General features: G+C 41.1%; 2 protein-coding genes and 1 long non-coding RNA gene across 6 annotated transcripts; 2 read left to right on the forward strand and 1 right to left on the reverse strand.

Annotated features, from left to right (window-relative positions):
• Positions 1 to 35,931: 35,931 nt before the first annotated feature.
• On the reverse strand, positions 35,932 to 214,335 carry MTA3 (metastasis associated 1 family member 3). 2 transcript variants are annotated; one of them, XM_034764471.1, is made up of 17 exons: positions 214,041 to 214,334; positions 210,101 to 210,168; positions 207,789 to 207,882; positions 176,828 to 176,954; positions 158,215 to 158,278; positions 157,101 to 157,218; positions 134,822 to 134,924; positions 109,009 to 109,108; positions 101,909 to 102,097; positions 92,250 to 92,324; positions 83,417 to 83,475; positions 78,922 to 79,046; positions 77,654 to 77,805; positions 76,560 to 76,782; positions 58,612 to 58,698; positions 51,598 to 51,744; positions 35,932 to 37,059 (listed from the first exon to the last, which is right to left on the reverse strand). In XM_034764471.1, the coding sequence occupies exons 1-17, from the start codon at positions 214,066 to 214,068 to the stop codon at positions 37,043 to 37,045; spliced, it is 1,776 nt and encodes a 591-aa protein (XP_034620362.1). In that variant the 5' UTR covers positions 214,069 to 214,334; the 3' UTR covers positions 35,932 to 37,042. The 2 variants fall into 2 exon arrangements, with proteins under 2 accessions (XP_034620362.1, XP_034620361.1); XM_034764470.1 differs by having other exon boundaries at positions 35,934 to 36,844; positions 214,041 to 214,335.
• Positions 214,336 to 222,828: 8,493 nt separating this feature from the next.
• On the forward strand, positions 222,829 to 243,836 carry LOC117874398. Of its 2 annotated transcripts, none has more exons than XR_004644966.1 (4): positions 222,829 to 222,986; positions 224,519 to 224,829; positions 243,255 to 243,280; positions 243,396 to 243,836. It is a non-coding gene; the product is annotated as an uncharacterized LOC117874398 (long non-coding RNA). The 2 variants fall into 2 exon arrangements; XR_004644967.1 differs by having other exon boundaries at positions 224,757 to 224,829.
• An 827-nt stretch (positions 243,837 to 244,663) lies between these two features.
• On the forward strand, positions 244,664 to 269,305 carry KCNG3 (potassium voltage-gated channel modifier subfamily G member 3). Of its 2 annotated transcripts, none has more exons than XM_034764472.1 (2): positions 244,664 to 245,972; positions 263,460 to 269,305. In XM_034764472.1, the coding sequence occupies exons 1-2, from the start codon at positions 245,314 to 245,316 to the stop codon at positions 264,103 to 264,105; spliced, it is 1,305 nt and encodes a 434-aa protein (XP_034620363.1). In that variant the 5' UTR covers positions 244,664 to 245,313; the 3' UTR covers positions 264,106 to 269,305. The 2 variants fall into 2 exon arrangements, with proteins under 2 accessions (XP_034620363.1, XP_034620364.1); XM_034764473.1 differs by having other exon boundaries at positions 244,665 to 245,939.
• Positions 269,306 to 288,358: the final 19,053 nt, after the last annotated feature.

Consider the following 288,358-nt stretch of genomic DNA (forward strand, 5'->3'; position numbering starts at 1 on the left):
AGAACTCTTCAACTACTGGCTGAGCAAGTGCAGAATGGTGGTGGAGTGTGCTTTTGGATGTCTGAAGGGGAGATGGAGAAGCTTACTGACTTGCTCTGATCTCAACGAAACCAATATCCCCATTGTTATTGCAGCTTGCTGTGTGCTCCACAATCTCTGTGAGAGCAAGGGGGAGACGTTTATGGCGGGATGGGAGGTTGAGGCAAATCGCCTGGCTGCTGATTACGCCCAGCCAGACAGCCAGGCGATTAGAAGCCCAGCGGGACGCGCTGTGCATCCGGGAAGCTTTGAAAGCTAGGTTCCAGAGTGAGCAGGGTAACCTGTGACTATTAAGTTTGTTTAAACAGAAGCTGAACCTGCACCCATTTCTTTACCCAGTTAATGTTGACTATCCTCTCCAGTTACCAACCCCCTTCCCCTCCCTTCCAACACACCTTTAAAAATAAAATAAATGAAACTTTGTTCATTAACACCGTTTTCTTGATTAAGGATTTCATGGTAAAGTATTGAAACTGGGACGCAGACTGTGGTGGGGAGCGGGTGTAGTGATGGAAAGGACGCTTCTAAACTCGAGGAATGAGAGGCTCCTGCTCCTAGAGCGGTCCGCAGTGGTGGACTGGTTGTTTCAACAGAGCCTGCCATCCCTCCTTTTCGGGACTCTGTGTGTGGGGGCTATGTGACTTTGTGGCGGGGGAGGGCGGTTACAGATCCCCTGCTGCGTGGCTCTGTCATCCAGGCTAAGGACCGCTGCATAAGATCTGTAGCCGCCCTCCCCCCGTCACAAACTCACATGAAAACCACCTCCCAGACTGACCAGGGTGCCTAGTGACTGCAATGTGTGTGTGACCTTCTGCTGAACCTGCCCCCGCCCTCGTGTCTGTACGCTGGTAAAGGTGACTGTCCTCTCCAATTACCAACCCTCTTCCCCCCCTTCAAACACACTCTCCTATAAAAGAACATAAGGGAAACAGTAATTAACAGAAACGTATTTTTTATTAACAACTACACAGTTAGGGGATGAAATTTGGACGGGGGCTACGGTGAGGTGCTTTTGGAGTGAAGGAAAGGACTTATCAAATCTTTGGGAATGAGAGCCTTCTGCTACTTGAGCAGTCTGCAGGGGTGGAGTGACAGTTTTCACGGCCTCTGCCGCCCCTCCTTCTTGGGACTTTGGGTGAGGGGGGGATGAGACTTTGTGGCGGGGGAGGGCGGTTAGAGATAGAATGCAGTGGGGCTCTGTCCTCCTGCCTCCGGTCCTGCAGAACATCTACAAGGCGCTGGAGCATGTCCGTTTGCTCCCTCATTAGTCCAAGCAGCGTTTGAGTCGCCTGCTGGTCTTCCTGCCGCCACCTGTCCTCCCGTTCGCTGTGTGATCGCTGGTATTGCGACATGTTCTCCCTCCACTGGGTCTGCTGTGCCACCTCGGCTCGGGAGCAGCCCATAAGTTCTGAGAACATCTCGTCCCATATCCTTCTCTTTCATCGCCTGATCTGCGCCAGCCTCTGGGAGGGAGATGCAGGGGTAGCTCGGGAGACACTCGCAGCTGTGGGATGGGAAAAAGGGAGTGAATTCCTCACAAAGATACAGTTTTGCAAACAATGAATATAGTCTGTCTCTGTGAACAAGACCATGCACAGTACCTATCACATGCGCACTCAGTACAAGGTCAAATTTTTGGCCTTCCCATTGAGTGCCTGGAGTTTTGCTGTACAGATCACACAAGCAGGGCCGGACAACGGAATTCGGCTAGCAGGCAGACATGGTAAGCCGTAGACTTTTGGCTGCTTAAAGCTTAATTTATAGCAGTGCCCTCCTTTCACGTTCCAAGCAATGCTCCTAGCGTTGGTCAGATCCTGCTGCTGGCAATCCGGCCAGCATGAACTCTGCCCCTGTCCCACCCCCCTCGCGGCTGTCCCCGGGAAAGATCCCTGCATGCTGCCCCAGTCCCACCTCCACTGCGTGGCTGTAAACCACCGGTTACAGTTATGTAAAGGAACCGGCAATAAGTCCCAATACTAACATTCCCCTAATTCAAAGCAGGTCACCATGAGTGATATCACTCTGATGAGGATTTCAGAGACAGAGAAAGACTGCATGCTGCGTGAATGCCAGCAAGCACCAGGGCCGTATGCCACCATGCTTTGCGAGGCAATGATCCCGGAGTACTTGCTGCTAGCCTGGCGCGGAAAAGTTTCCTACCATGGAGGACGCAATAAGGCCGCTCTCCCCAGGAACCTGATGCAAAGGCTTTCACAATACCTCCAGGAGAGCTTCGTGGAGATGTCCCAGGAGGATTTCTGCTCTATCCCCGGACATATTGACAGAATTTTCCAGTAGTTGCACTGGCAAGGACTAAAAATTAAAGCTCCTAGGGCAAACTAATCATGAAAAACCCATTGTTAAGATACCATTCCTATTCTATTCAAAATAAATGTTAAAACACTTACCTACTGATCTTTCCCCTGATTCACGGTCCGGGTTACCGCCTTGAGAGGATTGGTAGGGGATCTCTGTGATGGTGATGAAGAGATCCTGGCTGTCGGGGAAACCAGCATTGAAAGCGCTGTTGACTGCCTCGTCCTCCTCATCTCCTTTCTCATCTTCCCCGTCCACGAACATCTCCGAGGAAGCGACTGTTGACAATACCCCATCGTCAGAGTCCACGGACGGTGGTGGGGTAGTGGTGGTGGCCGCACCTAGAATGGAATGTAGTGCCTCATAGAAACAGCATGTCTGGGGCTGGGATCCGGAGCATCCATTTGATTCTTTGGTCTTCTGGTACCCTTGTCTCAGCTCTTTGATTTTCACGCGGCACTGTGTTGCATCCCGGCTGTATCCTCTCTCCATCATGGCTTTTGAGATCTTCTCGTAGATCTTTGCATTCCGTTTTTTCGATCGCAGCTCCGAAAGCACAGACTCATCACCCCACACAGCGATCAGATCCAAGACTTCCCGATCAGTCCATGCTGGGGCCCTCTTTCTATTCTGTGATTGCATGGTCACCTCTGCTGGAGAGCTCTGCATCGTTGCCAGTGCTGCTGAGCTCGCCACGATGTCCAAACAGGAAATGAGATTCAAACTGCCCAGACAGGAAAAGGAATTCAAATTTTCCCGGGGCTTTTCCTGTGTGGCTGGTCAAAGCATCCAAGCTCGGACTGCTGTCCAGAGCATCAACAGAGTGGTGCACTGTGGGATAGCTCCCGGAGCTATTAGCGTCGAATTCCATCCACGCCTACCCTAATTCGACATGGCCATGTCGAATTTAGCGCTACTCCCCTCGTCGGGGAGGAGTACAGAAATCAATTTAAAGAGACCTCTATGTCAAAATAAATAGCTTTGTTGTGTGAACGGGTGCAGGATTAATTCGAGTTAACGCTGCTAAATTCGACATAACCTCCTAGTGTAGACCAGGCCAAAGTGTCCCGGTGCACAAGCTGCTTACCCTGATGGGCCAGGACAGCAACTGGTGGGGAAATTTTGGGGGGGGGAGAAGCTGGGGGTCAGGGGAGTAACTCCTGTCACCACCCCCCCACATGACCCCACCCCTAGCCCGGGACCCCCACACTCTCCCCATCCCATCCCTTCCCATCTTATGTGGGGAGGATGTCTCTGGCCTGGCTGGAGCTGCTCCGGCACCTGGCAGCACAGCCACATTCTGCTCTGGGGAGCGGGGCCGAGCGGCACATGGCCAGAAGCGGAAAGACTCTGGCCCCGCCTCTTCCCTTCTGGTTCTGCTGGTTGTGCTGCCTCTCCTTGCTCCCTCTGTTGGGGGGAGGGGCTGTGTCCCACCTCTCCCTCTCTATACCCGTTCATAAGCCAACCCCCTTCTCTGGTGCTTCCCTTTTTTACTAAAAAAATTCGGCTTATGAACGAGTATATACGGCACTTTTCTTCAAGATTCATAATATTGTTACACAGATAACATCAAATATGATTGTAGCAGGATATTCTCTAGCTAAAGGTCAGGCAACATTTACATTCCAAACTCCCTACTTTATATTTTATGGGAAAATAAACTCAGACTTAAACAGTTGAAAATAGGCAAATAAAATTTATTTTAAAGTTACAGCAGAATGACAGCAATTTTGCAGTTCTGTGATTCAAACTTTTTTTGAAAATTCAACTTTGCAAACTGGTAGCCAATATCACCAGCATATCTCCCTTGCTGTGTTTTGCAGGAAAGAAACACATAATAAAATAACCAATGCCCCGATTCAGCAAAGTGCTTAACCCATGTGTCTAACTTCAACATGAGTCATTCCACTGACTTCAATGAGATGATCCAGGGAATGAAAGTTTGGCAGGTGCTTAAGTACCTTGGTGAACTGGGGACTCACTCTCTAATGTTTGAAGGAAACATGTTTTTTTCATGACATGGCAGGATTGGATTTATCCCTACATGACCTAAACTGCCACATATCCCCCTTCTTCGTGTTCCTCCCCATGCTCACATTAAAGGAGCTTGCAAGCGCAATATCTGCCATACACCCAAGGGTAGGTCTACAATGCAAAAAAAGGAGTGTTCTTAACTCGCTAATCTAGCTAACTCACGTTAATATATCAGCAAAGATGCTGCAACTCATCTTTTAACTCAGATTAGCAGCTTGCGTTCAAGCCTATAGGGCAGCCTGCAGTTGAACGCAAGCTGCTAACCTGAGTTAAAATCAGAGTTACCATGTCTTCACTGCTATTTTAACCCAAGTTAACTCATGTGGGTTAGCTAACCAGAGTTAAGAACGCACGCTTTTTTGCAGTGTAGACATACCTCCATGGCTGTTGATGACTACTTGAGCTTTTATCACTAGAAGCTTCTGTATCAGGCTGGTCGCTGCTCCACCCTCTCCCTGCTTCCCTAGGTGCTGGGGAGGCCAGGAAAGTTCAGCGTGTTTCCTCTGCCCCGAGGGCCGGCTCCGCAGCTCCCATTGGCTGGGAACCACGACCAGTCCCCCATTTCATTTTTGTTAATTAATTTCAATGTATTAATTGATTTTCTGAAATATCGGTTAAATTGTATTGTAAAAGTGGTTCTACCAGATAGAAAATAGCAACTACAAACTGGACTATCTCAGCACATCCATGGAATGTCATCTGCACACACAAAGTGGGTGAGGTGATATCTTTTACTGAATAAATTATTACCTCACCCACCTGTTTTTTCTCATATCCTGGACCAACATTGCTACAACAAAATTGAAAACAATACACACACATATATATAAATAAACATATAAAATTAACCTGCATTGATTTACAACTTGAAAATTTTGTCTACCCATAGAACTTTCCAGTGTTGAGAAAAAGTCGAGGAATTGCATGGCACTCAGTGCACTGATGGAATTTGCTATAATACAGTGGTTCTCAAACTTTTGTATTGGTGACCCCTTTCACACAGCAAGCCTTTGAGTGCGACCCCCCTAATAAATTAAAAATATCTCCATTATAAATATTTAACACCATTATAAATGCTGGAGGCAAAGCAGGGTTTGGGGTAGAGGCTGACAGCTCGCGACCCCCCCACATAATAACCTTGCGACCTCCTGAGGGGTCCCGACCCCCGTTTGAGAAACCCTGCTATAATAAATCCTACTGCTTTAAATAAGGGTGAGATCGGAAAGACTTCAATAACAATCTGAGCAAGGGCAGCTTGCAGACCAGACTGTGATCCCTTGCCTTAATACAAAGTTAAATCAAACAATAACCAGAGTTGAATTAGCCTCAGAAAGCTAGAGGCTCGTCTATGATAGAAGAGCTCCCTTTCAGTACAAGCAAAAACCCATCAATGTTGCCCATTAATCACAAAATGAAAGAATGAAAAAGACAGCTGTCTTACCAATTGCTTTCTGATGGCAAACGACTCAATTTCTGTGTTAAGAAAAAGGTGGTCAGCTATATTTTTCCCTTCAGTTTCTGGGACGTGTTGCAAAATATATGCAGTATGAATATGTTCAGTATCTTTTCTAATATAAACACACAAAAATGTATTGAACAATTCAGAATGGATTCCATGTTGTTTTATGTTTCTTTAAATATCATCGTGTGATCCACTGATGGTTACAATTAACTGGACCTCAATCTTGCAACAAATAAGTTGTCCCACTGTATTCAATGGGACAACTCATGTGCATACGAGATGTAGGATCGGGTGCCTGGTTTTGATGTGGCGCTGTTCTCCTCTGTAATGCTAAATCTAGAGTAATGGTTATGAAAACTGTTTATTCAAGCACTGGATTTTCATGGACTAGTAACATGAACGCATTGAAACTCTTTCTCCTACTTTTATTTCCCTCATCTTACCTGGTCTCTTGTGTAGCTATAAAGTAATCATCACTGGGCGCATCAAGCCAGTTTTGCCTCTGTCTCTTGATCACTGGAATGGTGCTTGGCTGAATGGCACTCATGCCAACTTGCAAGGCCTTACCATTGGTAGTCATATGTGAATGGGGAGTAGTATGCTGAAATGATAATGAAAAAGGAAAAATATTTTCTACAGAATTGCTGTGTCAGTGCAGTACTGCTGTTTCTGTAAAAGACAATGCACAGTCATCCTCAAATATAAGTAGTTTTCCTCTACAGGTACAGAAAGCAGCCCACACTTACCAGAACAGTGAAGTTTAAAAAGAAAGCCCTTTAAATAGTAAAATAATTATACTAATAAAAATCATATTTTGCTTTTATAGAGAGTCTTTCACTTGTAGAGCTGAAAGCATTCTGCAACGTGTTATGTGCAATTTACATTTGGTAAACCGAGGCACAGGGAGGTGACGAATTGTCTGAGGTTACACAACAGATCAGTCTTGGAGCTGGAAATAGAACTGAGCCCCGACCCAGTGTCCTAGCCACCAGACCACACTACCTATTTTTAGGCTCAAACTCCAGTTATTGCTTCTAAATTTAAATAAACACACTACCCAATTGTAGGGTCCTCATTTTAACTCTCTCTTTAAATAAATCCCCAAGACCCTGCATTTACTGTATCGGGGGGGGGGGGGGGGGGGAATACCCAAAAAGCCAATGGACCCAATCCTGTCCTTCACCAACCACCAACCTGGGAGCAGGAACAGGTTCAATGCTGCTATTACTTTAGTGGGTCAATTATTTTGAGTTCATTCAGTATTCATTACCTACTAGAACTGACTGCAATCCTTTTGCCTACAATTTAATATATATTGTCTTGTTCATAATACACTACATTGACTTGAGCTGAAGATTTTAGTGAAAAATCAATGTCTGATAGGATGAAAAAATAATAAGTACTGGGACAGAATGCCTGAAGCTGCGAACTGTGGGTCTCAAGCCTTTAGACAACTGTGATGGTAGAGGGGGAAAATATTTTTTTCTCTGAGCATAACTTATAAACCACATTGTGAAAGACTGTCAATAGAGGAGGAACCTGTAAACGGTGAAAACTGGATTGCTGTTTACTAGATAGTCAAGTACAGAGAGGAAGGAGGAATAATGCTATATCTAAAATTCAGTAATGTCCTTATTTGATTACTTATGTTTTTAAATCTTGGATATTTAATTTATCTATTTTATGCCCAGCACCATGGTATCTAACGGCCAAATTTTTAGAAGTGCTCAGTACCCACAATCAAATCATGAAGCCACTAAGTGACACTCACTGCAAGAGATGCATTGACAGCATAAGGCCAGTGAGGTACCAAGTGACTGAGGTTTATGACACTCTGATGGAACTGGTGCAGTTCAGTAAAGCCGAGGTTGGAATCTGACACAAGGTGCAAAGTCTGGCAAAGCAGATCACTGATTTCAAATTTCTGGTCTCAATTGTGGTTTGGCACGAGATCCTATTACAAGTAAACATTGTAAGCAAGGCATAACAAACTCAGTCGATGGACATCACGACCACTCTACTTTGATGAGAAGCTGCCTTGATTTCATTGTGGCCTAGAGACATCAGATTTGAAGATGCCATCACTGCTGCCAAAGAAATGGCAGAAAACTTAGGAGTTGAGCCTGTCTTCAAGGAAACTTGTATTCATTGGAAGAAGAGACAGTTTGGTTACGAGGGCAGAGATGAGGTGATGGGAAGCTCAGAAGAAAAATTCAAGTTCTTTTTTGCTCGTTTACTGACACTGCTCGAGTGTCCCTTGAAGAAAGGTTCGGACAAATGAAGCACCACGAAAAGACCTGGGTTTTTTTGTATGACCTTAGTAAGCAGCCAGTGGAAAGGAAAACACTCTTAACAATTGTATGGACCTTCACCAGATGCTGACACACGTGGAACATTTGGATGTCAATGATAAAGATCTCTATGTCGAATTGGACAACATCTGTCACAGTTTGCAACATGGGAAGCATTTTCCACTCCCAGTTCTCCAATTCATTCCTGATACAGAGCTAAAGGACTCTTTTCCTAATGTGTGGATAGCTTTGAGGATTCTGCTTCACTACCGGTCACAGTCGTGAGTGGTGAGCTCAGCTTTTTGAAGCTCAGGCTCATTAAAACATGTCTTTGATCAACAATGGCCGAGGAGAGACTAACATCACTTGCTATTTTATTACTTGAAAATGCCAGTGGCCATTTTTTGGATTTCTCTGGCACTCTGCTTCACGAGGGCAAAGGTGACAAAAGTGATGTTTTGAACTAAAGGACTAGGATTAACATTCTAAGGCTGTTGCCTACTATAACACTATTTAACACTGGTCCACCCAATGCTGGTGCACAGTTCAATTTCTTGATGTTAGTACATTTCAGTTATTCTATAAGCTTAGAGGAAATGAAATTTTTTATTTGCTTATATATGGCATGAATAAATACAGATTTACAGGTCCTGGCATGCAAATGTATTGTTTTATATGACAGGGATAAATAATGCATGTAAATGGTGCATAAAAGATGTGAAATGGGCAACAAATGCAATAAACAATAAGGTATTCAAAGTTTAACAAACGGAGGAACTGAAGATGTTCCTCACATGGGGTGTCATTTGGTCTAGGGCTGGACCTGACCTGAAGCATAAGGGCTTGAAACCCTTCGAAGTTTGATTTTTTTTTAAATCCTTATTAATGTAACTCTGGATGTACTCTTTAGCCATATAAATAGTCAAACCTTTCTTGAAACCATCTTGGCCCCAGTTATATCATGTGACAATGAGTTTCACAGACTAATTGTGATTTGTGGAAAAAAGTATTTGCTTTTTCATATGTGAGTCTTTCCATGTCTCTGATAAATTTCATTACCTGTTTCAGAACCCCCTGTTATTTCTGCTATATAATTTTTGATCAGGACTAAATGCATTATTCCAGGTGAGAGTATAAGACTGTCACATGATATTTGCAGTGTTATTTTTTTCCATCCCATTCCTGATGCATAGTAATGTTGACAGTTTTCTCCCCTTTATTTTCACTACTACTTTCATAACCTCAAAAACGTAAACTACAATGTGCTTAAGGAGAGATTATCATTCCTAATCATGCATGCTGTAAATACCATAATATTTTGAATTTCTAATTAACCAGAATTGTAATCCTTTCAGTGACCAGAATAATTCAGTTCTTCCGATAAAAGATATTTGCCCTTAGATATAAAAACAATATTTAATACCATTTCACAGCATATTACTATCAATCCACAGAACAAACAGCCCTTTTCATGCAAAGCTGTTATGTTAAATGCTACAAATATCTTTTTATTCACTGCAGTACACAATTGCAACAAACAGGATTATAAATCTTGATGAGTATTTTAAAACCCAGGTAAAAAAGACCATAATGATACCCTGATGACATTAACATGAGCAGAACCCCTGTTCAGTCAGGAAACATGCATAGAGAAAGTTATGTTAATTTAATCACAACACTGTAGTGTGCAACTAGCAGCTGGCATTTTGATTTTGAGTGTTTACATCACTAAGCTACACTGGCACTAAAATTCCAGATACTGAGGGCAAATTACAGATCAGTGTCTCAGCAAGAGGTTTATTTAGAGCTTGCTGCCCATGAGTCATCAAACAAATCTCTGTTTTATAGTTCCCTTCTCACTAGATATCTCAGAGTGCACTAAGATCTTCTGTATTTCTAGGCCATCTTTTGGCCTACGCTGACAAGATGCTATGGAAAAATTCCTCTTTGGGGGATTTTAGAATGATAATGGAATGCGTGTGAGGAACTAAATCCTGAAGTCCTACCTCAGGTAAAACCTAATAAGGGCTGAATAAAAAATTCAGAGTTGGCCTGTGCACTGCAACTGACCTGTCTTCTTTCGATTACCTACCTTGAACTCGGTCAGTATATATTGGCAAGAGAAATGCTGCCCTCCCACCAAAACTTAGAATTGGGGCCCAGTTTTAGACTCTGAAGATTGGTCCAATAAAAGATATTACCTCACCCACCTTGTCTCTCTAATAATTATTCTGTTGTTTTTAATATGTTGATTATGAATCCACCTGTCTTGAAGGGTTGAAATGAAAATGAAACTGTCATCAACATTACAGCTATGGAGGTGGCAGGGAATGGAAAATCCTTCCACAGGGCCCCTTATTTGATGTGTGATGTTAAATATAGAATGTTCATAGTTAAGAGCTGACAAAGAACCTATCAGACCCTCCACCCCTCACTACAGAGGTGGAAAGATAGCATTTTGCTGAAGAAGTTATTCACCTTGTGCAGTAACAATGGTTCTTCCAGATGTGTGTCCATATGTGTGCTCCACTCTAGATGTATCTGTGCCCCTGTGCTGCTGATTGGAGAATTTTGATAGCAGCGTCCATTCAGCCTGCGCATGCACTGCCCCCTCCCCTCAGTTCCTTCTCTATCGTAGAGTGTATGATGAGAACTCCAAAGTAGAGGGAAGGAGGGTGGGTTGTGGAGCACCCATACGGACACACATCTCAAAGAACCATCATTACTGCACAAGGTGAGTAACTTCTTCTTCTTCTTCTTCTTCGAATAGTGTCTCTATGGGTCCTCCACTGTAGGTGACTCCCGAGCACCATCCCACACTGGAGGCTGGAGCTTCAGAGTAAAGTCTGTGATGGATGATAGTACTGTGGTGCCGAATCTGGCACCCTACAGCAGTCCCCCAGGATGGCATAGTGTCCTGCAAATGTATGTGCAGGTGCCCAGGTAGCTGCTCTGCAGATTTCTGATATAGGGATACCCTTGGAGAAAATGAGAGACAAGGAAACTGATCTCATAGAATGTGTGCAGATTGTAGATGGGGTGCTAAATTGCGAATCTGATAACAGAGTTTTATACAGTTTGAGACCCATTTAGAAAGTCTTTGAGCTGAAATCACTGTGCCTCTAGACCTGTCCTGGAGAGGAAGAGTCTTGGAGATTTTCTAAAAACTCTTGACCTGTCCAAATAAAAGGCCAAGGCTCTCCTTATATTGAGTGTATGGAGGATGGCTTCCCTATTATCTTGGTGAGGGTTGGGACAAAAGTTTGGAAGATGAATGAGTTGGTTCACATGAAATGCAGAAGTCACTTTGGGGGTAAACTTCGGATGTGGTCTGCAGATGACTTTGTCAGGGAAGAACACTGTGAAGGGGTGATGTGCCATCAGGGTTGCTATCTCCCCTATCCTTCTTGCCGAGGTAATGACAATCAGGAACACTGTCTTCATGGTAAGGTGAGTTAAAAAACAAGTAGCCATGGATTCAAAGTATGGTCTACTCAGTCTTTTTAATACTAGATTGAGATGTCCTTATGGGGTAGGAAGTCTGGGTTGGGGAAAGAGGTTTGCTATGCCTTTGAGAAACCTCTTCGTAGTCAGGTGGGAAAAAATTGAGTACCCCTCTACTTGCTGATGGAAGGTCACTATTGCTGCTAAGTGTACTTTTAGTGAGCTAATAGACAGTCCTGATTTCTTGAGATTCAGCAAATAGTCTAGGACTACAGATAGAGTGGCCAGATAAGGGGTGACTCTTTTGTACTGGCACAGACCCAAAATCTAGTCCACTTCTATAGTTAAGTACGATGTGTAGCCACTTTCCTGTTGTGTAATAACACTTCCTGTAAGTCCTTCAGAGCATGATGTTTCTATGTGCTGGAACCATGAAGGAACCAGGCTTTGAGCCCTAGTATCCATAGGTTGGGATGGAGAGTTCTGCGAGAGGAGGTAAGGAGTGGTTGGAAGAGTCATTGGTGGCACAGTGCCAGTTGTGACAAGTAAGGGTACCATGTCTGTCTGGGTCAGGTTTAAGCGTCAGTATAATGTTTGCTGTCTACTGTTGTGTTGAGTACTCGTGGTAGGTAAGCCGCTGATCTTGTAACACTGTGAAGTCTGGCATGAACTATCACCGATATGCCCATGGCCACCTGCCCCAGAAGCTGAAGGCAGTGTCTGGCTGATATTTGAGGGCTGGATCATACTGTCTCTATAAGCATGGACTCCTGGAGAGACTGAGGAATCCGTGTTGTGGGAGGACTGCTCTCACTCGGATGGAGTCAAGATCGGCTCCTGTGTACCGGTATTAATGTCAATTTTTGTGCATTGATTTGTAGGCTCAGATTCTTGAATAGATCCGAGTAACTCTCTTGGCTTCAACGAAGAAACGCGCCCCGAGGAGACAATTGTCGAGGTAAGGTTAGATCATAATGCCCTTGGAGCATAGGCAGGCTGCCACCACAGAGAGGACCTGGGAGAAAACTCTGGGGGACGATGAGAGGCCAAAAGGGCGTACTCTGTACTGGTAGTGTTCCTGGCCTAGTGAGAATCTGAGGTATCTTCTGTGACATGGTATGATTGAAATGTGGAAATAAGCATCCTGGAGGTTGAGGGCTGTGAACCAGTCTCCTTTTCCTAACACTGCAATAATCATCAGCAAAGTGACCCTCTTGAACTTCTGAGCCTTGACAAATTTGTTGAGTGCTCTGGGGTCCAGTGTGGGTCTCCAACCTCCCTTTTTCTGGGGTATCAGGAAGTAGTGAATGTAAAAGCCTTTGCCGCTTATATGCATTACAACTACCATTACAAGAGTGACCGAGTCATACCACAAACTATTGGACATTCTACACACCTCTGCATTGTCCAGAGTAGCCCTCCCTATTAACAAGGCCCTCTTGGACCCTGCCAAATTCATATGGCAGATCCCGGTGTCAGTCCCGCCAATATGCAAGAGGGCGATAAAAAATATTACATGCCTGCGAAAGACATGGAATTTCTCTTCTCCCATCCAGGCCCCGGTACCAAGTAGAAGTGAGTCCGGTGTGTCAGACACCAAAAGGTCTGTCACATACCAGAAGTCCAGAGGTGCCGCAGTCGTCAGTACTGGTAGCAGTTGGCAGTGCTGAGACGTTTGCACCGAAGGACTTGGTGATGCCATCCTGATTGGTTGTGGTTTTCTCCCAGGCAGCGGATGCACTGAGATTGTTCGTCAGTCACTGGGGTAGATTCTTTGCAACTGAGACACTTCTCGAAGCCCAGTGAACTGAGCATATCCTGTCCAGGGGGGATTCTCAGATGCAGGGGGGTGAGGGAGGGTCAAAGACAAATGAAGTTTAAAGTAAAGGGTTATTTTTTTAGCTAAATAAATAAATGAAACATAAAGGAGTGAAAAAGGAAAGGGAACGCTAAAAGATTACGGGAATAATTATAGTCTATAGAAGGTAACGATCCACTAAGGGACAGCTAAAGCACCATCTCTAACCAGGGGTGGTTGAGAAGGAACTGAGGAGGGTTCACTGTGCAATGCTGGTTAGCCTCTTTTTAATATATGGAGATATACCTATCTCCTAGAACTGGAAAGGACCCTGAAAGGTCATGGAGTCCAGCCCCCTGCCTTCACTAGCAGGGCCAAGTACTGATTTTGCCCCAGATCCCTAAATGGCCCCCTCAAGGACTGAACTCACAACCCTGGGTTTAGCAGGCCAATGCTCAAACCACTGAGCTATCCCTAACCACTAACCACAAGGAGGGGACAGCGCACACATGAGCCAAATAGACACTGCTACCAAAATTCTCCAATCAGCAGCACAGGGATGCAGCTACATCTACAGTGAAGCCCCTATAGGGACACTACTCAAAGAAGAATTAATGCATTTGGGTCTGATCCAAAACCCATTGAAATCAATGGCAATCTTTCTAGTGTCTTCAATAGGCTTTTGATCAGGCACTTGGTGTTGTGGAGAGAGGTCATGTGGCCACATCTTTCCCACAGTGCAAATCCTCTGCAAATAATCATAGATTGGTGTAGGCACCAGTCTGCTTGAGTTCCACTCAAAGGCAAAGGTGCATGGCTAGAATTTCACAGCACTATGCAATGGTTGCCACACAAAACTTATCAGGTAGGTGCATGATTTCCCCATTTCTACAGGAAAATGCTCACAGGCTCATTGAGTACAATGTCACCTTTCAGAAAGGAGTGAAGTGGCAATGTGTTTCTGTCTGGTAAGACTCCTCCTTCCTGCAGCAGTAGCCCCAGTCTAAAATTACTTGCAAAGTCATCAGCCCAAATGCAAGTTTTTTTTAATATACAAGCTCTGCTAGATAAAAAACCAGTGAGCACTGCTCACCTTCTCTAAAGTAACAATTTAAAGGTTTCTATATGGCCGGGAAAGCATGGGAATTCTATTATTACTATTTGTTCTGTGGTGGCACATATGGGCCTCAATTGAGATCAAAGCTCTATTATGCAAACGTAGTAAGATATAGTCCCTACTCCAACAGATTACATCTAAGACCCCAAATTCAGGAAAGCACATATGTATGTGGTTAACTTTAAGCACTTGCTTAAGTCCCATTGGAGTCATTCTGGGATAAAGCTCATGTCTCCTGGAATCTAATGGGGCCTGGAGGAATTAACAAGAGAGGTATTTTAGGGGAGGAGTCACCTGGGAACCTGTTCAGGCCAACCAGCCACCTCCTTGCACACTAGTATGGGCATCTCCTTCATTGCCATTTGAGTGCTACTGAGACAGAGAGAAGTGAATTCAGAGGTCTGGCTTTTCAGACAGTTTTATACAAATGAATTTTATTGTGCATTTATCACTTTTTAATTTCTTGGGCCACGTGTAAGAGGAATGAAAGTTTTGGATTTTATGCCACTGACAGACCTTAGTTTGGGTTTATTTATTTATGTGAGCTTTATTTATTTATTTATGGTTTTTCTATGATGCTCCTCAGCATAACCATCTGATTACCAACCAGTCATGAATTTATCTGCACACTCAAAGTACCCGTGTGAGGCAGGGAAGTATTATTGTCCCCGTTTTATTGACGGAGAATTTGAGTGACAGAGAGATTAAAGAACTGTAGGCCACACAGGAAGCCTGTGTAGAAGTTTGGAAAAGAACCCACAGCTCTTGATTTACAGTCCAGTCCCTGCCCTACAAGAGCAGGGGTAGGCAACATACGGCACGCGAGCTGATTTTCACACTGCCCGGGTCCTGGCCACCGGTCCGGAGGGCTCTGCATTTTAATTTAATTTTAAATGAAGCTTCTTAAACATTTTTAAAACCGTATTTACTTTACATACAACAATAGTTTAGTTATATATTATAGACTTAGAGAAAGAGACCTTTTAAAAATGTTAAAATGTATTACTGGCACGAGAAACCTTAAATTAGAGTGAATAAATGACGACTCGGCACACCGCTTCTGAAAGGTTGCTAATCCCTGTACAAGAGCATCATCCTCAGTTCAAATCAAGGCTAGATGTATATCTAAGAGATATGCTATAGCTCAAAAAGACTGATGTAGAAATTCATAGGTGAGTTTCTCTGATTTGTGATATTCAGGTGGTCAGATTAGATGATCATAAGGGTCTCTCTTTCTGGTCTTACAGTCTATGACTCTATGAAATCCTGTAATCCTTTCTCACTCCTTGGCAAAAAAAGACCTATGTTAGCAGCCTCTTATCCCAATACAAAAGCATTTACAGCAGATCTTGAAAAGAAATCATAGTGCAAAGAAGCTTTTTTAATGCAGAAAGAAAAATAAGCAGAAAAGAGCAGGCGTGCTCAGATGTGTGAGAGCAACCCATGTTAATTGGTTTAATTCAACAATGACCTAATTATATTGAAGACAAAAGAAAGCACAACAGCAATCCTGTCAAGTTTAGAATCAGAGATTGGTTTTGCTTTGAAACAGCTGGGCTACTCACATCTGTCACAACACCATTTTCAACTCTTAGAATTTTTGATATACAGTCAGTGTCAGTGCACAGCATATAAGGCAAATGTTTAAAGAGGGCACAGTGTGGCCCCTTATGTTGTAGGCACAAATGATAGGTAGTTAAAAAACGTAATGCTATTATTTGTGCCTGCAATTTATTGACTGCTGTTGAACATCCATGAATTATATGACTAAAATAGGTCTGTTTTAATGCTAAATGTACATGCTAACATCCCACTGAATGACAGAGATCCAATAATGAAACGGTTGTTGACTTTCTGAACAACCAGTGCTATTTCTATGCTCAAACACTGCATACTACATAGCTGCTTCGTAGGAATTATACAAAAGCCTTAAGTTCTCTGGATAAACTGAGCTTTTAAAGCACTGTTTTAAAATGGAGCTCTCTTTGTCAATATCTCTTACACCAGTAGTTTAGCTACTGAAAGAGAATGACCCAGATGATTGTCCTTAGGACAATAAGGAAAGCTGTTGTTTATACCGGATATGGTTTAGAAAACATTAATATAAACAAATTCCTCTATATCATTAAATCACTCCTAGATCCTGACTGTACGAACAATGATTTGAAACAAAGAACAAATACGAGGACACTGTAATCTTTAAGCACAAATGAATTTTTTTTGCAGGGGGGGAGGGGGAGTGTTCAACATTATTAAGGCTCCATGGGAATGTTTTTTAAGAGAAAAAAGGAAAAGCCCATTCTATTCCTCATTGGCTTTGACTTAAACATAAATTTGCTGTCCTCAGATAAATGAGGTCAGATTTAATGCCTTTACTTATGGCATTTCACTGACTACAAATGCAATTTAAAAACAGATAGAATTATTTTGACTTGGCAAGAGAAAAGCCTCCTCAAATCAAAGCAAGTTAGGCATTATTCAGACTTGTTTGCCATTGTATTTCTGCCATTCGGTTGACTAACGACCACACACCAACTTTATATTGCATTATGCTTATAACGATCATAATCATTCAAAAGAGCTGGAATTTAGTACAGAGTAGTAATTCAGTGCAGTAGCTGTTTAAATATAGCTCACGATGGTATGTGATTTACTGTATATGCATATACTGTATTATACTGAATGAAGACTCTCAGATTTTCATATAGTTTCCTAATGTACAGAATGATAAATTCTCTGTCTTTGGTGCTGTATTCTCTCTACTCATTGCAGGCTGAGAGGTTTTCCTTTTCCCATTCATTTATGTTTTTAATTACAAAAATGAGAAGACTTATTGCTGGATCATTTTCACATTCTTTTAATAGCATATCAGTTGTTTTTATTTATTTAAAGACTGCTAGAATGGACAGCTACTGCATATTGCTTTGAATGGGGCCCATTAATCTGGATGTTGTAATCTGTACAATGATTTGTAAACAGTCAAAAATTGCTGTGTATTTCTGATTCTCAGCAGATATGCATGAGACAGTAATGTTAGGTACAGTAAAATATTCTTACATGAATTTAAATAGGCTTCTTTACTCCAAACTGTGGCCAAAATTAATAGGTTAAAGAGGACACTGACATGTTATGGAAACACAGCATTTCTGTAACTGTAACAATTAGAGACTAAGAAAATAAGGTATTTGATTTTTCTCCAGCCTCATTCCCAATATGGAGATATCCTGAAATCATATGCAAGGCCTGGACCCATATCAAGTAACAGTTAGTAAGAAAAGGACTAAGGTGAGATGTTCAAATACACTGAGCATTGGCCTCGCTTTGCTCCTGACTTCAGTGCAAGCAGAGTTGGTCCAATGCTGAGGAATTCTGAACATCCCTCCCTAATTTTATGGGAGAGATATCTCTAGTTGACTTAATCCTAGAGTCACGTTTTAAAGGCGTACTTCTCAAATCATTTATGTTTAAAACTCTTCTCTCTGCATAGACACGCACACAATTACAAGAGTGATAGACTTTTTAAATTCTTTATAAACAAGGAGTACAGCATATCCTGTATGGCGAGGCAGTAGCACTTTCTTTAAGCACCTATGGGTTGCTAAATGAATCGGAGATTTGTGTCTCTCTGCAATCAGTTATCCAGTTGAATTGGAGTTTTAGTGATTATGTTGATTGCAAATGTACTGAAGTGACATTAATGCTAAGTTAACCAGGTAGGTTCTTCATGTAGCAATTTACATGTCCCTTATATATGAGATAAGTGATATATTGGAAAGGAGTATGATGAATTGCACAGCCACATGATTAACAAATGTAACCCGTGGCCACATTATTTGCCCATTAATCCATCCCCTGGGGACTTATTCTATCATTCCACACTTTGAGCTGCTTCAAGCAGCCACTTCCTCCTGCCAAAAATGGCATTTCTCCAGCCTGAGGCCCAGGAGGGGCATAAATCATTCCCGGTTGAGAGTAAGGTTTGCTTTAAAACCCCCAATTAAATGTTTCCCTCTCACAATCCCATAATGGAAGTTTCATGCATTTGGGAAGAGAATATCCCTAGCTCCCCAGTGGGATCCACTACAATAGAGCTAAAAATATGAGCTTATGAGAAAAGAGAAAAACTATTTTAGGTCATTGCATTTATTGGTTGTAATATTTCTCTCCCTCTGAGTCCTGAACAGTTGAACTCATGGTAAAACTCAGGCAGCTGGCTTCACAGGCGGAGGGATACAAGAAATAGTTCAAATATATTTTTGAACCCCATAAAGTTTTCTTAACTAGTTGTTCTGTGACATACATGACTCATGTAAGATGCACGTAGGGGGAGATAGTCTGATTGTGTTATGTTGATGATTCCAAACTATCTCCACTCATGACTAATGGGACCATTCCAAACGAGGAGTGATAGAACCTTCACTGTACATCATTGTGTATTCCCTATATTTATACATGCACAACTATTCAGTCAGTATCTTTCTTTTTTTTTTCTAGGTTGCCAGTGGATAGTGGTACCACAAAGTCAAATCTTTTTCTACAACACCATAATATTATATTAACAGAGATACCATGTACTAGCAGCCTCCAACACTGTAGTACTCAGTTCACCTTTCCAAACTTAAAAGGAAAAAAAAATAGATCTCCTAGAGACTTACCATTATTGTTCTTGTTGTATGACTGGAGGGTTCTGAAAAACAACACAATACATTAGTACATTGTCTCTACATGTTTACAAAAACCCACAAGTTATTTGTATAACTCTAAGATTCCTGAAAGGTCTCTCTGCTATTGGGGCCCAATTGCCATGGTGCTGGGCACATTAGAACTGCACAGACTGGAAGAGTTCTCAGGAACGGGGCATGAATATTACCATTAACAATATAAGGCAGATGTGCAGTATATTCCCATTTTTTTTCTCTTTCATCAACGCTCTATGTGAAAAATAAAGCAATTGTTCATCACTGAAAAGTATTCATCCTCCATCTTGCAAAAGTTGGGAATTTTACTTTCTTTTTTCAGTTCAATTTTGTTGATCATGCTATGTGACATCATAACGACAAAACATGCTCCATAAATATACAACAATATGTAACACAATTCTATTGTTCCTGTGATTAAAAAAACACAAACAAAAACAATTAAGAAACAAGACGATCCTTTTCCTGTATGTTTTGAAATGGATTCCGACTTTTCATTTTACCAAGTAGACTGAGAAACATAATCACTATATTTCAAGGGCTGAATGCTAATCTCATTTATGCTGGTATAAAGCGGGAATCACTGCATTGAAATCAATGGATTTACACTGGTGTAAAATTGGATCAGAATCAGGCCCAGTGTCATTTTGGGCCCTATCCTGCTATTAGAGTTAATGGGAGCTGGCCCATCCTACTTTGTTTTAAATTAGCATAATCTCCAAATTACAGTTGTGCTGTATTATGCCACAATGCAGTTTGCAATTGAACACTTTCATACAATTTAGAACTTGGGAAGAATAGATCATTAGGGGTCTCTAAAATGAATACCACCACCACTATCTAGTTCATGGACCTCTCTGAGTGAAAACTTTGGCTGCAGGCAGAGCAACATCAACAAATATCTGGAGCCTGTACAATTCTCAACTGAGTGACATCTCACAACGGCAGACCCATAATCCCACAAGAAAAGAAAAATAAATCTTGTCAATCTGGATCAGACAGGTTCTTTATTAGATTTGTGAGACAGCTGATGGTGATTTAACATGGGCATAATGATTATCCTTGTGCCAGTCCAAACAATAATTATTACTGGGGCCTCGCCTCTGCTGACATTACTCTGACTGAGGAGTAGTCGCACTCTTTTCAATAGGACTACATGATGCGAGTGAGGAGGTGGTCACCATCCCGGCATGACGACTATTAAGATTAAGGTTTGTGTACATTTTTTTTCATCCTGGAGATAGTTTTCAGGAATTAGCCTTCTAACAAAACATTGCTAGGGAATGCTGGTTTTTAAAATCATATTCTTTAGGGTTCTGTTAAGAATTCGTGTCAAATGGACTACATTGGACCCATCAGAAATGGCCTGAAATAAGGGGAAATGCAGAAGAAATGCTGCCCCCTTTGGATTGCACTGGAGACGTTCCTGGATATGCCAGTGGGAGGGTGTGGGAAGACAGGAATTAATTTGGGACACCAATTTTCAGAGTCCAACATACTCCCAGCTCTGCTCGCTGGCATGTACAGAAGGTGGAACCATGACATTACCTTCTCCCTTCCCTGGCCAGCTTCTTCCAGGGGAAGTATCTCACGTGCATCCCTGATACTCCCTTAACAGTGACTGTGAGTGTAGGGAGCTCTTATGTGGTCTGAGTCAGCAGGGTGGGGGCAGACCTTACTCCTTATTACTGCTCTGCACAGCTGCATAAAGTGGGAAATGATCAATAAAATGGGGGGACAGGAAAGCCCATCCCTAAATATGAGGTGATTTAAACTTTTGTTCTTGCTGTAAAGAAAGACAACTACTTACAGATCCTAGTACAGAACAAAGGTTGCTTTAAGCCACATGTTTCATACAGCAGGAAGCACAGTGGTAATAGAGCTCTAAACATTAAGAAGTCTGTAGATAGGACTTTTCATAAGTTCAACAGAATAATGAGCTGACACTTCACTTTCATATTTGCTTTGAAATGTAGAAACGACAGTACACTTTGACAGCTGCCTTTTATGCGAGGCCTAGGAGACCAGGCTCTATATGCTGTAGTAGGGTAAAAAAAATCCAGGCTGGCTAGCATTTTCAGAGGAGTCGAAGGATAATAGCTGCCTAAATTCCATTGAATTTCAGTGGGATTTGGTTATCCAGTTCCCTTCAGCCCCTTTGAGAAGCTCAGCTTCAATAAATAAAAAGTTGTTTCTGCCATGCATGAGGTCTTGACTTAACATGGCACCTTTCGGCACTGCACTAGTAGTTTGTCAGTTGTTATGCTTTCTATCAGGCCAATTGGTTCTTTTAAAACTGTCATTATGAACTAACTAAAATGCCAAATGTGCTGAGAAAGTACAATAATAATGGAACGTACTGTACAAAAAGGTACTGTTGACCTGAATTTGATGGGTTGGTTTTTATGGCTCGCCACTGATCGCATCCGACCAGAAGATTTATAGGTTCTTATCCAATTCAGACTACAGAGTTCAAGAACTCAGAGAGTTCTATATCGGGAGAGGATTCTCGGGGTGCTTGGCAAGAACGCATACACGGAGGACAATACCAAATTGCTAAAATCTTTATTGCCATTAACATAAAAATGAAGAATGCAATGAAACTTGTAGCTGCAAAACAGTAAAAGAATTCCAAAACTCCTGGTGGTAACATTTCTATTATAAGTATGGGCCAAGGGACATACTGGCCACCACTTCCAGCAGCTGCCATTGGCCTGGAGCAGCGAACTGCGGCCACTGGGAGCCGCAATCGTCCGAACCTGCGGACACAGCAGGTAAACAAACCGGCCCAGCCCGCCAGAGGCTTTCCCTGCACAAGTGGTGGAACAAGTTTGGGAACCACTGCTATAGAGTATAGAACATAGCAGACTCTAACAGCTAAAAAAGCCTTCCCTAGTACTCTCTTACAAGTATTTTATAGGATCCTGACCTATGGAAATCAGGCCCATCCTACTATACCCAAATCTTGTTTCCGGACCCTAAGAAATATATGGGTACCCTTCTCCTATAGGCTAAAGAATTATGACACTTACTTTCTAAATATATTAATGAGAATTATCTCATTCCAAAACTGCCAATCTAGGCTCTCTTGATGACCTTGAGTTGTGGTGTACTCTGCGGTTTCCAACTGGTTATAGAAACCAGATAAATCTGTGATGTGATGTGGATAGTTCCTCCCTTTGGTTCGCCAAAATTTCAGGGACCATTCTTATCTGTAACAAAGGTTGCCAACTTTTATGCTGACAAATTTATAACTAATTCTACTTTTTGCTATATAGCCAATCTCACTGGATCTTACAGGCCAGTAGGCTTCTTGCATTTCAGCAAAACTTATTATTAGGAAACACATGCCTCAACACATCCTAAATTCCATATAAAATATAAAATAAAATATAAGAATAAAATGGATTAATTTCAGAAGAAGAAACATATTCATTAATACTGCTGGCTGGATAAGTAGGATATAATAGCTAGCAAAATAATCCTATGGGGTACAGTACCAATCACGTTCTAGGATTGCTAACTCCAAACATTAAAAAACTCACAAGTCAGGCTCCAAAGATCATGTGATTGGCTTAAAATCATGAGATTTAAAAACAAACGTTTGGATTTCTTTCTATTTACCCTCTGATTTTTGCACCTACAGGGTGCACTCAGTTCACATTTTCAAGATTTTCTCCACAATCCTGAGGGCTAGAAACTCACTTTAAAAAGCTGAGATTGCCTTGCAATCAGTGTACTGCATTAGCAGGGACTTTAAGAAAGACACTAAATAGCAGGAGATGCACAATAAAACCATGACTGAATTGGCAATACTGACAAATCCAGGATGGCATTTTTACTTTTGCTTTTTTACTGCTGCTTCAACCTTTGTCCTTTCTGATGGTAGTTTTCTTTTTGAATCCCAAGGCTGGAAATGACTGGAGAGAGCTTACGTGGATGGTCCGTTTTATGGATGGGGTCTTTAAGGCTTGTCAAGGGATACCTAGAACAAGGTAAGTGCTCATTTGTCAAGGATGTGAGTGTAAGTCTAAATAAAATAAAACAAACAAACAAATAAATAAAGTAACTAAATGTAACAATGTTCGCAAGAACAACGAGGAGTCCTTGTAGCACCTTAGAGACTAACAAATTTATTTGGGCTGTTAGTCTCTAAGGGTCCACAAGGACTCCTCATTGTTTTAGCTGATACAGACTAACATGGCTACCCCTCTGAAATGTTCACAAGGATTTGGCACAAAAATAAAGGGTCTGCTCCCCTTCCCATAAAGGCCTTGGGGACTAAGTTGTGACTTTGCCACAAGCCCTGAATATTTTATGGGGCAGTATTCGATTGCCTAGCCTAAGGAGCAGCCTTTCTAATGGATTGTAACTGTTCCCACTTGGTCTGGGGGAGATGTACCACGAGTCAGCTCTTCACCTGGTATAGCATACATCCCCCAGTGCAGCTGTGATGGCCAGGTGGCACCAAGGTTCCACACATGCCCCTCCCCCAGCCTGCTCACTCTCTACCTATCTGTGCAGGAGTGGGAGCAGTGGCTCTGCAGTGCCTCCTCCTCTCCTCCGAATTGTTATCCATGACATGGGGAGCCAGTGCAGGGGAGTAAGGAAGTCACGATCTGGCCCATGATAATAAGATACAGTTTGGAAAGCCTAATAAGATGGCCTAGTTGTAAGTCAAGTTTTACTATTATTGACTTTAATAAAGGCCAATGTAATGGGATGCATGGACCCATTCCTGGACTGGCAGGGAAAGGATTGTGACCAGTAGGACATACATGATGGCAGCCCAGAAGCAGCACCTTCTACAAAAGAGGCTGCTTGCACACAGTGGCAGAGGTGCAAGGAGTAGTGGGAGGCGGGACCTGCAGAAGAATTCAGAGAAAAGCAAAACTGCTGTAGCAGGAACCCCAAAACGGAGTAGACCAATCATGAAGGGCTAGAAGGATGGTTTACATACTCAGACCTGCTGAGCAGGAATGGAACATTTTATGTTGTAATAACCCTGGCCCCAAGGGGATGAATGTTATTTGAAACAGGGGAGTGGAAGGTGTTCCTTGGAGAAGCAGAGGGCAAGCTGAGGGCTGTACACGCAGGCACCACAATGTGGTAGACTGACTCTCCCACAGACAGCTTCAGAATTGTACAGAAGTTTGTGATGTTCTGATTAAAATGGAATGGAACGCCCCAAAAAAAATCCAAAGAAAAAAAGTTGGTTAGTTTCACACAGAAACTGAATGGAAAGAGAGGTGAGTGGATAATCAACTCAGCAAAACTGTTAGTTCATATTCAGTATTGTAGCCATGTCGGTCTCAGAATATTAGAGGGACAAGGTGGCTGAGGTAATATCTTGAAAAGGTACTTGAGGAAGAGCTCTGTGTAGCTCAAAAGCTTGTGTCTCTCACCAACAAAGCTTGGTCCAATAAAAGCTATTACCTCACTTCATAGACCCATAGACTTTAAGGTCAGAAGGGACCATTATGACCATTTAGTCCGACCTCCTGCACAACACAGGCCACAGAACCTCACCAACTCACTCCCGTAACAAACCCCTAACCTATATCTGAGCCATTGAAGTCCTCAAATCATGGTTTAAAGACTTCAAGGTGCAGAGAATCCTCCAGCAAGTGACCCGTGCCCCACGGTACAGAGGAAGGCAAAAAAAACCCAGGGCCTCTGCCAATCTGCCCTGGGGGGAAATTCCTTCCCGACCTCAAACATGGCAATCAGCTAAACCCTGAGCATGTGGGCAAGATTCACCAGCCAGCCAGACACCCAGGAAAGAATTCTCTGTAGTAACTCAGATCCCACTTCCTTGTCTTTCTGTTAGTTCATACAGTTAACAGTTAAAGACGTATTATACTGCATTTTATTAAATAACACTGGCTTCACTCAGATATTATAGTGACAGGAATGTCACTGCCTTTTATTTAGACATGTGCAGTTGTCTGTAGGGTTTTACATGCATAACTGGGGATTTCAATAGTCTTCTAACTACTGCCTGAGATAAATCAGATCCATCCATTCACTCTGACAAACAACTGAGTGTCTGAGAGGAGGGATGTTTAAATTAGGAAGGACTGATTTCTGTAGTATGTAGAATACACATGAACTCAGCCAGCATGTCTCTCCAGCCCAGAGAAGAATCAGTGCCATACTGAGGCAGCCCATTCATCCAGTTTTAAACCAGGCAGTCCTCTTTTTGGGTGGTTTGTCCCCGTCCAGTATTCAGACAAAACAAGACATGGTTTTGTCCGGTATTGGACTGGAAATGCCTTTTTGAAGAGCATGCCGCTCTGCCCCCTGCCAGGATGACCTCACACAGATGGTACGTGTGAGGTCATGCCAGTGGAGGGGAAGTGACACACTCTTCAAACTGACATCCTGCATATGGCATGACTTCCTATGCATCGTGCATGCGAAGACAGGCTGGCAGAGGCAAGGGCTCACCAATGGGGGTGGGCCCATGCCATTCTCGGAAGTACCAGAATGTCTGATATTCCGGGAATGTGTGAGTGGCCACCCTAGCTGTGCCCGGAATCTGGTTCAGGCTCTTTTTCTCAGGTCATCAGCTTTATTTCTTCCAAATAACTCAAATTCAGCATATGGACTGTCCTTCCCCGCAACCCAGAGTTCCTCACAGGTTTCCACTCTACCAGCCACTTGCCTGAGAGTCACCTGCTCCAGGCCCTGCCACAGGAGCCCCTACTTCCTATAGCTCTCCCTACTTGACCCAGGGACTTCCTGCCAGAGCCTCTCTGCTTCTGGCAGCTCTCCATGCCAAGTGAGCTGCCTTCAGCCTTCATAGAAATCAGATGCTCATCAGGTAATCACATGACCCTTTGCAAACTACCAGGCCCCAACCTCTATTAACATGACTCCCACTCAGAACAGGGCTGGCTGCCCCGGGCTTGCTGACCCTTAAAGGGGCAGATCAGCCTGTTAAAATGTTTTTATTCTGCTAGATATTATATATTATCACGTATAGACTTTAAAAATACCCATAATGCAATGGCAGTATTGCCAACTCACATGATTTTATCATGACTAGCGAGTTTGGGTGTTTCTTTAACTGTCTCATGAAAATATGATGAAAGGCTGACAACCAATACATTTTCCCTTAGTCATAATGGTCACCATTTCCTTTTTACTGCCAATAGGGCGGAAGCCAGCAAGATGGCCTTCAGGAGGCAGAGAGCAAGAGGGAGGCTGAGGGGGGTGCAGAACATAGTGACGGAGATGGGAGATGGAGGGACTGGATGGCAGCTCCCCCAGTCTGGTGGTGATGGTGGTAGGTAAGGGAAATCCCCTCTGAGCAGCCAGGAAAGGCAGTGTTGCCAGCTCTTGCAAACTAATCACACATCATGGGATTCTGCTGCCTGCAAGGGGAGCTCTCAGAATGACATGAAAAGCTCTTCTGATCCCACAATTTACAGGCCTAAGGACACAGATCTAACCTGCCTTCATGTATAGGCGTAAAGCAGAGACAGGGTCATGGGGCAGCTTGAGACAGGGGATGGGTGTGCCAGGAAAGTGGTGCTGCCGGGAAGCAGGCAGAGAAGCCCCAGGGCCGTATGAAGTAAGAGACAGGAGTGTGGGGAGTTGGTGGTGCTGGGTTCTAGATAGAGAAGTCCCATGTGTTGCTGCTGGGTCAAGACAGTAGATTGCAGTTCCTTTATCTTAGTGGTCAGGAGAGGGTAAGTGAAATCTCCAGCCAAGCAGCCACGGAGTGATGTGCATTAAAGGTTAACTATCAACCTGAAATTATCACATACTCTTTGGCAGAGGAATAAAGGGGAGTTGAAGGATGACTAACAACAATTTTAGTTACAAGCTGGGGACGCATCGGTTAGAAGTAACGGAGGAGGAGAAAGACCTCGGGGTCCTTGTAGACCACAGGATGACTATGAGTCGACAATGTGACGTGGCGGTGAAAAAAGCCAATGCGGTCTTGGGATGCATTAGGCGAGGTATATCTAGTAGGGATAAGGAGGTGGTGCTTCTTTTGTACAAGGCACTGGTGAGACCTCATTTGGAGTACGGTGTGCAGTTCTGGTCTCCCATGTTTAAAAAAGATGAACTCAAACTGGAACGGGTACAGAGAAGGGCCACTAGGATGATCAGAGGAATGGAAAACCTGTCGTATGAAAGGAGACTAGAGGAGTTCGGGTTGTTTAGCCTGACCAAACGAAGGCTGAGGGGAGATATGATTGCTCTCTTTAAATATATCAGAGGATAAATACCAGAGAGGGAGAGGAATTATTCCAGCTCAGTACTAATGTGGACACGAGAACGAATGGATATAAACTGGCCGTGGGGAAGTTTAGGCTTGAAATTAGACGAAGGTTTCTGACCGTCAGGGGGGTGAAATATTGGAACAGCCTTCCGAGGGAAACGGTGGGGGAGAAGGACCTGTCTGGCTTTAAGATTAAGCTAGATAAGTTTATGGAGGGAATGGTTTAATGGGATAACATGATTTTAGTCAAAGGAACAGCGTGCCATGGCAGGTAAATAGTATAATGGCTAATGAGGGTCAGGCTGGAGAATCTTGCCTACGTGCTCGGGGTTTTACTGATCGCCATATTTGGGGTCGGGAAGGAATTTTCCTCCAGGGTAGATTGGCAGAGGCCCTGGAGGTTTTTCGCCTTCCTCTGCAGCATGGGGCAGGGATCGATGGCAGGAGGATTCTCTGCTTATTGAAGTCTCTAAGCCACAGGATTTGGGGACTTCAACAGCAGAGTCAAGGGAAAGGGTAGGGACGGCTTTGTGGCCTGCATCATGCGGGAGGTCAGACCAGATGATCATAATGGTCCCTTCTGACCTTAAAGTCTATGAGTCTATGAGAAGTTAAACAGATTAAAAAACATTATTTGATTTTTTAAATTAATTATTGGCCAATCTCATTTTTGATCTTTTGAGGTTGACAACATTGCAGTGGTCAATTGCTGTTCAACACAGGAAGTTAATATATAATAACTCATTAATAAAATTGACTGAAAGTGAAAGAAGATCTATATAGTTATGTTTGTACAGACACTAGAAATTCCTAGTAACATTTCCCATGTTTTGTACCATGTACTATGTGCCTGTTTTTTTCTGTCTCAGCTTATTTCTCATATGTTCTCCACTTGTTTGTTTCCTTGTGTTTTGATTGCTAAAGATACTGAAACATAACCAGAGTTAAAGTATATAGATCAAATAAAAAGCAAAGGACGGAACTATTCAACAAATAGGGGTGGTGTAGAAGTATCTAACAGATTCTGGGATACAGCAAAAGCTGTTTATTAAGAAAAAATATTGCAAAACAGAAATGAGATTTTAGAACAAGGGGAGATGTAGATGTTCCCCCACACAAGGCGCAGGGCGGCCAGACCCGGAGGCAAAGCCAAAAACAAAAAAACAAAAATAACCCCAAAAAAACCCCTGGGCGTAGGGCGGTTGGACCCGGAGGCAAAGCCAAAAACAAAAAAACAAAAAAAAAACCAAAAAAACCCTGGGCGCAGGGCGGCCGGACCCAAAGACAAAGCAAAAAAAAAAAAAAAAACCAACAACCACCACCACCCCAGGGCGCAGGGCAGTCGGACCTGGAGGCAAAGCAAAAAAATCCCCAAAACCCTGGGTGCAGGGTGGCTGGACCCAGAGGCAAAGCAAAAATAAAGGGCAGCTGCACCGCCCTAAGATTGGATGGAATGCTGCCCCATAGAATCTGCCGCCCCAAGCACGAGCTTGCTTGGCTGGTGCATGGAGCCGGCCCTGTCCCCACATCCTCTTTGGCAGGACTTTAAGTGAGTTCATGCATTAACTTCAATCTCTCATCAGTTTAGCTAAAAGCAAGATTTTCACTAGAGGAAATAAGGCTGGCAATTAAGCTAGACAATTAAGACAAAGAGCCCTCTCTTAAACGGCAGCATTCAAAAAGGCCAACATCTTACATGTGATCCATACAAATCTTTAACCGCCAAACCAGGGGAACTTGAGAAGAACAGAGTTTATTTGAAAGCTATAAATCTTACCAAATCTTTGGAGGTTAATAAAATAGGTTAGAACTTGTAGTTTCATTAACAGAAGTTTGGGAGTTTTTGAGAATTTAAATGGCAAGGCCTTAATGCTGTACTGATAACTTCATCAGTGATCCTCTTAGCCTATGCAGAGCCCTTTAACGGCAACTGAGCTTTGCACAGGTGCAGTTCTTCACCCATGTAGTTCTCAATGTAGGGCAAGAGCCTAATACAGTTCCCAGGTCTGACGACTTCTCTACTAATGTTTATAACATGCTAGTGAAATATGTAACTTCACTTTTAACCAAAATGCTTAGATAAACCCACAAGCAAGGGGTTTTACCAAATTTTATGTAAAGAGCAACTATGGTCTCAATTCACAACGAGAGCAAACTTGAAAATGATTGTCAAGTATCAGGGGGTAGCCGTGTTAGTCTGTATCCACAAAAACAACAAGGAGCCCGGTAAGAAGAAGTGGGGTTTTTACCCACAAAAGCTTATGCCCAAATAAATTTGTTAAGTCTTTAAGATGCCACCAGACTCCTTGCTGAAAATGAATGTGCCTCTTTTCATGTGTTTTCTTTTTTAAAAATAAAAGTAAAAAATGCTGTCAAGGATTCTTACCACCAGGCTGGATAAACTGCTAATAAAAATCATGCATGGAGATTGGATGGGTTCATCTGTGATCCTTATTTCTGCAGATAAGAACCCTTTTAATGTGCATTTATTACAGCTTAGCCTAGTCTTAAAACCAAGTGTTTTAAGTTTATTTTCTGATTCTGAAAGAACATTTGACTGTGTTGAGTAGGCTTGAAACTCTGGAAATGCTGGGATTTGGAGAAATTTTAAAATAATCTCAACCTTACCTGAAATCTAACTTCAGCAGACTTCCAGAATGGGCATTGAAAGAATGGCAGCAACTGACATTAAAAAGCCCCAATCTTTTAAAGCACAAAAAGAAACCGGGAGATGACTCTCTGTCCCCATGTGGTCTGTGATTTACAACTAGCCGTGCATGCACATAAACTGATCCCCTGGTACCAGAACTGCACACTTCATTCCCAGCAGACAAGCAAAATAACTTGCTGCAGATGTGACTTCAGTACTGCCAACAATTTATAAATAAAATTGTTTTATTATCTTGGAATACTTGAGGCATAAATGGGAGCTGCCCAGTTTCCTGATGTATTCTAATTCTTCTTAGAGATGCATAGCTTTGACCCCATAGAGCTGACAAAGAAGCTGTACACTGAATTCCTGCTCCTTTAGAATAATCTGGTTTTGAAACTAGAGTGATAAATCAAATATCTGACCCTATGTACATACAAAACAAGGGCTACATAATCATTGATGTAAAACCATCCAGTGCTAAATGGGGAAAATACTTCTGGGGTTAGCTAAAGAATAATTTCAAATCTTACATAATTTCCAGAAATTTATTGCCTCCAAGCAAATTATCCACATTTTCTTCACAATTCTCAAAACAGCTGGGGCAAAATGTGCATCTCCTTAGTAATTTGCTGGGTCTTTCCTAAATTAATGTCATTCTGATCACTGGAACATGGACACAAGAAAAAAAAAACCCGTGTACATATAATTTTCTTCAAAAACATTTACCTGGGAGATTATTTAGAAAACGATACTTTAAACCCACCACAAAAACTGGTGATCTTATTAACATCTACATAAACTCTGAGAGAACCAAATGCTCCATTAATATCAGAATGCAAAAACCAAGTCTGGCATTTCCTGGAGCAGAGATATTCAATCTTAGTAATTATCCACGTAGCACAGCCCCAGAGTGTGTTCTAGATAGGACCTTGCCACTAATTATATAAAAGAATTCCTAAGAAATGAAGCCAAAGAGAAAGTAAAACCATTTCATTTACTGTTTCTTTCTTAGGCTTGATCTACATTAGGAATTTATATTGATATTAATATGGCCATCAGGGATGTAGATTTTCCACACCCCTGGGCGGCATAGTTATACAGACCTAAACCCCAGTGTAGACAGCACTAAGTCAATGTTAGGGCTTCTCCCATCAACATCGCTCTCGCCTCTCGGGTAGGTGGAGTACCTTTGCCAATGGGAGAAGCTCTTCTGTAGGTCTGAGTAGCATCTTCACTAAGTGCTACAGCGCATAGCTGCACCAGTGCAACTGCAGCACTGCAAGTGTAGACAAGCCCATACTCTCTCACAATGGGAGCTGTATGAATATTTCAATCCCTGGAAAAGTCAATACACCTTAGGAGTCTGTAGAGCAGAACAGCGAGTGCTCTTCAGTGTTACTTTTAAAGTATTACACCAATCTGATCACCATATTAACAGGAATAAATTTCACTTTGTAAGGGGCACAATCTAAATCCCATAAATATTATGACAACGGTAACAAACTGGACTGGCAAAAATCCAAAATGCATAAGCACATACACAAACAAAATGTGATCTCACAGCATTTCCCATGGAATATTTGATTCCATTAATTCAACATCAGACTAGACTAGGTACTCCCCAGTTACACAGCCTGATTTTGTTTTTGAAGGTAGTGTTACTTTTAGCAAGTAATGAAATAGTTAAGAGATAATTAACAGGTAATGTGGTTTAGAAGAAATAATCCAGCTCAGTTGACAACCTAATCACCCAAGCAACTACTGCAAGCAGGAACTCCAGAACTGGAATCCAGAAAACATAACCCAGGAGTACTATGCTACTGAGGCTACTGTCTAACAACTGAGGTTACATGTCCTGGAACTTTATTTCCTGAAAGTAATACCAATTGAAAGCAGCTATTCCAGGAATGAGGCTCTGGTTATCAGCAATTTGTTATGGAAAATAAATTGGTTGTAGTGTTTATTACTGTATATTGGATTGAGAAATGATTTATTTCACCAGTTATAAAGCAGAGCATTGTAGCACAATATTTATTTGTATTAAGATTCATTTTCTCAGTAGTAGAAGCAATAATAATATTAAAGTTTAAACCACATTTTTGCTGTAACATGTCATCACCACGTTACATCTAGAAACCCCATCATCCACCCATGGCTCTCTGTCTTTCGACCTCTGGTGATCAATCTGCAAGAGTCACATTTGCAGCATAAAATAATATTTACACTTCACATATTTGCATTTCATGTCACAGACGTGCATTACAAAAATAAAATGTTCAAGTTTCTATTTGAGAATGAGACCTGCCAATCTGCCAATTTCTTAACTCTGTCCTGTAGTATTTTTGCCTGTAAATGGACGGCATGATGGCTCAACAAACCACAGCACTATTCTCTAGTGCACCATACCACACGCAGTATTGCAATTCAAGTCCTGTATATGCTGGTATTTAATTCAGAAAGCAGGGAATATCTCAGACGTCCAAAGACATAGTTTTCTAATGAAAGCCACAGGAAAGCACATAGTTAAGCATCTTTCTCACTTGGCAGATGTATTAACATTATTAATAGAGAATGTCAGAATGCATGGGAATAGCTCCCATTCCAGAAGATAAAATAAATATCTGAAAAACAGATTGGCTAAAACGAAAAGAGATAGCAACCACCATTATACTCTAAAATTAAAGTAATATGCTAGAACAATGCTAGGGAATGATTCTTATTTACTTAAGGGCAACTCACATGGCTAAGGGCTTGCAAGATCTAACCGCTTGTCCTCATGCTTCTAATGTCTAGTCATCCCTGGAAACAAATGTACTGCTTAATTGAATCTCTTGAGAATACACTCTGTATTGGGAGCATTCTTTACATAAAAAAGTCAGAGAAGACAAGATTTTCCTGGTAATCAAAATACCCCTATAAAGTCTGTGAGTACGTAAATAACTGATAGTTATCAATGATTAGACTCAGGGAAAAGCAGGCTGCACATTTTAATGCAGACAACCTACATCCTTACATCAACTAGTCTGAATTTATGAACATTACAAGTGCCTACAAAAATCCTTGTTATCAGCTAAAATTAATTTTTCAACTCTAAAATTCTATAAGTAAGAGAAGCTAATGCCTAATGGGGAAATTAGGAAAAGCATTTTACCTTCATATCTTTTTGGTTCTTTTTGTCTTTATTACAAGGGATGAAATATGAAAACAGGATCTTGGTTCTTGCTGATTATTTTCCACCTGAAGTAGTAATGCTACTCCTAACATCAGGGTTGGAGCAATGGAGGTGGTGAGTGGGAATAAGCAAACAGAGTAAATTAACTCTGTGGGGAAAAGATCATGTTTTCATGCAACCCTGATGTAGTGAGAAAAATGTCTCAAGACAAATATAGAAAAATATGAGATAAAATAGAACAACTATAGAATGCTGCCAAGATTTTCCACAAGGCAGCGTGGGTTTAGAAAAGATGTCAGAGATGATACACTGGGGTGACTCAAGGTTGCATAGTTGAACTTTGTCTCTTAAGTAGATAATTTGGGCACTGAACTGTGATATCAGGGGTCCTCCCTTATGGCAATGAAAATGAGAGAGTATAGGCTAAATGTTGTACTCAAAGCTTCAGGATATTTTCCTTTTCTCTACTAATATTTAAGCTATCCCTTTCAAATTGGGACACTGGAAAGGTATTAAAATATACTGTTACTATGCCAAGTTCCACCTCATATAGCAGCAAATGTTAAAACTTTTTAGACTATAAGATCTCAGTTGTTTGTGTTTACATAGAGCCTACCATAATGTGAAGTAGTCTGGGAAGTCCACCTCTTCAACAACTTTAACTCAGATATTTGATTGGAAAAGTATTGGAAGTTTTACACCCACTCTTGATATGCTCAACAGTTTTTCCAGAATGTGCTGACCAAAATGTGAAAGCAACTTCTTTGTCAGCTGCTAGAACCTGAGGCAAAGTGGATAGGGAAGATAATGTCCTTAGCACACTGGGAGGTAGAGACTGGACTGATTTTGTTGAACTTGATCACCAGGGGCAACTATTAGAGAGGGAACTGCTTGTAAATCAAGATGTTGCAGATGCAGACCTGGAGCAACCTATGGCATTTGTCCCGCACTGAAGCAATAGGAAGAGTAAAAAACTGTATGGAAAACTTAGAACAGCATAATTTAAGGCAGTGGCTCTCGACCTTTCCAGACTACTGTACCCCTTTCAGGAGTCTGATTTGTCTTGCATTCCTTCAAGTTACACCTTACTTAAAAACTACTTGTTTACAAAATCCGACATGAAAATATAAAAGTGCTGACTTTCTCATTTTTACCATTTCCCATTTTTACCAACTATAAAATAAATCAACTGGAATATAAATATTGTACTTACATTTCAGCGTATAGAGCAGTATAAAGAAGTCATTGTCTGTATGAAATTTTAGTTTGTACTGACTTTGATAGGGCTTTTTATGTAACCTGTTGTAAAACCAGGCAAATATCTAGATGAGTTCATGTACCCCCTGGAAGACCTCTGCGTACTCCCAGGAATACAAGTACCCCTGGTTGCAAACCATTGATTTAAGGGGATCATTTTCTCTAGACCGGGGCGGGCAAACTTTTTGGACTGAGGGCCACATCGGGTTTCTGAAATTGTATGGAGGGCCGGTTAGGGGAGGCTGTGCCTCCCCAAACAGCCAGACGTGGCCTAGCCACCGCCCCCTATCCGACCCCCTTGCTTCTCGCCCCCTGACGGCCCCCCCCGGGACTCCTGCCCCATCCACCCCACCCTGCTCCATGTACCCTGACCGCCTCCGGATCCTCCACCCCTGACTGCCCCCCGCTGCCTCATCCAACCCCTCCTCTCATTCCTGACTGCCCCCCCGGGACCTCTGCCCCATCCAAACACCTCTTCTCCCTGACTGCCCCCGAAACTCCTGCTCCTGACTCCCCCCCGCCGCCCCTTCCAATCCCCCCTCTCCTTCCTGACTGCCCCCTGGGATCCCTGCCCCCATTCAACCCCCCTATTCCCCGCCTTCTGAGCACCCCGACCCCTATCCACACCCCTGCCCCCTGAACTCCCCTGCCCTCTATCCAACCCCCCCGCTCCCTGTCCCCTTACCGCGCTGCCTGGAGCACCGGTGGCTGGCAGCACTACAGCCGTGCCTCCCAGAGCACCAGGACAGGAAGCTGCGCCGCCCGGCTGGAGCCAGCCAAGCCACCGCACAGCACAGAGCACTGGGTCAGGCCGCGGCTCTGAAGCTGCCCGGCAGGAGCTCGCAGCCGCGCCGCCCAGAGCATTGCCGCCCAGAGGGGGGACAGCAGGGGAGGGGCCGGAGGCTAGCCTTCCAGGCCAGGAGCTCAGGGGCCGGGCAGGAGGGTCCCACGGGCTGGATGTGGCCCGTGGGCCATAGTTTGCCCACCTCTGGCCTAGACCAAGGGCATATATAGCTCCAAATGTTGTGTAATTTGTTTTTTTTTAAACAGTGAAGCAGTTGCATTACTTAAGTTACACAATGATATCCTCACTCCAAGAGATCTGTTTTCTGCTCTCCATGAACACACATCTCTATTCACATCAATGGGAGATGTGCACATATAACGAATAGAAATATATCCCCAAACATTTTGGCGCTTAGCTAGGCACGCCGCAGAAGTGAGGAAGATGGAATGAGCGTGTCCAAAAACAAGTTTTAAGGGGGAGAAACTAGCCAAAGAGCACGCGACATACAAGTTCTGTTTCACACTTTTGAGGAAGATTGGTGCAGAAGTTAAAGTTGATCACAGGCAGGTTTACAGTCTGGTTCTACTGTGAAATTGATGACAAAAATGGTATTGTGGGGTTCCTTGTTTATTGAGTCTTAATCATTTACATATCAAATGTGCCCAGTTGACAGGTAAAAAAAAATGATGTTTGTAATAACTAAAGTAGAACAATACTAAGTTATGTACAAAACCAATAAAATACTCATATCAACAACAATATACACACACTAGCAAATTAAGCTTCAAATTAATAATAATTTTACACGGTTGCTCCTGATATACATTCTACATGAGATAATGCCATCTCAGGAGAATGTCTGAAATCCCTATTGAGAAACAAAACTGAGAGTCTGATATCTCCAAACAAAAAAGACAGAGAGATTGCACCACAAGATAGAATACACGAGTACATTTCTAAACAAGAAATTCAATCAGACTGTGAAAAAACCTTTCCTGTATACATATTTTCACATATGATTACATATCCGATGAGTCAGGATGAAGCAGATACATGCAACTTTTACTGTTTCTCCATGAAGCAAGAAAGACTCGAACAAGAAAGTGTCCAGTCTCTCAATACTTCGCCAATGAGAGATACTATTTACATTTTCCTGTGCTTGGCATACAGAGTTGCAAGCTTCCAACAGAAAAAGTGGGAGCAATGAAAGGACTGTTTCTTCCCCACTCATACCCCATCTGAGTCTTACTCCTGAATAGGCAATGATATGGAGGGAGAGAGAGAGAGAGAGAGATTAGACTGTCATCAAAAACTGGAGATAGATTGTTTGGAGGTTTGTCCTTTTCTTGCTTTGTCAACTGCTCATGTCACCTCCCCACCTGGCTGTACTTGGGGTCCTAGTCAAATGCAGCAGGAAACAGCTTAGTATAGTCCTTATTCTCAGCTGTACTCCTCAATATTTGTTCCTCCAGGAGCTGAGGCAACTCTTGATTGGGAGGAAGGAAAGAGGACATCTCAGTCTGAAATACAGCATGAACGTTCTGGAAAAGGGAGAGAGAATTAGGGTCAGGATTGGTGGTTAAATTCTGGTGTGGTTTGGAAAATTGGCATTGCTACTTTCTCTCTCTACCCATAAGCCAAGATAAATGATGCAAAGTCCATCAGGTACAGAGTGATTTTCTTGGTTTGTTGTCATTAACATCCCAGATGTCCCAGGGACACTCTGGCTCTGTTCCATGTCAAAGTGGAGAAGTTCCTGCCAGTAGATGGGGAAAAATGCAAAAGATCTTAGTTAAAAAAAAATCATACACATAATTAGCAGTAATCACTAAACCCCCACTACCAGGGGGGGGGGGGGGGGGGGGGGGTTCACAGCCTACAGTGAACTTGAACTACTGTTGTTGCTCAGAGTTAAGAAGCTGGTGGGTGAAGGGATTGCTAAAAATGATTTGGAATCCTGTAGCACGAAAAGAAATATTGTTAGATTCAAAATATGTAGTGAGTCTTTTTTATAGTAACCACAGGAGAGAACAGTCGCCAGAGTCTTGTTACACACCTGAATCTTCTTGGCATCATCCTCATTTCATTGATCAGGATTGACAAAGCATATTGCAGGACTTATGACCTTCTGCAGAGAGAATTCTACTTTTTGGGTGGGACTGCTCTTCTGAGCTACCAAGGAATGTTTTAATTAATCTAAGTTGTTTGGGCTTTTGCAGCAGTAGCAACCGAAGGAAAGCGATTGCATCTCCCAGAGTAGATAGAAGCAGCAGCATGTGTCTGGAGGAAGACTCCAAAAGGTCTGTAATCTTTCTGGAAAATATTATGACAGGGGTTTTTTGAAATCCAATGAGTATGTACAGAATGAAGAATTGGGGTGAATGAAGATTATGTACATGAAGTTGAGTGTTTTCTCTAAGAAGGTGAAAAGTTTAAATTTCCCTGTAATTATATACAGTGAAGTTTGCAATAAAAGTAATCCTGCAGAATGCATTACATAAATCAGAAACATTTTTGGCCAGGATACAGGAAGTCAATGCCCTCCTCCAGAAGAATTAAAAGACTTTCCACAAAGAAATGATAAGTGCATGCAATTATATAAAGCCAGCTTAAAGCTTTAAGTGTTTCATATCAAATGTGTACAGTGTTATTTCACGTAAATTTAAGACACATGGACTCCTTTGAAATCACTATGGTATTATTGTTTACAAGTCTGAGAATTGGCTTTAGAAACACAGAAATCTATGGAAGAATATAGTTCTGTCTTTGGAACATTCTTTTTCGAAGTTCCAAGTTCTCAACCTAAAATTTGGATTCCTGCTCATTGTGTTTTCTTGCAGTTCTTCCAAGCCACTGGCTCCCAGCCTTTTCCAATTGAAAGTACCGACCGTAGTTGGGGACCTGAAATTGGAACAGTTGCCTTCAGGAGGTTAGTCTCCCAGGGGAAAACAGTGCATCTGTCATAATATCCAATCTTCTGAATTCCCCCGTTCCATTGGTCATTTCTACAAGGCCACAGCTGGGCTTGACTGCTCTGTCTTGCCTGTTTCTTAGATAATCTGCTGGTTCCTGTACGAGAGAGGAGCTGCCAGATTATTAGGGCAGCTGAGAAGACATGAAAAACTTTAGGAGAACTGTGCCCACACCAACTCAATTACTACTTCTCTGGTTTGTGGAAAGAGCCACTATCATGCATGAAAATGATAAAAATGAAAGAAAAAATACACATCAAAACAAAACCTTTTAAAGTCTATTCAGAAAGCCATAGAAGTAATATTTTGTACAGAAAAGAAACATACATTCTTTATCTAGCTACAATATCCTTCACTTGCAAGGAGACAGTGTGGCATTACGCCCCATATTCTCCATAGTAATATTATGATGATATGATTATGGCATAGCTATGATGAATTCTACACAAATTAGGTCATGTAAGATGTCATTGAAAAGGGTATGATTCACTGAATATGATTATCCTATTTCTATGCATGTATCATTTTGGTACCTGAAGTTAGGAATATTGTCTCTGCATCTATTACAAATGTGTTTACCCCTGGGGAACGCCCACTAGACAGAATGCAACCAATCTAGATGGCTGGCTGGGACGGGCCTTTTGGGAGAACAATAGGTCTTAGTAGATGCTAATCTCCCACTGGGGAGCCTTCCTGAGGATGCTACAAACAGCCTCTGAGTCATGGCTGCTGTGTCCCTACAGGGGCAGGTGACCAAGTCACCTGGTACTGGACTCCATCTTCGAATACCAGGTTTTTTCCACTGACAGGGTGTGGGAACCAAGAGGGGAGACAAAGGGTTCCCACCATATGCAAAAACTGTTTAAGGCAGGAGAGTGACATCATCGTGGTTCTTCACTGACTCCCCGCCCAAAGGAGACACTTGGAAACACCTGAGGAACAAGGACTGGACTGGGGGAGAAGGGCTGAACCCAGGCTAGAGAGATTTCTAGCCTGTGTAAGGAATACCTGGAGTTTTCAGCTGCAAGCAAGTGCAGCTTGCTCTCAAGAATCTCTTTCTGCAAACTTGCTAAATCAACAATTAAGATGAGAATTTGCTACTCATATCCAATCTCTTTAGTATATTAAGCTTAGATCACGTTTTTGTTTATTTGCTAGGTAATCTGCTTTGATCTGTTTGCTATCCCTTATAATTACTTAAAATTAGGGCTGGCAAGTGATTAAAAAAATTAATCGCGATTAATCACACTGTTAAAAATAATAGAATACCATTTATTTAAATATTTTTGGATGTTTTCTACATTTTCAAATATACTGATTTCAATTACAAACACAGAATACAAACTGTACAGTGCTCACTTTATATTTATTTTTGATTACAAGTATTTGCATTGTAAAAAACCAAAAGAAATAGTAGTTTTCAGTTCACCTAATACAAGCACTATAGTGCAATCTCTTTGTCATGAAAGTTGAACTTACAAAAGTAGAATTATGTACAAAAAAACTGCATTAAAAAATGAAACAATGTAAAATTTTAGAGCCTGCAAGTCCACTCAGTCCTACTTCTTGTTCAGCGAATTGCTCAGACAAACAAGTTTGTTCACATTTACAGGAGATAATGCTGCCCACTTCTTGTTTACAATGTCACCTGAAAGTGAGAACAGGCATTCTCATGGCACTGTTGTAGCCAGCATTGGAAGATATACACATGCCAGATGCGCTAAAGATTCATATGTCCCTTCATGCTTCAACCACCATTCCAGGGGACATGCATCCATGCTGATGACGGGTTCTGCTTGATAACAATCCAAAGCAGTGCAAAGCCGGAATGCTGCTGCCGAAGCAAAAAAACAAAAACAAAAGAACAACAAAAACCGGAGTGCTCCCCTTGAAAAGAGCCGCCCCCAAAGGGCCGGAATGCCGCCCCTTCAGAAGTGCCGCCGCCCCAAGCACAGGCTTGGAACGCTGGTGCCTAGAGCCGGCCCTGTCTGAGCCAGATGCCACCAGCAGAAGGTGGATTTTCTTTTTTGGTGATTTGGGTTCTGTAGTTTCTGCATCGGAGTATTGCTCTTTTAAGACTTCTGAAAGCATGCTCCACACCTCATCCCTCTCAGATTTTGGAAGGCGCTTCAGATTCTTAAACCTTGGGTTGAGTGCTGTAGCTATCTTTAGAAATCTCACATTGGTACCTTCTTGTGTTTTGTCAAATCTGCAGTGAAAGTGTTTTTTAAATGAATAACACATACTGAGTCATCATCCGAGACTGCTATAACATGAAATATATGGCAGAATGTGAGTAAAACAGAGCAGGGGACATACAATTCTCCCCCAAGGAGTTCAGTCACAAATTTAATTAATGCATTATTTTTTTTAACGACCATCATCCTCTGGAATGGTGGCCGAAGCATGAAGGGGCATACGAATGTTTAGCATATCTGGCACGTAAATACCTTGCAGTGCCAACTACAAAAGTGCCATGCGAACGCCTGTTCTCACTTTCTGGTGACACTGTAAATAAGAAGAGGGCAGCATTATCTCCTGTAAATGTAAACAAACTTGTTTGTCTTAGCAACTGGCTGAACAAGAAGTAGGACTGAGTGGACTTGTAGGCTCTGAAGTTTTACATTGTTTTGTTTTTAAGTGCAGTTATGTAACAAAAACAAAGCTACATTTGTAAGTTGCACTTTCACGACAAAGAGATTGCACTATAGTACTTGTATGAGGTGAACTGAAAAATACTATTTCTTTTATCATTTTTATAGTGCAAATATTTATAATAAAAATAATATACACTTTGATTTCAATTACAACACAGAATACAATATATATGAAAATGTAGAAAAACATCCAAAATATTTAATAAATTTCAATTGGTATTCTATCATTTAACAGTGCGATTAAAACTGCGATGAATTTTTTTGAGTTAATTGTTTGAGTTAACTGTGATTAATTGACAGCCCTACTTAAAATCTATCTTTTGTAGTTAATAAACTTGTTTTGTCTAAAACCAGTGTGTGGAAATCATAACTTGGGGTAGAAAGCTGTGTATATTCCTCTCCATACTGAGGGAGGGGGCAAATTTCATGAGCTTAGACTGTACAGTCTGCAGTGCAAGACGGTATAATTTTGGGTTTATCCTCCACACTTGAGTAACTGAGCAGTTCCTTAGCTGAGCCTTCCCATGCAGAGCTGATCTCAGCATCTGTGTGAGCTGCAGCTGGGTGTGTTCCCACCTATATGTGTGCTGGAGGGGGCTTGAGGGCCTGTCACAGCAGTACAGTGTGAAGGGAGCCCAGGCTGGTGAGTCAGGCGGGCTCAGTGGTACCCCAGTTCCAGGTGGCATCCTGGGGAAAACCCGTCACAGATGGATTCAATGATCGAACAGGTATTTTTCTTTTTTAATTACTATCATCCTAGCGCAGTACTTAAAGTAACTGTTTTCGTCCTGACTTTTTTAACATTACAATGCTGCTGTTTCTGCCAATCTAGTTACATTTTATACAGGATACGGAGCCTAGGTTAATGGCTCAAATCTGGATCAGATACATGACAAATATAACATAGCTCAGCTGTTAGTGGCCCACACACAATGGGTTTGATGGCCTCAGTCCAGTTCCTACTGAGCAAGTGTCCTCATCACAAACACCGCCACCTCAAATGACACTAACTGCTCCCCTTCTTAGCAGTCTCAGCAGAGAGACCAAAAATTGCCCAAGGATTGAACTACATTTCCACCTCTACAGAGAACCGCTCTAGAAAGGGTTAATGCCTTATGCCAGGGCTGTGTAGAGAAGCTTTTATGCTATCTGCCAGTATTACAGACTCAACTGAATAAAGGGTCTCAGTCTTGAGGAATGTCAGGCCAGCAACTTTTATAAGCAATACATTTAAAAAAAAAAATTAAGTACCAACAATTTCCCCCTCACTATCCTTCCCTCACTCCCAAGCCAAAAGAAGTAAAGGCTCTAGATGTTAAGTGGTGGGAGGGGTGTAGGTCCTAGAACTCCAAAATAGCTTTTTAAAAATGAGCCTAATTTCATATTTGCACCATACATCCATTATTAGCTAAATAATAAGAACTCCCCAAAAACAGCTTGCGGGCTTACCCATGTGAAAAGCAATGCCTTAAAACATGTCAGACCTAAATATGTATTTACATAAGCCTAAGTGGTGTTTACTTCAGAGCCGTAAATTGCTCTATATCTTGAGTAAACGTGTTTTTCTGGCTTCCTTTAAACATTTTTTCTAATAGTAATGACAAAAGCACACCTGGAAATTCAGACATTTCCCTTTATTCAGTAATGTTAAGGATATGAAAATGGCAAATGGCAGGATATTAAAAGATAAGACTTCAGTGTATGCACCTATGCCCATTTTTGTTTGCTAGTTTCACTAAAGTGTAAGTTAAAAAACAGAATATATCAACCTCTCAGCTGTATATTTCCTGGCTGTTGTTAGTGGGTGCCACACAATAACACTAACAAAACTAAATAGTCTTTTGTAATCAAAGATATTGTATAGTATATTACCTACTGTATTAAAACTAATATTTTATTAAAATAGCATAATATGGTAGCGGCAACTACACAAAAATCAGACACACTTCCCAAGCTTCTCTAATTTTGCACCTTGTTACTGATCTGTATTTGAAAAGAAGCAGGATGGTGTACTCATATCTTACAGTGACTACGAAATATTTTCTATTCCATCAGTAACCAGGGAGAATGTTAAAGACCAACTTCTACCTGCACACAAGAATGACAGAATCATAGAATATCAGGGTTGGAAGGGACCTCAGGAGGTCATCTAGTCCAACCCCCTGTTCAAAGCAGGACCAATCCCCAACTAAATCATCCCAGTCAGGGCTTTGTCAAGCCTGATCTTAAAAACCTCTAAGGAAGGAGATTCCACCACCTCCCTAGGTAACCCATTCCAGTGCTTCACCACCCTCCTAGTGAACAATTTTTTTTCTAATATCCAACTTAAACCTCCCCCACTGCAACTTGAGACCATTACTCCTTGTTCTGTCATCTGCTACCACTGAGAACAGTCTAGATCAATCCTCTTTGGAACCCCCTTTCAGGTAGTTGAAAGCAGCTATCAAATCCCTCCTCATTCTTCTCTTCTGCAGACTAAATAATCCCAGTTCCCTCAGCCTCTCCTCATAAGTCATGTGCTCCAGACCCCTAATCATTTTTGTTGCCCTCCGCTGGACTCGTTCCAATTTTTCCAACATCCTTCTTGTTGTGCGGGACCCAAAACTGGACACAGTACTCCAGATGAGGCCTCACCAATGCCAAATAGAGGGGAATGATCACGTCCCTCGATCTGCTGGCAATGCTCCTACTTATACAGCCCAAAATGCCATTAGCCTTCTTGGCAACAAGGGCACACTGTCGACTCCTATCCAGCGTCTCGTCCACTGTAACCCTTAGGTCCTTTTCTGCAGAACTGCTACCTAGCCACTCGGTCCCTAGTCTGTAGCAGTGCCTGGGATTCTTCCATCCTAAGTGCAGGACTCTGCACTTGTCCTTGTTGAACCTCATCAGATTTCTTTTGGCCCAATCCTCTAATCTGTTGAGGTCCCTCTGTATCCTATCCCTACCCTCCAGAGTATCTACCACTCCTCCCAGTTTAGTATCATCTGCAAACTTGCTGAGGGTGCAATCCACACCATCCTCCAGATCATTAATGAAGATATTGAACAAAACCGGCCCCAGGACCAACCCTGGGGCACTCCACTTGATACCAGCTGCCCACTAGACATGGAGCCATTGATCACTACCCGTTGAGCCTGATGATCTATCCTGCTTTCTATCCACCTTATAGTCCATTCATCCAGCCCATACTTCTTTAACTTGCTGGCAAGAATACTGTGGGAGACCGTATCAAAAGCTTTGCTAAAGTCAAGGAATAACATGTCCACTGCTTTCCCCTCATCCACAGAGCCAGCTATCTCAACATAGAAGGCAATTAGGTTAGCATGACTTGCCCTTGGTGAATCCATGCTGACTGTTCCTGATCACTTTCCTCTCCTCTAAGTGCTTCAAAATTGACTCCTTGAGGACCTGCTACATGATTTTTCCAGGGACTGAGGTGAGGCTGACTGGCCTATCGTTTCCCGGACCCTCCTTTTTCCCTTTTTTAAAGATGGGCACTACATTAGCCTTTTTCCAGTCATGTGGGACCTCCCCCAATCACCATAAAATTTCAAAGATATTGGCCAATGGCTCTGCAATCACACCCGCCAACTCCTTTAGCGCCCTCGGATGCAACACATCCGACCCATTGGACTTGTGCTCGCCCAGCTTTTCTAAATAGTCCTGAACCACTTCTTTCTCCACAGAGAGCTGGTCACCTCCTCCCCATACTGTGCTGCCCAATGCAGCAGTCTGGGAGCTTATCTTATTCGTGAAGACAGAGTCAAAAAAAGCATTGAGTACATTAGCTTTTTCCTCATCCTCTGTCACTAGTTCCTCTTCCCTTCTGTCTCTGCTGCCTCTGTTGGGAGGAGGGGCTGGGTCCTACCTCTCTCTCTTTATACCCGTTCATAAGCAGACCCGCTTCTCGTGCTTCCCTTTTTTACTAAAAAAATTCAGCTTTTGAACGAATATATATGGTAATTGCAAATGAGGAATAGTCATCCAAGGAGGATGTTTCTAATAGGGTCCCACAGGGGTCTGTTCTTGGCTCAATATTTTTCAATGTCTTTATCAATGATCTGGAAGAAAATGTAAAACTATTGCTGATAAAATTTGCAGATGGTGCAAAAATTGGTGGAGCGGAAAATAATAATGTTACTAGCTAACTAAGTAATAACGAGAGGCCAGTTATACAGACAGACCCAGATCACTTGTTAAAGTGGGCTTGTTTGAACAACATGCATTTTGTCATAGCCAAATGCAAGTCACATTTCTAGGAACAAACATAAGGTCTCACTTACAAGATGAGGGGTCGTATCCCGGAATGCAATGACATTGAAAAGGATTTAGGGGTAATGATAAATCACTAGCTGAACACAAGTTCCCAATGTGATGCCATTGCTAAGATGCCATTGCTAAGTCCTTGGATGTATCCCAGGGAAATATCAAGCAGCAGTAGGGAGGTGGCTCTGACAGTATTAGTGAGACCATTACTGGATACTGTGTTCAGTTCTGGAGTCCACACTTTAATAAGAATCTTGAAAAATTGGAAAGGGTTCAGAAAAGAGCTACTACAATGATTTGAGGTCTGGAAAATATAGACGCATAGAATCGTAGGGCTGGAAGGGACCTCGAGAGGTCTTCTAGTCCAGTTGCCTGCACTCATGCAGGACTAAGTATTATCTAGACCATCCATGACAGGTATTTGTCTAACCTGCTCTTAAAAATCTCCAGTGATGGAGATTCCATAATCTCCCCGGGCAATTTATTCCAGTGCTTAACCACCCTGACAGTTAGGAATGTTCAATGTTCAATCTAAACCACCCCATGACTCCCTGACACCCCCGTCCTATAATTAGGATACATTTTGCACAAAGTATGCCTTGCGAGGAATCAGTCTAAAAGTCTTGATCTGCTAGACATTAATAACTTGTTGGTTTGTATGTGCAATCACCGTATGTGAAGGTATGAAGTTTGGCTATGTACGCGTTACTGAAACATGTTGTGAGGTTGAAAACACCCACAAGCAGCCTTTCAGGTACAACAGTAAAAAGGCCAAACAATGTTCATGGCTTACTGAGAAAATGCACATAAGCACAAGGATTACCCCAGGAACTGTATACAATAGAAACCTCTCCAAGATAGCACTACACAATGGGAACGGTTTGACCCAGGTCACAGCAAAAGAGCTTTCCAGCAAGTAGGAAGAAGACATAAAAGGGGGAAAGGACATCATGATGGTACCTCACTCTCCCTACAACACCACACCTGGAAACACCCGAGGAACAAAGACTGACCTGGGGAAAGTGATGGTCCCAGGCTAAAGGGATTTCCAGCCTGTATATGAAAACCTGGAAAACTCAACCTGCAAAGCAAAGGCAGCTAGTGCCTCAAGAATCTGCCAGCCTGTTTATCACTTAGGGTGAGAATTCGCTAATTCATATCCTACCTATCTAGTATATTTAGCTTGTGATACACTTTGACCCCCAGATCCCTTTCTGCAGTACTCTTTCCTAGGCAGTCATTTCCTATTTTCTATGTGTGCACCTGACTGTTCCTTCCTAAGTGGAGTACTTCGCATTTGCCCTTATTGAATTTTATCCTACTTACTTCAGATCATTTCTCCCATTTGTCCAGATCATTTTGAATTTTAATCCTATCCTTATAGCTCAGTGGTTTGAGCATTGGCCTGCTAAACCCAGGGTTGTGAGTTCAATCCTTGAGGGAGCCATTTAGGGATCTGGGGCAAAAATCTGTCTGGGGATTGGTCCTGCTCTGAGCAAGGGGTTGGACTAGATGACCTCCTGAGGTCCCTGCCAACCCTGATATTCTATGATTCTATGAAAGCACTTGTAAGCCTTCCCAGCGTGGTATCATCTGCAAACTTTAGAAGTTTACTATCTATGCCATTATCTAAATCATCAATGAAGATATTGAAAAGAGCTGGACCCAGAAATGATCCCTTTAGGACCCCACTCGATATGCCCTTCCAGCTTGACTGTGAACCACTGATTACTACTCTCTGGGAATGGTTTTCCAACCAGTTATGCATCAACCTTATAGTAACTCCATCTAGGTTGCATTTCCATAGTTTGTTTATGAGAAGGTCATGTGAGACAGTATCCCTTACTAAAATGAAGATATACCACATCTACCGCTTCCCCCATTCATAAGGCTTATTATCCTGGATCCAAGAAATGTGCCTTATATATGAGAGACTTAAGAAGCTCAATGTATTTAATTTATCCAAGAGAAGGTTAAGAGGCGACTTGATCACAGAATACCAGTACCTAGAGGGGAAGAGACTTCTGATAGTAGAGGGCTCTTTAATCTAGCAGAAGAATGCATAATGAGATTCAATGGTTGGAAGCTAGACAAATTCAGACCAGAAATAAATAGCAAATTTATTTCTATCATGGTGAGAGTAATTAACAATTGGAATAACTTACTTAGGGATGTGATTGATTCTAAATCACATGAAGTCTTAAATGAAGACTGGATGATCTCTTTCTGAAAGTTATGCTATAGTTCTAACAGAAGTTATGAGCTTGATGCAGTAATTCCTGGGTAAAATTCAATGGCCTGTGTTATGCAAGAAGTCAGACTAAATTATAATAATGGTCCCTTCTGTCATTAAAACCTACCAGTCAGGAACCAGTGAAAGACACCGGAATGGAAAATATGTCAAATGCAAGATCTGTGAAATACCTGGAACACTGCAAGAAGGCTATCTATAGATTTTAGATTGTAAACCTTCCTTGCCAGGGTTCTATCTCAGTCTCTGTAAGGCACTAGCACATCTCTAGGTTGCATAGTAATAATGATAATATGGTAGAAAAATCCAACCCAAAGTAGCCATGGTATGACACCGTGACTCTCCAAAACAAACAGCAATACTCTTGATTCAGGTCTATATATCTTGTCCCTTCTAGTGTGCCAGTAACATGTTATGTATGCCAGAATCTGTCCAGTTGCCTAACTTGGTGCAATTCAATTAATCTGATTAATCTATAATAAACTATATAATCAAGGAACCTTTTTATTGAAAACAATTTGTCTGATACAATCCACTTGAGGAAATCAGGTTTCTTCACACCACTGCTTCCTCCCCTAAGTAAATGAGTATTATTTAAGCAAACCTGCTGCAAACTGTTAGAAGAGCTAGAACAGTTTGGAGTGTTATAAAGAAGGTAAAAAGGAAGGTTATCCTGGGTACTGAGTTTGTGAAGTTTTACATCCTGTTACTTAGAAAATGCCTTTTAGGCTGTCCATCAAAAGAAAAAAAAATGGATTCTGTGTACACTAATCCCTTGTGGAAATTGGTTTTCTGTCACTACATTTGGGGCTTTTGTATATCATCAGATGCCCCAGTAGCTATTCCACAGACTTCATGGACAGTGGCATGCAGAGATCTAATTAAAGAGTATGTCAGAACAGGCATTAAGATAGTTATCTTAACAGAACTCTACAGAGTACAGATGGTCACTGTAACCTAGAAATATCTGTTCTCCTTGAAATGATCTACTCCCCATCAAAAAATAATTCAAGGAAATGACAATTTAAAATTTGAGAGTTGTTTTAAAATGTAGAATAAATCTTTCCACTAAAGTCCTGATTACCAATTAAGTATAGTCCCACGAAGGACACGCTAGCACAATTAGCCATGTTGGCACTTTGTCAATCAAACAAGCTCATCAGAATGGATGGTGCTCTCTTGTAGTTATTTTTCTGAGGAAGTTTACTTTGAAGAGAATATTGAGACTGTTTTAGTAAAAGAAACAAAACATATTTTGAAATGGTCTTGCTATTTATGTAGGTCCTTCTATGGACACCATCACTGTAATAGCCGAGTCCCCCACAAACATTAATGAATTTACTGCACAGCATTCCTGTGCTTTAGGGAAGTAACATTATTCTCATTTTACAGATGGGGAACTGAGGCAAGCATGATAAATTCTTGCTCACAGTCCAACAGGGAATATATGACTGACTCAGGAATATAATCCAGGTCTCCTGAGACAATCAGGTGCCTTACAACAAGACCATCATTTCCTACCTCAGATTGCATTTGGCCTGTGCAGTGCACTTCACTTTAATGCATAATGCTCTTTATACTAATAAGATTCACACAGTAGTGGCCCTGCCCCTTTGGATGGCACGTTTTAGCAGTTAGGTTATCTGCTTACTGTGTAGTGGTGTAATTTGACTCTTTGCACACTGAATTAAGGTCCAAATACTTCTCGTTTATGTATAATTGCTGCAGATAAATTAATAACCAGAATATTTTATCCATCATCCATTTTTTTAAGACAGTGCTTTGTAAGTGCGGATAAAAAATAGGATGAAATTTTCACTAGAACATAGATAAAATGTTGTGACTTAGCAAATGTCACTGTAATAAGAAAAACTCATGATGTTCATTACGCCAGCCCATATTTCCAGAGCAGCCTCCCTGCTAATTTATGCCAAACTCCCAAATAAAATCTAAGGAAACATCTATACTATGAAACAATCAAACTCTAATGGCCACATCCATCTCTGTGTAAATTCTATCTGTTTTGGACTGTAGAATTTTTGAGACAGGGACCGTTTTGGTACCATCAAACTGCTATGCAACACCATATTCACTTAGAGTGCAAATATTATAATGTACATAATTAATGTTTAGCAAAGAGAGGCTTTGGTAAATATTGTAATCCTCTTTAGTGCATATTCAGGAGGAAATCCTATGTTTACGCATATGAACAGAGTGTACCAGCCTTCTAACAACATCTATTTCTTAAGGGCTTTTAAATGATTAACACACAGGAAGACAAAATAAGTACATAGCTCCCTCTAGAACTTGTTTTCAGGATGTTACTGGCTATCAAGTGGTGTGGATCAAACAATATATGTAGTCAAAGATGGGGGAACAGGATTGGCCCAGATTAATAGGAGTTGGAATGGCTCTCCAGGTTAGAATACAAACTGTCAAATAGACCATAAAATACTTCTTCAATTACTTCTATGATGGCGGGGGGGGGGGGGGGGGGACTTAATGGTCTAACATCTCTTTCCAGGTCTAATATCTACACTCTCTATGAAGAGACGATTCCCTCACCTCTAAAGTGCCACTTTAGAGGCAAAAAAAAAAAAAAAAAAAAAAAAAATCACAAAGTGTTTTCATATTTTTTTCCATTTGTGATTCCATAAATCCAGTTCCATATTACCTCCTCACTGCCTTGCTCAGAGAAACCAAAATGAGGATTCATAATATCGGAGAGGGCAGAATTTAAGCTTCCCAGTTTCATTGCAGAATGAACTTTAATATCAACTAGCCAGTAATCTGTGTATGTTAGTTCAAAAGTATACGGTGGAATTCTACACTGAAAGAGGACTAAAGAGGAATTTTTTTATTCCACTGATCTGTTCTCCATTTCTATTCAGTCAGATCTGCTTATTTTACTGAATATAATGTGCTCTCTCACTTTTCAGTCCTGTTAGCTAAACAGAGCCAACCCAACTAAAGAAGAATGAGCTGGATTCTATTCTGACTTGCACATCAGATAAAATGGTTCATTAAGTTTCAATTGCAGAATCTTTATGTTTATGATGGTGATGCAAACACCAGAAAGATACCATAGCAGAGTCACTTTTCAGAGTACAAGAATCCTTTAAAATAGTTTTGAGTCACCTTCATAATTACTCACAAACCTTTTCAATATGTTTGTCCAATTTTCATGTCCACTCTGACTGCTTTGCACTACACCATGAAGCAAAGCAGCTGGAAACTGGGCTCAAAGGCCCACAAGGCATAAACTGTTTTAATTTACAGAAGGAAGGAACTGGACTGGTCCTAAGCCCCAGAATCATGGGTCACAGGATGGCTAGAAGTTATCTTTCCCTCTTCCCTACCAAATGCAACTCTGAGAATTTCAGCCAAATATTTCAACCAGGTTATATACACTGTATGCATACAATAATTACAAAAGTGTTTGTAAACCAGCAGGAAGAGTAATCAACTCTTCTAGCCGTACATAAATAAATACAATGTGGCAAAATTCAATCAAGGACATCACTGAAAAATATTTTTTCAACAACAGTGCAAAGAGTCTCCATTGCTACACTTGTTCCTCTTATTTTTATTCTTTTCCTGATCTCTTACGCAAACAGGGCAGATTACTAGGAAACAATGCAGAAAATAATATCAGTTTGAGGACTGCAAAACCAAAGTAATCTGTTGAGATAGAGCTTAAAATCTACAGCCAGTTCCAATGCATTACGCACCACAGTCATGACATTTAAAACTGACAACACAAATATGCTAAATATATCTAGCACAAATTTTGGTACGAATGTACAACTCTGATCTATCTTCAAAGCGGAGCAGTGAACGAACAGATTCTATTCTTCCCAGTGAGTTTTAAAAACTATTACTATCGAAAATGTGCTAATTACACGTGCAGGAACATTCATAAAGTTGCATCCTTAGGAAAATTATTATGCTTGTAGTCTGTTGCTTTATTTAGAAATTTGTGATCCATTCCTTAATGTACTGTAATATACTACTAGTGTATCTTATACTTAACTGACTATCCAACATTTCAGTTTTCTCAGTTCACAGAAGCAATACTTGTTAGTTCACATAAAAAGATTCATATAATTTTTTTAAAAATCCCTCATACAAAATCCTTTACGTACCCTCAAGTCCATTGTGATGGCTGTAGTTTCTTTTCCCCAAAATACTTCGGGATGAATGATTAGGGGTTGCGAGCATTCGTTTCGCAGCTGGGGTTTGAAGGCTTGGCATTGACCTGACTACATTAGGTTTCATTGCAGGATGAATCTCTGTTGGAGTTGAGGGGGGAGGAGATTGTAAATATTTAATTTTAAAATATTTTATCTACTCATTTTATCTATTAAAAGTACATTTAATTTTCCAATGAACTCAAAGTCAATTTTCCAGGCCTAGGATGTTTCCAGGCCTAGCGTGTTTCCAAACTTTTACATAATGACTCAATCTCAAGTCTTTGTTATCATGGCTCTCCCTAAGGTGAAACACATCTGGTTCATTCACTGCCTGAGGTAACTACCTTGATTGCTTAACTGTGTGTGTTCAGTAGGTAGGGAAAAAGACACCTTAGCAAATTCCTTTGAAGTTTTGTGCTGGACAAAAATCACATTTGACCCTCACATTAGGGCAAACGAGCTTATAACATTTACTCAGGTAAAACCCTTATAGTATGTTTGGGTGTGTATATTATATTACAGTTGGGTCTAGTAACAGTGCATATTATTAAAGTTGCCCAACACCTCCCATTATAAGACCCTGCTTTTAGTTGCTTATAACTTTGCCAAACTTTAGTCATTTGGACTGAAATTTTCCATGCTGAGTGTCTGCCTCAGGCGGATCTATTTTTGGGGATGATGGGTGAGGGGTAATTTCAGCCAAAACGGTTCAGCTCTTTCTGAGAGAGAAGCGAAAGGAAATTACATTGTCTTCCCCACGTTAAAATTTGGATGAACTTTTCTTGAAAAAGCTCAATTGCCCCCATGCTTTGCAGCAGAGTCTTAAAATGTGTCAGCATGGGGGAGGGGCATGCTATGTGTCAGGAATATGCCTTTTGTTTCCCCATGAAAATCTGCACACATTTGCCAAGTTATAAGCCTTTGAAAAACTGCAGTTGATACATGTTCAGCAGAGACTTGTCAAAATTTGACACATTTTTTGAAGTGTCTGTCCACACTGAGCATGCTCCAACTGGGGCACAGCTGCACTTTCCCTGCAATTACAGCTGCGGGCCAAGGCAGGGTACCTGAACTTAGAGCAGGCAGACGCTCTCTCTCCTGTGCTCGTAATGACGCCTCCTGCTGCACCCAGACAGAATGGAGGGGAAGCTTCCTGATTGGAATGACAAAAGCCAGACTGACGGAGTCAGTGACGGGAGACAAGCTGAAGGGGATAAGGAGCCTGGAGAGGGAGGACTAGAGGCTGGCAGGGTGGAGAAATGGAAATTGGGACTAAGAGTTGGGATAGGGGAAGCCTGGGACTGGCTGGGCAAGGAGACTGGGATGAGGAGGAAAGACATAGATTGAATGAGGAGTGTGGAAAAGGAAAACCTGAGCTGGAGGGCAGGGCATGACTTGAGCCTGAGAAGAGGGAGAGAGAGATTGGATGAAGAGCTGGAGGTGGGGCAGAGACTGGTTGGAAATAGAGATGGGGACGTGGGAAGAGCTGGGATGTGGGAATGGCTCAAGAAGAAGATTGGGACAGGGATTGGGCGGGGACTGAGACAGGAACTACAGGAGGACGAGGCCAGGATTTGCTGGGAAAGGAGACTGGGACTGGGAAGAGAAGCCTGAGGAGGACTGGAGACTGGGACTAGCTGGATGAGGAGCCAGGGTGGGCTAGAGACAGGAGCAGGACAAGGGCAGTTTGGAGGGAATGGTGCAGAAAGAGTCATGCTTACGGGGAACAGGCGGCAGAATCTCCCCACTAGAGATACACTCCCAGAGGCAAATTAAGGCTTCTTGGGTCTTGGGCCAGAAGAACTGGGGTGGGGCCAGAAATGAGGGGTTCAGGGTGCGGGAGGGGGCTCTGAGATGGGGCAGGGGGCTGGAGTGCGGGGGGTGGGTGAGGGCTCCAGCTGGGGGTGCAGGCTCTGGGGTGGAGCTGGGGATGAGAAGTTTGGAAAGCAGGAGGCGGCTCTGGGCTGGGGCCGAGGGGTTGGGGTGTGGGGTACGGGCTCCAGGAGTGAGTTTGTGTGCAGGAGTGGATTCCAAGCTGGGCCAAGGGGTTGGGGCATGGGAGGGGTTTCAGGATGCGGGCTCCAGGCGGCGTTGACCTCAGGTGGCTCCCGGGAAGCAGCCAGCATGTCTTTCTGGCTCCTAGGTGGAGGGGCTGCCACGGGGCTCTGTGTGCTGCCCCCACCCACAGGTGCTGCCCGCAGTTCCCAGCCACTGGGAGCTGTGGAGCCGGCGCTCGGTGTGGGGCCTGTGGGTGGGGGGCAGCATATGAAGCCAGAACTCCCCTGGCCGCCCCTCCACTTAAAAGCCAGAGGGGCATGCTGGCTGCTTCCTGGGAGATGCGTAGAGCCAGACACGGAGCCTGCCTGCCAAACTGGTGCTGCTGCCAACCAGACTTTTAGTGGCCTGGTCAGCTGTCTTGTCAGGAACTGCCAGGGTTCCTTTTCGACCCAGGGTTCTGGTCGAAAACCAGACGCCTTGCAATCCTACCCCTGCTCCACCCAGGATCCCCTCCATTCTGCCGCACTGCGGCCCCCAACCCGTTTTCTCCTTTCTGCCCCTCCCCACTGTGCCCCCACGATGGGAGAAGCTCTGTCCCTGCGCCATGCCAGGGCAGCAGTGGGGACTGAGAGCTCCTCTAGTCCCAGGGCCCCAGCGGGGGTCCGGGTGTTGGAGCTTCCCCCACCACTCCCTGCACTTCTGCGGGGGACCAGGGTCAGGGCACTGGGGCTTCTCCTGCCTCGTGCTTCTGCCAGAGAGCGGGGTTGGGTGTGGGGGCTTCCCCTGCCGTCCCCGGCCTTCTGCTGGGGATGGGGTTCGGGGGAGGCGGGCATTGGGTCTTCCCCCATCCCGCAGCTTTTGCTGGGGACGGTGTCGGGGGGCTGCTGGGGCTTCCCCTGTCTGGCAGCTTCTGACGGGGACAGGGTTGTGGTGGGGGCCATGGGGGCTTCTCCCATCCTGCGGCTTCTGCTGGGGACGGGGGCTTCCCCCGCCTGCCCAGCAGCTGGGACTCCGGGCTTCTGCCACCTGGCAGCAGATTTTTGCCGGGGCCACTGGCACGGGCCCTATTGGCCCAGTAGCTAATCCACCACTGTACATTCCTCTCCAGAGCCTGAAATGGAAACCAAGATTCCTGAGTCTCAGCGTTCTTCTGCTGTCAGCAAATATCTGTGAAACCTTCTGGCAAAGTGTCCCATGCTCCTCTAGTGCTGGTCCATAGAGGATAGCAACCCATTATTACTATCAGTTAATCCATTAGCTCAAGTGGCAGAGGCCTGCGTGATGGATCTAAAGGTTCTAACCCTGCTGACGACCCACGTGGGTGACAATATTATACCATATGATAGAATTTCTGTTTTTTTCCAGTTTCCTTTTTAAAAAACTAGGAAATTACACACAACAAAAACTATGTGAAAAGAACATTACTCAGGTTATAAAGTCAACCAAGCAAAAGTTAGGAAATGCCCGAATTAAGATTGCCTGGAAAATCAATCTTGGGTCACATCCTAGGGATCTCATTTAGGTCACTTGCATAGCAGTACAACACATAACCACTAAGCATGACTCATTTTATATTTCCATTTCAGAGATCAAAAGTAAGGCAAATTAATACTTCAAGCACTTATTATTAACATTTATACTGTGCTAATGCCTTGAAGCCAGCCAGGTTGGATATTGTGCTAGACACTGTATAAACATATAGGTTCAGATCCTCAAAAGTATTTAGGGTGCCTAATTGCCATTGACTTCAGTGACAGTTAAGTGCCTAATAACTTTGAGGATCCGGGCTATAGTAAATTACAATCCTTACCCTCAAAGGGGTTATCTATCTCAGGTAACACTACTAAGGCAATCAAAATACCAAAAATGAAAATAAATTAGGGACAATTTTTTTTTAAGTTGACTCAAGTTAGGAACCTAAATAAGTGACCTAATTTTCAGAGGTACCGAGCACCTGTCACTCCAACTCATTGCTTCTCAACTACCACAGGTGCAAATGTTGACTTAGGTCTGCCAAGTGGAAAAGCAGCTATGCACTAACGGGCAATATAAGACACTCAAGTAAGCAAGATTCACTTCAGGGATTTTTGTTCACTACACACAGTGAAAGCTAAATTGATTGCACAGGAAGGAATCCCAATCTCTCCAAGGAGGGGCCAATCTTTAATGCTTAGTCCTGCTGTGCAATGCGCTCCTCAAGAAGCAGAAAAGGGATAATGGAAAGCCATGATTCAGAATGAGTGGGTAGGTGGAAGCTCTTTTGACATAATTTCACGGAATGAAGAGAAAAAATGATCTCCTATGAGGCATAACTAAATGTGTTCTAACAAATATTTGATGGAACGGTATGGAAAAATGAAAAGCAGACCTCAGATATGGCATGGGATGAATTTTAGAAGCAAAATAATATCCTACAGATTGTATAAGGTCAGACTTTATTTTATTCAAATACGCACACTAAGCAACACTAAAAGCCACCTACTAGCCACCTTCTGTGGAGCTCTCTCATCTGTTGTACTGTTCAGATTAGTAATCGAAACAAACAAATTGGCAAAAGTGAAACAGAGCAAATATTGTCATCATTTATCTTTTCATAATAAATTTCATCATTTTCACTCTGCAGGCCCACTTTCAGGGAGATAATACTTCATGGGAATATGTTGTTCTCTGTTTTCCCAAATTGGCCCAGGTAATTCAACTCAGCATAAGAAACTAGATTGCTTAAGGTTGAATTTGCAGCTATTTAGGGAACAAGCAGCTGTGTTTTTCCCTTGATAAGCATAAGGCCACTACTGAGGGGCAAGAATATATGTTTTTGGACTTCTGAGGCCAAAAGATGTCCAGATTAATAAATAACATCTGCCCAGGACTCTTTCTAAAAGTTCCTATTTGTCAGTTTTAGACTTCAGTTTATTAATACTGGGAAAAATCCTGAGACTTTTATTATTTATTCTGTGTGGATAGATAGATAGATAGATAGATTTCAATGGGAATTTCAGTGAATACTGTGGGTTGATTTCCACTGTCAGTTACATCTGTGTAAATCGATTGTAACACCATTGGCTTCATAGCATTACTTCAGATAGCATTACATGGGGGTAATATTTGGCTCACTTTTTGTTGCTCTGCTTATTCTTAATGCTTATCTCTACTTCCTTGTGCCTCTAAGAATTAGATTGACATCTTTATATGGAATAGTATAGCTTAAAGCGCTTTCCCTATCTCTGTAGTGAATGCATAAATATTTAATTGCCATCAGTGGCCCCTTTTGAAGATGGCAGTTTTTGATTTATTAATATTGAGCTAAAAATACTGGAATCTCCTTTATCCCCTTCTCTCCAGTACCCCCTTCTTCCACTTTTTCTTCCTAGGAGCTGTGATCCAAATATGTCATAACATGCTGATATAGTCTCTTTCCTGGTTTTGCACCAGATAACATCACATCTTTCTAAGCAGGTTTGTAGATTAGAAAAAATTGGTAACATCTTAGAATGGAATTCTGAAAAGTGCTCAGCATTGATCTAACTCTGCTCCCTTTTGAAGACCACCATCGAGTGCTTTTGAAAATGTCACCATTGATATCAGAGTGGCAGCCGTGTTAGTCTGTATCCCCAAAAACAACGAGGAGTCTGGTTGCACCTTAAAGACCAACAGATTTATTTGGACATAAGCTTTCGTGGGTAAAAACCCACTTCTTCAGATGCATGGAGTGAAAATTACAGATAAAAGCGTAAATATATTGGCACATGAAGAGAAGGGAGTTACCTTACAAGTGGAGAACCAGTGATGACAAGGCCAATTCAGTCAGGGTGGATGTGGTCCACTCACAATAATTGATGAGAAGGTGTCAATACCAAGAGAGGGAAAATTGCTTTTGTAAGTGAGCCAGCCACTCCCAGTCCCTAGTCAAACCCAAATTAATGGTTTTAAGTTTGCAAATGAATTGTAGCTCAGCAGTTTCTCTTTGAACTCTGCCCCCCTCCCCAAACCTGAAGCCCCCAACCTGAAGCAAATACTGACCATCAACTACACACCACACCACCCCAGGAACCAATCTCTGTAACAAACCCTACTCTACTCTGTCCCCATATCTACTCTAGCGACACCATCATAGGACCCAACCACATCACCATCAGGGGCTCATTCGCCTGCGCATCTACTCATGTGATATATACCATCATATGCCAGCAATGCCCCTCTGCCATGTACATTGGCCAAACCGGACAGTCTCTATGTAAAAGAATAAATGGACACAAATCAGACATCAGGAATGATAACATACAAAAGCCAGTAGGAGAACACTTCAATCTCCCTGGACATTCAATAACAGATTTAGAAGTAGCCATTCTTCAACAACAAAAACTTCAAAAACTGAGCTATAATTCATATGCAAATTTAACACCATTAATTTGGGCTTGAATAGGGACTGGGAGTGGCTGGCTCACTACAAAAGCAATTTTCCCTCTCTTGTTATTGACACCTCTTCATCAGTTATTGGGAATGGACCACATCCACCCTGACTGATCTGGCCTTGTCATCACTGGTTCTCCACTTGTAAGGAACTCCCTTCTCTTCATGTGCCAATATATTTATGCCTGTATCTGTAATTTTCACTCCATGCATCTGAAGTGGTTTTACCTATGAAAGCATATGCCCAAATAAATCTATTAGTTTTTAAGGTGCCACCGGACAACTCATTACCATTGAGGTAAAAATTATTTAAAAAAAAAATCAGATTGCCAGATTATTTTTCACATGCTAAATATGCCATTTTACACCGATGACTAAAGGCATTCTAACTAAATAGTGCAACCTCAAACAATTAGAATAGCACATCTGAGGTTTTAATAATGTATTTTCTTATTCATACTGTTGCCATGTTGTTATGAATCCCCTTATTGGTGAGTACGATTTTTAAATACTGTTAAAGTATTGACATCTCACTTTCCTCAAAGGGAAAATACTCACCTAAATACCCGATGATACAAGACAGCGGTTTTCTAGTGCTTTTGATCTTCAGAGGACTTCCAACTATTTCACAATGTCGGTCTGCATCTGAGGATAAAAAAATTTAGAGAGTTTAAAATAAAATAATTTAATTTTAACAGGCTAGTTCACAAATTACAAAAATAATTATGGTACATCTGTACATTTTCTCTATATATTCTTAGTATGACATATTACTGACTAAAAGAAAAATAATTTATTTTTATCTTGTATTCCTCTGATGCACACATACTAAAGACTAGGATGCAAAATCAGGACATATGCTCATGTATGTAAACATGAAAAGATAATATTTGTGAGAACCTATTTTTAGTACACAGGGTGGCTACAAAACCTTTTGGAAAATGACCAACTCGGTGCAAAAGAAAACATCATGAAGATGAAAAAGTGATTTTTAAAAAAATGAATAAAAACAACAACAAAAACAGTCTTGGGCATTAACAGACACCGCTAATAGTCTAATTAAACAGAAAGCCTCATTGCATTAGTTTTTAACAGGCTTGTCTGGCTCTGAAATTGTGAATTAACTTCACTGTGAGAAACTATTATTATTTAAGATTTGGAACTTGCTAAATACTCCGCCTATGCTACCCTGGTAATGTGGTGTTATATATCGTTCTTAGTAAGTAAAATGTAACACTGTAGGTGATTATTACAAGGATAAGCTTAAAAGAAATCTGCTATAACAAGTTACCAGTAATGATATTTATCAACAGAAAAATGTATCTTTCATAAATAGAAACTATGGGTTAAATCCTGGCCCCAAAGAAGTCAATGGGAATTTTGCCATTGACTTCAATCAGGCCAGGATTTCATCATTATTATATTACATATTTTTACCTCAGTTTGCACTTTTGAGAAGGTCCTTCAGCTTTATTCATTATATTCTGCATTTTTGTGTACCCTATATCAAAGTCATTAGATGGGATGTTTGAATTTACCTCGTTCCAGACAGAGGACTTCATCCATCAGTCAGAACAGAATCATGCAGGAGGTTTATTAGCTCATAAAAGTACTCATCAGACTGCTCATAACCTACTGTAAGAAGTTTCAGGCAGAGAAAAAAATAAAGTACTCAGCACAAATATCCCAAGTGTTGCATAATTAGCTGTCACAGGATGAGGAATGGGATTCAAAACTCATCAGCTTTTCAACAAAAGAATCAGTTATGGGGCCAATAGTATATCGGAGATTCTTTTTTATCTTTGTTAACTTTCTCGAGTCTTGTTGTCATTTAAATTTGACAAGAATACAGATGAACAGTTTTACCATTGACTTGAATGAATGGAAGCCAAATACATCGTTTTTTAAAAATAGTTGGAAAGACTGATTGGTCTCTTTTCCAGTAGCACTAGGAATAATCATATGGTGCTTTCAGAGTGCCCCACATAAAGGTATATCATATAATGCAAAAGTAGGCTCATTTCTGCATACTTTGCACATCCCAAACTCCCACTGCTTCTTACACAAACACATATTATATGCAGGTCCATACACCAACATGTGTGTGATCCAATCTGCTAAAAATAAGGATTCGAGCATCTGACTCCAAAACTCAACCATTTATCCAGTCTCTACTTTGCCTCTGCCTTGTGTCTAGTTTTTAAATAAAGAATTCCTTCCTATTCATTTTATCCCAGCACAAAACGATCAACACACAGAAACACCCTTGTGGCCAGGAGTACCATATGGGTCAATTTATATTTGAGAAAAATAAAGATGAAATTGCACCTTCCAGAAATTTGTAATTTCATATGCAAATTCCATGCAATCCTACGAAAAATTCGCATGGTGCTTTGCCAGGAGATCAATAACAGCTGAAGCATTTATTTTCAAACTTGGATTTTTCATAAAGGTAAGTTCACAACCATTTTTAAACAAATAGGCTATCAAATCTTCATAATGGTTAAAATATATTAAGCAGCATACATGGAGAAATGAAATGATTATATGCTCTGTGCTCCTACTGCAAGTTTCATTAGACAGCTGATATCTGGGAAGCTCAAAGGCTCAAGATCTCAAATACTCTAAAAGCCAAGTACATAGAGTACTTTATATTAAACTACAAATGCTCTTCTCAATGAAAAAATGCATTAGGACTAACTCAGCCAACATTATTAAGTAACTTAAAACTGTTACACTTCAGATATTTTAAATGAGAGAAGAGAAAGAGGTTTCTCCATTAACTCCCTTAGTAGGATAAACACAGTAGATATTTTTACAGCTACTTTGGGGAGGGGAAGCAGCCACTGTGAAGTAATCTGTGAGATAAACTTCGCATTGTCTGTAAAATGTCATCGAATCCGGGTAAGGAAGTCATGTGCCAGATAGTGGACGCGGGTCTGAAACACACCCCAACTATAGTACTGCTGTCATACTGCTTGACCACCACAGAGAGGCAGTGGGTGCAGCAGAACAGCCTTTTCCTAAAACAGTCAAAATCGTTTTTAGAACAGTATTCTATAGTTACCTCTCACAGTATAGGCATATGCTGCTGATTGCCTGCTGCTCTTCCTGAACCATGGATTTCTGTGTAAAAGCTGTGTAAAATACTAAACTCAAAAGCCAACAGTTTATAAGAGGCATTTATTGCTGACATGTTTAACGCTCATCTTTAAAAAATGCCTACCTGTTCCTTGTCAAGAAGTTGGGCAGGATCCAGGAAGGGGGCTCCTGGGGTTGTCAGAGAAATCAGTCGATCTTTTAATGGTACATTTGGCCTTTTGAAGTTTACAAGGGAGGTTGATCCTGTAACATGCGCTTAACTTTACCAACGGGGGGACTGATCCTGTTCCCATTGTAGTTAATTGCAGAACTCCCATTTGACGTCACTGGTGCATGATCAAGCCTTAGTAGTGGTCTCAGAGAAGTAACTGGGATTATTACTACTGTGAAATCCTGGCCCCAATGAAGCCAATGGGAATCTCACACTGGGGCCAGAATTTCACCCCTACCCTGTTAAGCATGTGCATAAGTCTTTGCTGGATTGGGGTCTAGGTTTGTAGGAGTTTGTATCGCTATTTATGGTAATAGTCCTGTCTTTCCTACTGGAAGACAGACAGATTGATGTTTCAATAGGATTAACATTAAAGTCCCCCTAGAGCCAGGTGTTCTTTTAAGGTTTGGTGAAAACCTATTAAAATACATTCGTTGAATTAGAATATTAAAATTAAAACTAAACCACAAATCCTGGTAACAAATATTTCATGATAACTGTTATGTAAGGCTCTGTCAAATTAAGAATAAAACCCCCTCATTACTAGCTACAGAATCTCATATCTACACCACCTTTGCGGTTACAAGTCTAACCTCACTCTGCACAAGGAAAGTTGTTAGAGTAATGCAAAAGGTTCTCATTTGTGTCTCATTCAGATTCAGCCTTCTCATGCTAACAACAGCCTTCAGAAAATCTTTTTAAACTAACCCACTCATCTGTAAGGTAGTCTACAAGAAAAATGTTTGTGATTCAATGGAATCCACTTTCCAGGGCAAATGCTGCAGCTACCACATCTTCTAAATGAATACAGTCGTATTATCCAGGAAATAGGCTTCTCAATATGCAACGACAATGTTTGCTTCGATTCTTATGTTAAATTTCCTCAAAACACACTTTTCAATCCATTCCATTCACTGTTACAAAAAATCCTTTGAAAATTTTCAGCTGAAACCTGTTATTTTTACATCTTCTCATACCTTTATCTTATGCAAACACTGGCTGCTGAGCTGGAGCTGGTGCCATTGTGAGGTGTTCATTCTTTAAGGAAAAAGATCGTTTAGGGTTTATGGACTTTTTGGAGACTCAAAGAAATACACGGACTTCACAAAGAAATGTAAAAAAAAAATAAGGTAGGTCAAATTGTTGACCAAACTGATCTGCTCATTTAAACGGAGTTGGAAAATACTGTGTTTGATCCACCTCCTTACTGCCATTTCAAAGAATGAAATATTCAAGAAGTGGTCATGTTAAGCAAGGAGATTTCTTCTTTCATCCAAAAGCACTTAAAAAGCAGTGGCCTTTAACTTCCATGTAAAAGAAGTATAACTTATTATTGTGTTTATAAACTATCAGCTTTTATAAAAAAATAAAATAAAATAGTAGAGTACTGCAAAATAAGAGATGTACAGAAAACTAAAAAAAGTAGGGGGATGCTTCTCATTTACATTAAATCCTCTTTTGTACTGCAGAACACTACAAAGAGGCAATCGTGTAAATGAGAATAGGGCCCTCTGTCTTTAAAATAAATAAAAATCAAATTTTTCAAAAATGTCTAAAGTTAGGCACCTGAATTTCCCCCAGTGAAACATCAGGGCACTTTTATTCAGGTGGCTCGTTATGGATTTAGAATACCAGGATTTGAACATTTTGGCCATAATATTAAGTTTAATCCTTGCACTGGTCAGACACCCATAACATTTGAACACCAGTGATTCCAGTGGGCACCAGTGACAAAGTCGACAGTGGTGATAAAGCCTTAAATAGATAGAATGCAATTGTTATTCACATTGGAAATTGGCCAGGTACCAGAGCAGCCACCCCTACTCTTGTGAAAAGTGTCACAGGATGTTTCACAGTAAGAAATGGTCAAGATTTTGGTTTTATATGTCATCTGAAAAACAGCATCTCCAGCAGCAGTCTGCTCCCAATCCTGCTGACATGAATCATGCTGGGCCGCAGGTTCAACTCAGATTCAAAGAAGAGTGCCATCAACTTGAATTACCAACCTACTTCTTCGGTTTTCCGAGAGGCCTCCCATTCAAGCACTGACCAAGGTCAATCTGCTAATTTACGAGACCTGACAAGCTCACAAATTGAGAAGCATAGCTATTGCCTGTATGTTAAGATTATATTATGACTGACCTCGTCTATTGTCAGAAACACCTATTCTTGTGAATCTCCAGAGCATCAACATAAACAGTCTTTTTCCTTAAAGAATGAACACCTCACAATGGCACCAGCTCTAGCTCAGCAGACAGTGTTTGCATAAGATAAAGGTATGAAAAGATGTAAAGATAACAGGTTTCAGCTGAAAATTTTCAAAGGGCATCAACATCTAAGTTCTAGTTCCAACTAAGATGATATACAGTGCATGATTTTTATTTCCAGCCAGAGTAAGAACAGATTTACTCTTGTGATTTTCTTCTATTCTGATTAGTGACATTGAATCTTTGCCCACCAGAAGGCTGGGATCTGACACGTTTTCTGTGAAGTAAGGTTTCTTTTAATCCTCCGTCCTTCCTTTATGCTCTTCGCTTAGCACTGTTCTCCACTCTCTTGAGCTTTCTATACAGGAAATGTGGTTTCCTACCCAAACACTAGCTAGCTCTCCTAATCTCAGTTCTTAGCACTGCATGTTGTCTGGTTGAGTGGTTTCCGACCATCTTTTGACTGAACTTTCAGTATTAGATCTATGAGGAAAGGCATCAATCTAAACCTCTAGTCTTCTCTCAGTTATTTTATTATTAATTATTTGTATTACAGTAGCATCTAGATATCCTGCGATCAGGGTCTCACTGTGCTACTTAATGTTTAATACCATCTTCAGAAAGGCATCTGCTGATGTAAGGGGTGAAGTCCTGACCCCACTGAGGATAACAGCAAAACTCCCATAGTACATAACAAATAGAGCACGTCAGGAATTCTCCAACGAAACATTTCTGTCATTAGAAAATGCCTATGCTTTGAAACCAAAACGATCTGTGGGAGAGAGTCGGTTTTGGCAAAACTCACAATTCAAAAACATTTGAAAAAATAGTTTCTGGGAATGGCTGAGCCATTACACACATTAAATCTATTTTCCCATGATAAGTATCCTCACACCTTCTTGTCAAAGTGTCTGAAATGGGCCATCTTGATTATCACTTCAAAAGTTTTTTTTCTCCTGCTGATTATAGCTCATCTTAATTAATTAGCCTCTTAGAGTGCGTAGGACAACCCCCACCTTTTCATGTTCTCTGTGTGTATATATATCTCCTTGCTATATGTTCCATTCTATGCATCCGAAGAAGTGGGCTGTAGCCCACGAAAACTTATGCTCAAATAAATTTGTTAGTCTCTAGGATGCCACAAGTACTCCTGTTCTTTCTGCGGATACAGACTAACACGGCTGCTACTCTGTAAATTGTTGAAATATCCTCTTTAGAAAACATCCAAACAAAACATTCTGGTTTTTCATTTTAAATAACTTTGCGCTCAAAATGTCAGTTTATTTATACTTTTTTAAAAGGTTAAAAACAATAAAAGGTTGAAAACTGCAACAAAACTTTTTGATTGACCAGATTCACACAATTTTTTGGATTATCAGTTTGTGAAATTTTTCAAGATTTCAACTCTTCCTCCCAATCTGGGACAGAAAAAATGTTCAAAATCTGGAAAATTCTTGTGGGTCAGGAAAACCAATCATCTCTAGTAACAGACTCCTCCACACATTATAAAATTCAAGGAAAACCAACATGCCAATGAAGGTTACCAAAATCACCTGAAACAAGAAGAGGATTCCAAAATTCACAAATTTAAAGTAATACACAAACTACACTTCACCCACCACTGACATGCAACCACCTTTGGGTTGGAACCCAGCAGCTATTTTACAGAGCTTAGTAACAACACACAACAGTTGAGGCAGGAATTAAAAAAAAGACTATCCTGAGTTGAAATTTATATTAAAAAATGGAGACTGGCGTTCTCAGGTCAAGTGAATCCAGATGTAGAACATATCTTTTTGAGTGTGCCCCTCTTCTTGCCCCAAAACACAAACTCAGAGAGCTGCCTAATCAGTGTCCAGTTGAATTCCCTTGAATTTTCACCCAATACCAAGAAAACAATGAAAATGGCAATAACAGTCACTCTAACCATCACACATAGTGGCCTTGACTCCTAAGCCTTCTGATCAGATGAAAAAAGCCTCCTGACCATGTAGTGACGGGTCACAGAGCTGCAAGTAAATGGTTCAGACTCTTACAGATCAAATCCTGCCCTTTCCAATTCATTTAAACTTTTGCTCTAAAACAAGCAAAGTAATTTTGTCCACATCCCTTCCCTTTTGTGATCATTATTTTGCCTCCATACTCTGACTTCTCCTGAACATACTTTGGAACCCAGTTATTAGTTGACCACTAAAGGTTTTTGACACTGCATATTATATACCAAAGACTTACCACCCTCTGGATTCCTTTTATGCTTTGTCTCTTCCAATCATCCACATGCTAATGACAGTCCACCACTACAACTGTTCAGATTCTTAAGCCAGCTGCTCATCCCTATTCCTGTCTGGAGAGAGTGACGGATGAGTAGTTCTTAAATCCCATGTAGACATGCTTCTCTTCTTGCAAGCTGCTCTTTGCTTTTTCTCCTCAGTTGCAAATTTGCTGCTTCTTCCGTCCTTTCGGTACCCTCAATCCTACATTCACAATACTCTTTACCTTAAATGCTTATGTACAACATCTAGCTATGGTTTTCTTAAGGGGTTATGACTCCTTTTATGGCTCATGACTCCTTTTATGGCTCACAAGTTACTCCAGGACTTAAGGGGAAAAAATCAAAACTACACCCAACTGGGCTGCAACCTATCTTGGCTGGCAGGATAACACTGTTGCTTATGACAAGGAGAAGTAGAGGAGGCTGGCTTGCTTGGAAATGCAGCACTCAAGAATGGTAGTAGCCTTTGACTCTGAAAGGAACAAGCCTTCCTCAGGGAAAGCTATGCCTGCGTATAAACTACTGATTCTGCCTCTTGACTGAACAGTTGGAGTTTGCCCAGAACAGTGATCTCTAACCTCCATGTTCAGGGTCCCAACAAAACACCTGATGCTGGTAAATGAAGCATGGATCAGGGGGTATGAAATCTACGTCCAGTGACAAAGGCCAAATGTGAATGCTTGGAGGCCATCAATCATAGGGGGGAACAAGAGGAGAAATGCATTATTCCATCTGATTTATCATATACGAAAGAGACGAAGAAGAGCAAATCCTCAAGATGGATTTGGTTCTTCGTGTCCTTGCTTCATAGCTTTAACTAAAGCCAGGGCCTGATGTAATCACAATGGAAAGGCCCTGTAACTGATAATGCAGGTTATGGTGGCTCGAAAGGCAAACAGGAAAATGTGGTAGCCTCTCTGATGAAACTGCTCTGCATATTACTGGTTTCTTCCTAGATGTCATGTCAACCAATATCACTCCTTACTGGTCTTGTAAGGAGTCTGGAGATGGACATACACACACTTTTGGAACTGTGCAATCTTGAGTGTTTGTCTTCGGAGCTGATCTCCTGCAAGGCTTTTGCTGTCAGCTCCTCCTGGGGTTGAAAATCTCCGGGCCCAGACACAGGGCTGTCTCATTTGGGATTAAATCCTCTTGATCCCTAGTAAGACTCTGGGTGTGATATCAGATATACTTATTTGCCTTTTTTAAAAACAGTTTTATGGAATTTTAATATTCTTTAACTGTAAGTGCCTGGCCACTATGGCAAAAATGTGTTCTATACATAAAAAAAAAAAATCATTTTCTGGCTTTGATATGTCATACTTTAAGGCAGCATAAAAATGTAATACATTAAAAAAAACTACTGGTAAAAAATATTTTCAGACTAGATTTAGCCAGTAAGGTCATTGGTAGAAAATCTAAATTCTTGATACAAGCACCTCATGTGAATTAATAAGCAATAGTTTGGTAAATGTACAGTATATGCTTTATCCACTCAGAAAGGTAGGCAAATCAATATTAGGACTTGATCTATAGAAATAAAAATGAAGCAGAATGTACATCTTTTTGTTATTGAAGCAGTCCACAACATGAAGTACCAGGTTCAGATCTTTTGTTATTTAAAGCTGTATATCTGGCAATTAAATGTTGATAACATTTAGAGACAACTATCCAGATTTATTGCCAAATTGCATAAATTCTGCTCTCAGTTGTGTAAATCCAGCATAACTACATTGTCCTCTGGTGAGTTATTCCCAATTTACATTGCTATAAATGTGAGCAGAATAGGAAAAATCTCTTTTCTCCCAGTAATAAGATCCACAGATCCATTACAATGGGTACTTTGGCATGCTTGTGGCAAAACCAGACTTGTCAGTCACTGGTAGCAGGGGAATGCTGCACCCCTTAAATTTCTTCCAGTCAAGACAATTCAGTTCTACTTTCCTAAGCCACAGATAGTGTTAAATATGCATTGAGGAAAAAGCTCAGCAATTTCTCATACTACAGAGCTTGAGAAATTAATGAAACCAACCCAGATCCTGGGATGTGAGTTTCTGTCTCTATTCTGGATGATATTTGTCAGGGCAGGTCCGAGAACCTTATTGCTCAAAAGAAAGACATTTTTCAGGTAAGCACAAATAAGTGTTCCTTTCTTCATCATGCTAAGGTCTACAGATCTACTACAATGGGATTTTCACAGCAGTGGGCTTTCAGGGTGGGAAGTAGGAACATCCTTTAAATATGGATATCCCCAAAAAATCAGTTATTAACGTTTCGTAACTGTTATTCTTTGAGATGTGTTGCTCATGTCCATTCCATGCTAGGTGTGTGCACGCCGCATGTCCTGTTGCTGCAGATTTTTCCCTCTGTGGTATCCATTGGGCTGGCTCTACTGCCTTCTGGAGTTGCATGTTTATGTGCCAGTTTAGGTGGCGCCACCTGCCACACATCCTCTCAGTTCTTTCTTGCTGGTAACTCAGACAGAGATAGGAGGGTGGGTCACAGAATAGACACGAGCAACACATCTCACAGAACAAGAGTTATGAAACTGCAGGGTATAACTGGCTGTCACTGTGTTCAGGACCCAAAGGTCCGATGATATGAATGATCATGCCAGCAACAAATGGTCCAAAAAAGGGGAGGTCCTGGATGGACTGTTAGACCTCGTGAGGAAGGCTGGAGGACAGGAGCCAGGAACAGCACCTCGTGGTGATCGCAGAGGCCACTGTCCAGGCCACCGAGTTGGCAGCGGCCAGAGCCGCCTGGAGAGAGGTCCTGGCCACATTCTTACCCTCTTCCAAGAGGGCCGCGAACTCCTATCTTGACTCTTGGGACAGTGAGTCTTTGAAATTATTCAGGGAGTCCCACCGATTAAAATCGTATCTCCCCAGCAAAGCTTGCTGGTTGGAGATGCATAGTTGGAGGATAGTCATGGAATAAACCTTTCTTCCAAAAAGGTCTAGTCTCTTTGTGTTTCAGGTAGCACTTGACTGGCCCTTTCTTTCACTGCAGACACCACCAGGGACAGAGAGAGAGAGAGTGTGTGTGTGTGTAAATATTCGAACCCACTATTTCTACTCTGCCCTCTTTGAAGTGAGGGCCAGAAAAGGAGTTTGCCACAGGGCCTTGATTGGTCCCAACACCATCTCATTCATGGGCAAGGCCACCTTGGATGGCACTGCAGCAACCAGGATATCAATAAGGCTGTGAGATGTCTCTTTGAGCTCCTCAGTTTCCAGGTCAGTAGTGACTTGCTTCTGAAGGTCCTGATGGGCCCTGAAATCATCATATGGAAGCAGGCTGCTGGGACCTGCAACAGCCTTGTCTGGGGAGGACGAGGAGGAGCTCCTTCCTCTTCCTCGACTATGTCCACTGGAGGCATTTCCTGGATGTTGGTACTGGAGTTCGGGTCAGTGCTGAGTGGAAAGGAGCTGTTGCCTGTCTTTTGGAGACCACCAAGTAGGAGTGATGGGAGGACAGATCAGGTACTGAGGGAAACCTCCAGGGGTTTCAGAAGGGCCACATAGGACAGGTGCCCACCGTAGAACCATCGCTGAAGCTTGGTGGCACGTAGGCTGGGTACTGATGGTGGGCTTTTGGCGGTACATAAGGTTCACCTTCAGACTCTGAGGAGGATTCTTCTCTTGGCAACCACCATGGAGCGGTACCCACTTCTGCTGCCATATGGTGCCAGGGTTCCAGGGACTGGCGATGTGCTGGAGATCAGGACACTGGGATGAGGTGGTGCTTGCTGGGGGACCTGGTGCCGGGAAAGCGCCTGATGCACCCTGTTCCCTCCTGCTTCTGGACGCTGGAGCTGGTGGATGCCCCAATGGAATTGGCAGGACTGGAAGAAAGAGAAAGTCCCTAGATGCCTGAAAAGCCTCCAGGGTTGATGGTACTGTCAGTCCCCTCGCACTGCGTTAACTTCCTAGTGTCGGCGGAGGGTCCTACACTGGAATCAAGGCCCTTCGCAGAGTCGACAGTGCTTACATGGGTCCGGGGGAAGAAAAGTGGCCTAGCATGGGTGTCACTAAATTGCCTTCTCCCTGCTTGTTTCTCTCTTCTGCACCAGTGAGCACCCTCTCTTGATACGCTGCTTCTTGTGCTTCTTCCTCGGCACCGGAGATGGAGAACAGTGCCTGGAAGAGCTCGGTGCCGGGGGAGCGCTTCACACTGACGGTTAAGTACTCGGCACCAAATCAGAGTGGCTCGGCTCTGAGACAGGTCTGAGGGCGGCTTCCATGAGGATAGCCTTCAGTCTGATGTCTCTGTCCTTTTTAGCATGGAGTCTGAAGTCTGGACAGATCAGACACTTGTCCTTCACGTGAGTTTCACCCAGGCGCTTTAAGCAGCTGGAGTGCAGGTCACTCATGGGCATAGGCATGCCACAGGAAGCATAAGACTTGAAGCCCGGGGACCAGGGCAAAGAAGTCCCTCTATGACAGGAACTAACTAACTATATACACTACATAGGATAACTATGAATGTAGAAAAAGTCCGAAGACCACTGGGAAGAAGCCTTGCTGAAGCAAGAAGGATCGTTTCAGCAACCATCATGGGCGGTAAGAAGGAACTGAGACAGTGTGTGGCCCGTGGGCTCCAGAGGGCACTAGAGTCGGCCCAATGGATACAATGAAGGGAAAAATCTGCAGCAACGGTGCATGCGGCACGTGCACACACCTCGCATGGAATAGACATAAGCAAGCACTCGAAGAAGAATGAGGTATATTATATATCCTCCATCTTACACTGGGGTGGAACTGATTGTGTTCTCCCTAGTTTATTTATGAAAATCTCACCAGACAAGTTGATTGTCATGACCAGCACTATTCTATTATCCCTGGCAGGAACAATGCTCCAAGACTTCAGTGAATCATTATGTTCTACCTGATGGATGCTGCACTCTTTCTGGTACCCATTTCCTGAGTTGAATTGGGACCTGAATGAACCCATTCTTTTATTCCCAGTTGGCATTTGACATAAGGATTGCTCTGCCTCGTTCATTAATGCAATCATTAATCCAGTAAGACCTGAATTTTTGTTTCTGTGACACCACTTATTTTCCTTTATGGGGGTCTTCATCTTTATGTTAACATTCTTCTGAGATGGAGAACTTGTAACTGACAACATTCAGCCCCAGCCCAGGTCTATATCTGACTTCCCTGGAACCAATGTCTATATGCATGATGAATCCAAGATAGTACAGAAACCATACAACTCTGTATGTTTTTTGAAGCTTTCTCTCTGTCCACATCACTGATCAGAAAAATTGCCTGGCAAGAAATAAAAGTGAATTTCCTTCTTTTATAAAGCCAATATTAATATTGCCATGACCCTGGAGGAGATCCAGGGGGCATTTTCAGATCAAATGATCTGAAACAGTAATGATTGATGTTGGGGTGGGAAGAAGCTTCTATTTATATGTAAAACTTAGATGTCCATGAGATGGTAACATGGAAATGTGCAGATAAGCCTCCTTTAGGAACTTATTCAGATGTTTCAGACACAGCCCTGCTTTGTTTGTTCCTGATACTCTGAGGCTAGAAACAAGATGGGAAACAGGTTGCATTGCTTTGTTCTGAAGTAGGTTATGGATGATTTCATTCATACCCTGGCATTTCCATGGGTTGCTTGAAATTGGGAATGAGCCAAAGCTGTTCCTGTGATTCATTCACAGCTACATAGGGTACCCCCTCTGGACAATGTCCAGTGACCTCATTTTGATCAAAGTTATAGATCGCCATTTGCTCCCAAATGGAAAGAGCCTGGCACCAACCAGGGGTCTAACTCCAGATAAAGCTGGTTGGGAGTTATGCAGATAGCTCTGAGGAAAATAAGGGCAGATGAGACCTCACCTCGTCTACATACCTCGCCACATGTTCTAGCTACCACTTGCAAAGAGGTGTTTTCTCCTGTTGTATTGCTTCAACTGGCCATATCTAATGGTCCCATCTGTCATCAAAATCTATGTCACATGACCTATATTCCTTTCTATAGCATCTGGCAGGAGCCAGGATTGTAAATCAACTTTTCCAATGCCTTTGAATAGCTTCAACTTTCCATAAAATTTCCCAGGTAGCACTAAGAGAACTCATTTGCTTGAGCATCTGATCTCAAGGCCCAAAGCCCCACATATTTGCACGAAACAGATTTGTATTTCACTGGCTTTTTCAGGGAGATGACCTTACATGAAGGGATTTTTAAACTGAAAGGGGCTATACTTGCAATAGTGTCTACCCACATTAGCACTGCTTGTGGAAGCATGCAGAAGCACTTTGGGCGTCAGTTTGACACTTATTAATTTATTTTTTCTTGTTGGCCTGATGCCACCTGAGAGCTCTGACATCAAAAGGAGGGACTGAGGGGATGCCTGCCTGGTTGTGACTGTCTGTGAAGGGCCTGGATAGCAAGGAGGCCATTCTTTGAAGTAAAAGTCTCTCCCAGGTAGTAATATTGAGTTCTTACCCACAAATAGCTACATTTACCTATGGCAGTGACTCCAGGATGAATTTGGATTGATGCTTACTGAGACACCTTCTGGCTTCATAAAATCGAAGCCTGGAGGGATAGAAAGAATAAAATGGTGAGTCACGAGGCCTTTTACTGCCTGTTTGTTCTTCCAAATCTGAACTGCTGTCCCAGCTCTTGGGTACAGGAGGTGGAGGTCGGGGGGAGAGCATGGCAACCTGTAGTGGAAGCTGGGAACAAGATCCTGGACACCAGGGTACGATGACCTGTTGTAGCACCTGGTGGTGATAGCCTACTGGAGCCAATCTTTACAATCCTGCTTGGTTTCTTTCCTACCCAGGAGAAGGGAAGGAGGCGACAAGTTCACTCTTGGCTGTGAGGGTGAAGTGCCCTCTGCTCACAGAGCTGGCCAAGATCCTCAATGAGAAGCTCGATGGTAGGGGGGGCAGGAGATAAAGGCCTCTGGCTTCTCTTGGCCTACCTCAGTCCCTGAAGCCTGCAGGGGCATGAGCTGCTGAAATGCCTCAGAGAGAAAGCAGAGTTGAGGGGACAATCGCTCCAAAAGACAAATGCAGCCCTGGGACAGAATATTAATATTTAAAGTTGTTGATTTAGAAACTGATCCTGAAAGGTGCTGGTCAACCTCCCCACTTCATAGGTAGAAGCCTTTAAGGATCACCCTTGTGCAATGCATACGTTTCTCTAGTTTAATTTCTCACAGGAACGCATATCTAAATTCTATGGATATTCCAAACAATTCCAAAGACAAAACTCAACAAAAAAATTAAAAATACATTCACTACACTTCACACACTAACACACAAAACCTTCTTGATCACCAGAAGGGAAGAGTTTGAATTGTGAACCTGACAACTATTTCTGCCTTTAGGGGCAAAAAAAAAATCCTCACTAGAGACCGAGGAGTTCTGCCTATCCTGTGCCAATAAACCAAGACTTAGGAGTGAAGATCCTACACAGATGCTATCCTTAAGAAAATATGGCTTCTTTTACAGCTCTCAGCAAAAACTCACCTCACCATTCACACACAGCCTACTCCCACCCTGCCTGAAAAGAAACCCTGAGAGAACAGTACAGTTAAGTGGACAGTTCACGGAACTGGGAGTCAGGCAATCTACCTTTGTACCTGGCTTGCTGTATGACCCTGGGCAAATCATTTCACGTTTGTTTGCCCTCCACCCTTGTCTGTTTAGACTGTAAGCTTTTTAATGTGTGTCTGTACAGTGCCTAGCAAGTGTGTCCTCGTTGCAATTTCTAGACTACAATACACTACTACAATACAAATGAAAATAAAATCACATGAACAGGTGAGTCTTGCAGAGCGTCAGAAGGGTCATTACATCCAAGCTTTGGCAAACCAAGATGAAAAGGCAAATTCCAGAGCCAGGACCCCTCAGCTGTTTCATGTCTTTCCACCAGCAACCTGACACTTTGGCCAGTAGGCTATTAGCTTGAGTGCTTCAGAAGATCACAACAGCTGCAGTACCGCTCAAGGGTGTTATTCAATATTATAGCTGGTGACTCATTTGTGATCAGCATAGACATTAACTGTTGTTAATCAATGTATCTATGCTCCCACATAAAAGTGAATGACATTATGGTTTCTTTCAAAAAGGATGAAACAAAGGCTCAGGAACAGAGGGCGTTAAATTGTAAAATAAGAATCAAGTAAGTGCACTATAACAGAGAAACACATATAAGTCACTGGAAAGAGGAACAAACAACTGCAAGAAACTCAGATTTTACAGCAACTTAAAATTATGCGGCCTATTTGTTATTAGATAAGATTTAATGATGTGCAAGACAGTTCCATGGACAAACAATCCAGGGATGAGGAGTACTATGCTCTTTTATGCACAGAAGATATTGCTGGAGAAATACAATATAAAAACAATATTACACACACACTCTGAGTCCCACTATATCAAATTATTTGATGGTTTTTTTAATCTTTTTTCAAAAACAATCAGTTACTGTGGAGATTTTTAATCTGTTTCAGGGCCAATCGGGGTGGCAGAATACAACGGACAGAATGTAGATGCAATTTTTCCTTCAGGTAAAAACAAAAACTAAATGTCAGTGTTGACAAAAAAGATTATTCAAGTCATGATTTTAATTTGTAATGACACTTTTTCAGTCAAAAGAACAAAGAGAAAGCACTCAAGGCACTGTTAGTCTGATGGAAGAATGACTATTTCCTTTTCAAAAGTTCTGCTTTTCATTTCCTTTGTTTTAAAAATTTGAATTGTGTATAAAGTAACGTCCCTTCTAGGATGATGAATTAACAGTCAGATGAACCATTTTGTTTTGTTTCTTCAAACAAGAAGAAATGTTTTCACACCTCAGCTCACAGAGAACCGAGAAGCTCCTCTTAAATCCACAAACTAGGGGATAAAATCAGAACAAGGAGGGATAAAGGTTCAAGATTCTCTATCAAAAGTGAATCCAATTCTACAGCTAATTCCCCCCCCCCAGGCTTTCTTTAGAAATTGGTGCCACTTTACACCAATTTTAAGAAAGACATATTTTCCTCTCATCAATGAGTTGTTATTCTACTGGTCTTGAATCTTTCAAGTGATTTGCTGTAATCTGTATTAAGGATAAATAACTAAACAAATTTCAGCCTTCATTTGGCTCTCCTACCAAAATTGAAGCACAGAGCTAAATCACTCTTGCTTTACTTACACAATGGATGCATGCTTCTCCTCTTACAATGTTTTTAACTCCATTGACTTTAGTGGAGTGGCTCCTTATTTACGCCAGTTTAAGGAAAAGGAGAATCAGGCCCATGAGACTTGCATGAGTAAAGCAAACAGAATTTGTTGCTTAGGCTCAATCATGCAAACACTTATCCAGGTGAGTAACTTTACTCCCATGAGCAGAGTCTTATCAAGTTTTGGATGTTTGCACGGTTGGCTCCTGTTGGAGTGTGGGCAACAGAGAGGAAGTGAAAATAATCCAAGAATTGATTTAAACCCATGATTTCTTTATCATGAAGAGTAATACATTAACATCCCTATGTAAAACCCTAGGTGAAAATTATTGCTTACTTTTGCCTTAAACCAGTAACTATACTTATAAAATCAGTTCTAATTCTCAAAAATTTTATCTTCAATAATAACATAAGTAACAATGTCCCAGCATGGCTGACCTAATCTTGTTAACTCTTTCTCTGCTAGATCTGATGTTATGTGAGATGATGTGGTAATGCATTCCATACTGGTGCACGGAATGCAAGCGTTGAAGATACTGTCCCATGGAAGTTGAGAAAGTTAGCCATGTGGTATCTGCATTAAATTATACATTTAGGACATGATCAAAAGCCCAGTGAAGTATCCAATAACTTCAGTGGATGTTGGATTGGGCTCTAAACACACAGGAGCATACAAAAGCCATTAATTTACTACCTTTTCATTTGTAACATTTCTCAGCCATTTCTCACATCTTCACCTCCAAAAAGCTATTTAAGTTCACTCTGGCTAAAAAGGCTTTCATTAAGTTACTAATGCAGAAGGTTCTTTATGTTTTTGTTTTACAAGAACACAGCAAAAGCACAAAAACAGAATGGAAATGTGTAAAACTAAAATTTAAGAATGGATGAAAGAAGTAAAACTTTAGTGAAACAGTAAGTGTGGCCATCATGATCTTTAGAGTTTAAAAATATGAAGTGGACATAAAAGGCACAGATTCTGCCATCCTTATTTATACGATGAGCAGAACCTTACTCCTTTAATAGTCCTATTGAAATCAAATTGTGTAAGAGTAGCAGAATCTAGCTCTGTATCTTTAGTTGTGAAAAACAAAAAATAAATGCTTTAAAAACAAATTCATATTTCACTGTACCTTGTAGGAAATATGGCTTGTGTGTTACAGAACATGAACACCAGTTTCCCATAAGATTTGCTGATACTAGCAAAAACGTTTATGATAGTATGTGATATAGGTGGATGAGAAGATGATGCTCTTTCTTAATCCATTTGCCATACCCCCTCTTCAATTCCCATTTCATTCATAAAACTGGCTTGAAATCTTTCCTCAACAGATAGCCTTTGTCTAAATTTGTTGGTGATACACTGGACAAATGTAAACTTAGATCTTGGGGGGAAAAAATAAAACAAAAGAGTTGTAGACAAGAAATGTTTATTGAAAAATAAAATAAAATGAAAGACAGAAAATGGTTGGAAGCACAGCACATTAAGCTAGGAATTTAAAAACATCTTACATTCTGCCCTAATGGCAGCACAGTTAATAGGGACAAAGGGACGTCTTGCTGCCTGCCGCAACCGGAGGGTATTTTTGCAGACCTGACGGGCAAGTTTTGTCAAACACGTCGTGTGAAGGAAGAAAGCTTGGCGCGTTTTCACCGCAGACTTTGGACTACCAGTGTTACGGACTGGAGTACCCTGCGTAGCCTGGCGTGACATATGAGTTCTAATACGGGGATCCTGTAAAAAATCATAAAATACATACAACTAAAATGCAACAAAAACAACCACAACAGTCTCAAACAGCTACCAAAAATCCCATTACCAATGGTGAACTATAACAAAAGACATCTAAAATTCTTTAGTAAAATGACCGAAATTGAAAGAGAAATGAAGAAATTAGCATATTTTCCTATAAAATTGAAGAAGAAACATTGTAGGTCATTTCCCTTAAATTTACGCATCAGAAATAACCACGCAGAATTCACCCAAAGTTTGGAGAAGTCCAGAGGACTAACCATAGGAATATATAATGCCATATAAAAAGATCTGAGTTTTGGCATTTTATAGATACCAACACCATTTGATTGATGAGGTGATACTGGTCACCCACCAGAAATGCATGAAGGACATTTTTTTATTTAGGACCCCTGTCACGAGGAAAGTTGAAGGGTGAAATTCACCTCTGCAGAAAGACAGCTCAGGGCCTATGCACCACTCATTAAAGACTTCAAAATTAGACTTCAGTAATGCATAAATCTTGTGCTGGATCTCTGCTGAGATGTGACTTTCACTCAGGTTCCACTGAGTACAGTGGGATGGATTTTGCAAGGGAGTAACTTTATACAAAGGAGTAAATGTTTGCTGCCCTGGTCCTTTAGACTGTAAAACATATGGGCCAGTAAAACACTATATCTCACTCTATGCTTTATAAAGCACTGAGCACAGTCAAACCTGAAATAAATATTAATAACTCAATACCACAAAAAGTATAAAATGTTCAGTTTCTCAGCAGAGGCTCAAGAAACATTACATGCCACATTTTAAATCACAGTAACTACTGAGAAATATGTCACACTTATATCAGAAACATTTGCCTACATAATCCTACCTCTGTGGTCTGACAGGGAGATAGTTTCTCTTCTTCTGTCTGAGTTGGCATTTTCAGGCCACCATATTTCTTCCAATAAATCCAGCAAGATGCACACAATCTACACTGCATATTAGGGGGACCCCAAGAATACCACTGATGAGACTGGGTGGCTAAGGATGAGAAAAAAAAATACAGCTGAATTGATGTATGTTGCATTACATATAATAAATTCAAAAAACACTATATGCTATTACTATTCCTCAAAAGCATTATTAAAAGAAGTACTACAAATTTATCAGAGTGAAAAACAGAACTTATTTTAAGGTGATTTAGAGGTCGTATAAAACAATTTTAAATTTTTTTTATGGAAAAATAAATACATTTCCCTATCAGTTTTGAACTTGGGATCCCTAAACGTTAGGAAAAGACTAATTTATTTCTTATATTTTCAATGAAGTAATAGAAAACAATGCCCCTGAACCCAGAAGAGGTCAAAACTTTTGGGTTTTTTATGTATCATACAAAACTACTGTTTATGGACCTGATCCCAGCCCCCATTAAGTCTACTTTTGAGTAGACCTAAAACTGGCCTAAACAAAGAGCTTTGCACAGAGGAATCTCCCAACTGGAAGACAGTCAACCATATATTTAATTTTGCTTTCTGTATGAAATATTGTTAAAATTGCATTTGGTGTTCGTGATAGAGAGGTGAACAGCGAGGGCACTTTTTATATAAGCTTAGTCACAACTCTAAAGATATATCTCATCTCTTTTTAAGTCCTCAACCTCTTTTGAGCTGAGACCACCATCTGTGCCAAATTTGGTCATATTCTCTCTCATTTGTGCCAAGTCCTGTGGTGAGGTTTGTATGTAGAAAAGTCCTCTAGGGACCTTCCTAAACTCAGAAAATGCATTCGCACTTGTGACCAAAGTCAGGATTTGAATACAGAGCTCCAAAGATAAAAGATCACTGTATGAACTCCAGCACATTACCTTGATTCCAGCTCCCCATCCATCCAACTATTACAGTTTTTAAATAGGTCATAAACTTGGCCTAAAATATTGAAGTTAATCTATTACAGTGGTGTGGTTCTGATTTAAGAGTTAAATATGCAGCATTTCTCAATTCTATCAAAAAGAAATCAACCGACACTTTGCTTGGAATGTGGTAACAGATTCAACAAATACATCTGTTTTATCAGAGGGTGCACTGGCAAAAAACTGCCCCACAAATGTTCAAATGACATCTGCACTCTTAACATTCACACAAAAAAAATCTTACTTACCATAGCAACTTTCACAAGCCCGGCCTATTAATGAGGTCTGTGTCTGATAAGATGCTCCCATAGCTCCATTCACTGCACCTGGTTTCCCGTTGTTGCTGGATAGTTGATTGGGATTTGGTTTGTTGCTTTAAATAAAATAAAAAATAATCTCTCAGAAAATATTTTAATAACCAGTTAATTAACATGAGCAAGATTTCATTCTGTGTTTCTGTTTCATAAACTGCACCATCTGTAACAAATTCTTCTGAGTAACAAAATTTATTTCTATGTTTCTCGAATAAATTGTTTAGCTTACAGACAAAAACAAGTTTATATAAACAGCTGATGAAAGGCTTTGCAAGACTAAAGTCTAAATGTAAAATGCTGGAACACAGGTCATCACTGAGTTTTACACAGTACATTCAGCTTCCCCCCATCACATGATGCTTTGGAGATATCCCACTGCACAGAAAACAAAGATGTTTTTCTAGAAAACCAAAATCAATCTTCACACATCAAGACAAGGCTGTGCTGAAAAAAATGGTGAATTCTCTACTGGGATAAATGTGTGAAGATTTATAACCTGTAACAGTGATACATTTCACATGACTGCATTCCTGAATTATCAGCAAAAATCTGTTTTTGCTAGCAATGAAAGAGACATAGATCATCAAAGATATTGAGAGCCAAACTTGCTCTCCCAACTGGCTGTAGGAGCCAAAGGAGCAGGGGATGGTAGAGATGGACCTTTTCTTTCTTCCAGTAGCAGAAGGTTCTTTGCTGAGTACCTTTGCTCTTTTCTTTAAACCTTGTGCTGCTTGGGGACTTCCCAATAACTGTAATCTCGAGTGCACAGTGGACCTCTAAAGCACCAGAAAGCACAACATTTGAATATACAGAGGAAACCCTAAAGCAGTACCAAGTTTAAAAAGTGGATTCTAATAGACAGGGTCCAAAAATGACTGGTCTGTGTAAAATAATTTTGGGATGTGGAGTGGGGAGGGAAGTAAACATGGGCTTGTTTGGAGAAGACCAATTTACCACACTAATTTACATAAGAGCAGATGGGGATCTGTTATTATTTTGTTGATGAAAAGGTAGTACATAAGAACTAGGTTGCATTATTATTATCGAACCAGTCTGCCCAGCTTTCATTTTTACATGAGAAAATTTGCATGTAAATGGATAGCCTGGCACAGACCTACGGTTGCCAAAGCAGAAATAAAATTCTCTCTCTTATTCAACGTATTATTGTACTAAGAAAAGGTACAAAACATTCACACAGAAAAAAATATTAATGCATACTCCAAATGCTAAACTCAAAATAAGGAAAATTTAAAAATAAAATTGAAAGCTATTGTTTGTAGGGTATAGCTCTGCTAGTTCCAAGTTATGAGAGAGATAAGATGGGTGAGGTAATACCTTTTATTAAACCAACTTCTGTTCATAAAGAGAGACAAGTTTCCGAGCTACACAGAGCTCTTCTTCAGGTCTGGGAAAGATACTCCCAGTGTCACAGTTGAACACCAGATGGAAAGAATCGCAAAACTCCATATCTGACCTCTCAGCCCTCATTCTCAAAGGAAACCTGCACAGCACTTTCAAAAGACAACCCTAGGAGCTTAAATTCATTACTTTGCTAAACTCTTAAAATCATGGACTCAACAGAGACACTGGTTTTATGTCTCAAAACAACAATCTGTAACTCACTAACCCTCCTTTGTCCTATGACGGCAAAAGGGGGGACTCATGGGTAGGGCACAAAGGGTCAAGTGCCCCTCCAGCAGCCAGACCAGGTGGGGAGAGGAAGGAGCGGGGCCAGAGCCGGAAGGGAAGAGGTGGGGCCAGAGCCTCTTCCAGTCACGCTACCTGGGACGATGCCCAGTGCAGCGCAGTGGCTGACTGGGAGAGTGCCTGGCTGCAGCAGCAGCAGGGTGCCCTCTGCCCAGGCTCAGCTTCTGGGGACAGGAGCCAACTCTGAGCATGCCAGGGAGGGCAGGGAGGTCTCCGGCTTGCTCGGCCGGTGTCCCCAGAAGCTGAGCCTGGGCGGGCCGCAACCAGGCGCTCTCCCAGGCAGTTGCACCGGGCAGCATTCAGGAGAGGCTCCGGGGCCGCAGCCAAACACACCGGGAGAGCCAGCCCAGCGGGAGGAGAGAGTGCCTCCCTCTCTCCCCCCGCCCCCCCAGGGTAACGTGGAATGGGGAGGGGACAGGGAGATTGCAGAGGGCCCGGGCTGGGAGTGGGGTGGGGAGGAGTCATGTGTGGGGGTCATGTGGGGAGGTCACGTGCCCCCCCTTTAACTGGTACCCCCTTTGTGTATCTTCCAAGAGTCGCCGATTCCACCTTGTATTTAGTTATGACATTCTGATTACTTTCCCCGGACCTGGAGAAGAGCTCTGTGTAGCTCAAAAGCTTGTCTCTTTCAGCAACAGAAGTTGGTCCAATAAAAAATATTACCTCCCCACCTTGTCTGAAATAAAAAGGATAGTATTCTAATCAGGAAGTACATTTCTTATGGAGTGAAAGTGTCATTACATGAGCTTATACCAATTAAGTCAAAGGGAAGATTCTACCCTTAACTACATTTGTTGGGAGGAGCAAAAAAATCCAACCTTTTATTAGTTTAAAGTAAATTCGCTGAGATTAAGGGAATTATGCAACGAAATTTAGGGCCTGGTTTAGTAGTTCTTAGTTCAAGCAATATTCCCATTGATTTCAACACATGCTTTTCCTGAGTAAAGACTGAAGGATTAGGCCATAAACCAGCATTAGTGTGTTGGATCTCTCACACCCTCTCAGCACCAAACTACTACTGAAGTCACTGTAAAGAGCTTAGAGTGGTGGGATCTGGCAACAACCTCCCATGTACTAGGAGAGCTATACGGGACCAGCATATCCCACAAACCAGGCAACAGTACTACAGCTATCTCATATTTATCCACTTTGGTGTTCCTCTAGCTTCCTCTGATGCACTGGTTACTGGCCACTGTCAGAAATGGGATACTGGACTAAACCAATCCTATGTCTGATCCAGTATGACAGTTCCCATGTGGGAACACTGCCTACTTTCCCTTAGGGTCAATACTCACCTGCAGTGCAAAAGGGCTCAAAGCCACACATCCAAGGTGTAACCTACACCTCTCTGTATTGACTTCAGTAAACATGCTGCAAGGATGTTGAATGTGAAAGCATTATGTAAGTGCTAATTATTATTTTTATTATTTATCTGCCACAATCACCACATAGGTAAAATAATTGCGCTAAGAATACTAACTGTTGATGATTGCACACTCGTATGATTATTCCCAGAATACTGTTCTGACTTTAGGATGTCACAAATTATCCATCATCCAAAATTATTAACATCATTTTTAAAAATTTTTATTTTATTAGTACTGGTTTGGGCTTTAAATAACACTCACTGAGACATTTTCAAAAGGTTGGATTCATTAAAAGCTAAAATCTATTGTAGTCTATCCACTGCCTTCTACTATTAAATCTGTCTGGGAAGAGAGTTTGCATGAAAGACACTATATAAAATGAAATTGTACTGTATGTAGTTTACACAGGACTCTACATAGGTCACACTTTTTTCTGGTATTCTGTTCTCTGCACATGTGCAGAATTACCATTTATGTCAATAGGAAATCCATACACATATGGAAAGTAGAACATAGTGGTGCAGAGCTTAAAGGAGAATTTTGCCCCTAATCCTTGCTAGTCCCATAACCCTGAGGAAATCATTAATGTGAAAGACATGGATTATTGCTCATTCCCATAAACCACATGTTTACAAAATAAGATCTTTAGCATTACATTTATCCCCAAAGCTAAATAACTAAAAACATTATGAGGACAAACCACAAAAATAAACCATAGCCTTATCATTTAAGGTCATAATGTGTTTCTTCTCATATCACTTAATTGGTTTAAGAATATACTGTAAACTATAATTGTAAGGTAAAAGTATCTGGTTTAACAAACAATTGCTTAGACTTGGAAATGTTGCATTTATTCATATATATAACTGCAATCCAGAGAGATTCTAAAGAGATTACTTGGCAAAATCTGCTTTATAAATGGCAACAAGGGCACATTATGTATATTACCCATCCACACTGCATTTTAACCAGCCTAGTTCTCTTTGGTTTTACTTCTAGTTATCTTATTCAAGGAAAATGGTGGACAAGAACAAAGGGATGAATTAAATACAAGGGCCTCACAAAGAGAGCATCATCATCAGTCCTTGCCTTAATCATGCTGGGTGTGTTACAGGGATCCACAATCAAAATCATGTTAATAATAAGCCACAGGAGGATCAAAATCTTAGTATCTATCAAGTTACTGTAATATATTTGTTTTATCTAGCACATCTTACATATATACAGAGCATTATCAAGTCAGGTCCATTGTCGTTCATTTTTACTGGTGTTCTGACAATGGGATGTGCATTTTTTATCTATACATTATGTCTCTTCAATCAAAGTGACAAAGTATAAACATTTGCTATACTTACTAGGTTGGGATGTACACTTGTTTCAATTTACTTTCTGCTTCAGCTGCCTTCAGACGTTTCTAATTGAAAAGACAATGCATTTTTAATACACTATTAATTTTTGATCACTGCAAACAAAATATTTAAAGACAACTTCCACTTAGCTTTTGTGAGATCACAAAGGCCTTGAAATTAATTGTAGACCCTAATAACTCAAAACAAACATCACTGCAATTCTTTACTAGTTTTAATGCATAGTATAGTCCACTCAATAAAAAATTCACAAACACCAACAAAAGTATTACAGCACATCTAATTTTACAATACTGAAAAGAGAGCGAGAGAGTGCGTGCACGCACGCAACAGCCAGGAGTTAGCATTCACTTTATAAAATACATCATTCTAGCTCACCTTAGTAGGAGAATATGGGTATGACTACACTACAGAGACAATATCAGCATAGCTACATCACCATAGCTATGCTGGCATAACCCTATATAGCATAGATGCAGCCTACACTGACAGAAGGGGCTTTTCCATTGGTGCAGGAAGACCTCTTCCCCGAACAATGGTACCTACGTCAACGGAAGCATTTTTTTGTCGACAAAGCTGTGTCTATGCTGGGGGTTAGATCAGCATAGATATGTTGGTCTGGAGTGTGTGTTTTTCATGCCCTGGCTGACGTAGTAATTCGACCTAACTTTTAAAGTACACACCAAGCCTAAGAGAAGTACAGAAGAGTACAGGAAATGGAAAATAATGATGAGTGCATGATGAAACTACACATCTACAGTATTTTTGATTGAGCATGTGTTTGTTCAATCAAGGCCAAGGCTACGATTTTCAATTAAGCCTGTGGGAGTTAAGCACCTAACTTCTTTAGACTCTTTTGAATACTCCAGCCCAAGAACATAACAGCAGCATGGCAACTTTGTTACTGCTAAAATATTCTGTTGAATTTACTTGGTTATGATTTTGTTTATATTTGCTACCAACATAACTCTCTTAAACTTAGGAATGTGTTGTATACTCAAACTAGCAGTCATCATTTTTTTAGGACTATTTTGCTTATCTTCATAGACATACAGCCAAGACAAAAGCTGTTCATGGGGCATGTTGGAAAATAAATAATCTCTGATGCTATGAGATTTATATTGTAAAAGAAACCCCAGAAAATAATATGATTTATTACTGAAAATTCCACAATATTGTGATACAAGACAGCACAACTAAGGCATGGAATCTTGGAAGTTAACAAAAAATACTTTGTTTTTCCACTCTGCTAAAAGAGCATATTTTGGAAATCACCAATTAAATTACACTACATATTGGGTGAAATTCTGGCTTCACAGCAATGAGAGTTTTGACATTGACTTCAATGAGGGATTTCATTTGCCTTGTTTTTACTGTGTGATATCACCATATATGGAGAGGTTTAAGACTTTGGCTTTGTTCCTCATAATACATGCAAACAAACATTGCACATGACATCATAATGCAATACCTGATATAAAATTGTGAATGTGACAAGTACTAAACCCTTTGGTACCATAATAGTCTCTATTTTTTGATCAATCAAGATATAAATGCACATGCATACAACTGCAAAAAAACACACAGGACACCAATCACAATAGCAGCCAACTGGTGTTTTTAGAGTAAATAAAGTTCACAAGGGAAACATCCCAGGTAGTGTGAGAAATAGCAGTTTTCGAAATGGTAGGATGAAAGAGTAATTATTGCAGTACCCTAGCCTGCAGTTGAAGTATCCAGTGACTTGCACTATGTCAATGAAAGGATTCAATGAAATCCTTTGTCTACATATATTACACGTATACATTTAATATCAGAGATTCAAACATATAAAAAGTACTTAGCTCGGGGGTGGGCAAACTTTTTTCCCCGAGGGCCACATCTGGGTATGGAAATTGTATGGTGGGCCATGAATGCTCACGAAATTGGGAGTTGGGGTGCGGGAGCAGCTGAGGGCTCTGGCTGGGTGTGCGGGCTCTGGGGTTGGGCTGGGGATGAGGGGTTGGAGTGCAGGAGAGTGCTCCAGGCTGGGACGAGGGGTTTGGAGGGCGAGAGGGGGAATCAGGGATGGAGCAGGGGGTTGGGACACAGGAGAGGGTCAGGAGTGCAGGCTCGGGGCGGCGCTTACCTCAAGCAGCTCCCAGAAGCAGTGGCATGGCCCCCCTCCAGTTCCTAAATGTCTGGAGGGCCGGATGTGACCCTCGAGCTATAGTTTGCCCACCCCTGACCTAGTTGCTCCTACAACATCTATAAAAAACAAGTTTATAAAAGAAGAGAGTCTGTTTCTTTTTAAAACTGCCAATTAAATTTCTACAGGAGATGGCAAAAAAATGACAACATTTGCAAAAGCTCTTTATAAGGAGCCAAAAAAGTGGTCATTAAAGAAGCAGTGTGTCTACTTGAGCTTTGCAAAAATCATGCCAGCCGAGCAAATCCGTTCTGTAATTTGAACAAAGGACCATGATTCCAATTTTCTATAAAGGGCTCCTTGAGGAGACTGCCCCTCCCATCCGAAAAGTTGATCTTCTTGACTTCCTAGATTACTAAGTGCAGGAGGGATCTCTGTCATAACGGCATTTGAAAACCCAGTACAAAACAGGGCACTGCTGACAGGGCCGGCCCTAGACCAAATGTCACTCCAGGCATCTTTGGCCCCTCCCCTCCACTTGTTAAGCTTTTGAATATCTTATTTTTTATTGCATTTGTAGCCCATTTCATGACTTTGATGCACAATTTACCTCGGTCATATAAGATGATAAATTTGCACACCAAGATCTACATGAAAAAAAAAAAAAAAAAATTCCTCTAAGTTTATAGAAACTTTTTAATTTTAAGAATAACTGAAATGTACGGATATCAAGAAATTGAACTGTGCACCAACACTGGGTGGACCAATATTAAATAGCGTTACAGTAGGTGACGGACTTAGAACCTTAACCTTAGTTCTTTAGTTCAAAAGGTCGCTTTTCTCGCCTTTGCCTTCACAAACTGAACAGAAGCTTGGCGCCCTCCACTCCAGGTGGTTGCTTGAGTTGCCCGCTCCTAAATCCGGCCCTGACTGCTGATACCAGGTGTGCCCTGTGGCTCACTTCCACACTACTTCTGCAAGGTCCTTATGGAGTGGGAAACAAACTTTGGAGGAGGGGTTCTATGGAGACTGAAACAGCCTCTTCCTCAGGTCTTTCTGCTTATGGGTGACAGTCTTAGACACATCCAGGACTTCAGATATTGCTGCTCCATGGGAGCCAGAGATCTCATTTGCAAACACACTGACTTGCTCTTGCAATTGGGGAGGGCCTTCCCCCCTCAAGGAAGCACTCCTCCTACTCCTAGCTCTCCCGGACTGTGGAGGGCACTGAGACACCCAAGGCAGTGCCCTGGGATATCCTTCCAGGAGGAAGACCTCGCTGTGCCCAGGGAAGGGGGGTAGCAGGAATTGGGCCCCATCTACCTGAAAGATCTCTTGTGGTGAAAGGACGTACAAGCTCTGTTGCTCAACCATGAAACCCTGTGGCTTCTGGGGGAGAGAAAAAGTACTCTCCCCATACCAGGTAAGGGGTTAGGAAAGAGCAGGGTGAAGCTGGCCTGGGGGTGGGGACTCCCTCCTCCCTCATACCTTATTGTGTTCTTCTACAGATCTCTGCCTTGGCCCTGACACCCATATTAGACTGGCCAATGTCTTCCTAGATAAGTTTGGGGGAAAGGAGGGTCTTCTTTTGGAGTCACTTCTCAGGAGGAAGGTTTCAAGAGGCAGGCTGTACACAAAGGCCCTGACACCATTGGCACCAGCTTATTTTATAGATGCGGCAGTGTTTGGTATGATTCTGAAGGAACTGCCTCAATCACTAAGGTACTGCACTTCAGCCAGGACCCTACTAAGTACTGTAACACAGATGTAGCTTGCAGAAAGCGTGTAGGCTGCAGAGAAGAAGGGATGTACTAGGAGCAAAGTGCTTAGCAAAAGCTAGACCAGAGCCGAGGAGCAGCAGCCCAGTTTCATACTTGGGGTGCACCTTGCAAAAATGGATCCTTACCCAACAATACTTATAGTCTAACTTTCCAGCTGATGTGGCAGTAAGTTAATGTGCTGTGATGAAATGGGGACCCAACATATGGGAACCATGGAAAAGGCCTCCAGCAGTGACAATCAGGTAAATGAGTGGCCTTGAGCGGTAACTGGGAAAATCTTTCAATAAACAAAGTATCTTCACTGTCACTGCAAACTACTGTTCAGAGGGAGCATATAAACAGGGCTCATGTATTCCACAATTTTGCAGCATTCAGCCCTTGCTGCAGAATTACACTCCTAAAATCATGTCTTTCATTAAATAAATGCTCATTCCTTATGGTGCCTGAAATAATCTGCATAATGTAAGCACAGTATAACTGCCTAGGTTGGCACAGCCTGGAAAAATAGCTCTGAAGGTGTGAACTGCCCCATTCATCTTAGTCAGGGCCATCTGGATTCCACAACTGTGGTATTTGGCATTTTTCTAAGATACCAGATAATCCAGCATTTTTGCCGTTTTCCTGCAGTCAAACATACAACATTTTGTTTCATATCTCGCAGTCCAACCGTTTCCACCCATCAGCTGCCTCTTGCTTTCCAGCTTTCCCTACAAAACCAAGTTAATTGGATTGCGATGTCTATTCCCTGCACTGGTCTACGGAGACAGGCAGCAGGAGTTTGGTGAAGCATGGCTGAAGTCCACCTTGCAGCCACAGGGCAGTGGGAGCCAAAACGTTGGGTAGGCTGGAGAACAGGCTGAGGCTCAAAGAGCCATGGACATGAGTTTCTGATGCCTGCTACAAGTTCCCCCCATCCCTTGCAAAAAAGCTAGAGCCGCCCCTGCTGAGAACAGACTTTAATGGGGTAAAGATTTCACCCACAATCTTTTACTCTTGATAAATAAATGTCATCCCTTCCCAGAAGCATATGCTCTGAACATCACTTCTCTAAGGAATGTGCTGTCCCACAATTTAAGTAAATGTGTAGCAATACCCAGTTTTTAACAAAACAAGAAATAAAACAACAGATTATATGCCTGTCTCATTTAACATAATAAATTAGCAATTCCTGTAGGTCAAACATTCTCTACAGTAAATAAAATGTTTAGTTTTGCAGAAAGAACAATATAGGCCTAAGGGCATGTCTACACTGCTATGAAGTTTGGACTACAGGGGGTGTGAATAGCAGTGCACAATGAAGTGCTGCTCTGTAACTCTCCCATGTGGATGCTGTGGCTGTGAACTAAAGAGGTTCCTAGTGCGCCGTAATGCAGTCCTCTTCAAATAGGACATTCATGCGAAGTAGGAACCTTTAGGTTCGCATACACAACATTCACCCAGAGGAGTTACAGCGCAGCACTTCGGTGCGCACTACTATTCACACCCCAGTAATCTGAACTCAGGGCGGCAGAAACATGCCCTTAGTTCATTTGTGAAGCATCTTTTCTGCTTAAGGCTTAGTCATGATGCCTCCTTACACATGAACCAGAAATTTAAGAGAAAAAACAAATGGGAAAAATCAGAGAATGGACCTACAGTGACTGAGTCCCTTGGCCTCATTCAGTTTCAAAACTGCTCTATCAGGTAGTATTCATGAAAAATACCAGACTGACAGCAACAGTAATTGAAGTGCTAGATTTATCTACTTAACAGGTTCAGTACAGGCAGCAAAGCTTGCCTTACCTATTTCCCTTCACCTTGACTTGGCAGGACCACCTTCTGGAGATGAGGTGGCAGAAGAGTCTCCATGCACATCAAATCATTGCCTTTAGCTGCCAAGCAAGATTATCAATCACAGTAGAACCTTCGAGTTACAAACACCAGAGTTACAAACTGACCAGTCGACCACATACCTAATTTGGAACTAGAACTATGCAATCAGGTAGCAGCAGAGACCAAAAAAAACCCCAAATACAGTACTGTGTTAAGTATAAACGACTAAAACAATCAAGGGAAAGCAGCATTTTGCTTTTTCATAGTAAAGTTTCAAAGCTGTATTAAGTCAATGTTCAGTTGTAAACTTTTGAAAGAACAACCATAACATTTTGTTTAGTGTTACGAACATTTCAGAGTTACGAACAACCTCCATTCCAGAGGTGTGCGTAACTCTGAGGTTCTACTGTAGTGGAACTGTCATGTGGAGACCTCCCCTCTGGACTGAGATGACCTAGCCAATTCACACAGGTGAATAAACAGTCATTGAATAGTAAAGTTTTCAGATGAGAACCAGCCTTCTAAAGCTGAAAGGATCCATATATCTCAACCTGACCCATTCCAAGTCCCCTGGGCTTTCCTCCCCCGCTGAAAAGAATGTTTTGAAGTATGGCTCTTCTCTGAAAATGACTATGCAAAAATAGCATTTTCTTGCTGAACAAATTTTCTCCAGGTGCATATTCAGTTCCTGCTGTTTACTCTGGTGATTCAAAAAATATGTTTTTACTAAATTTTATTCCTTTAAGCACTGCAAAGCCAACTCAATGGCAGGACCAAGTTCTGAACTCACTCACATCTCTCTCATCTTATGGCCTCCATTGGGGTTGCAGAGACTTAAAGGAGGATAGAAATGAGATACAGTGCAGTCACAGATGTAACAGAGAAGCATTTGGCATATAGCATTTCTATTATTGATGATGATGCACGACCCTGAAAGAAGACATCTTGACTATCAGATTCCAGGATGAGAGTGCAGGATTGGGAGTTAGAAGACATATCTTTTGATTAGTTAATTTAACAAATTGGTTCTGGGTGTCATCAAGGGACCATAAAACTAGAACCCTATAATGCCATTTTTATACAATCACTTTTCAGAGTTAGAGCTGCACTTTTGAAACAGTGAATTGTGTAGAAGCACACACACTCAATAAATGGCACACTCTAATTGATATTTGTGGGCAGGCAGGATCTGTTAACCTAATCCCAGTGAACTTCAGGAAAATTCTGCAACATAGCATCTTTCTCAAACACCGTAGAACAAATATTTCCATCCAAGTTTTCTAGCAATGGTAATCAATCACCTGACCAACCTAATAATGTTGATGTGGATTCAATTTTCATTGTGATTCATCCTTACTTTAAAATATTTACTTTTAAGTAACTGTTTTCAATAGAAATAAATCCTCTGATGCACTCATTTTAGCTCCCAAACGTCTTATCGGTACCTGATTCCAGCAAAGCATCAAGTTTTATTTATACTTTCACCTTTCTGATCATTCCAGATCCATCAATGCCCAGCTGAGGACGAAGAAATTTGAAATTCTACACATCTGGCTTGCACATTTAATGACGAATGGCTGGGGTGACTTTTAGTTTGAGGCATATTTACAGCCTCAACTTCCCAACTGGCAAAACCTTTCCACGATAAAAACTTATGGGGCAAAGAAACAGATGAAAGGATGATAAATCTCAAACAATCCGAACATACATGCTGTAGTAGCACAGCAAATGATGATACACCTCCCTCCTCTAACTGCCATATTCTAACAACTGGAAGATGCAGCCATACCATCAACAAACTAGAATTTAGGCTAGAGCAACAGTCTCTCTAATACTCTGCAATGGATTTTGGTAACGCTGCACAGACCTATCTAATAACAACAACAGTTTTATTTTCAGCATCTGTATGCAATATCATTACTAATGTTAAGGGATTAAATTATGGATTTAAATAATTGAATTGTAAAATCACAAATCAAAAGAGAATATTTTATAATATTTTGGAGCAGACAAACCAAAGAATACAGTATGTAAATACACAATGAGGCGAATCCTGCAGTAACCCTATATCCAACATCCCAATGCAGGTACACAAGGTAGGATAAAAAAAAGCAGCATTAATATACTTCTGCTGCATAGTCAGCAAAGAATTCAGGCAGGAGGTCACCACATCCATTGTATGCCACTGAGCTCTTCATGGAATGTGAAGGACCAGGGGGGCTTGGAGGGGGTGGCCAGTTCATCTGGTAAACAACACAGGACCACTGGGACAAAAACACAGAACCAAAGAAAGCCCCATGCTCCGGAGCAGAAGCCACAGCTCAGTAATGCAGAAAACTAAACATATTGAAGATTCCATCCTTCGGACCTGCAACCTGTCTAAGCAGTACAAAAGCTCTTTAATGAAAGCTCTGACTCGCTCAGAATTTGGCCTCATGTATATTCTTTGCTGTTATTTCTGTGCTGTAAAGACAAACCATGACTGAAAGACGTGGCTTCAGTTTTGATACCAGAACTTACGTCCTTTCTCATCAACATATAAAAATCAAAACTACAAAACAACACCCATAACAACTGCTATGGAAGGCGAAATAATTGCACTTCATGAGACTTGTCAGATGAACTAAAGCAGAGTACTGTAGATAGCCTTCTCCCTCCTCTTCAGTGTTGCCTTACATGACTTCACTCTGTAAAATGGCTCATTCAGCCATTTAAAATAAAAGTCTCAAAGGATAATGCATATTATCAAAAATTCAATCAGTTTAGAATTTTCTCTTTTTTAAAAAATGTACAATCTCTCTACTCTGGGCACAAAGCACTTTATTTTAAACATGCAACTGTTTAACCCTGTTAAACACCTTTTAGACTGATAACTAAATCTGGGGAAATGAAACTGCAGCAAAACCAGATCAAACCAACTTAGGTATTTTAAAACCCCCAATCTCAGAAATAGTTTTAGAACAGGTCTTTTTAAAAAGGTAAAGGAATATGCAAGTGTCTAGAAAATACTATTTGTAAATAATTTTTGTACAAGTCCATTGTTTTAAGAGGATTACAGAATATTACAGGTCCATTCAGACTGAAATAGCCATACAATTACCTGTTGTACGTATCTGTCAGTAGTTTTCCACATGTAATAATATTCAACTATGCTAGTCAGCGACTTCCAAGGAAGCTGAAAAACATTTGGCATGAATTAAATAAAATCAAAGTGTGTCAGGAAATTTAAATATCCACATCTTATTTAGAAAAGGATGAAGCAAATGTTCTTTGTATGTTATAAAGATTTGGAATTAATGGAAACAAAAATGTTAAACAAAGTAAAACATATATGGGGATGACTATTTTTAAACTACATGCCTAAACCATTGGTTCTATACGGGCAATGCAGAATCCAGTGTAATACCACAGAGGCAGTACATTTCTCTCACTTTTTTATCCGACAGGTAGAGAATAACATAACAATTAGAACAAATCACCTTCACAGGACTGACTGAGAGTCTCACAGGAACTTCACATGTGAAAAATATACCAGCCAGAATATTAGCTCAATGACAATATCACAGAGGTTGCCTGCCCCACTATTGGTAGTAATGCCAGTGCTAATGATAGGGGTGGGCTGTCATGCCATGACCTTCCCCAATTTCTGCCTGAAACCAGGGCTGTGAAAAATGCATCACGGACCATGAAATCTGGTCTCCCCTATGAAATCTGTTCTTTTGTGTACTTTTACCCTACACCCTACAGTATACAGATTTCAAGGGGGAGACTAATGTTTCTCAAACTGCGGGTCCCAACCCAAAAGCAGATTGTGGGGGGTCGTAAGACTATTGGGGGGGGGGGTTGCAGTATTGCCACCTTTACTTCTGCGCTGCCTTCAGAGCTGGACAGCTGGAGAGGGGTGGATGCTGGTTGGCCACCCAGCACTGAAGACAGCGCCGCAGCCAGCAGCAGCACAGAAGTAAAGGTGGCAATACCATACCAGCAGCCACAGAAAGTCCTGCAGCCAGGAGAGATTCCTGGAAGTGGGTCTGAGCTGGCCCTGGGAGTGGCCCCTGCAGGGGAAGAAGTCCAGTCCCTCACCAGCTTGGCCAGGACCAGCAGCTGGAGCCCGGCGTATGCTAGGATCCCTCAGCCAGGGTGCCCAAAGTCCTGCCCCTCCATGGCTCCAGGCCCAAAACTCCAGTGCTCGGGGGTTAAAGAGGCCTTGGGCTGGCTGTGGGTGGGTGGGAGGTGGAGGATGTCCCAGCAATGCAAGGTTTATTTTCTTAAGTGCCCTTTGCCATTTTACAATGTTGGCATAAAGATTAAATCTCCCTTTAAAAACTGACTTGTGTATAAGAGGTTAAGTAAGAGGTTATAATACATAATGAAATCTTAGTACTGTTTCAATTCAACAGTAAGCATCAGATGGTAAAATTTTCATCTCCTACCTCTCCTAATTCCACTGCCCATTTTGACCAACAGTCTTCCAATGTTGGCCATATTTTTATACATATCAGATAATGAAACAAAGCATACATTATTTTGCAATTAATATTTTGTGTGTATGTATAAATACACGTTTCCCTTTTCAACATTCTTCCAGCTTCTCTAGTAAATAAAAAAATAAAAGAAAATAAATTAAAAAAATGCTGTTTTGAGAGAACTCCAAGCAATCCAGGAAGGTGTACAGATTGACCTTATTGGACCAGCTCTGCTGAGCCACCATCCAGTACTTGGGTCCATACCTTCTTGAGACATTACTGACAGAATTTACACATATTACATGATGCAGCCATCAGGCGATGGATTCTCAGAGGGGTTCTACACCACAGTAGTCCCAAAGGGAGAGGGGAGATGCACTCACTCCAGTAAATGTTGATCAGCCCTATCTTCCTATTACTTTAGTGTAGCCAATCCTCGCTTCTCACTGTTATTCGTTCCCTGAGTATGGTCTCTGCTAGTTGCACCCATTTGTTGATACTGGTGGCATCCACATCAACAAAAAGTACATTTCCATAAACCTTACTAATAGTTTTCCATGATGTTGCAACACCAGTATGGACAGCCATTCAGAGCACCCCAGTGGGCAACTGGGTTCACAGGATAACATAGGAAGCCATACCTTTTTTACAGCTCTTATTCTCAACTGAGGAAGCCTGCCTGGCATGCTGAGTGTGAAAACCCTGTATTCCAATTGGCTACCCACATGCCCAACTGACAGGTGACGAGGACTCACTGTTTGTCCAGAAGAGTGTAACCACTTATGGAAAACAATTAGGGAGGCAAGATAAATGTATTTTTCAGTGGCTGCGTCTGCCACAGAAGTTGTAAACAGCTACAGAACTGTATATTTTCATTACCAAATTTTATTATGCATTGATCTCAGGAAAGAAAAATTACCATCTGCAAACAGATGTGTGATGTTTATGTAAGAGGTAGATTGGCAGTGAGGCAGCAATGACACAAGGACATGTAGAGTTGATCTGCGATTTCACCAGCTGCCACAGGGTAAAGATAGAACCCTTGTTAAGCTTGAAAACGCTAAATTTGATTTTTAAATATTTATCTTGGAAATGTACATGCATTTTTAAACCTCAAGTCACAGGTCCATACTGTTAATGATTTAGAACCTTTACATTCTTTTTTAAACCGCTTTTACTTTCACCCAACAAGACATTTGAGAAGCAAGAGTTATAAATCTCTGGGAAAAAAATAGGGTTTACAGTGAAAATGACAACAGACCCTTAAATTATAACAGCACTAGGGAAATCACCACAACGAGTGTCTTAACTCTCGGACCAGGGAAATAGTCATCTTTTGGGGAACACAAGGCTCTGTTCTCTTTCCATTGTACTATCTTGAGGTGTGAAGAAATTCAAATGTACATTCAATCCAGTACAGTTATGTTCATTATAAGTTAAAGGTTCTCAGGAAAACTGGAGAACATCAAGAAATGAGGTCTTGATGAGAAATTGATGAGAAAATAGCAGCCTGACAAATTACTATTCAAAGCCTATATTGGAATGCTATAAAAGTATCAGGAAAAGAAAAATTAAATAGTATACAATTGAGATTTCATGGTCTGTTAAAAAGGTAAGGCAAATTCCTTTACTCTAATTAATTTACCGTTATGAACTTACTTACTAATATTAGTTCTTCAAAAACAACAAGGAGTCTGGTGGCACCTTAAAGACTAACAGATTTATTTGGGCATAAGCTTTCGTGGGTAAAAACCTCACTTCTTCAGATGCATCAAGTTTAGTGCAATATTAGTTCTTGTACACTTTGAATATGTCAAGCACTATGCAATGCTAATTATTACTAACGACTGAACAGTAAATAAGGTTGCAAAATGCATTGCCTCTAAAGAGCCACACAGTATAAGAGTGGCAATTGCAGCTGCCAAGTGATGCAAATCCAGAACTATTCTGAAAGCAGTATACCTTCAAGATGTAATGACTCAAGTGGTCATTACGGCCTTGGCTACACTGGTGCTGTACAGCGCTGCAACTTGCCGCGCTCAGGGGTGTGAAAATGCCCTCCCCTTCCCTCCCCCCCCAGACCACAGCGAGTGCAGCACTGTAAAGCGCCAGTGTAATCAGAGCCTGCAGCGCTGCACACTCGCTCGCAGCGCTGCAAGCTACTCCCCTCAGAGAGGTGGAGTACATACAGCGCTATGAGAGCTCTCTCGCAGCGCTGGCGGCACGACTACATCGCGTGCCGCGGCAGCGCTGTGAATTCCCGAGTGTAGCCAAGGCCTACGTTAATTATGATGCTTTTTGAGTGTCACAACCAATCACTTTTTGTCACACCAGGTAATCAAGAATTACCTATACCATATGATCAGCATGTCTAAGATGACTTCTTAGAACAGAGCTCCAGATTTTCCTTTGATATTAATGTACCTTTATTACATCACCTTTGAGTCAAAATATATAAGCACACAGGGATTCCTAGCCACAGTTCATCAGATAAGTATTACAACCTCTACCCTGATATAACGCTGTCCTCAGGAGCCAAAAAATCTTACCGCGTTATAGGTGAAACCACATTATCGAACTTGCTTTGATCCACCGGAATGCGCAGCCCCGACCCCCCAGAGCACTGCTTTACCACGTTATATCTGAATTCATGTTATATTGGGTCGCATTATATCGGGGTAGAGGTGTACTTTATTTAACATTAAGGATTAAGTCTTGCAACAGATTCTTTTAGAAGAGGACGTCTTTATTTCTAACTCGAGTTTTGTTTGTTTTTTAAAAAGATCTCTCTCCCTTTTTTAAGATTATACTGTTAAAAAAACAGCAAGTCTGACTACACTTTCAGGGAGTGGCTGGTAGTGGTTTGTAGGATGCAGCTATGTGAAAAACCTTACCCAGAGTCCATAAACTTTGAGACCAGGGAATGATGTTCATGAACACATCAAGCTTGAGACTGAGTGGGTTCAAGGTTTGATGGAAACATTCAGCACTTCTAAACTTACTAGTGTAAACATTTTTGTCTACGGTTTTCATTGTTTACCTCTAGCTCTCCTGTGGTTAATAGGTATTTAAGGAATTTTTCTAGTAAGCCTATTAATTTACACTACAAAAGCTGTCCAGGAAATAAGTACAGTTTATAATATTTTTATATATTTTTCTTGTTTTTAACTTCTGAAGACAGTGTATATGAATAACTTTGGAAAAACTTATGAAATCAGTTCCTATATCTTCATATAAAAACAAAAGTCAGAGCCCACTGAATGTCAGAAGCCTTTAAATGACTGAAAGCCTGGAAATATTAGGTGTTAAACATAATTCTCATTATAAATCTAACTGACTAATGCTACACGAATAGCTACGTGAAAGATGTGCTCTTCTAAGGATACTCTAAGGTGACAGGCTGCTTTTCTAAAAGTAGAGAACGTGACAGAGGGTAGGAGGCAATCCCACTCTAACTTCAGAACATATAACTGATCTGTGCTCCTGCCAGGTTTTATTCTCTGAGTCAGTATTAATATGCCTTCAGCTGAGCCCAACAATGATTTTCATTCTCTATTTAGCCTCATTTAAACAAGAACAATGTCTCTTTTGCCTTTTTTCATTCTTTGGTCCCTCTGAAGCATTTTTAAAAGTTTTCAGTAGGCTGTTTTAAATTTCCAGCATTTTGTGCATTATGGATCAGAAGTGATTTCTGCAATGTTCTAATGCATTAATGGGACTGGTCAATTATTTGGGTAAAAACAGAATTTAACTAGTGTAACGCCATATAATTAGACTTGGAAGGATTAGATTTTAATGGTAAATGATGGTAAAAACTGATTTCACTGTACACACAAACTGACTAAAAATTATTTTCATCGATGATAATCAAAACTTACAGATAGATAAAGTAAGAAAAATGCTTCTTGAGAACTTATCAGCGTTTGATTTCAGGATATATCCTTTGTATATTTTGACATGTGATGTTGACAATTTGTGTTTTAACTTTCTGAATCTCAATGTCTACTGCCATAGAATAATCATTGTCTGACCCATAATTTCCCGCAACTGTGAAAATATAAATTAATAAAAGTAAAAAGATGCTTACAAATAAATAGTGATATTATATGTCAAAATAATAAAAATTAAAAATCAAATTCTGCCAAGCCTAAATGAACACTAAATGAATAATGTAGGAAACCCTAACAATAAAGTTTACATTTATTTGGCCACAGTTTACATTAAGGTTCTATTTATAAAGGGTTAATACTGCTTTGGAGGACAGGGTAATAATTCAAAATGATCTGGACAAATTGGAGAAATGGTCTGAGGTAAACAGGATGAAGTTTAACAAAGACAAATGCAAAGTGCTCCACTTAGGAAGAAAAAATCAGTTTCACACATACAGAATGGGAAGAGACTGTCTAGGAAGGAGTACGGCAGAAAGGGATCTAGGGGTTATAGTGGACCACAAGCTAAATATGAGTCAACAGTGTGATGCTCTTGCAAAAAAAGCAAACATGATTCTGGCCTGTATTAACAGGTGTGTTGTGAGCAAGACACGAGAAGTCATTCTTCCGCTCTACTCTGCTCTGGTTAGGCCTCAGCTGGAGTATTGTGTCCAGTTCTGGGCACCGCATTTTAAAAAAGATGTGGAGAAATTGGAAAGGGTCCAGAGAAGAGCAACAAGAATGATTAAAGGTCTTGAGAACATGACCTATGAAGGAAGGCTGAAAGAACTGGGTTTGTTTAGTTTGAAAAAGAGAAGACTGAGAGGGGACATGATAGCAGTTTTCAGGTATCTAAAAGGGTGTCATAAGGAGGAGGGAGAAAACTTGTTCACCTTAGCCTCTAAGGATAGAACCAGAAGCAATGGGTTTAAACTGCAGCAAGGGAGGTCTAGGTTGGACATTAGGAAAAAGTTCCTAACTGTCAGGGTGGTTAAACACTGGAATAAATTGCCTAGGGAGGTTGTGGAATCTCCATCTCTGGAGATATTTAAGAGTAGGTTAGATAGACATTTATCAGGGATGGTCTAGACAGTATTTGGTCCTGCCATGCAGGCAGGGTACTGGACTCGATGACCTCTCGAGGTCCCTTCCAGTCCTAGAATCTATGAATCTATGAATCTATGTTAATAGATGTTTGAGCTATGAGTAGTAGCGTCACAGATGGTTGGTAAGCACATTCGCAGGTGTTATAGACTGTAATAAGCAGCCTATTGAGCTGAACTCTATAACAACTGAGGAACCATGTATTAACACATCTATTAACCATTTATTAACTCTTTAGAAATGGAAACTTAATGCAAAGTGTAACCACGTATTTTTCATTGCCAGTATCACAATAATTTTCTTAAATGTAATTAATTTTAACTTATTAACAGAACTGCTTCTTATATAATGTAATTTTCTGCAGGAGTACGAGCTGAATCCAGTGGACATTTTCTTCCCTGAGAACATCAAAAATCATGTAGCAACACATTCACATCTGTTCAAAAGGCAGCTCTTCAGAGACACAATATTCTTTTCTTCTTGTCAATAGTCACTTATATTTATTTTAGAACTGTGAAAGTGACCTGACAACACTGAAGTCTTCTTTCCATGTACTGCACTGGAAGTGGAAGTACAAGCTTCCTCACACCACCCCACATGCCTGTTTTGGAGGGGCTTCAAGCAAAGCTGGATAAATAACTGATTTTTCGGTTTGGTGGCCAAACCAGAAAAAAAGTTGTGTTTGGGTGAGAAATACATTTTATTTGATACAAAATTAAACATTTCATTTTTGGGTGTTTTTTATCTTCCTTCCTTCCCCATCACTTTTTTTTTTTTTTTTTTTTTTTTTTTTAAAGGGAAAGCTAAATTTCAAAATGAAATGTCATTTCAAAACAAAGAGTCAAAAATGTTTCAGCTTTTTGGGAATTTTTTCCCCCACTCTTTTCCCAGTCAAAAATACTTGCCAAATTCAACCTGAATTCATGAACCATTTTGGGCTAATAAGCTATTTGAAAAAAATTGCCCAGATCTAACTCAAACATCATGTACACGTAATACTTGGTCTCCTTGAAGAGACTGCTAATAAAGGTTCAAGCTGGTAAAAAATATGATGAGGGAGCAAAGAACTGAATGAACTGAGATCTCATAACAGAGACTTAAGGACAGTGAAACCTGCATGGGCAAAGGCAGCTTATTCATATGCTTCAGTTATAACTAAATTATAGGGCTGTCAAGCAATTAAAAACATTAATCGCGATTAATCATACTGTTTTACAATAATAGAATACCATTTATTATTGGATGTTTTCTACATTTTCAAATATATTGATTTCAATTACAACACAGAATACAAAGTGTACAGTGCTCACCTATATATTTATTTTTGATTGCAAGTATTTGCATTGTAAAAAAACCAAAAGAAATAGTATTTTTCAGTTCATCTAATACAGTAACTCCTCACTTAACACTGTAGTTATGTTCCTGAAAAATGCAACTTTAAGCGAAACGATGTTAAATGAATCCAATTTCCCCATAAGAATTAATGTAAAGGGGGTTAGGTTCCAGGGAATTTTTTTTCACCAGACAGAAGACATATATATATATATATATAGACACACACACACACACACACACACAGTATAAGTTTTAAACAAATAATTTAATACTGGTACACAGTGATGATGATTGTGAAGCTTGGTTGAGGTGGAGGAGTCAGAGGGTGGGATATTTTCCAGGGAATGCCTTACTGGTAAATGATGAACTAGCAATTGGCTGAGCCCTCAAGGGTTAACTGTCACAGTCTACAAGGCAGCAGGACTGGAGGGAGGGGAGAGAGCATCGCAGACAGAGACACACACTGTGTGTGTGTGAGAGAGAGATGCGCATTTCCACTTTAAGTACACTGCCTTGTTAATTAGATCAGCTTGATGAGACCACAGCTGCTGCTGCCTGGAAGCTCCCTCTGTCATGTGTCCCCCCTGCTCTATGGAAGATGGGGTAAGTGGGATGCAGGAGCAGGGGGACACCCTGACATTAGCCCCCCTTTTTCTCCCCTCCCCGCGCACAGCAAGCAGGAATCTCTGGGAGCTGCTCCAAGGCAGAGGGCAGGAGCAGCACATGGCAGTGGAGGGAGGGAGAGCTGCAACTGATAGCCTGCTGGGCAGCTGCTGCACACCGAACTTAGGAGAGCAGGGAGCTGACAGGGGGAGCTAATAGGGGGGCTGCCGGTTCACCCTGGTTCCAAGCCCCCACCAGCTAGCTTGTTTTGTTTTTAAGTGCAGTTATGTAACCAAAAAAAAAAAAAAAACCCTACATTTGTAAGTTGCACTTTCATGACAATGAGATTGCACTACAGTACTTGTATGAGGTGAACTGAAAAACATTATTTCTTTTGTTTATCATTTTTACAATGCAAAAATGTGTAATAAAAATAATATACTCTTTGATTTGAATTACAACACAGAATACAATATATATGAAAATGTAGAAAAACATCCAAAATATTTAATAAAATTCAATTGGTATTCTATTGTTTTACAGTGTGATTAAAACTGTGATTAACTGCAATTAAGTTTTTAATTGCGATTAATTTTTTTTTAGTTAATCGCATGAGTTAACTGCAATTAGTTAACAGCCCTACTAAATTCCTTTGTTTTGCGTGTATCTTAACCTTTTCGCAGCCACAATCCAACATGACTAACCCGTGGTAGATGAGGGTCTATCCCCCCTGCCCAAAAAAGGAAAGAGTTGCAAGCAAATTATCAATCACTCAGGCAGTCAGTGACTGGTATCAACTCCACCCCATTACACTGCATTAGGACACAGCAAATGAAAAGCTTTGCTGTCCAAAACTGCAATACTTCAGAAGCAGACATAGCAGAGTTGGGAGTGATGAGTGTTTCCTTCACCCTTCAGAAGTACCAAATGCCTAATGTAACATAATATCTTAATATAGAGCATTTTTAAAAGCTGAATAAGGATTTCCCTCACTTCTAAACATGGAAGGAAAGACTGGGATTTTCAACCCACTTAGGGGATTTAGGACTGCCACTGAATTTCAATGGAATCTGGGCACCCAACTTTCTTACAGGAGCCTGAGAAAATCCCAGTCAAAATACATTAGAATTTAGCTTTCCAAGATAGGTCACTAAACAAGAAAATACTATTTTTTTATCCTGACAATATATTTATCCATTTGGCAGTACAAAAGCACCTCCTTCTTAAGCTAATCATCCAGATCAATGGAAAACAATTACAGCTTTCACGGCCAAAACACATTTAAACATGGGAAGATAAAAGTGCATTAGTTCTGTACTTACAAAGTCTTGTCGTATGTCATTGAAGTCTTTACCATATTTTTCCAAAGCCTCTTCAAATAAACTAGCTTCCGAAGCTGACCATTCTTCCATTTCATCTCTGCATAGAACTGGTCCTCCAAGTGGTACCAGAACACTAATGGCACTGCTCAAATCATAGTTGTGCTTATGTAATGTATCCATTGCATGGAACTAAGAAGAAAGAAAGAAAAATAATTAAATTGGTGAATTAAAGAATTGTCAACCAGGATCACAACTAATAAAAGTATTATATTCTATATGCTGGGAAATATGCCTTAACTTATAATAAATTTAGCGTTTACCCTGTTAAGTGTTGTCTGACAGAAGAATATCTGCACTGTACTTGATATGGGCAAGGAAATGCTATAATATTTGTTAAAAGCTACAGTATTTAATAAATTGGCTATAAATTAGCACACATTCTTCAACAGTTCCACTGAGGATCTGACACTTCTGTTTTCAGTGACCGAAGATTATATATAATGCTAAACCAGAGATGCAAACTTCTCCTTGCCCAACAGTCTCATTTTTTTTTGGACAGGTGAGGAAATTATCATTAGTTTTTTTCATTATCACCATCATAGTGAAGGGTCTGAGAAGATTTTGTCTCTGGTATCTGACACTGTTAATGAAAAATTATGCAGGGTTGCACTAAACATTGTGAGGGCTTTTGTTAGTAAAAAGAAGAATACGGAGGCAACTGAATAGATAACTGCAATCTTCACTCAGATGGTCTCAAAAAATTGTTGTATCATGACATCACTAATAAGTGATGAGGAAGATGAGTAAAGAAATAACAAATGCGCCACAGATCCTCTTCACAGAACATGTGCAATCAATAGTCTTTCTGACTCAGAGTCCCATATACACATGATCTCCAGGACCTTAAACCCATTGCTGTGGAGGCAGCTGTACAGGTGCTGAAGGAGTAAAGACTCACTCTGAAAACCACAGCTGCTATTTCTTAGGGCAAGCTTGCCAGGCAGAACCTAAAGAAGGAATGAAGGGGCCAGATTTATTAAAATAAAAGTGTAGAAGAATATTTCCTCTTTCAAGAGAAAAGACTGCTAAATATAAACACAGCAGAGCAGCATTAGTTCTGTAGTAGCGTCTAAGGACCACACTGCAGCCATCATGGACCTCAGCACTTAAACTGGTAGTCATCTCAGGGAATGCACCAGTGAGAGCTTGAGTGTTTGAAGCAGACGAATTTGTAAAAACCCAAAGGTTTTAATGCAAAAGTCATTGCTTGGACCTCACTGCTATGAAGGAGGGAGGTTGAAATGAATATCTTTTTCATCTTCTTCTATGTAACCTCAAAGCTTATCTCCTTGGAAGTTTCCATAACAGGCTGGAATGAATTGGTTGGATTTTAAATCGGCAACAATTCTGAAAACAATAGAGATCATTGACTATTTAAACTATTTTCAGTTATTTATCTACATCAAACAAGATTCAGTTTGTTCACATTTTTTCAAAACATTTTTAATTTTTTTGTAAAGGTTCTTAGCTGAAAGCGAGATGTATGCTTATCAATTGCCCTGACCATCTTCCCCTCACAAATGCTTCTTTCTAGACAACTCTGTATTAGAACTGGTATAATTCTTAGCTTACAACTGAAGGATGACATCTTTAGGCAGCAATGTGATCTAGTGGGTAGGGCACTGAACTGGGACACAGACGGCTTAGGTTCTATTCCCAGCTGTGCCACTGGCCTGCTATCTGACCTTGTGTGAGTAATTTGACCTCTTTGTGTCTCAGTTTACCCTCCTATAAGTATGTTTGTACAGCACTTACTACAATGGGACACCATTCTCAGCTGAGGCTTCCAAGTGCTACTGCAATATAAATACCACAAATACTTTGCTACTTCTTATGAACAGTAGAGATCTTTCCCGGACTTTCAGTATGCTTTGGGAAGAGGCCTCTTCAAGTACTACTGGTGGCAGGAACTGCTTGATTAATTTAACCTGCAAAAAGCAATGCGTTCCTTTGATTCACTTTCTTCTACAGCGTACTTTATTATTTAGCGCTGAACTTACATTCACCCTGACTACAAATTGCCTTGAGAAGTCACTGTAATGGATAAAATTAGTATTGTGCTATCTTAAGACACATAGTAATCCGATCAGTCAAAGCAAAGAATTTTGGAGTTAAACTACTGCCTTATTACTTATTCATCTTGACAAAGAATAAAACAAGCAACCTGAAAGATTGAAACTAACAGCATATGTAATGCTGTGGAAGGCTGATCTACCTGTTCAGATTTAAATTTCAACACTCGTGGAAAGCACAGATTGCACTTCTGCCAAGCAGCTGCTCAATCAGAATCCATCTCACTGATGAGTGACAACTGAGTGAGCAAATGGTAGTCTTGATCTTGTTCTTTTAATGTTAATTTTCAGGAAAAGGTTTGGTCATATTTAGCTACCTAACCACTGATTTGTTTGTTGTATTTATATATCGGTTACAAAGGTACTTTGAAGCAACTGAAGAAATAACTGCATTCTTCACTCAGCTGCTCTGAAGCAATTACTGGATGCTGAGGCAAGCTCCACGAGTAATGCCTTTCCTTTTTTTCCTATAGCCCCACCCCCTACTCAAGTAGACTCCTATATTATGGTAGGTGGGTGGGGTTAGCAAGGGCAGAAGCAGCCTGAAAAGGCTGCAGTAGGCCTAAGACCACCAAAAGAGGGGAAAGATCACATCTGTTTTCGTCTGCTTTCTCCAAGGATCTGAGCAGTCTGGGGACCAGAGGCAGAAACACCCACGCTGGGATTCACCATAGATGAAGGCCAATCAGATGGAAAGAAGAATTTGGGACCTCCCCCAGATAGGAACCTCAGGTCTGGGGGGCAGAGGGGGAACACCTCTCTCCAGGAAGATGGTGATAGTATCTTCCAGCTGTAATTTAATAGTATCTTAAAAGTCTTAGGGCCCGATATGCTCCAGCCCCCAAGCTCACAAAATGAGACACTTCACATGTAAAATTCAAGGGCAGTAACTCTCTTTATTCTTTGTTACTTTCAAGAAACATCTTAGAATATATTTTGTCTTCTGATTTACTAAAGTAACACAGATGCTTTGGAGATAATTCCACCATCAGAAGCCAGCAGAGCAATTCTGTCTACCTAGCTTAGGTTTCACTAAAATGCCTATCTCCATCTAGCTAAGCACTGTACAAGAGTTATCAGGCAGGGGAAAAAAACAACAAAAAAGCCTTTTGGGTTTCCCATCTTCTTCCTCAAGGCTTTTACTCTTCAGATTGCAATATTTACAACCGAAAAAACAAAATTAACTGGTCTCTCTCTCAGCCACACATCTCAAGCCTGCAGTGACAGGGTGTGTAATCCCCCTGGCTCTAAGGCATCCTCCCCTTCCAGCATCCTAGCTGTTAACCGTATAATTTCCTGTCTTCTAGAAGTGGAGTCTAATCAATCTGCAGTTTCCAATCTTGCCTCTTTACTAACCCCTGTGCGTTTAGATGGGGAAGTGTGAAGATAATCCTGACTTGCCCATAATCTGGTAGGACCTCGGCACCTTGCCCAATCACTCACCATCCACCCAAAGTTATAACCCTTGCTCTTGTTTACAGAAATCTTCTTTAAATCATTGCCTAGCAACACAACCAATTAGGAATACAGCAAACACATGGGAGCTTAAGGCACTGCTATATCACCGTTAATTAAACTTGAGGTGCAGTGACTAACTGCTATTAAGAACACATTCAGTGCAATGTACAAAGGATTATATACTCACATCACATCACTTCCAAGTGATAATGAAATACACCACAACCTTTGCTAATGAATGTATCAACTTTAAGTGCTGCTCAAAACATGTTCACCAATTAACAATGGAATGTGACAGAAATGATATTATGAGGAGGAATGTGTCTTTTCCTAACTTAGGAGGGAAAAAAGCATGTGCACTGACAAGGAGAAAAGGAGAAGGATTTAAAAATGCTAAGAGAGCAGACAGTGAAAACGAACAAATAATATCGTAGCTCCTCTGGTGTCTTATTATAAGACACATCTTATATTATGTGTAATGGAAGTTAATGGATCATTCCTAAGGCACAAACTTTCATACCACCACTTGAACACTAAATCTATCCATTTAGTGGCATGATTGCAATATGTACTTTTAAACTATAAACAGAATTATTGTAGGGAACAATTTACAGCATTAACCACTGAACTGTATAGTAAGAAAGATCTACATTCTGTGGGACTTACAGAAAATTCTCAATCCAATAAAATGTTAAAGATAAAAAATTAATAAAATGAGTACAAACACCAAACTAGTAAATTATTCCATAGGAAAATATAGTGTAAATAATGTAAAGTGAATGGAATATGTCACTGAAGTAACTTCAGAAAGTGTGAAAAAAAAAGATAAGACAGTATCTTTAAGAGTTATTTACAGCATAAGTATTACTCAAGATATTAAATTATATCTTAGAACACTACAATTTCCTTTACTATGTTACAGTAGTCTAGACTCAGATAATTTCCTTTTTAATTGATCATAATATCTGAGAACTGAGTATGGTGAAACATTTTTCAAATTACAACCAATACAGTTGATCTAAATCAAGTATTTACAATAATGAACCCCCCATTAGTGACTTTGGGATATAAATGTTACCTTATTTTAGCCAAATAACTAGAATTGCTGTCTCAGTACACTTTCATTATATTGTTATTTATGCTACTGTCCCCGATCCCCTCAAGCAGTATGCACATACAGGAGCATGTAGCATTGTAGTAGTAGCTGTGTCTATACAGTAAGTTTTTTGAGTATTATATTTAAGATATAGACTCTTATAGGATTGTTAATATGTGGAATTTCCTAAGTAAAATGTTTACCTGTGGAATAAATTGCTTCCAAATTTCGTTTGTGTTTGGTTTTGATGTCTATTAGAATACCACATAAGTATAAGGTATACAAGAAAGGACAATATGATCAGTAGTGTATTATTTTTATAAAGTTCAATTAGCTTCTAGTACAGTGTAAATGAAATTACTATTACTTGACAGATTTCATAACTGTGAGTCTTCTTTTGCATGTTTTCAAGTGTACGTTATCCACTCTGCAGTTCAAGTTCTCACATTTACCAGACTATATATTTAATAACATACTGTTGGATTTTACAATGATATACCATGGGGCAAAGCCAGTCCCTTGACCTCCATGACTGCACTGGGCCAATGCAATTCACTACCCAAGAGGTGGGAGGACTGAATTTCAGGGAGCTACAGGGAGCGCAAAGGAGAGAAATGGGGTGAAGTCGATAAGTCACAGTTAATATGAAATAAGAAAATGTATGAGAAAAACAGTCAGATCACAAACAGAGATTGAGAAAATATGAAGTGACAACCAAATCTGAAAGAAAATGCAAGGGAAAGTGCTTTAAGAACAATCACGTATTCCAGTTGAGCAAGTAGGTGATCTATGCTGGTGGGAGTTACTCATTGGGAACATTAGAGATGAGAACTAAAAAACAAATACAAAAAAAAACTTTGTGGCGTTAAAATATTTCCATTAATACAACATGGCTGAAATCAATAAATTTGCAATACATGTTGAATTGAGCCATGTTGTATTAATGAAAATATGTATTTGTAATGCCCCTCCATTGAAATGATCATGTTATCAAAGCCAATTTATTAAACATCCCTTTAAAAAGTAGCTGTTTTGTCTTTTATCTAGACAAGAAGATAGAAAAGAACAGGATTGCCTAGAAGATAGAAAAGAACTGGCTGTCAAAATAGTCAAACACACTATTAGTATGGCTTAGTACATATACAGTGCTTTTCATCTGCAAAGCATTATACAACGAATTAATCCTCACAACACACCTCTGTGCTGTGCAGGTTAAGAAGTCTTACTTTACTAGCAAAATAGGAAGAAAAAACATGTAAAGGGAAATGGTATAGAACAGCAAGACTTACAGCTGATGGCTCCACCTTCACAATGTATCATCTCTGAAAGCTTCTCTCCTTACCGTAGTCAACAGGAATAATTTAAAGGTACTTTTATAATATGTGTGCATGTATGTGATGAGTATATCTACCTACCTACCTACCTACCTATATATATATAAAAACAAACATCCATATAGCTAAATAGATTTCCTTTTCCAAAGTTCTCCCAATTAGAGCATTTAAATTGATCCATCACTTTCATGCCCACTTCTTATAATATTTGGGGAAATGAGGACACCTGGAGAGGTAGCTTGGAGCTGTGTTCCACTGTCTCAAAACATGTGAGGCTCTGGAGACAGCAGGAAAGGGATGCATACTGGCATGGTGCTAGAGAATGATGGATTATGGAGTCTGGGGACAAAAGGCACTGAGGGTCATAGAGAAGGAGTAGGAACTGGCAAAAAGCATGCTGGGTAGGGCTCTAAATGAGATGGGATAATAATGAGTGCCTAAAGCATGCCGTAGCTGTTCACAGCCATAATTTTTATTTTTTAAGGGAGTCGATATTTTGGAAATATAATGTTTTAGGGGCTACACAAACTCTATTGAAACACACATTCAACCTTAACCTTTTTAAACAAAAATGTAATAATAGTATCAAGTGAAACACTCACCTCAATTATTTTTCTGAAAGCAAGAGGCAATGTGGTAAAAAAAGCAATCTCTCTTTATGTCACAAGGGTTTTGGTGAGCTAATTAGCCTAAAGCTGTTTTTTTGGTTTGTACAAGGTGATAAAAACACACAGCTTGAATTTTACCGATTCTCATTCATATTTATCAGACACAAACATTGATATGATTTTAAAAAGTAACTGGATAGTTCAAAATCTACAAATAACAAATGTGGTAAGAATGTACTTTTAGGGTCTGATCCTGCTCCCAATGAAGCCAGTTGACACTGTACTACTAACTTCAGTGTGAGGAACAGCAGGGTCTTAATTATGTACAGTATCTGCATGAATTTACTCCTTACTATATCAGATATCTTGTGACCACTTATCTGCTGGAAAGCAGACCTGAAGCACTATGGTTTGCTGAATTCCTACCATCTGCAAAACAGTACAATTATAGCATTTTTAGCAAACCTCTTACCAGTGTGATGTCTCGGGAAGCAGCAGCTGCACTCATGTGTAAACTAGGTTGCCTGACAGAACTACTACAGTCCAAAGCTCGAGCAAATGTACCAACCGCACTGGGGGAGGAAAAAGAAAAAAGATGGATAAATTAAATTAACACATTTATTTATTATTTTATTAAAAGATGATTTATCAGCACATAAATTAATCACTTGCAAAATAAAAGACGTTCTGTAGCGCTGAGATTACAATTTTAAACATTTTTCCGACCTTTAATAATGAAAGACAGCAAGGTCATGATTTCTGTTTCAAACAAGTTTCTAAGTAGATTTCTGTTTCAAACAATAGTGTACTAAGTACAAAAACAATTCACCATTTTAATAGTATGAGAACTAAAGATAATCTTATTTAAGGGCAATCAGACAAAATCCACAACTGTTCCAATGTGCTGATTTCCTCATTACTGTCAACTCACGGGCCCTGGTTAGCTTGGATTTTTTTAATTACTTTTTTTTTTTAATCAAACTCTAAACAGTGCTAGACAAGTAAGCAAATATCACAGGATGAAATGTCACAGTGCTACTCAGATGGTTTTACAGTCATCTCACAGGTAAGATGCAAAAGGAAATTAACATTTCATCCACTTTAGTAATATGTGCTTAATGCTTCCATTAGATAGGCAACAAGGGGCCATCAGCTTGCAGCCACCTAAAATCTATATTTTCCACCCAAGATTTTAGATAATAAGCTGAATGCCCCTCTTAGCCTGACTAATGGAAGCTTTCAGCATTGTTCACATGGACAGAATTTAAGCATGCCTGACAGTGCACGACAGGGTAAAGGTAAGTGCATGTGATATTCCAGAAGAAATCCTTAGCACAAGGGTCAAGGACTGGTTATATCACAATACAACAGGGTATGGGGGCATCAATGAAAGAGGGCAGGGTTAAGGTTGCAGGCCAGGGCTGGCGTGTACTTTAACTCTGTATTTTCTGTTTTTACGGATTTAAGTATAATACATTTGACGCTCCGACAGAGTATGAGCTCTTATTCTGCATTAACGGTGCTGAGCACTAAATTCCCCTTGTTTTTGAGGAAGATGTGGTGAAAAGGAGGGCATGACAGGGTCACCTGAGAGCGTAGAAAGGAAGGCTTCTTCTAACATGTTACTGCCACTCAGCTAACAGCTCTGCCCTCATCATCAGCCCTCCATGCCCTAGTAGGGTTGGAGCGGCCATGGGCAGGAAAGAAGATGGTAACGAATGGACTTCGACACTCACATCTACCACTGTTCAGGTTATACCAGGATTTTCCATTTCAGTAAGTGTGAAAAAGTTCTACACAAGTCTTTTGGGCAGGGTGGATAAAAAACAATTGTTTAAATTCTATTTTTTAATGTTGTTATTTATAAGAAGTTTTCCTTTTTAAAAATAAACCTATTTAAAATGAAATCTGAATTTAATGCAAAATATGGGAAAGCTTACCGTTAAAACAACAAATAAATGTACTAAATTCACAAGCCTCTATCAAAAACTTGGCGTTAAAAGCTACTTCTCTATATAAAGAAAGAATCAGGGGGAAACATCTAGCATCTAACATGTAGGGGACTTAGGGGCTGCTCAACTTAGTGCAAGAGATTGGCAATGTCATCACAGGTACTGGGACCCAGTCTCTGATCCAGGAGACAACATCATGTATCTCATCAGGACATGAACTCAGCCCACCTAGGTCATCTCATACTCCTAATTTCATAGCTTCTCCCTATCTGGGCTCTGATTGGCTCAGTTCTCAAATTATGAATATTTATGACTCCAGCCATTATGGAAACTTTTACTCTCCAGCTCATGGAAAAACATTGATTTTCCCAGTAACTACCTGCCCTTGTTTTGGATGGGTCTGGGCACTTCAAATAAATGACCCTGATCTTCTCCTTGCACGTGTACACAGACAAAAATACAAAGAGAAATCCATTAATTTCTCAACTGCCTCCTTCTCTATCTCTAAACAAATAAAGCACTGTAGTGCAAAAAGCATGTGGGTTACACAACTAAGCGTCCAAGACTTCTAGTTCTTTTGTTTTCCTGGAGGTTGGAGTGGGGAATTAAATAATAAAGGAGAACGAGCAGAGTGTGCAATTGGAAACAAGCAACCATGGCTGCAGGCTGTATATAAGACCCTATTTGGGAATATTCCTATAACCCTCGATGAAAAAGGAACACATGGCAAATGTAAACAGTACAGCAAAGAGATACAGGACTTGGTTGTCAGAATGAAACATTATGAAAAACGCTTTTCAGAAAGCAATGCCTTTCAAGATGATGATGTAGACATATCTGAACAATCGTGTTCAACTGGTTAGTAAACTTATTTTTGCACCATCCTTATGGACTGCCGACCACATCTTACTATGCTAGGAAATGATAATTTAGATTATTGCCAGAAATTTGGGTTTTGGGTGGATCACTTACTTATGAATTGCAAAATATTTATGTTCAAAATATATCAGGTATGCTAGTTTGTTGTGGGAGTATTTATCAATTACATTTTTACTGTTACTGCTAGACCTCTGAAATGGTTTTTCATTGATTAGTATAATCAAACATACTAGGGGAAGATTTCCTGTTTAAAATTAAGCTTTTATTAGGCATTATGAATTTTAACTTTGAAAAAATGTTTGTTTGTTTTTTTCAAGCTGTTTGGTATGTTGCTAGAGATAAGGCTTTAAAAAGATTTAGATAAGCCTTATGGTTTATTATTTTCCCTGTAAAACCATTCAAGGTGAAGTAGCCTGTTAACACCCCTGTAGTCATAGGACAAAAAGGGGGATTAGTGTGTTAGACTGTTGTAATAAGCCATAAATCCAGGGTTTTTATTACGACCATGATTTTTAGTGTCGATCAAAGTTATGAATTTAAGCTCCTAGTAGGGATGTAAATACCATTAAAAAGTTAACCATTTAAACAATTAAAAATATTTCATTTAAACAGTTAGCCAATTAAAGGGCTGGCTGGCCAGCATGGCTGGGGCTGGGGCCGCTCCGGCCGGCGCTGCTCTGGCCAGCGCAGGGCCACTAGGGTTGGCAGGCTGGCCGGCTGGCACGGGGCTGCTGGGGTTGGCTGGTCAGCCGGCACGGGGCTGCTGGGGTTGGCTGGCCTGGGGGTTAACGGTTAAGGCGGGTTCACTGGTAAGACTATGCTTACTGGCTAACATTTTACATCCCTAGCTCTTAGGCTCATCTTTTGAAAGTGTTGAGCAGGCTTCCTTTGAGGATGAGAACTGATACGTCAGGTATAGAGTATCACTTCACCTTGAATGGTCCCTTACAATATCTGCTAACTACTTAAACTAAACTATCTGTTCCACCTTGTATTTAGCTGTGACACTCCGAGTACCTTTCACAGACCTGAGGAAGAGATCAATGTAGCTGTAAAACATGTCTCTCTCACCAACAGAAGTTAGGTGGGTCATGGAATCTTGAGCAACAAATCTTGAAGAATAATAGTTACAAAAGGCTAGTAACTGTTTTTTCTTATTCGGGTGCCTGCTCATGTCCATTCACCCTCTCCCCTGGTTCTTGTCACACAGATAGAAAGCAGAAGACCAGAAGTCTGAAGTGCAGGCAATACGATGTTTATTGGGTTAGTTTCCAGCAAGTATGTATACCAGGGGTCTCAAACTCAAAAGACCACAAGGGCCACATGAGGACTAGTGCATTGGCCCGAGAGCCACATCACTGACACCCCCCCTCTCGCTGCCCCGGCCCCGCACCCACTCCACCCCTTCCATGAGGCCCCACCCCTGCCCCGTCTCTTCTCCACCTCCTCCCCTGAGCGCGTGGCTCCCCGCTCCTCCCCCCTCCCTCCTGGAAAGTGCTAAGCGCCACCAACAGCTGTTTGGCGGCTTGGCAGTGGGAAGCCCCTGGAGGTAGGCAGAAAAAAAAAGAAGAGTAATATTGTAGTATAGTATTAAAATATAGTATGCTATTAAAAGTCAATTTATTAACTTTTTTATTAACTTCTTTAACTGTAATGTGAAAAGTCAGTGCTAATTTTGACAGTCGTTTCATTTTTGGCCACTAAGCTGGCAGTGTTTTGCATCAACCAGAGCATCAATATTAGGTTTGATATCCTGAGACGAAACCGATCTCAGTGTTGCTTTCAAATGTTCATCAGTGAGCCTTGACCTTAACACAGATTTGTTAATCTTCATGGAAGAGAAAAACTGTTTACATATATATGTACTTCCAAACATTGCCATTATCTTTGTGGAAGCAGAGAATAACATGGGAAATCTTTCTTGTGAAAGAAACCTGTAGAATTCCGGAATTCCAACATCTGTATACTTCTGCTTCAAAATGGCCAGGTAGACAGGAAAAGCCCCGCAAACATTTGAATTTCATTTCCTGTTTGCCCAGCACAGATGAGATGTGGTTTGAAAGCCAGCACAGGAGAGCACAGGTGACCACAGCACAGGAGAGCTCATCAGTAACCATGCAGGCCTATAATCGAAAAAGAGCACCAGCATGGACCATACGGGAGGCACTGGATCTGATCGCTATATGGGGAGAGGATTCAGTGCTAGCAGAACTTCGTTCAAAAAGACGAAATGCCAAAACTTTTGAAAAAATCTCCAAGGGCATGATGGAGAGAGGCCACAATAGGGACTCAGAGCAGTGCCGCATGAAAGTCAAGGAGCTCAGACAAGCCTATCAGAAAACAAAGGAGGCAAACGGTTGCTCCGGGTCAGAGCCGCAGACATGCCACTTCTACGCTGAGCTGCATGCAATTCTAGGGGGAGGGCCGCCACTACTACCCCACTTCTAACCGTGGATTCCGAGGCGGGGGTAATCTCATCAGCCACACCTGAGGATTCTGCGGATGGGGAAGAGGAGGAGGAGGATGAGCTTGCAGAGAGAACACAGCACTCCGTTCTCCCCAACAGCCAGGATCTTTTTCTCAGCCTAACTGAAGTACCTCCCAAGCCAGTACCCAAGACCATGACCCCATGGAAGGAACCTCAGGTGAGTTTACCTTTTAAAATATAAAACATGGTTTAAAAGCAAGCGTTTTTTAATGATTAATTTGCCCTGAGGACTTGGGATGCATTCGCGGCCAGTACAGCTACTGGAAAAGTCTGTTAACCTGTCTGGGGATGGAGCGGAAATCCTCCAAGGACATCTCCATGGAGCTCTCCTGAAGGTATTCCAAAAGCCTTTGCAGAAGGTTTCTGGGCAGTGCAGCCTTATTCCGTCCTCCATGGTAGCACACTTGACCACGCCATGCTAGTAGCAAGTAATCTGGTATCATTGCATGACAAAGCCTGGCAGCGTATGGTCCCGGTGTTTGTTGGCATTCAAGCAACATCCGTTCTTTATCTCGCTGTGTAATCCTCAGGAGAGTGATATCGCCCATGGTAATCTGGTTGAAATACAGTAATTTAGTTAAGGGGACAGAGGTGGCCCTTCCTACTGGGCTGTTTGCCTGTGGCTGAAAAGAAATCCTTCCCTGTAGTAAGCCAAGTGCACGGGGGGGTTGGCGCTGAGCTTTTCACGTGTGGCTAGCAGGGATCTTCCCTGATACCAGCCACGCGGTGGGGGGAGGGATAAAGCGATCATCCCAGAGAATTGGAAGGGGGAGGGGGTTAGTTTGTTTTCTGCTGCTGAAGGTTAACAGGAAAACCGCAGCACTCAATGGGCTTTGCTTGCTATGTGGGAAAGAAGGACGCAGAAGCCAAAAGACAATGGCTTACCATGGCCACATGCAAGCCGAATTCTGTTGCCCAGACCTGCGTCTGTGATCTCTAGCAGCAAAGCCACAGGCACTCAATATTAAGAAGCAAAATGCGACCTTGCACAGAAATCACATGTGCTATGTAATGTGAATAGTGTTGTTCACCGTGAAAGAGTATAAGCATTGTTCTATAAAATGTATCTTTTAAAAAAATTCTCTCCTTTTTTACCTTCCTCCAGCAGCTGCAAATTTTTCAAGCCTCCCTCCTCCATCTCGAAGGCTATCTCAGATAAGGCGTCGGAAAAAGAGGAGGCGAGATGAGATGTTCGTGGAAATCATGGAATCCACCCGCAATGAAAGAGTTCATCTGAATGACTGGAAGGACATGGTTTCAAAGTATAGGAAAGATGCCAGTGAATGTGAGGACAGGAGGGACCAACGTGAGGAGAGGAGAGACGCTCGAGATGAGAGGTAGCGGTAGGAAGATCAGAGGAGGCAGGATGCAACGCTGGGGCTGCTGAGTGAGCAAACAGACATGCTCCAGCGTCTGGTGGAGCTTCAGGAATGGCAGCAGGATCACAGACTGGCGCTACAGCCCCTGTATAATCCCCCTCCCCTTTCACCATGTTCCACAGCCTCCTCACCCAGACATGTAAGAACGTGAGGGGGGGGGAGATGGGGGAGGCTCCGTGCACCCTCCCATTCCACCCCAGTGGACAGCCCAAGCAAAAGGCTGTCATTATTTTAACCTTTTTTTAGTGGCCTTTTCCTTCCCTCCGATCCTCCTCCCAAACCCCACCCAGGCTACCTTGTCAGTTCTCTCCCTCTTTTTATAATCAATTAATAAAGAATACACGATTTTTAAACGATAGTGACTTTATTTACTTTGAAAGCAAGCTGTGATCGAAGGGGGAGGGTGGGTTGCCTACAGAGAATGAGTCAATAAAGGGGGTGGGTTTTCATCAAGGAGAAAAAAAACAGAACTTTCACACCATAGCCTGGCCAGTCATGAAACTGGTTTTCAAAGCTTCTCTGATGCGCTGTGCTTCCTGGTGTGCTCTTCTAATCGCCCTGATGTCTGGCTGCGCATAATCAGCAGCCAGACGATTTGCCTCAGCCTCCCACCCCGCCATAAAGGTCTCCCCCTTACTCTCACAGAGATTGTGGAGTACACAGCAAGCAGCAATAACAATGGGAATATTGGTTTGGCTGAGGTCTGAGTGAGTCAGTAAAGTGCGCCAGCGAAATTTTAAATGGCCAAATGCACATTCTACCACCATTCTGCACTTGCTCAGTCTGTAGTTGAACAGCTCCTGACTCTTGTCCAGGCTGCCTGTGTAGGGCTTCATGAGCCATGGCATTAAGGGGCAGGCTGGGTCCCCAAGGATAACTATAGGCATTTCATCATCCCCAACGGTTATTTTCTGGTCCGGGAAGTAAATCCCTTGCTGCAGCCGTTTAAACAGATTAGTGTTCCTGAAGACGCGAGCGTCATGAACCTTTCCCGGCCAGCCCACGTTGATGTGGTGAAACGTCCCCTGCGATCCACCAGTGCTTGCAGCACCATTGAAAAGTACCCCTTGCGGTTTATGTACTGGGTACCCTGGTGCTCCGGTGCCAAGATAGGGATATGGGTTCCATCTATCGTCCCACCACAGTTAGGGAATCCCATTGCAGCAAAGCCATCCACTATGGCCTGCACATTTCCCAGAGTCACTACCTTTCGTAGCAGCAGCTCAATGATTGCTTTGGCTACTTGCATGACAGCAGCCCCCACAGTAGATTTGCCCACTCCAAACTGATTCCCGACTGACCGGTAGCTGTCTGGCGTTGCAAGCTTCCACAGGGCTATCACCACTCGCTTCTCAACTGTGAGGGCTGCTCTCATCCTGGTATTCTGGTGCTTCAGGGCAGGGGAAAGCAAGTTACAAAGTTCCATGAAAGTGCCCTTACGCATGCAAAAGTTTCACAGCTACTGGGAATCGTCCTACACGTGCAATACTATGCGGTCCCACCAGTCTGTGCTTGTTTCCTGGGCCCAGAATCAGTGTTACACGGATAGAACCTGCCCCATCAATAACATGATCTCCAAAGTGCCGGGACCCGCGGTTTGAGAGAATTCTGTGTCCGTCTCCATGTCCTCATCACTCTCGTCACCACGCTGCCGTCGCCACCGCCTCCTCCTTGCCTCGTTTTTCTGGTCCTCGTTCAGCATAAACTGCACGATAATGCACGAGGTGTTTACAATGTTCATGACTGCTGTCTTGAGATGAGCGAGCTCCAGGCTTGCCGTGGTATGGCGTCTGCTGTGTTCACCCAGGAAAAAAGGCGTGCAACCGTTTTCTGCCGTTGCTTTCATGGAGGGAGGGGTGAGGCTGTGCCCAGAACCACCTGCGACATTGTTTTTTGCCCCATCAGGCACTGGGATCTCAACCTAGAATTCCAATGGGCGGGGGGAGACTGCGGGAACTATGGGATAGCTATGGGATAACTACCCACAGTGCAATGCTCCGGAAATCGACACTAGCCCCAGTACATGGACGCACACCGCCGAATTAATGTGCTTAGTGTGGCCGCATACATTCGACTTTATACAATCTGTTTCCAAAATTCGAATTCTGTACATTCGGATTAATCCCGTAGTGCAGACATACCCTAGGGCCTGTGACTGCCTCATCCAGGGATGACAAGGGCTGCCTCCTCTTCCTCCACCTGCACCATGTCCATTGGGGCCATTTCTTAGACATCGGCACCAGGGTCAGTACTGGAGTCAGGGTCTGGTGCTGGATGGGATAAAACAGTGGTTCGCCTCTCAGACAGCATCAAGTATGAGCTGTGAGAAGGGAGACCCAGTACCAGGGCAAACCCCCATGGGTTTCAATACCATCACTGCATTGGCCAGTGGCCCGGTGGCCATGTGTTGGCCAGGGGGCCGATACCGAAGTCTGGTGTGTAGGCTGTGTACCAGTAGGTCTTAGGTGAAGCTAATGATTCTCCTTTGGACTCCAAAGAGGATTCTTCCCTTGAAGACCATGGCTGCACAGAACTTGCTTGGGGAACAAGGGACCAGCGACAGACCAGAGATTGTTATATCGGGACCATGGCGGGCTTGCCGCTGGACGGTACTGCTGTGGAGCTCCCCACCCTTTGTTCCCTTCGATCCCTGGTCACCTTGCTGGCAGTGGGCCATGAGGGATCGGCAGGATCAAGAGGGATGTCAGGTCCTTTGTTACCTGGAAAGCCTCCGAGGTTGAAGGGGTCCGCTGGCATGTGGTCCCACGGCCACTCCCAGGAGTTGGAGGCAGGTCTCGGACTGGACTTGGTACTCTAGGCAGAGTCACCGGAGCCAACAGTGGCTCTGGGGAGGATGAGTGTTCCCGCACAGGTTTCACTATGCTGGTCATTCCCCGCTTGTCCCTCTTCGGCGCTGAAGAGCATCCTCTTTCAGCGCTATTATTCTTATGCTTCTTCCACAGCACTGGGGATGGAGAATGGTGCTGTGAAGAGCACAGTGCTGGTGGAGCATTTCAGGTCAGCCTGGGAATATTTTCAAATATGCCTATATGAAAGTGATTGGAACTAAAGTTCCTACTCACCTGAGTTACTTAGGTTGTCCTTCAGATTTTTAAAACTGATCAACGCCTTCCTCCTCATTTTTAATTATTAGACTGGAAGACAACTCCCAATCAATCTTTCAGCTTCAAAACAATATTCTTTCTGTGCTTGCAGAAGAGGCTACTGCTGTCAAAAACTGGTTTAGCACTTTAACAAACTCCAGTTCCAGGTGCTTAGCTAATGACTCCTGACAATTCAGTGGTGTCATTTAACTTTTATATTTTCCATTTAAAAAATGCTGACATGGTGAACATAAAATTCATAAATGTTCAGTTTTATGAGTTTGCTTGTACTTTTCTACAATATGACCAAAGAGTGCATTTAACACCATAAACATTTGAAATTAATTCTATAACACATGCCACCAACCAACATGACTCAAAATCTCTTTACCTTGCTGCAAGAGAAATAAAAAATAAGATGCAAAATTGGTAGCAGTGTTGAATGCTGCTGAAATTCATTTTGGAATTCACCCCAGCCTACATATGCATTAACCGTGGAGTCACATACGTAAAAACAAGAAGAAAATGTATGTTTTTGCTTGAATACTAGGGCTACAGTAAATACCCAGGGAGTGTAGAAGCAGTGTTGCTCATTAAGTATGTAGCACTCTTCCTTTTCATCAGTACTGAATTAATGCGACAGCAAGGTGTTATGGGGCACTGCAGAAACGATCTTCCTGGTCTTTAAAGTACTTCTTTAAAGTAATGGGGACAGCCCAAGTATCCACGACAAATTCCAACTGTGGTGTTCACACTCCACCTAATTTTCCCTTGTAGTTTCAACTGTATGCACATTCTTCTTCATTTTCTATTCTAAATTATTTTGTAATGTTGCTGTGCACTCAAACAACTAACATGAACCCAAAGATAGCAGTATTTCAGTGATAGGCAGAGTAAGTCAGGTACTGTCTTCATTCGGAACACACCCATTAAATAGCCTGAATACCTATGGGAAAACAAATGATGCACTGTGATAATACCATATCTCTGCATTGGCTTGCAGTGTTATAATGGCTTCCCCGTGCTCTAGGCTTGGGTTTCAAATGCTCTCCTCACTGTTCTGCCAGTCATGACTGGAGTACAGGTATGGAAGGGTATGTGCTGTTTAGGAACGACCGGAACAAAGGTAAAGGTGGGGGGTGGGGTGGCATTGTATGTCAATAATGAGATAAGCTGTAAAGAAATAACAATTGATGGAATAGATAAGACTGAGTCCGTCTGGGCAATACTCACACTGGGTAAAAGAACTACTAGAGGCCCCCCTGGGATAGTGCTTGGGATATGCTATAGACCACCAGGCTCAACCCAGGATATGGATAAAGAACTATTTAATGTGTTTAGGGAAGTAAATACTAATAGGAACTGTGTAATTATGGGGGACTTTAATTTCCCAGATATAGATTGGGGAACAAATGCTAGTAGCAATAATAGGGCTCAGATGTTCCTAGATGTGCTTGCTGATCAATTCCTTCATCAAGTAGTAGCTGAACCAACGAGGGGCAAGGCCATTTTGGATTTGGTTTTGGTGAGTAGTGAGGACGTCGTTGAGGAAATGGTTGTAGGGGACAACCTGGGCTCCAGTGATCATGAGCTAATTCGGTTTAAACTAAATGGAAGGATTAACAGAATTAAATCAAAGACTAGGGTTTACAATTTTAAAAAGGCTAATTTTAATAAATTAAGAGGACTGGTAAGGGAAGTGGATTGGGCAAACATATTAATGGATCTAAAGGCAGAAGATGCCTGGGATTATTTTAAGTTAAAGCTGCATGAGCTGTCGGAGGCCTGTATCCCGAAAAAGGGAAAACGGTTAGTAAGCAAGAGATTTAGACCGAGCTGGATGAGTGACTGTCTCAAAGGGGCGATTAGGAAAAAACAGAAAGCGTACAAAGAGTGGAAGAGGGGAGGGATCAGTAAGGAAACTTACCTTATGGAGGTCAGAGCATGTAGAGATGGAGTGAGAAAGGCCAAAAGCCGTGTTGAGTTGGACCTTGCGAGGGGAATTAAAAGCAATAGTAAGAGGTTTTACAGCCATATAAATAGGAAGAAAGCAAAGAAAGAAGAAGTGGGACCGCTGAAGACTATAGCTGGAGTGGAGATTAAGGATAATCTAGGCATGGCACAATATCTAAACGAATATTTTGCATCGGTGTTCAATGAGGCCAATGAAGGGATTAGGAATATTAGCAGCGTGACAGAAAGGGATACTGGAGGGGGGATTACCGTATCCGAGGTAGAAACCAAACTTGAACACCTTAACGGGACTAAGTCGGGCGGACCGGATGATCTTCATCCGCGAATATTGAAGGAACTGGCGCGAGAAATAGCAGGCCCCTTAGCGATAATTTTTAATGAATCTTTAAACTCGGGGGTGGTACCGTGGGACTGGATAGCTAATGTGGTTCCTATTTTCAAGAAAGGGAAAAAAAGTGACCTGGGTAACTACAGGCCTGTCAGTTTAACATCTGTAGTGTGCAAAGTCCTGGAGAAAATTCTGAAGGAGAAAGTAGTTAAGGACCTTGAGGTCAATGGCAATTGCGACAAATTACAACATGGTTTTACCAAAGGCAGATCGTGCCAAACCAATCTGATCTCCTTCTTTGAGAAAGTAACAGACTTATTAGATAAGGGAAATGCGGTGGACCTAATATACCTCGATTTCAGTAAAGCGTTTGATACTGTACCACACGAGCAATTATTGGTTAAATTGGAAAAGATGGGGATCAATATGAAAATCCAGAGGTGGATAAGGAACTGGTTAATGGGGAGACTGCAGCGGGTCGTATTGAAGGGTGAACTGTCAGGTTGGAGGGAGGTCACCAGTGGAGTTCCTCAAGGTTCGGTTTTGGGACCCATTTTATTTAATCTATTTATTACTGACCTCAGAACCAATTGTAGGAGTGGGCTGATAAAGTTTGCGGATGACTCAAAGCTGGGAGGTATTGCCAATTCGGAGGAGGATCGGGATATTCTTCAGGGAGACTTGGATGACCTTGTAAATTGGAGTAATAGTAATAGGATGAAATTTAATAGTGAAAAGTGTAAGGTCATGCATTTAGGGATGACTAACAACAATTTTAGTTACAAGCTGGGGACGCATCGGTTAGAAGTAACGGAGGAGGAGAAAGACCTCGGGGTCTTGGTAGACCGCAGGATGACTCTGAGTCGACAATGTGATGTGGCGGTGAAAAAAGCCAATGCGGTCTTGGGATGCATTAGGCGAGGTATATCTAGTAGGGATAAGGAGGTGCTGCTTCCATTGTACAAGGCACTGGTGAGACCACATTTGGAGTATTGTGTGCAGTTCTGGTCTCCCATGTTTAAAAATGATGAACTCAAACTGGAACGGGTACAGAGAAGGGCCACTAGGATGATCAGAGGAATGGAAAACCTGTCGTATGAAAGGAGACTCGAGGAGCTCGGGTTGTTTAGCCTGACCAAACGAAGGCTGAGGGGGGATATGATTGCTCTCTTTAAATATATCAGAGGAATAAATACTAGGGAGGGAGAGGAATTATTCCAGCTCAGTACTAATGTGGACACGAGAACGAATGGATATAAACTGGCCGTGGGGAAGTTTAGGCTTGAAATTAGACGAAGGTTTCTGACCGTCAGAGGGGTGAAATATTGGAACAGCCTTCCGAGGGAAACGGTGGGGGCGACGGACCTGTCTGGTTTTAAGATTAAGCTAGATAAGTTTATGGAGGGAATGGTTTAATGGGATAACGTGAGTTTCGTCAAAGGAACAGCGTGCCATCGCTGGTAAATAGTATAATGGCCAATGAGGGTCTGGCTGGAGAATCTTGCCTACATGCTCGGGGTTCTACCGATCGCCATATTTGGGGTCGGGAAGGAATTTTCCTCCAGGGTAGATTGGCAAAGGCCCTGGATGTTTTTTGCCTTCCTCCGCAGCATGGGGCAGGAATCGCTAGCTGGAGGACTCTCTGCTAATTGAAGTCTCTAAACCACAGGATTTGGGGACTTCAACAGCAGAGTCAAGGGAAAGGGTTAGGACGGCTTTGTGGCCTGCATCATGCGGGAGGTCAGACTAGATGATCATAATGGTCCCTTCTGACCTTAAAATCAATGAATCTATGAGCCAGTGAAGTCAGAACAAGTACATCCCTAATTAACATGCTTCCCACCCACCCCCGCCCCAACAGTGTCTTTTCTCAGAGATAACTTCAAGGGAACTATAAATGTAGCATTTAACAGCAATATGCCCAATGCAAAATATCAAAACAATAAAGAAACTGTGAAAGAAAAACAATATATGCGAAACCATATTAGTGATAAAACAATAAAGCAGATTAGCTGCTCAGAGTAATTCAAGTGTACTGTGATTTTAGATTAAAAATAGGGTAATTACCCCTGACTACCCCTGATTGGATAGCATATAATAGCCGCACCCTCCCTCCCCCCAAAAAGGGAGGAGTCCGGGGGGCAATTTTTCATACAAATACCATACTTTGCTAAATAGGTGTGAGAGCTTTCTGTGCTGGACCAAAGAATCAGGAAAACTTTAAATAGTTTTTTCTTGCTTTGTTTATTTGATGTATTCTGAACAGAGAAGGCATTCTCTAAGACACTTAAAAAGAGATTGCAGCAGAAGGACAAGAAACAGTTTAAGATACGATGGTGTCACAGTCTAGGATTTAGGCATGTTTCTGCTATTCAAAGGATTGTATTTTGTTTGATAAAGCTAGGGAAAACTCAGCAAAACTTAAAAATATCCATTGCTAGAGAGGGGTTATTCACAGCACTGCAGGGATTGAAAAGTTTTCTTTCTGATTACTGATCCAGGACTAGTTCTTAGAAGAACTAGTCTGCCAAAATATTTCTAGTGTGGCAAGTCATGAAATATTGGACCTTATAATGTAAGTGTCATCAAATAATTTACTAATTAATTATTCATTATTTAATATTAACTATGCATTACTTCCCAATCATTTCACAAAACTAAAAGTAAAACTTGAAATTAGACAGTTTTAAAAAAATAAGTTAGTTTCAAATACATTTATTATTTGGATTAATGTAGTGCCTAGCAGCCCTCATCATGGACCAGGACCCCACTGTGCTAGGCACTGTGCAAACAAAGGACAAAAGATGGTCCCCTGCCTCAGAGAGCTTCCAATCTTGTTTGAAAATCTATCAAAGGGGTGATGGAGGCAGGTATTGTTGGCGAATCAGAGGCAGGAGTTGACATTTTGATAGTGAATGAGAGAGATGTAGGGTGGGGATATGCACACCATGAAAGGCCTTGAAAGTGAAGACAAGTAGCTCTATGGTATCCAGTCAGAGGATTCTTTTTTCTTATGATTGTCTATAGGGATGTGGTAATTGTGAGTGGTGGTGTCATTGTTGTGAAAGAATTATTTGAGGTGTAGATGGTGGAAAAATTCTTCTGTTTCTCAACTTTAGTATGGTAACAGGAGTTCAGTCGCTTAGAGCAGTGGTTTTCAAACTTCTTTTCTCATGACCCAGTTGAAGAAAATTGTTGATGCCCATGACCCAACATAATTATGTCTTTTGACTAGAGTTTTCATAAAATCATAATATTGCAATACATTCCAGCTTAACCCACTTCACATAACTAACACTAGACAAAGCCATTACTTTTAAACAAAATACTATAAAGGCGATCAGGTTGAGTTTCATTTACTTAATGTGATCGGTGGGCCTGTTTGTTCCTCATGATTTTGTTCCAGTCAGGATCACAGGATGAAAGGGCTACCTGCATATCAGGTCCACTGTTCATTCGGTTTCTTTCTTTGTTTTTTAATCTGGTCATAGCTGAAAATCCCATTTCACACATGTGGTTGTTGTGAAAGGCAGCAACAAGAGCACACTTACTTTACTTAGCAGTGGATATCCTTTGGAACACTGATCCATAATGATGACAAGTGTATTGACTTGTGCCGTGTTCTCGGAGTATTATCACAGGTGAGATGCAGCAGTTCACTCTCTTGCTAGGCCCCAGATTTAGCTCCATTGTTGCCTCAGTGTTTTTGAAAGCAAAAGGATCTTTCACCCAGAGTTTTTCATTCAAATATTCAAACTTGTTTATTGGGAAATAGCGACTAAAACACACAGACAGAGCAGCAAGATGTAACTGTATGATAGTTTCCATTTCATTCACTTTTTCCTCACTGGTGTTATTTTCCTCAATGTATTGTAACAGTGTTGGGAACATGTAGTAGCTGGGCCGATCACTTTTCAGACATGCTTGCCACAGTGCCAATGACTTTTGAATTACTTGTATCTCTTCACAATGTTGAAACAAATCATTGCATCTTCTTTGTAACATCAAGTTTAGTTAATTTAAAAACCGAGAAAATGTCAGCAAGGTATGACTTTATTAACCAACTGTCATTGTCAAACAAAGTTAGACTCTTTCACCACCAAAAAAACACGAATCTTGTTCCTGAGTTCATACACCAAGGTAAGCACTCTGCCCCGTGACAGCCACCTTGCTTCAGTGTGAAAAAATAAATGCATGTGTTCTCCAATGTCTGAGCATAGCGCTTCTAAAAGCCTGCTGTTAAGTGAGCCCCCTTTAATGAAGTTTACGATTTTGACTGCTTTTTTCAGTACTGTCATAAGATCAGGAGGAATACCCCTGGATGCCAAAGCTTCGCAGTGAATGAAACAATGATTCCAAACAATGTCATTGCCAGCTGCCTCACAGATTTTTTTCACAACTCCACTGTTCTTTCCGGTCATATTTGCCGCACCGTCACTTGTTATTCCTTTGCAGTTACCCCATTCCAGTTTGTATTTTCCACCTACGCAGTCAAATATCTGTGCCCTCATTGTATTTGTTGGTAGGGTCAGACAACACAGCAAATCCTCCTTAAAATCATCTTGCCATACGTACTTCACATAAATTAACAGCATTGCGCAATCCGAAATATCAGTACTTTTGTCAAGTTGTATAGCAAAATCCCCGACTGACTGTAACAGCGCTACAAGTTGAGCTTCCAACTTCTCTGCAATATCATGTATTCACCAAGACACTGTGTTATCACTGAGAGGAATACTTTTCCATTTTTCAGCAGACTTCTCATCAAAAGTGTCCACACCATATCCACAGATGCTGGAAGAATAACTTTTTCAGCAACCGTATAGGCCATTTTCGCTTTTGCCACACGATATGCAACCAAATACAATGCCAGTTGTGCTTTATCGTTCAAGGTGGTTGACCAGCTGAGAACCTGACCTGATAAGTTAAGTTCCCATTGCTTCCTTTGAAAATAGTCCAATGGTTTATCCATGAGTCCTGTATGTTTTGTTTCTAAATCTCTCCTCAACTTTGATGGCTTTAGACTCTTGTTTGCAAGCACTTTGGTGCAAACAACACAGTGGGGCTTTGGTTCTTGGTTTGCTTTAGCACTGTACTGCTTCGGCCATGATTTTTTCTTTTTAGTTGGCTGTTCAGATGAGGTGGAAGCAGCCTGTTCATTTTTACTGCTAGAATTTTCTGTTCTGCATGACGTACTTACACTTCCCCTTGCAGATGTTGATGGATTTGATGGTTGTGTTTCCAAACTTCTTTTTCGTATTACAAAATGATCCATATTTTCCAACTTTTGCGGGGTTTATCAAAAATCATGCAAAAATCTGAGTCTCCACACAGCAGGGGGCGGATCGGAAAAGCAATGTAGGGGATTATACTCAAACTGTATTGTCCACGTGTGTAGTGCGTAAAACACAGTAGGTGTAAGATGCAACTCTACGCAAATACCAGAAACATGATGTTATGCATGTATAATTGTAATGTTATTCTAATGATGTTGTAATTAGTGTTCCCTCTAATTTTTCCCACTCATGTGTGGAATGAATCTTGTGATGTGTGACAAATCACCTCTATATTGGTGCACATAACAAAATTAATGCGGCGGGGCTGAGGGCTTCGGAGTGTGGGAAGTGGCCCAGGGTAGGGCAGAGGGTGGGATGTGGGGGTGAGGGCTCTGTCTGGGGGTGAGGGCTCTAGGGTGGATCTGGGGATGAGGAGTTCAGGATGCAGGAGGGGGCTCAGGGCTGCGGCAGAGGGTTGGAATGCAGGGAGGTGAGGGCTTTGGCAGGGGGTGCAGGCTCTGGGGCGGGGCCAGGGATGAGGAGTTTGGGATGCAAGCAGGCTGCCCCAGAGCTGGGGCCAGAGGACTCCACCCAGCCCTCTCCCGCCAGCAGCAGCTAGCTCCATGGGAGGGGCCCCTATCTCTCCCTGCCAGCAAGCAGCATGGAGCTCCAGGGGAAGGGTCCCTCTCTCCCCGCTGGCAGCAGCGAGCTCCGGGGCCGGGGAAGAGGCCCACAGCAGCCCTGCAAGCCCCAACTTGCTCCCCTCTCCAGTTCCAGCCCACTCCCTACTTCTCTCGAGGTCCCTGCTGCGTGGCCCTTTAGAGCTGCTGCGCGGCAAAGATCACTATAATTTGAATCAGCAAGGCGACCCAGTGCCTGACATTCTGCGACCCAGTACTAGGTCACGAACCGTACTTTGAAAAACACTGCCTTAGAGAGTACAGATAATTCATCCCCAGTGCGGGGTAGTGTTGATAAATTGATGATGTTTGGGTGCCATGTGGGGGGTACCGGTGCCATGGTTTCTCCTGGAGGTGGTGTTCTGTGGAGTAGCTGTAATTGGTTCCACTTTTTGTTTTTGGTGTTGGATGGCTGTTGTCAGGTTTTTTTGATAGTTGTTTTAGATTTCTTTCATCACTTCCAGGTAACTTTCCTGGGTTTTTTTCTTCCAGTGTGTGGGGAGCAGGTGGTGATTTCCTGTTTGAGGTAGTCCTTTCCGAGGTATGTGAGGTGCAGTAAGTGGTTCCTCCGTTTCTCTGAAGTCCATTATAGACGGTGAGACCCCTAAGGATGATGTATTGTTTCTTGCATTTGCTCAGGAAGTAGTCGTCACTGTTAAGTTTTTATTTCTTTTTTCTTATTGCGGAGTTTCCATTTCAGACAGCTAAATTCAGTATCTTCCATTGTTGCATGCAGTGAAGTTGTAGAGTGTGTCAATCCCAGGATATAAGAGTGACAAGATGAGTGAGGTAATATCTTTTATTGGACCAACTTCTGTTGGTGACGGAGACAAGCTTCCAAGCCACACAGAACTCTTTCAAAAGCTTACAAAAGCTCTGTGTGGCTTGGAAGCTTGTCTCTCTCACCAACAGACGTGGTCCAATAAAAGATATTACCTCACCCATCTTGGCTTTCTAATATCCTGGAACTGACCCGGCTACAACTACAGTGCATACAACTTCAGTAAGATTTAGACATACCCTGGAGGTAAGGATATATAGAGGTCTGAGTCAAAGATGAAACCCAGATTATGAGCCTGAATGACAGGCAGAATGGTGGTGTTGTCTACGGTGACAGAGAACAGAGATGGGGAGAAGGCTTGAGGGTGAGGAGGAGATTAAGAGGTCTGTTTTAGCCATGTTGATCTTGAGCTGACAGCTAGATATCTGCGAGAGGATGTCAGAGAGACAGGCTGAGATTTTAGTTTGAACAGAAGGAGGTAGGATAAAGTTTAATTTGTGTTTGTGGATGAAATTATCCAGAGATTAGGTGAAGGGGGAGAAAAGATGCGAATAAAGGAAACCCCACAGAAAGTTGAAGGCGGAGGGGCATCAGGAGGATCTTCCAAAGGACAAGCTGAAGGAACCATTTGAGAGGTAGGAGAACAAGGAGAGGACAGAGTTATGGAAGCCAAGGGAGGACAAGATTTCAAGAAGAGAAAGGTTGATGGTGTTCAAAGCAGCTGACAGGTTAAGGAGGATCAGGACGGAGTACTGATTCTGAGCTTTGGCTAGGAAGAGGTCATTAGAGACTTTGGCAAGAGAGGTTTCAGTTCAGTAAGAGGGTGGAACCCAAATTGGTGAGGCTTGAGGATGGAATTGGAAGAGAGAAACTTCAGACAGCTATTGTAAACAAAAAGTTCAATGAGCTTAGATGTGAAAGGGAAAAGGATGATGAGGTAGTAGTTGGAGGAACCATGGGTCAGAGATGAGGGTTTTTTTCTATATCTGTGACAGGGGAGAAGGAAGAAAGAGCTGTAGGAAGGGAAGGGGAAATTCATGTCATATTTTGTCAATTTTCTCTCCCAGAGTTCCCCTACCAATTTGGGATTTTATAATCAGGTTTTCCTATTTTTAAAGTGGCTTCCTCTTCCCTGTTGCTGTGTGAATGGCCAACAAAATAAAAGGAGAGACTCACTATTAAGAGGAAACAATGAAATTGATTACAAAAGTGCTGTCAAATGCAAAATCATTTTGTTATAGTAATTGTAGCTGCTACTTGGAAAACAATTGTAGATGAAAACAATTCAGGGAGAAGTGTGATTTCCAAGTTAAAAAAAAAAAAAGTTATAGTGGTTTAGGTTCCTAACACCACAAAGCTGAGTGGCCACGTGAGTCTCATGGGGCTGATGATGTCATGAATAGATGTCGTCTTTCATGTTCGAGAGGCGCCACTATACAATTAAGCCAAGAGGAAAAAATAGTGGATGACAGGAAAAAATAAAGTAAACGGAGAAAAAAAAATCAAAATTTAATTTAATTGGGCCCCTGGGCAATTGTAATTATTCCAAATACAGTTTTCTTTCCCTCCCTCCAGTCACTTCTACTACAGCACAATGTTTAGAAGCTAACATTCACACAAGAATCAGAGATTAACTCTAGGGTCTCCAAGTTTTCAATTTGTGTACAGCACTAGCTAACCCTGGTCCTTGCTTTACCAGTTCTCAAAAACTGGTGGTTAATAAAAACTAGGTCAGATTTGAGGAGAATGAGGTTAAAAAATAAAAAGCAAGGTGATAACAGAATGATGCAATTTTAAGGTACAATAGTTCATGTGTTACCAACATTAGCTGGATTCACTATGGGTGTACAACAATCATTTTTAACCCAGGTGGTTTGCAAGGTATTAAAATCCTAAAATGGTCACTAGCCCCTCAGACAGCACTGGTGTTTTGGCATGGGCCCAGAATTTTATATAGCAAGTTCTGGATCTCAGATCAGTATAATTGGTCCCCGTTTTGCCTCAGGAATTTTAGTCTCATCAGTCCAGGTGAGATGGAGTTCATGACCTGCTCTGTTCCGAGTTTATATTTCTCAGAGCGCTCAATCCTTCCCCCTCCTCTCTTCAGAGTCTTGAGGTAAAGATTAACTGCTTTCTTCTACAATCATCTTGATAGGTTTAGTTAAAACTAGACTTGGAAGGATTATATATTTTTATTGGTAAATGTTGATTTCACTGTACACAAACAGATGATAAAATATTTCCATTGATAATCAGGATTTACAGATAGGCAAAGTAAGAAAAATGCTGCCTGAGAACGTATTAGAGTTTGATTTAAGGATATTTATTATGTATATTTTGACATGTGATGTTGACAATTTGTGTTTTAACGGTTATAAAGCTTTAACTCTCTGAATTTCAACCTCTACTGTCATTTAATTATTGTCTGACCTTCGCATAATTTCCTGGAACTGTGAAAATTTACATTGATAAAAATTGGAGAAAAAATGCTTAAAAGCTGATACTTTTGCATAATGGTGAAAATTTAAATGGATTAAAAAAAAGCTTAAAAAGAAACACTGATTTATCTGTAGCAATTATACAAAAATAAAAATCGAATTCCGCCAAGCCTAGTTAAAACATGTCATCTTTCAGGCCTATACAAGGTTGTCTGAGAGCTCACACTAGTTCTCAAAATACATTTATACATGTATGAAACATACCCCAGGCCCAGCCTTTGGGCCAAAGGATCTAAGCATAGTTATGGGGTTCAACCCACCTTAGCTTCTTAGACAGTGCCCAGTCATTAAGGAAGTGTTTGTTCTTTTGTTTGCCTTATTATGTCAATACCCCATTTCCCAAGAGTCACAAATGAACCTATAGAAGGGCATTTTTATCTTTGCCTATACAACCAATCTATAAGCAGCCAGTTAAGATCCATGTTCCTTTCCTTAATTCCAGGGAGTTTCAATTTATTTAAGTCTTAGAATACTTTTTAACGCAGACATATGCTACCAGCACAATGATAATTAAGGTTGGACAAAGGCCCCAGAGTCTTTCAACTATTGGATAGAGCAGAATGTGACATGCAGAGTATATTGATAATAAAATGCTGCTTTTCCAGAAGATTATTTTTTCTTGTCATTTCTAAAGCAACTAATTGTAGGTACAGAGCTGTGCTTCATTACTCCCACTTCCTGACACTTTTTTCAATCTCCAAAAGTTTAAAGTGCTCGGGAAATGACTACTGAACAGAAGGAAAGTTGTCCACTGTTATTCTTCGCCGGGAAGAGGAATGGGCTGGGGTCTTTGGAACAAAGAAAAGTGAAGTATTATATGGAATATCTGATACATATCACGTTGCAGTCTCAGCAGTTTTGCTAGGAAAATGAATAGGGGACATATGGTAAATCTGAATCACTTTCATTTAAAGAGGGGAAAATATCTGAAAAATGGAAATGGCTTAAATTCATAAGACATCACTTAAAACACTATTATGGCCCCACCCTCTTCTCTAATTTCAATGAAAAGGAGGAAAGAATCTCTGCACTAGACGTTACAGTGAAGGAAGGAAGGAAGGAAGGAATTAAATTTAGGCAATGGGTCACATTCTGTAGGGGAAGTGCACAAAGAGGGTGTAAATTCAGTCTACATATGCAAATTATGTTACTCTGAAATATGCAAATTAGTCATTTTTTAGCCAAGATGATATCCAGCGCTGTAAAATCTACAAAGACAGACCAGCGTTAATGTCAGGTACAGTGGGTGGGCAGAAGAAACAGAATTACTGATAGATTATAGAACTTGCAGTGAACCCATTTCTCGTATTTCCAAACCATGTGGCTGTCACTAGGTACTCTTACTCATCCTTATGACAAACACCTTCTTGTTTTGGGGGACACTGGATTGGTCCTCACAATCTTCCCCCCTAGAGAACCCACCACAGTTATACAATTTTACCCCGCATCTCTGCCAATAGTTTAATTTCCTCGTCAATTCCTCTGATTTTCTCTATCTGAATAGAATCCAAAACTATACCAGTATTAATTGTACTGAACAGGCAATTTTCTAAACAACAACATTGGGAGTCACGTGTATTCCTATTGACTATATTCAGCAGAAAACCCACATATAGTATAGAAGTATGCATATTTAATTACCCTGCAAGAACAGAGCTCTGGCTATGTTCAATAGTAGCAATTACCACCACTACTTAACCGCACATTTTAAATATTGTACTTCATTATATTTTACTGAATATATGGATTTCTTTTTTGAGATGATAAATGGAACGTTCATAGTTGAGGAAGCAACACTTAATCTCTCATCGTAAGACAAATCCATACAGTTGGCATTATATCTCCTTTTAGAAGGTGAAAAAATTCCATTTTCTCTTGTTTAGTTTTGTTTCTTGTCTGAGGTAGAAGCGTCTAAGAACAAAATGCAGAAGGTAGGTGGAAAGGATGCAGAAGGAAAGAAGAGAACTAAAGTAAATAGAATACTGGTACGTAATTTTCCACTCTTTCCCCATTCTAACTTTTAAATGGATGTAACAAATAAGAAAACACAGATGAGGTGAATTTGCCTTATGGGAAACAGAACTAAGCAATGGTAAGTATGAAATTTTCATTTAACAGGAACTGGAGAATAGAGTTGAGGCAGAGAGCCACTAAAATACCGATGCTGCATAAAGAGTACCTTAACTAATCTTCAAAACCCTCTTTTAGTTGGAGATGAGAAAGAGGAGACTACAAATGGCTGGACCGATCACACGGCTGAGAGAATGGCTCTCTTGAAAGATTGACCAATCCTTGCTGGATGAAGGGAGAAAGACTCATAAGTCCCGGGGGTCCTTGGTGACTTGCAGTTTTACTGCACCCCAAAATATATTTACAAAAGTGGAATGTACCAAAAAGGCAAATGTATATAAAAAAAAAACTAGAACTCTTAATATGCAAGGGATGAAATCTAAACTGAACTACCACAAAGTGAAAGTGAATAGATCTGATCATATAAGTCAGCCCTGTGGTTCTCAACCTTTGTCCATACTGGAACCCCCACTCCCATTTTGCTGGATTTAGTCAGGATCTCTGTACCATTTAAGAGTATAGGAAATGCAAGGTATCCATGACCCCCAAGTTGAGAACCTCTGGGCTAGCCTATTAGAGACAGGGAAGATTAAAAGCTCCAGCATCTGAAAACGTAATGTAATGTAATTGAAACTGACTCCAGCTTATGGTAAAGCAAAGGAAAATCTTTTACTGCTTATTACTGTGTGCACTATAGGACAGAGAAAGGTATCTCTCTAGGGAACTAATGTGCTCCCCTAAGATGAGCTCTGCTAACAGAGGAAATTGTCAGTGAGACAGCAATCTTCTCCTGTGGGGAAATACTCAAGCTGACTCACTGCTATTAATTGGCACTCGCACATCTAGTCTCTTTTGACTGGAAAGATGATCTTCTAAAGTAAAACAGAAGAAAATCTCTTCGGATCAGACAAAGATCAAATGTCTAAATGCTAAAGCAGAGAAGACTTCCCTAATAGTCAGGGGGAATCCATTTCCCATTGGGAGACCAATGGAGATAGCAGCCTAAAAGACCTTAAATAGATGAGAAAAACTGGCATCCCCAAAAGACACCCCCACCACAATGGAAACCTCCCACACAGGGACTTACCAACTCCTAAGTGAATGGGGTCAAGTTCTGACCCAGCAACAATGTAATCTCCTAAGAAGTGCACGAGGTGCAGGGAAGTACAGTAGCATGCCCTTCTGAAGTTGCTCATACTCCGCCTTGCATCTCTTCGGCTTCCCCAAGGGGGTCTGCTCAGCGGAGATAAGGCAGCATGATCTTCTGAAGGGATTCAGCTTCAAACTTCCATCTCTCCAGCTTGCTAGTGGATCTACTTGCTGGCAAGAGCAATATGCTGCGGTGCAAGCAAGAAGCAATACATGGCGGAGAGATGTGTCAAAGGAACAGTATACATTTACTGATCAGAGGAGGACTGATCTTAGATGAGCTAGCATCTGAGATCAGAGGGAGGTGTGACCCACAAGCCCATTTCCCTACATGGCACAGGCTATGGAATTGAAAGCAGAGCTCCTCTCTGCCTTCCTCTCCCTCTGATTTTCCTTCTCCAGACACATGTTGTCCAGAAAGAAGATAAGAAAGAACAAGAGCTGGGAAGAAGAGAAATTAAGGTTCTTAGACTAAAAAGATGTATGGCTGCACTCTGCTTTCAGAATAGAGAAGCAAAATTACTGAGAGGGAAGAAGGCAGGCTGGTGCCTTTACACTAGCATTGACAGGTAGTCCTCTGCTTCCTTAGTTTGTAGTAGGTGGAGCAATAAGGTTTACTGTAAGCATTTATTATAGAACAGGGAAAAGAGACTGTATGAGAGTAATGGTTTTACTCTTTCAATGGAAAATGTCACTGTTTTTGAAAGAGTAGAAGTTTCAGAAATCTATCTAAAAATGTTTGAAAAAGGGCATATCTGAACTTTAACAGGGCTCTGTCACAGGCCTCCGAGGATATGTCTACACTGCACCTGGGAGAGAGCCTCCTAGACCAAGCAGAAAGACATGTGCTAGCTCTTCTTGAACTAACATGCTAAAAATAGCAGTGTGGACGTGGCGATTCAGGCTGGCCACCTCAGTATGAACCCAGGAGATCAGGTGAGTTTGTACTCTGACGGCTATCCTGTGCTGCTGCCCCTGCCATAACATTCACAGTGCTATTTTTAGCACTGTAATTCAAATACAGCCTCTGTACTCAGCCTGAGAGGCACGCTTCCAGCTGCAGTATAGACATATCCTAAGAGTATGCTAGTTTATGATACTACCCAACCAGAGTTTTTCCCTAATGAAGAGTAGGACATAGTAATGAATTATTGTGATATACTTCAAAATCTTCTGCTATTCACTGAAAATAATTGCAGTGTATGTGACAGTTGGATTACATGCAAATGTCACGAGTTCTTCAGTCATTCCATTTGTTTACATTTGCTTGAATTATAATCTTAATCTTTGTTACATTCAGCAATTTCAAATATTACAGTACCAAACTAAAAAGGTAGTGCTGAAATCCTGCTTCATTTATTCTGAGGAGAAAGTGAAGTTGGAAAAGAATATCAACATTAAAGTTTTAAGAATTTTAAGAAAGTGGAGTTGGAAAAGAATATCAACATTAAAATTTTAAGAATTTTAAGAACATCGAACTCTGCCAAGATCTGCAAAAGTATGAAGTCTGGAAGCAATTCAGAAATATATTCCTTTCCTATATAATTTACTTTAAAATAGATATGCATCATGTTCCATTCTAATGGTTTTCTCTTACCTAACTGCAAGATAAACATAGAACGTTAAACAAGTTGTGGAACAACAGATAGGGGAATAAGCAGTCAATGGTCTACAGGGTTTATAGGAGAAAAAAGTATTTTTCTGGGATTAGAGGATTTCAAGCTTACCGTGCTACAACTAAAAACTGGTCAATCTGACGATCAGTAAGGGGGCTATCTGGATCCCATACTTTTACTTCCAGCTTTGCCTGCTCTCTGTCATCTAATTCTCCTGTCAAAAAGGTAAATGGGATAAAACACGTATTTACAAGGTTGCTCTTTGTGCACTTCTTAAACCATGCTTAAATAATATACTGTACTTTAAATATAATAAGAGTTAATTAATCAGCAGTTATCATTTAAAATTTAATATTGCAATATCACAAAGAAAGATCTAGCCTAAAATTAGCATTTTAACTAGCTTAGAGAAAGTATCAACACAAAGTATAGAATAAAGGAGCTTAATAAAACTTGATAAGATGGTTCCACTGTCCATTGTATTTTTTAAAATTGCTTCCCAACCACAGCAAAAATTAATGTTACACTCAAACAAATTCAGCAATTAAATGCTATTATGCTATTTTTCTATTTTGAATATGCCTCAAAATAGAAAATACTGCAGACTACTCTCAGCCCATTGACGTGATTTTGGAAAATCTTTATTAAATTATTTCTGGCCCCACTTTTTACTCAGAGCAACCACTTTGTTCATACTATTAAAACAATGACTCTAATTCTCTATTAACCAGTTAGAGTTCTTGCAATTTAATAAATAAGTTGATGGCACACAAAGTTGATAAATAAGTTGATGGCACACATTAATTTCCCAATTAAACTCATTTGAGTCAAGCATAGCTACAAGCACTATTTTAATATGGCTACTGTGAAAAAATTCTTCTCTTGTATCAAGACTGTAGTTTTGTTAAGTTTTAGTCTCTTCTAGAAAGCATTTTTCATTTTTATTTGCTTGTAATCATTTCTAACTCTATCCTTTTCACTTGAACTCACTTAAAATCCTATCTTCTCTTGTTAATAAACTTGTCTTACTTTAAATCTAAACCATGCCAGTGCTGATTTGTGTTAAAGTGATAAACTGTGTATTTTGTCTCTTTAGAGGAGCAAACAAACCTTATTATTTCTCTGAGTGTTCCACAAGAGGCCTGGACACATCAGGGTTGACTGATATGGAGAAACTGAGGACTGAGAGTGTGTTGGGGTCACCCCTGCTTACGATAACTGGGTGATAGTGACTAGAGTGGGGCTATTGCGTTGTAGGCAGGCTGCTGGGGCAAGAGTGCAGAACCAGGGCGGCACAGCATGCAAACACTCAGGATACTCCATGCTAATCTACTGGCTGTTGACACCCAGGGTGTGAGCCACAGCAGCAGAACATTTGAGGCACCCAGAGTTATAAAGCAGGTGATGACAACCCCTCAGTGGTCTGGACTGCAACCCAGAACATGACAGCTCTGCATGAGGCTGAAACAATGCCAGCGCTTTCAGACATTTTTCACAATGGGTGCAAGGACAAGCTCAATGTGTTATTTGTACAGCAAAGTAGAGAAGCAATGGGTAAGCATACTGCTATGGAGAATACAGAGTTAAGCCTAAACCTTGCCCATCCCACCTCATTCATGGGTTCAAAAGTCCCAAAATGCAGCAGAACCAGGGTACTCCACTGCGCAACGGTGAGGCCCACCACAGGCAGCCCAATTGTATGGGTGATCTGCATTCTTTGGGGTTGGGGAGGTTATCCATGGTGTGTGGAACTACTTGGAATCCCTGGCCACATGCCATGGATAAACTCTCCTCTCTCCCGCAGAACACACCCATCCAACCAGACTCCCTGTGGTGTGCTTTAACGTGTATGGGCTGGATCCTTTGGTGCTTCCCTGCTTGGACACATCTTCTCCCCCCAGTGAACACATGTGCCAAGCCATTTTAATCAGTAGGGCCCCTATTACTTATGGTTCACTTTTATGTTATACTCCAAGAATACATTAATGTCCTCAAATATGCCCATTCCATTTGCCTTGACTTCAACAAGAGCTCTGTGGGCATCTGTTTGGGTAAAACAGAACTAGTCTTTAACCCACCACAGTCCTTTACAAAACTGTGCAAAAAGATAGAGAACACAAAACTCTCACAAGAAGATTTGAATCTATAAATCTGAATCAAAACCAAAAATCACCAAGATTTACAAGGCATCTGATTGCAAATGTTAACATGCATAGCATCATCAAAAGGTGAAATAACCTGTGTTTTTCAAAGGCTAGAACCAGGCTGCAAACAAAACTATTGTTCTTGGAATTCTACTGCCCTTCCAAAAAGCATATTATGCAGGACATGCTTTGCTAATATGTCCGTTCTCAATTAGAATGAAAATGGTAGCATGGTATTAATCTTACCAAATACACCAGTTATTTGCATCCTACTGTCTGAATCTAACATATCAGGAGCACATTTTACAAGCACGATATATTTCATGTACTGAGAACAAAAAGGGTAAATGGGCCTCCTCTGATAAACAGTCAATAGAGAGTGGTCTACCTCATGTGATTTTACACATTTTAAGAAAGCTAATTCACATTCAAATGTAAAATCCAGCACTGACAGACATATTGTGGATTTCTAACATTCTCTGGTGGGATTTTGTGTCTGTAAACTTATGAATGGTTATACACTTGTCTAAACAGTCAAACTTTTCTATTTCTGACAGATATATACTGGGTAACATTATACGTAAGTAATCGAAGAGTACATCATTACAAACTGTTAACATATTTTTAAAAATATCTTTCATTGTGTTTAACTGAACACCACATCCTGGAAAATCATAGAATCATAGAATATCAGGGTTGGAAGGGACCTCAGGAGGTCATCTAGTCCAACCCCCTGCTCAAAGCAGGACCAATTCCCAACTAAATCATCCCAGCCAGGGCTTTGTCAAGCCAGGCCTTAAAAACCTCCAAGGAAGGAGATTCCACCACCTCCCTAGGTAATGCATTCCAGTGCTTCACCACCCTCCTAGTGAAATAGTGTTTCTTAATATCCAACCTAGACCTCCCCCACTGCAACTTGAGACCATTGCTCCTTGTTCTGTCATCTGCCACTACTGAGAACAGCCGAGCTCCATCCTCTTTGGAACCCCCCTTCAGGTAGTTGAAAGCAGCTATCAAATCCCCCCTAATTCTTCTCTTCTGCAGACTAAACAATCCCAGTTCCCTCAGCCTCTCCTCATAAGTCATGTGCGCCAGACCCCTAATCATTTTTGTTGCCCTCTGCTGGACTCTTTCCAATTTTTCCACATCCTTCTTGTAGTGTGGGGCCCAAAACTGGACACAGTACTCCACATGAGGCCTCACCAATGTCGAATAAAGGGGAACGATCACGTTCCTCTATCTGCTGGCAATGCCCCTACTTATACAGCCCAAAATCCCATTAGCCTTCTTGGCAACAAGGGCACACTGTTGACTCATATGCAGCTTCTCGTCCACTGTGACCCCTAGGTCCTTTTCTGCAGAACTGCTACCTAGCCATTCGGTCCCTAGTGTGTAGCAGTGCATAGGATTCTTCCGTCCTAAGTGCAGGACTCTGCACTTGTCCTTGTTGAACCTCATCTGGTTTTTTTTTGGCCCAATCCTCTAATTTGTCTAGGTCCCTCTGTATCCGATTCCTACCCTCCAGTGTATCTACCATGCCTCCTAGTTTAGTGTCATCTGCAAAGTTGCTGAGAGTGCAGTCCACACCATCCTCCAGATCATTAATAAAGATATTAAACAAAACCGGCCCCAGGATCGACTCCGCTTGAAACCGCCTGCCAACAAGACACGGCAACTGTATGGAAATGTGAGAAAAAGATATAACATATACTGATATGTGGTATGACTCTCCATGAAGTGAAAATCATGTCACACTCTGGGTTTCCATCCCAGACATTCCACATCCCAAAAATCCAGCTTTGTAATACATATGCCTCTCACTTCAATGAAAGGGAACAAAACTCTACATCTGTAACTACAAAATGCTGCTTTGTATGTTGGCAAAGGTATGTAATCCCAATATTTCTCAGCTTCATGCTATCTGTGATTGTAATAGTCACAAATAGGAAATGAGAAATGGGACACATGTACAAACGTACACAATGTAAAAAACATGCTAATACAAAGATTAAATTCAGGAAATGTAGAAGGGTAAGTTTTTCAATAGCAATGTTAACCTCTGCCAAACTGCACATATGAACTTATTTCCATTCCTGATTTTCTGATAAGAAGGTAGTATGTTAAGCCAAACATTTATATCAGAAAAGGGGGAAATGAAAATTGAACATACGTGAAGGTAGGCAAAGTTAGAAATAAAAATTCCATTCACTGAACTAACTGGAATAGGGGAGGCCTCCAGAAAACTTTGTAGATCCTTCAAAATGGTCCAGACCAACTTAACGCCGTTACGACCCAGCATTACTCAGTCTATATCAATGCAACAACAAAAAACCTCTGCTGGACCATGGAGATGACCCACAGGGCTCTGGCAACTTTCATGTTTTCCATATATGGCGTGGTTTCCAAATGTCTTGATCTCTTTAATTATTTTGTTTTATACATTCTGGTGTGCAAATGCTGTGGAAAATATGCATTCTGGGGCATCATAAGAGAGCAGAGCTCATAAGTGCAACCTCACTTTTTTTTCTTTGCAATTCATCATAAGCCTACGACAAAGGCATGCAAGCTGGAAAAGAGATAACAGAACCAATTAAACACTTAACTATCCTGCTAAACTTGATTTTAAAGTACTACCAGCCCTTTGGCACTGCAAGAGTCTAGCAGAGCGAGAGAGCTGTGTAGTAGATTCCTCAGAGAGGAAAATGGATAGCTAAATAAATGGACAAATTAGAGCAACACACAAATCCTGTGAAATCACAGATTAGTATTGTTGCAGATGTTAAGAACTACTGAAAAGTCAAGACAAAGGCTACACAATTTACTTACTGGAGGAAAGAGAAGATGAAAGTACACCACAGGTTTTTTGAGAAATGGCTGCCAGGAGAATTTGGAGTTAATGTGGAAGGTTTCCCCTTGTACGTAGATGGAACATACTGCACAGTAATCAGGAGACAAACTCAGTATGGAAAGAGGAAGGATGAACTGTGGTTTTACTCTTGATGAACTTACATTATGAGAAGAATCATGCCATTTTTAGATAGATATGAATTTTTTAAAAGGTCCTTGAATGAGCCTCCAATCAACAGCAAAGAGAGGGTTTCTTGGACAAAAAAACGGATGCATTCACCCAACATACCTTAAACATAATGTAACTAAAGTATATGCTTTTACTTTTAAACTTTGAATAATCTGAAAACTGTAGAATAACCCAATAAAAATATAACACTGGGTATTAAGTTCTGGGTCCATTCGAGTCAATGGCGAAACTCTCATTGACTTCAGTGGAGCCAGGTTCCTCTGTGGTAGAATCTGATTAAGGGTTACTAGCCCTACACTGTACTGCATGTCTTTAAATTTGGCAGGGTATCCTATCAAGGGTAAAATTGAATACATATATTTGTTAACAGCTTTTACCTCAGAGAAATTTTAATTTGTTTTAACTGGAAGATACACAGGTTGAACAGGACTACCTGGTCAAAGCTTGATGGTATACACTTACATTATTAAGCTTATGTCTATATTGTCAACTGAATGACAAAACTTTTGTCTTTCAGAGATGCTAAAAAAACCACACACCCCACCCGAAAGACAAAAGTTTTGCAGAGGACAAGCCCTGGTGTGAACAGCTCTTTGTCACTGGGAGTGTCTCCTGCCGACAACGCTGACACCGCCTGTCGGGGGTGGAAGTTTTTTGTTGGCAGGAGAGCCAACAAACAGCAACTACACTGCGCGCCTTTTAGTGACAGGGCTGTAATGACACAGCCCTGTCGCTAAAAGCTGCGTAGTATAGACATAGCCTAAAACTGGAGATTCCTGGACATAAACGGAATTCTAGACTTTATATTTTAGGAGGCATTTGTTCTAAGTTCTGATCTTCCCTCACAAGGGCAGTGTACTAAGGTACTAAAGATTCTGCACTCAAGACCTATATTGTGTCAGGCTCATCCTGAAAACTAGTTTGCTGGATTATATTAATATATGGTTATAAATATGACTGGTGCCTGAATTATTTTCCCATTACCAATGATTCAGTGCCTTATTTCTAGTGTTTTTCTTTATTATGCACAAATTATTTTTTTAAATGAGAAGTTAAGATCTGTTTTTCTGTTAGTAACTTTAGACAAACAGATGAAAAACTGTCACCACAATACCAACTTTCAAATAGAAGAGTACAAAAAGAAAGGAATGAAGATCAAATGCAGTTGAAGCCTGGATTTCAGTAAGATAAATTAAAGGAAATGAAATAATGCAGTTACTCAACATCAACTCTCTAGACCTCACCTTAGACTGATACAACTGAGTATCGCAACAGAATTCTATTCCTGCTAATGCACTGGATCCTGTGTGATGCTATGTACCTCATGCGTGGTACTGAGCACTGCCCACAGGATTGGGGCTTAAGAGGGGCAAGAGATCCTCAAAGTACAGATATGCAGAAAAGACCAACTAAAACAAAGCAAACTTAAATTTCAATCTACATGATTTTGCTGAACTGAGTTACAGTTGTCCCATTTTATGACGACATATTTATACGAATAATGTTTGAAGAGTTATCCTTTTAAGAAGCTAGAAACTAAATGATTACGAATATGAGGAAAATATAGAAAATACATCCAGAAGATATTGGCTTACAATTCCTAGCAGAAAAATCACCAACTCTGCTCTCTTTTTGACACTTCAACCGATTATATGCCTGATTAAAAATAGCATGAAGTATATAACTTTTAGTCACAGGAGAATTGTGAGGATAAAGTACTCTAATACTATTATTGTGAGTGCAAAAAAAAAAAGTCAAAGTGAAATACAGACTCTGATTTCATTGTTAATTTGTTAACAGATACTTCCCTCCGATCAGAGATATCACAAGTGTCAGGCAGCATACTGCTTTCAACTAATCCTAAATTTCTTTCTTGAATATAGTTTTAATCTGCCACACAACACCCTGGAAAACAGGTAGTTAACTACTGTATATCTGTTCCCAATTTATGAATCTTACTGTCATATTTGTTGTTGGACTGATAGTCTGCAAGCCTTGTTTTTAGTTATTTATTTTACCGAAAATATAAAGCAACATCACTCTTTCATCTCTCTCAGTCGTCTGGCTAGAAATGAAGATAAAAAAAGATCCCAGGTACTAAACTGCACTATCTAGAATAAAGTCTCACCTTTCTGCTATGGTCTGATGAATAATTCATTTAATAATACAACTTCCAGTCTTACTTTAAAACAGGTAATATGCCTATTTTCTCTCTCTTTATAAAAAAATAACTATACAAGGCAGCAGTGATTATTAAATATTATACAACTATTTGTCTAAAATAACTAAGTAAGAGTGTACGTGTGTGTGTGTTCATGTGCATCCACTACACAATATTGAAAGTAGCGCATGGAATGTCTCAAACTAGTACCCAATGACAAGGAAAGCCCCACTAGAGTTGGAGCAAATGAACCTTTCAGATTAAATTTGCATGTCATTCTTAAGGTATTCAAACAGTGCTCTGCATAAACCACACTAATATGGTGATCCTTTGTAGGCTTTAATGGCTGGAGCTTAGAACTTTTTTCATTATAAAGAATCTGGAGGCAGGATGTGGCTTTCCACTTTATTTGCTTTTGTGATTAAACTACCGAAAGTATAAACCAGAAATTGCCCACAATTCAAAGGTTTTACATCTGACTCTACAAAAAAATAAAATTGTGTTATGTGCAAATAACGCCTAAGGAGGGGGAAGGGCAGAAGAAGGGGAATGTAGTATGTTTATCACTTAATTGCAGAATCCCTATCCTTAACTAACATAATAAAGATACATAAGGATGGGTCTCTTCCAGGTGTAAGAGTGTAAATAACAGTTATTCAGTTAGTATATAAATGAGTTTTTCAGTTACATAAACCCTAAATTAAGGTGCATATATGAATGGAATGCATATGAATTAAGCCAACCAGTCGGTAAAAGCTGTCAATTGACACAAGTACAGCACTTGCTTACGTCGAGTCAGATATCTTTATACTGCTGCTGAAACCTGTCTAGTCTGATCACTGTCTATATTCTACGGCTCTAGTCCATAAAGGTTAAGATTCCCAATAATCCTTCCCTCAAAAAATCACTTAGGGATTAAAACTGCCCCATTCCCAACATCCTAATTATCTATATTAATATTTGAATCTTGGAATTCTGAAAACGCGCCAACTGCAAGTAAAGCAATGGGAGAGAATTTAAAATAGGTAGTGTTTTTTTAATATATATATAAGTAGCAAATACTCAGCTTTAATCATCACTTTCCAAATTCCTAGAAAAAAATTATTTTCATGCTCTAGTTGAAATAGTTACTCCACCTAAGAGATAGAGTTTGAATCTGCCAATAGGGCTTAGAATGGTCTGAACTGTAACCATGTGGTCTTGACCAATGCCTCCATCATGCTGCCTCAAGTAGTAATAACCTATATTCAGAGGGGCCAATGCCAGATGAGAGCAGAACATCAGAGCGCAACCCCTTCTGACTCCAATACCCTGCAGAGTCTGATCACTGTTGTGCATCCAAGAAGGAGCTTCCACAATGCAGGGAAAATAGGAGCACAACACTCTGGAGATAGCACTCTCCACACCTTATCTTCACCACAAGATCCCTAACTAGTTACTTGCACTGTGGGTTCCCACTGCCCCCATTGAGTTTGTATTTTTGTACTGTATAGTGGTTTTAAAGTAACACTATCCCAAGTGAAAATCTTCTCATTTCTAGACTTAGTATTAAAATGTTTTTCTGGTGCTTTTGTATTTAGATACTTATCTAAACTAGTCACTATTAAGGCAAATCACAGTAAGTAGTACATTTTTAATCAGGGGTTCTCAAACAGGGGTTGGGACCCCTCAGGGGGTCACAAGGTTATTACATGGGAGGTCACGAGCTGTCAGTCTTCACCCCAAACTCCCCTTTGCCTCCAGCATTTATAATGGTGTTAAATATATAAAAAGTGTTTTTAATGTATAAGGGGAGGGGGGGGTTGCACTCAGATGCTTCCTCTGTGAAAGGGGTCACCAGTACAAAAGTTTGAGAACTACTGTTTTTAATAAACAGGGTTGCCTAAATTCAAGTTCAACTTTGTATTTATTTCTTTGTCCTCTACTGGGCTTCTTAAGATTTTTACAATTATAATTTGAATATAGAGAAACTGTAATAGATTTAACATAATACTTGAAATGAAAAAGCATGAGGTGGTAGGGCATTTCCGGGAAAGTGTCATGAAAAGATGCCTATCAACCTTCCCTACAGAAAGCAGTTACTCAGTGTATTATATAGCCATTTTTGAAAGTTTAATACCACAAGCTATGGAAATGTTTTCTCTTTAAAAAAAAAAAATTAAACTAAGGCCCTGATCCTGCAAAGGCTTAAGCACATGCTTAACTTTTCAGATGTGAACAGTCTCATTGACTATGGGTCTATGAAGCCAATGGGACTACTCCCTTAAATAAAGTTAATTAAATGCATAAATCAACATGACAATTTTTTCTGTAAAATGAAGCAGATTTTGAATTATTCAGGTGTAAAAATATATCTCGTTCACATCTGGTAATCTGTTTTTCCACAGCTATGCAGTAACTTAAAAAGAAAATTAAACATCAGAAAACTGTCAAAAAGAAACAAACAAGCAAACTGAAAACTGAACTTACAATGAGCCCATCTATGCAGTTATTGGAGTAGAAAAATATATAAAAGATAATTAACCTCTGAGATGTGGTTTGAAAGCCAGTTAGTGAATGTTCACTGCAGTACATTACTTTGTAGAATAAGTACGTAACAATTTGACCATACAATCATAATCAAACACAGAAGACTGTCTAAGCCCTGAGTGTGTTCATTCCTGTAAATTAATCTCAGACAGGACTCTAGCCATTATTAATGAACAGATCTTTCCAACCACAATGATTTACAGCCTTCTATGCCAATGAATCAATGAAGGCTGTTAGTCTTACACTGTGGCCAGCTGGCAGAAAGAGAAGCAATAAATTTTAACCATTTCCTTTGTTTAAGTAGTTGGGTCTATGATCATCATCCATAGGAACAGGCGAGCTCATGGTAAAAAGCTCCTTTAGCAGCTAAATAAAGTGTGAAATCTTGGCTCCCTTGATGTCAATTGTAAAACTCCCACTGATTTTACCTAAATGTATTAAAAAAATCTTGATGAAATACCTGTTGCTGAAAATTTATTTGGGTCATTAGACAATACTATTGCCATAAACTCTCAAATCTTGTGATTTAACTGATTAAAAGTTTTAGTACCAAGGACACCTGCATGCCCCTTCATATTTAGGCATTTGGCTGGTAGTCAGGAAGTTATCAGTTGGTCTAAGAATTACAGGCTCCAATTCAGAGATGTACTTAAGCACGTTTGTAAATTTAAGCACATGAATGGTACCATTAAGTCAGTGGAACTATTCACTTACATAAACTTACAAATGTGCTTAAGTTACCTTAATGAGACAATTACAAATATCCAAAAAGGGGGTGGGAGGTCAAAACAGGAAGGCAAAGTTGAGAATTCATTATTATTACTTTGTCCTATGTTGTTTCTTTCACCGAGGATCTCAAAGTGCTTTGCAAACAGTACAACACACCTAAGTCAACCATCTAATGCACAGTATACTCTTGAATATTTATTTTTGCTGGTTCAAGGTGCAATCTTGGACACCTACTATTTCATCAAGCTGAATTCAGACAAATAGAACATATTTGTTGGTAGGTTAACAAAACATACCTATTGATTTTTATTCTCTACAGATTACTTATTCTGTTAACAGGCTCAATACTCATACACTGCCAATGTCAGAACACAACAAGTTGGCATGATTATTGACTCCAATTTATGCAATGGGTAGAGTTAAAGGGAGCAATATTTTTTATTGATTTTAATTCTAACCTGTATGTATATGTTTCACTATAACTAAGCTTGGCAGAAATCAATTTTTATTTTTTATAATTTTGATAGATAATATTGGTGTTTATTTTTAAACTTTTTTATTTTCACAGTTGTGTAATTATTTTGTGGGATCAGACAATTATTTAATGACAGCAGACACTGATATTCAAAAAGTTAACCCTTTATTGGACAATGTTAAAACACATTGTCAACATCACATGTCAAAGTATACAAAATAAATATCCTGAAATCAGATCTAATAAGTTCTCAAGCACCATTTTTCTTACTTTGCCTCTCTGTGAATTATCAATGGAAATATATTTTCAGTTTGTGCATGCCTGGGAAAATAGACATTTACCTATAAAAATCTAATCCTTACAAGCCTAACTATAACAGCACATATTAACTATATTATCTACCTTCAGCTCCACCACTAATGATTTTGTATTTTTCTGTATTTCTTTTAACACTTTACAAATGTTTAAACATACAGTAAAACAAAGGACCAAAATTAAATTAGGAGTAACTACACTGAAATCAATGAAAATACATTGGTATAAAACTGATTTGAAAGGAGAATGAAACCCTAACCTTTAAATACTGGATGACATAACTCCTGCAGCTGTCTGTCTAACTGGGGTACTTTTCAAATTAACTTAGCAATGGTGCTCCGAACAGGCAGGCTTGGATTAACCAATATGCACTCAGTACACTTGCACAGGGACCAGTGGGGGGTGGGGGGAAAGAGTGGCACTGCAACCCTACACACCAGAAAAGAATGCCACTCACTCGCTCTGCCACCTCCGTGTAGGGTGACCAGACAGCAATTGTGAAAAATCGGAACGGGAGTGGAGCCTATATAAGAAAAAGACTCAAAAATTGGGACTGTCCCTATAAAATCGGGACATCTGGTCACCTTACCTCCGTGTCATGATGGAAGGGCAGCTGGGCCAAACCTGAACAAGTGGTGCTGCAGCCTGGCACTTACCTCCTCCCACCCTAACCACCAAACTATCAGATGGCTCACCACATCCTCCCAGAAAGTCAGGCACACCCTCCCCAATCCCATCCCGCAGTTGAGAACCTCTGTTCATACAACAATAGTTTAGTTATATATGGAGACTTATAGAAAGAGACCTTCTAAAAACGTTAAAATGTATTACTGGCACGCGAAACCTTAAATTAGAGTGAATAAATGAAGACTCGGCACATCACGTCCGAAAGGTTGCTGATCCCTGGCTTAGAGTTTAAAAGGTCAGTCTCTCGGTCCCAGACCACAGTGAGTTGGGAGCACTGAATGTGACAGTCAGCTCTGGGGGAAAGGGAAGGTCTGCTTCACACTGATACTGCAACATCCCCTTCTGACAAAATGGATAGTAGCTTCACTCCAAAGCAGGCTTAGTTCATAGCCTAAATTGTAAGATGCTGTTGAAAGAAAGGCTTAATTGAGGAGTAGTCAAGATCCAAAGTAACACTTGTTAAACTAAAGGTGTTATTTCAAATTGATTTAGCTAAACCAGTGCAAAAATCAGTGTAGACACTTTTAATTGGACTTAAACCTGGTTTATATTAGTTTAGCTTAATTCAGTAAGGAACCGACTTAAGCTAAATTGATATTGCACACAAACACAAAAAAATTAAAAGAATGTTATTGTTGGAAAAAATCAAGGAAATGCAAGAATTAAGATTGCCTGTTCAGTCTTAATTCAGCCTTCTTGTGTGTCTTATGATACAGTCTTTAATTACATGACTACATATTTTTTCCACAGACTATGTATTTATTCTATAAGGCTCCGGCCTCATTTAGTCTACAGAATGGACAGTGCTTGCTTAATGAGCAGCTATTCATTGTTTTGTTTCCCCTTGTCCAATGAGTGGCCCAAGCTTTATTTACGGCACACTATTCAAACTTTGCTCTGAATACAGCATTATTTCCTCATGAACTTTTTTATGGCGCTCATCACTTATAGATGTGAGTGCTTCATACGTATTAATACATATATTTTAACAACACTCCTCTGAGATGAGGGACCCATATTATCACCATTTTACAGACTGGCAACTCAGGCACAGTGAGGTTATGGTCAAAAGTATCCACTAACTCTGGACCTCCAATTCAAGACATCTAGAACCTGATTTTTCACAGTATTTAACCTTATATCGCATTTTATATTATCAAAGAACAGTTCCCAGCTTCAGTTGCAGCTATGAGTGCTCTGAACATCTGCAAATCAGACCCCAGGCTCTCAAGTCAAGCACCCAGAAAACGAGGAATACATAATTAGCAACAACCCGTGAAAAGTTTGACTAGTTGCTTAACTAGCATTGCATAGGAACTCTGTGGCAGGCAGGAATAGAATCCAGTTCTCCAGGGCAGCATTTAATTGTTTTCGCCATGAGACCTTCCCTTCTCTTCGTGCAGTCCCCCGCCTCATTCACTAGACAGCTTCCAATTTCTGCAACAAATGAAGCAGGGGTCCTGTACAGAAACCAGATTTATCCCCAGAGCAGATCCATCTTGTGCACTGAATGAGGCAGGGGTATTGTGTAAAAAAAAAAGTATGGGATCATGTAATGAAAGACTGCATTATACTGCACATGCACAAGCAACCTTAATTTTGGCATTTTCTAACATTTCAGTGCTTGACATTGCAACGTTAATAATAATGTTTTTTAACGTAGTTTTTTGTGTATAATTCCTTCGCTTTTTTTTTTTTTTTTTTTTTTTTAAAGCAGACTGAAAAATCAGAAATTCCACCACGTGGCATCCTATTGACACCCACAAGGATAATCAGCAAGGGTGGATCCATCGCACAAACCTATCCCACTTGAGATAAAAAGTAGCTGATAGCTGCAATAGGTTATCATCCTTTGTTTCGACCAACACCAGAGGGGAATGACACCCTTTGCCACTGCCCTTCACAAGTATGTGCTGACAGCAGAGGAACGGTGAGACTGTGGCCTTGGCTACACACACGGATTCACAGCGCTGCCGCGGCAGCGAGTGTAGTCGTGCCGCCAGCGCTGCGAGAGCTCTCTCGCAGCGCTGCAAGTACTCTACTTCTCTGAGGGGAATAGCTTGCAGCGCTGCGAGCGAGCATGCAGCGCTGCAGGCGCTGATTACACTGGCACTTTACAGCGCTGCACTCGCTGCGCTCAGGGGGGGTGTTTTTTCACACCCCCGAGCGCAGCAAGTGCAGCGCTGTGAATTGCCAGCGTAGCCAAGGCCTCAGAAACGATGGTTTCCATTCCAGCCTCTGCAGTTGAGTCTGCTCAGTTGTGCCCAGACTCTTCTGTTCATTCCCCAAGTTTGACTCTTTCTGTCCTGTCCACTTCGAACTCTCCCCAACACACTTCCAGCTTCTCCACCCTAGTCTCTTTGCCCAACCCGCTTTCCTACCCACCGCCGGCTCCTTGTCCCCAGTCTCCTTATCCAGTTGCTTGTCAGATCTGTCTCCCACATCCTTCCCCGTGCCCCAATGGTTTCCAGACCTACTCTTGTCCCACTAGCTCCCATCATTTTCTCCACATAATCTCCACCCAAGAAAGCTTATGCTCCAATACATCTTTTAGTCTATAAGGTGCCACAGGACTCTGTCGTTTTTTTACAGATCCAGACAGCTACCCCTCTGATACTTGATACCAGAAAAAGAATCCAGACATGTAGTTAGAACAATGGTCCCCAAACTGTGGAGCGCACCCCCCTAGGGGTGTGTGGAGGAACAGTTGGGGGGGGTGGAACAGGGCCCTGGACAGCCCCTATGGGGGACAGCGACGGAGCGCTACCCAGCCCTGTTCCACTCCCAGCACCGCTCCAGCCCCACCCCTGGCTCTGCTCCAGCCTCACCCCCAGCCTTGGCCACCAATCATGGCCCGACCACAGCTTCCGCTCCTGGCCTCTGCCTCAGCCCCACCCCCTGTCCCGGCTCTGCTCCCAGCCCCAGCCCCGCCCCCCGCTGCAGCCCCAGCCCCCTGTCCGTGCCCCTCCACTTCCCCCAGGAACCACAGCCCTGCTCCTGGTCCTAGCTCAGGGGGGAAGGAGGAGGTGTGACCGTGAAAAGTTTGGAGAACAGTGAGTTAGAAGGAGTTGCAGTGGAACATTACCAAATTTTCCCAGTAATTCCCCACAAAAAAATGTTATTAGCAGAGTCAAACCTATTCTTCTGTGTGCCGATGTCAAAAGTCAACTAGATGATGTTTTCGCTCTACCAACAAGACTACTGTAATTCTTGTCTAGCTGGGAACCCAGGGGAAATCATTCACCAGTTAAGGCTCTTTCTAACATTAAGCATTTTATTGAAGTTTTATTAGAGGAAAGCACTTGGGGATATATGAATAATAAATACTAAAGGAGCAGTGATTTCTCAGTCGACCTCTGCCTCAATCCTACAGTAAGAATCCAACAGTCACAGGACCATAACTCCTGCGTTTCTCAACTCAGGATCTGGTCCTTAATATGAAAAGGATGTGTATGTCTACACTGCAGCTGGGAATGTAATTCTCTGCTTAGGCAGATGTACATGCACTAGTTCTGACCAAGCTAGCCCAATAAAAATAGCAGTGTGGCTGCAGCAGTATGAGCACCAGCTCCGGCTAGTCATGGGTTAGTCTGAGGTACATATTTGGGTTGCTAGACCAATTCGCTGTGGCCACACTACTATTTTTAGCACACTAGCTTGATCAGAACTAGCATGTGTATGTGTAGCCAAGTGGGAAACGACACCTCCAGCTGCCGTGTAAACTTACCCTTACAGGGCACAGGGGAAGTTTATTTTCTTTTCACAATTATAAAAATAAACGTTATACTTTTTATAATAGTAACCGTTTGGAATCTGGAAACAAGTTGGGGTTTTATTTCCTGACAACATGTACACATACCTTGGTTTTTGCAGTGGCTGCACTGAAGTGGATGGGTATCTCCAGACAAGGAATGCCTATTACTCATCAGTAAGGCTACGTTTTTGTCATGGATATTTTTAGTAAAAGTCATGGACAAGTCACGGGCAATAAACAGAAAATCACAGAAGCCGTGACCTGTCCCTGACTTTTACTGAAAACATCCATGACAAAATGGGGTCCAGCACCCTGCCCTCTGCGCCCCCTCCTTCCCCCAGTAGCTGGGAGCTGCAGGGAATCCATTACCCAGTGGCTGGGAGGAATCCCCCTGCTGCCCTGAAGGGCTGGGAGCTGCGGGGGGTCCCCCCACCACCCACGGTGGCAGGGGAGCTGTGGGGGCCCCCCTGCCAACACTGAGCAGCTCCAGGGTCTCTCTGCTGCCGTAGGCTGGGAGCTGCGGGAGGGGGAGGACGGCTGCTCGCCAGGGCTGAGCAGCTGCAGGAGGGGGTCTGCCAGCAGCAGCAGCTGCAGGTCCTCCCCCCGCCCACTGAGCAGCTCCAGGGTCCCTGGGAGCTGCAGGGGGGGCCCTTGTTGCTTGTGGCAACTGGGTTCCGGCGGGGTCCCCCAATGCCAGCAGCAGCTGGTCAGCTGCGTGCCCCCCAATGTCACGGAGGTCACTGGAAGTCATGGATTCCATGACTTCCACGATCTCCGTGACATAATCTTAGCCTTACTCATCAGAGAAGAGAAATAACATCCAGCTGTAGATGACACACAACCTGACAAGGGCCTGCAGCTCTACATAAGCAGCAAGCTCAGTACTTCTGGAAGCTGTGCTAAGACAGTACAAGTTGTTTTCCTACCGAATGGCTATATGTTCTTATGTGTTCATAACTATTAAATAAATTATTAACACAAGGACAACGATCTAAAAATAATTTACCATACTGCTTTAGAAGACAAACACCAGCCAAATCTACAATAGCCTCATTTTATGTGGGTTTTTTTAGGTTTTATTAAACTTTTTTTATTTTTTAAAAGCAAACTATGTTTTTCACCAGAAAAATTAAAATGAAATACAAGTGAATCTCATTTAACTGTAAAAGAAAGTCTAGGAAGTACAATCAGATCTTTGATTTGTGTGCTATTTAAAGTGTTTCTGGATTTTGCTGATTTATATTATCTGGGGAAGAAAAAAAGTTAATTTCAAGGGAAACAAAATCAATATCCATAGTACAGAGACAGGCACCAACTCATTTTTTGTGCCTGAATAGGCCACTGAAAAATGTAAAACACTGGAGGCAGACACAATGTAAATCTTCATTTGTTATAATAAAAATCAGAATTTTCAGTTTACAAACCTAATAGAAGCCATCATTATGTTTATAGCAAAATAATTTGGTTCTTACAGAATATGCTTAGATATTTCACAATTCAAAGAACTTTTCCATTTAACATCCACTTTGTGACCAGCCTTCTGAAAGCTAATCTGAATTAGCATGCTTTCAGTGCTTTCGTTCAGATTTTTATGACAGTAACCATTCAAAACAAACTGATGGTGCATGTCACTAATATTTTTCTTTTCTTAATATAAGGTATGGGAGGATTTCTTAAAAGTTCTGTCTACTGGCAACTTCTGAAGAAGATATTTTTCCTCTACTTTTATTCTGAACTGCCCCCTGCATACTGGATCTGTATGAAGTTACTAACATTCTGAACTTATTGCATAGTATGATTAGATTATCTAAGGCCTACATTTTTCAAAAGTGACCACTTTTTTTTGATGCTTCAATTTTTGGGTGTCCAACTTGACACTTTAGAGAGACTTGATTTTTAAAGGGTGGGTGCTCAGGACTTTCTGAAAAATCAGGCTCTTTTAAAGTGTCATAAATTAGGCACTCAAAAATTAGACACGTTTGAAAATGTAGGCCTAAATCTCTATTTCAAGACTCACAAGTTTTCACAAGATCCTATCTTTACAAGACTTACTATTTTACTCCATAAACTCTATTTAACCCGCCTTTTTTTTAGATTCCATTCTGTGAATGAGAATCCTAGTTGTTAAAATAACCCTAGCTCATACATAGCATTTTTCATCAGTAGATTCCAAAGAGCCTTACAAAAGGAAGTCAGTAGCATTATCCCCATTATACAGATGAGGAAACTGAGGCACAGGGCGGTGAAATGACTTGTTCAATATCACCCAGTAGGCCAGTGGCACAACTAGGAATAAAACCCAGATTTCCTGAATCCCAATCCAGTCCTCTAGCTCCTACTCCATAGGGATCAATTTTGCTATAATTCAGAAAATGGTGCCAGGTCACATGCAGAGGCAGTCTGACAACTGAGATGTGTTCTTATGCCACTTGGAGGTTGGCACAAAGAATCAGGCTGATATATTTGGCCCCCTTGTCCTCCAGGAATATTGATGGACTAATTCTTGTCTACATGACAGCCTGAAGATCTCATCATCCACTACTCTTCTGGGATTAACAAACTCTGCAAGAGCAAGGCTTGTAACACACAGTGAAATCCTGGCTCCAAGGAACTCAATGGGAATTGCAGTGGAGCCAGAGTTTGACCCATAGAGCTTATAAGCACCACAGAAGCTTTTTTAATGTTAAGGAATTTAATTTTAGAAAAACCTTCAGCTCTAAAGAAAGCTTCTGTAGGAAGAAAAGTTACTACATAGGCTTTAATCTACTAAATAGATATTATCTACTATACTATTTTAGGATCCAATCCAACTCCTACTAATCTCAATGGCAAAACTCCAACAGACTTCAACTGGAACATACCTATTGTCCAGCAGACAATATCCTGGCTCCTAATGTCAGCAAAAATTCTAGAGAAAATGCATATTACAAAAGATTTAAAATGAGTATACTGTAAACAATCCATCTCTGATCTAGTGATCTTTTGAAATTAGCAATAATAAGTTCTTAGTGAGGACTAGCCACCTAGAAATTTTGATTTTTGAAACCCCACGTATCAAATTAATGTGAACAAAGGCTCTTGAAGATTTAGTTTGTTATTTTACTGTTCAAAATTATATTTGTCCACCTAATACAGCTGTATAGTTGGTGAACAGAGTTTGCTCAAAATTGGGGGGGAGGGGAAATTCCCTTGAGATGAGACTAAGAATAAATATTTTTAACCCAAAAGAGGAACTGTTTAGAAAGTTATGTATACATGAAAATATATTTATAACCAAAGTCACAAAGAAACCTTAATGGTCACTACTAGGTGACCATTATAGCACATTTTCCCCCCTTGCTTCAATACTTCCTTGTACATACATTCTATGTACTCCCCTAACCATAAAGTCTCTAAGCTTTTTTTAAAATTAATGGGTGCAAATACATATTTTAAATTCTGACAATGGCATGTCAACACTCTTCTTTTTTTTTTTTTAATTTCAATTCGCAACAATAGATATAAGTAGGGCCCTACCAAATTCACGGTCCATTTTGGTCAATTTCACAGTCATAGGATTTTTAAAATAGTAAATTTAATGATTTTGGCAATTTAAATCTGAAATTTCAAAGTGTTGTAATTGTAGGGTCCTGACCCACAAGGAGATTGTGGGGGAGTCACAAGGTCATTGTAGGGGGAGGTTGCAGTACGGCTACCTGTACTTCTGCGCTGCTGGTTGTGGTGGCGCTGCCTTCAGAGTTGGGTAGCTGGAGAGCAGCGACTGCTGGCTGGGAGCCCAGCTCTGAAGACAGAGCCGCCGCCAGCAGCAACGCAGAAGTAAGGATGGCCTGGTATGGTATTGTCACCCTTAATTCTGCGCTGCTGCCTGCAGAGCTGGGCTCTCAGTCAGCAGCTGCCACTCTTCAGATGTCGAGCTCTGAAGGCAGCAGCACAGAAGTAAGGGTGGCAGGGTATGGTATTGCCACCCTTACTTCTGCATGGCTGCTGATGGCAGCGCTGCCTTCAGAGTTGGGTGCCCAGCCAACAGCCACTGTTTTCCAACCACCCAGCTCTGAAGGCAGCACAGAAGTAAAGGTGGCAATACTGCGACCCCCGTGCAACTCCCTTTTGGGTCGGGACTCCCAATTTGAGAAACGCTGGTTTCCCCTGTGAAATCTGTAAAAAGCACACAAGACCAGATTTCATGGGGGGAGACCAGATTTCACAGTCCGTGATGTGTTTTTCATGGCCGTGAATTTGGTAGGGCCCCAGATATCAGTGCCATACAAAAACCTATGTTAAAAGAACTCTTTTACAGTTGTAAAGTCAAACCATGAAGTTGTCAACTGGACAAGTGCGGTATTGACTGACCATTGTGCAAGTAATACCTTATTAGACAGAAAAGGAATTTGTTAATAAGTATGGGCTCTAGATTGCATTTTATATTCTCCTTTGATCTGTAACCATATGTTTCCAGTCCTTATAGGCGCTTCTATTTGGATTTTTATCTTAAGCTTTGTCAAACAGACTTCTGTTTGGTTTTACTACACAGACACTTGGTCTACACTACAGATTTATGTTGGTATAACTACATCACATAAATCCACACCCATGAGTGATGCACTTATACCAACCAAACTCCTGGTGTAGACAGTTCTATGTCAACAGGAGGGCTTCTCCTATCGACACAGCTACTGCCTCTTGATGAGGTGGACTACCTACACTGACGGGAGTAGCTCTCTTGTTGGCGTAGACAGCATCTTCAGTCACTAAGCACTGCAACTGCACCACTGCAGCGCTGTATGTGTAGACAAGCCCTAAGTGCTGTGGGCTAAGAAGAGTGTTGAGCTGAGGTGAAGCTAGTGAACTGAGCACACTGCTTCCAGAGGCAGCAAATCTGCTTGCACTGCAAGTGCCCAGCAGTCAAGAGGCTCAAGTATAAGAAAGTGGAGTGTCCAGACAGGTTGGAAAGGCCTATGCCCCAGGGCCAGAGCATAACTCCGGGGCTAACTATCTCCACTGATTTTGCCACAGGTAATCTCTGCTCTACCCCAAAGACTCATTTAGGGAGCCTAAGGGCTGGGCTGTGCAAACTACTAGCCTGCAGAGGGAAAGAACTGGGCTTGTGAAACCTGGAATGGGGCACTGATATTGCCAGCAGCCAGTAGTTTTGGGAAAGATTCCCCCCGTGAGCACAAATAAGGTTCTCTCATGCTGTAAGAAGTGGTAGTGATTCACCCTGTACCCAAAAATGTCACAGTCACTCTCTATTTACATCCTTAGTAAACATTCTCTTTCCTCATATGAATCTTTATATAATAAACAAATTATTTGGTTCCCTAGAATCAGGTACATTGTATCATATTCCAGTCATGTTTGTAGCAAGCCTATATTCTTCACAAGCAACACTGAATACGTTTTTCCGTGACTACCCTTACCTTGTCAAGTAGCTAATAAATAACATAATCAGAATAATAATGCAGTCATCTGCCACATTGCATCTATAAGAAATCAGTCTACCTCTCTTACTGAAAAAAAAATCATTCTTCCATTATACAGTTCATTAGACAAACTTTGAACCATACTAGTTTTTAAAACAAACAAAACAAGCAGCACACTTGACAGGAATAAAAGAGCACTTTAACATTCCATTAAGGGTGCAGTCCTGCATTTCATGTGCACTCGCAACTCCCATTGACTTTGTGCTACTGGTATGAATTTCATAAAAGTGCTTCCCTTATTAAGAAATAAACACCACCCAAGACTGTGAGGAAATAATACTTATATCTTAGCCATTCCTCAAGAAAACTGCTTCCTTTATTACCACTCTAATCAGAACATAAAACTCGGTAACAAAGACTGTTCAGAAAATTTCCAAAGCCAATATATGTGCACTAAAAATAGATGGCAAACAGTTCACACCCGTCACAGTACAAATCAGCTTTAAATATATACCATATGTAAAAGTCATATAAAAACAAAAAATAAAGTTTATGTGTAACAAAAGATTAAGAGAAATCTTAAAAATTCCAACTACATGAACAAGGTAGGAGGACCTATGATTTTCAAGATGTTCTAGGGAAGAAATTTTTATTTCAACCCTGCTACAAAACAGAAAGGAAATAGTAAAAACACCTTAATCTTGATGTAAGTTGATAATTAACAAGGGGAGGTCATGTGTTCAGCATGCAAAGCCTTTGTAGGAGAGCACACATTTTTCTTTTGTATTGTTGCTGCTTTATAGGGTCTATAATGTGTGTCCTTAAGACATATTTTCCTGTGAGGCCTACCTGAAACTAGCCAACTGAACCAAACAAACGGTCAATTAAAAAAAAAATCTTCTTAATTATATTTTGACGCACAAAACCTCACCAGGTCATAAAGTCCATTCATTGGTTACCCAATGAACCGTCTTTTGGTGCCCCATTATATCGAATATAGTTTTTCTGTTCCTCACAATAGGGAACCAAGATATTTCTGTTTTGGAAGGTGCCTATCTTACCTTTGCAAGTCAATAGAAATAATAATGTGATATGTTGATTTTTTTTACTTTAACATTCAAAGGCCAAAAAATATTCACCTTCAGCAAGCATGTCTGGTACATCTGCTTGATATCTAGGTCCCACTCTGATTTCTCCTTTGTCTGCTAAAAGTGTTTTCAGTGATGGATCATATACCAGCGAATAAAAAAAAGTATCCTAAAAAGGAAAAGATATTTGCAATAGTATTAATTCATTTAACTGTTTCATTTTACTTTAAACCTACAAACTTCTTTCATTTAAAAATTACAAATACAAAAAAGAAACTCTATTCTTTCAATATCATATTCATTTGTACTGACCTTCCGAGCTCCCTTTTAGGGCGCAAGACAGGCAAATAGAAAGCCTACAAAATATATTAATCTCCATTTTAGTGAATACAGATTTAAGTAAATTTAATATTGTCTCCCTGTTTAAATGGCTTGCGCAGAGTCTCTTATAATGAATAAAATTGTTTGGAAGACATTTCATAAGAGTGTATGTGCAATGTTAAAGGTACAATGATCAGCTACTTATCCTCCAAATTTGGTATGTCTGATGCAATCTAGTTTCTGAATTTTACTTTTTCCCCCCTTAATCTCAAAGATTTTCACAAATTACAACTAAGCCCAAAACACCATTAAATTTTGAATAAGACCTACACAAAAAAGCACCGGTGTGCCCTTTACTTCTGCTGACTGGAGTAACAGCTAAGCACTATTTTTAGAGCCATGCTTACAAACCATTAATGGTGCTGGTACACAACTATGAAAATGAACTCATACTGATTTCAAACCAAAAATGTGTTTGCCCAATATTAAAATAACTAAAACCATTAAAAAAGGCATTTTTATGTTCAACGTTTTATAAAATATTTTTAAAGCTACTTTTTAAAAAAGCACCTAACATATCTGAAGGAAGTGTATATTTAAATTTTTATGTCCAGGTGACAATAACTATTTAGTTGACTATAATAATAAAAAGAGAGAAGATACAATGTATTAAATGACTTTAATCTTTAATATTTATAAAGCCAAGAGGTATATTCACCAATCTCTAACAAGACATTCAATACTGAATTTTTTTAATTGTATGCATTTACTAAAAATCCTACTATAAATATCAAAAAATAAATATTGAAATCTATGGAGTCTAAGTAAATGTGATGTGTGTTACCTCTTTATCAAGATATGACAACACAGATTCGGTCTCATTCAGAAGTGCAACACTGCATTTTCCCCTATATAAACAAAAAAGAACTGGTAAATTTTTTTTAAAGCTAATAATTTTTTTTAGATATATATATATATATATATATATATATATAAAAAGGTACACAATTTTCAAGAAAATACATTAGACAGTTAAGGTTTCCGTTTTTAGTTTGAAAATATAATAAAAATGTATATTGCCACATTTTTAAACAAAAATGAGTATAAAAGGAAGAAACTGAACAGTTTATGCTGATCTAAGCACTCAAAAGTGTATATAAGCAATAGTCTACAAGATGTGGGATCAAAGCTTTAGTAGAATCATAGAAGAGCAATGATAGATTGTATTTTAGTTACTGAATCCCTGCTCAATTCCAGAATAACTGCAGAAAACACACCAACAGAAAATAAATTCAGGGTTTTTTAAATAACGTATTCAAGTGTTTGATATATGCTCTGGTAACTTCAATTTTCCTACACAGCAAAGGGAAGCTAACAGAATGTAAATACACATACTAGGGTCCTTAGCAAAATGCCAGTGATGTGCCGTTAACAACGGAATACTACTGGAACTTCCACCTGTTGCTGCTGCTGCTACTACTACATCTGTATCTCTAGGTACTACAAAAGAAAATGTTTACTGTGATGCTACATAAATCAGGCTAAACCAGGAAGCGCTTTCTAAAATTAGTTCTGAGTTACTCTCTTCATGCTTCCTCACCTTTTTGCAATACAATATTTCACACCAATTAATACCTACTAAGCTTTATGAAGTAAAATATGTTCTATGGGTCAGCTAATAGGTGCCTATAGGATAGTGCTCACCCAGAAGCACCCACCATACACAGGCACCAACTTTTTTCTGAGCCGGTGGGTGCTCAGGTCCCTGGCCCCGCCCCAACTTCACCCCTGCCCCAAAGTCCCCACCCTAACTCCACCCCTCCGTGCCCCTACTGGACCCCTCCCCAAATCCCCGCCCCAGCCCCACCTCCTCCCCCGGCACACTGCGTTCCCTCGCCTCCCCCTCTACCTCTCAGGCTTGCCATGCGAAACAGCTGTTTCATGGCACAAGCGCTGGGAGGGAGGGGGAGAAACAGGACGCAGCGGCGTGCTCAGGAAAGGAGTCGGAGGTGGAGTTAAAGCAGGGGGCGGGGCAGGGAGTTGCACCCACCAATTTTTCCCCATGGGTGCTCCAGCCACAGAGCACCCACGGAGTCGGCGCCTATGCCACCATAGTGAAGTTTTAGTTGGAGGAACATTATATGATTGTTAGATTTGTGCAGGGGTTACCAGGAAACTGCTTTTCCAACACACACTTACACACCTATTCCACCCTGAAAGACCAGTCTACATGAAACTTTATCTCCTAGTTTAAACAAAAATTACATCTAAAAATCTAAGCAAACAGAAAATTTTCTTCACATGCCATGATAAAAATATTAGTAAGGACCGAAATGATAGTACCTCCCTAATTCTTCCTAAGATTTAGGTTTTTTATTAGAACATGGTCCACAATGGATACGCCAGTATATGAGGCTTTTTAAAATATGCTCTAGCGGCATGAATAACGCACGGAAACGGAGGTGCCATGCCATATGCCCAGTAAGGAACCAAAACATTGCTTCCCCAAAAAAGGAACTCCTTGAGGGCTAAAAGGGAAGAGCTAATTGCATTAGCTTAAGGCTGTGGATGGAGCCTACAATAATATAATTAAATAAAAAAATGTAACAGAGCAGGGCACAGGGAAAGATTCACAACACAGAACCTGGCAGAGAGACTACTCCAGTGCAGCCTTGAGTAGGAAGCACAAAGTAAACCTTCTTCAGAGCCAAACACTTATTAGCTCACCTCACCACCTCCCACAAGATATACACCCTTTCTCTCACACCCCCAATATTCTTTAAATCTAATTTTTTTTATAGCACCAGAAGCAGCTCAAAAATATTTGGAGACTCTGTTCAGTTAAGCATCCTGAAGCCTGAATTCTTATGTGAACTCGCTGAACCTTTGAGACCAATGAACAAAACTACAAACAAACAAACAAACAAATAAATGGGATTTTTTTTTACTTTTCTGATTCCTTAACTCGCTTCTGAAATTTGTGGCCTATGCCTGTCCCCCCATTTCAGCCGTTCAAAGACTAGTTGATATAGAACATACTTTCTTTTCCCCTTTAATACAAGACCATTAGGATGGTGCATTCTGCCACAAGGCTGAGAAAAAAAACCTCACAACCCAGCTGCAAGTCTGTAGGAGAAAAGAATGGGGCAACTACTGAGACTGGATGATTTAATTAAATTCTCTATTATGCTGTTATGGTTACATTTACGCTAACATTTAGTAACTGCAATGATTTCAAAGGGCACCAAAATCTAATTACTGATTTTTCCAATTAAGTTTGCATTGTGGTCTATCAAACCATAGAGGGGTGTGTGGTTTCTCTCTCTGCCGCCACCACCAGTCATTCTATAACAAACACAAGCTGATGTAACTGTTACAAATTGCTTTCAAAACTTCAAGCACATACATGACCTCAGACTCCAAAATGAAGTTTCTAGTCTCCATAGGTCTTATCCTGCTCCCATTGATTTTAAAGTGTGCAGCACCAGTCTCTATTATCAAGTCTACTTAACCTATTGCTGCAAGATGCTGAGTGCCTCCTACTGACTTCAATGCATCAAGTTCCAAAGGGAACTGTACAGCATCTGTTGCTTGGTAATAGGGAAGACAGAGCAATTCAAATCCCAGATAATGGTATCAATTCATTTTAACTTCAAAATAAAACTTTAAAAAAAACAGAACTGGAATTAAATGAAGAAACGAAGATAAGGCAAGAGACTCATTTAACCTAATAGTATTTTCACATTTCTCTCCAATACTTCCAATATAACTTTAATTTGATCCAAATCTCAAATCTATTATGCATGTTAGTTTCCTCTGTTACAACTAATTTGTCAAGTACAGAAGTTTCAAATGACAAATAAAATCGAAATGGAAATAATTACTTATAATCAGAAACATTTTACATTTAAAGAACAAATTAGACAACTTGAATGCTCAAATTTATGAAGAACATTCCAAATACAGTGAGAAGCTGTGGGCAAAGTTTAATTGCTAACAAAAGCAGTATTGTCTGACCAGTATTCAGATGTGAGGCTGTCTCCCTTCTACCATAATCTAGCTGTAATCCTTGACTATACAACTTCATCAGTTTGACTGATTTCAGTGGGAGGATCTGATTAAAACAAATAGCATGAGATGGCCCCTCTGTTTTAAGAAAACTTAATTTCAAGAAAAATTTCAGCTTTGGAAGGCTTTGATCTTTGATCAACAGGATGTTGTCAGATTTGTTTTTAACACCAGAAGAATCAGGCAAATCTTGTTATATGAAAAAAAGAGAAGGAAGACTCTCTAGTCTCTCAAAAGATGTGCAAATGAAACCTTCAGGCCCGCTCTCAGTACTGGTGATGAAGTTAACTTTTATGTCGATTTACAATTTAATTTTCATGAAAACGAAGTTCTCTCTTAAGAACAGAAATGAGCATTAAGAACCAGTTAATATTCACACTGGTCATGGGTATAAAGTTCCTTAATTCACCTAAAAGCACATCCAACAAAAGCTACCATCAAGGCAAAATCATAACCTAAGTATACCCCCAAATGGCAGAAACTACGCATCTGTAAAGCCTTTGAGGACCAAAAGAAGAACAGAGAGAAACACAACCACTTTAAGGGTATATACATTTTGAGTGCTTCTGTAGATCAAATATTGTCACCTGTTTCCTATGAGCCATTGAAAATTCTGCCCAAATTGCTTTTAAAAATGAATTAAACATGGACATACCAGTTGGATCATTTAAATGGTCAAATGTTTTATTACACTGATAGGATCCAGAGACTTTTTGGAAGCAGTGTTTAGTACTATTGATGGTGGTACAACCACTATTCTGATAGTAAGTGGGAACTATTTTAACCAAGTAAGACAGGTTGATAACTAATCAAAATATAGTAAAATGTACAGTTTACAAATATTTGGTGAAAATGTTCTACCACCATGTTTCATCCTGATAAAACATTCTATTCAAAAATGTTTTACTGATTTAGTAGGAAATTAATCACTACATGAGTAGAAATTTAATTTGCCATTATCTTGGTAACCATCTCTTAACTTGTTTCTTACAACAATCAATAATGTACTTTTGTCAAACATTCCACAAAAACCAATACATCCATGAGACCATAGCTTTTTAAAATAAAAAATGCTTGATTTAAATGAAATCCACATTAACAACCCTTTTCTTTTAAAATCCCTTCTTGTTTCAGAGCCCTTTACTTTTAAAACCATATCTTCCTAGAAGGCTCCAGTCAAATCCTGTTTTATTACTCCTTACAAACTATTTTTTTTTAAGTTGATAAGTAAAACAGCCCATGGGATGTGAATCTTCTTTTAATGAGGATCTCATGAAACAGCAGGTACATAAACAAAAATTACAGTAAGAAATTACAAAAGAAACAAAACAATATCAATCAAATCATAAGAATTGAAAAGGCAGTCCTGGTGCTATACCCTTCCACATGAGCTTCCTAACACAATTTGGATATATTCTGGATAAGAACAATGTGAATTTAAAGATTTTCAGAGTTCATTGCCCCTTTTGGGCCAATAAAAACTGCATTCCCATCAAATCAATTAAACTTGTAATGTATCTGTCAGTTGGATACACATTATAAATCCTATGCATGAATGAGAACACAGATTTCAACAACCAGTAAAACGTCCTATCCAGATAAATCATAGATGGGAACTCAAATGCTGTTGTGTTCACCGAATTCAAGATCCTCCACATTGTTATGCAATGATTTAGCTAAATTCAATTGTAACAAGGTGGCAGAGTTTCCTATCCACCCACCTTGTCAGTACGTATTGGGACCGTGCATGGGAATGATGACTGATTGTTGCTAATTTACCAAGATAACCCCACTCTGGACATAAGGGAGATTGCGGTGGATCTCTAGGCTGAAGGAACCAGGTTCTAGGATTGAAAGGTAATGGGAAGAAACCTTAGGAACGGCCCTGTTTGATGATGAAACTTAGTTTGAGCTTTCTGTTTGATACTGTTATTTCAACTGCCAACAAAAGGATGAGAGGTGAGGAGTTGGGGCACTAATCCAGCATGTCTGCATTTTGTGCCCCGTCTACACTTAAAATTTATACTGCTATAGCTGTGTCAGTCAGGGGGGAAAAATGCTATTCCCTTCCCCACAGCAATATAAGTATGCCAACAAAAACCCCAGCGTAGGGGCATGGTATAAGGGGCGCCACCGGCTTCCCCCCCACCCTCAGTCCCTTCCTGCCGGAAATTCTGACAGTGGGGAAGAAGGGCGGGTCGTGGAATGGACATGAGCAACACATCTCGAAGAATACCGGTTATGGAACAGGTAACTGTCTTTTCTTCTTCGAGTGCTTGCTCATGTCCATTCCACATTAGGTGATTTCCAGCAGTTCCTGTGGAAGTGGATAGGAGTTCACGGCTACGCAGATTGCAATACAGCTCTGCCAAACCCAGCGTCGTCTCTGGCCTGCTGAGTGACGGCATAATGAGACGTGAACGTGTGGACCGAGGACCATGTCGCGGCTCGACAGATGTCCGGGATCGGGGTGTGTGCCAGGAAAGCCACCAAAGACGCCTGCGCTCCAGTCGAATGGGCCCTGATTGGCAGCGGTGGGACCTTTGCTAGCTCGTAACAGGTCTTTATGCAAGAGGTTATCCAGTTGGAAATCCTCTGCAAAGAAACCTGAAGGCCCTTCATCCTATCCACCATAGAGATGAAGAGCTGGGTCGATTTACGGAAAGCCTTGGTACGCTCCAAGTAAAAAGCCAAGGCCTTCCGGACGTCCAGCGTGTGCAGATGCCTCTCCTCAGCAGTCTTGTGCGGCTTGGGACAGAACACTGGCAGGAATACATCCTGGCTCATGTGGAAGGAAGATACCAGTTTCGGCAGGAAGCCTGGGTGGAGCCGCAGCAGGACCGTGTCCCTATAAAACACTGTGTAAGGCGGTTCTGAGGTCAAGGCCTTAATCTCTGAGACTCGTCTCACCGACGTCACCGCCACCAGGAAAGCGACCTCCCAGGACAAGTAGGAAAGGGAGCAGGAGCCCAGTGGCTTGAAAGGCGGGCCGGTGAGCCTGGAGAGGACCAGGTTAAGGTCCTACTATGGGACAGAGGCCCGTACCTGCGGGTAAAGCCCCTGGAGGCCCCTCAGGAACCCGACAGTCATATCATGAGAAAAGTATGTCTGACCTTGGATCGGCTGGTGGGACGTGGAGATGGCTGCAAGGTGCACTCTGATGGAAGAATGCGCCAGATCCTAGTTCACAAGCTGCAGTAAGCAGTCCAAGATGGACTGCACTGAAGAACGCGAGGGAGAAATGCCGCACTCTGACACCCAGTGGGAAAACCTCATCCACTTGGCCAGGTAAGTTAGTATTGTGGATGGCTTCCTACTTCCCAGGAGGACCTGCTGAACGTCCTCCGAGCAGGTACATTCCTATGGGTTCAACCATGGAGCATCCACGCCAAGAGCTGTAGAGACGCGAGGTTGGGGTGTAGGAGCTGACTGTGATCCTGTGACAGCAGGTCCAGACAGTAAGAAAGGGGCCAGGGAAGGGCCACTGCCATGTTCATGAGCGTGCCGAACCAGTGCTGGCGAGGTCATGCAGGGGCAATCACGATAACCTGTGCCTTGTCCCTCTTGATCTTTACTAAGACCCAGCTGACCAGAGGGATCGGAGGGAACGCGTACATTAGACCCTTGGCCCACGACAGGAGGAAGGCATCAGAGAGGAAGCCCTTGCTCAGGCCCTACTGGGAGAAAAACCCATGGCACTTTCTGTTTTGCCTGGTGGCAAACAGATCTACTTGGGGAGCTCCCCATCTCTGGAAGATCATGCAGGTCACCTCCAGGCGGAGCAACCACTCGTGGTGAGAGGAGAAGTTCCTGCTAAGGTGATCTTCTGGGGCATTCCTGATGCCGGGGAGGTGACTAGCTTCCAGATGGATGCCGTGGCCGATGCAGAAGTCCCAGAGACAGAGAGCCTTTTGGCAGAGAGCTGACGAGCATGCTCCTCCTTGCCTGTTGATGTAGAGGCCGTATTATCAGCCAGGACTCTCACCACTTTGCCCGACAGGTGCGGCAGAGGACCGCGAAGGACAGCCAGACCACTCTGAGCTCCTTGGCGTTTATGTGTACCGTTGTCTCCTCTGGGGTCCACATCCCCTGGATCCGGAGATGTCAGAGGTGCGCCCCCCAACCAAAGTCCGAAGTGTCCGACACTAGCTTGACAGATGAAGCGACGCTATCAAACGGGACTCCTTCCAGGATCTTCTCGGGATCAGTCCACCAGTGCAGCGAGATGAGAACCACCGGAGGAATGGTTACAATCTTTTCCAGGTGGTCCCTGGATTGGGAACAGGTTGACGCCAGCCATTGCTGCAGGGACCGCATACGAAGCCTGGCATGGTGGACCACATATGTGCAAGCTGCTACGTGGCCTAGCAGGCGCAGGCACACCCTGGCCATTGTCAGGAGAAATGCGGAGACTTCCGCGATGAAGTATATCAGGGCCTGAAACCTGTCTAATGGCACGGCCCCGATAAACTCTATCCTTTGAACTGGCACTAACATGGACTTTTTGTGGTTGACCAGTAGTCCCAAGAAGCAGCACGTAGCTTGTAGTATAGTGACATCGCGTTGCACCTGAGCCTCGGAGTTGTCTTTGACCAGCCAGTCGTCAAGGTACCGGTAAATCTGGATACCTCGACACCTGAGGTAGGCCATGACTACTGCCATGCACTTGGTAAACACCCTTGGTGCCAGGCCAAATGGAAGGTCCGCAATCTGGTAGTGGGACGAACCAACCGTAAAATGGAGCAAGTGTCTGTGTGCTGGGAAGGTTGCTACGTGAAAGTATGCGTCTTTCAAGTCGAAGGCAGCATACCAGTTTCCCGGATCCAGGGAGGGGATAATGGAGGCCAGAGAGGCCATGCGAAACTTTAGCTTCGTTAGGTATCTGTTGAGGTCTCGCAGGTCCAGGATGGGACGCAGACCACCCTTGCCCTTTGGGATCAGAAAATACCAGGAATAGAATGAGTGTGACCACACTTAGGCTATGTCTATACTAGAGATCCTATGTTGGCATACACCCACACCCACACACGTATGCTGACAGAAGCAGGAGTTCTTCTTCGAGTGCTTGCTCATGTCGATTCCACATTAGGTGTGTGTGCTTGCCACATGCACCAGTCCCGGAAGTTTTTCCTCAGCAGTATCCATATGGGAGTGGCTCTGTTTGTCAGAGGGTGGTGATGGACTGCAGGAGAGAGATCACTTGATCATTACCTGTTAGGTTCTCTCCCTCTGGGGCACCTGGCATTGGCCACTGTCGGTAGACAGGATACTGGGCTGGATGGACCTTTGGTCTGACCCAGTATGGCTGTTCTTATGTTCTTAACCATGCCTGGCAGAGGACTGGATGGGATTTGACATCACTTCTGAGGAGTTTGACTCACTTAAGCTCTTTGGCAATAATGCACTTTGAACTAGTCCTTATCCCTTTCAAACAGCCCTTCATTTATCAGCCAACTGCAAAAGTGATTCCCAATCTGTGAAGACAGTGGTGTCTGCAGAGCACCCATAGGTCACATGATGCTGGATCAATAATTACAGGGAAACCAATGGCAAACATGTTTATGCATCATTATTTCAAACCCAGTTTAAGGGGCTTGGGCTACCACTTATTGTTGGAGACACATGCCAGAGGCCATATTACAAATAATGGGGAGCTACAGATTGAAGGCATATTTGCATTTGGAGCACAAACCATTATTCAATTAAAATGTAAAAGCAAAGAGAAAAAAAATACATAGAATACCCAAAACAGTTGCCAACTGTTCCCAACTGCCACTGTGTTGCAAATATTATGATTTTTCTTAGCTAATATAACAGAATCATTAGTGAACGCTAAATTTTTAAATTTCAACTGACACTCAAAAGTGATGGTGCGATGATTTGCACTGTAATTGGTTTATATTTGGCTGGATAGTAATTAAAACAACAGTAGTTTATTCTGCTGCCTGAAATATTGTAGAATAAGTCTCTCACACTTGATGGTTGAATACTATTGGGATTTGTGTATCCACAGAAACTCAACAATCACTGTCTAGATGCATATCAAAGCCAGGGTGCAAAATTGTGTAAGTGTGAGCTATGTCTGGGACCAAAATAAGATGAGTAAACTGGGGACTATTAATTTATTTTTGATCAAAAGAATTTTAAAAATAGAATGCACAGTGATCAAATTATGTATGTCCAAATGAACTAGTAAGTGCAAGTATCTAAGTATATGTATACAAGAAGATATGGATTTTCCAGCTTCTCTCTCTCTCCAGCCTTCACTTTGAAAAAATCAAAGGCTCAGTCTTATGCAGAACTGATCTGGTTTCAGATTAGAAAATAGTCAAGAGGGGCATGATACCAAAAAATCTCCATGTTACAGAAGGATACAGTAAAGACCAAATTCTGTCTTTGAAATCAGTGGCCATTGTGTACTCAAAGGGAGTTGTGCAAGCTATCCCAGGGCAGAATTTGGCCCATGCCATTCATTTTATATGTTGTTAGCATTTACATGGCTCCCATCAGTGTAGCAAGGAGGGGCACCATACACAGTTTAGATGAAGGTAAAATATTCCCCGGGTGGAAGGACCTTAGTCCTGCAAGTTACCTTTAAAAGCTACAGATAAAAAAGACCTTGCATTACTCAATAATAGTTTGCTTTGCTTGCATATGCAAACCACTGCTTTCTTTGTCCCAACAATTCAGTTCAGCACCTCTAACTTCATCTGTCACTCTAAATAATAATTTAGATACACTAGCAGACAAAAGGGTCTAGTGAAGTGCTCACTAAATTAGAAGATCAGAAGTCTCATGTTCTAATTTCAAACCACCATATAGGCTTGTGCAACCATGTATTAACACCATTGTCTCCTGTACTGGTTATAGTATAGTTCCAGTTTGTAATGTAAACTGGATCTTAGCTGTTTGCTGCAAGTTTACCAGGTGAGGTTCAGGGAACAGGCAGGACTGAGGAACAGTGAACAGAGAGCTAAGGATAGACATACCCAGGTTTACAGAAGGAAACTCTTTTTGGTAGCTGGATACAGTGGTGCGATTGCCTAGAGTTTCTACAAGTTGAATTATTTGTATATAGCCCCGCAAGTGACCCATTCCAAACCCTGAAATTGCTACCATTCAGCAAGCAATACACACACACACACACACACACACACCCCTCAAATACATGAGGGGTGTGGTATAAAGGATTTATCAGTTTGATCTTCGGATGGCCAAGCCACTTATAAGTAATGCACATCATCCCATGTAAGTGCCAATAAAAACTTGATACCACATCAAACCTTCATGTTTTGTGTACGTGTCACATGTTGTCAAGGCTGCTTCCCCACTTTGAACTTTAGGGTACAAATGCGGGGGCCTGCATGAAAACTTCTAAGCTTAACTACCAGCTTAGATCTGGTCCGCTGCCACCACTCCCAAAAATAATTCCCTTCCCTGGGTAGCCTTGAGAGACAAGGAGAAATTAACCATCCCCCCTCCTTCCTCCCACCAACTCCTGGTGGATCAAGATCCAACCCCCTTGGATCTAAAAACAAGGAAAAATCAATCAGGTTCTTAAAAAGAAGGCTTTTAATTAAAGAAAAAGGTAAAAATCCTCTCTGTGAAATCAGGATGGAAAAATAACTTTACAGGGTAATCAAACTTAAAGTGCTCAGAGGACCCCCATCTAGCCTTAGGTTCAAAGTACAGCAAACAGAGATAAACACTCTAGCGAAAGGTACATTTACAAGTTGAGAAAACAAAGATAAACTAACACGCCTTGCCTGGCTGTTTACATACAAGTTTGAAATATGAGAGACTTGTTCAGAAAGATTTGGAGAACCTGGATTGATGTCTGGTCCCTCTCAGTCCCAAGAGCGAACAGCTTCCCAAACAAAGAGCACAAACAAAAGCCTTCCCCTCCCCCCAAGATTTGAAAGTATCTTGTCCCCTTATTGGTCCTTTGGGTCAGGTGTCAGCCAGGTTACCTGAGCTTCTTCACCCTTTACAGGTAAAAGGATTTTGGAGTCTCTGGCAAGGAGGGATTTTATAGTACTGTACACAGGAGAGCTGTTACCCTTCCCTTTATAGTTATGACACATGTGTTGAAGAAAAAATATTTTAAATTTCAGAGATTTTTTTAAAGACTATTTTTCATATCCCTCTGCCTGTAAATTGAGTCAGGTATCTCCGTTACAATACATAAGATTCTCACCCTCGCTCCAGCCCTTTTACATCAGGTAAAGGGGTTGGAGCAGCACAAACAGGTACTGAACAAGATAACCGTAGGCTAGGGACAGGCTGATGTAACTTAGAGAGCTCCTGAGAGCTGTTGACATTGTACCAGGAACCATCCAGTCCCCCGGAACAGCCCAAAATCATGGTTCAAAGACTTCTAAAAGTGACCTAAAATAACTTTTCTATACCTAAAAATGTCACAGCTTTAACCTCTATACTGAACCCTTCGAGGGCTAAACGTGAGTGCCAAGATTGGCAATCACAAGATGATACTGTAGATCACAAGATGTTGTGACTTTAAAACCACATTTTTGCTATCTGCACTATACCCTCTGTCTTGCCTGTCCTGGGTCTCAGGCCAAAGTTTTTAAATGGGGGAGGAAATTCCACATTTAGGAAGAACGTTTCTCTGCAAGTTGATGGAAACAACTCTCAGGGTCTGAATGCTGGTGTAACTCCTGAGGAGATGGATACTGCACAGAAAACATGACATAATCAAACACGTGACAAATTAATTTATGATATCTAAAATTTAGCATGTACCTCTCTGTAATTTATAACCCCTACATGTGTTTGTATGTACATAGCTATAGACAGTGCATTGTCTGACATGCCTCGAGTGGCACTAACCAATGTTATTTTTGTCTGCCCAGGAGACAAAAAGTCTAATAAAACAAGGCACAATGTGCTTATAAGTACAATTCCTGAGGAATTTGGGGAACTCTGCCTGAACTGCAGGGCTGAACAGAGTTGAGACAGAGGATAAGAAAACATTAGAGGCTGAAAATGAAAACTTTAAGTGTAAACATAATTTCAGAACTGAACTATAACGAATTCAGTGTACTTGGTTTTTGCGCAAAAACTTTGAATAAAAAATAAGAACTGAACTATCTCAGCGGTTAGATTCTTTGCAATTTTTTCCCCATGTCGCACTAGGTTAAAGTTTACAAATATTTTGTAAACATATTAAACTTCCCTCATCTTCTTAATCAGCTCTTAAAAAACAAAGCACTTATAAGTGAAGTACACTTCCATAAAAGATTGCGAGCCTTGGCACCTGAAGTTCTTTGTCGACAGGAAAGTAAGTAGCAGCACTAGCTTCCTCATTCATCTCTGCACTTCTCAGCCAAAGAGCCTCAACCCTCACCTAGTGCCTCCAATAGGGATACACTAGCGCCTATACTCATTTAAAGAGTAGCTGCTTGTGCATACCCCAGTGAGCAAGACAAACAAAGATCAGTACAATTTACAGCCACTAGTATCTTACAGGAACAATTAGGTTACTCCCTCCTCAACCACCTACCACTGCTCTTATCATGCATCATCCCTCTGTGATTCCTCCTTTTACATCATGCGCTGCTCCCAATTGCTCTGAAGGTAATTGCCTGACACAGACTTGCCAAGTGTCATAGACCTAATGTGACATTCACCCATTTGGCAACACTGCCATGACTGCCTGAATCTTGGATAAAACTCACATACATTGGGGGGGGGGGGGAGGAGAAAGGGTGGAGAGATTCTCCTCCTCAAAATACCCTTTGGTCTGGTGATGGCACACCAAGTTGGGAACTAAGAGTTCTTGTCTGCTTTCTTTCCCTGAGTGCTGCTGCTATTTCTGTGAAGCTCAAAGCTCTATTGATCAAGGGCTCATACGCCTACCCATTCACAAATAAGATACCTGAGAAGTTGCACAATATCACTTCAGACAGAGCTGAATAATATGACAGAGCCTCTGATATGACAGAGTTACATCTCATCGACATTATCTTTCAGAATGAAGGTAGAATATCTATGTGCTTAAAAATCCTATCTGTAACCTTTTCTCTAACAACTACCATCAGGAATAGAAACCAAGAACCCTGGTACTCAAGGTTTCATTGCTGTCTCACAAATAGTTGTTTCACCCTTCTGACAAAGTATGCACCCTGTCTAAAGGGCTGGTCCATATAGAACACAGTCTTCTGCTATCAGCTGATTCTTCAGCTCAAGTGTAAGAGGTCTGTGCTGTGAGTTTGAAGAGCCTGGGTTCAAATTCTGTAGATCACATAAATGAGAAAAATTGTATGTGATCACATAATTAGAGACGTTATCATAATGCACATGCAAAATGGGACACAACTGCAATTACATTAATAATTAATTTTCTAATGCCTTTAACCAGCACTAATGCAATGAAAAAAATTTAACATGAAATTTAGTTATATGTTAATTATTGGCAAATATGCAGACTTGTTCATTAAATAATTTGCATAAAAGGTTACACGTGGAGCTGCCTAATACTTGGCAGCTATGTTGATTTCAGAGCTCTAACACAGTGCTCAGCCAATTCTGCAGCATCTTGAAACAATCTCTCTCCCCCAGGCCAGCGCACAATGTGAGCTGGGGACAGGAATACCCAAGCATTCCCTTACTAAGATCCCCAAAATCCAGAAAAAAAAATTAGTTTATTGCTGTGACAAGAGACTGCACTGGAACAGGTTATCAAAGGATGTGGTTCACCATTCCTCAGAGTCTTTAAATCAAGACTGGATATCTCACTAAAAGATCTGACTCTCAATCAATCACAAGTTGCTGGGACTGATCCAAGAACTGCTGCATGAAATTCTGTGGCCTGTTAGGTAACAGATGGGACAACATAATCAAAATGGTCCCTTGTGGCCTTAAAAATCTATGAAATTCTGCCTTGTGGATCATAGCAAGAAACAGCAACTGGTTTTGGGCCTGGGTGGGAGAAAGATAAAAACTACCACTGAACTGACCTAGAAGAATATTGATCAGTAAAGAACTGGTCAGATTTCTTTCTGATACTGTCATGGTAATTGTGTCTCATGTAGCTGTGATTAAGAGAATTATCATTATTACCCTTCTGTCCAAATTGATTTCTCCACACAAAAACACACAATTGTATTTATCAGTCAATTAACTAACATTTTCCAATAAAAGATATTTAACATTAATTAAATTTAGATCAGCAAGCCTGCTTGTTTGAAATCTTGTTCTCACAAACACCCATTGGTTTTAAAACATTTTTTCTATTCCCAAACCATATGCAGCCTGTTTGGCTCCACACAACTCTTGTTGCATTACATCTTATAAGATATTTTTTTGTTTTTGTTGTACCGGGCAGCCTGAGAGATGCTAACCTTATTTTAACCGGGACTTCTGAGGAGACGAGGTACACAAAAGCCAAACAAACATTTCAGCAAGAAATTATAACTGAAACAGAACATTTATTAGCAGGTACAAATCAAACAAAGACCATGAAAAAGGTATTAAACATACTGCTGAATAAGTTAATAACAATAACAATGTTCCTTCAAATAGTTGTGAAGGAATATTTGTAAGTACTTAGGTTTGGAGAGCAATTATAAATGGTTTCAGAGATTAATTCAATCCCCTGAGACAGCCTAAGCATATACAGGCTTCCCCAATTTCCTCTTAACTCTTGGGACCATAAAAAAAAAAAAAAAAATTAAAAAAATTTTCAAGCAAGAGGCAAGTAAATCCTGTGCATCATACGAAATAGTTAATTAACCTGCAAACATAGTCAACCATTTGAACCTTTTCATACAAGTTACAGGAATAATCACATAAAATAAAGAAATGAAAGTTAGAAACACCACATGAAGGAACAAAACAGAAGAGTACACTCCGTTTATTCAATAAACATTGTAGCCATCATATTTTACTGGTCACTGCACACACACACATTATTTTCTAGTATGTGTGCTTAGGTAGCAATTCCAGCAGAAAGACCAATTTAAATGTCATGGTTGACCAGACCAAATTATGGTAAAGAAAACTACAGATGCTGTGGTATTAAGCTTCCTATAAGTTAATAAAGAAACCTAATGTAATATAACTACTATAGTTTACCATATTAAACTCTCAGACATATAATAGTTTTAAACAGAATCAATTCTCTTTTCAGTTTACAGTAAAATTTAGCTGGGAATTGGTCCTGGTTTGAGCAGGGGGTTGGACTAGATGACCTCTTGAGGTCCCTTCCAACTCTGATATTCTATGATTCTATGATTCTATGAAAATTAATTTGAGGCAAAACATTTCACATGGGAAAAAGACATAATCATACGGCATAAAGTTGGTATCTTAAAAACAGCCCTGTTAGAAAAGGGTTAGAAATTTAGACATTATTTTTATACTGTGTGCCTAGTGCTTGACAAATAAATAACTTGTTACGGTTATCTGGTCAAATTAACCAACATGCAATTAGACATGATTTACCCCTCCCCTTCAACATTCTTGGATTTATATAAATACCAAAATCAAACTAGAGTTTAGAACTGCAGTGAGAAAAGGAGGGCCAAGTTAGCCCTCAGTATGTCTTCTTTAATGTAACTAATGGTATGTAAGTGGGCCAGCCACTGCAATTAGACACTTGCGGCTGGCCCATGCATGTTTACCTGCAATATAGACATTTGAGCTCACGCTGGAACCTGGGCTCTAGGACTGAGAGGTGGGAGGATCCCAGATTTCAGGCTGCAGCCTGAGCCCAAACATCTACACCACAATTAAATAGCCCCTTATCCTGGGCCAGCTGGCATGGGCCAGCCTTGGATGTCTAACTGCAGTGGAGACATGCCCCAACTAAACGGCTAGCCCTTTGTAAAACATGGCTTTTTGGGTCTGCCATGTCTATATGACTGAACCGTTCTAACTTTTAAAAAAAATTAAAATGGGGGGATCAGTTATCATTTATTTTATTTTGCTTTAGAAAAATGGTCTGAATTAATCTGTAATCAGACAAATATAGAGATAATAAAAAATCCAAGTTTTGAACTCTGCAGGCCTCCTTTCACTTACAATAGTTTTATACTGCTGTAACTCCATTAACTTCAAACTGACAAAAGTCTTCAAGTTACACCCACTTTAAGGCTACCACCAGGGCATAAAAGGAGCTTAGTGCAAATGAGAATCAGGCCCGAAGTCTGTAATCTTCCAAGAGCATTCCCCAAATTTACATTTCAAGAAAATTAAACATAATTTATATTCCAAAACAAAAAAAAAATGTTAAAATAGAGTTAAGGCAGAAAGCACATTTCAGTGATTTAAGAATAAAAATGTTACACCATGAAGGAACAAAACAGAGTGAAGCTAAGCAGGGTAAAAGGGTGTAACAAAAGCAAGAGAAGTGTAGTCATTTACATTATTTAAAAGTTTTTAACTAGAAAGTTGTTTTTCCAATGTAAATCAATTAAAGTTAGTACATGCTCAACATTGTGAAATGCTATGCTCATAATTTAAAGGAAGAAAAGTAACACAGACAGTTTTCATCATGGGAGAAGGTGTTGGGAAATTTTCAAGCTCTGCATTAGGACTGGGAACCTAAAGCAACCCAGAAAGGCAAGTCCACCAATAAAATTAAGTTACTCACTTCTAACTTTCTCCTCTTTCTTCTTCCAAAGGGGGTAGGGCTCATCTTCTTACCCCTGCCAACTTCTGTCTGAATTTACCACCTTTATTTCATTGCATCATTTCTCCTCTCCCATCAGTACTACATGTCTCTCCCATTTGAAGGGCCAGAACCTCTTGTGGTTTAAATCAGCATACCTCCATTCAATGGAGCTAGGACAATTTTTACTACCTGAGACTCTGGCTCTTTGTTTGAGTGCTACTGGGGTGGGAGGGAGACAAAGAAGAGGGGTCTTCTACTTCCCCACCAATTTTTTTCCCTCTTGGGAATTTGAACTGTGTAAATTAACAAACACAATTCAAAGCAAGGATAATGCAATACTATGTCCATTTATTTGGACAAATGTAGTTTCATTTTGAAAATTCATTACAGCACACGCAATTGTTCAGGAAGGTATCTGCTAAAAGTAATTAAGGTTTGGTAAGATGAGAGTGCACTCACCATTTTATGCACGTGTGTGCTATATTGTGTAATTGCTACAGCATACTGTAGTATTTTTACGGGGTGACTAGTGAAGTGTGTGCTAGTGAGGTTCTACTCTACTTACGCCTCATGTTATAGCAATCTTTGCACTGCAGCAGGTGAACAAAGGTCATTGTTCTACTAGAGCAGGAGGTCTCTTGTAATAAATAATACTTAAGAGTGACTTTAATGTACAGATTTCAAAGTTAGATGAAAAGTTGAGTAAGCATTATCACCTCCATTTTATAGGGCTTGTCTACAGGGGGAGTTGTGGAGCAGCAAGTTAGGTGTGAATTTACAGCGCACTACCTACTCCACAGTAACTCCATGTGTGGACACGCTTACCGTGCACTAAAAGTGCCATTGGTGGTTTATCTTAGTCCACTTTACAGTGTATGAAGCTATAATGCACAAAGGTACTTTTACTAGCTTGCTGTGCTGTGTAACTTCCTGTGTAAACAACGCATAGATGTAGAAACTGAGGTACAGAGGTTAAGTGACTTAATCAAATCGTACAGTGAGTATGTGACAGAGCTGGGAAAGATTTTTGTTCTACTCAACTGCCAGTCCTCTGTCCTATCCACTAGGCCACAAACACCCTCTCTTAAGCAATGGAAAGTACTTTCTTTGACCAGTGAGGATGAGCTTCCAGCTACTGATGACTTCTCAAGCGATAGACTGGGCTGGATGTACTGTGAGAGCTAAAATTCCCTTGCATTACCAGCCTACAGTTGTACCCCTCTCTTCCATTTGCCTTTGCTCGTTGTCTCTTTATCACTGCATCTCTTCTAGTTTTTAGATCCTCTCTCCCAACAAACACAAAGAGCTCCCTTCATCAGCGGGGGAGCACCTATGCTCATAGCATTTTCCAGTATGAAATCAACTACAACTCTTTTCTGCTTTACTCAGCAGTAGTGTCGGAGCAATTTAAAAATGAAGGGAGGTACGGGTAGAAGCATGATAACATGTCAAATTAAAACCCCAAGTTACAAGTTTTAAGGTTGTTTAAATATAAAAGATCTCTAAGGATATGATGGCAAAAATGCTCTTGCAACATTTAGCCAAATCCACCTACTGCGTCTTTTAGGTTTAGTAACAAACAGGTTGGAGTAAATTTCTTTTGAAATGTCTGTGTCCTCTCACAAACAGCTCAGGGTTGTAATCCCGGCCATATAAGTCTAGAGCTCCAAACTGGCTGCGGCTGCGCTGGGTGGAGTAGAGTGGGCAACCCATTGCAACCACCAAAAAAATAAGCTTTCTTAAAGTTTCTTACCTGATATGTGTTGCAGGAAGAGACTCATACTGGCGAGAAAGAAAGAGCTCTCTGTGTTTCAACTGATGTTTCTGTTTATCAGTCAAATCAGCCTCATTCGTAGTTTCAGACTCTTCTTCAACTTCTTCTGCACAAGGATAGAAGACAGGATGAAATTAGCTTTGCTATGTAATACAGTTGTGGACATTCACTTTTTTTTTTAAAACCCTCTAGGCAACCTGCCTGGATAGTCTAAAGAAAGTTCTTCATCAATTGTTGTAAAACAGGTTGCCATTTTATGCATTCTAATAACTAGGGATGAAAGCTTTTAAATATTGTATGTCAGGGGTTCTCAAACTGGGGGTTGGGATCCCTCAGGAGGGTCACGAGGTTATTACATGGGGGGGTCACGAGCTGTCAATCTCCACCCCAAACCCCATTTTGCCTCCAGCATTTATAATAGTGTTAAATATATTAAAAAGGGTTTTTAATATACGGGGGGGTGGGGTCGCACTCAGAGGCTTGATGTGTGAAAGGGGTCACCAGTAAAAAAGTTTAGAGCGACTGTTATATGTGTTATTTAATTCCTTTAAAAAAGATGTTTTCTGTTCCTCTATTTGTCCTGAGGAGTTTTTCAGATGGCCACAAGAGCAACACTACCACTCCTCTTTCACCTCCCTTCCCCTTCTTTTCCTCTTTGTGCACACTGCTGCCCACTGTCGCTACTGTTCAGCTTCAGCTCTGCTGACAGTATCCCTCTAATACAGGGGTTGGCAATCTTCAGCACACGGCCCATTCAGGGTAATCCGCTGGCGGGCCGCAAGACATTTTTCTGATGTTGACCCCCGCAGCTCCCAGTGGCTACGGTTCGCCGTTCCCAGCCAATGGGAGCTGCAGGACGTGCTGGCCGCCGCTTCCCACAGCTCCCGTTGGCCAGGAACAGTGAACTGCGGCCACTGGGAACTGCGGGGGGCCGTGCCTGCGGACTGTCAACTTAAACAAAATGTCTTGCAGCCCGCCAGCGGATTACCCTGATGGGCCACATGCCAAAGGTTGCCGACCCCTGCTCTAATAGAACAGAAGAAAAAAGGGCATAATTTTAAATATCAAAATAATTAGTTTTATTAAAACAATAATAAGTACTGATATAACACTAACTAAAAGGGCACACATCTTATAAAAGTTTTTAATCTTTTAATCTTTAAAAGCAGAGGCCTTTATGAAGAATTTTGTCAGTTTGCTCCATATTTTGAACGATACAAATCTAAAATACTTTGGAACCAGCTTGACACATGGTAAATCCCACTGGGAGTAGGTATTGCAGGATGGTTGTGGGATTAAAAATAGTACAAAGCAGCGCTCTAATCCTGAGTTACTGCTATAAAACTTGCCTGGGAATACTCATCAACACTGCCTCTGTATTGGCAGGGTTCCCCAGGTGTTCACTATAGTTAATTAAAGGAAATACTGAGGCCATCTTATCTATTCTTCTAAGGAGCACAGATATTTTACAAACAACCCATGTAGTACTAATGCTAAACATTTAAGCCTGCGTGTTCTTTCATTGTAGAATCATGACCCTCTCCAAATTCAAGATTACTATCCTACTATATCTGCTCCTCATCCCCTTCTGGCTCCCTAATGGCTCGTCTCATAATGTCAGGGGAGAATACTCCCTGAAGTGACTCTAGCTCCGTTGAATCCCAGTCCCCCCACCTACCCACCTGTCTGCTCTATTGGGTGGGCTGCATATGCAGGGAAGTGAGAGAAAACAGATCACTCCCTACAGCCATCACCCCCCCCCCCCAGAGACCCTTTTTGGTGAGGTTACAGAGGTAAATCACCCACCCCTACTTACAAATGACAAAAATTAAGCAATTAAAAGCAAATTTCTCCCAAAGAACCTGAACCTGCAGGTGTCGCAGTTCTGACACTGGCACTCTAACACACACAATGCCACATATGCCAATGTTAAGACTACAACCCTTTCACGGGGTCTAGCTAATATAACAGAGCCAAGCTGCCACTGAGCGCACATGGGGTACCTTGATAGCAGCAGGTAGAGCTGATGACACGGTACTACTATGGTAATTACTTCCTTCATTTAATTTGTGTAGAATCTTACTGTTCAGACAATGTACCAGAGATCAAGTCAGCTTAAAAGTTTACATTTGTAGAGATTTCTACGCTACTGAAAAGAATTAAATAGGAAAGGGAATGAAGGATTGTTAAGATAAAAATGTGTCAGTCAAGAGGGAGAAAAAGCAAAAGTCTACCTATTGTACAGGAGACACTGCACTATTCAAATGATGTTATAAAAGTGTTCGTGTCTGTTACACACTGTTAAATTTCTTACATGGCAATTAAGGGCTCATCATAGTACTAACTCCTAACTTGGGCTGCTTCAGATACAAAACTTCATTATGCGTCGTCTTTATGAAGTTAGGAATTAAAGATGAAAAACAACAATGGGAAAAAATGTTAAAGGTTAACCTTTCAAACACACAATGGGTTTGACAACTACAGTGAAGGTGAATCACTGTTAGAAGCTATATTTGTTTCAGCTAACAAATCCTAAGAGCAAAATATACAATGAAGTTCAAAACATCAGTCTTTTCCTCTTCAAATATAAAAATGTCAACCTTTCTATTTGTTTATTTATTTATTTAGAGTTCCTTCTGTTTACAAGTCCTAGCTCTTGGTATTCTTTGGGTATTTTTATTTCATCCACAGTCTGAAAAACAGCAGAGAAATTTTAATTCTCTGTTTAAGTTTACCAGCCAGTCTGAATGCATAATTTAAGGAATTTATGCAGGGACTAAAAGCTCTTACAAAGTCCAATACCATTATACCCATCTCGCCACCCCCACCCCCCAAAAGACTATATATTAGGAAAATGTAGACGCGAGCAAGTAATTATTTCAGTAAAAGCTTTATTGAATCATGGGTCAAAATGATAAAATATATGTAGCAAAACAAAGGCAACACAATCAATCAACAAAATCATGACCAACTAGTAGTTATAAATGCAAAAGAAATGGTACTACAATGTTTTTCTTGAGGTTTTACAAGCACAGAAGTAAGGACATTCATAGTTGTGAATCCCACAACAACCACAACTTGGCCATATTGCATAAATATAGCATGCAGCATTTATAAGGTACAGTGTATATAGGGTTAATTTCAATGCCTTAGCATATTGTATATTCCCACACAAAAAACTTGCCTAACTTAGAGTTGAGGTTGATTTCGTTTATTTCTCATCAGTTAAGAGAATCTTTATTTACATGCCATAACATCATATTACCCATATTATTGCTTTCTTTTACCTGGATTAGTTGTACAGGATTAAAAGTGTGATTTTATACAAATTTAAACCAGTACACGTTTGCATGTGGACACTCTTATATCAGCAAAGACTAACACAGCTACCACTCTGAAACCTGACTCTTATATCAGTTTTAACTCTGACTTATATCTGTTTATCTTCCACTGGTGAATTTGCAGGCACAAGATAAACTGACAGAAGCAGTTTTAAATTCAATGAGTCTGCACACAAAAAATGCACCAGTTTTACTACACTAATTTAAGATAAACCAGTATAACTTGTGTGTGTAGACATGCCCAGACTCCTCTTTCCCACAACTCCCTTGCACTTCAAACATATAATTAACTACAAAAGCACACAACCCAATTCCTCTAAATCACATTCAAATGTAAAACCTCAACTACACAAATATAAATCCAACTATAGGTGTGTGTATACTGATCAAGTCTATAGAGTTATTTGTCCATGAAGAAGTGTGAGGCTGGAGTAAAGGTTGTGCATTTCAGTAATTCAGTTTTCAATTTAGCTTTAAAGTTAAACTTTAATTTTGTATTGCAGGTTGTACCTGGCTTTCTCAGAAGGTTCACCCCCTTCAACAACAGTTTGCACTGAAGGAGAAGGCTGATGAGGGCTCCCTGCTGTTCCAACTGCAACTCATACTGTCAGAATATGGTGGCCTTTGTTAACAAGTTGGAAAGCATTATGCAGTAATTATAGTCTGTTACTTATATTATTCTGTAGTCTATGTTTTGAACCGTTCTCGTTCCCTTTTTATGCTTAAAAAGCTACTTACTTTTAGCATTAATAAAGGAACAGACTGAGGGCTAGTCTGTATACAGAAATTGCACCCATTTAACTTAAAATGGTTTAAAAATCAATTTTGTTAAACCAGCATAAATCCCTTAGTGGATACATATTGGTTTAAATCTGGCTTATCACAGTATGCCTTGCATCAGGCTTGTATCCGTTTTAGAAAGCAAGGTTTAAACCAATAAAACAGCATCTACACACAAAGTTGCATCAGTTTAAATCGGTTGAGTTAAACATGGGCAACTTCATGTTTAGACCAGCCCAAAGGAATAAACTTTACATTCAATAATTGTTACTAAATCCTCTCCTTTCTCATATACCTCTTTATTCTAAACTATGCCTTAATACTTAAAAACAACGTGCTTTGTGTGTGACCAACATGACACAGAACCTACAGCTAAAAGAATATGAAAATACTATGACTAAGTAATAACGAGTTAACTGAAAAGATCAAAGAAAAGACAACTGTGCATGGGTTTCTTTTCAGTTTAGCAATGGCAGCACCAATGACAACAAGTTTGCGTTTGCAGCTAGGTTGCTAAAGATAAATAACTACACTGTATTGCTTTGTTTACGGTCAAAACAAATACAAAGAAGGAAATTTTAAATATAAATATATGAACAATATTGTCCACGCTGCAGATAAAAAGCTCTCTCAAGTGGACAGCTGGTCAATTTGCCTAGAGTATATGAAGATTGTTGCCAGGTGCTGTATTGAACTGAAATGGTTGTAATATTTAACCCTTTGCAGTATAATTAAGTTGCTTAACCAACTCTGGGATAGATTATTCAAAATCATTGAGAAAACTCACATTGGTGAGCTTTTACTCACATGAGTAAGGGCTCCACAACCTAGCCCTCTCTGCTTATTCCAGTTTAGGTCACATGTATCATATAGTTTGTTCAGACTGACTAAAAATGTTCTAACACAACTCATCATTGTGTGGGTTACATACATACTACACCTCTACTCCGACATAACGCGACCCAATATAACACGAATTTGGATATAACGCAGTTTCACCTGTAACATGGTAAGATTTTTTGGCTCCCGAGGACAGCGTTATATCGGGGTAGAGGTGTACTATCAGGTAGCACTGAAAATCTAAAGTAAAATTCATTTGTACTATAGAACTGTTTTAGATATTGCAGACTTAAATATGCCTTTCACAAATTTTCACCAGAGTTCTTACAACATTACAGTTATTTTTGTTTAAATGAGGATTTACTCCCTCATATCTTAGCTTCTCTGACTTTAAAGACCCATTGTTTTTAAAGAAGCTTCAGAAACTTCAGGAACAGTTACCTTTAATAACCATTAAAAACCAATAATCCATACTGATTCACAATATACGGATTTTTTTTTTAAATTATCTGCAAGTGCTTTGTGCTACTAAATGGTGTTAAAGTTACAGTTACAATATCAATTATAATTGACTTTATCTCATGTTTATCATAACACTGTAGCAAAAATATTTGGTAAAAAAATATCCCAGTTTAGAAACTGGGGGGGAAGAAGGGGGAGGGAAGAAAAGGGAGGAGGGGTTTCAAATAAAAATGAATACTACTTCTGGGGGAAAAAATTACCATGATACATTTATTTCCTCTAAAGAAAAAATAATATATTCTGAGTATTCCTGTAAACTAGTTACAGACACAATGGTACATATATTAGATTCTTCACCATTGGAAACTATTTTTATGGCAGTACAAAGTCTGTTGATTGAGTAAATAAAGGTCTAATGGAAATGTGGAAACAATGTTGAGCACACATTAGTGGGTCAAAGGTGGGGAACAAGGAGCTGAACTGATGTGTTGCAACTTTTGATCAGAGATCTCTTTCTATTTCCTCTCCTCCCCTTGTGTTTGTGTGTTATCTATTCAGATTGTAAACTCTCTGGAAGGGAAATGTCTTGTTATGTGTCTACAAAGTGCGTAGCATATTTGGAGCAGGTTGTAGGTACCATACATTTTAATTTAAAACAACACTAGTCAAATAGTGTACTGTAGTTATTAAAAAAGCTTAAAAGTCAGGAACTCAGATTTAATGATAAAACAGATGATTGTTAATCAGGAAATTAGAACATCATTGTTTTAAAAAAATAGGGCTGTCGATTAATCGCGATTAACTCAAAAAAATTAATTGCAATTAATCGCAGTTTTAATCGCACTGTTAAACAATAAAATACCAATGGAAATTTATTAAATATTTTGGATGCTATTCTACATTTTCAAATATATTGATTTCAATTAAAACACAGAGTACAAAGTGTACAATGCTCACATTATATTTATTTTTATTACAAATATTTGCACTATAAAAATTATAAACAAAAGTATTTTTCAATTCACCTCACCCAGCACATGTAGTGAAATTTCTTTATCATGAAAGTACAACTTACAAATGTAGAGGGGTTTTTTATGTTATATCTGCACTCAAAAACAAAACAATGTAAGACTTTAGTGCCTGCAGTCCACTCAGGCCTACTTCTTGTTCAGCCAATCACTAAAACAAACAAGTTTGTTTACATTTACGGGAGATAATGCTGCCCGCTTCTTATTTACAATGCCACCAGAAAGTGAGAACAGGCATTCACATGGCACTTTTGTAGCCGGCATTGCAAGGTGTTTATGTGCCATGTATGTCAAACATTCATGTCCCTTCATGCTTCAGCCACCATTCCAGAGGACATGCTTTCATGCTGATGATGCTCGTTAAAAAATTAACATGTTAGTTAAATTGTGACTCAATTCCCTGAGGGTGAATTGTATATCTTCTGCTCTGTTTTACCCTCATTCTGCCATATATTTCATGTTATAGTAGTCTCAGATGATGACCCAGCACATGTTGTTCGTTTAAAGAACACTTTCACTACAGATTTGACAAAACGCAAAGAAGGTACCAATGGGAGATTTCTAAAGTTAGCTACATCACTCAACCCAAGGTTTAAGAATCTGAAGTGACTTCCAAAATCTGAGAGGGACAAGATGTGGAGCATGCTTTCAGAAGTCTTAAAAGAGCAACACTTAGATGCAGAAACTACAGAATCCGAACCACCAAAAAAGAAAACCAACCTTCTGCTGGTGGCATCTGACTCAGATGATGAAAAGGAACATGTGTCTGTCTGCTCAGCTCTGGATTATTATCGAGCAGAACCCATCATCAGCATGGACACATGTCTTCTGGAATGGTGATTGAAGCATGAAGGGACATATGAATGTTTGGCATATGTGGCACATAAATATCTTGCAACGCTGGCTATAACAGTGCCATGCAAATGCCTGTTCTCACTTTCAGGTTACATTGTAAAGAAGTGGGCAGCATTATCTCCTCAAATGTAAACAAACTTGTCTGTCTGAGAGATTGGCTGAACAAGAAGTAGGACTGAGTAGACTCGTAGGCTCTAAAGTTTTACATCGTTTTATTTTTGAATGCAGTTTTTTTTTGTACATAAATCTACATTTGTAAGTTCAACTTTCAAGATAAAGAGACTGCACTACAGTACTTCTATTAGGTGAATTGAAAAATACTGTTTCTTTTGGTTTTTACAGTGCAAATATTTGCAATCAAAAATAAATATAAACACTTTGTATTCAGTGTTGTAATTGAAATCAATATATTTGAAAATATAGAAAACATCCAAAAATATTTAAATAAATGGTATTCAATTATTGTTTAAAAGCGTGATTAATCACACGATTAATTGCGATTAATTTTTTTAATCTCTTGAGAGCCCTAAAAAAAAAAATCTTTATGTTAGATTGTTTGGATTTCCCAGTTATGGTCCCCAAAACAGTAAAAAATTATACCCATTTATCCTCTCCTTTCTGATATGAGAATACTGCTAGCTGCCACACAAAATAAATTAAGCGCTTTGTTGATTATTCAAAATACAGCAATACAGTATTTTGTTGTAGAGTGATATAACTCGCACCCAACCTCTTGCCACACCAGATACCAGAGGCTTCCATTTTATAGTTGTGAGTGGGTCTGTAACTAGTATGTTCCAGGAAGATACAAGCTGCAGAGCAACTTTTTCTGTATCTGGACTTCTGTGTCTCTGACCAATTTAGAAAAGGTGAACAGGGCAAAGTGGTGTATCCCACCTATGGTGGAAGATGGATGAGAGTAGGGTTCTGCGTGAGATTTTATTATCTCTAATCCATACTTTCAGGCGTCCAGTCTTTAATCAGAGGATTGGTTTAGAGCTCACAGGGTAATATGTAGATATTTCAGTGGGAATCTGTGGCCTTCCAGCTCTGCCTTCTAATCAATAGATAACACAGCTGCTCTATTAGTATCCAGCTATATTTCATTTGATACTTAATGAGGCCCAGATCCTGCAAATATATATACACATGTGCTTGACATGTATGAACTTGACTACAAGCGGACTAACCATATGCAAAAATTGCACAAGCATTTGCAGGATCGGACCTTAAATTACTATTTGTATTACTATAATCCTGGACCAGGACACCATTTGTTGGGTAAACCCCAGAAAAAATGATAAAATTCTGAAAATAATGTTTATCCTGCCAGAGATTTAACTACAAGAGATTTTTTACCCAAAGAAAATACACACACATAAAAACTTCTCCGGGAGGTATCACATTGCTCTTCCCAGCTTTCTTTTTGAACTGAGGCCTTGCATATTTTTCCACTATTTGTAGTCAGGAAATGCTATTTCTAGAGTGAAAACTACTTTTTGTACTGCAAAAAATAATAAACAAAACAAAAGACACCCTGGAAAATACCAGAAAGTGGAACCAGCAAAAAACAAGCATGTGATAACAAATATTTTCCACACAGCTCTACCTAGACATAAAAGCTTGTTAAAGAATAGTCTTTCCTATTGTGATAGGCATCTATCTATAAAAGGCCATTCTAGGGCAGAGAAAATAATACTTTTTTTTTTAATCTCTGTATAGTTTAGGGACAGGATTCATAGTTCCAAACTCTTGAATAATTTACATGTAAAAATTTAAAACTCTGCATACTTAAGAACTGAGAGCACCTAAAATTCAATTTTTCAGTATGATTCCATAGTTTACTAACAGATTCTACATTGGCATTTCCATTCACTGTGCTAATGATTACAACAGAGAAATTTAGGCAAACCTAAGTTGATTTTCCAACCACTCATATCAATAAGCAAGGAAACAGCCTTTCAAAATCTATCTGTTGGCAGAAAGAGAAAAGGACATGTTGTACAAACATTTTTTCCTTCAGAATGGCATATGATCCATTATTTTACTTCCTGAATATGAGTGATTTATCGTCTCTAATGTCAACAAAGCTCCAGTCACTTCAAGTAGAGGCTATTTCCTTGGGGTGGTGTCGAAGGAGATGGGGAGATGTGTCTGTTGAGCACATACAAATGCAAAGCCTGGCTGAAGCTTTCTGGGGGTTGTTTGTTTCTTGAACAAACTCAGGTAAGTCTCAGCAAAGCACCATATCTATGTTTCGAAAATGGCAACCACATAATCCAAATGATCTTATACTTGTTATCAACATTCTAAAGAAGCTTTTATTTTATAAACTGAAAACCGGAAAGGGGAGAGGGAAACGAGTTCACTAAGCCGCAGACTTAGATTAATATAGGGTTGTCAGGTGTCTGGTTTTCGACCGAAACACTCAATCGAAAAGGGACCCTGGAGGCTCCGGTCAGCATTGCTGACCAGGCCGTTAAAAGACAGGTTAGCGGAGCAGCAGGTTCTGGCTGGCTCCCTACCTGGCTCCACATGGCTCCCAGGAAGCGGCTGGCAGGTCCGGCTTCTAGGAGGATGGGCAATCAGGGAGGCTTCACACACTGCCCCTGCCCATGCTCCACAGCTCCCATTGGCCGGGAAACACAGCCAATGGGAGCTGTGGGGGCAGCGCCTGTGGGTGGGGGCAGCACACTGAGCCCCCTGGCTGCAATCCGCCTAGGAGCTGAAGGAACATGGTGCTGCTTCACAGGAGCTGCATGAGGTCAGCGCTGCCTGGCGCCCACATCCCAAACCCCCTGCCTCAGCCCAGAGTCCTCTCCCACATTCCAAACCCCTCTGTCCCACCTAGAGCCTCTCCTGCACCCCAACCCCTCACTTTGGTCCCACCCCAGAGCCCGTACCCCCATCCAGAGCCCTCACCCCATTCAACACCCCAACCCCCTGCCCCAGCGTGTAGCCAACTCCCACACTCTGAACTCCTGGGCCCCACGAACAAGCCCAAAACCTCTTCATGCACCCGAAAACCCTCATCCCCGGACCCACACCAGAGCTCGCACTCACAGCCGGAACCCTCATCCCCTCCCATAACCCAATCCCTGCCCCAGCCTTGAAAAATGAGCCAGGGAACAGCAAGCGACAGAGGGAGGAAGGATGGAGTGAGTGGGGACGGGGCCTCATAGAAGTGGTGGGGCGGGGGGTTGGGCCTCGAGGAAGGGCGGGGAAGGGGGTGGGGCAGGGATGTTCAGTTTTCTGCAGTGAGAAAGTTGGCAACCCTTGCGTCACATGTTTTTTGATAAAATCATGAAGCAACTGAGCAATGTCTGGAATTAACACCACAAAACTTTCCTCTTTAGAGTCCTAAATCATAATCACAAAAGTCTACTCTAAGAAACAGAAACAATGCATAGACAGGAAATTTGGGACAAGAAATGCCACAGGTGCCTTGGATATGAGAAACCTCATCAGAAAACTGATAAGGGTTCTTTACATAAATCCTGAAACTGCTGAAGTTTTTAACCCATTCCACTGATAAGGAAAGAAAAGTAGCTACTATGTCTCTTCATCCAGAAGAAGGTAGACTATCTTATTAATTCTCCACTAAATTATGTGGTATATGAATGTGCATATGACGACTCTATAATTATTTTATTTCACAACAGGAGGCCTGAGTAGTCACCCATCAATCAATTTTCTGTCTACATTAAAGAGTATTTGTACAACTGCAGTTCAAGCCAAAAAATCCAGTCAATATGGTTTGCTTTCATATCTTCCAAGTATTTTCAGGGACATTTTTCATGCTACTATTGTGGCTGTGTGGGATTTAAAAGAGAAGTTTTCCCATTCTTGAGATGTGTTTACAGGATTAATCTCTGGAGTGTATTCTTTCCTTGATGCATGTACATCAATCCTACTAGCATTAGTGAGAGTTATATATGTGTATGTGCACACCCAAAAGAACAGAGTCCAAAAATCATTAAAACCTTTTAAACTATTAATTCAGCTGTCAATACAAAACATCACATTTTCATTATAATAGCTATCCTAATATGACTTTTATACTTCTACACTGATCTACTGTAGGTTTGCTTTTTAAATCAAAATGTGAAACACTGTGGAAAAGAAATCAATTAGTATTTTAGAAGTCTGATGCTACTCTTATGATTTTGTTTTGCACATAATATTTTCTAGTAACATACATATTTCTTTTGTATGAGCTTTTCTAAAATACAGTATTAAGAAAGAGGCTATTTTTTCATGAAAGCATACCAAATTAAAAGCAATAAAATTTCAGAAGCAGTCTCATAAATGGCAAACTCCCAGAGCACATGCAGTCTAATCCTCTGTGGACTTTTATCATTAAAAAATGTCACTTTGTAAAATTTACCCGACTACTCTACTTTCCATTCTTCGAGGAGAAATTCCCATGCCACTGAACACTTCATGTTTAGATCCTCTTAAAAATTAGCTTTAATTCACTTGCAACAGGGGAGAGGAAAGTATATTTTGAAAGGTAAAAATATTATTTCAGAATTACAAATCTTGGCAGTAATATTAAGAAGCAGATGTAGTAATTGAAACTACTTAAACTTTCTGAATTCATTTATCTAACTAGATTTCAAAATGACTGCTTCCCTTTAAATATGAAGCCTGGACAAATCCAGTAAGGTGTATCCTATTTGGGGGCGGGTGGTTTTGTTTTCGTTTTTTTTTTAATATATGTTGGAAGTTCATAAGCAATCCATGAAAATTACAATAAAATTTTGTTACTGCCTATGACCCTTGTTTATAAATGCCATTTATTAATATATTCTCATATACAAGTCCTCACCCTTTATTCAGTTGAATGAATAGGGGTTTTACTTGCTTAGAATGCTGATGGAGACATCATACAAAAGAAAACAGCCACGTTATACCATTTCCTTTCTGATCTTTGATTTTTCTTTATTCATAGAGAATCATGCATGTAATTCTGGCATTCAATATGAGGGATCTGACAGGAATGCATCAACAGAAGCTATTATTCTGAAATACATTATAGTAATTTCAAAATGATACAACGTCACTTTTCATGCAATGATGAATGAGATTATAATAAAGTTTTACTGTAAATTGTACTTATAATAAATAACACCAGAAGTGAACATGTCAGATCAGAAGTAATAAAGTTTTGGTTAACAGCCTACATCCAATCATTAGATAACCATTAATAGTCCATTACAGACTTTCAAGAGAGATTCTCTCTCAGTCCTTCTCTACTTGCATTAAGAGCTTTATATATTTATGTTACAGCAATTAAGTAAAGACTTCAAAGTCAGCAGCATTCAGTTCCAAATTAATTTATAATCAGCATATTAAAACATCTGTACCATTGTAGTGAAATAAATACTGTATAAGTGTTGAATAGTGACTTTACAGATACCTGCTGTTGAATGAAAGAAAGAAAGAAAGAATGAACAGTTGCAAAGGCATATTGATCTAACCATCATTTCAAAGTTATTGTACACAAAATAAATCTACAGCTGTTCTGACATCACAATTCTTATTCTAGCATAGTATTTTGCAACAAAGAGCCTCCCGTCAACATTAGGAATTTCTTCACTTGTTCATTGAAAAAGGACTGGGAATGGCTGAGCCATCACAAACGTTGAATCTATCTCCCCTTGTAAGTATTCTCACACTTCTTATCAAACTCTCTGTACTGGGCTAGCTTGATTATCACTTCAAAGGTTTTTTTCTCTTACTTAATTGGCCTCTCAGAGTTGGTAAGACAACTCCCACCTGTTCATGCTCTCTGTATGTGTGTGTATATATCTCCTCAATATATGTTCCACTCTATATGCATCCGAAGAAGTGGGCTGTAGCCCACGAAAGCTTATGCTCTAATAAATTTGTTAGTCTCTAAGGTGCCACAAGTACTCCTGTTCTTTTCACTTGTTCAAACAACGAAAGCCACCCTTTACACCAGTGTATCACTCTGACACTGTACCTCAAAGCAGCACCCTGAAACCCCCATATTCACCGTCATATAATTATGATATGTTTTGTACAAAGTATGGCTTGTGAGGTATCAGTTTATAAGTCTTGATCTGCTGTACATTAATATCCTGTTGGATTGTACGTGCTATCATTGTACACCTCTACCTCGATATAACGCTGTCCTCAGGAGCCAAAAAATCTTGCCGCGTTATAGGTGAAACCACATTATATCGAACTTGCTTTGATCCACCAGAGTGCACAGCCCTGCCCCCCCAGAGCACTGCTTTACCACATTATATCTGAATTCATGTTATATCGGGGTAGAGGTATATGTGACGTTATGAAGTTTTGCTATGTGTGTATTACTGAAATATGTTGTGAGGTTGGGAACACCCACAACCAGCCTTTCAGGTACACAATGGAGTAGCCAGACACACTGATGGCCCATTAAATGGAATCCATACTCCCAAAGACCATAACAGAAGATTTCTCACAGAGAGCATGTAGACAATGGAGGCTGCTTGACCAACGTGGGCAAATCCCCATGTCACAAGCATAGGTCTTTCCAGCAAGATGGAAGAAACTATAGAAGAGGCGAAGTGACATCATCACTTGGTCTTTTTCCTCCCCCACCTACGCTGGAAGCAACAAGAACACTGGGAAGATAAAGACTTGAATTGAGGAGACTGGTCTAACGGGGAAGCCTGTGTATTAAGAACTATAACCTACCTGCAGCATCCAGTGGGATGAGAAGAACTGCTTGATCCAAATACTGCCTTGTGTAATAAGGTTTAAGATTTAGACTGTCCGCTTACCTTTTATTTTCTTTGGTAACGATCTCTGACCTTTTGTGCCTACCACTTATAATCACTTAAACTCTATCTTTCTGTAGTTAATAATTCTGTTTTGTATTTTACCTAAAACAGTGTATTTTGCGTGAAGTGTTTTGGAAATCTCAGCTCTATTTACAAAGGCATGTATGTGTCCTCTCTATACTGAGGGAAGAACAGACTGGGTAATAAACTTACACTAGTCAGGCTTCTGACCAGGACAAGACGGAACAGTTCTGGGGTGCAAGGCTGGAGAGCTGGGGGGAACTGGCTGAAACCTCGTTATTGTTAGTTCATGAGTGGCTAGGAAGGCATTCATGCAACTCAGTTGGGTGTGTCCCTGCCTGTGGATGTCTGTGGAAGTACAGAACCAGCCCAAGGTTTGTGACTTGACACGGCATCATGGAGAGAGAGCGGGATACCCCAGGTTGCTGGGACAGAGGGCTCAGTAGTCCCACAATCCAAGTTGCCCCCAGGGACCCTGTCACACACCCACAACCAGATACAGCCTTTCAGATACAACAATGGAATAGCCAGACAGCGGTTAATGGCTCATCAACACCCATCAAGAAAAGAACCCACTATCCCAGGAACTATATACAATGGAGACTTCTCTGAGCGAACATGTAGATAATGGAGACTATTTGACGAATGGGGCAGACCCCCACATCACAGCAAAAGGTCTTTCAAGCAAGCTGGAAGAAACTATAAAAGAGAGGAAGTGACATCACTTGGCCTCACTTCTCCCACAACTCAACACCGGAATCAGTCTGGACTCTGGAGGACAAAGACTTTGAACTGGGAGAGGGTGGTCCAGGCCTGGAAAGAGTTCCAGCCAGTGTATTGAGGATCTGTGACTTGTTCATACCATTTGTCAGGCTGAGACGTTGCTTGATTCAAATCCTGTTTAGTTTGTAGAACTCAGACTGCAAATTTATTTTTGTTTCTAAAGTAACCAATTCTGATTTCCATGTCTGCTACTTATAATCACTTAAAATCTATCTTCTATCCAGGCTTCTGACCAGTGCAAAACAGTACAGTTCTGGGGTGCAAGCCTGGGGAACTGGGGGGGTGGGAATTGGCTGGAGCCTATTGTTGATTCATGAGCAGCTGGGGAAAGAATTTATGTTACTCAGTGGGGTGTGTCCCTGCCTATGGATGTCTGTGTAATTACAGTACCTGCCAGAGGTTCGTGGCTAGACATGGCATCACAGAGTGAGAGGGATACCCCAGGTTGGTGGGACAGAGGGCTCAGAGGTCCCACAGTCCGGGTTGCACCCTGGGGGCCCCGTCACAATCACAACTATGTTAGGAGGCTGCATTGGGTGTAACTACTACCTCAATGTTGCTACACTGGTACAAAAATCTTTCATGCAGACAAGCCCTAACAGTAGAAAATACAAATCACCAATAATGGAGTATGTCACAATAGATGAAGTCTCAGTTTGGTTTTGCCATTTCTTAATAAATGCTTAATCTCAAGTATAGACAGTAAAAGCACACATCCGTACGTCTACGATATAATGATTTAGGCGGCAGTCTGGCAAATGGCTCTGAATGGGGCAGGGATCCCACATGCAGAATCAATCGCCAGCAGGGTTCGGACTCAGCTGCTGTGCAGCGGCACCTCTCTGAAACTACTATTTTGTTCTCCAGAAATTCAGCTGTAACTCAGTCTCCACCTGTTATGGTTGAAGTAAACCTCAAAAATGAGACTCAGGATATATTAGAGACTCAGGATTAATGTAGAGACAGGTTCAACGAACCCAAATCCCAGTATGGACCCTGGGTACACATACTGCTGGCTAGCCCACTCTGAAGCTTGCATTGTGTAGTCTTCACTGCTACTGTTTCCAGCACTATCTGGATTCAAGATAGCTCGAGTAGGCTAGCCTATGCACAGCTTTTGCTATGCATACATATCCTTTGGGAGTCTGCAGAGAGCCTGGAAAATTGTTTACAGCTGTGAACTACCACATTCATCTCAGTGATGATAGTTAACAATGCTGACCTTTATACTATTTCAGTGATCGTGTAAGAAAGGAGAGGGAGGACCACAGATCTGCACAATTTACTGCAAGTGGTGTCTGATTTTGAGCAATTTGGAAGATGCCCCCACTTATTTTCCCTAATCAAGAAGGAGCCAAGCCCACGAAGCCTACCAGAGCCCATGGACATATTCAAACCTCATCAAGCCAAAGCTCAGAAACCTGCACAACAATATTTTATACATCTGCACAATCTACTGTGAATGGCATCTCACTCTGATGACTCTCATGGGCAGAGATCAGAAGAGTACTACCACATTTTAGTTTCCCAATTTGACCCGTTTGCTTTACTGGGAATTTAAGTTATTAAAGGAAGCAGCTGAACTTTAGTAAACTCTCTACTAAGTTCTAAGATCACTGATCTCACAAAAGTGAACTAAAGAAATTAATTTTCTGCAACCTTTGCTTAACACATCCAGTTGGATACAGTCAGCCTGACAGTCAGGAAACCAACTCTTGTTTTTTAAAAGAGAAATTTAATAACTATCCATTTTTGTGGTACTCTGTTTAAATATTATAAGATTTTTGGTATAGTAAAGAAGCAATCTCCAAATCTGTGTGCCTGAAACCACACGTCTACTTTTGTGTGTGTTCAATACAGGGCACCTAGGATTCTTCACATGCAAACATTCAGATGTAGGTATACAAACAAAATTGTACAAATGCATTGAATACAGCCACTATTTTTGCATGTGTGAAATCCTAGGCACCTAAAAGTTAGTCCACAAAAGTCCAGGTACACAATTTTATGCATGCAAATTTGGAAATAGAGCTGAGGTCCCTTAGAAGATATGACCTGTTTATGACCCATTTATTCCATTTAAAAGAAGAACATTAACAATCATGATAACATATCAATAAGAAATTCTCCACCAAATAAATTTACTGTATGTCCATGGCAGGTAATAATTCCAGAAAGTACTTAGAGCTGACAGTAATCTGGTTAATGACACAGCCACACACACACTACAGTGAATTAGTAATTATACAATGTCATTCACAAAAGGAAGTCTCTCATATTATGTCAAGAGCAGAAGCTCCTTATTACTGTTTCTTTATTGCTCTACTCCCAGAGGAAATACAGCAGTACATCATTCCTGAATAAAAACAAATTGAGCAAAACACGCTATTTCTATGATTCCCCCAAGGCACCCTTAGAGCCTTGGCATAAGCTTCCCCTTTGCTACAAGACGTCACAGACCCACACAATCAAGGGCTGCTAGAGACTCAGCTTTGGAGCAGTCTCTAGAAGGAACCCCTTCATGGTGCCAGACCCCCTAGGGGGTCTCACTCTTCCTCCAGGGTAAGCTACATGGCCTCATTATATGGACCTCTGGGCCTTCTGCACTCCTGCTTCACACCGTGGACTCTATTCAGCGAATCCAATTGAGCCAGACTCCTGATGAAGATTCGTACACTTTTCAGGAATAAATGCACCTCACCCAGCAATTGCAGTGAAACTCACTCAGCATTGTCAAAATACTAGGGTTTATTCATTAACTGGAACGCAGCATAGGAAGTCCTTAGGGTAGTATAGGGAACTGAAGGTTAAAGCATAGTCTACTCTGGTTTAGCCCAAAGCCCAGCCAAGCTGTAGTGAACCTTTTGGTTCAAGCACTGTCGGTCTCTTCCAATCTGACCTCCTTGGTTAGACTCCCGGTGACAGCACTGACACCTTCCAGCAGCCAGCTCCTATCCCTCAACTTCAGTCCTTTGATCTTGAGTTGGGATTATTGTTCAGCTTTCCTAAGGAGAGGCAGAGAAGTCCATATCCCTTGTCATTGGTTGCTAGGTGTCAACGTCCTGGTGAATGGATTTCCCATTGTCTTCTCAGATACTCGACTGAGACTAAGGCCCAGATACAGCTAGGCAACCCCCACACCTATGTGTCCAGGCCTTCTCTAAAAGCAGTCCCCTTCCACCCACTGGGTAACAATGCAGTACACAGGGGACACTGAGGCACAAACAGGATTCATAAAATTATTACAAAAAAATTCTGCTTCATCAACAAAGCCAGGATTTTGGACAAGGCTCTCTTTTCCAGAAGGTTTGGGAAATGAGATGTTTTGTTTCCCTCTCCCGCAAATGATAGCTGAAGCTATTCTCTAAAAGAAAGCAAAGTACAGCTGTGTTCCTCAGCTCCAGAAAAAAAACAACACCATACTTTTCCCTACTGACCATAAAGAGTCATTGCTCAAGTAATACAGCACTAAACCTCATCAGAGCTACCAACACCAATTTGGAATTGGCATAGAACCCTTTCTTTGCCCCTGGTCAGAGAATCTTCTGGGACATCTTAGGATCTTTCCAATTTTCACCATGGCTAATTTCAGGGTAACTGGTCTCCTGTAGGAGCAGTCATCCACATCAGAGACTCCAGGATACATGAAACCAGGAAAACATATAAAGCAGCTTTGGATAAATAATGTGCTAGTGATGATGAGGTTTTCCATATGGATGTTGTACAAATCCCATATACTGCTGATGGATCCCATATGGGATTTGTACATGGAAGAGCATGAGGAGAGACAGGGTTTCCCAATCCTCCCTACTTCCTGGAATCCCAGGCCTGGTCTACACTATGAGTTTAATTCGAATTTAGCAGCGTTAAATCGAATTAACCCTGCACCCGTCCACACAACGAAGCCATTTATTTCGAAATAAAGGGCTCTTAAAATCGATTTCTGTACTCCTCCCTGACAACTGGAGTAGCGCCCAAAATCAATATTCTCATTTCGAATTAGGGTTAGTGTGGCCACAATTTGATGGTATTGGCCTCCGGGAGCTATCCCACAGTGCACCATTGTGACCGCTCTGGACAGCAATCTGAACTCGGATGCACTGGCCAGGTAGACAGGAAAAGCCCCGCAAACATTTGAATTTCATTTCCTGTTTGCCCAGCACAGGAGAGCATAGGTGACCACAGAGAGCTCATCAGCACAGATAACCATGCAGGCCGATAATCGAAAAAGAGCACCAGCATGGACCGTAGAGGAGGTACTGGATCTGATCACTATATGGGGAGAGGATTCAGTGCTAGCAGAACTTCGTTCAAAAAGACGAAATGCCAAAACTTTTGAAAAAATCTCCAAGGGCATGATGGAGAGAGGCCACAATAGGGACTCAGAGCAGTGCCGCGTGAAAGTCAAGGAGCTCAGACAAGCCTATCAGAAAACAAAGGAGCCAAACGGTCGCTCCGGGTCAGAGCCGCAGACATGCCGCTTCTACGCTGAGCTGCATGCAATTCTAGGGGGGGCCGCCACTACTACCCCACCTCTAACCATGGATTCCGAGGCGGGTTAATCTCATCAGCCACACCTGAGGATTCTGTGGACGGGGAGGAGGAGGAGGAGGAGCTTGCGGAGAGCACACAGCACTCTGTTCTCCCCAACAGCCAGGATCTTTTTCTCAGCCTGACTGAAGTATCCTCCCAAGCCAGTACCCAAGACCATGACCCCATGGAAGGGACCTCAGGTGAGTTTACCTTTTAAAATATAAAACATGGTTTAAAAGCAAGCGTTTTTTAATGATTAATTTGCCCTGAGGACCTGGGATGCATTCGCGGACAGTACAGCTACTGGAAAAGTCTGTTAACGTGTCTGGGGATGGAGCGGAAATCCTCCAGGGACATCTCCATGAAGCTCTCCTGGAGATACTCCAAAAGCCTTTGCAGAAGGATTCTGGGCAGTGCAGCCTTATTCCGTCCTCCATGGTAGGACACTTGACTATGCCATGCTAGTAGCAAGTAATCTGGTAACATTGCATGACAAAGCCTGGCAGCGTATGGTCCCAGTGTTTGCTGGCATTCAAGCAACATCCGTTCTTTATCTCACTGTGTAATCCTCAGGAGAGTGATATTGCTCATGGTAACCTGGTTGAAATATGGGAATTTAATGAAGGGGACAGAGGTGGCCGTTCCTACTGGGCTGTTTGTCTGTGGCTGAAAAGAAATCCTTCCCTGCAGTTAGCCAAGCGAGCGGGGGGAGGGGGGGGTGGGAGGTGCTGAGCTTTTCGCCTTTGGCTAGCAGGGATCTTCCCTGATACCAGCCACGCGGTGGGGGGAGGGGTACAGCTATCATCCCAGATAATTCATGGTGGGAGGGGGAGGGGAGCTAGTTTGGTTTCTGCAGGGATCTTCCCTGATACCAGCCACGCGGTGGGGGGAAGGATAAAGCGATCATCCCAGAGAATTGGATTCGGGGGGAGGGTTAGTTTGTTTTCTGCTGCTGAAGGTTAACAAGAAAACCACAGCAGTCAACAGGCTTTGCTTGGTATGTGGGAAAGGAGGGCACAGAAGCCGAAAGACAATGGCTTACCATGGCCACATGCAAGCCGAATTCTGTTGCCCAGACCTGCGTCTGTGATCTCTAACACCAAAGCCACAGGCACTCAATATTAAGATGGAAAATGCGACCTTGTACTGAAATCACATGTGCTATATAATGTGAATAGTGTTTTTCACCGTGAAAGAATATAAGCATTGTTCTGTAAAATGTATCTTTTTAAAAACTTCTCTCCTTTTTTCCATCCCTCCAGCAGCTGCAAATTTTTCAAGCCTCCCTCCTCCGTCCCGAAGGCTATCTCAGATAAGGCGGCGGAGAAAGAGGACGCGAGACAAGATGTTCTCGGAAATAATGGAATGCACCCGCAATGAAAGAGCGCATTTGAATGAGCAGGACACGGTATCTAAGTACAGGCAAGATGCTAGTGAACGTGAGGTCATGAGGGACGCTTGAGATGAGAGGTGGCAGGCTGCAACGCTGGGGCTGCTGCGTGATCAAACGGACACGCTCCGGCGTCTGGTGGAGCTTCAGGAACAGCAGCAGGATAACAGAGTGCCGCTGCAGCCGCTGTATAACCTCCCTCCCCCCTCACCATGTTCCATAGCCTCCTCACCCAGACATGTAAGAACACAGGGAGGGAAGCTCCATGCACCCTCCCACTCCACCCCAGTGGACAGCCCAACCAAAAGGCTGTCATTATATTGAATTTTTTCAGTGGCCTTTTACTTCCCTCCTATCCTCCTCCCAAACCTCATCCAGGTTACCTTGTCAGTTCTCTCCCTATGTTTATAATCAATTAATAAAGAATACATGATTTTTAAACAATAGTGACTTTATTTCCTTTAAAAGCAAGCTATGATTTAAGAGGAGAGGGTGGTTTGCTTACAGGGAATGAGTCAATTAAGGGGGCGGGTTTTCAACAAACACAACTTTCACACCGTAGCCTGGCCAGTCATGAAACTGTTTTTCAAAGCTTCTCTGATGCGCAGCGCTTCCTGGTGTGATCTTCTAATCGCCCTGGTGTCTGGCTGCGCATAATCAGCAGCCAGGCGATTTGTCTCAGCTTCCCACCCCGCCATAAAGGTCTCCCCCTTACTCTCACAGAGATTGTGGAGCACACAGCAAGCAGCAATAACAATGGGACTATTGGTTTGGCTGAGGTCTGACCGAGACAGTAACGAGTGCCAGCGACCTTTTAAACGGCCAAATGCACATTCTACCACCATTCTGCACTTGTTCAGCCTGTAGTTGAACAGCTCCTGACTCCTGTCCAGGCTGCCTGTGTAGAGCTTCATGAGCCATGGCATTAAGGGGTAGGCTGGGTCCCCAAAGATAACTATAGGCATTTCAACATCCCCTACGGTTATTTTCTGGTCCGGGAAGTAAGTCCCTTGCTGCAGCCGTTTAAACAGAGTAGTGTTCCTGAAGACGCGAGCATCATGAACCCTTCCCGGCCAGCCCACGTTGATGTTGGTGAAACGTCCCTTGTGATCCACAAGTGCTTGCAGCACCATTGAAAAGTACCCCTTGCGGTTTATGTACTGGGTACCCTGCTGCTCCGGTGCCAAGATAGGGATATGGGTTCCATCTATCGCCCCACCACAGTTAGGGACTCCCACTGCAGCAAAGCCATCCACTATGACCTGCACATTTCCCAGAGTCACTACCTTTCGTAGCAGCAGCTCAGTGATTGCTTTGGCTACTTGCATCACAGCAGCCCCCACAGTAGATATGCCCACTCCAAATTGATTCCCGACTGACCGGTAGCTGTCTGGCGTTGCAAGCTTCCACAGGGCTATTGCCACTCGCTTCTCAACTGTGAGGGCTGCTCTCATCCTGGTATTCTGGCACTTCGGGGCAGGGGAAAGCAAGTCACAAAGTTCCATGAAAGTGCCCTTACGCATGCACAAGTTTCGTAGCCACTGGGAATCGTCCCACACCTGCAACACTATGCCATCCCACCAGTTTCCCGGGCCCAGAATCGGCGTTCCACGGCTATAACCTGCCCCATTAACAGCATGATCTCCAAAGCACCGGGGCCCGCAGTTTGATAGAATTCCATGTCCATGTCCTCATCACTCTCGCCGCCGCACTGCCGTAGCCTACTCCTCACCGCCTGGTTTTGCAGGTTCTGGTTCAGCATAAACTGCACGATAACGCGCGAGATGTTTACATCTTACATCTGTCTTGAGCTGAGTGGGCTCCATGCTTGCCGTGGTATGCCGTCTGCACTGTTCACCCAGGAAAAAGGCGTGAAACGGTTGTCTGCCGTTGCTTCCCTAGAGAGGGGGGAGGATGTACCCAGAACCACCCGCGACAATGTTTTTGGCCCCATCAGGCATTGGGATCTGAACCCAGAATTCCAATGGGTGGAGGAGACTGCGGGAACTATGGGATAGCTACCCTGTTTCCCCGAAAATAAGACAGTGTCTTATATTAATTTTTGCTCCCAAAGATGCGCTAGGTCTTATTTTCAGGGGATGTCTTATTTTTCAGAAATGAAAAATGCCTTATTATCGGTGGATGCCTTATTATCGGGGAGGTCTTATTATCGGGGGGATGCCTTATATTACAACGAGAGGCAAAACTGTAAGTAGGCCTTATTTTCGGAGGATGTCTTATTTTCGGGGAAACAGGGTACCCACAGTGCAACGCTCCGGAAATGGACGCTAGCCCCGGTACATGGATGCACACCGCCGAATTAATGTGCTTAGTGTGGCCGCATACATTCGACTTTATACAATCTGTTTCCAAAATTCGAATTATATAAATTCGGATTCATCCCGTAGTGTAGACATACCCCCAGTCTCAGTCCAGGCAGCCATTGCATTTAATTCTCCCAAACATTCCTGGCTTCCCAAGACTTCCTTCTACTGCCTTTTCAAAGCCAAAGTATAAGACAGTAAATTCTCTGCTAGTTTTCCTGCAGCCCAAGTCCTTTGGAAATCTTCCCTTTTCCCAAACAAAAGAGGTCAGGGCACTAACAGCCCTTTGCTCTTTTATCCTCAGAGCAGAACAATAATAATAAAAAATAAAGATATAGTCAAGCTGCAAGCAAACAGCATTAAACATATAGTAGACTTGAAATCAGGTTGGTTGCATCTCCTTGGTCAGAAGCAAACCTCTGCCAGGGTCCGGACACACAGGACTGCTCACCCACTCCCAGCAACCTCTGACTTCCTTTTCCTTATAAATGCTCCCAGAAGGTTAACAAGCTCCAGCTGCTTCCTGTCCCTTCTGATAGAATCACAGAATATCAGGAGCTCATCTAGTCCAACCCCCTGCTCAAAGCAGGACCAATTTCCAGACAGATTTTTGCCCCAGATCCCTAAATGGCCCCCTCAAGGATTGAACTCACAACCCTTGCCATCCTAGTGTGGAACTGTAGGATTTTCTGACCCACCCACCATCTTGCCACCCTTACTCCCAGAGGAATGGTACATTGTCATAGGATAACAATCAATGGGTTTATGTTTTCTTGATTCTAGGAAAGGAGGAGCTCATGCTTTATTAGTGAAGTTGAAACAGCTACTGCACGTTGATGGAAGACACTCTGATGACCAATAAATTAATTGGATAAGACACTCTGATGTCACTATCAAAGGGGTGAATTGGTTGCATTATCCTACTCCTATGTTGTTGGGTTTTTTTGTCCATTAGAATCTGAATAAGATTTGAAAGGTTTTGGTTTTTGAAAGGAGATTATAATCTTTTGCTCAAAGAACAGTCTGCTTAATTGGCAACCCTACTAGGCTTTATTTCCTATGAAAAAACATCTGAACTGAAAGTGTTGAATGTCTCCAAACATCATTTTCTAGATTATAGTGTGTCATTTTCTACTTCTGCTATGAATAAAATGGCATTAACTGTCATACATTATCCTTGATAAACCCCTGCAGATTTGCATTGAGGATGCAACAATACAAGTATTCTCCAGGTATAAAAAAAAATCAACTTCTGAATTATATTGTTCATTCCTACCTTCTGGTTTGATAGCTAAGAAGAACAAAATGTCTAAAATGGATTATAGGTCATGCAAGAATAGGTATTTCCCTTTTATGTTTTCAATCACTCACAAGGGCCTCTGTAACTAAACTATTAGCTATTGAAACAATAATAGAAGGTATCCTCAGGGGAGCTAATTGGACAAAGGAATCAACTTTTAGGCTTCATAAAAAACTGCTGGTTCAAAGATATTGTTACATGCTTTAAATGAAGCAGTAAAGAGTCCCTCAACTAAAAATTATGACTTTTCTAATAAACAAAAATAATTAGGATATTAATTAGAGACAAAGACAAGATATTATGACCCCTTCTGACACCATACTGTTTTAGGCTCACAAATATCTCTAAGAAATTATTTTAAGATCACAAATATCTCTAAGAGGACCCCCGATCAAATTTTTGGCTGTATTATCTGGCCAGAGGAACAGAATAAAAAAAATCTATTTCCTTTTGTGGATTGTTCATATTTTGAATTATGCTGAGTCAAATTGTGCCAGAGGGGGATTAAAATATTGAACTGGAAACAAAGAAAAGATTTAGATATTTAAGGGTGCTAGGTTAAAGTCCTGTATGCTAGGTGTTCTGCATTGTGGGAGGAGGGGGAGTTTAAGAGGCAGGAGTTGTTGGGAAGGTTGTTTTTGTTTTTTTGTTTTATGTTTTTTAAACACAGTCTGAAGATATAAACCTGCCTCTGTCTCGGATTCATTTTTCTTTCATATACTTTTGGAAAATTATACACTCAACTTTCCAAATCATGTTCTTCGAAGTTTTGAGATGCAGTAGAAAATAGTCTCACTTTTCCCTCAATAAATGGATGTTAAGAAACTTTAGTAGTAGTAATGAGCTACTCAATAGTTTGGTGAGAAGTATGAAAAGAATCCATCTTCAGCCTTGTGTAGCTACAGGGAGTATCAACACACAATTTGTCTTATAATTAAATATTTTTTAAAAAAATAAACATTATTTATCCAGTTAACCTTTGCTGGTGAGTTTCTATGCCACTAGCTACTGCTGCTCCAGTATCCTGTACCTTTTAAATAGTTAACTATTAGCAGCTGCATTTCTGTAAGATGTACCTGAAACATATGGCAACCATCATGTATCTAATGTACAATGACAATATTCGAAATAACCTCAGTATTTCTCAAAAACAGCCTTAAATAAAGGTAAGAGATGCTAAAAGTGGTAAAAGTGCACTGTAAAGTGAATGAGACGCATCCTAGTATACCAGCTACCACATAGCTTTTGGTTTACTCCCAGAATTCAAAAGCAGAGCTGTTAGAGCATTCTGGATACTGCCATATAAATTAATAACCCTAGCATCTCACTTCACACTTCTAGTATATACACCTTTCATTAAAAAATCTCAAAGCACTTAACAAATGATAACTATTCTCCACAACACCCATTTAAGGTTAGTAAGTATTGTTATCATTCTAGAGATGGAGAAACCTAGGCACAGAGAGAATACATGACTTGCCTATGATCGCAGCATCAGTCAGCATCAGAGCTGAGTAGAAAACCCAAACTCCCAACTCTAAACAATAGACAGATTTCGGCTTTTTGTTCCCACAATTCCCTCTTCTCAACATTGCAGGAGAGACTCAGAATAATGTTTTATATCATCATCCACTATAGTAGCACATGAAACTTGAATGATCAAGAGCTGTTAAAAATTGAAGTCTGTTATAGTGCATCACTTGAAAAAAATTGTAAAAAGCAGGTAAAACTTGGAGAAATAAAGATAACAGGCCAACTCAAAAAAAATGTACATGGCACTAAAAGACAAAGAAAGCTACGATAGACTAAAGCTTTTGTCCTTTATAAACCCTTTTCTGTCCCACTGCTGATATCTCCAGTTACCAAAACTATTAAGCCCAAGTTTAATTTTCAAAGAAGCTGGGTACCTAAATCCTAGAGCACCAATGTAAGGCTTAATCAAACGCCAAATATCAAAATTCAATAAACAGAGATATTAATAAAAAACAGGGTGAAATCTTCAAAACTAAAGTGTTAACAACAAAAAATAAATGTAGTATTTGGCCCATCACCACATTAAAAAAAAAGACTTTCAGAACAATTTTGGACATTCAGTCAGAGATTGACCACATCAGGTTGACGTCAAACTCAATAAAGTGGAAGGTAATGGTCTCTGATTGTGGAACTTTTTAATATCCTTACTAGCTGGTCAACAAGTCAAGAGCTGTTTGAGGCGTTACAACAGCAGAGCATGCAGAGTTAAAGTACTGCAACAGCAGTCATTGGGAAAGAAAGAAGGTAAAAGGGTAAGGGACTGTAGAGAATGGCAGAGTTTGATCAGACACCCACTAAACCTATTCAGATCATCTTACTAGGCTTCAAAAATGAGCCCTCTCCTTTGCACCCAAGAGCATAATCCTGGTATAAACCCAGTGTATTCCTATCCCTTGGTATTAGGGCTTCAGCCCAGAACTTTCATATCATTCGTGGTTGCTCCTACAGGTCTGTTAAATGTTAAGCACCTGTTTCCTCCTAAATAATGGTGAGTAGCAATTTATTTCAACCCACAACACCAAACTGCTAATATGGGGGACATGCTTTTCCCTCCCTTTGTCATTTATCCTCCATTTTGTCTGCTTCTCCCTCTCTATTGAGCTCTGTGTGTATTTCGGCCACTCCCCTTCTTCTTTGTTTGTTGCCCATCCACTTCTGTTTTCTGTCTCCTTGCTTGTTTTATTTCCTCTCTCTCCATGTTCTTCACTGGACCCTGCCTTAACTCAGCTGAAAGCTGAAAAGGACTGAACTGGGCACAGTGAAATTTATAAAACCCAAGATAATTTCACTGATTACTGTACTCATTAAGAGAAGCTGGATGCTTACCATTTTTGAAAAATCAGGCCATTTTACTTAGGGGCTTACATATGGTCTCAGGAACCATAAATTTAGATGCCAATTTTTTTTAGACTTTGGTCTTAACCTAGACACTTTGTTATGGTACATGTCTTTTTTATTATTACAGTGCCAAACAACCACTGCAGATGGACAACGTTTGTACCTTTCTTGCAATGGAGTATTGAAATATATGTGGATCATACTCTCTGAACAATTGACATTTAGAATAATCTTGCTCTCTATACCCTGCCTGCTCACAACACTAGCACTCCAATAGAAAGACAGAATAGTGTGATAAGAATGCTTGGTGTTTTTGCAGAAGCACACAAAAAGTTCATTGTTGGAAGGCTGCCCAGCATGGATTTTATCTGTGTTGCAACTCTCTAAATTGCTGAGAGATTAGGACACAATTAAATTCTTAACAAGTCAACTTTGACAATACAACTTTACAAGGTACTTTGTAAAGCAGTTCAGACTCAAAAGTGACACACTCTTAAGGATTGTCTACTCAAGCATTTAGTTTGCAGCAAACTGGGGTGTGACTCTACCCAGCACTGCTGCACATTAACTTTCCCATGGACCCCGCTGACATGCACTAACAACTCCTTCATATGCGTTGATCTACTCCACTTTGAAACACAGGGTCCACATGGACAATTAGTGCACGGCAGGCTACTATGGGGTAGATTTACACCCCAGTTTGCTGCAAATTAAATGTAAACAACACCTTAAGCTGCTACTGTATATTCTGGCAGAACGGAGAATGTCATATTGGATTCTATGTGTTTTTTTTTTTTTAAATACCAGAAATTAAGGGAAAAAAAACAGTATTTTTTTCAGTAATCCATGTAATAGCATTGATAGCTTTCCCCTCTAGCTCTGCCGCTGTAGTAGGGTTACCATATTTTAATTTTAAAAAAGGAGGACACTCCACGGGCCCGGCCCCACCCCAACTCCGCCCCTTCCCCGCCCCTTTCCCAAAGTCCCCACCCCAACTCTGCCCCCTCCCCTGAACGCTCCGCCCCCTGCTCCTTCCCCTCCCCTGCTTCCCGCGAATCAAATGTTCGCGGGAAGCCTGAAACAGGGAGGCAGCAGGTAAGCTGGGGCAAGGGGCGGCACGGCCCAGTGGCTTCCTCCGGCGGCCGGCCCAGGCCAAGAGGCTCTGGCCCTGGCATCTCCCGCCCGGCTCGGGCCCTGGGGCACTGGCCCCCAGCCGAGCACCGCCGGCCCCGCACCGCCGAGCACCGCCAGCCCCCGGCCCCGCACAGCCAGCCCCGCACCGCCGGTCCCGCTGGCCCCGCAGCGCCGGCCCTGCACCGCCGGTCCCGCCGGCCCCTGGCCCCGCACCGCCGGCCGAGCACCCCTGGCTCCGGCCTCCCTATTTTCCCGGACATGTCTGGCTTTTTGGGATTTCCTCCCGGACAGGGATTTGAGGCCCAAAAAGCCAGACATGTCCGGGAAAATCCAGACATATGGTAACCCTACGCTGTAGTTAGCTAATAAAACTATTCACAAAGCTAAACTGACATCATCCATGATACTGGTGGACAAATAAAAATGCCATATTAATTCACTTCCAACAGAAATACAAGGAAAAAGACAGGAAATTCAATTCCCTCCCTTCAGACCATTTTCAAGTGTTTCAGACTTAAGGGGATAGTTTTAAATTTACTTTTTTAATTGCAAAAATGTCAGTTATGTAATAAAGCACTTTTTAAATAGTATGTGTGTCCTGAAATTTTCTTTAAAGGATTATTGTTTTTAAAAAATTAAAAATTCTGTTCTCCAAAGTGTCTTAGACCTGGAGTTTTTTGTTTGTTTTTTAATTTCACAAAAATTTTGAAATTGTTTCCATTTTGTGGTGTTCAAAATGAATCCATTTTTTCAAAATTTTAAATGTTTAGTTTTGATCAAAAGTTACTGGAACTTTCTGTTTAATCGAAAACTGTGGGGTTTTTTCCAATAGAAAAATGTGAGCAATTCCCATAAAAATCATTGATAAAAAGTTTAAAAAAAAAAAAAAAATCACAAAACCGAAAAAAGCTTTTTAGTCAGTTATTTACATCATACACACGCTTAAAAAAAAAAATAGAAAGATCTATCTGTAGAGAAAAAAACAATTCACCTGAAAAATTTCAACCAGATCTTATGTTTACAGGATTCTACCAGCAAAAAAGAGTTGGAGAAACCGAAGAGTACCAATGAGTGAAAATCAGAATTTCTGTCCCCTGTCCCCTTTCATTTTTTTCCCCAAGTCTGGAAGAAAGGTTGAAATATAAAATTTCCAAAGTTGCAAAAAATTTTGAAAACCATAAATGTTTTGTCTTGACATTTTTGAAACATTTTGATATTCAGGGAATAGTGTTGTAAAGAGCTTGAATTGTTTTACTGGGATACAATTAGAAATATGTAAAATTACAAATTTAAGCTATTTGTGCTTGCTCTAAAAAGTGATATACCGCATTTTGCAATACAATGCAATTTCAAATGTCATATCCAAGCCTGAAAATCAAGGTTTATGATTAACATAGCACCTCAACTTAGCTATAGCAGAAAAACCCAAGAGCCAAATCCTGCTCATCTTTCTAATTCACTTAGGCAATTTTGAAAATTCCACTCATAGTGTATTTACAAGAGTAATGTAATGTTTTACAAACAACCAATTTCTCAGACAGTCCCCCATCTGAAACTCTTTCATTACGATTTTTCTCTTTCTTAAAAATTACACTTTTGTTGCAAGAAATTAGGGCAAGGAATGATATTGAGAGACGAATGAATAGCAGCTACAAGGAACAGCAGGTGTCCATTCAAAAAGCACCTCTCATTTCTACCACAATTATTTTGTTCTTCTGAAAGCACAGTAAGATGAACACTTATTAATATTTTACTAGCTAGAGACCTACACTTATCCCAGTTGCATAAGTAAATGCCATTCGACAGATGAGGAAATATTTCATGTCCATGCACAATTTTCACAGTCATCTGCAACACATTTACTCCAGCCAACATGCCACTAAGTAGTTATGCCAGCTCTACAATTATGTTTGTGCCTTCCCCACAAAAATAATTGGCACAAGAGCCAATGGATCCAATTAATCTCTTATGAAAGTTTCTTAGCTTCAATGGACTTATACCTGGGATAAATCTGACTCTTAATCTTTATTTTTGATGTAAAAAGAAAATACGAATATATTTTCTGGACCAAAAAATAAAAATATTGTTTGAAAGAAAATTTTAAATCAGTTTAAGATTATTTTCCTTAGTAAATTAAAACTCATGAAGAATACAACCATTCAAATGCATAAGAGTGAATACATCATGCAGATGTTTGATCAGGTATAGCTAGCAAATGTTTCTATTTTGACTTCCTGCATCATGACCAGTTAACTAACAAATGAGGCATCCTGCAAAGCTCTTGATCCTGTAAGTTGCTCTGTATAGGTTATGGGGTCTGCCTAGATGGAGCAGCCTGCAGGATCGCTGTATCGCACAAATTATGTTAGTTGACACCTAAAAGGAAAACAAACATGCCTATGGCCAACATAGTAACTGCAATTTATAACTGCTGAATATGTGCAATTAATGTTAAAAATCAAAAACAACATACAATCAACTTACTAGCATGTTTATCTGCAAGCATTATAAGGCTGTTGGAAATGTCTCGTCGTCTGTAAAAGCACACAACTTTTGCTTCCACATTGCCATTAGCAGTCTAGAAAATAAAATAAATTAGTCAAGTCAGGGTCTGTCCTCACTCTACTGAATTGTTAGAATCATATGTACCCAATCCTCCAGGATTTAATCACATTGACTACATCATGACTGCTTGTGTGATTTAGAACTATCCAGGTGAGTACTCACATAAGTAAGGGTTTCCAGGAGCAAGCCCATACTAACTACAGCTCACTTCATCAAAGCATTTATACTGACTGCAAAAAATTACTTATAGTATTATTTTGTAACTAGGACTAATGACAATTTCATTTTAAGGTAAGAATTCTTTAGAAAACCTATATATATTAAAAGCTTATTTAACATTTCTTTTTAATTCCTTTTTTGTAAGCAAATGTGCATTTCAAATTACTATGTCAATTTCATTTAAACTATGTTCAATATAACCCATTAAAGTTTATTTGACAAATTCGCTTACTTCAGTTAACTAGATGGAAAAATTACTTACCTTACAATTCTCCTTTGAGGATATTATCTTGCAGGATTCTTACTACTGGGGCTTAGCTCTGGCTGGCAATATTCTGCTAACACTTAAAGAATTTTTAACATCTCTCTCCTCCTGCATCCTTCTGTCTTATTCCTTATACACTATTCACTGTCTCATCCTCCTGTTTCATTTACAATTTCTGCAGTGAACAAAGAAGGGCCCCTATAGGCAGCAGCCTCATTCACGGTGAAAAATGCTCATATGTAGTAATAATCTTGTAAAAGACATGCCAGTAATTTTTTGTGTGACTTCCATCGCCCATGAACAACTTCAACTATTCAAAATCATGAGCCCATAGTTCATACCCCATGTTTTCATGCTATGGGAATAAGAGTCAAAATCCAGTGCAATAGTTCACTATGTATATTAAAAATTAGCAGTGTTCCAACCGTTTACATACTCTCTTTAAAATAGATTCATGAGACAGTTGAGAGTTTCGCCATGTTTTAGTAGTTGTTTTTTTAAAAGATATGTATGTATAATGTCTAATAAACAAAATAAAAACATGTTTTTTCAGTTTTCTTTCTTCTTAATTTGATGCCCTTAACACCTGAAAGATACATACTTCCCCATTAGGAATCTGGACTAAATCCTAGAAACCACTCTGTTTTAAAAATCAATAAATGACTGTGCCCTACATCCCACCAACAAGATTACATTATGGCAATCCAGTTTAAAGGTAATAAACATTACATTTAGAACATTATTGGAATCACTTCATTTACAGCAAATAAAACCTACTGTATTCCAATAGAAGTCCAAACTGATTATAAAATGTGTGAGGTGCAAGTATTAGCTGAGTGGCAGTGGTCTCAGATCGCTCTAAAAATTAATACAGAGGAAAGAACAACAGGAAGACCCCTTGCCCATTACCAAATGTTGTGAATTACAAATAGGTTTTAAAAAACATTTTTTTTTAATTTATATTTTGATACTACAAAATATACTTTAGTTTCATCATTTATTTTGATATGAGAAATTTACTTATAAGTGTTGATAATAGTTCTTTATAGCACACTAGTAAATAAACTGCCAAATGTTTTATAAAAATAATATAGTCTCCGTAACATGAGACTTCACGACAGGGCCTTCATGCTTCCCCATACTGCCACCTCAAACAGCCTCAATCCTGCCATGGGAAAACTTTCCCTAAGGATGAAAGTAGAGAGTTGAGTCTCCATGGCCATTCAAATCTCTGGTGCCTATTCAAAGACTGCCAACAAAGGGTGCAAACAACTTCAGTGGCGTTGCAGTTTTTATTATCTGGACATCTATCCATTGGGAACTGTCTGAGAATCCCAAGTCATTTCTCATATGCCACTGAACATTAAATGGTGAGAAATTATGGTAATTACCATCCTGGGCTAGATCATCAGAAAGGTGAAATAATTCATGCCACTACCAATCTCCTGAGCATACAGGCCCATAGCCTTGTGGAAGGTTTGGTTTTGGATTTTTAAAAAGTAGAATCATCCTTATCACGATGTACTGGCTGTTTTTCCACATAGTGCAAAATTATAAGAGATCACATAGTAATATTTCAGTATAAAGTACACACAAATCTCCAAAACAACACAGCATGTTTATGGAAATCATTCAAGAGCTAGGAAAATACTGTTTGGGTTTTAAGAAGAACTACGCATTTGCACTAGTCTGGGAGTTACATCAGGTTTTATAAAGTAGTGTATAGGATTTTTACATATTCATGTACCTTGTTAAGTTCTTCTATTCGCCTGATTAGATATGGATTGCTCGAGGAGTTTTCAAAATAAACGTAATCTGTAACAAAAGGCAGAGAGATATTTAATTATTTCAAAAGCAGTATTTGTAAAATATTGTTTTTGTCAATGCACAATTCCCCTAACTCTAGAGGTTTGTAAAAAGCAGGTGCTTCAATCATATTCAATGCCAGATGTATATTTCGATTATTTCAACATTTTGAATATTTGTTGAGTTTTGAATCAATAATCTCATAACTCTTGGGATTAACTAAACAGAATCTCATTAAGGCCCTGATTCTGCAAAGATACATGTGTTTAACTTTACACACTATGAACATTCCCAGTGACTGTAAAATTAAGTATGTGCATAAATCTTTGTAGGATCAAAGCCTACAATGCACTTCACTAATCCACGTACTTTATAAATCTGCTTTAAAAACTGGCAGTCTCCCACAACCTCTTAGCAAACAATTTACCCTCGGTGTACTGTATAGTGCGGTTTGGTATTACTGAGACATTGCTATTTTTAGAAAATATGCTACTGTACATTGACTAGCCAATTTGGAAGTATTAATAAGTACAGTAGTCCAGATAAATGAACAAAGTACTTTTGTGATGCATCATACTTGCTTTTGCTGACATCCCAGTTCAGTAAATAATTTGCAAAACACGGTAATTGGCAATAAATCTCCCAGTCACTAATGTTCATTAGTGAGATTCTTCTGTACTTGAATATGACAGCTAGTTTCATAGCTACAAAAATATTTTCAAAAGGGACAAGGAAGACTCTTCAGCTTCACATGGCCAAAAGTTTATTGATCACCCATAATGATGAACAAAAATAACATGTTTCCCTCAATCCAGTCTCTCAAAACCTATTTTTCTTGGAGAGTCTCACAGAAGATGCTCCACAAAATTCAAATAATACTTTGCATTTATATCTGAATGAATCTTATTTGCATCCTGCACTAATGTATGAATTTACCACTATGGAAACATGGTAGAATTAACGCATGGAAAAATAGTGGACATACAGAGGTTAACCTGCCCAATAATCTTACATCTCCAATACTAGCTTCAATAAAAGGGGGGAAAATGAGAAGGGGGATGGGAGTTAGAAAAGGAATGTACGGTTAATTCATCAAAAATATATATGTAATCATTGTGTGTTACATGCAGTGGGAGAGGGGATGGTTTAGCAGGTCTAAGCTAGTGGTTCTCAACCTTTCTCATACTGTGATGCCATGTTACAGCAGAAAACATTCCGGGACCCCTTCTCATTTAGTTATAATGAGAGGGTGGTTGCTACTTCCTGAAATGTTTTCATGTTCCCCTAAGGGTGAGAATCCAAAATCTAAGCAGCAGGGGCCAGACTATGCGAATCCTTGCCCAGACTTCATTAGGACTTTTCTTGTAAGGCTTACTCACATGAATAAGGGTGCACAGGCTCACAACCTAAATTCCCTCTTGGAGAAAGAGGGCTTGTTGCTATAACTACATCACAGAATCATAGAAATGTAAGATTGGAAGAGATCTCAATAGGTCATCCCGGCCAATCATCTGCACTGAGGCAGGACTAAATATTATCTAGCCCATCCCTGACAGATGTTTGACTAACCCTGTTCTTAAAAACCTCAAATGATTAAGATTCCACAAGCTCCTGCAATTTCTAAATCTCCTTTGCTGTAATTTAAGCCCATTACTTCTTGTCCTGTCCTCAGTGCATAACGAGAAAAATGTATCATCATCCTCTTTATAACAACTTTTTACACATGCCTCCCCCAGTCTTCTCTTCTTCAGACTAAAAAACATCAATTTTTTTCAATCTTTCCTGATAGCTCATGTTTTCTAGACCTTTAATCATTTTTGTTGCTCTCCTCTGGTCTTTCTGCAATTCATCCACATCTTTCACAAAGTGTGGTGCTCAGAACTGGAAACAGTATTCCAGTTGACGCCTTATCAGAAGGGTGACCATACATCCCATTTTGGCAGGGGCAGTCCCTTTTTTAGGCCCTGTCCCAGCCGTCCCGACTGTTTTAACAAAACTGAGTATTTGTCCCATTTGCTCTTGATCATCTGTTAGCAAGCAAATGGGAAAAATGCAGTTTTGTCAAAAAAGTGGGGTAGGACCCCTAACGGGGTGTGAAGGAACATGTGGGGGAAGTGTGGGCCAGTGGCAACTGCAGCCCTGTGCTGGAGTGAGGGCTAAGGAGATCAGCTCGGGCCAGGCATCCTGCCCCGTGTTCAGGGGGAGGCCTCAGGCGGCTCCACGCATGGGTGGGCAGCGGGGCTCAGAGGAGCAATCCCATGTGTGGGGAGAAGGGTGCTTGTGAGCGGGCTGCGCTGGGGCTTGGGCCAGCCCCACACACAGGGAGGGAATTCAGTCCAGCCCTGCATGGGCGAGACACAGGCAGGGCTCGGAGGGCTCCTCTGTGCAGACATAGGGTGTGCACTATGCCTCGGGCTGGCCGGGGATGTCCCATTTTTCCTTTGAGAAAATATGATCACCCTGCTTATCAGTAGAGAGGGAAAATTACTTCTCGTGTCTCACCTATAACACTCCTGCTAACACATCCCATAACAACTTTTTTTGCAACTTTACCACATTGTTGACTCATATTTAGTTTGTTATCCACTATAACTCCCAGATCCTTTTCTGCCATAGTCCTTCCTAAGCAATCATTTCCCACACTGTATTTGTGCAGTTGACCTCTTGGGAGGGACAGACAGGATGGAATTGATTTCACCTTCATCACTTTTACGATCTTTAATTCAGACCTCGTTAGCATGTGATCTGACAAAACCAGGACACTCATGGGCCCTGTCCAGTCTTTGTCCTTTGTCTCATCCCTGATACGCATTGTAGGATGCTGGTTTGGGGAGTGATTGGGAGAAAAATGCTACTGAACAGTGAGATGGTATGGAAAAGCTAACTTCAGCTTTTCCTTTGGCACCAATCATATAATTGTAAACACTGCACAGGGCATTTTATTGTGGGGGAGTGGAAAATTGTTATTGCTTGTGTTTTTCCACAGCCTCCTTTAGTCTTTAACTGGCCTCTATCTCCCCTGTGCCAATGCACCCTGCACCTAACACAGTGGTTCCCACAGGAGCCAAGCTGATGGGTGGCAAGATAACAGCAACCCAACTTGACTTATTACTTAACTTGGGGGGAGGAATGGGGAGAGGGTATATGGAAACTTTTCCTTACAGGTAGCCAAAGACACTAGGCAATAATAAACAAGGTGAGACGTTTCTGTGCTGCAGAAACCTCTGGATGGACACAGGTTGCCCACTCCCATCAGGCCTGAGCAATGTTGGTTTGAGCCTGGCCCTTTCCTCCTTCCTGGCGGGGGGCTACTACTGGATAACTTTAGCACATCCTGGGGCGGGAGAAGTGGCCTCCTTCCCGGTCCTCCTGGGAGACCATCTCCCCATTTCTTCTGGGAGATGCTGCCCCTGTTGCATCCCCTGGTGGTGGCTGGTTGCAGACAACATGTGATCGCCTCTTAGGCAGCCTACTGAGCCCGCTCCCATTGACCTTTGGGGGCACTGCCCTGCCCTTTTCCCTCCCCCAATGAAGGGGCCTGCGGCTCCTCTCCCCCCCCCGGGGGGGCAGAGGATGCTCCCCACCTTCCCTCGCGGGGGTGCTGCCGCCCCTGTCCTGCTCTGGGGGGCTGAGCCCATTCCCCCTGCACAGGCAGAGGGCTGGGCTCCTTCGTCTCCGGGGCGGGGGGGCGGCCTCCTTCCCCTCCCCAGGCCCCACTGGGGGCCCCCCGGGGGCGTGGGGCGCTTGCTCCCTGGGCTGGGCGTGGGGGGGCTGGGGTGTGCGCCAGGCTCCCTCCTCCCCAGCACGCTGCGCACAGCGCACGCCCGGCCCGGGGGGCAGAGCCCGGGCGGCAGGGCCGGCGCTCCCCGGACCCCACATACCTCCCACTCGGTACATGTTGGCCGCCATGTCTGCGCTCCGCGCCCTGCTCCTCCTGCCGCCTGGGCCGGGCCGGGAAGGAGCGGCTCGCTCTGCCCCCCCTCCCCGCCTCGGGCCCCGCCGCCGCCGCGGCCCTCCCCGGAGCTGCCCGGCGCGGGGCGCGGCAGGGCAAGGGTTAAAGAGCCGCCGGGCCCGGAGCCCTCCTGGGTTGCCCGTGTGGGGACGCGAGCGGCGCCAGCGCACGGATAGCCCTGCCCGGGCGGACGCTGCACCAGCGCCGTGTCCCGCTGCGCATCGGGGGAGGAGGGGTTAAAAGTTTCCCTCGTGGTTCTGGCCCCAAAAGGACAAGCGAGGACGGAGTCCGTTTGCTTGGGGGGCATTGGCGGGGGGGGCATTGGGGGCAGGAGTGCATTGGTACATGGGTGTGCTGGGGCTGGGGGCAGGAAGTGCATTGTATGTTGAGGGTAAGTGTATTAGCATATGCAATGGCAGAGCAAGAGGCTATGACTATGGGTGTGTTTCTGTGTAGGAATCTGCCCCTGGATAGGGGGTGTGGTGTGGGCATAAGTATGGAGGAGCCTGTGGGTGGATGGGAGTCCATGTGAGTGTGTTTCTGTATATAAGTGAGTCGCAGATCAGCACAGGTGAGTGTAGAAGTGTGACAGCAGTGAGGGTGTGCGTGCTTGTGCATTGGACAATGTGCACCTGTACACAGATGCATTGGAATATGTGTCTGTGCGTGACAGTTGTGCTTGGGGGGTGAAGCTGTGCATCAACATGGGTCAGTGTATGTGACTGAGTGTATATTCTTTTGTGTGTGTTCATGCATGGGTATCTGTGAGCTTGTATGCCTAGATGTGTCTGAGTTTGTGCATCTATACCATATGTGCATTTAGGGTGACCAGATAGCAAATGTGAAAAATCAGGATGGGGGTGGGGGGTAAGAGGAGCCCATATAAAAAGAAGTCCCAAATATCAGAACTGTCCCTATAAAATCGGGACATCTGGTCACCCTATGTGCATTTGTGTACACAAACAGTATGTATGCTACCCCTCTGAAGCGTTTAAATCCAGCATTTCCTTTGAGATAGTTATTGTTACACTTCAACTGTCCCTTGATTTAGATACAATCATAGTACTTTCCAATGAAAGTTGGTGTTCTCTCACTTTATTTCCATCAAAATATTGAATCACAAAACTGATCTAATCAATAATTATGTTTATCCTAAAGCAATTATACTTTGCAGCTTTCATATGATTCCCCAACAACTTTGCAAACATTTCAAATACTGTCTTTGTTGCACCCATTTTTATAACTATTATGCCAGTTATTGCTATACTCATTTACAGACAACCGGTCATACTTTTGTCTAAGTGATTTGGTCAAGCTCAGGCAGCAGCAGAGTCAGGACTTAATTAGAGCTTCCTGGTTCTTTGTCCCACTGGATCATAGTTTCTACTTAAAGTAATTAAATTCATGTTATCTAATAATGCATTCTATGCTGGGTTTTTTTCCACGTCTCTTGTTTGGGGTCTTAGTTCCATACTGTACCTCATGTTTTGTATACAGAGAGAGTGACTGTAATGACCATTGTGATTATCAAACATAAATTCTCCCATTGGGTAGCTATAATCATCAAAAAGAAGTTGCTTATCTATTTATTCACTGGAACATGTTAGTTTTTCTCATTTGTTTTTCCCTGATGTTAGGTTTGTTTGTGTGTTTGCTTGTTTGTTTAGCTGTAGGACACTATTCAGGACACAATCTGTCCTTCGGTTATACTGATAATCTCCTTTGCTTCTCTTAAACATATTAATCAAAATTTAGTGGCATATGAAACTTCTTGTGCTGTTTTTGGTAACACCGCTCATTGGTGAAAAGCATTCAGAAAAGTCTACAATATAGCCTAGAAAAGCTAATATAAAGACAAAGACTTCTAGCAGCTTATCTCAGAATCAATAAATGCTGAAGAATTGTTTACAAATCAAATTGATTCAGAAGTGTTTCCACAACATCGATATTTATGTAACAAAAATATACTTCTCCCTTATTTGAAATTTATTACATGGAAAAACAACCATTTTAACAGCTGGGTTCTACTTTGGCCTGTTGCCTTTTAAAAGAAAGACTTCTGTTTTTTTCTTACATACCATTCATTTCATATCCCAGAATTTCTGTTTGTGTATCTTGAGCATTTTCAAGCTGGCATCTCATTTCTTCCCTGATCTAAAGGGAAATGTACCGTAGAATTCAAGCTTCTGGGGGGGCTAGGGAAGAGGAATCACTAGCCATAATAAATATGAGTTTTTCTTGTCTTCAGTGCATATTTAAGCTAATCGCATGCCGACATCATTTTTTATTAAATGAGCTTGTGACTATTAGGTTAAGATTTCTCATATGTTGTTGAACAGTGCACTTTTCATTTCCTGAGTTACTGATTCCAATGGAAAACAAGAGCAACTCCGTGTTACTGCTGCTGCAACACATTAAATGAGTGCATGAAATCTAAAGAGCCACCTATCATCCCTCCGCCATTTAAAAAATAACCCCACATTTTGAAAGGGAAATCTGAATTCCTCATCTATCTTGCCCACAGGAAGATGACCAGGGATGCCCCCAGAAACTGTATTCCAAGAGCAGAAGCTATACTTCAGCATACGTTTCTCTGAACTGTCTGATGCTACAGTGGCACCTCACCTGGAATTCAAAAAAGAATCCTACTGCTTAACACTTCCAGTAGTGAATGATACAAAAGATTCAATAAAATGAAAGGTTCAAGAAAATGCAAGTATGCAAGCAAGGAAACAATTAATTCAGAGGGTTGATTAGGCTTGTTCCATGCAGTCAATACCACTCTTTAAAAGTGCCTTTGAGCTCCTTTCCTCAGTCCAAATTTGCACTGCAACACTAGATGAGTTTTACACATGTAAAAGCTCCAAAACTTGTCTCTCTCACCAACTGAAGTTGGTGCAATAAGAAATATTACCTCACCCACCCTTGCTTCCCCACACCCTTTCATTCTTACATTGTCTTTCAGGAGTCGGTCTCTGGGCTTTCCTTCCATGGGCAGGAAAGGTGAACTGAAGATTTACATTTATATGTGCTGAAGAATATACTTTTTTTGCTTCAAGCACATGGGAGGTGTAATGTCCTGAGGTTAGCCCAGAGAACCAATCCCAGGTTTTAGTCAGGGCCAGACTTCAGGAATTCCTGGGTGACAAAGCATACAGAGCATGCGTGATGAATAAAGTTTATGTACTTCAATATTAAGTCTCAGAAGTCAGAACCTGGTTCTCTATTTCTTCACACCTGAGGTCACTTACACCTGTCCTAAATGAATGGTAAATACCATACTGATTTTGTAGCATCACTTTACACATGTGTAAATGATTAAACAAGGTGTAAGGGAGTTGCAAATCCTACCTTCAAGGAACTCCCCAGACAGCTGAGGCATAATAGGGGTAGCAGACATACTCAGTTTTACAGCCTGTGTGTGTGTGTGTTTTAAGAGGCAGGAGTTTCCATACACATTTCAGCTGTATGAAGTGGCTGCAAATCCAGTGATACAGTTCTCTTTTTCCATGAGATCCACTAGCACAAAACTTAAATGAGCTCTGGGAATGTTCCATTGGGTTCTGAACTAAAATATAACAATGCAACCCAGATCCTTTATATAACTTGGTTTTCCTTCTGTATTTTTCCATTTTCTGTGATTAAGGCTCATGCAAATGCTCTGCCTTAATCCTATAATGAATTTTATTCAGCTATTAATTATAAACTTATTTCACTTGTCTGAAAAAAAGACAGGCTTTGGTGAAAAAAAATAAAAACCGAGCAGTTACAAAATCTGAGCACTGAGTGGAGAGTGTAAACCCATGTAAAAGCTATAAAGACATATTCAAAAACAGGTTAGACCAGTTACCATAACTAAAATGGAAAAGAGCAGGGAGTATTTTATCACTGGCATTGAAGGAGAAAGGAAACAGAAGATACATGGCTCTGCCCATCTGTGACCCAGAGGCCCATGGGTAGTTAACTGTTCTGTGTCAGCAACTCTTGTCAGGCCTAAAATACTCATTACCCCTAACACATGACTGTCATGATATATACCCAAAAGGTGGCACATAATATATCATTGGAGAACTAATAACTCACTGGTCATTAATATTTTTGCTTGGTGTATGTACAAACTGTACAAAAAGTTATAAATATGTGCTAGAATGATGTTCTTAAAATGTGTTTGGCAAGCAATGCATAAGCACGGTCTGCCTTATATAAAGGAATAGGGTAGCAGACATATTCAGTACATAATATTGAAGTACATAAATTACATGTGTATTTGCTTGTCTGACCAGCCTTGTCATCATGCAGAGACAGTGAAGGTACATTTACATATAAGATAAAATTATCAAGCTAACAATCAGAGGCGAGGACAGCATGGTATCTACATCCCAGCAGGAGAAAAATAACTTCATCTGAGACTACATTTCAAAGGTTTGTGGGTCTATAAAGACAAGGGGGTCTGAACCTTAAATGAAAAGCAATTAAATCAACTGATTGTATATCATATTACTGTATTATAAAAGGGTATCAAGTAAGGTCTTTTCTGAAAGCCTGTGACACACTGGTGATTAATATTATTGTTAAATGTGTGCATTAACATTATCTGAGGAAATATGGATACTCACTGATATTATGCTTTGAAGTCTGTGACCCATCATAGGGAGAAACAGGTTTTCTCCCAGACAGGAGGGAAGGCAGCTATCTATCTGTCTCCAATGTAAATTGAGCATTATGGAATCGAAACAATGGGAGCCCCATTTACATACAAATCAGTAGAAGGATGGGAAGTCAACCAGAAGAGAAGAACAGCAGGAAGCCTTCCTGCCTCTTGTAACGGAGTCGGTGATCTTTGGAAGATATAAGCAGAAACAGAAAGCCATCTTGATAACCATCACTTAAGGGATTCAAGGGCCTAGAGAGCACTTGAAATTACAGAACATGGGATCCTTCAATAAAGGGGGTGTTGAAGTCTCTGGGAACTGAGTTTAGTTAAGAAACTTGCATAGGCAAAGATTGTGACTTGCTGAAAATAATTTTTAATCTTAGGAGCATATTTTTTACTTTTGTTTGCTTGTGACACTTTCTATATTAATTCTTTATACTTGCTATCACTTAATCCTATCCCTTTTAAGTAAACTTGTTTTACTTTTACTATAAATAGGGCCCTACCAAATTCACAGCCATGAAGAATGCATCATGAAATCTGGTCTCCGCCAGTTGTGATGGGTTGGACACCCCCGTCCAGGATGCCACCTGATATACTGGAGTCCCACTGAGCCCAACCAGTGGGAGGATTCAGCTTGGGGATTTACCCAGCACTCACATGTAAACCCAAAATAATATTGTCTTTTGCTGTATAGAGAGATCTGTATAGTGCAAGCTCATAAAAATTGCCCCCTTCCTCAATGTGGAGGGAGATATGCACAGCTTCCCCTCTCCCCCGTATGAATTGCATAAACTGAGTTTTGGAATAAACAAAAAATAAGTTTCTTAACTACAAAAGGTAAATTTTAAGTGATTATAAGGGATAGCAAACAGAACAAAGCAGATTACTGAGCAAATAAAACAAAACAAAACACGCAAACTAAGCTTAATACACTAAAAAAACAGGTTACAAATAGTAATTTCTCACCCTAAATGTTGTTTTAGGCAGGGTGCAGAGTTTCTGCAGTGCAGAGTTCCAGTTATTTCTCTTCACAGGCTAGACCCCTATCTCAGCCTGGACTCAGCCCTTGCTTTTCCCCAGCTTAGTTTCTTTGTTTCTTCAGGTGTTTTCAGCTGTCTTCCTTCTTGGGCAGGGAGGCAGTGGAAAAGAGCGCTGCTTGACTCATTTCCCAGCTTTAAGTAGAATTTACATAAGGCAGGAAGCCTTTGTTTCCAGTGGAAAAATACCAGGAGTGTCCAAAGTGGTACTCCGTACCAAATGACATCATCACATGACTGTGCAGTGTTAAAGCAATCATGAGACAAGGTTTATCTGTAATGTCCACAGGAAGGAATTCCAGGAGTATGAGATCAACATCTTCAAAGACCCATCATCTTTGCTAATGGCTCATCCAGGCTAATTGCATACTGTCTTATGGGCATTCACCCTTACTTCTGTGCTACCTTCATAGTTGGGCAGCCAGAGAGTGCCGGCTGCTGACTGAGGGCCCAGCTCTGCAGGCAGCAGCACACAAGGGTAGCAATACCATACCATGCCATCCTTACTTCTGTGCTGCTGCCGGTGGCAGCTCAGCCTTCAGAGCTGGGCTCCCAGCCAGCAGCCACTGCTCTCCAGTTGTCCAGCTCTGAAGGCAGCGCCACCACCACCTGTAGCATTAAGGATAGCAGTACCACATACACCCCCTACAATAACCTTGCGACTCCCCCTCCCCACAACTCCTTTTTGTGTCAGGACCCCTACAATTACAACACCCTGAAATTTCAGATTTAAATAGCTGAAATCATGAAATTTACGATTTTAAAAATCCTATGACTGTGAAGTTGACCAAAATGGACCGTGAATTTGGTAGGGCCCTAACTATAAACCAATTCAGTGCTGTTATTGAAATAAGAGTGTTTGTTAAACGCTTGTTAAACTAATGAGCTGCAGTGTATTGTCTCTTTAAAGGAACAACAAACTTAATAACTAGGGAGGTGTTGGAGTCATCCTGCATAAAACAACTGAGCGGTGGAAGTCAGGGTGTGACCTGTATGCTTGTAGTCTGGCTGTTGGTGTCAGGGCTGTGAGCCACAGTGGCATAACATAGGCACCCAGAGTTGCAGGGCAGGTGGTGACACAACCCCTTACTGGTGTGGTATGAACCCTAAAGTGTCATACCATATATTCTACATTTTGTGAAAATAATCGTACCACAGCATCAACCACTCTGCCACTCTTTTCATTTAAAGAGAGCTGTGTATTTTATTGATGACATACAAGCAGTTTTCATTGTATTGTTTACAATGGCTAGAAAAGAAGCCATCTCTGCAAGAAGAGCAAATTCACTATGTGTTTGTTGTCTCATTCAGGCCTCACCTGGTTGCCTCTTTCACTGTAAATAAAGTAGTGATGTCAGAAGTAAATTGTATAAAGGGAATAAGTGTCTGTTAAGCTAACCAGGGCAGCATAATACTCGGTCTTTTTTTTTTTTTTTTTTAAATGCAGTAGTGAAATGTAGCCGACAAAGGCATAATATTCTACCAAGGAAAAAGTCTCACTTTTAGAATTTCTCAATAGAAAGTTTTCAAAAATCTCTTTTCACATGGGGGATTGGATGTTTTAGGGGATTGATAATGTGCTATAGAGCCTTTTATCCCTAGGTATCGGCCTTAAAGCCGAACCCAGGTTAGCAATGGCCAAATATAGTTCCCAATCATTGGCCATTCAGTGGCCTGTATAAAATGAGTTTGGTGAGCTCAGGCCAGTTCCCAAAAGTATTCTTATTACAGACAACCACTGCCACCACCACCCTTTTTGCCATCTCAGAAGGGAGATTAAGGTTTCAAAAGGCTTGAACTATCCTTTCATCCTTACAAGTGGTCAGGTATTTTATCATGGGAAAGGAGGGGAACTTTCACTTCAGCTGTCACTCTGTGTTCCATTCTGTTCTAAATACAGAGCTTCAGTCCCCAGGGAATCTCACTCTAGCACCTTTCATCAGCAATAAGGTCTTGAACCTGCAAACCCTTGCCCATATTTACATGAGTGATCCTATTTATTTATGCACTTGAGTAAGGGATTGCAGGATCAGACTCACAATTCACTGGCTTAAAAATGCTTTTTAGATGTCTTGTTTATAAATATTCTCAGGTGTATGTTCAAAAATGGTTAACTTCACCATATCCCACATAATTTGGGGCAGTTTTTAACTACAAAAAAAAAAAAAAGTCCTCCACATGAGTGAATTTATAATATTGAAGGCCTTGCAATTTCTTACATTCATGCCATTCTTATTAAAGAGAATGGAAGCTTTGAGCCCCAAACCCTGCAAGGTGCTGACCACCTCCTGGGAGGTGTTTGGCACCTTGACTGAGATGTGCTCAGCACTGTGCACGGTCGAGGTTCCTTAAAACATCCATTGACTCCAGTGAGAGTTTTACATGAGTAGGAATTCACTGGTAAGGAACAAGGATACATTCCAAGAGGTACTCAGCTGTTTGCAGAATCAGATCTTGCCAGGGGAACTCATTGTTGGGGCAGTGAAAGAGGAGAGGCAGCACGAGCCTCCACCAATTGTTCTAGCAAGGTCTGGTACCACTTTGAGTTGGTGTGTCCTGGTCTGTCGGGAGCTTACTTCTGCCACAGTGCCCACTTGAGTGATTGCAACAGAGAAATTGTGTTGTATTAATTTAGATGGAATGAATGGGCCAAAGGTGTTACTATAACCCAGTCATTGTTTAACATTGTTTAATGTTGGACAAAGTCCAGTGTTTCGTATAGAGACCTCAGCCCACATAATACCATGGCAAACATCATTAAAAATCATTTAAACATTTTATTAAAGATAAAGGAAAACACTTAAAGCATTTGAAATGTAAAGTATTAAGGCTTTAATTTTAATAACATCCCTTCTTATCTTTCCCTTTAGCTGGAGAGAGTTTTTAAAAGGAAAAATCCCTCTGGCTGAAAGTCTCTTAGAGGGTAATAACTTTCCTTTTGGAGAAAAGAAAAAGTTAGTTGAGATGGGCTGCATCGTTTTTTGCTGCAGCTGCTAAAGTTCAATCCTCTTTCATCCCAGGTGGTGTTTGGGATTCAGCTGGAGCTGGTAGAGGTGGCGATGTCATCTGGGTCCCCCTCTCTGGCCTAATCTGGTGAGGACATTTCTCAGGACAAGGATGAAGATGGTCCGGGGTCCCAGGAGATGGTGTGGATTGCAGCCATGATGGTGAAGCTTGTCTAGTAGGCATGCTCTCTCCTCAAAGTCTCTTTCTTGAAGGACTCACAAAGGGAATGGTGGACAAAAAAGCCTATCCCCTCATTATTTTGTCCATCATCAATTAGGCCTAGTTTCCAACACACCAATTTTAGTTCACTAATTTTTGGTTCCACACTTTTCTTGTTTAACAAACTTGATTTTAACACAGTCCTTGAGTATATATCATTAGACCTTTTTGGTCTAATTTAGTCTTTCTGCCTCCCTTTCATACCTTTTCCCATCAACATTTGTTATTATAGGTTAAGTGATATCTTATGAACTTTCATAGGCGCTACTCCCTGGGTGCTTTGGAGCTGGAGCACCTATGGAAAAAAAAATTGGGTGCTCAGCATCCACCAGGCACTGCTGATTGCTGGGGGAGGAGCTTGGGGGAGGCCAGAAAGCAGTGAGCGGGGGGCCTCAGGAAGAGGGTGAAGCAGGGGTGAGAAGAGGCGGAGCAAGGGGGGGGTCTGGGGAAGGGGCAGAGGGGGGGCAGGAAGAGGTGGGGAAAGGGCAAGGCCTTGGGGAAGAAGTGGAGTGAGGGTGGGGCCTCAGAGTGGACTGGGAGGTGGAGCACCCCTGGGGAAAAATAAAAGTCAGTGCCTAGGAACTTTCACATACTATTTACTGTTGAGCTCACAATTAGAGTAAATTTGTAGACCCAACTATCACTAGGGATATGAGCTTTTAGGAAGGAGAGGTTTCTGTCACTTTAATCATAGACTCTCAGGGTTGGAAGGGACCTCAGGAGGTCATCTAGTCCAACCTCCTGCTCAAAACAGGACCAACTAAATCCCCAAATGGCCCCCTTAAGGATTGAACTCACAGCCCTGGGTTTAGCAGGCTAATGCTCAAACCACTGAGCTATCCCTCCCCCCAACGCTGAGTTACTTCTTGTGAGATTGGAAACCTGAATTTTAAAGTTGAAGAAAAGGTTGCAGATTTTCTGTGCCACTTAGGGCTTGCTTGCCCTAGAAAATAAAGTTGTGTTGGAACATAACCTTGAGGAGTCATGTTAGCCAACATGATGTAAAACAAAACTTAGTGGTCACCATCTAAGAGCCATTGTGTTTAACATTGTATCAGTTAGTCATGAGTAGAATCGGTTTAAAAAAAACAAGCCATGTTTCATGAAGATTTTTTTCCCAAAAATACATCTTATTTTTGCAAATTGGTAACTCAATTTTTAGCTAATTAGAAAATTTAACTTTTGTATATATATTTTAGTGAGAATTGTATCTTTCTTTGAAAAATCTGAAATTGTTCAATGAACTCTAGTCACAAATAAGATTTATTTTGATAACTATCCCAGATGACAATATTAAAACACAGTTTGACCCTTTTTACACTGACTGCAAAGTTATATTTAACATTATGTTAGTCAATATGGCTCCTCAAAGTCATGTTTTAACATGTACTAATTTTCCAATGAAGACAAACTGGGCGAGCATAGAGTTGAGTAAAGAGTTAAGATGAGCCACTTAACGTGAAGTGATAGATCTTTTGTTTTCTCTAGGTTTAATCTATTGAGAAGCGAATAAAGGGTTAAACAGTTGTCCACCCACAAGAATTCAAAGTCTAACACAATAAAGTGACATCATTTCCCTTTGCTCTGGCATGAAAGGAGTGGATTTCAAAGTGAGGTGATTCTAGACTAACGAATCAGGAAGGCCAGACAGAAGGTCCCCTAAATTGATTGGCGCTCCCCTGATTAAACAGGAAATGTTGTGTGCTCAAGATCTCTTATTTTCCAGGTACCATGACCTCCTTAGACACAGCAACGTAGATTGACTTTCCTGGGCAGAAGGAGGGTGTTGGGGAAAACAGGTAAGTGAATGCTGGTACAGAAGTTTGACTTATTTGACAGAGCTACACAGAGGTGAGTTCATGTGAGAGAGGGTCTGACGCCTCTGGCTTAACCCCTTCAGTAGATTGGTCCCAAGCCCTATGGAACCTGTTCTATAGGTTTGGATGATGGGAGGAAGAGAGCAGCATGGAGACAGCATTCCCACTTTCCGCATCCTCAACCAAGGACTGGATGGATCCTCATCTCCTCTACTCACAGGAGTGGCAGTGTTGTATAACTCATATTGTAGTTTTTTATAATAGTAGATACGCATGTGGATTCAAAACCTCCAGTACCTATAATGTGCAATTGCTCTGTATTACTGAACCTGCTAGGAGTGAAAGTGAGAGAACAGAGCCATAGACAAAAACAAACCCTGGACTAGGAAAATCCCACACCTATCTGTGCATCCATTACCTATTTATAGTGCCCTATCAAATTCACAGTCCATTTTGGTCAATTTCACAGTCATAGGATTTTAAAAATCATAAATTTCATGATTTCAGCTATTTAAATCTGAAATTTCAGGGTGTTGTAATTGTAGGGGTCTTGACCCAAAAAGGAGTTGTGGGGCAGAGGGTCGGAAGGTTATTGTAAGGGGGGTTACAGTACTGAAACCCTTACTTCTGCAATGCCGCTGGCGGCGGTGCTACCTTCAGAGCTGGGCAGCTGGAGAGTGGTGGCGGCTGCTGGCCGGGACCCCAGCTCTGAAGGCAGAGTTGCCTCCAGCAGTAGTGCACAAGTAAGGATGGCATGGCATGGTATTGCCACCCTTACTTCTGTGCTGTTGCCTGCAGAGCTGAGCCCTCAGACAGCCACCACCACTATTGGGCTTCCCAGTTCTGAAGGCAGCAGAATAGAAATAAGGGTGGCATGGTATGGTATTGCCACTCTTACTTCTACACTGCCTTCAGTGCTGGGCGCCCAGCCAACAACCACTGCTCTCCGGCAGCCCAGCTCTGAAGGCAGTGCAGAAGTAAGGGTGGCAATACCGTGACCCCCCTAAAATAATCTTGTGTCCACCCTGCAACTCCCTTTTGGGTCAGGTTCCCCAATTTGAGAAACGCTAGTCTCCCCTGTGAAATCTGTATAGTATAGGGTAAAAGCATACAAAAGACCAGATTTCACGGGGGGAGACCAGATTTCACGGTCCATGATGAGTTTTTCATAGCCGTGAATTTGGTAGGGCCCTACCTATTTATGACCATGGTTCAGAAGACAGTAACAAATAGCCTGGCCTCTTTAGAAATCAGTAAAGAAACTCCCACAGAAGAAATGCATCTTTTGTTGACAGTCAACAATAATGTATATTTTTTATGATCTCTGGGTCAGCTATCTCAAAAGACTCATGGCTAAATATAATATAGGTATTTTCATTAAAAATATGGAAACAGTGGTTCAGTGATGATTGAATTATTACTAGCCCATATTTAGATTTTCACATTTAAGTTGAATGCTGTAAAAATGGCACCATATGTCTCTTATTTTATAGAAAACTGGTGCTTATGTCGATAACAACGCAGGCCAATCTTTATGAATTGACAGTTTCTGTAAATATAGAAAATTGGTAATTATCACTGAACAGTGATCTATATAGGATATTGCCAACTATCTTCTGTACAGGTCACTCCTTTGACCAGAGGCCAAATCTTATTCACCTTACTCACACAGGTCCTTGCATTGAAGTCAGTGGGAATATTTGTGTAAGGCAAGCAGGATTTGGCCCCACGGACTGGTTGTTAGCATTGAACTATACTCCTTGCACTCACATATGTTGTCTTTCATTGATTAGTTTCATTAACGAAAACCACAGTCTATGGGCATTCATTCACCTGCCTTAGATTAGGGGAAAAAACTGTTTGTTATTTATCTAAACTTTCAATTTTCAGTGTGCAAGAAAGCTGCTTTTTCCTCATATGAATAATCCTTACTCACATAAGTAATCCTAGTATGAGTAAGGATTATGCTATATGCAGTGTTCTTGTAGCCGTGTCGTTCCCAAGATATTATAGAGACAAAGTGCGTGAGGTAATATCTTTTATTGGACCAACTTCTGTTAGAGAGAAAGACAAGCTTTTGATTTTATACAGAGCTCTTCAGGTTTAAGGATTATGCTGTAAGGATTACAATATCTGTATGTTTCTTTTATCAGTCTGGTCCTCTAGAACTTTCATTACACCTGCCAAGATATTTTCAATCCCCTTCCTAAAAGAGTTTCAGCCCAGAACAGTACAGCCTGAGGTTTTAGGGTGCAGACTTGCAGCCATTTTCATTTGCTGGTGGATAGAAGATGTAGGGCCAGATACTGCTTCCAGTGAAGTCAATGGGGGTTTTGCTATTGACTTCAAGGGGAGCAGGATTAGATTTCTGTACCCTCTTTTTTGTTATCTCTGATGCAAGACTGAGAATCAGGGAGACTCACAGTCATGGTGCAGAGACACACCTGCAGCAGTGATAAATGAAGCCATTTTTGCTTAAATATAATTATACTGTATATGGATCCAAACACACCACATTGATTTTACTTTTGTCTTGTTTTTCCCTCCAACTGATCTATTTTCCTACTCAACATCTGCTAAAAAGCTGTTAAAGGTGCTTAATGACACATATTTAAGTACAGTACATTCATTGAACAGAATTAATTTAACTCAAGGACTCAGCATCTGTTCATTTCATTTTTTTCTGCAGATTGAATGATTGCAGGAAGGGAACATTGAAATGTAATTCGTTGATCAAATGTATATCCAGTATCCCAGTACCTTGTTATATCACTAAATGGGAGCATACAGCTCTTCACCTGTTGCCTACAAGCATTGCTTCCTGTTTCCACTGAGTGCACTTTGGTTCTAAGCCAGGTTTTAGAAATTAAAATCCTAATTAAAGTTATTTATTATGTAGCTAGTTGTTTTATAGGCCAGTTTGGTGATTTGAGAATAGCACATTATTCTGTTGCTGTAAGAGAACTTGGTCCTGAAATGGTTTGGTGAATTTCAGGTTCAAATTTATCACTAGTGTAAGCAGTTACCACTCTGAAGGGCTAAAAGACTTTCTGGCTGGATGATTGGCTGTAGAAGTCAGTGTGCAAAGGGATGGAGGGGAAAAGAGAATGCACGAAGAGAAAATAGGGATGCCATGCTGGAAGCAGTCAATGTCTGACATCAACCAGGTCTTTGTCTATAGACAACCACAGACTTGGTTAAAACCAATCACCGTGGTAAGCACCCTTCTTTCAGACTAAATGGAAGGAGCAATTAAGCCCCTTCATGTAGTAAGAGACAATAGAAGGTAGAGACAATAGAAGCCATCCCCCAAGGCAATGGGACACATGACAAGATCTGATCAGAAGTGAAATCATATTGACCGAGGGTTCCGCAGTTACAAATGCAGGACTAGAGGATTGTTTCACAAACTATATGTGTGTTAGAGACAGAAACATAAACCAAGAGGAAAGCCAGCAGAGAATCAGTCATGACAATGTGAGGAAGCAGAACTCCTTGAGACACAGAACTGACTGGAAGTACAGACTTAGAAAATGAGCAAGGAAACTGCCTACTGTTCCTTTCTACTATGTTCAGGGAAAGAGGACTTTGTGTACATTCTGTAAACAGAATTGCATCAAAGAATATAGCTGACTGATAGTCAATTTATCTTCCTAAATTCTTGGGCCAAAGGCGCAACAATGATAATCATCCACAAAGGCAAGGAAACTGAGCATTAAGATTATCAAAGCAGGGAAGAGTCCCGCGGCACCTTATAGACTAACAGACGTATTGGAGCATGAGCTTTCGTGGGTGAATACCCACTTCCTCAGACCGACGAAGTGGGTATTCACCCACGAAAGTTCATGCTCAATACGTCTGTTAGTCTATAAGGTGCCACAGGACTCTTTGCTGCTTTTACACATCCAGACTAACACAGTTACCCCTCTGAAGATTATCAAAGTATCCCAAATATACTCTAGAATATTGTCATCTATCAGGAGATCAAGAGAGTAATTTCTTTATGGTTTTTCATGTGATATGAGTTGCTCCTATTATTTACCATTTATATAGCAGTAGTACCTATAGGTCAAAAGGACCAGAGCCCAATTGTGCTACACACTGTACAAATATAGTAAACAAAATCCCTATTCCCATGATATTAAACATATTTATAAAGGCACCCATCACTGTGGCTGTAACCCAAGGACCTCTTGATGCCATCTAGCAGAGGTCAAAGATGCACACAGAGGTATAGGATCCCACGTGTTCACCAAAACACATCATGTAAAATCTCTGCCAAAAGCCTACGTCACAGTGATCATCATAAACATTGTAAGATATAAGTACAGAAAATGTGAGGAGTGATGTATATCTACTGCAAATGATGTTCTCTTGAGACAGCTTCTCCAGCTAGGGTCGGAGACACTTCTCTCCATGGTAGACTGTTGTGTAGTATGTGTTTATTACCATTATAAGACAAATGCTAATGAAGAACTGGCAGAGATTTCAGAAGGAAATTAACAGGAAGAGGTAAACACCTGGGGCGGGGAAGACACCCTATTTTGAGGTGCACACTAAGGGTCAGTTCTAGACACCCTGGCATCCTTTGCCTAGGAAGTAAACTGACAATGGGTTTACTTCATGAAAAAGGGATCGCAGCCAGGCTGGCTGAAAATGCTGAGAAGAACCTGGGGTGAGCTAAACTTCATTAGACAGGAGGATAATTTGTTAGTTAAGTTTAGGCTCGAGAATGCGTGTTATGATTTTGTTTATATGTAACCATTTGTTTCCATCTCACATCATTTTTTGTTTCAGTCTCTAGTTTTTCTTCAATAAGGTTCCTTCTGTTGTTGAATTGAACTCAAGTATTGTTCGTAACACAGGAGCGGTGGCCTAAGATAAAACTGGTAAACTGTAGCACACTAGACCTGTTGCTTTGGGAACAGAGGATCTAAAGATTTCCATGTACATCGAATAATCAGGAAGACATTTTGAAGAGACTCAGAGACTGGGGAGCAAATATCTGAAATGCAAAGATAGAGCTGGTGTAGCCCAGAGGAGAGTGCTCAAGTCTCTGACAGACTGGTTATGTTAAAGAGCTAACACCCAGCTAGTACAGGCAAGACTTCCTCATGCTGGAGGCTGGTGGTAAGAAAGTAATAACTCACAGTCCTGGAAGCTCTGAGAAGTTTCACAGTGGTATTTATGTTCCCTTTATATAATTTAGGCTAGCAGGCATGCTTGCCTCCCCCAAGGCTATCAAGTCAACTACTCTGAAACAAGGAATATCAACTAGGAGAATTGCTAAGGGAAATTCCCATGCTTACTGTTACTAAAGAATCTGAACAAAGAGTTGCCTTCTACAGCATTGTCTTTGGGACCAGGTGGATTTCCTGGTCCAGTGGATCAGCAGTGTACCCCTAAAAACACCTTGTGGCTAGTTCGTACGTTCTGCTTTTGCGCATATAGCTTGAATGTTCCTGCAAAACCAGGTGTAAGGTCTGGAGAAGGAAACTGTCTTCAGGCTTGTCTACACAGGGTTTTTTTATTGCTTATAAGTATACTGGAATAAGCTATACTGGCATAAAGTATACTGGTAAAACGGCATCTACGCCAGTGGCGTCTACTGCTTTATCTGTTTAGAAACTGGTATAGTCAGAGTGGTACAAAAACCAAGCATAGACCAGCTCTTAGAGAAAACTGGACCTTTAACCATTCAGGGCTATATAGATTATAATTAGTAGCTTGAATTTCACCTGGAAATGAACTGGCATCCAGTTCATTTTATGAACTGCATTTAACTTGGCAGATGACCGCTCAGAGAGAGCAGAAATATAGTTCACCTGTTTGTGTTGCTGATTCTTTTATGCTCTGCGTGAGGAAGACAAAGACACCCATGACCCTTTCTCAGAATTTCTTCCAGAGCCACATCACCTTTCCTAATGAGGGGCCATAGCTCTTTGAGGGCTGGTTGGGTGTGTGAACAAACAGTAGTGCTTATCTAGCCAGCACAGTCATTTAGGGCCCAATTCTGTCAGGTGCTGAATGCCATTGAAAGTCAGCTGAAGTCAAGGGAATTGTACATAGTGTGAAATAGAAGGCTCTTTGCACCTTGCAGAATTGGGCCCCATATACACAAATTCAGGGCCAAATCCTTCTCTGCTTACAGATGAGACTAGTACCATCAAATTCCATGAGAAATGGCAGAAATATTAAGTTATGAGCATTATAAAAATGTTAACAGACACTCAAGAGCAGAGCTGGTTCAAAAATGTCAGAAGTTGACATTTTGATGAAGCTTTCAGTAGTAATGCCCTACATGTTAGGGTAGTAGGGGTGTTGGACTGTTCCTATCCAAAATCATTCTGTTCTGGAAGTAAGTCAAAGATGGTCTCAATAGCCAACTTTTCTGTTTAGAAAACATAATAAGAGCTGAATTGATCATATTGTAATGAGTTGGCAGTTTTATATATGCTGTTGTCCTCCACTTGATGAAATCAGAACTGCTCAGCTGGGTGCCATAGACTCTGTATTTCTAATTACTAAAAGAGATTCTCCTTTAGCTCAAGTAGCAGCATCTGGATTCTGTCTTGGCTCTTGCTGTAAATTATTGTCCTGGGCAGCTTAATGACACCATGACTCACAAGTGACCAGCCATTTTTATAGAGCTTTGACTCTTGTATTCCCTCCCCAGCCATACATGTCACTTTAAAGGTATAAGTGAAAATTAACAATATGTAGTCATGATTTCAGCTTCTCTTTTGAGAGAAATTGCCCCATTGACCAGGTTCTTCTTCAACCTCGAAATTCAGAGGATAAAAAGTATTCTAAGGATTGGAAGAAATATAGGGGGGAGGGATAGCTCAGTGGTTTGAGCATTGGCCTACTAAACCCAGGGTTGTGAGTTCAATCCTTGAGGGGGCCACTTAGGGATGTGGGGCAAAATCAGTACTTGGTCCTGCTAGTGAAGGCAGGGGGCTGGACTTGATGACCTTTCAAGGTCCCTTCCAATTCTAGGAGATGGGATATCTCCAATATTATATTTGCTACTGAATTAATTTTCTATGAGTTTCTGTTGCTGAAGGTAATATTGCGTGGTTCAGCAACATCAGTGTTCATTGAAAATAGCTAATCTTTGAATACTGGCTAATTAGGAAGACTACTTATATTCCATTCAAAATTGTTTCACCAGCAAGGGGGACAGACGGAAAACTACAATTCTTCATGTTCTTTATCAAATGGAATATTACATCCAAGTATTAGCTTTGTGCTAGAGGCTGCTGTTTTGAATGAGGAAAAAAGAAAATGTTATACTATTTTATAGATTCCAGTCCTGCCAGCCTTTTGTGTGCAGAACTTCTGGGCACAGAGGTCCCATTGTGTCACCATTCATAACTCTAAAGATTTCTCCATCACTATTTCCATTATCAGCCTCTATTACAAAATTTTATAACTTGGCAGTAAACGTTCATGCTGGGCTGAAATTTGTCCTAGGAGGTTTCAAGAACCCAAGAGCAATTATTTTCTTTTTTGATATAAATTATTTTTCTAGTTGTGTGAATGTATAAATTGTGGTGGTTTTTTGTTTTGTTTTGTCTTTTTTGGCTGCATAACTCAAAAAACAGTCTATCTCAAAGTTTTTGCAAAGCAACTAGTTTATAATATTGCTTCTGTTATTCAAAATATCTGTATCTGGATGTTTGTGGGGACGGAGGCATTTCAGAAGGATTAAGAACATAAGAACAGCCATATTGGATCAGACCAAAGGTCCATCTAGCCCAATATCCTGTAGGAATAAATAACAAGGGCTGGCTTACTGCTATGAGTTGCATTAAGTAGAGACAGTTGGGATGAGAAGGAGGAGGGCTATAAAAGCCCTGAGGAAAGCTGGGCTCTCTGCTGCCTGCCTAGGCCCCGCACCTGGCCTCCCTACCAGAAAGCAGAGCTTAGCCAGCATTTTAGCAAGGCATTCCAGGGGTTTACCTCTGCCCTGCCCCTGGGTCATAGTGGACCATAAGCTAAATATGAGTCAACAGTGTGACACTGTTGCAAAAAAAAGCAAACATCATTCTGGGATGTATTAGCGGGAGTGTTATAAGTAAGACATGAGAAGTAATTCTTCCATTCTACTCCACACTAATTAGGCCTCAACTGGAGTATGGTGTCCAGTTCTGTGTGCCACATTTCAGGAAAGATGTGGACAAATTGGAGAAAGTCCAGAGAAGAGCAAAAAAAAAAAAAAAAAGATTAAAAATATGAACGATGAGGGAAGATTGAAAAATGTTTGTTTAGTTTGGAGAAGAGAAGACTGAGAGGGACATGATAACAGTTTTCTAGTAAGTAAAAGGTTGTTACAAGGAGGAGGGACAAAAATTGTTCTTCTTAACCTCTGAGGATAGGACAAGAAGCAATGGGCTTATATTGCAGCAAGGAAGGTTTAGGTTGGACATTAGGAAAAAAACCCTAACTGTCCAGGTGGTTAAGCACTGGAATAAATTGTCTAGGGAGGTTTTGGAATCTCCATCATTGGAGATTTTTAAGAGAAGGTTAGACAAACATCTGTCAGGAATAGTCTAGATAACATAGTCTTGCCATGAATGCAGGGGACTGGACTAGATGACCTCTCAAGGTCCCTTCCAGTTCTGTATTTCTATAACTATCCACAATGACCACACTTTCTTGAGTGGTAACAGCTAATTTAGACCCCATCATTTTATATGTATAGTTGGGATTATGTTTTCCAATGTGCAGTACTTTGCATTTATCAACATTGAATTACATCTGCCATTTTCTTGCCCAGTCACCCAGTTTTGTGAGTTCATTTTGTAGCTCTTCACAGTCTGCTTAACTATTTTGAGTAGTTTTGTATCATCTGCAAATTTTGCCACTTCACTGTTTACCCCTTTTTCCAGATCATTTGTGAATATGTTGTCCACATGCTTGTTGACCACCTCAAAGAATTCTAGTAGATTGGTGAGGCATGATTTCCTTTTACAAAAGGGACATGTTGACTCTTCCCCAGCAAATTATGTGTCTGACAATATTGTTCTTTACTATAGTTTCAACCAGTTTGCCCGGTACTGAAGTCAGGCTTACCAGCCTGTAATTGCCAGGATCAGCTCTGGAGCCCTTTTTAAAAATTGACGTCACATTAGCTATCCTCCACTCATTTGATACAGAAGCTGATTTAAAAGATAGGTTACAAACTACAGTTAGTAGTTCTGCAATTTCACATTTGAGTTCCTTCAGAACTCTTGGGTGAATACCATCTAGTCCTGGTGACTTATTACTGTTTAGTTTATCAATTTGTTCCAAAACCTCCTCTGACACCTCAATCTGCGACAGTTCCTCAGATTTGTCACCTAAAATGATCATCCTAACTTATAGTATATGTACATCACCTACCATAGCCTATATAGCTACAATTTCTGCAGTGGAGATTAATTACTGAATTAACTAGCTGCATGCTAAAGCAATATTTAATTACTATGAGCATTGATATGGTAGACTATCATGCAATTAACACCTATTTGGGAAAATCTCATTATGCAGTATGCTATGCCATATTCTGCTCTGTTATACTGGTGTAAATCCAGAGTAATTCTATTGGTTTAAATTATTCTGGATTTGCACTGAGCAGAATTTGGTCCAGTGATTATAAATTCAGGCTATGGGGCTCGATTGTGCCTTTAAGGTACATAGCCGGGATGGGACCAGTGCAGAACTGCTCAACCCCAAGAGGGTCATAGGAGGCATTGGTCAGAGCCAAAATGCCAACCAGAACTCCCCAGTGCAATGGGAAGAATGCATACTGCTATACCTCTTTAAGGGGTGCAGCATACTCCCGCCCCCATAGCTGGTCAGTATCATCTGCCAGCGGGGGTAGAAGGTGGAGCTATGACTCTACATACTCTTCTCTTTATCCACTTTTGAATGCTGTTCACCTGGGAATCCTAGTTCTCAGACCCATGTCTTAAACTACTGGAAACTTGGTGCAAGGAGTTAAGCAGTAAAATACTGTGAAACCTGTTTATGCACGCACAAATTTGATAAGTTTGTCAATATTACATATCTTATCAAGCCTGTGAAATTGTTGCACTTGAAAGAAAAGGAGAGCAGTAGAGAGCAATGTCGCTGGTATTCTATAGGGCCACTGAGAATAGAGACAACTAAATCCTGCTCCATTCTTAGCAAAGATCCTGACTAGACCTGTGCAGTTTTGCTGGGTCAGGGTGTCAAGTCACAGAAGCGATATGTTTCCCGATTGTGAGAACTCTTCCCAGTGATAGTCCTAAAGTGCCAACTCCGCTGCTCACCCATGGGCAGAATCTGAGATTCTGTACCACTTGGATATCTGGGAATGAAACTGGGGAGGTACCAAGCATGCACAGAGTCTCCTTGACTTGGCAAATGGTTGGTGGGAAAGAGGTTCAGCCTATTTGATTGACAGTCTGCTGCAGAGAACTATAGAGAGGTTTCAACTCTGCAGACCTGTCTACAGCCTGCAAAAACAGGGCCTACTGAGAACCATCTGCCATTAAGATCACAGACCCTTAGCCCCAGCAAGATCATTGTTTGTTAAACAGATTCGCCCTGGCTTATGTAAGTTTCCACCAACATAAATGGAGGGATGGAACCCCAAAGCAGAAAGTATGCCAGATAGGGAGGTCTTGGCCATACAAAATTACCACAGACAACATTGTGCTGGGAGGAGGGGGCTTAGAGACACCATCCACTCTGGGTATCAGCTGGGGAGCACAGAAGGCCAGGGGCTGCATTGGATCAGTGCATCTGTTTGGAAGCCTTCTCCAGCAGATCCCCTATAAAGTCCCTGACTGAAACTACAGCTGTCCCCCACTCCCCCACCCAAGCAGCAGCTCCTACCAGTGTAAATTCCCCTTGAGTGCTTGGGATCTCACTGATGCAAAGAGGTGCAAATTGCAGCTCTCTGTGCTGGGCAGAGTGAATCTGGCTCTGCATCTTTACCATTCAGGTCACCTGCATGGTGTTAATCCAGAAACCATCTATTACAGGCACTGCTTACCGACACACAAAAGATTGTTCAGAATGAACCTTTTTCAGTACTTGGCAGCATAATGGAAATCACATTTGACTGCTTGAGTTATGAATTGGGAATTAAAGGCAATTTATTGCAAAGGTGAATAATACTGATACATACTTGTTTTATAACACAAGATTTTACTACCAGAGATCTATAGAGAGGAGTGGGGGGACAATCCTACCAGGCACACAATCATCCTTATCAGATGAAAATTAACTCTCAAAAATCAATTACCAGATTCCAGACATCCCTTGTATTGAGATTGTGAATTTTGAGCTGAATATAATAACCAATTGTCATTATCCTTTACTTGAATATAGAGCTGTATTTTATTTGCATGATTATTATAGTAACGATTTGGTAAGAACATGGCATTGATTTCTTCACTTCTTCTGATCCTTCTTGATACAGTCATCAAATTATGTCATTCACTTATGTAAAACTACTAGCGGTTATGTTGACAGTCTTGAGTGATGTCTTAAATTCCACTCTTAGATTACATAAACTAAGGGTATGTCTTCACTGCCAACGTCTAAGCGCTGCTGTGTAGTTCCCAGAGCTGTAAAAAAAACACCCCCACGAGGGGAGTAGCTACCAGAGTTGAGAGCACAGCTCCCAGTGCTGGTGCACTGTCTACACTGCCATTTTACAGCGCTGAAACTTGCATCGCTCAGGGGGGCGTTTTTTCACATTTTATCACTCTAGGTATAAAAGACCAAATATTGTGCCCAAAGTAAATTGGAAATCTACTTCTTGCTGCAGATTTGTACTGCAGAATCTAAGCTTTCATTTAAAAAAAAATGGTTTTAGCTCTTATGTTGGTGAAAATAACCTTGAAAATATGAACAGAGTGTCAATTGAGTGTGACCTTCTGAAAGCCACTTCATCTGTGCCTCGGTTTCCCCTCTGTAAAAGGGAGATATAGCATATCCATTGTAAAGAAAGGAGCTATATATAAATAACTTTGTATATTTATAATATAAAATAATGTTAATAAAGCAGTGATGTCATCCTGTGTTTGCAGACAGCATGAAACAGTGGTTCTGAGAGGTGTGAATAGCCTCATTCATCTCACTGTGGGGTTAACCCTGAAACCTAAAGCCGATGATTAAAATGTCAGTACTTTCTATTACTTCACTGCTGAGCATTTTGGCAGAAACATACAGCTAAAGTGATTGCTCCACAAACCAAACTGCTTCAGTGAATAGCAGCCATGAAAGGGACAAGAACGTCAATTTCACATATTTTGTTTCAGGAACATCATATTTCAGTGTTTCCAAAAATGAAATTTTTGGGGCTCTCCAATTCACTGAGTCGTTTCAGTAAATTTGCTTTTGTTCCAAATCAGAATGAAAGCAAATTTGGAAATACTCATGACAAAAATGTCTTGTAAACAGAAACACCCGCTCCTATTCCCCACGTCAGCAAGCTCTAGTCCTGTGTGCCCTTGGGCAAATCACTTAGTATCTCATTGCCTCAGTTCTCCTTCTGTAGGATGGGGATAATAGCACTGCCCTACTTCACAGTGAGGTTGAGAGGCATTCAAACAAACAGTAATGGGGACCATGAAAGTACCCAAGATAGACAGAATATTGCTCATCATATACACTGGAAAATCAAGGAGAATTGCAATAGAATTGTGTGAGCTGAAATGGAGAGAGAGTCCTCACTACAACATCTCCCTGAGAGGAAAAAAGAAATAAAGGAGGGGGCTGGTGTTGGGACTTGAAGGAAGAGCTGGAGTAAGGGCTGGAACTAAAGTGCTAAGAAGGAAGTCTGGCTGGAAGGAAATATTACTCATTTGTGGGCTCATCAAAATATATTACTCAGGCCACTTTGCAGCTGCCAATTCTGCCCAGAATAGATATTCTTCAGGGAGCCTGTATGTGAAAAACTGGTTAAGACTTTCTTCCCCTTTCTGTTGAAAGTTTACACTGCCATTTGTTCTAATTGTTCTACTGTTTCATCCATCAAAACAGGCACTTGTTAAACAGACCTAATGAGCTTCCTCCCAGTTCTTAACTCTAAAGATCTCGGATTATTTTTTCCTTTTGGAAAAGAAATAGGGTGACCAGACAGTAAGGGTGAAAAATCAGGACAGGGGGTGGGGGATAATAGGAGCCTATATAAGAAAAACACCCAAAAATCGGGTCTGTCCCTATAAAATCGGGACATCTGGTCACCCTAAAAAGAAACCAGTTTAACTATCAGAAAATGTTAGACAAAAGGGCAAAGAAAGCCATGGATGTACTTTAATGAATTAAAGATATGGATGTTAACAAGAAGACAGGGCACTGAAAGTATAAGATGACTCTTCTCCGTTTTGTTGAAGTCTACCCAGCAGCACCAGTGTCTCAAGATGAAATTGCTTAAAAAAAAAAAAAAAAAAAGTCATATACACAATCTAATGGGGAAAAAAAATGTACTGATCCTCTGATAACTTTATGAAGAGTAATGTTAGGTCAGTAAGGTGAGTTTGAGATCTGTAGTATTTAAAAAACAGCACTATTAGCTTGTATAATAGTGGAATATACAAAAGCAGAGACACTTTCCACTAAGAAAAAGCCCTTTTGAAAGCAGACCTTCTGTGCTATTACTGTAGCTCCCAACCTTTTACCACTAGAAGTAATACTGGATTTGTTAACGTGCAACAGCAACCCTAACGGAGGCCACGTCTTCGCTATGGGTGCTACAGTGGCATATCTATGGTGCTGTAGATATGCCATTGTAACCCGGTAGCACAGATGAAAACTACAGCAACAGAAGGGTTTTTTCCAGCACTGTAGGAATGCCAAGCAATGGTAGCAGGTCAACAGAAGCATTATTCCATCCACCTAGCTGCATCTGCACTGGGGGTTAAGTTTGCACAGCCACAGCACTCAGGGGTGTAGATTTTTCACACTCCCTGAGCTCCGGCGGTTTTAAGGTTGACTGAGCCTAAAATTGGAGTAGGGACCTTGAAATTTCCTTTTCTATATCCCATCCACTGAGTTTCCTTTAACCTCAGCGTCAACATTGAAGATGTCAACAATTTGCACGGACAAGCAAGGAGACAACATCTGGCTTATATGGGTCAGAGATAAATTTGATTTGGAGCTTGAAATTAGTGACCTACTGTGCAAGTCCACTCACCACAGGCACACACCCCTCTTTTCCTTTAGCTCCCCCTGCTCACAGCCAGTCTGTCCTTGCGATGGTCCGCCTCTTCCTATGACTCAACCCTCCAACCAGGTTACTTTTAGTCCTGCCTCTTCCGGGGAAAACCAAGTCAACAGACCAAAAGTCTGGCAGCATCATGCCAGAGCTTTAACCCAACTTCAGGCTTTGGAAGCTTTCCAGCTCTGGGGTCTTCACCCCACTACCTTGGGAAAGCCAATAGGTGGACCTTGGCTCAACCTCTACCCTGGGTTCCAGCCCAGGAACTGAATGGAGCAGATATAATATGTTTGTGCAGACTCTTCTGTATCCCTGAGCTTCTTCCTACCATTATCTGCAGCTGGGCCTATCTCACCATCTCTTCCCAGACTGACTCTTCTACACGTCCCCAAAAAGGGAAACATTAGTTATGGGGAACAAAAGGTCCCATACCAGGCCAACCTGCTCCAAGGAACTCTGACCCCAGCCAGTCCTTCCTTTGCAGGACTAGCTCAAGAAGTCCTCTCTCAGTTAACTACTAGTAAGCTGAGTTCTTCCTTGTTTAACTCCTCCTTCCACACTTGACACCTAACACAGGTGTAACAGGGTGGGCCTGATTGGGCCAACAGGCTCTCATTAACGCCTTCGTGGTCTGTATGCCCCATCACACCTGTCGTGTTCTGACTGCTGCAATTGAAAGACACAACTATTAGTTGGCTAGGCAAATTAAACCATTTACTGTACATTTAGAGCCAGATCCTAATCTGCTGTAATTTGGCAACTCTCCACTGAGGATCTGTTCCTCAGTCACTGTTTCCAGGAAGGACTTCTTTATCAGCAAGAGCAGGGAGATGTGAAATTCTGGTGTCCTGTCTGCTGAATCCTGGTTGGATTTTGTTTCCAGCCTGATGGCGAGGTTGTTGGAAAAGTCACACTGTTCTCAGCAGTTTGACTGCATTTTATTACAACTAGGAACAAGGGAAATTATAGGAAGCTTAAGCTGTTGATTTGTTCATTGGCATTTTCTCCTGCATGCACAATGGCAGATGAGGCAACAGCTGTAGTGGCCACAATGGCAATTCTGGCACTCCATTTTGTGTGCTCATTTGGTATAGTTTTAACAGTTCTGAGCAGCCCTGGTAATACACTGCAAAATCCACCAGCAGTATTTTGGGGACAACTAGGTGACAGAGGAAGAAGGATATTTTAGTCCATTAGTGGCTGACCAGGGCAAGCTGAATCTCTTGAAGCAGTCAATCTATTCTTCATTTACTGCTTCTTGGCATAATTGAGATGAACATGGCCAAGCAATATATGTAATAACCTTAATACCAAAAAGTAAGGAACTGGGTTCTTTTCCAACCTGTCATCTTACTTATTACAAGCTCTCTGGGGCAGGGACTGTCTTTGTGTTCTGTGTTTATACAGTGGTAGCACAACGGGATCCAATCCATGTTACGGCTCCTTGTCCTGCAGAAATACACATAAATAGTATTGGCAGAAGTCACCTCATGTTAGGCTAATCCCACACTCCTTTATATCAACAGTGATACACCCATTGACTTCAACAGGTGCAGAATCCACCACAAAATTATGTATAATTATTGGCAACCACTGTAACTAGATCCATATGATCACATAAATGAATTGGGAATCCTTTTATTGAACAAACATAGCATTACAGTCAAAACAGAACAGTGGCCCCAGGACAAAGCCAACATGATTTTGGAAGTTGTAGAAAAGATTTCAAATATATGAAATACCTTTATGATGTATTGGTACAACGAGAACTGTGAAAAGAGGTGCTATGTTATAAAGAAAACCACCTTACAAAATGCCTATTCAAAGGTCCTGGGCAGTGAATGCTACAAGTACGTAACCTCAGGAAATTAAGGTCATTCCATGATTTAACATCACGTTGAATACGTCCAGAGCTAAATATGATTTGCTGAATAAGCGAGAAACTCAACTGTCTGACTGAAGCAGTCTCTTTTCATTATGTTTTTTAGACCAATCTCCTTGGTCAGTAGCACTGAAGATTTATTTTAAACCCATATTGTATCTGTGATGAAAAAGATTGGTACCATTTACCAATTTCTATGCTGACCCACTTACATTGTCTGCAGTGGCTTGCTTGTTTACTTGAATTAGTACAGTCCTTCAAACTAGCACAGCTAACTACACAATGCACAGTTCTGTGTTGAACTTTGCTTTTTTTTTTATTAAATCGCTTGCTTCTTTTATTTTGCTGGATATCTCACTTACAGCCTCACAGTTCTCAGACTTTCTGCTGACTTTCCTGAAACTAACGAATTTCATGTATCTTCCAAGTTCTAATCTCCTTCTTTTCAAATCTCCTGAAGTTGTCACTCATGAGATACAATCTAAGGGGCTGCTCTCACTGACATCACTGGAAGTTTTGCCATTAACTTCAGTGAGGAAAAGTTTGGACTCCCAGCACCAGATTCTAATCTGTTGTAAATCCAGAGTAACTCCACTGAAATCAGTCAAACTACTCTGGATTTACTACAATGAAATCAATGAAGTTACTACAGATTTATCTGGCTCCAAATTTCCAAAAATCAGATCACTTACTGGACAGTTACAGCTTCTATCTATTTGGTTACAGAGTTGAATGATTGCATTACCTGCTGCTCCAGTTAAGACAGCTACTTAATTTACAACTGTACATTTGTTGATGATATTGGCTAGCAGAATCAAATGTACATTCTGTTGAAAAGAACTAAATAATTTAAATTAATTTCTAGAAAGTGAAAAACACATTTTGGGCCCTTTTGCAGATTAAAGAAATTGCAGTTTTCAGATTAGTTTGCTTTCTAATGTTCAGCAATATTGTCCTTATGGAGAATTCTGTATTACGTGTCATATTAAAAATAACTAATTGATTTTAAAATATCATCTCATGTCATCAAGTGATCCACTGAGGAAAGTGAAGTTTGATTCTTGTATTCCCAATCTCTAATCATCCTTCTGCTCCTGCAATACATCTTGTTTGTAAAACATATTATAAAGCCATGTTTTCCATGATATAGTCTCTAGACTTCACATTCCTAGCCATTCCTCTGTACTCATGTCTTAAAGTCGTATTATTTATATACTGCTCTATGAATTAGCAGATAAAATGCTAAAGGAGTTAAACAATGTATTGAAACAGCATTTAAAATTACAAAGTTAGGAATTATTGGGTAAATCATTATCAACATGAATATGCTAACTACTATCATTTGCAGCTCTTGAAACTATTTTTTAACCAGACCTTGAGCAGTTGCTCCTGAAAGTGTGAAATACAGAGTCATGTACCTTAAAGAAAAGGTGAAGAAGGTTAGTACAGTGATTATTACTTATCAAATAAACTGCAAGCAAGGAAGCTTTAACTAAAGTCAGCACTTGATAGTAAAAACCTTTCCAGCTACATGAAAATAGAAACTAGAGTTTGTTATCCCCGAAGAAATCTAGAAAATGAATTTATTGTGGGACAATCCATTGATTTGTATGCTTGACTACTTTTTTTTTCACTCTGCAAATTAACAAAGAAAATTGGCTCTTACTATGACCTCTAGTGGACAAAATGCAATCAAGCATAAAAGTGACTTACCTTACAGAGACAAGGTGGGTGAGGTAATATCTTTGGGTACGTCTTCACTACCTGCCGTATCGGCAGGTAGCAATCGATTTATCCGGGATCGATATATTGCGTCTCATTAAGACGTGATATATCGATCCCCGAATGTGCTCACCGTCAACTCCAGAACTCCACCAGAGTGAGCGGTGGTAGCGCAGTCGACAGGGGGAGCCGCGGCCGTCGATCCCGCGCTGTGTGGACCCCAGGTAATTCAATCCAAGATACTTCGACTTCAGCTACGCTATTCGCGTAGCTGAAGTTGCGTATCTTGGATCGATTCCCCCACCCCGTGTAGACCAGCCCTTTTATTGGTACAACTTCTGTTGGTGAGAGACAAGCTTCTAAGCTTACACGGAGCTCTTCTTCAGATTTGGGAAACTTAATCAGTGTCACAACTAAATACAAGATATTACAGAATTCTTCCCAGTAGTAATGTGGAAATTTGATCTAATCTGTCACCTATCATATTGTAGAAAGATGATAGAAACTGATTAAAATCAATAGCATTTATTTCATGTTCTCATTGTCTTTGAAATCTTTTGTTACTGTAGGTCTATTCACATCTTCTTTTTTTAATCTTTATAGGTGTCCTACAAACATCAGCTGTCAAGGTAAACTGATAGTAACAAAACAAAGTATCCCATAAAACCCAATACATATATCAGCAGCAGTGGAAAGATGCAATAGTAAACCAATAGTGTATTTTGTTCCTGCTGTTCCCTTTAGAAGTACTGGATCCTGCCCAGGTTTGGCATCAGTTCGGAAGAGAGAAACTTGCCCTTCCTCTTGGACAGAAGGAGCCAAATTCGGTAATACCTGGTGTAAACTGAACGAGATGGACAGAGTTATACCTTGGATGAGCTTATTCCAAGGTGCTTAGATGCTGATGAATATGTGCATCACTTAGAAAAAATCAAGGGAGAGGAAAAATAACGATCCCCGTACTAAATCCCAAACCAAGAAACTCGGACAGGCTCATCATCATCATTGTGCTGTAACAATATGTTAAAATTATGTTCAAATGGACAAACTCATACTGAAGGCTGGGCAATTAAGTAAGACATGTCTTAGTAAAAACAAATATTCTATACTGGTATAACAAAAAACAAGGAAGAAAAATGAAGATAAATAAAATCAGCGCATAAATACTATTCCGAAGTGGCTATAAATAAAACAGCCAGAAAGAATTGAGGCGTTTGCACTGTTTTCTAAATTATGCATGTGGGTCTGCAAGAGGACAGACAGAAGATAAGGATGGGGAAGGAATGTAAGCTCCTAACCATGACGTGCATCGGGCACCTTAAAAAGAACAAACGCGTCAGAATTCAGAAATAATGAATCCAAACTATTGTTATCCCCCCCCACCCCAAATCCTTAAACCTGTGTAGGTGTGAGCGCGCTCTGCCCACCCAATTCCCACCCCAGCGAGGCACATCACCTCTAATATGAATGTAAAGATACGATGCAAACAAACAGCGCTGGTTCCCAGCTGTGTTAAACAAGCAGTGGGTAATGTGGTGATCAAACGTTTCTGCTCCAAGGATTTTTAGTCACTTTGTTGAATACAGAGAGCTCTTTGCAGGCAACTTCTCCCAAGTCTTTGTACGCAGAAAGCGGCCAGAAAACAAACGTGTTCTTGGTCCGAGTTTACAACCTCCCCCTCTCCGCAGGCTGCTGTGCAGAGTCTGACGGAGCCCAAGTCATCACCTTTGCAAAAGTCGCGGGCTCCCCCTAAATCCACCCACTTCTGTTTTCCACCCTGCTCCGCTGCCGGAGGAAGAAGGCGAAAATGGTATTAAAGCTATTAGGGCCGAGTGCAAGTTCTGCTCTTGTGAAATATTAATGCGCCCGTGAAATGGAGCTTTTAGCCAAGTGAAGTGCAACCATTTCGCAGGCAAGCGCCAGGGGGAATCCCGGGGGGCTGGAGAATAAATGACCAGTGATTCCCTGGGAGGCCTCATTCCGGGGGAGCCGAGCGGGGAGGGGCTGCGCCCGAGAGCGGGAAAGGGAAGGAGGAGGAAAGCGGCCGCTGGGTGAAGCCCCCCCGAGCGGCCGCCACCCCCTGGCGGCTGGGGACAAAGGCAGAGTCAAGGTGGGAGGCAGCTCCACTCCCTCGCTGTGCCAGGGAGGCAGGAGGAGGCGTGTCCCCTCCCCGCCGCCTCTTCCCTGGCTCCGAGGAGCCGCTCTGTCTCCAGCTCGCCTCCGAGCAGACAGCGGGCGGCAGCGGGGAGAGCGGAGGAGGCAGCGGAGCGGGGCTCTCCAACTTGGCGGGGCTTTCCCCTTCCTCCCTGGCCCCGCGGCGGCACCATGCCGCCTCCGCGGGCCGCCCGCAGCAGCACCCGGGCACAGGGAGCCCCGACGCCCGGAGCCGCGCCCAGCGGGCTCCCGGGCTCTTCCTCCGCGCCCCACTGAAGCGGCAGCGCCCAGCTCCGGGGCTTGCCTGACTCTCCCTCCGCCCCGGGGCGCGGGCAGCCGCCGGCTCCGAGGGGGCGCACGCCCTCTCGCCGCGCCCAGCCCCAGGGAGTTGAACCGCAGGAGGGGCGCGGGGACCCTCCTCTCCCCGCCCGAGGGGGGCATCAGCCGGGGGCCCCGAGCCGAGGCCAGCCGCCGCCTCTTGCGCTCCCCCCTCCGCCCCGCGCAAGCCATGAACTTTGGCCGGGGCCGCTCGGTGGTGTTGAACGTGGGGGGCACCCGCTACTCCTTCTCCCGCGAGGTGCTGAAGGACTTCCCGCTGCGGCGGGTGAGCCGGCTGCACGGCTGCCTCTCGGAGCAGGACGTGCTGGAGGTGTGCGACGACTACGACCAGGAGCGCAACGAGTTCTTCTTCGACCGCCACTCGGAGGCCTTCGGCTTCATCCTGCTGTACGTGCGGCACGGCCACCTGCGCTTCGCGCCGCACATGTGCGAGCTCTCCTTCTACAACGAGATGATCTACTGGGGGCTCGAGTGCTCGCACCTGGACTACTGCTGCCAGCGCCGCCTGGACGACCGCATGTCCGACACCTACACCTTCTACTCGGGCGACGAGCCCCCCGCCGGCGACGGCGGCGAGGACACGCGGCCCCCGGCCGAGCCCCCGCCTGCAGCCGAGGGCAGGAAGTGGCTGGAGAGGATGAGGCGGACTTTCGAGGAGCCCACCTCGTCCGTGGCCGCCCAGATCCTGGCCACGGTGTCCATCCTCTTCGTCATCGTGTCCATGGTGGTGCTGTGCGCCAGCACCCTGCCCGAGTGGCGGGCGGCGGAGAACCGCAGCGTGGAGGAGCAGAGCAGGTACACAGCAGACTCAGTGAGGGAGCCCTCCGGGTAGGACGAGTCACTTATTTTCCCACTGTCCAGTCCGGTGTGTCCAGTCCAGTGTGTCCTGCCGCTCATCCTGACAGTTAATGACTATCAATTATTGAGCACTTAGTTAGCAGTAGCAGCGGGATACTCCACCCTCAGCTCCCAGGACTGACAGCCCAACACAAGAACCAGCCCTGAAACTCCCCGGGGAGGGAAACGCCTGCCCTGGTAGGGTTTGGATCCGAACCTCCTTGTACTAGGCACTATGCTAACTCCCGAATAAAAGACCCCCTACCCATGAGCTGACACTGTAATTAACAATTCCCTCATCTGTAAATTAGACGGCTCTGAATTTCATTTATTATAGTGGAAACCTCCTAAGGAACACAGGGGAGCCTTGTAGCTATTCTTAGCCTAGAAAGAGGGGGGCAGATTCTAATCTCAGTTACACTGAAATAAAAATGGAACAACTCCATACCAGAGCAGCTGAGATCAGAGTATAGCCCATGCTCTTTATAGTTGTATTAGTCTTGAGTGGATCCTGCAACCCTTTTGCCCACCAATAATCATAACCCATAGGAGTAATCCTTTTTAAGTCTGTGGGACTCTTATGAATAAGGATTACTCAAGTGAGGAAAGAGTGTAGGATTGGTCCTCCTAAATGGAGAAAGGCAAACTAAAACCCTAAATTTTAAGAAATAGATTTATTTTGCCCATTTTTGAATGTTTAAAAAAATTAAATGCAATATATATTCCATAAATATACTTACAAGGGGCCAGTCCTCCAATATACACTGTACACAAATGCCCCGCTTCTGCAAGTTCTTAAGTATGTGAGTAACTTTACAGCCCTGCATCCTGGCAGGACCAGATTCTATACATAGACTCATAGAAGTTAGAGATGGAGAAGGTCTGTTAGAGAAATGATTCTGTCCCCTTACAAGTGTATTATATAGTGTCCCAACAGATATTTAAATTGATGCCATACATTACATTTGATCTTAGCCAAAACATATTTAAAAACATTAAGGTTGTGAAACAAAGACCTACGGAATTGGTATTGTGGCTTTAGGGCTCAATCCTGCAAGTCTTATAAATATGAGCAATCCTTATTGGGCTTGATTCTGATCTCACACCAGTGTTAAACTGCTGTAACTCCATGGATGTCAGTTATTCCTGATTTAAACCAGTGGGAGAAAGGACTGAAACCCACAGATTTTAATGGGCTCTCTCTCCTAGGTAAGAATTACTCATCTGAGGGAGGTTGACGTATACAAAAAAATATATATATTTTTTTCTGTTCCTCTTTGCTGATTTGTGTGTCAGCAGAAGTTTTCATCCTCCACAGTTCAGCCTATCCTGCTTTTCTCTATAGTGAAGTCATCTTGTCATTATGAAATCAGTCTGTTGCCATAGAATTAATTGGTATGTGATATATTCTGCACTAATAGTCAAATTCATTCCTTGGAAGTATGTTCATGGTTTCCATTGACTTAGATATATGCGTGCAGCTCCAAGTTCACTGTAACTGGGCCAAAAACTCACTGCAGGATCAAATGGGGGTGGAGATGCACTGAGCTGTTGGCTCCTAGTTAGATACAAATACCATGGGTAAAAATGAAAAGATCTATATTTAAGCTTGATATATGTGAAAGTTTCCTGCGGTTTAAAACCTTGCCTTTAAATTGTCCCAAATTATTTCAGATATCTCCAAAGAGTAGTTATGATTTTTATATAACAAACATTTACGTAGATACCTAACGGATAGAAAAATATGTGCTGACACACCTAGGCACAATTGACTTTATTCACAATAATTCTTGATGGTGTGCAGGTCAACTGTAAAGTTGTTGCACTTACCTAAATGAGTTTTTATTTACAGCTAAGCATTGCAGGCTTTATACTTAACTTCTAAACAAAACTTAGTATCCCTTCCACAAAAATGCATTATATAACATTACTCACCAGTGTAACCATCTCACATGTATAAGTATTTGCAGGAGTGGGCCCTAGATACTAATAACATACAATGTGGCCAGTACCTGGGGAAGAGAAGGGAAAAAATATTGAAGAGTGGTCTGTAAATAACTGGAAAAAAACAGTATCAGTGGTAGGTTGAGAACTATTTGTGCTGGTGCATGGAATTGCAAAGAACTGGCCTACAGGATAGGGAATCAGGATTGTGCTTCAACAATCCCTATGCTGCTCTTGCAGGAATCTTTACTATCTAGCCAATGATGTAATTTGGTTCACTTGAGATATACCTTTATTCATATATTATTGCTACACAGATGTAATAGTTTAACACTGAACACATTGCAAATGGGTGCATGTTCTTCCTCTGGTTGCCACCGTACTTATAGGACACTAGCTGAGGTGGCATAGTTCTCACGTAGAGTGGCTATCATAATTATGCACTTCAGTACTAAAAAACTCAGGCGCTGGAAGAATGTGAGTTTAAGGCAGAATTGCAGCTAGTGTAAATCGTCATAGGCACGTTGACTTCAGTAAGCTTGTGACAGTTGGCACCAGTTGAGAAGCTCACCCTCAGAGCCCAATCCTGCAAACACATCAGTATTTATTACTTATGTATTTCCAGGATCAGGCCCCAGCACAGCTGTTATCTGGGTTTACTGCCTTCCTGCTTGCTTACATTTGAATTTCCTTGCTTTCACTGGTATAGTTACAATTTAACGTTATTTACATTTAGAGCCAGATTTTCAAAAGAGCTCAGCACTTAAGTTTTCCCATGAAATCCAGTATTTTTTGAAATGTAAGTATCTGCTGTGTTTTTAGTCTCTAGTATGTTCGTTAATAAAAACTATCGTCCTTTTATCAGTGCTCTTCCTCCTCTTAAAAAGAAAAAACAAAGAACAAAAAACACAGTGGAACAAAAACTCCTATTAATTTATTTGGTATGAGGGACAAAGAAATAGCAATATTATATTTTTCTCACAGCACTGAGCTGGTGATTACATTTCAACAATAAATTGAGATGTTATTTAAATAATTCAGAAATAAGAATCTTTTCATCTTCTTAGTGTATGCACAACGTGCCTCAAGTGGCACATGACCAAGATTCATCACAGAATGTGGTCCACTGGTTGGATCATTGTCCAGGCCGGGTACTGAAGGGGAGCGCAACATCCCTCCCTCACCCCCCATTTTCATAATGCAAAAGATCAGATGGCTGCAAAAGTCCTCAAGATTGGCATGTGAAAGTTAAGGTCTATCATATGACTGGCATTTAGCACAACTTTTTTTTCCTCCAGGATTTCACAGCAAATCAATTGCCTCAGACTTTAAATTCCATCAGTAAAGTTTAAAAAAGGCTTAATTATTTTTAATATCTATTATAAATTACCTTTTCATTAGCTTTTAGGATTTCCTGAAATTCTACTGGACTTTTAGGGATGAGTCTTGCAGTCCTTTTGCAGAAAAAAGTTCCCATTTCAGTTAGCTGAGGAAGGTCCGCAGGAGTAAACCCATTGACACAGTTTTAGGACAAGCTGTGTTTTAGATTCTTTCCAGTGTATTAAGCGCACTCTTCAGATGACAAGCTTTTCTTCCTATGATCCCATCTCTGTTGGACTGGATCTTTGGGTGGCAATCCCCTGTTTTACAAGTATTAACTACAGCCCCAACTGCGTTTTGGGGCCTATATAAGCCCTTTTCCTCTGGGGACCTGTGACCAGCAAACTGATTAAACAAACTTCTAAACGAATCATTATTCATCCATCCAAAAGGTACATAGCACACAGAGCAAAGGGTAAAAACAATAGAGATCTATATATATAGTTCCCCTTACGTACACCTAATCTTTTCTTAGAAGTTTAGTAAATTCCTTTCAGCCCAGTTAGCTCCATCTCTTGTCTGGGAGAGAGCCTGTTTGCTGCAGTTTGTGTTCTTTCTCAGAGCATTTCCATTAGTATCTTCCCCTAGGCAACTACTGACAACCCACCAACAGGTAAATTAAGGTTCATATGATTATATTTATAAATTATATGCTTAATTACTTCAGTCTCTACACCAATATGTTGTTAAGTGCATCATCTTGCGCAACACTTCTAAGATCTAATTGAAAGGCCAACTGAAGTAAGTGGAAAGACTCCCATGGACTTTCACTGGGTTTGGATCAGGCCCCTAGTATTTAGGATATCTAGATTAATCAGGGAGTGGGAGGTAGTTTATCTCCTTGGATATTTCATTATATTCTGGGGGCTCTCTCTTAAAAAGAAGATGAACAAGATAGCTAACTACCAGAGAATTTACTGCTTTTTAAAAATAAATTAACACATACAATAATTGAAATTAACTTTAATGCCCACTCATTTGTGTCAGAACCTTGCTATTCCCCTCCCAATTCTTTACCTGCACATTCCTTATACATTTATAATGTTTCATTTTAAAATGTGCCCATCCTGATTTAGGCATCTATAAACTTTTTATAAAACCATCAGGTTAGAATCAATATTGTAAGAGAGAGACCCACTCTCACACATTAGTAGAATAAGCTATGATGGTTACATTTGGCCTGCATAAAGTAATTCTACAGTACAACAAAGAGATGCACTCTGTTTTCATTGGAAACCACAAAGCTTCATTACAATTTTTCCCAGGCTATTTTTCAATTTTAAAAAAATAATTTATTTCTCGTAAACAGCACCAGACTGGTCATCCTGGCAAGTGAATTGTTATCTACAGAGCAAGTAAAGTATGGACAGAAGCCGGGCAAGCTTCCCTCAAACAGCCCTACCAATGAGCCTTGACCCCCTTCTCTAGGCAATACCACTAAGAATGATAGAGTAGTTCAGTCCACAGCCTATTCAGTCCTCTGTCTTTATGGAGACTGTTAGTAAGAGTGATGTCTACTAGTGCCAACTGACACCAGTTTTGTGTACATGTTCGGATGTGAGCACCCGTTCACAAGAAAAAGGACTGAGATCAACAAACCTTTCACGTGGTCCTCTGAACAGCCATCAGATGAGTTTTGGTCATGATCATTTGGGTCAATATGTGACCCAGTAGTAAAAAGCTCTGTATTCTATCAATCCCTTGGAGTCAGGTTCCCTTAAGTTAAAGCCATATCATAGCTTCTCACTTCTGGGAGGGAGATAGAGGGCCTAGGAAACTCAGGGAAAGTCACATAATGGTCCTCTCTTAAGGAGAGGCATGGAGTATGAGAATTCCAAATCCTGCCAATCCCAGAGATTTGCAAGGAATGGGGCTTCTGGTTTGCAGAGATGCTTCCCTCCATGGGGCTATTCCTAGGAAAGAGGGAGTAGAAGTACCAGGGCCGGCTCTACCATTTTTGCCGCCCCAAGCAAAAAAAAAAAAAAAAGCCAACCGGACTGTGCCGCCCCAAGAATGGACGGAATGCCGCCCCTTAGCTTGTGCCGCCCCAGGCACGTGCTTCCTCCGCTGATGCCTGGAGCCGGCCCTGAGAAGTACATAGCAGAAGTTATTACTGAAAACATTTCGCACAGCAATGTATTTTGTGACCTTGCTCTCCTCCTACCTGGTACGTCCCACTCTTCAAGGGAGAAGAATTGTTCCAGGACTTCCACAGGCTACTGGGGAGCAGACAGCAGCAGCCCCAGTCTCCCCTTCTGATGCTTTTGGTGATTTAAAGTCCTCCTCTTTGTTCCCCTGTGTCACACAGCAGATGGGTAGTTAGGGTCCTGAAAGTTTTTGATTTGTGGACCCATCTATAAACTGATCCTGTGTATGACACTGAAATGAGAGCTGTGCAAAATCTTTTTGGGACTTCCTAAGCCTTTCCATTGCAGGTCATTTGGAGCCTGTCATAGACTCACCATCCTGGAGCAAGACTCAGCATTGCAGCCCTTCTGCCTTACCCTCCTCCTCCAGGCTTCAGTGGTCTGTGCAGTGACTTGTCCCTCCACTAAGGTCACACTAAGAGTCTGACCCCTCCTAAGGTAACAGTATCCCATCTTGAAGGAATGAAAACTCTCCATGTGTCCCAGACTCAGTTCTCCACAGTCTCTTCCCCCTCTCCCAGACTCTGTACATCTCTTCTCACTCCTTTCCTTCTAGGGCTTTCTCTCTGGAGGACCAGTGTCTCTTAAACCACTGATCCTTGGGGTATCTTCCCTGGAGTCTCTCTTCTCCCAGGCTAGCTTCAGGAGTCTCCTTTTCCCCAGCTGTCCTCTCCATTCAGAGACAGTCCCACAGCATAAGCTTTTTCCCACAGAGCAGAAACTCACACCTTCTCACATATGACTCCTCTTCCTAGTGTCCTGCAGTCCCTCCTCTATACGAATCACTTAGTCTGGTTCTCCAGCTAGGTCTAATTCTTAATTACCTGTCTCCCCTCCAAGTGCCATAAAATGGACTAATTGCACTTTCTGTCTCTCCTTAATCCTGCCTCTTCCAGTCCTGTTTGGAATGTACCCTATCACAGAGCCATTACAACCTATTGTGCCAGTAAGCTGTTGTGCATGCTCATTCTCAGAACTATTTCCCCAGGAAGAGATGCCCCCCCCCAACCTTTTCCACATACTGAAATCATGGTTGAATATGTAGAATGAAACCCCCAGTTAGTAAGTATGTATATCTTCTGCTTTCCTAAGCACAGTAAAACAAAAATAGCTTCTTTTCTAAACACCACCTATCATCGATTACCATAGGGCATTTGTTCACATTATAAAATAGATCTCTGCAAAATTTCAGTTAAAAAACTTAAGCTGTGTTTGAATCTCAGGAACCCAGAAAATACATTTGAAACCACTAGTGTTTAGTCTCCTACCCTCCCAGAACTTCAGAACACCAAACACATTTGTTTCCAACATTTAATAAAAAAGAAGAACTCCTTGACAGGCTAAGATCCAGTTTGTCATGTTTTAGCCTCAAACATCATTTTATAGCTAAATTCTAAACTGCTTTATATATAGAGGGCTGTGACTGGGTAATGGAACTACATACATCAATTTAAATATAGGGACATGAATGCCTCTGTTATAACTGACTTGTCCCATGAGACATTCATACAAAGGTACATTCAGACAGGGACAGATTGTAGCTAGCCCTGTGTGTGGGTGCACCAGAGGAGAGGGTGCCAGGATCTGACATGTCCCCTTACTTCCTCACATGGGCTGGCCATAATGGGCATTGGCAAGATCTGCTCAGGACTAGGTGCTGTAAACTTCTACAAAGTGGGTAGGGAGGGATGGTGAAGAGCTAGAGTTTCCCCGTCCCCAGCAGCAGAGGTCAGAAGACAACTGCAGAGCAAGTGCACTCTGTACTTTCTTTAGGCACAATAACTGAACCCCTGGGAGCTCAAGAATGCATTTTGCCTTTCTTCAGGACAGCACCCATTGTTACCACTCCTAGTGTGGGGCTGTGATCATGTATGACACAGTCTAGCCCGTTCAGATATACTATCACTGACAAAATGCAGAATTGAAAGATGTTGATAGGAAAGCTTTGAGAACACAGTAAGTCGAGAATTCCCAACGACTTTACAGATTCTGGCCCTGATTCTACAATACTTGCTCAGGCAATACTCCCATTAACTCGGAAGACATTATGTGTGGAAGTCACTGGGAGTTTGCCTGAGCAAAGACTTGACCATTGGAACCAATGCTCTGACATTTTTCTAGTTTAATGCTGCTTTTATGTGGAAATAAGATTTTAGGAACAATTTAGGCACAAATGGATGTTGACGGACTTTAATCACATATTGTCTTGTCATCTGTTTTCTTCATGTGTCCTGTTGACTGTGTATGTTTTATTCGGAAGTTTAATAGATGATAAAGCCACTCCAGTGAATTATTTTTTTGAGATTTCAGCTAATTTCTTGGAGAATGTTATAAAAAAAAGAGAATTACCAGTTTAAAAAAAAAGAAGAATGCACAACTGAAGGATGCTTTGTGACAATTCAGAATATGATTACTTTACTAGTCTTGTTAGTGACTTTAAAAAAGGCATTTCCAAAGCAGTCTAAGCCAGTCTATATGTAAAATAGGTTATTCTGCTAGGGAATTATCAGTCAGAACAGAAAATTAAATGAAGTGACTGGTTTAGAAAAAGAGCTACGGAGGACTGATTTTCATTTCACAGACAAAGAACCACATTAAAAATAATGCTGAGGGTCTTATTTGAAAACTGATAAATACCTAGAGATTTAGCGTTTTTGATGAGAACTAAATTTTCATTGTGTTTAGGTACAAGCAGGGGTCGTTGACACAATAGAAGATTTTACATACCATCTGTGCTGGAATATCTAGCCACTGAATAAAAATTAGGGTTCAGCATTTTCTCTGAATTTCTCAGATTTTGTGAATTTTTGAGGGAGCATTATGTTTGTTTAAAAAATATTTTCTCAATTTTTAATGGTAGGTTGTTTTAAAACTGAAATGAAGAAGGGGAAAAGCCTGCTAAAAATCTTGATTGGAAACATACGGAGTAGATGCTGGTTTGCCTAATGATATCAACATAAAGTCTGTGTTGTAAATATGTATTCAAACTTTTAAAACTTACATGTGATTTAAACAATGGACTATAACATATAGTCTATCAGGTGAACATATAGTGAGACAGTTTTAAAATGTATATGCTTTATTTATCCTCTTCCACCCTGTCTCCCCCTCCATTAAAAAAGAAGCAGGGTATTTGGCATAAGAAAATATCCCAGAGTATTTTAAGAAAAGTGAATACAGAACATGCTGTGTCCTTATTCTTCCAAGTGAATGCATCTTAGTTGGTTTTAATCTCATATTAAATGTCAAAGATAATTAGGCCGTATTTAAGGCTAGTTGCTAAATCTCAGTTTTCTTAACTGATGCTATTTATCTATTAATGATACAAATAACAAGTAACAAACAATGAATCATTTAAGGCAGAGTTACTCAATCTGAGGCTGCAGAGCTAATATGTAGCTCTGCTGAGTCCTCATACAGGCGGTAGGTCTGATCATCGCATTCTTCCTGGTTTCAGGAGCACCAACTACCTGTCCCCAGTGACACATGTGGGATAGGATGGGACAGGATGGAACAAAGCTATTGGAATTAATCTATGAAGGAGAGGAGAGAATGGTCATAGAGAAGAACCCCGTCCTTCCTATCAATAACCAGGAAATGGGGGAAGGGAAGAGGGACAAAGAGAAGAACGGAGTCTTCTTCTCAATAGCCAGGAAATGTGTGGATGTATGGGGGCGGGAGGCGGGAAGGGGCAGGTAAGATGGAATGATTGAAGCAGGGCTTTGGAGCTGTGCTCCGGCTCCGCTCCACCTCCAGGCAAAAACCTGCAGCTCCACTGCTCTGGAGCTGCTCCGTGTCCCAGCTCCGGGCTCCGCTCCAAAGCCCTGGATTGAAGCTATCATATTGATTGGAGGGAGTGTCAAAGCTAGAAAACATGATATCCTGATTTTACTTCACCATGCTTATAATATAAGATTAGATGAAACAACCAGCACAGTATGGAGCAATAGCTCTGCAGTTCAATTCTGTAATAAAAAAATCTGTTTTTCAAGATGGAGTACCACTGATTCCCTATGCAGCTAAAAAGCTGTTTCTGTCGCTTGTGCTCCAAGTGAGTTCCACAAGCCTGCCGGCTTTCACAATCTTGGAGTTTCTCATTGTATTCAGAGAAGTAGCACTCCTAGCTTCTGGATATGTAATATCTACTTCATAGGGCTGTCAATTAATCACAATTAACTCACACAATTAACTAAAAAAAAAATCACGATTAAAAAAATTGATCACGATTGATCGCAGTTTTAATCGCGCTGTTAAACAATAGAATACCAATTGAAATGTATTACATATTTTTGGATGCTTTTCTAATTTTTCAAATATACTGATTTCAATTATAACACAGAATACACACTGTACAGTGCTCACTTTTTATTATTTTTATTACAAATATTTGCACTGTAAAAATGATAAACAAAAGATATTGTATTTTTTCATACAAGTACTATAGTGCAATCTCTTTATCGTGAAAGTGCAATTTACACATGTAGATTTTTTTTGTTACATAGCTGCACTCAAAAACAAAACAATGTAAAACTTTAGAGGCTACAAGTCCGCTCAGTCCTACTTCTTGTTCAGCCAATCGCTAAGACAAACAAGTTTATTTACATTTATGGGAGATAATGCTGCTTGCTTCTTATTTACAATGTCACCTGAAAGTGAGAACAGGCATTCATATGGCACTTTTGTAGCCAGCACTGTAAGATATTTACATGCCAGATATGCCAAACATTTGTATGCCCCTTCATGCTTTGGCCACCATTCCGTAGGACATGCTTCCACGCTGATGATGCTTGTTAAAAAAAATGTGTTAATTAAATTTGTGACTGAACTCCTTGGGAGAGAATTGTGAGTCTCCTGATCTGTGTTTTACCTGCATTCTGCCATATATTTCATGTTATAGCAGTCTCGGATTATTACCCAGCATGTTGTTCGTTTTAAGAACACTTTCACTGCAGATATGACAAAATGCAAAGAAGATACCAATATGAGATTTCTAAAGAGAGCTATAGCACTCGACTCAAGGTTTAAGAATCTGAAGTGCCTTCCAAAATCTGAGAGGGATGAGGTGTGAAGCATGCTTTCAGAAGTCTTAAAAGAGCAACACTACGATGCAGAAACAACAGAATCCAAACCACCAAAAAAGAAAATCAGCCTTCTGCTGGTGGCATCTGACTCAGATGATGAAAATGAACATGAGTCAGTCTGCACTGCTTTGGATCGTTATTGAGCAGAAGCTGTCATCAGCATGGCCACATGTCCTCTGGAATGGTGGTTGAAGCATGAAGGGACATATTAATCTTTAGCACATCTGGCACATAAATATCTTGCAACGCCGGCTACAGCAATGCTATGCGAACACCTGTTCTCACTTTCAGGTGACATTGTAAACAAGAAGCGGGCAACATTGTCTCCTGCACATGTAAACAAACGTTATTGTCTGAGCGATTGGCTGAACAAGAAGTGGGACTAAGTGAACTTGTATGACATTGTTTTATTTTTGAATGCAGTTATTTTTTTGTGCATAATTCTACATTTGTAAGTTCAACTTTCATGATAAAGAGATTGCACTTCAATACTTGTATTAAGTGTATTAATAATACTATTTCTTTTATTTTTATAGTGCAAATATTTATAATAAAATTATTATAAAATGAGCACTGTACACTTTGTATTCTGTGTTGTAATTGAAATCAATAGATTTGAAAATGTGGAAAACATCCAAAAATATTTAAATAAATGGAATTCTATTATTATTTAACAGTGCGATTAATTGTGATTAATTATTTTAATCACATGATTAATCACAATTAATGTTTTTAATCGCTCGACAGCCCTACTACTTCACCATTCCTTGGCCAACTATAATTGACCTTATCCTAGGACTTCACCAAACAGGATCATCATGCAGAGCAAATGGGATCATATAAATTTACATTGAAAGGCTCAATGGAGCCTAAGTTGCATCCTGTAATGACCTATGGCAGCCATGGGGTCAACCCAACTGGCTGACACAATGGCAGTGAAGTTGAAGAATAAGAATTAAGATGCTGCCTTTAGGTAAAGTCAAAAGCCAGTCTATCTCCCTGTCATAAATATACAGGGAAGGGTAACAACCTTTATGTATGCAGTAATATCAAATCCCTCCTGGCCAGAGGTACAGAATCACTTACCTGTAAGGGGTTAATCAGTTCAATTAACCTAGTTGGCACCTGACCAGAAGGACCAATGGGGAAAGAGAATACTTTCGAACCTGGGGGCGGGGGGGGGGAAGGTTTTGATGGTGCTCTTTGTTTTATTCTCTCTTGGGCAAAGAGAGAGATCAAGCAGGTAACCCTGCTCCTACTGAAATGATACATCTAAAACTACAGAAATTGTAAATAATAGCAAGGAAATGCGTTAGATTATCTTTTGTTTTAGCTTGTGAATTTTCCCTATGCTAAGAGGGAGGTTTATTCCTGTTTTTGTAACTTTGAAGTTGAGTCCAGAGGGGAATCCTCTGTGTTTTAAATCTTTTTATTACCCTGTAAAATTACCTTCCATCCCGATTTTACAGAGGTGCTTCTTTTACTTTTTTTCTTTATAATAAAGTTCTTCTTTTAAGAACCTGATTGATTTTAGTGTCTTAAACATAAAGGGTCTGGTCTGTACTTTTATTAAAGGCAATTGGTTGGTATATTATTGTCAAGCCTCCCCAGGAAAGGGGGTGAAAGGGCTTGGGGGGATATTTGGGGGGGGGGATAGGACCCCAAGTGGCCCCTCCCTGAATGTTTGTTTAAATCACTTGGTGGTGGCAGCAATACCATTCAAGGACAAGGAAATTAATTTGTGCTTTGGGGAAGTTTTAACCTAAGCTGGTGGAATATAAATCTAGTGGGTCTTTCATGCAGGTCCCCACATCTGTATCCCAGAGTTCAGAGTGGGGAGAGAACCTGACACTCCCCATCTAAGTGCGACACACAGGGCAGTCACTCACGTCCTAGTAGTGTAACATTTAGAGAGCTAGGAGGTAAATTCTGTAGCGGACATGTTCCCAATAGGTGCTGTCAGAACAAGAATGGGAAGTTATGGAAAATGGGAGGCAGTTCTTTTCCACATTGTAGTCATTAAAGAACCCTTGGTACATTCTGCAGGGGTGCCATTTCAGGCCAAATTCCTGTTCAGGCAGTTACACTGTGGAAAAGACCTCATCTCATTCATCCTCTTTTTTATTCCTAGACTGGAAGAGAAAGATATGTTTCCTGCTTTTTCAACTCCCAATTGATTTCCCATGAATTAGTCCAAATGAAAAATATATTCCTTCTGTTCCTGCAGATGAGACTACTGCTGTCAATAGCTGGTTTAGCACTTCAGCAAACTCTGGTTCCAGGTGCTTAGCTAGTGACTTCCACCAGTTCAGTGGTGTGACTCTTTGCATTAAGAAATGAGCCAATCAGAGCTCAGATAGGGAGAAGCTATAAAATAGGAGTATGTGACCATCTAGGCTGGTTTAGTGGATGATCTTGATGAGATACATGAGGGTGTCTCCTGGATTAAGAAGCTATATGCCAAATCCTGTGATGACTGCCAGTCTCTTGCGCCAGTCTCTTGCGCACAGTCCCTGGGTCTCCCACACACTCAGGCCCTTAATTATTTATAAAGCTTGACCTGAAAAGTTAGATTCCTTTCCCCTGATTCTTTCTTTATATAGAAAAGCAGCCTGTAATGTAAAGGTTTCGATAGAGGCTCATGGACTCAGCATATTTATTTTTTATTTAAATTTTTGAGAGATTATAGTGAGTTTAGGCCTCCCATAGTTTGTATTAAAATCAGATTTCATTTTAAATACGTTTATTTTTAAAAAGAAAAACTTACTATAATTTAAATAACAAAAATCTGATTTAAATTAGAAAAAAATCTTTTTTTTCCCCCAAAATCATCAATTTTTATCCACCCTGCCCGAAAGCTACATGGGGTCACTGGATCAATACCAACTCACAGGGAAGATTCCACCAAGACTAGAACCTACCGTTCCCTAGATGTTCCACATCCAAGTATTGACCCAGCGAGACTCTGCCTAGCTTCTATACAAGAAAGAATCAACATAACATGCGCATGGCCTCAGGAGGAGCTATCAAGTGGAACTTTTTTGGATGTACCAAAAAAAAAAAATGCTCTTTCACGTAAATGTTGACTGCCAAGGGTCAGAGCCACAACATAAATCCTGGAAAATAAATCCTAGAAAATAGATTGGAATGGAATGAAGTCCCCTTAAATGTAGAATATTTTTGGGACACTTAATAATGTACATAAATTCTATATCCACAGCTAGGAATTTATTATTATTATTATTTATTAAGATGCCAGCCAGCTTACAACCTGTAAGCAAGTGCAGACTCTGTCAGAGTCTGCATTAGGATGATTTGTATTTGTTTGCATGTGCTATTCAGGGAGAGAGGAAATGGTCACAGAAAATTCCAGAAACACAGTTTTTCATTTTAGTGTGGAGCATGGGAGAGATATAAAATGATATAATATTTTTGAAGGAGTCCGTGTTCCTTTGCCAGCTCTCTTCTAGCAAAATAATAGATTATTTTTTCCATGGTATTAGATCATGAGCGACAAATACTACTTTTTAAATCAGGAAAGGAAAATACATAATCTATTAACTAAGTTCAATAATATCTTTATGGCTGCATATAATCTGTGCATTTCTGTGTGTTTTGTTTTGAGAGAACACTGAGGTCTGAACTGAACTGCCAGATGCTATAAACCTAGGTTTTTAAAAGTGGAGATTTTGTAGATATATCTAAAAGGTATCCTTATAACTTATGTTTAAGGCAATCAGTCACTATTAAATAAACACTAACATTACCAGAAGCTTCAGATCATTTAGACAACAAGTCCTTTTACTTTACTGGACTATAATTCTTAAGAGAAAACATTTTGATTTATGTGGGTCTACACATTAAACAGGGCCGTCCCTAGCCATTTAGGTGCCCTAAGCAGCCCCCCCATGGGGGAGCTGTGTGGGGCCCCAGACCTCCCCCCCGCCCCAGGGTCTGAGAGGCAGGAACTGTGGGTGGGGGAACTTTTGGGGGCCCAGAGTGGCCAGGGGGATTAGTGGCGGGCTCGGAGCAGCCTGCTTTGCTTCCCTTGCTCTGGCCCCAGCCATGTCGCTCGGGAGGAGGAGGCTTGGGGGAAGGGATCCTTCCCTGCACTCACCGGCAGTGGCAGAAGTGGAGCAGCCCGGCCCCAGCCCACTCCACTCTGCCAGCTCCCAGCTGCAGTGCTCCGCTTCCCACCACTGGTGAGTGCCGGGGGGGACAGGACCTTTCCCCAACCCCCTCTTCCCCCACAGCGACATGGCTGTGGCCGAGGCAAGGGAAGAGAAGGGATGCGGAGCGGACTTGGGCCAAGTTGCTCTGCTTCCCACGGTAGGTGAGTGTGGGGGGCGTCCTTTCCCCAACCTCACCAGCAGCGGAAAGCAGAGTGCCGCAGCTGGGAGCTGGCGGAGTAGAGCGGGCTGGCGCTGGGTTGCTCTGCTTCCCGCCACTGCCGGTGAGTGCAGGGTCACGGGGGGAAGAGGTAGAATGGGGGTGGGCCGGGGGCGGAGCGGGGGGAAGGGTAAGAGGCAGGGCGGAGGGAGTTGTCCAAGACCCCACACTCCCCTAGGGATGGTCCTGCGCCTTGCAGTGGGTGCAGCCCACAGGGGGGGCGGCCGAGGGATGGGGCTGGTGCTGCCGCGTATGCAGCACACAGCTGCCTAGGGTACCATGAAATTTGGGGCAATTTGGTGCCTCAAATTTCATGGTGCCCTATGCAGCTGCATATGCCTAAGGACGACCCTGACATTCAACTTTTCTAAGATAAATTAAGTCAATGTATTCGTATAGACCTTATCTGAGAGAAAGGCCCCTAACTCATAGATGCTTCATGGGCCTCCCTGGCTATCTATGCAGATTCAGTGGCTGCCTCTGACTGAATGGGTACTTACCTCTTGTTAATGGTAGCATTTAGTTTATAAGGCAGAAATTATTCCCTTGCTATTTCCTGAGCATTACTACCCCCTCCATTTTTGAGGCTGGGGTGTCTCTCTTTTGTTGGGAAGAAGGACCTGCATTGAAAACCAATCCACAGTGGCTAATGGAACGGATGAGTTTCAGAAGGCTCTGAAGAAGAATATTATCTTTCTAACAGACCACTGTCTTAGACTTTGTCTACACTACTCAGCTTTTAATGACATGGCTGTGTGGCCACAGCCGTGCTGCTAAAAGTCATGCAATGTTGCCGCTGTTTGTCGGCTCTCCTGCCGACAAAAAATGTCCACACCCGAGGAGCGGGGTTAGCTCTGTTGGCAGGAGAGCGCTCCTGCCAACAATGCGCTGTTCATACTGTCACTTGTCGTGGCAAAACTTTTGTCTTTTGGGGGGCGAAGGGGGCGGTTTAACACCTGTGAAAGACAAAAATTTTGTTGTTCAATTGCCAGTGTAGACATAATCCAAGTGGTTAAGAGAAACATCAGCATGTGGGCTAGATTCCATGCTATGCCTCTCAACAGAACTGGTTCTCTAGCAAAACAGGCAAAATCTTCTGTGGTTGCATTTCAGCCTATAATGCTTGCTAGGGCTCTGAAATTTTTTGGGCACATACAGACTGTTATCTTTGAGTTACAGTTTGTTCTTCCTGTCTGGTTAAAGCCAATGCAGAGGTGTTGGCACAATTGTTAGAGCTGATTTCCAGTGCTTCCATGAAGCACTATCTTTTCTTAAAGTAATAGTTGCTTAATAAGCCATCGCTTGGCATGGACAATCTCTCCAAATATTGCTCCATTCTGGATCTCCAGTGGTGGTGAAACAACTCCAGTAAATCTAGAATTTTCAAGTCTTTTTGACTCCCATCAGTTGGGTTTTAGACCTCTTATGGTACTGAGACTGCACTGGTCTTATTGGGTTTTGAGTTTCTGAAGGCAATAGATGAAAGTGCTTGCGAGATGGGGAAGCCATGAGAGAAAATAGCAGATATTATATTAGCCCTCTTAATTAACAAGATATGCTCATGATTAATTTAATAAGAGGGCATGTTTCCACCTGCAGGATATCATACTGGATCCCCAACAGCTACTGGCTACCCAGAAACAGCAGTTGCTATTTGTGCCTTCTGCTGGCCCCAATTCAGTAAAGCATTTAAGCATGTTCTTAAGTCTCGCTGACTTCATTGGGACTTAAACATATGCTTAAAGTTAAGCCCATGCGTAAGCACCCTTTCTGGACAGGGATACTTCCCTGCATCTGGGCCATTTGTACTTGATAAGAAGGTTGTGCCCTTTTCTTTCAGATGTGGTCCTCACCATTGACTCGGTTACTGTGAAATTAGATTATTGCAATGCACTGTACATTTTTAAACCCTTTAGAAATTTCAGCTAGTGCAGATTGAGGTGACCCCACTTGTAAAACAGGAGGTTGAGAGCAAACTTGCATGAGCTATTTTCCCTAAAAGTAGAAATTTCAACTTCTCAGTGCTCACTGTGAGGTTTAATTTTTGTGGCCCAGGCCAGCAGACATGTCTTTCTCCTTAATAGGTTGTTCTGCTAATGAGCTGCCACTCCATAGCTTTTGGTAGGTTTGATAGCTTGCGAAGTATGGCGATCTTAAGCTGGATAGGGACCTAGAGTTTTAGTTTTAGATATGAATAGCTGTCTACATTATTTTAGACGTTATCCTGTAGTGTTCCTGACTTTGCAGAAATATCCTCACATATTGGTAATGCTAACAATTTGTAATTCCAACAAAGCATTCACTAAATGAATTGCAGATATAATCAAATCCTTATTAGTAATCAGTTCTGAGTTGTACTCACTGTAGCTTGGTATTATATTTACACAAAAAAGCTCAGAATAAGATAGTGTGGCTCACCATTTGGCACACCCTCCACTAAGGCTCTGAATTAATATCAATTTAGTAATGTCCACAGACAAACCTTAATTAAAATGCTCATATAGAATTAAAATGCTCCACTTTGTTTCTTTTGACAGGATCATTGAAGCTATCTGCATAGGCTGGTTCACTGCAGAGTGCATTGTGAGGTTCATCATCTCCAAAAACAAGTGTGAGTTTGTCAAGAGGCCCCTGAACATCATTGATTTGCTGGCAATCACTCCTTACTACATCTCTGTGCTAATGACAGTTTTCACAGGGGAAAATTCTCAGCTCCAAAGGGCTGGAGTCACTCTGAGGGTTCTTAGAATGATGAGGATTTTTTGGGTGATTAAACTTGCCCGTCACTTCATTGGTCTTCAAACACTTGGTCTGACTCTGAAGCGTTGTTACAGAGAGATGGTGATGCTTCTTGTCTTTATTTGTGTTGCTATGGCAATTTTTAGTGCACTTTCACAACTCCTTGAAAATGGGCTGGACTTGGGAACAAAGAATAAGGATTTTTCCAGCATCCCTGCTGCCTGTTGGTGGGTAATAATCTCGATGACCACGGTTGGTTATGGTGACATGTGCCCCATCACTGTACCTGGAAGGATTCTTGGTGGAATTTGTGTGGTTAGTGGGATTGTTTTATTAGCATTGCCTATTACTTTCATCTATCATAGCTTTGTGCAATGTTATCATGAGGTCAAGTTCCGATCTGCTAGGTACAGCAGAAGCCTCTCTGCTGAATTCTTAAATTAATGAGTGCTCCTGCTTTTTGTAATAGTACTTGCTAAGCTTTGGTGGAAGAGGTGATGGTTGCTCCCTGTGTACACCCATCTTGCTGGATGATCTAAGGAACAGCATTGTCATCAGCCCTGAAGGATGTCAGTCACCATTCTCACCTGAAGGATGACTACCTGCTTTGGACCCCATGGTAGGGAGTGTGGGTGGGCATGTTGAGATCTGAGAGGAAAAAAATGGTAGCTTCTAAAACAACAATGGGACTGGAAAGTTCTCAAGACATCATGGGGACTGGACTTCTCTCTACCTATCCAGACAACTACACACACAAATCATGGGCTTGGTACCAAGAGAGATGAAGACCTGCAACTCAGTGGGAGTTGCAGGTACTCACCACTCCTCATACTGATATCCCAGAGCCTTCCAAGGAAAATATAACAGATGTCATTCAAATATTTAAAATCTAAAGGTCCCTTGGAGGCGTAGAGACCTTGTTGACATGAAGCCTGCTCCAGAAGAGTTGAGGGCATTGGAGCAGAATTGCTGCTACTTTTAATTCCTCCAAGTCATGCAGCAGGTGGAATAATCTGATCTTACAACTGAAGGAAGAGGAAAAAAAATATAAATACACAAGGCAGAGAGAATCTCACAGCCCAATTCTGATCTCAGTGAAAGCGACAGTGAGGTCAATGGAGTTAGTCCAGATTTTTATTGGAGGAACCAAGAGGAGTGTTTGTCTCTCTCTATGTTGTGGCATATGCTTAACCACAACTGTCATTTCTCTGGGCGTAAGATCTATAGTAGCAACTAATGTCATACTTTATAAAGATCAGAGTAAAATTCAGTTGTCGATAATACGATCAATATATCAACTGCTAGCTCAGTGGGAGGCAGATATCCAAATTTGACTCAGGTGCTCAGCTAAACTCCATCAACATGAAGACATTTACCTATAAGCCTTGATTTCCCACCACCCCATTTTATTAACCATAATCACCTCATAGTGAAATTGTATTCCAAGGAACATGATATGAGTCTGTCACTTGAGAGGTTCAAAAACTTTCTAGACAAAGCACTAGAAAACAGGAGAACAATCCTGCAATGTCGGGGCTGGGACAGATGTCCAGGTGGGTCTTTTTCCATCTCCAAAATTCTATGATGATTCTTATTGAAGGATCTATTATGAATTGATATAGTTAATTTAAATTTTAACAACTGTACAACAGCCCAGATGATACTGAAAAGTAGCATTTTAGCTGGATGGAACCTGTGCTTGGCACAAAGTAATATATTCTCCCCTGCAAATATGGAATTAAGATGAATGAAGTTAAGTTCTCATGTTTCATACACTACATTTCTTGTGTAGTACTGCTTAGTAGCACTATTAAATATGACTTTGAAAAGCTGCCATGTGCTGTTAAACATTCAAACAAATTTAGACACAGCTAAACCAGTACTGTTTGCCACCCACCATTAACAGGAAACATTTTTATTAACCAGAATCACCAGTTTATTTGAATTTGGTGTGCTTGCCTGAAAGTCATTGTAAAATGTTTACTGTGTTTGTATTGTAGAAGCACCTTTGGATGTTTTGTGTACATTTGTCTGCTTTAGAAATAGAGTGACTGGGACCTAGCAACAGAAGTCTTTGGTACTGATCACTCAGACTAAAAATATTAGGTGGGGTATATAGCTAGTACTTGAAGGCCATATGCTGAAAAAGAAATATGCTGCCATTTTTGCTGCTCAAGACCTAAGAAAAGTTATGGATCATGTTAAATGGCATGCTGTTGGTTTTAGGGGAAAGGGATATGTACTGATAAAGCCAGTCAAGGAGAGAAAGGAAATTGTTTCACTACCAGAAGTTGTAAAGTAACCTGAAAGAAAAGTTGCTCGATTGCAATAGCCATGAGTTTGCATTTCCCAAAACTAGTTTGCTTAGTTCCTTTTCCTTTTTTCTGCAATAGTTTCTTGAGGATATATTATTGTGTAGTGCCACATCCACACCTTTGAAATCTCTGTATCTTGCAGAGAGGTGAATATTCCTAGGGAAGGGGGAGAAATCACTTTTGGGGAGAGATTCTCAGCTGGTTTAAGCTGGCCAGCTTCCAGTAACTTCAGAGGATCTATACCAGTTGACACCAGCTGAGATTCTGGGCCTTAGCATATATAATAGAGCTGATTAGAGAAAAAATTCCCCACAAGAATTAAAGTTAGTTTTTTATAAAAGAAACTGAAATTTGAGTTTCATTTTCCAGCCATTGAAGACTGAAACATTTCAGCCAAAGTTAATGTTTTGATAAAAAATTAACATTTTTTTTTGAAAAAAAAATTCTCTACAAAAAAATTGGCTTTGACAAAATGAAAATTTTCCAGCCGTGTAATACTGAATTTCTATTATTTTCTTCTTCTACTAGTGTTGAAAAAGCTAGCACTACACATTTAGAAACTCTTGGGTGAAATTGGTTTCCATGTAACTTTTTCAAGTCTACTGTGCCTTCAATCCACAGATTATATTTAAACAGATTAATGCCCTCTATTTGGGATGCAAAATACCATATACAATTTGAGCCAAGTGGGTACATCTCATAGTTTTAAACATATACAAATATGAAATATACTTACAGTAAGTTGTAGCACTTAATTCCAGAAAAAAATTAACTTGTATTTTTATCACTACAGTATATATAAGGTCAGTTTTTTAGCTTCATGTGCAAAAAAGCGAAGTCAGTTTTAAATTAATGCACACAATGACTTTCAAGTACTGATTTGTATTGTACAGGCAATTGAATACTAGACATTCCAAAGACAAACTAGTGTCTAGAATATGTTTGACATAAGAGTACAGAAAATGTGCTATTTTAAAAAGGGTTTCCAAATGTAGATTCATATAGAATACAAAGAATATAATCACCTACTTAAGATACTTATGTAAAGGAATGTATGTTTATGAAAAGTGGAGATCATCTTAAATACAAACATTTAGATTGCTCTAGATCAATTTTTTATTGCAGAACGTGAACAAAAATGCCTCATGTATTTTAAATTTGCATTACAGTAGAATAATTTTGAATAGCTAAGTGGATATGAAGTAAGAGTCTAGTCCATAAAAACTTGCCCTAAATATAAGCTAGCTACGGAGAGATATTTACTCTTTTCTTTATTTTAGTGTAGCATGGTTATTAATGTATTGACAAGAGGTTTCCTTTACTCTTTTTAGAAACCAAGTTGAAGTAGCCTTATATCAGAGGTAGCCTTAAAACAGAGAGCCTTATAGTGAAGGGATAGGGTATTCTGATTTATAGTGATGCTTATTGTCTTATTTTCTATAGATTGATTTTCCTAGTGAAACTTTCTATAAATAAATATTCTATAAATATTGAATTATACATGCGTATAAAGATAAGCATTTCTTTAAACTGGTTAAGTTACTCCATTAAAATGCACCTGAGCTTTCTTTTCAGTTTTATACAAGCATTATGGTGTAGTGTTCTCTCCACCTAATACAGCATTTCAAAAACTAAGAGAGGATAGTTGGCTAACTCTCAACCACTTCCCCAACCTTCACACCAGAATAAAATTGTGTTCCTATTGTGTTCCCACTGAAATCAGTAGGAGTGGAGGGTGCCTAGCAAATTGGGCCCAGAGTCTATTTTTCTCTTACTGTACTGCACAAAGAGACCCCACCCCAAAATCTCCAGTTATGGAATATTAGTTACTATCTCTTTGGATATCGGGTTGCTTCAGCTGGGATACTTGATGCCTCTAAAGACACACACAAGAGGAGGAATGTAATCTTTGGCCATTTATCCTAAAAATCAGATGGTGCCCTCTCCCAGGTGAGACCAGACCCCACAATGGTTGACTGTTTTCAACAACTTTGTCTAGATGGGTGCAGGTTGTCTAGGGCTTGATTATTAATTTTGAAGTTAAAAAATATCCTTGTGTCAGAGGGGCATGTTTTGAGCCTCATGAACATTGTAGAGAGCCTAGTGAATATGAAAATCCTCTTATGAGATTCATGGCCTGACTAACATTTATGTAAGGGAGGAGTGGTGAATGGGAATTTTCATTGTGTAAACAATCTGTGGCGGTATCACAGACTTCAGCTGAATCCTGCCGTTTCAGGGATAGAGCTGATGGCTTTGTGGCTCCAAAACCAGAAGCCTCTTCCACTTCAGTTATCTTAATCACAAACACCTTAACAGATCTGAACTTCAGCCCAGGAGAAGGCATAAAGCCCTGAACATTCACACTATACCAATAATTTCTTCCCACATAAGAGGTCCATGGTAAGCTTATCAATCAAGCTCTGGCCATTTGAAATTTGTATTGTCTGTATACAAAGGCCCAGATGCTGCAGTTTCATCCATCTAGGCACAGGGGTCCGTTCTAAAGGAGGCAGCTGTAGGATCATAGCCCAAGGCTGCGCATAATGAAATAGATTGATCATGTTGGTTTAGAGAGAGAGAGATTGTTTTCATGACTTGAAAGGGAATCTGGCTCAAAGAAACAAAAGATACGTTGTTTTTAAATTAATTTTCACATTTAGAAATGGATGATGTTTGTCTACATTTTACTGGTTCTGTTCTCTTCCTGCTGCTTAAAAATAGCTCCTCTTTACGTTAATGGGAGTAAAGAGAGTAATGAGAGCCCTATTGAAGCTATGGCAGTTTACACCAGCTGAGGATCTGCCCCAGCAGGCATGGAGGAGACAATAAATTGCTGTTCATATAATTAAGCCTTGAAAACTACCTAATATAATGTATGGTTTATGAAATAAAATTTGGAATAAAGAATCTCCTTTGTGGATGGCATCACGGGTTAAACTTCAAGAAGAATATATTGTGCAATTGATATGTATGTTCAGTAAAATTGTTCATCTGCTCTGAATCTAAATTTTAAGGGCCAGAGATTAAATATAAACTTTGATCAAATGATTAAAGTGACAATGTTGATTGCAGCTTTTTAGAATCCTTTGTTCTTTGCAAATTCAGTAATTAATAATTTTTATAGAACATTGATTTTATATTGTTTGCATATGTGTAAAAAAATTCTGTATAACATTTGACGAGTTAATAAATTTTTGCTTCCTTAACCACCTGTATACAGTATTACGTGCATGTGATCTCCAAATAAATCTACTGGATTCACTAGCGTATTTCACTGTGCGAGGCTTAAGATAGAACACTAAAATAAAATTGTCAGACTTTTTAAATAGAAGTCTTACATTATTCTCTTTTATTTTAAGGTATGGCATTGTTTTGAAAAGTGACTTTGCAAAATTGATACATTTCTTATGCAACAGTTCTATTCCCTGTGGGTATTCATATCTGTTTGGTGTACTGACCCAAAAAAATAAAAGTGTTTCTTAGGCCATGTCTATTCCACCACTTTTGTTGGGATAACTTATGTTGCTCCGGGGTGTGAAAAAACACCCCCCTGAGTGACATAAGTTATACCGACAGAAGCGTCGGTGTGTACAGTGCCAAATCGGCAGGAGAAGCTACCGCTGCTCTGATTTTATTAGGTCGACAGGAGAACTCTCTCCCATCGGCTTAGAGCAGCTACACAAGCGATCTTACAGTGGCGCAGATGCATCAGTACAACTGTGCTGCTGTAAACTCGCTAGTGTAGACATGGCCTTAACTTTTTAACTCCCATTAGAACTGCAGAGCCAGTAAAGTTGTGAGAGAATGAGCTGAATTCTAATCTAGCTCAGCATTGACATAATTTTACAGGATCCAATTCTGTCCTCAGATACCCCTGGGTAACTTCAGTGAAGACAATGGTCGGGGGAGGAGGGTGTACTGGTGTACAGAATTTGGCCTGTATAATCTTTTATTAATAGAGACAAGGCATGACCCAGACAGAACAATTTGAGTTTCAGAACCCAGGCTGCGTTTCAGGTCTGGAAGTTAAGATGAGCCATTGTGCTTACATTTGATCAGGAAGTCACTGAGACACAATAAATAATGAACCCCACGGTGCTGTTTTTACAGAGTCACTTTTCACAGTAAGAGCTAGATATATTTTACAGCAACAGGGAACAGAGTAATCAGAATAATAAGTAAAGCACCATGTAATGGAAATATGTAAGCCCTTGGACTGGTTCTGATGAACTCATAACCCAGAAAACAGATGGAAGCCAGATTTAACCCCACTGAATTAATTGAAATGTATTTCACTTAAAAAAATACCCTATACTTAGCTCTGACTTTGTTCCGAAATTTCAAATCAACTGAAACATTATCTAGTACAACATTTACTGTGGAGATGATTGATATTATTACAATAGTTACTATGAGAGAAAGGTAAAAGGATGCAAGACACACTGTGGCAATGCTTTCACTGAAGCCATCTCAACTAAAAATAATCACAGCTAATGTTCTTCAGGTTTCTTTTAAAAAAGAAATTAAAAATTCATGATTTGGACTTCAAATCAGATCAATTTTGATTTTTTGGTGTCAGAGCAATTGGATTGTGACAAAAATTAACAACACATAGATTAGAAAATAATATTTTGCCATTTTATTTATCAGTTCAGTGAATAAACAACAAAAAGACTTCTAAGTAGGGCTGTTGATTAATCACAGTTAACTCACGCGATTAACTCAAAAAAATGTACTTCGATTAAAAAAATCACAATTAATCACACTGTTAATAGAATAACAACTGAAATTTATTAAATATTTTGGGATGTTTTTCTACATTTTCAAATATATTGATTTCTATTACAGCACAGAATACAAAGTGTACAGTGCTCACTTTATATTTGTACTGAAAATGATAAACAAAAGAAAAATTATTTTTCAATTCACCTCTTACAAGTACTGTAATGCAGTCTCTTTATCGTGAAAGTGTAACTTACAAATGTAGATTTTTTTGGTTACATAACTGCATTCAATACAAAACAATGTAAAACTTTAGAGCGTACTAGTCCACTCAGTCCTACTTCTTGTTCAGCCAATTGCTAAGACAAGTTTGTTTACATTTACGGAAGATACTGCTGACTGCTTCTTATTTATAATGTCACCTAAAAGTGAGAACAGGCGCTCACATGGCACTTTTGTAGCCGGCATTGCAAGATATTTATGTGCCAATATGCTAAACATTCATATGCCCCTTCATGCTTCGGCCACCATTCCAGAGGACATGCTTCCATGCTGATGACACTTGTTAAAAAATAATGTGTTAATTAAATTTGTGACTGAACTCCTTGAGGGAGAATTGTATGTCCCCTGTTCTGTTTTACCCGCATTCTGTCATATATTTCATGTTATAGCAGTCTCGGATGATGATCCAGCACATGTTCATTTTAAGAACACTTTCACAGCAGATTTGACAAAATGCAAAGAAGGTACCAATGTGAGATTTCTAAGGATAGATACAGCACTAGACCCAAGGTTTAAGAGTCTGAAGTGCCTTCCAAAATCTGAGAGGGACGAGATGTGGAGAATGCTTTCAGATGTCTTAAAAGAGCAACCCAAACCACCAAAAAAGAAAACCAACCTTCTTCTGGGGGCCTCTGACTCAGATGATGAAAATGAACATGCGACGGTCCATTCAGCTTTGGATCGTTACCGAGCAGAACCCGTCATCAGCATGGACGCATGTCCTCTGGAATGGTACTTGAAGCATGAAGGGACATACAAATCTTTAGTGCATCTTGCACGTAAATATCTTGCGATGCCGGTTACAACAGTGCCATGCGAACGCCTGTTCTCACTTTCAGGTGACATTGTAAACAAGACATGGGCAGCATTATCTCCTGCAAACTGTAACCAAACTTGTTTGTCTGAGCGATTGGCTGAAGTAGGACTGAGTGGACTTGTAGGTTCTAAAGTTTTTCCTTGTTTTATTTTTGAATGCAGTTATTTTTTGTACATAATTCTACATTTGTAAGTTCAACTTTCATTATAAGGAGATTACACTACAATACTTGTATTAGGTGAATTGAAATATACTTTCTTTTGTTTTTTACAGTGCAAAATTTGTAACAAAAATAAATATAAAGTGAGCACTGTACACTTTGTATTATGTGTTGTAATTGAAATCAATATATTTGAAAATGTAGAAAACATCCAAAAATATTTAAATAAATGGTATTCTATTATTGTTTAACAGTGCAATTAATTGCAATATTTTTAAATGTGTGATTAATTTTTGATAGCCCTACTTCTAAATAGTTATATCAGTGTATCTTGTAAATGGCTCATTAAAAGCTTCCAAGGTATCTGGAGAAGAAGGAAAGAAATGAGAATTAAGCTTGAACACCTTTAGTGTGCCAGCTTTTTTAGAGGCACTGAACACCTACAGCTCCCATTAAACTGGAGTTATGGGTGCTTAATATGCCTAAAAAACCCTAGGCTGTTTAGGTCTCAAAAAGTATGTACATAATGCTTCATGTCACAGTAATCTTAGTCAGATACTAAACAGATTGATTAAAATGTGATAAATCAGAAAATGCAATATCAGACTCAGTCCCCAAATTACCTAAACTATCCTTTTGATTATTAATTTGCAATGTTTCTGATCGCTGTATATTATTTTTATTTATTCTCAAAATGCCAAGCACCATAGAGTCACATAATGAAGAGAAAACACCAGAGAGTCACTGACCAACAATCTTCCTCCACATTTTGTAGTCTTCACACAGCATTGAGAAGCACGCTGTACCATGTCCCGTCCCATCAGCTACATACTCTCTGCCCCTGGCACCAGTCCCCACAAAACTTGCTTTGGCAATCTTCCTTCACTCGTTCACTCCATAAGCTCAAGTTTTCTTCATCTGATTGTCTTGATGATATTAGGAATCACTCCAGTTATACTGTAAATTCAGACGCTTGCTTCTTCATTAGCTATATCTTGCACACAAACACTGGGCAGCAATCGCTTGTAACATTTCAATTGGAAGGCAGAAAGCTTTTAATGTCCTGTTTCCTTAGCATCCGTATCTTACATGCATATAGAAAGATGCTGAGGACGAGACTGCAGCAGTGTCACTTTACACTTCGTTGTAATACCTTTGCTTCTCCAAATGGCACTAGAGCAGCAGTTACTAGTCCAATTCTGTGGAAGATGCCTAAGTGATGTTTAGAGTCCCTTGAGTCATGCTACTCAGATATTTCAAGTGCTCAATGTACTCTAGTGCCTCCTCAGATTTGGGTAGGAATATCTTTGCCTTTTCAGACCATTGTCTTTGTAGATTCATATGATATACTTAGACCTAACCACTCCACTTCCACTCTGCTTCCCGTTTAGCAATTTTTGCCCCTCTTCTTGCAATGATCCAATCAGGTCAATATCATCAGCGAAGCACAAATGATTAATTTTTCTTCTCTCATTGACTATCACAATCACAAATAAGTAATAATCAGCTTAATTAGTTCTAAGACTCGGGATTGCTCCTCAAAAACCAATTCTTCTTGGTTTTAGTCTTTGTTCAATCAGATTTTTTAGGAGTCTAAGAAGAAGGGAACAGTTGGCTATATTTTGCTCTTGGCTCCCACTGACTTTAGGGCAGTTCTGCACAAATATCTGAAGGTAGAATTTGGTTTGTAAGCACATCAAAGGGATAGATTAAGTTACATAACTGAATAGGAATTGGCTACCTGATTTCTTTTCAGTTGATTCTTAAATGCTTAATACAGTCAACTAATTTTATCTGGCAAAGTATGGGTAATGCACCTCCACCCTTGATGGCTGATCTACTACAAGTTAACATCCTACTACTGCTACCATTTAATAGCCTACATAATTCTTTAATTCAGGTGGTGTAGGTCTATGCTACCTAGGTTAGGACCCATGTGGAGAACCATTGCATTAAGCTTCACTCCGACCCCCACTTGGTGACTTATCTGACACCTGAACTGAAAGAGTACCCTTGAGAGAGCAGATGGAAGATTTATCATGGGAAAAGGAGAAAAAAAGGCTTTAAAAATTAAATGCTAATTAAATACAAAGTCAAGTCTTGAGTAGTCACATTTGTGACAGGCACTAAGACAGTGACAAGAGACTTTGTGAGCGTGACTACTAGAAAGTCATGAAAATGAAATGTAGGCAGTTGCCTGGTGACAAATACAATGAGACTTTACTGTGCCTTTCAGTCCATCTCCCTTTCTCTGCCTTTGCTCCCTTTCCCTGTCTAGTGTTTTACTCCTTCTCCTTTCCCTTTGCTGCTCTCTCAATTCCACTTCCTTCTCTTTCCATTTGTCTTCCTTCCCTTTCTGCCCCCTTTTCTGTATGGCCCCAATCCTGCATTGTGATCCACACCAACAGACTGCTGTGGCTGCACAGAGTACCACTGATATCAGAGGGGCTGTGTGCCAGTGTAGTAGTTGTGGACATCACAATGCTGGCTCAGGGTCTGTGTCTCCAACCTCTCCATTCTGTATCTTTCTCCCAGTTTTCCTGTTTTGCGCCTTGGTTCTCTCCTCCCTTCTCTGTGACACTGTGCAAAGGGTTATTTCAACCTCTCTCCCCTATCCCACCAGCCGTGATGTCGGACTCTCCAATGGCAAACATATGGCACATTACATTGGCCCGTGTTGCTACAACCCAACATCCTCACTTATTTCCTTGTAGCCACCCACCACACTGATCTTGTGTTGCCAGCACTCATGATATCATCACATACCTCACTATATTTGGTGTTTTTCATAATGTCCCAACTCTTGGAGTCCACAGGTAAGATGAGTGCCCAGAGGTGCCTTTACCAGCCAACGCCCTGTCATGACTATGGGTAGCATCACAGTAACTCTGCTTCAGTTTATCCTCCCACCCCCAACAACTGGTTGGCCCTATGCAAGGCAGAGTCCTCTTATGACTCCAGCCAGGTCGGGAGTCTGATAGACTAGGAGTCCTGTGACCCTAACAAAGGGTCAACAATCTCAGTCCCATGCTGTGTCTTGACACTTTTGCTCCAAGACATTTTACTAGTCCCTTTGCTGGGGATGGTAGAGGAGCCCTGGCTGACCCACTCCTCTGGGTTTCAGCCCAGGGACCCAGCATTAAGTCACTGGGACCAGTTCCTCACATCCCTCTCTGTTTACTAACTCATCTCCTTGTAGGCCTTTTCCAGACTCACATTCTCTGATTCTCCCTCTCTGGAAGTCCAACTTACTGGGATAGTTCCCACCACTATACTGCTTAAGATTACATTTTGGTCGTCTCTCAAGTAGCCACCCTTTCCTTTGATCTGCAGCCTTCCTATCTCCCAGCTGTTGCTGACCCAGCAATTAGCTCCAGATGAGGAACTATCTTGCCTACCTGTTAACCCCTTCGTGGCCATAATAGAATGGGGTCTAGACACCTGGTGACAATGAAGCTTTAAAAAATAAGTTTCTAACACTCATGATTGTGGAAAAAAGCTGGAAACCAGGAACCTTAAAGGCTCAAACACCAGCTGGCAAATAAGAAGAACTCAACATATATTCTTTTTTAAAATCTCATGATTTCGAAGCCATTCTCACAATTTTGGGGGGATTAGTACTACTGCTTCAAGTTTTTTCAGTTCCTTTCCTGATCAGTAGACTGCATAAATATCGCACTTTGGACCCTGTATCAATGGCTGTAAAATGCTACTATTCTGATTTGGTAACATTTTACACCAGTCACCATTCTTTGTGCACAGACTACGTAAAAGTGCAAGGTGGTGCAGAATCAGGCTCTTTGCATGCACACTAAGGGTCTGATGATAAGGCAGTTCTTACCGAGGAAAAATTCACATTGAAGCAAATGGGAGTTTTGGCTCAGTAAGGCCTGTGGGACAGGCTCAAAGGGGATGTTACTTCCCTCCCTCTCTTTACAGCTAGTTGGGAGGAGGGTTCAGAAACTCTGTGTTGTAACATGGAACCACAATATAGAAATGGTTGCAAATCCCTGCCCTAGGGTTTAACCATGACCAGCTGGCACAATGCTGAACATGACCTGTCACTAATGACACAATCGCTAACTCGACTAGTCAGAATCGTGTTGCAACGCAGTGACATTAGTAGTGATCACAAGGCCTCAGCCTCTCTAGCTTTATGTTTAGAAGTCATGAACCAACGCTGGCAGGGTGAAAGGTCCCTTTACCCCAGTAGCGTAGCTGGGGGGGGAGCAGGGGGAACTGCCACTCCCCTGAGCACTCACTCAGGGGCGCTTCCCAGCATGTCCAGGTCTTCAGCGGCACTCAGGCACTCACTTCGGCGGCAGGTTTTTTCAGTCGCTCCGGGTCTTCGGCGGCAATTCGGCGTTGGGTAATTCGGCAGTGGGTACTTCAGTCTTCGGCAGCAAGACTTGGGTTTTTCTTTTTTTTTCTTCGCTGCTTCGCAATAGATGGCGCCTTTTTTTATGTGTTCACTCCCCCTGCTCTTATAACCTGGCTATGCCACTGCTTTACCCATGTGCTCCCTGTTGCCATACTCAAAGTATTGCCATTCTTTTCATGCAGGACATAGGTTATGTTTACTTAGGGTGCTACTCCTGCTGCCCTGAAAAACAGAACAGAAGAGAAGCTGGGCCGAATCACCAAGAATTGTGTTGAAGATTTGGAAATAAACCTATAGTACTTAACCAAGAATTTGCTGTCTTCAACTGACAGAAAAGAAAACTGTTCACTCTGAGAGAATCAGAGTTGAGAGGAACAAGATTAGTCCATTGTTACAAAATTCATTTATTCACCAGAAGTTAAAAAAAAAAAAAAAGCCACACGCTCGCTGTTAAATCTTGTTTTTTTTCTTTCTCCATCAAACATGCAGATTGCATTTAATGAATTCTGGTTTATGTCCACAGTTATGAACTCCTTTAGGGTTGTACTCCCCCCAAAAGGTAGACAGTAGTGGTAAATCCAAGGAGTAATTTTGAATAAGTCTACTTTGTTTATGCATGAAACAATGTCAACTATTAGGGAACACTTAATATACAAGGTCTTAAACTATGGCTCTCTAATAGCATTGGGAATATGGTTCCCGTGGTTCCATCTATATATGGGACTCAAGCATCTTTGAAACAGTTGATTGTGGATCTTATTCCTAATGCATTTCTGCCTGAAGCACTAGATACATGATTTTATAATTTAACAACCTGGAGAAAGAATAGAAGGAAATAAATGAATTTAAATAACTAAACTTCCGGAATCCTAATATAACGCTTATTCGACTAGTGGCGCTTAGCCAATGTATGTAAGGGGCATGGGGTTATGGGTTGAGGTGCTGCTGGCCTAGTTTATAGTGTCCTCTGGTGTCAACTGGATCTGGTGTAAAGAATTCATGGTGTCAGAGCAGTGCCTCTAGCTCCCCTGAGGATGTGTATACAGAGGGTGTCACTCTGCCTTCTAGACCAATGTCAGTGACCAATATTCCCAGTGCTCTAAAAGAGCTAAGGAGCCAGTCAGGATATAATCTGTATTATAACAATACCTACTGCAAGACACTAAGGGGGAACACTGTCGGGGATAGAGAAAAGATCAATATTTGATAAAGCAAACAACAAAATAATCAGTGTGCCAGTGCTCCCTTCTCACATTCCCCCAGGTCCCTCAGGCCCAGAATATGACCTTAGTGGTGTTACTAGAGCATTCAAGCACAACAAAAAGTTCTGAGAGCTCTACTATTCTTGAGGCCCAGTGCCAGCAGACAGAACTCTGCGGGGAGAACTGAGAAACTTTTAATTAATTTTTATGAAAGAATATATGTGACTCAGTTCCCCCCCTCATTGTTACCCACTAGGGTGAAGACATTAACTTCTTTCTCTTCTAATGGGGATATCATCACAGTTCCAGGGTTAACTGCCCCTCTGCTCCCTCCATAGTCTCCTCCAGGTGTCACCTCTCTATGGGCAGGAACCTGTGTTCCTCTCCCTCCAGATCAGAAATTTAGGGTTGCAGCCCCCTTACAAGTCAGTGTATTTATCCCAGCAGATCTGATCTTAGTGCAATGCCTGCAGTTCTGCTCTCTCCCAGGGGCTCTGACAGTGTATACCAGTGACCAGCCAGCTTTCACAAAGCACAGTGCATTTATTTAGGGAAAAAGCATCATAGAGAAAACATAAACCAATAAAGAATCTACACTCATGCTAAGCTAACCAGGTGTCACCCTTCTTCCACATGAAGGTAGGTTCCAGGCCTTCAAACCCTTCCAGCTGGGTGTTGCCCTCTTGATTACAGTTTCATGTCAGTTTGAAGATCAAATGAGGGCCCCTCAGTCAGTTCAGGGTGGCCCTTTACGCCAAAAGCCCTTTCATTGTCTTCTGGGCCTCTTGACCTTGGTCTGAATAGTATAGGCAACTCCCCCAGGGGGATGATACTGCTCCGGAGCAGTTTACCTATCCCAGGATTTGGAGTAATTATCCCCCACTGATTTTATTTCCTGGGGGAAGCTCGGTAAACTTCTCCCATAGAGCTAGAATACAATCCCTAGCTCACAAATATACCTATCACATTTATAGATACAAAGTTTTTATGACTATTCCCTTTGCCCATAGCCTCTGGCACATCTCAATATAATAGTCTTTTGAAGTTTCCACACTTCCAAGGTCTCACGTTTGTCACACCAAGATACTGTCTCGCCAGTCCAGCCCAGACGTAGAGGTGGGTCCCATGAGATAGAAAGGGGCCCCTGGGAATTCCTTTTTCAGGTGAGTGAGGAGGATTCTGACCCCTTTGTGGCCAGACCTGCCTGAAGGGGTCTGTAACTTCTCTGTAAGCCATTCTGTCATCCTGTTGGATGACCACCAATCAACTGAATCCTTAACCCTACCAATGGGCCCATAGTTCATTTTCCCACAAGATCCTTCTTAACTCTGCTCCTCCAGAGCCTTGGACAAGACTATTGCATGATTCAGGGACATAATTAAAACACAGTTATGTCCCATCTATACTGTGGTGTAGTCAGCAATCCATCCTGTGACTTTTAATTCTGGGGAGAACCTATGTATTAGCACTAGGCAGCTCAGTCTGTAATAGTAAGTCCTGGCAATAGAGAACCAAGGAGAACTACAGGGTCTGTCTATGCCCACTAGCCAGAATAAAAGAATCCTTTTATATTCATGACATCTGAATACTCTCTGCTGCACTATAAGGGGCACTATTTGTAGCGCAGACAGGCCACAGGCACGTTGCAACAGAAAAAGCACTTGATGGTGGCAGAGGAGTACAGGATGGTCAAGGACACAATAAGAGAGCTAAAGCCATGAAGTGAAGATAACCAGTCCAAGCATGAGCAAATCGTCAAAAACCTGGATGCCTGAGACCATTCTTGTTTGAATTAAAGTTTTCTTGCCACACTATAAATGATATTTATTTTCCATTCAGTGATGTGAGGCATCTAGAATCTTGCAAGAAATTCCAAAAACTTCATCTAACCCAAACCATCTGAGTTTTCCCATCTGTAAACAGGATAAACTAGTATAATTACATCCTGTATGGGATGTCATTGAGGCTAAGCCACACTGCAGAGAAGATAATTAGCAGATAAAGTCAGTTAGAAAGGGAGTTATCTCAAGGTAATTGTCTCCTGGTGTTAGAGGAATACCCTTATCAAGAATAAATTTGAAGGCAAAGTTATGCATTTATTTTCGAAGCTGGAGACACTGATCTCATGCCAATAGTTTATTATAGTAATGTTACTTCTGTTATACAAAATGATTCATATAGCAGATATAATTTGCTATGAGAAACATTTGTGGAATAGCAGGACAGTTTGTTTTCGTAATGTGGAAATTTCATTACTGACTTCAGATATGACCTGTTTTCTTTCAATTCAGCAAAATAGAAACCAACCTCAAGTTTGTTGTTGGCTAAACTGTGTGAATTTGATCCTTATGAAAGCAATAGGCTAGTAACACTGGTTAGAAGCAAAGATATATTGTATGCAAATACTATGATAGCCTTCACCCTGATGAGAGCTCTGCCAGTGTTCTGAATTCCACTGTGTTCTAAGAACATAAGAAGAGCCAATGGTCCATCTATCCTGTCTTCTGACAGTGGCCAGTGCCAGATGCTTCAGAGAGAATGAATAGGGCAATTACCGAATGATCCATTCCCTGTTGTCCTGTCCCCGCTTCTGGCATGAGAGGTTTAGGAACACCTGGTTGCATCCCTGACCATCTTGAGTAATAGCCACTGATGGACCTATCCTCCATAAACTTACCCAATTCTTTTTTTGAATCCAGTCATAATTTTGGTCTTCAACAGGTTCCACAGGTTGACTCTACATTGTGTGAAGTACTTCTTTGTGTTTGTTTTAAACCTGCTGCCTATTAATTTCATTGGGTGACCTCTGGTTATTGTGTTATATGAAGAGAAAAATAACACTTCCTTATTCACTTTCTCCACACCATTCATGATTTTATAAACCTCTGTCATATCTCCCCTTAGTCATCTCTTTTCTAAGATGAACAGTCCCAGTCTTTTTAATCTCTCCTCATAGGGAAGCTGTGCTACACTCCTAATCATTTTTTTGCCCTTTTCTATACCTTTTCCAATGCTGATATAGCTTTGTTGATGTGCAGCAACCAGAACTGCATGCAGTATTCAAGGTGTGGGTGTACCATGGATTTATACAGAGGCATTATGGTATTTTCTGTCTTATTATCTATCCCTTTCCTAATGGTTCCTAACATTCTCAGAGCTTCTTTGACTGCCGCTGCACATTTAGCAGATGTGTTCAGAGAACAATGACTCCAAGATCTCTTTTTTGAGTGGTAACAGCTAATTTAGACCCCCATCATTTTGTATGTATCATAGGGATTATGTTTTCCAGTGTACATTACTTTGCACTTATCAGCATTGAATTTTATGTGCCATTTTGTCACCCTGTTTTTTGAGATTCTTTTGTAACTCTTCGTAGTTTGTTTTGGACTTAACTATCCTGAGTAATTTTGTATGGTCTGCAAACTTTGCCACCTCACTGCATACTCCTTTTTCCAGATCGCTTATGAATATGTTGTACAACACAGGACCCACCCACAACCAAAATCCCAGAAGTGGGCCAAAACAACATAATCAACCATGTGTGGAATTATAGCTCCCTTCCTGATTGTAGTTTCTGAGAATCAATGGCCATACTACCTCTACTACCTCCCACATGAAGGAAAAATTAGGTCTGATCTACACTTAAAATTCAGGTCAACATAGCAAAAAATCCACACCCCAGTAGCTATCCTGACCCAACTCCCAATGTAGATGCAGTTAGGTAGATGGAAGAATGCTTCTGTTGACCTAGCTACCGTTGCTAAGGGATGTGGTGTTCCTACAACAATAGAAAAACTCTTTCTGTTACTGATTGTAGGCTGCATCGGCACTATGGGTTTGTGGCAGCATAAATCCAGTGCTATAGTCCCTGTAGTGTAGAAGTGGCTTTAGTTAGCCCTTTAAGCCTTCCCAGGAGGATACAATTTTTGCTCCTTACATTTAAAAAATCAAATTTCCTCCCATTTCAAATAACTTCTTAGATGATTAAATCTTATATAATTTACTTTTCATGGTTTATGCTGCTTATTTATTATTTGTGCTTCACTCAGCCTGGGCAAGAAAACAGACTCATCAGTTGAATGTCCCCGGTTCTCTACACAAGCACAATGCTGCAATGTTTATGTCATAAACACTTCTTGTTCTGGATAGTTGTCCTTCATCCAACATTACCAATGGAATGACATAGGGAAAATACTATGAGGAGCATGGTATTTTCATCCCTGGCTTCCCCTTAAGGATGTGAAGGGCAAAACTTCACAGTGCAAATGTGCAGAAATGTGTAGAAACTTTGGGTCCAGTTCTGCTCCCATTAAAGGCAAGGACACAACTCCCATTGACTTCAAAGGCAGCAAGATTAAGCTTTCTGGTACCCTATTTCCAAAGTGGCCATTTGAGAGACAATCATATTTTAAAATGAAATTGTGTTCAATTATTTCAGGATTATGTTAGTTTTCTGTTGAAATTCTTAAAGGTAACATATACTGAACTATGTGGTAATCAATTCAAGTCTTTACACCAACGTTTAATTGTTGGGAAAATAAAATTAAATGAAAATCCACCTCTACTTTGTAGTTTAGTAATATGTAGAGAACACAAAGCAGTTACAGAAGCCCCAAAATAGTAAATGCACCATTTATTATAAGCTCCTGTAGTGCTGTTGGCACCTGGAACTTTAATAGTAAGTGACATTTTATTGCTAATTGTAACCTACATATTCACAGATTTTAACTTTTCTGTTAAGCAATTAATATAATTACAGAGAAATAACCTTTTAAAAACATATTCTTTATTGTACCAGAAACATTATTCCAGTAGTAGAACAGGGAATAATGAAATGATCAAATCCTTAGCTCTTTAATTTACTTTTTCAGGTTCATTCCAAGAATGTGAATGACATATTAAATATAGATTATAAAATACCAATTCCCCCAAACAAAATTCACTGTGATACATTTAAAAACACCTGAAACCTGTCATTCTGCCCCAGCACCATAGGAACCTGAGTTAAAAGAAAAATGTCCAGGATACAGACAATAAGCAAAAGAAAAATAATTCTGAATGCATTCAATGGATATAAAGGAACACAAATGGCTATTCCTCCACTCACCTCCATCCTGCTCCCCCAAAATCTCCACCTAAAAACTTTGGGGGCAGGATCAGACACAGAGTATACATTTTGGCTGAATTTATATAATCCAGTAATATGAGAATTGTATCAATTGTGTGTTTTGAACTAGTTCAAGATTAAAGACAGTATCTGGTTTTTCATCACTTTTAATGGTGCTAAGTCTGTTGAACAGAAACCTGCTCATTGACAATCACAGACTGAAGAAAGTTTTTCTCACTTCATCACCTGTGCCTGTGCTCTGCATATAATAGCAGTAAAGCATTGGTAAATTCAGGGGCACTTTTTAAAAACAGCTAGTCCTTTGGCTGACTGTTCTGTACACAGAGCTAAATTGTTTCTTCTGACTAAATCTATAAATGTGTTGGTAGAATGTTTTAATGTTGCAGTTTAACATTTATAGAATATATCCTTAAAGAATACCTTCTGGTTTGGTTGATACTATGTATGCGAATGGTTCATCTCTCTCTCTCCCCGCTCCTCCCCCTCCCTCCCTCCAACACAAAGGCAAACATTTAAAAAGTTCCAGTTTAAACCTTTTAGAAATGATTGCTGCATAAACAAAACTTGAGTGCACACAGCAATTTCATGTTCTAAATCCACCCACTCACTTGTTCTCTGCGATTCAAGAACAGAGCCGCATGGGCAGATTCACAAGGTTTGACTTACAGACATCTGTGCTGAAATAATGCTCGGCATGTTAAGGTTTGGTTCATTAAGCAATTTGTTCAACAGAGAAAAAAGATCTTTTAAAAATTGTTTTATTTTACCTTTAAAAAATCAAAACAGACAGAGCACTATAAAAACATGTGACACAACCTGAAGGGGTAGCCATATGTGGATGAGTGAAAAAGATGATTCATCTTAAAAAGTATGATCCTAATGCTCTTTCTATATCACACCAAAATGAATGCAAATACAGGAACAGAGGAATGACCATATTAGATCAGGCTTATGGTCCATCTAGTCTAGCATACTGTCTCCTACAAGGGCCAGTACCAAATAGCAGGCAGATGTGGGATAATCTGTCCCCATGAATGTCTTGTCCTATCCCTAAAAAAGACTGGTTTGAGGTCTGAGATTGTTGTCCTTTCTAAAACGTTCTGTTTGCATTAACTACTCTAACTGTAGATATTCTTGTTATCCACATATAAACATCCAATCAAGCATTGAAACTTACTACATTTGTGGCCTCAATGAATTCCTGTGATATTGAGTTCCATAGCCTAATTACAAATTCTATGAAAAAAATATTGCCTTTTATCGGGTTTGAACTTGCCACTTTCAATTTCATTCAATGTCCCCTTGTTCTTTTTGTAACTGATGGAGAACAGAAGATTCTGATCTCTCTTCTATCATTCATTATGTTATATACTTTTATCATGTTGCCTCTTATTTGTCTCCTTTCCAAGGTAAACAATCCCATTTTTTTCAATTTATTTGAGGCTAAAATCTTGAACAGAACAGAGGAAGGACATAAGACTAGTTTTCATTTCGGTGGCTTGCCTCAGGAAATGTCCCAATTTACTCTCAAACATTACTGGTGGATGCAAAGCATGGTCTCAACTTGAGCAGAAAGTGTTTTTCTCAGCCTCTACAGTGGCATAGGTTGTTATCCCTGTACTCTGATCTTTCCCTTGGTTCCCACTCTAATACTATTGTCAGTTCAAGGACTTGGTCCTGATCTACAAATCCAACAAGTCTCTCCAGTGACCATATCTCCATCTATGACCTGCCTACACTGCTCTTCTCCTCTGGGACAATGCAGTTCACAAAGCCTAGGATGAAATGTGAGAGAGCAGACAAAGCATTCTTAGTAAGGGAAGGTGTAAGAGCTTGCCATGCGGACTTAATTTATCTGGCAAGTACTTAGATACTGTAGTGATGGATGCTATCGTAAACTCTAAGATAAATAAACATGATGCAAGTCCCAAAGTACTTTGTAATTTACTCCTACTGACTTCAATGGGAGCAGGATTTGGCCACATATTTCTAGACTAGATAAATTTGAACTATAATTTGTGGCTTTGGGCAAAATTTCACTTTAAGACCATATGCTTTATTTCTTCACTTCCATTCTACATTTTAAATTTCTTCTCACCTCCTAATTTGTCACTAACAAATACAAATGAATGATCAAAACAACACATTTGTAAATAATTTCTTCCTAAATTTTCTTTGAAATAACTAAAGTTGCCAATGATCATCTCCTCTCTATTGTAAGAAAAAGTCACATCTGACACAAGATCCAGTTTCATTTCATGCTACAGCTTTGAAAACTACAATTTCACAGCCATCTCTATAATATTTAGAAAACACAGTTCCCTAGTTGTTCAGATTACACATCAACTTTGGTCACTTTACCTAATGCAAAGTCAAAACATTGCAACTTGTGGAGTTACCACATGCTTATTCTACTGTGGGGTTAGAAGTTACTCTCTGGGGACCACTCCCCCAGCCACCTGACAGCATGCATGGGCAGGAGTTGTGGTCTCATAGATCCATGTCTGCATATAGCTCAAAATCCTCCTGCCAAGGGGAAGGTGAGTTCAGTGTGCAGAGGGGCTTTCTATGCTAACAGAATCAGTGTTATATTGCAGAGTAAATCCCTGTAGGTGCCATGAACCTGCACCATTCCTGCCATCATACCCAAAATTATGGAGCCACAAACACAATGAAATAACTTTAGTTATTCTATAGAGATCAACAGATGGGTGCATAGAGGAATCATATCATTTGCATCTCTTCTGATAAATGGGTCACACTTTGTCTCCTAATGCATCTCCTATAGAATTATTTCTCTCTGTTTGAGTTAGACAAGTTTTTTCATATGATTGCTAGGCAACACATGGTGATCAGATGTTTTATGGATTTTTATAACAAACATGTCCGCATAAAGAACTTTCAGAAAACCATAAATTGGGTGACTTGATGGCTCCCAAGACTGATAATCAGATAGAGAGCCTTTTACCTGTAGAAAATCATAGTGAATCTGATCCAGGTCAGTAAGTTATCAGTGATCTTTAACTGTATGATAAGAGTTAAGGGGGGTTAGTTTAGTCTCCACTATGCAAGTGTGCAGGTCAACAAAAGCACAGGCACATTTGGCACTGAGGCCCAGACCTTCAAAAGGTATTTAGGTGCCTCACAGCCATTGAAATCAATGGAAGTTGGGCACCTCTGAATACCTTTGAGATTCTGGACCGGAGTGCCTGATCTAAAGCCCATTCATGTTAGTGGAAAGACTCCCATTGACTTCAATGGACTTTGGATCAGCCCCTGAATGGATCTGGAGGCTGAATTACCCTGTCAACCTTAGAAGGCCTCTATCTCAGGGCTGAGGCATGCTCTTGGATAGTATGGGGAAGCTTGTACAGCTGTTAACTACGCTGTACCCACTCTGTGAATATACAGAGGACTTCATTTTTGAAGGCTATCACAGCTTTCAGGAGGATTAAATTCACTCAAAAGAGAGAAATCTCATCATGCTCATCTTGTCATCTCAAGAAAGTAGGGCTGTCAAGAGATTAAAAAAATTGTGATTAATAGCATGATTAAAAATTTATTATGATTAATCGCACAGTTAAACAATAATAGAATACCATTTATTTAAATATTTTTGGATGTTTTCTACATTTTCAAAGATATTGATTTCAATTATAACACAGAATACGAAGTGTACAGTGCTCACTTTATATTTATTTTTTATTACAAATATTTGCACTGTAAAAAACAAAAGAAATAGTATTTTTCAATTCACCTAATACAAGTACTTTAGTGCAATTTCTTTATCATGAAAGTTGAACTTAAAAATGTAGTATTATGTACAAAAAATAACTGCATTAAAAAACAAAACAATGTGAAACTTTAGAGCCAACAAGTCCACTCAGTCCTATTTCTTGTTCAGCCAATTGCTCAAACAAGTTTGTTTACATTTGCAGGAGATAATGCTGCCTACTTCTTGTTCACGTCACTTGAAAGTAAGAACAGGTATTCTCATGGCACTGTTGTAGCTGGCGTTGCAAGATATTTATGTGCCAAATGCGCTAAAGATTCATATGTCCCTTCACGCTTCAACCACCATTCCAGAGGACATGCGTTCTTGCTGATGATGAGTTCTGCTTGATAACAATCCAAAACAGTGCGGACCGACGCATGTTCATTTCATCATCTGAGTTAGATACAACCAGTAGAAGGTTGATTTTCTTTTTTGGTGTTTCGGGTTCTGTAGTTTCTGCATCAGAGTGTTGCTCTTTTAAGACTTCTGAAAGCATGCTCCACATCTCGTCCCGCTCAGATTTTGGAAGGCACTTCAGATTCTTAAACCTCGGGTCGAGTGCTGTAACTATCTTTAGAAGTCTCACATTGGTACCTTCTTTGGCTTTTCTCAAATCTGCAGCGAAAGTGTTCTGAAAATGAACATGTGCTGAGTCATCATCCAAGACTACTATAACATGAAATATATGGCAGAATGCAGGTAAAATAGAGCCAGAGACATACAATTTCCCCCCCAAGGAGTTCAGTCACAAATTTAACACATTTTTTTGTAATAAGCATCATCAGCATGGAAGCATGTCTTCTGGTATGGTGGCCAAATCATGAAGGGGCATACAAATGTTTAGCAAACCTGGCACGTAAATACCTTGCAATGTCGGCTACAAAAGTCTCATGTGAACACCTGTTCTCACTTTCTGGTGACAATGTAAATAAGAAGTGGGTGGAATTATCTCCCATAAATGTAAACAAACTGGTTTGTCTTATTGATTGGCTGAACAAGAAGTAGGACTGAGTAGACTTGTAGGCTCTAAAGTTTTGCATTGTTTTGTTTTTGAGCACAGTTCTGTAACAAAAAAAAGATCTACATTTATAAGTTGCACTTTCACGATAAAGAGATTGCACTACAGTATTGTATAAGGTGACTTGAAAAATACTGGTTTCAGAGTAGCAGCCATGTTAGTCTGTATCCTCAAAAAGAACTGGAGTACTTGTGGCACCTTAGAGACTAACAAATTTATTAGAGCATAAGCTTTCAGAAGTGGGTTGTAGCCCACGAAAGCTTATGCTCTAATAAATTTGTTAGTCTCTAAGGTGCCACAAGTACTCCTGTTCTTTTTGAAAAATACTGTTTCTTTTATCATTTTTACAGTACAAACATTTGTATAAAAATGACAATATAAAGTGAGCAGTGTACATGGTGCATGGGGGACCACAAACAAGTTTGGCACCGGGCCAACAAAAGGTTAATCCAGCCCTGGTTCCACAGGTGAAACCTGCTGAGAAGCTCTGAAGAATCTGGGACGCTCAGCCCTAGTGGAAGATTCCCCTCGCCTGCCCCCTCCTTCGCTGGGGTTCAGGGAACGGCGCCTCCCCGCTCAGTTAGCTCCTTTCACCCCACCGGACGCCCCTCCCTTGGCACTTTGCCCTGCCGCCCGGCCCGGGCCCCCACTCAGCTGCAGCCGCCCCATGAGCCCAGCGATCGTGCCCGGCCCACCCGGCCCACAGCTTCTCTGCCCTTGCAGGCTGCACACACGTGGCACAGAAAGCGTCCCCAGCTAGCAACAGTTGTTATGCAGGAGGCAGGGGGTCAACAGCTCTCGGCAGCTGATTGGATGTCTCTTGAGCGGCGAGGGCCTAAATCCCGCGCCCGGAGTCCAACTGCGCAGGCGTATTAGGCTGCCCAGCTGCTGCCT

The sequence above is a fragment of the Trachemys scripta genome, chromosome 3 (genome assembly GCF_013100865.1).
Source record: "Trachemys scripta elegans isolate TJP31775 chromosome 3, CAS_Tse_1.0, whole genome shotgun sequence".
Lineage (NCBI taxonomy): Eukaryota > Metazoa > Chordata > Testudines > Emydidae > Trachemys > Trachemys scripta.

What these genes read in the sequence shown, in the direction of transcription:
- MTA3 (XM_034764470.1), bottom strand. Translation starts at nt 214,068, where the DNA reads ATGGCGGCCAACATGTACCGAGTGGGAG. An exon ending in CTTCCTGCAACACATATCAG is followed by an intron (nt 158,279 to 176,827) that starts GTAAGAAACTTT and finishes TTGTTTATATAG; the next exon opens with GGGAAAATGCAGTGTTGCAC. An exon ending in ACCAGACATGCTTGCTGAAG is followed by an intron (nt 134,925 to 157,100) that starts GTGAATATTTTT and finishes CCTTTTTGACAG; the next exon opens with GAGAATTAGATGACAGAGAG.
- KCNG3 (XM_034764472.1), top strand. Translation starts at nt 245,314, where the DNA reads ATGAACTTTGGCCGGGGCCGCTCGGTGGTGTTGAACGTGGGGGGCACC. An exon ending in TCAGTGAGGGAGCCCTCCGG is followed by an intron (nt 245,973 to 263,459) that starts GTAGGACGAGTC and finishes TTCTTTTGACAG; the next exon opens with GATCATTGAAGCTATCTGCA.